Source organism: Amphibalanus amphitrite, unplaced genomic scaffold (genome assembly GCF_019059575.1).
Source record: "Amphibalanus amphitrite isolate SeventyFive unplaced genomic scaffold, NRLGWU_Aamphi_draft 000358F_arrow, whole genome shotgun sequence".
Lineage (NCBI taxonomy): Eukaryota > Metazoa > Arthropoda > Thecostraca > Balanomorpha > Balanidae > Amphibalanus > Amphibalanus amphitrite.
Window position 1 is genome coordinate 20,161 of NW_024881852.1, and position 281,129 is coordinate 301,289.

At 51.7% G+C, this 281,129-nt stretch overlaps 14 protein-coding genes and 2 non-coding genes across 43 annotated transcripts; 10 read left to right on the forward strand and 6 right to left on the reverse strand.

The window, feature by feature from the left end:
• Positions 1-15,092: 15,092 nt before the first annotated feature.
• On the forward strand, positions 15,093-56,239 carry LOC122389447. The gene is made up of 7 exons (XM_043381523.1): positions 15,093-15,557; positions 32,286-32,384; positions 42,177-42,309; positions 45,375-45,517; positions 45,636-45,789; positions 49,747-49,861; positions 52,215-56,239. Exons 2-7 carry the CDS (start codon positions 32,309-32,311, stop codon positions 52,353-52,355), a joined length of 762 nt encoding a protein of 253 aa, XP_043237458.1. The 5' UTR covers positions 15,093-15,557; positions 32,286-32,308; the 3' UTR covers positions 52,356-56,239.
• Positions 51,925-86,773, reverse strand: LOC122389446 (macrophage mannose receptor 1-like). Of its 2 annotated transcripts, XM_043381522.1 has the most exons (9): positions 86,301-86,773; positions 84,583-84,856; positions 83,922-84,097; positions 83,657-83,769; positions 80,931-80,998; positions 80,494-80,631; positions 80,085-80,239; positions 79,560-79,725; positions 51,925-52,497 (listed from the first exon to the last, which is right to left on the reverse strand). In XM_043381522.1, the coding sequence occupies exons 1-8, from the start codon at positions 86,403-86,405 to the stop codon at positions 79,603-79,605; spliced, it is 1,152 nt and encodes a 383-aa protein (XP_043237457.1). In that variant the 5' UTR covers positions 86,406-86,773; the 3' UTR covers positions 51,925-52,497; positions 79,560-79,602. The 2 variants fall into 2 exon arrangements, with proteins under 2 accessions (XP_043237457.1, XP_043237455.1); XM_043381520.1 differs by lacking the exon at positions 51,925-52,497 and having other exon boundaries at positions 79,279-79,725.
• On the forward strand, positions 69,901-78,848 carry LOC122389445 (sodium- and chloride-dependent glycine transporter 2-like). The gene is made up of 12 exons (XM_043381519.1): positions 69,901-70,381; positions 72,068-72,179; positions 72,632-72,817; positions 73,456-73,599; positions 73,807-73,959; positions 74,155-74,306; positions 74,669-74,907; positions 75,058-75,188; positions 75,444-75,679; positions 75,814-76,026; positions 76,423-76,593; positions 78,034-78,848. The coding sequence occupies exons 1-12, from the start codon at positions 70,355-70,357 to the stop codon at positions 78,163-78,165; spliced, it is 1,896 nt and encodes a 631-aa protein (XP_043237454.1). The 5' UTR covers positions 69,901-70,354; the 3' UTR covers positions 78,166-78,848.
• Positions 86,774-101,925: 15,152 nt separating the features above from the next.
• LOC122389458 (doublesex- and mab-3-related transcription factor A2-like) lies at positions 101,926-107,361 on the forward strand. The gene is made up of 4 exons (XM_043381560.1): positions 101,926-102,014; positions 102,671-102,906; positions 103,189-103,345; positions 105,764-107,361. Exons 2-4 carry the CDS (start codon positions 102,721-102,723, stop codon positions 106,300-106,302), a joined length of 882 nt encoding a protein of 293 aa, XP_043237495.1. The 5' UTR covers positions 101,926-102,014; positions 102,671-102,720; the 3' UTR covers positions 106,303-107,361.
• Positions 107,362-110,321: 2,960 nt separating this feature from the next.
• LOC122389453 (nucleolar protein 14-like) lies at positions 110,322-118,319 on the reverse strand. Of its 14 annotated transcripts, XM_043381539.1 has the most exons (13): positions 118,240-118,304; positions 118,075-118,130; positions 117,654-117,783; positions 117,015-117,211; positions 116,636-116,785; positions 116,211-116,325; positions 115,659-115,880; positions 114,397-115,433; positions 114,015-114,178; positions 113,493-113,696; positions 112,736-112,873; positions 110,890-111,045; positions 110,322-110,481 (listed from the first exon to the last, which is right to left on the reverse strand). In XM_043381539.1, the coding sequence occupies exons 4-13, from the start codon at positions 117,204-117,206 to the stop codon at positions 110,391-110,393; spliced, it is 2,469 nt and encodes an 822-aa protein (XP_043237474.1). In that variant the 5' UTR covers positions 117,207-117,211; positions 117,654-117,783; positions 118,075-118,130; positions 118,240-118,304; the 3' UTR covers positions 110,322-110,390. The 14 variants fall into 14 exon arrangements, with proteins under 14 accessions (XP_043237474.1, XP_043237472.1, XP_043237476.1 ...); XM_043381537.1 differs by having other exon boundaries at positions 117,511-117,783; positions 118,075-118,308; XM_043381541.1 differs by lacking the exon at positions 118,075-118,130 and having other exon boundaries at positions 118,196-118,303.
• Trnal-caa lies at positions 110,624-110,737 on the reverse strand. Its single transcript has 2 exons — positions 110,700-110,737; positions 110,624-110,669 (listed from the first exon to the last, which is right to left on the reverse strand). It is a non-coding gene; the product is annotated as a tRNA-Leu (tRNA).
• A 7,852-nt stretch (positions 118,320-126,171) lies between the features above and the next one.
• On the forward strand, positions 126,172-127,367 carry LOC122389454. Its single transcript, XM_043381551.1, has 2 exons — positions 126,172-126,906; positions 126,954-127,367. The coding sequence occupies exons 1-2, from the start codon at positions 126,631-126,633 to the stop codon at positions 127,158-127,160; spliced, it is 483 nt and encodes a 160-aa protein (XP_043237486.1). The 5' UTR covers positions 126,172-126,630; the 3' UTR covers positions 127,161-127,367.
• A 3,413-nt stretch (positions 127,368-130,780) lies between these two features.
• LOC122389448 (nascent polypeptide-associated complex subunit alpha, muscle-specific form-like) lies at positions 130,781-141,221 on the forward strand. Of its 5 annotated transcripts, none has more exons than XM_043381524.1 (19): positions 130,781-130,817; positions 131,261-131,340; positions 131,609-131,724; positions 132,304-132,418; positions 132,692-132,774; positions 133,051-133,156; positions 133,352-133,480; positions 133,745-133,982; positions 134,309-134,410; positions 134,654-134,799; positions 135,059-135,224; positions 135,484-135,616; positions 135,888-136,086; positions 136,464-136,741; positions 137,028-137,375; positions 137,634-137,705; positions 137,858-139,357; positions 139,721-139,836; positions 140,182-141,221. In XM_043381524.1, the coding sequence occupies exons 2-19, from the start codon at positions 131,295-131,297 to the stop codon at positions 140,663-140,665; spliced, it is 4,377 nt and encodes a 1,458-aa protein (XP_043237459.1). In that variant the 5' UTR covers positions 130,781-130,817; positions 131,261-131,294; the 3' UTR covers positions 140,666-141,221. The 5 variants fall into 5 exon arrangements, with proteins under 5 accessions (XP_043237459.1, XP_043237460.1, XP_043237461.1 ...); XM_043381525.1 differs by having other exon boundaries at positions 130,787-130,813; XM_043381526.1 differs by having other exon boundaries at positions 130,814-130,849.
• A 633-nt stretch (positions 141,222-141,854) lies between these two features.
• Positions 141,855-144,821, forward strand: LOC122389451 (SET and MYND domain-containing protein 4-like). The gene is made up of 3 exons (XM_043381531.1): positions 141,855-142,769; positions 143,253-143,374; positions 143,696-144,821. Exons 1-3 carry the CDS (start codon positions 141,968-141,970, stop codon positions 144,617-144,619), a joined length of 1,848 nt encoding a protein of 615 aa, XP_043237466.1. The 5' UTR covers positions 141,855-141,967; the 3' UTR covers positions 144,620-144,821.
• Positions 144,764-157,483, reverse strand: LOC122389449 (centrosomal protein of 152 kDa-like). 2 transcript variants are annotated; one of them, XM_043381529.1, is made up of 19 exons: positions 157,272-157,482; positions 156,307-156,446; positions 155,696-156,009; positions 155,218-155,481; positions 154,744-154,938; positions 154,121-154,209; positions 153,464-153,892; positions 153,083-153,213; positions 152,693-152,912; positions 152,209-152,367; positions 150,367-150,539; positions 149,989-150,089; positions 149,669-149,817; positions 148,222-148,377; positions 147,608-147,715; positions 147,123-147,272; positions 146,629-146,850; positions 146,222-146,392; positions 144,764-145,800 (listed from the first exon to the last, which is right to left on the reverse strand). In XM_043381529.1, the coding sequence occupies exons 1-19, from the start codon at positions 157,404-157,406 to the stop codon at positions 144,982-144,984; spliced, it is 4,125 nt and encodes a 1,374-aa protein (XP_043237464.1). In that variant the 5' UTR covers positions 157,407-157,482; the 3' UTR covers positions 144,764-144,981. The 2 variants fall into 2 exon arrangements, with proteins under 2 accessions (XP_043237464.1, XP_043237465.1); XM_043381530.1 differs by lacking the exon at positions 147,608-147,715 and having other exon boundaries at positions 157,272-157,483.
• A 9,106-nt stretch (positions 157,484-166,589) lies between these two features.
• On the reverse strand, positions 166,590-173,803 carry LOC122389459 (chromobox protein homolog 7-like). 2 transcript variants are annotated; one of them, XM_043381561.1, is made up of 2 exons: positions 173,573-173,803; positions 166,590-168,194 (listed from the first exon to the last, which is right to left on the reverse strand). In XM_043381561.1, the coding sequence occupies exon 2, from the start codon at positions 168,162-168,164 to the stop codon at positions 167,307-167,309; it is 858 nt and encodes a 285-aa protein (XP_043237496.1). In that variant the 5' UTR covers positions 168,165-168,194; positions 173,573-173,803; the 3' UTR covers positions 166,590-167,306. The 2 variants fall into 2 exon arrangements, with proteins under 2 accessions (XP_043237496.1, XP_043237497.1); XM_043381562.1 differs by having other exon boundaries at positions 173,568-173,666.
• Positions 173,804-176,146: 2,343 nt separating this feature from the next.
• On the forward strand, positions 176,147-198,364 carry LOC122389442 (integrator complex subunit 1-like). Of its 2 annotated transcripts, none has more exons than XM_043381517.1 (35): positions 176,147-176,332; positions 176,622-176,701; positions 177,003-177,374; positions 177,584-177,758; positions 178,198-178,291; positions 178,536-178,674; positions 179,156-179,352; positions 179,707-179,869; positions 180,261-180,389; positions 180,630-180,782; positions 182,865-182,978; positions 183,319-183,465; positions 185,321-185,664; positions 186,044-186,221; positions 186,458-186,669; positions 187,303-187,537; positions 187,829-187,975; positions 188,548-188,775; positions 189,110-189,257; positions 189,657-189,876; positions 190,295-190,473; positions 190,923-191,080; positions 191,409-191,570; positions 192,076-192,265; positions 192,487-192,653; positions 192,872-193,009; positions 193,392-193,534; positions 194,125-194,254; positions 194,915-195,185; positions 195,552-195,702; positions 195,826-196,018; positions 196,374-196,495; positions 197,188-197,434; positions 197,672-197,873; positions 198,151-198,364. In XM_043381517.1, the coding sequence occupies exons 1-35, from the start codon at positions 176,161-176,163 to the stop codon at positions 198,264-198,266; spliced, it is 6,216 nt and encodes a 2,071-aa protein (XP_043237452.1). In that variant the 5' UTR covers positions 176,147-176,160; the 3' UTR covers positions 198,267-198,364. The 2 variants fall into 2 exon arrangements, with proteins under 2 accessions (XP_043237452.1, XP_043237451.1); XM_043381516.1 differs by having other exon boundaries at positions 176,151-176,332; positions 176,622-176,722.
• On the forward strand, positions 193,675-193,746 carry Trnap-agg. The gene has a single exon. It is a non-coding gene; the product is annotated as a tRNA-Pro (tRNA).
• A 228-nt stretch (positions 198,365-198,592) lies between the features above and the next one.
• Positions 198,593-214,446, reverse strand: LOC122389428 (DNA-dependent protein kinase catalytic subunit-like). The gene is made up of 2 exons (XM_043381480.1): positions 214,294-214,446; positions 198,593-210,743 (listed from the first exon to the last, which is right to left on the reverse strand). The coding sequence occupies exon 2, from the start codon at positions 210,585-210,587 to the stop codon at positions 199,008-199,010; it is 11,580 nt and encodes a 3,859-aa protein (XP_043237415.1). The 5' UTR covers positions 210,588-210,743; positions 214,294-214,446; the 3' UTR covers positions 198,593-199,007.
• Positions 212,455-230,056, forward strand: LOC122389455 (COBW domain-containing protein 1-like). 7 transcript variants are annotated; one of them, XM_043381556.1, is made up of 13 exons: positions 212,455-212,826; positions 217,159-217,338; positions 220,004-220,100; positions 220,260-220,351; positions 220,923-220,982; positions 221,361-221,398; positions 222,106-222,179; positions 223,397-223,528; positions 224,165-224,221; positions 225,445-225,490; positions 225,790-225,924; positions 229,345-229,471; positions 229,869-230,056. In XM_043381556.1, exons 2-13 carry the CDS (start codon positions 217,167-217,169, stop codon positions 229,952-229,954), a joined length of 1,116 nt encoding a protein of 371 aa, XP_043237491.1. In that variant the 5' UTR covers positions 212,455-212,826; positions 217,159-217,166; the 3' UTR covers positions 229,955-230,056. The 7 variants fall into 7 exon arrangements, 6 of the variants coding, with proteins under 6 accessions (XP_043237491.1, XP_043237487.1, XP_043237488.1 ...); XM_043381552.1 differs by lacking the exon at positions 212,455-212,826 and adding an exon at positions 214,658-214,834; XM_043381553.1 differs by lacking the exon at positions 212,455-212,826 and adding an exon at positions 214,822-214,888 and having other exon boundaries at positions 216,950-217,338.
• A 2,864-nt stretch (positions 230,057-232,920) lies between these two features.
• LOC122389457 (forkhead box protein D1-like) lies at positions 232,921-234,705 on the forward strand. Its single transcript, XM_043381558.1, has one exon. The coding sequence runs from the start codon at positions 233,029-233,031 to the stop codon at positions 234,253-234,255; it is 1,227 nt and encodes a 408-aa protein (XP_043237493.1). The 5' UTR covers positions 232,921-233,028; the 3' UTR covers positions 234,256-234,705.
• The last annotated feature ends 46,424 nt before the right edge of the window (positions 234,706-281,129 follow it).

A 281,129-nucleotide genomic window follows, 5' to 3' on the forward strand; every position in this document is an offset into this window, starting at 1 on the left:
ATACAAGAAGCTTTTCTAGGACTTTTGTTCGATCTGAAAGGTGGGGCCAAAAGATAGTATGGCCCCACCTTTCAGCACCAAAGGGGGGGCCATGGCCCCCGTGGCCCCCCTCCCCCTGGGACCGCCAGTGCTCAGAGACCAGTACAGGGCCTGCAAAGGGCAGTTTGAGACCATCAGAGACCGAATTGGGCACTCAAATGCCAAGATGGGCCCTCAGAGGCCGATGCGGGCCCTTAGAGGCCGGCATCAGATCTTCAGAAGCCCGTGCGGGGCCCTCAGAGGCTAAGGTGGGTCCTTACAGGCCAGCACGGGCCCTCAGAGGTCAGTGTGGGGCCCTAAAAGACCGGCATGGGCCGGCGTTGGACCCCAGAGGCCAACAGAAGGCTCTCAAAGGCCAAGATGGGCCCTCAGAAGCAGATGCTGACCCTTAGAGGCCGGCATCGGGTCTTCAGAATCCAGTGCGGGGCCCTCAGAAGCTAATGTGGGCCCTTACAGGCCAGCATCATCAGGCTCAGGTCGGACAATGCCAGTGAAAGTAGTTCGCAGTTGTCGCGCCATCTACACCAGTTCAAATGATGGACTGGCAGCGCCCTCATGTCGGCCACCAGAGGTCTCCAGCCAGCCCTTCGGTATGTGCTCTGTGCAGTGTGCTGGTGCAATATTCGCACATAGTCAGATCCAGAAAGGCGGCCGTGGACACTGTGGGTGACATACTCGCAAACATTTCTCCAAATTCGAAAAAACTTCGATTTGCGATTCCTTATCCACAACTGTGCAGTTTAAAGCAAACTTTTCCCAATAACCATTGTCTAGTTTTGTTTCTATTATAGAAAAACAAATTGTTAACCTTCCAGGCGGTGGGGGGGGGGGCATTTTTTTGCCCCCCCCCCCTTTAGTTTTTTTCGATATATCTCGAGAACCGCTGCGCCGATCGTCACCAAACTTTCAGTACCCTCCCGGGAGCAGCTAGCGCACATGGTGACCAAAAATTTTTCCAAAGGCTATGATAGGTTGGCCGCTAATGACGTCAGAGTGACGTCATTTTTGCCATTTTCGACCCAAAAAAAGGTTTCGCGGGAAGAGCTGTCAGGCCTACAGCTTTAGAGATACAGAAAAATGTTTTTGTTATAAAAGGTGTGGAATCAAAAGGGCTACAAAACTGCTATTTCGTTTTTTCGAATTTTTTGGATTTTGACCCCCAAAAATAATAAATAGATTTTTTGAATATAATAGCCAAAAAATCCAAAAAGTTTTTTGAATTTCGAAAAATCCGGATTATGTGATAGTCCCTACCGCCTTCTATCTACATACAAAATTTGAGATCGATACCCCTTTTTTGGCCAAGTTATAGCGAAAAAACTGTTCAAAATTGATGACGTCAAATTTTCAAACTCAATTTTAGCAATTCCAGACCTCGTAGCGCAAAACAAAGACCACCATTAGACTCCCCGTGACGAGCTGCATCGAATTGATAGGGGAGAGTGGGGAAAGATGCCCAGGGTTTTACTATGTCATATATAATTCGAAAATGACGATCGGAAAGCAAAAACTTGTAGTTTCAACGGAAGCCGACATCATTTTTCTCCAAAAATATCACACTTTCGTGCTTGAACTATGATAACTTTTTTTGCTACTAAGCATTTTCCTGAAGAAGTGAAAGGAGGCATCTTTCCCACAGGGTGGGAAAGACGCCCCCTGGCGTTGGGTAAGATGCCCCCTGCACTATAAGTGACATAAATGGGCACGTGAATCGCCTGAACGAATCAATAGTCCCTTCGGGCCTGCAGTAGACTAGACACCAAACGTCATCGTAAGGGCCCTCAAAAGTAGTCGTAAGGGGCTTCAGAGGTCATCGTTAGGGCCATCATAGTCCAGCGCGGCCAAACAAGCCTCCGTGGTGGCGTTCGGAGACCACTGTGGTGCCCTTATAGGTCTTCATGATGCTTGAGGGCCCTCGAGCCCATCGTGGGGACCTCAGATGCCAGCGCGGCCCGTGGAGCCAACGTGGGAGCCCTCAAAGGATGTCGTGAGGGGCCCTGGAGCCAATCATGTGGCCCACAGAGGCCGTCGTAAGGGCTCTCAGAGTCAGATGCCGCCCAAAAAGTCGCTGTGTGGGCCGAGAGACCGGCATGGGGAGTACCCGACCGTACTGGACTCTCAATAGTCCCAGATCGGCTTTTGTCTCTCATCACAGGCATGTAATAAATGATTTGACGGGCTGCTTGAAGGACAGCCTACGGATTTAGGGGGGCGTCTTTCCCCATCAGGACAGGGGGCATCTTACCCCAAGGTACCGAGGTAACATTAAATCAGTACAATTTGTTAGCCATAAAACTACACCCTGAAATAAACTGTTTGGGACACGGTACACGCATGTTAATTTATCACGACTATAGCAAGGGACGCAAAAATTATCTACCTTCTTTGATATTTACAATGTTTTGACACCAAAATATTTTTTGAAAGCAGCAAATAAAAAGCATGCAATCACCAGCCAGCCGTTGCCCAACTGAGCCTCGCAAATTTTTGTGCAGTTAACAAGGCAGGCTTCCGCTTTACGCTAAGAACATTAATTTCCAGGTTCGATTCTTTGTTTCGCCGCTAGAGGGGGTGGGGCGTCTTTCCCACCCTGGGCATCTTACCCCACTCTCCCCTACCCATTTTATGCAAAAATATCAACTTTGAAATTTGACTTTTTTTGACCTGACCTTGACCTGACCTCCACCAGAAAGTGACCTCAACCGTACCTGATGGTCTTATAACCAACACCATTGAGTTGGAAATGAAAAACTGGCCATAAAACATGCATCACATAACCTTAGTAAAGTTGGGCTCATGTGGTGACCCTTGGTGACCTTTGGTGACCTGACCTGTGACCTGACCTGGTATGACCAGTGACCTCTAATAGCAACATATGTACTAGACAACTGACGCCTTATCGCTGATTTTCGACAAAATGCGTTTTACTCGGTGTTATAGCGCTTTCCCTAGAAGCCCCGTGAACGGTGAAACATTTTATCTTTGACCTGACCTGTGACGTCATCGGTGACCCCGAGGTCAATGAAATTTGGTTTCCCGAGACAAATTTGACAGGGCTATCGAACGCCGTTTGAATTTTCCGGATCCGTCCAGTAGTTTCGGAGATACGGGGGGGGGGCAAAAAAATGCCCCCCCCCCCACCGCGCGGAAGGTGGCTGGTAGGCCCACCGCCTGCCGGGTTAACAATTTCAAACGCCTTGAGTGGATCAATTGCGCAAAATACCCCCCTTGAATCCACCTGTGTATTCGCAGATTTCATACGTTTTGGATGCATGCAAATTGTAAATACATGTTTAATGCATGCAGTTTGTATTTTTCGAAGCATTGCATATTTCATCCTCATTGAAATGTAGGAGAGCACCCAGCCAATAATTAACTTGGGCTGAGGTTGGGCTGGGGGAATTTCACTTGGCCTAAGCCCGAGTTTTACCAATGTGTTTAACAATGAAAAAAAGAATTAACATAGGCACCAGTATAACGCCTTTTGGGGCGACTAACGGAGCGAGCGAGAGGGTGGGCCTTGCACGTGCGAAATTGTGAGGGGGTAGCTCCAACTGACTTGTGCACGGCACCTTACTAACCGGTCTCTAGCGATGTGCCAAATTTGAGCACAATCGGCCCAGCCGTTCTCGAGATCTGGAAGCGGCACCCTGCACGTGCGCACGTGCAAAATGGGTCCCAACTGACTTGTGCACGGCACACTACTAACTGGTCTCTAACCGTGTACCAAATTTGAGCGCCATCGGTCCAGCCGTTCTCGAGATCTGGAAACGACCCCTGCACGTGCGCACGTGCAGCAGCACCCCAACTCTGGCACATGGATATGCAGTGCCTAGTGGGTGCCTACATACATCCCAACTTTCAGCGCAATCGGCCAAGTAGTTACCGAGATATTGCAACAATTACAAAACTGACACCTCTTCGTTTTGCACGTGGCACGTGCATAAGGGGTCACCCACATGCATCGGGAATAGGCCAATACTTGGTAGAAGGAATGAAGCTACCCTACAAAATTTACCGCATGTAAATCGGTCAAGTGGTTGCTGAGATATAAGCGTCGCAGAATCGTGACCACGGCCGGCCGGCCGGCTGCTCATACTCAGAAATTTCCGTTATTCTACGTAAGACTCCGCTCGCTTCGCTCGCTCCGTAATAAGAAATAGGTAATTACGGAGCGAGCGAAGCGAGCGTAGTCTTTCCTTAGATTAACGGAAATTTCTGAGTATGAGCGGCCGGCCGGCCGGCCGGCCGTGGTCACGCTTTAGCGACGCTTATATCTCAGCAACCGCTTGACCGATTTACACGCGGTAATTTTTGTAGGGTAGCTTCATTCCTTCTACCAAGTATTGGACTATTCCCGATGCATGCGGGTGACCCCTTATGCACGTGCCACGTGCAAAACGAAGAGGTGTCACTTTTGTAATTGTTGCAATATCTCGGTAACTACTTGGCCGATTGCGCTGAAAGTTGGCATGTAGGTAGGCACCCACTAGGCAATGCACATCCATGTGCCAGAGTTGGGGTGCTGCTGCACGTGCGCACGTGCAGGGGTCGATTCCAGATCTCGAGAACGGCTGGACCGATGGCGCTCAAATTTGGTACATGGTTAGGGACCGGTTAGTAGGGTGCCGTGCACAAGTCAGTTGGGACCCATTTTGCACGTGCGCACGTGCAGGGTGCCGCTTCCAGATCTCAAGAACGGCTGGGCCGATTGTGCTCAAATTTGGCATATCGCTAGAGACCGGTTAGTAGGGTGCCGTGCACAAGTCAGCTAGAGGTACCCCCTCGAAATTTCGCACGTGCAAGGCCCACCCTCTCGCTCGCTCCGTTAGTCGCCCCAAAAGGCGTTATACTGGTCTTATGCGTGCATACATATGTAGGTACAATGGATACGCGAATACCAGGTCAATAGGTATGCGAACACCAGCGAATTATAGGTATTCGCGCATACATCCTATGCTAAAATAGCAATTTGTAGTTGCACAAAAAGTAGTCCATTTTAATATCATCGAGCTGAATTTGCTCGCCTGCATATTTTATAATTCGCTGTTTCCGGATTAGCTTAATTCCTCAGTAATGCGACTGAGTGCCTAATGAGTAGGCACTGGCCATGTCTGACCGAGTGGCATTGAGGGGCTTATTCTTTTTTTTTCTTACGGGAGCGGGTCCGCCTACCTGTAGTGCTCTCCACCGTCCAATGCGGGGAGCGCTTAGTATTTTCAATTTACTGTGCTCTTGTCGTTTGCACTTGGTGGAATTACTGCTACTCCTGAGTAGAGGAGGCCGGAGAAGCCCCGCCCTCGGGATAATGACGACTTTGCAATACTGCGCACATTTGAAATCAAATAAATCAGCCGAGTCCCTTTTCGTCCGAAACGCAACAATGCTCAGGCAGTTTGAGTAAGGAAGGCTCCAGAAATACCTGCTCAGTGATTGCCGACAGATCTGCTTTCATCCAATGCTTGACAAAATAACGCGCACTTTCAGGTAGTATGTGAACTTTTGAAATGAATATAGTTGGGTGATGTGCTGTGGCGGTTTCCTAATTCCTTCTTAGCTGCATCAAGGAACGAGGGCAAGTGATAAGCGATATAGGAGCTGCAGGCCGTCGCCTAGCGAATGCCATGGGACATGCGTCAGCTTTTGGGGCTTTGAAAGAGTGAATGATTTTTTTTTTTCATTAAATGAGGCATAAAGGCAGGGTGTTGCGTCCAGTTGCACTCTCCATTATCACTCATATTGATTACACCTGCAAATAACCGTCACGTACTTACACCAAACGTACTTACACCAACAATGCACTACTCAACTAAATGCGCAAGAGTGAAGCTGAGTAAAGTGTTTTGAGTTTTCTCAATAAAGTCATTCAAAAACAGCATAGGTATGTTTACGTTGTCTTGTCCCGACTTAGTCCGTATTAAGCTGCAGTGCTTCTTCAGCAGAAGAGCTTAACAAAACCCTTAACGATTATCCCCGGAAACTGACGCGGGCCGACCAAAAGACCATGTTTTCTATGGCAGCTGGTCCATTGAGTGGTGCTCTCCAGCTCAGCTCAGCCTCTGGACCTCGGAACAAGCGCCGGTGCCAATTAGGTATTCATAAGCCGTTAGTCGCTCTCAGTCGAGTGACGTGAATATGTGTGTTTGTGTGCTACTGAATAGAATTTGGCTGTTAGGGGTTACTCTAGGCTTCCAATTATGGTGTTTTTTAGTATTTCACATTGTACTGTTGGTTATCCTAACAAAACGACAGTTGTCTAAAGAAATCAGAATGATTCAACACTCCTAACAAAACGACAGTTGTCTAAAGAAATCAGAATGATTCAACACTGGGGGCTTCTTAGTTCTTTCACACTACTGAAAAGTTATTAGAATTTATGCACTGTGAGATAGGACAATGTCTATGGCTGTTTCCAGTGTGTGTGTGGGGGGGGAGGGGGTGTCCGTGTGTGTGTCCAGCGGGTGGTTCCAGCTGATAAATCCAGCGGGTGTGTCCGTTGGGCGTTTGCAGTGTTTCCAGTGGGTGTGTCCACTTCCAGTGAGTGTGTCTAGTGGGTGTATCCAAAGGGTGTGTCCACTGTCCAGTGTCAACTCAGTCCAGTATCCAGTGGCCCAGTGGGTGTGTCCAGTGGGTGTGTCGGACGGTTGTTGCGCCCGGCGAGTCGGATGTTGGACGGTTGTGTCCGATGCGTAAGACCGTTGTGTCGGGCTGTCGTGTCGGACGGTTGTGTCCGGTAAGTCGGGCGTCGTGTCGGACGGTTGGGCCGGTGAGTCGGCCCGCCGAACTGCTCCGCTGCCCCGGATGACAGTGCGCTCCTCTGCTGTGGAGAGGCTGACCCGACACGCCACCTGGCCTGGCGCGGCGCGGGCGTCATCTGCGGCCGCCTCCAGCGTTCATCTGCGGCTCCACCGGTTAGCTGCGGCTGCCTCCAGCGCCGTCTGTCCGGTAGAGGTGGCGGCGGCCCGCCCGCGCCGCGCCGACGGGACGGCCGCGGACCGCCGGACCGTGTCGGCCCACTGACACGGTCCACGACTGACACCACCTGGCGGCCGGCACACACGTGACTATACCTCCGCGTCCAAAGGAGCTGGGGCACTCCACAGACGTGACTCTCCGTCTCAGCGTCCAAAGGAGCTGGGGCACTCCACAGACGTGACTCTACCTCAGCGTCCAAAGGAGCTGGAGTACTGCACAGACGGGACACTCCGTCTCAGCGTCCAAAGGAGCTGGAGCACTACAGACCTGAGCCCTGCATACATATACTTGTTAATACACATGTCGGCGCCCAAAGGGGCGGGTGGGCTGCACATACGTGTCCCCCTTCTCAGCGTTCCGAAGATATTGTATGAGTAGACTGTTCAAATGCCAGCATTGGTTGATCCAGGAGGTCGGAGTTGTACGCTGCGAAGACATATCTGCTCCGATCATATTTAAAAAGTTAATCGGATATTGCTCTAACATGCATTGCTGTTGTGCGTTAACCCGCGCCGTGCTGGGGGGGGGGGCGTTTTTACGCCCCCCCCTCAGGTTTTTCGCGAATATCTCAAAAACGGCGGCGCGCAGCGCCGCCGTTTTTGGTACACGTGTTCCTACATCATTTCCGCACATGTTGTGAAAATTTCAGACCTAGGCCGTTCAAGGTCAGGTCACCAGGTCACGTCAAGTGACCTTACCTCAGAAAAAGTTCAAAGGCTCGCTATAGCTACACCGACTGAACGATCACTTTGAAACTTTCAGCGATTGATATGAGTAACAGTATGTATAAAATGTATATCTCGGATTTTTGATATCTGTGACCTAAGGTCAGGTCAATTTTGCGACCTCTCCATTATAAGTCAATGGGAGAAAATTGAAATGCGCCTCTTTTGGACGAATATCGTTCAAAACGCTCTCAAACATCGGTTCATAGGTAAACATGACACACTGAATAGGAAAAATGCACCTGTGACCCCTCTGTGTGCCCCTGAGGTCATCTCAGGTCATGAACGGTCGCCAGCAGTTTTTTGGCTATAACTTTTGATAGAGACGTGCTAGAGCGGTGAAAACACGTCAGATGTGTTCAGCTCGACGATACGGATCGACTGATATGCAACATGACCCTTTTCGGTCAGGTCATGACCTTGACCTGAGGTCAAATTTTCAAAATGACCTTTCAAGGTCAACAAATAGTTCATTCGACGCGTCTCGACGAGAGGAACACGATGCTGGCAAAAGTAATGTCATGGCGCTTATGAGTCAAAAGTTATTGACGAAAAAACGTTTTTCGTAAAAACGGCTATTTTTGGAGTTTTTGCCCTCTGGAGGCTAAACCGTTGACCTGAGGTCAAATCTGAGAACATTACTCAGAAAGGTCTGTAAAAGGGCTATCGAATGCGCTTTTCCGCGGCGCTGTAGCTCTATCGGTTCCCGAGATAGCCGTTGGCAGTTTCCAAAATGTTGAAATAGTCAACATTTTACCTTTGGTGACCTCTGGTGACCTGACCTTTGACCTGACCCAAAAAATGACCGAAGTGTTTTCGTCCTTATTTTTGACGCTCTTTCGATTGCCGCTTACCGCGTGTCGCTACGTGGCCCAGGAGCCGAGTTAGACGGGGGGGCGTGAAAACGCCCCCCCCCCCAGCACTCGGCGGAAAGTTCAGGCCACCAGCACGGCGCGGGTTAAAACAATCATTTTCTTATGAAAAGCAATCATGTTTTGCTTAAGCGACTGGCCTGCTGTGGTCACTGGAGGTGATAAAAGGAAATAATTCTTAATTTTTTCCCAATTTTAGCATTTGCCACAAGCCGGCGCATAACTTGTGCACCAAAAGAGCTATACCTGACGCCGCGGAAAAATGCATTCTATCTCATACAATGTTATTTTTCGAACATGCTCTCAGATTTGAGCTCACGTCAACAGGCTGGCCTAGAGGGCAAAAGTTACCAAAATGGATGGATCTTATCGAGCTATTTTTATTTCGCTTTGTTCTAAAATTTAGTTAGACACCTTCAATGTCTTGCATTTCTTTTACCACTACAGTATTTCTCGCCCCAAAACTCGTCGAATTAATCATGCTTTGGCCTTTACAGTTAAACTCGAAATTTGAACACCTGCCAATCTTATGAAAGAACTGAAAAAGGTCATGCTGTACATACATCAATTGATCCGCGTTGTTGAATTAAGCAAATTCCAAGTATTTTCTACGCTCCGCCCTGTCTCCATCAAACGTTATCGTGAAAAACTACTGGTGACGTTTTATTTCGATCGGCGATTACCGCGTGTCGTTACGTGGTCGAGAAACTACAATTAACTACTGTACTACTGTAGTTAAATTAACCCTCGTCGGCACAGGGAGGGGGGGTGATGCACCTTCTAAAGTTTTTCGCGAATAACTCGCGTAAAAAGCAGCCGATCGCGACGAAACTTTGAGTACCTACCCTCGCATTGATCAATTTTACACCTACCCTGAAAATTTCATGACCCTGACCCAAATGACCTTTGACCTGTGACCTACTTTCGAGACCATGTTTGGCCGGAATCACGATTCGGCGTATGTCGGCTCGCACTAGCCGCGCGTTTATTTATAGTCTTTTCGTGGTTTCAAGCGTTCAAACATGTGATTTGATGTTGCTCCCATGCATTAGGGTGGATGTCAAGGACACCTGAAGGTCAGGTCATGTTATTAATCTTTGGTGACCCAGTTCTGTCGTTCTGTCGTGAAGGGCATATACCCAGTTCTGTCGTGAAGGGCATTGTACAGGCACTCGTGTTATCCATTGTGCGGTACTGCATGTCTGTATATGGATCATGTACTGAGACCCAATTCCACCGTGTGCAGAAAATCATCAACTTCTGTGCACGTGTTGTGACAGGAAAGCGGCGATGTGACCACATTTCTGACGCAATATCGCAGCTTCGCTGGCTCACGGCTAAGCAGCTTGTGGCCTACCATACAATGTGCGCTGTCGATCGGACAATAAGGTCAGGCCAGCCGGACGCCATACTCCAGACTTTTGGACCGCGAGCGCGTCAGCGGCACAATCATGACACCAGACGGGCTGATCTTTATACCCTACCAACAATCCGAGTTGAGGCAGGCAGGCGGCGACTCTGTTATCGCGGAATGTCACTCATTAATAACTCGCGCATTGAGCCCGGCATTCCATCTTTTCGGGCTGAAGCGAAGCGATTTGCTATGTCGTTGTGAGCTTCAGTGTTTTGGTGTCGCGCTCGCGCGCGCCGGCGTGCATGCGTATGTGTAAGAATGAGAGTGGCCGTAGTGTCTTGTGTTCCAGCTTCCCTTTCTGCTCTACATAAGACGTGAATGAGTGAAAATCCACGTTTATTGTGGACCTTATTCGAATACATCTGAATCTGAATCTTATTTCTAGGCTAGTTTGTGGAGCTGAATTCGAATTTAGCAACCATTTGAACATTTACGAAGTAGTTTAAGTGCCTTCGTAACATGTTACGAAGCTGTCGGAGGCGGTTGACACGTACTGCGAATACCCGTCACGACCCCTACTGGTTGACCTGACCTAACCTGACCCAACCTGGTCTAAATGCTTAAAGACATCATCTGTGATCAAAACTAACACAATATTTGTGATCAGCACCCCGGAAACCCCCATTGCAGCTACATTTTATGACTTTCTAACAAGTCCCGATTTTCCCAACTGTTGGGTCATTGACCTGACCTGGAAGGTCAACCGATGACCTAGGACCTTAAAATTGGGTATCATCGGCTTCCTCTTGTGACGGACAACACGCTCGTTTTTTCCGCGAGGCTCTAGCTCAATCAGGGGCCAAACGCGAGGGGGTTGTACCCCCTTCCCCCATTGTGCCGTCAATGGACACAAAAGGGCCTGTGTCGGCGAGGGTTAAAGCGTGGATGTAAAAGCGCCCTCCCCACCACGATATGTTACAATCGCCCCCTGGCGTGAGTTAGATGAGCAAATGAAGGAAGTTCATGCTACACCTATTGAAGTGGCCATTGCGACGAAGCACTGAGTGAAATAGTCTCATGTCTAGTCTCATGAAGTAAAAACTTCATATTGATCAGTTTGAGCAAGCATAGAAAAGGAAGAGGCTAGTCATTAGCATTGCTCGGGGTTATTATTTTCAACGGGCAGAAAAAAACAACATTTTGATACCTATACCTTTATCTTCCATCTGTACCTATTTCATCGATTGCCACAAAAGTTTAAGTGATTATTTTTTACCAATTATGAAAATAAATACTCCTTCATTTGTAGTAGTGGTGTCACGCGGTTACCGAAAATTTCGGTTACCGAAAAGATATGCTGACCGATTTGGTAATCGGTCGGTCAGGCCCCCCAAAAATCGGACACTTTCGGTCACCCTGCCAGTGAAACCATTTTCAAAAAGAGAAAGTATTCCATTTTTGCCTAGTTAAAATGAAATTTATTGGGATGTTAATGATAGAGTTGCAAAATTTCCCCCAAATGCCAAATGCCACATTTTGGCAACCTCATTAGCCAACCCACCCAGCAGGCAGCAGCCACCCATTGTCCAACCACAACGACAAGCAGGCTGATTTTGACTCAGTTGGCCCCACAAGTACACACAATTTTGAAACTCTATTCCAGTCTAACTGTTAAAATTTCACCTGTAATCAAAGAAGTATTGCCTACAAAAATCATTATACAGTCATCAAAAATGCAAGGACAAAAATACCTTGAATTGGAATTACTGAAATGTGTTTCTGAAGACTGGACAGTTAGCACTTAGCACTTAGCAGTGATCACATTTACATTTCACAGGTGTTCTACTATCCCACATTCTCCTTAAATATTGCAGGTACCAACCAAATGTTTGAAATCTAGATGACCACAACATAAAAACATAGGAATCTTGACAAAAACTACATCGGCCCATGTCCGATTTCTGGAATCTTCCACATTCCAAACACAAGGAAGGATTTCGAAACAGATGCGCCATAACAGAGACTTTAAACCAGCTGATAAAGTTGCTGCAAAAAAAAGTTTTGGATTGTTACATGCTGCCTCGTGAATTATTTTATTGATGTAAATGATCCAACACGATATTGAATTCTAATGAAATCAACATTGTGAGTGTAATTCACTACAAGAAAATTAATTTCCCTTTCAATAATTCGACCAAAAGGGCATATAAATAAATATTACGTCATCAACATACATCCTTGCGTTACGGAAGAGAGGATCTTAAAAGTCAATCCTTGGTTCTTCTATTACTTTTTGCGCCACTTTGGCGCCACTTTGTAGGTATTAATTTTGTCTGCATATTTTGTTTTCTTGTAAAGATAAGACAAACAAGAGATAAGACAAAGTGCCTGTGTAATGAATTTTCATTTCATTTTTGGGACAAAATTCAAGCTCAGAGCTACCTAATACCTGCCTTTTCAGCTGGATTTTCAGTGTCAAATTATTTGTAGAGTATCTCAGACCACATCTCAAGACTCAAGGCAAGTTTCCAAGCAGTTTTAAATGTGTTTTGTAGTGTTTTGATTCCGCCTTTTCTCCTAGGGAATGTTGTCATGAACATACCTATTACCAACCATTTGACTATGCTAATTGATCGTGCTTTTGCAACATGAATGAGCATTCTTCCTTACATAGACCACAGTAGATTCTTGACAATTCTTATCAACTAACTCTGTGAAATGCTGAGGTCCATGTGTTGCTACAGGGTGTTTCACTAAAAGTGTCAAAAAGTAAATGCTTATTAAAGATATATAAAACACGCAAATCACGTGGTTGCGCACGTGGCTTTGTTGCAAATTTTTGGACATTAATGCTTTGGCCACTTAAGATATACTTAACACTCATACGGAGCGAGGGCAGGAGGCCAAAGTTACTAGTCGTTTTTCCCCCTATACAGAACAAGAACAGGTTATTTGCACCGCAACAGGAGCGGTGGATTACACTTACATTTGGTGCTATCAGAGACATTGAAACCGTACGCCGACTTTTCAGGAAACGTTTCACTCTCTCACCTCGCTACGACCCAGATTATAAAAGTTTAAAAGGGCTTCTTGAGAGGTTTAAAAGCGTTCCTTTGATGCCGGTTCCAGTCCAAAAAAGGCGGGTTGCCCCCACCTCTCGGCGGAAATCGTTGAAAAGGTCAGGGTCTTTTTTAGGACCTTTTAAGATAACAAGAAGCTTATTTCAACATCAGAAATAGCCAAGCCCCCAAGTTATCAGAAACAACCACTGTAACGGGCAAGGCTGTAGCCACCAAGAACTGGCTGGACCAGAAGTTCCGTTCCCGGGCCGAATAATCAGCTGCCTCACCGCCTGCCCCTGGCCAGCGCGAGGCCCCGATCTGTCACCGCTAGCCTTCTGGTTTTGGTCAGTAGCTCTCGCAGAGCTGAGGAAGACTCAAGTCGCATCACTTTGGGGGCTGAAGAGCACAATGCAAGGCTTTGCCGACAGTCTTGACGCTGAAGGTGACAACGGGCTGTGAGGCACCTCCGGACACGTGCCGAAACGGTGCATCAAAAGAAGGGGCGGATATGTGGAATAGGTTTGAGTGACGGTGATATCATTTTTATATATTCAAATGTCCAACAATCGCGGATGAAATGATGTGCAAATGTTCATAGAAAACATTGTTATTATGTGCATTAGGACCTTTAACTTTTTGACACTTTTAGTGAAACACCCTGTATACCCTCAGCAATGTAACTTCTATCACAATATGTATTTTGCAGTGGCTAAGAATTGACTGAACTTGGACTGAAATGCCATTTCCCATTATTTTCCATCAGAATTTACCAAATATTTTAATTTTGGGGTAGAGTAATAGCAAATAGAAGTTCGGTCAAATTTCGGTCAAATTTTGGCTTGGGATGTAATCGGTCGGTATTCGGTCGGAAATTTTTCCCAAATTTTGGTTTCGGTCGGTATCGGTCAGACATTTTTTGGAAAATGACATCACTAATTTGTAGTTCTTACGTCACGTAATGCTAAGCAAGCCCGTAGCTATTTTTATATATTTATATGGCCTTGTCTCGGGGCAATCTCTTTCGGTAAAATAAAGCCATTGCAGAGCTAAGGGCGGCAGGATAGAGTGGAGACATTTGACTGAGCAAACATCGGGCTGGAGCAAACCACGGGCTGGTGCGCAGCAGTGGCTTTTTTTGCACTACAGGACGGGCCCACTCCTATCTTCGTGCTGTTGTTTTAGACATTTATGATCTTGTTTAATTGTCGGAACGCCTCTTGGATGTAGGGCATTGTTTCAACTTGAATATTTGTATTGGAGGGGGTCGCAAATGCGCGACTTGTATGAGCGGTCTGGGTGGCAGGTGTCACACAAAAAATGTGGTCTATGAGATAGCCTGTGAGCTGTGTGAAAAAGTAAAGACGCGGAATATTTATATCGGAGAGACAAGACGAAGCGTGCGACTGAGATTTAACGAGCACCTCCGAGACGCGCGGCACAGAAACCCGGACACTCCCCTCGGCGACCACATGACTACCTGCCACCCAAACGAACAAACAGACATCACCAACTGCTTCCGCATCAACATCTTGACGGTATGCAAAGACGGCCCAAACAGGAAAATCGCAGAATCGCTATTTATTCGAGACCGCAGACCATCGCTGAACACCCAAACCACATCATGGCCGATATTATAACCGGCGGCTGAAGGAGTTGCCAGTCCGAACGGTGACCGACAGATGGCCTACCGAGACAGGTGGCGCTGCAGGTCACCTCGCGCGCCAACTGGTGTCATTTCAAACCTCCGTCTGGCGTCAGTTGGTGCCTCGCCGCGGCGACCATCGGAGGTGGTCTTCCTCCCCCTCCTACCTCCCCTCTCATCACCTGAGGATGGCCTAGGGCCGAAAATTTGTGCACACTTCTCTTCGTCGTCCTCTCTTCGTCGTCTTCTCCTCATCATCGTCGACTACAGCATCGTCTTCACATCATCTGGAGGTCAGTCTGGTTACAAATATTCAAGTTTAGACATTTATCTCTCAAAAGTGTGTGGAGTGTGGAGCGCAGAAGTTCTAGCCTTTCTTGTAGCAAGCATTATTTACATCGTTCACACAGGCATGCGGTACAGTATATCTTCAGGCGGCAGGCGCAAGCTGCAGTGTCACCATTGCGGCAGTCGTCCAACATACCAGCGCTTGGAGATGTGCGGTACAGCATAGCTACAGGCGCACGCCGTAGTGCCATCTAGCGGCGGCTCAAAAGTATAGTAGCTTCACGACAATTCTTAGCTACAAGACTAAACGGACAATACGACAACTTAGCGAACAAGGAAGTCCGGCAGCGTACGTGCCTGGGTGTCGGTATCGTCGGTATTGGACGGGAGCTCGCCTTTGGTTCGACAGCTGGCCGGGTTCTGCCTTTGACCGCCGAGTGGCGCCACCGTCTGCCCGTCGACCGTCCTCGTGGGTCCGCCGATCCGGCGACAGTGTACGGTGAAGTGCCGCCGTCGCCGGGCACACCTCTGCCCCAGTTTGGTACTCCAGAGTGTACCGTGGTCTGGCTGCGTCCGCGGCCTTCTGAGAGTCCAGCACAGGTCAGTCATAGTCGCTGCTGTCATGTTTGGCTAATCTGCATTGAAGGAAAATCGATGTGCAATATCAGTTCTTCTTGGGGCCTTCTTGCACTCGCTGGTACTAAAAGGTACATTTTTTGTTTCTTTCTTTTTTGGGGGAGGGGATAAACGAATGGTCGATATCTGCTGACCAGCAACAAGGGCTGTTGAGTCATGAGTGAATGGGAAGAGGTCGAGGATCCGACACGTGGATATATTTCTTTCTTTTTGCTTGGGGGATGATGGTGGTAAATGTTCATATTTAAGTCATTAGGAGCAGGGGAATGCCGTCTGGCGACTGGCATGCTGTAATCCATGCACGCTCTTTGGGCCTCGGTTCAGCGGCCCCATACGTTACTTGAGCCGTAAGTAGTGCACGCATTTACATAGGCGAATTGATTACCTACACCATCGGACTAAAACATCAACCTAACATTCACGAGTATATCAAGGTAGCTCTTGATTCAATGTCCTTGCCAAAGTTTCCGACCGACTGAAAAACCATTGGCATAAATGTTTTAAAGTGATACTGAGGTACATTTGCAAATGTTTTTTGCAAATGTGCAAATGTTTTGAAGTGAGAGCAAAGTATAATATCAAATAGTTGGCTACCAACGAAAATCATCGATCTCATGTTCACAAATCCTCATCTGAATGATTTTATCATTCACTAACATGTTTGTGCAATGCGCTCCCCCACCCCTGATTGTAACAAAGCCAGTTATTTTAACCCGCACGGGGCTGGGGGGGGTACATTTTACCCCCCTCGCAAGTTTTTGCAATATCTCAAAAACGGCGACACGCAGCGCCGCCAAACTTTCAGTACCTTTTTTACATCAATTTGACACGTTTCCTGAAAATTTGAGCGAAATCCGTCGGAAATTTTTGAGAAATTGACGTTTTAGTGACGTCATGTTCGCCATTTTCGCCTCAAAAACGACAAAATTTCAAACGCCGCTAACATCTTCATTTTTAAAGGAACCAAGACGTAACAAAAAAGTTATACGTAATTCTACTTTGTCTATCAAATGGCTATCTTGGTTTTTTGAAACTTTGGGATTTTGGCCCAAATTTTCCAAAAAAACTGATTTTTTTAAAATAATCATAAAATCAAAAATTTTGAGTGTATCGAAAAACCCGGATGATATTTCAGAAGAGTGGTCTACGTGCACCTACATAACAATTTTTAGAAGAATCGGTTCAAAAATGTGGGAGTTATTAAACATTGTATGCCGTCACGACACACAAAAAAAAAATTGAAAAATGATTTTTTTGGAAGTTCTAGACCTCGTACGGAAACAAAAATAGCACCATTCGATTAGCCGTGAAAAACTGCATCAGTTAGATACCTTTTCAGGCCTTAACAACCAACTTCAAAATTTGACCCCACTTGACCTGACCTTGACCTGACCTCGACCTGAAATCCATCCAGAAGTGGTCCATATCACTTATTGAGTGTGCCTATTGAATTCTATTAGTAAAATGACCCATAAAACATGTGTCGCACATGCCCTTTTCTATATTTTGTTTTTGGTGACCTGACCTGACCTGACCTGACCTTGACCTTGATCTCTTAATGATATTGTATGCAACGAATATTTTCTTGGTAGCCTAAGAACACGTTTTGGGCAATCAGTCTCAGTCCACGACTCCATTCTTCGGCAACTACGGTGCAAGGCCGATACTGTAGGAACTTGCAATTTGTACCCTTGACCTGCCCTTGACCTTGACCTCAAACTTTAAATTAAGTACATGTTTTTAGTTGTTCGTGATGAGATCTTTCGATTGGCGTTTGAATTTTCCAAATCGGACCATTAGTTCGGGAGATAACAGGGGGGTAAAATTTACACCCCCCAGCCCCGCGCGTTCGGCTGGAGACCCCAGCCCCGCGCGGGTTAGAAGACGAGTCACTCTTGAACATCCTGCTCTTGTATGTAGATACCTACAAATACGGTTGCCCCTGTTTCCATAGCGGTCTGCTACCGAGCCCTCGGTCTGCTATCTGCATTCAGTGCATTGCACTCGCACTCATCTGCATTCACCCTCGCGTGGCATGGATCACTCAGCGCGAATAGTTACTCTCCGTCACGAGAGAAAAGCCCTCCCAAGCTGGGCTGGTGGAGTAGCTCCTACTAAACCACGAACAGACTTGGTAAACTCCAATTATCAAAAACATGTTTTTGCACATTTCTCGTTTTAGAAACACCATTAATGAAGCGCAGTTTTTATATTGTATGGAATTCAGTGACGTATAGATGAGCGTAACGCACCCAAAGCTCTGATTAAGACATTACAATCTCATATTGCAAATATCGAATTAGCTGGAGCTGAACAAACTACGAAGTATTCCAGTTCTGCATGTTCCGAAACATGACAGGCAAATGCAAATGGCATGGCTCTAGAGACCATGTTTGAGTTTCTGCGACTCAAGGCATTCCTATCAAATGCATATTAACCAAGTAGCAAGCGTCTATAAAGTATTATTGGACCCTGGACGCTTATCGGTACGCTCCTTTGGAAATATCAAACAAACTTGTGGTAGATTTCCAGACAAACACCACAACACCAGGCATATAGACATAGTTAGATACCTAACATGAATCTATTCATGTTATCTATGATATAGATTATAGATTTAACTCCAACCCGCACTGAAATCACCGGCCTGGACAATGCAGCAAACAAGCCTCCTGCCATTCGACTCGTCTACCAAATTCCCCAAGGAAATAACGCGACTTGATAACTCAAAACGGTCGGATCGCCCACGCACGGACCTGACCTGATGACCAAAGTCCTTAGGTCTCACCTTCCAGTTCAGGAACCTTACTAGTACGATCAACCGTGCGTACAACGTAAGCACTTAGTAAGGGAGAGTGGGGCACATTCGTGCATGGGGCACATTCGTTTTCAGCAGTTTATGGGAACACGAGTGACTGCAAGAGCTAAAGGTAAATTATGAAAATATGCAGTCAATCATTGCCGCCCTTCGGTTACTGTAGAAGACAACACTGTACCTGCTGTCATGCTTGATAAAAACGCAAATTTGTCATATTCGTGGGCTTTCCAAACTTTTCGCATATCATCCATTTTCGTGATCCTGACTCGGAAATGTGGTTTAACTTTTCAAAATTGAGTCCGAAGAAGCTCACTCTATTCACGGAGTGAGTCATTTTTTCAATAAGTCATTTTTTCAATAAGAAATTTTGAATTTTATTACAAATAACGTTGTGGGGCAGGTTCGTGCACGCACTGCCTAGGGGCACATACCTGCATATTTTTTTCGTTTTTACGTTTTATGACTTTATCTGTAGTAGTGACGCTCGCCTGACTCAGTCTCGGCTGCTTGCGACGTCGTGACAAGTAATTCACGTGACCTTGGAGAGGTACGGAGGCGGGTCGATGGCCGGCGATTGACGCATTCTTGTTGGCCAGCCCATTTTTTCCACATATGTTGTGCAATGCATTCTTGTGGAAAGGAATCAAGTAAAATGACCCCCTGCCCATTTCTTTTGGTAAATTTCTGGCAATGCCCGGTAATTCATCCAATTTTGCAAGGTGCACGGAAGTGCCCCACCCCATGCACGAATGTGCCCCATACCTGGGGCAGTTTCGTGCAAACGTTAAGAGTTATTAAAAGTCATTTTTTTCTAATAGAAGCGGTAACTTAAGAGGATAAATTTTAAAGAGTAAAAATATCTGCAATAGTTCCTTTCCATACTACATATGTACAATCAACAATTTTGCCGCTGCACTAATCAAAGAACAGATATATGGAATTATCCATTTCTTGTACGAATGTGCCCCACTCTCCCCTACATATTAAACATGCATTAACCCTCAAACAGCTTCATCGGAATATTTGCCACTGTAACTGTACCAGTTGAGTGGTGGGGCTTAAATGCGGAATTGATAATAGCCGTTTTCACGACGGGCTATCCGGCGAATGCACCTGATTTGACCAAATCTGCACCTAATTTCTTTTGCAGGAAATCTCTTCATTTTATTAATTTATTTCAGTGTTCTAATCGATGATGCTCTCTGATCCAGAATTGGAGGATCAAAAGCATGCGATAGCATGCATCCGGAAATTCCCATTGGTGGGTCGCTGAAAAAAAGTTCGGCTGGCTGAACCAATGGCTGAACCTGTTCCGGAAATTCCCATTGGTGGGTCGCTGAAAAAAGTTCGGCTGGCTGAACCAATGGCTGAACCTGTTTGTCAGTGAGTATGTGAGTATGTGAGTGAGTTTGTCCAAGCTTTTTTTGGACCTGGAGTCAAAATGGGTGGACCGATGGGGACGAAAGTGGGACCGTTTGATTCGTCTCCGGCGAGGTAAGCTTTTGGTGCTGGCCTCGGTTCGCTCGGTGCTTCGTGGCACATGCTATTCCGCTTCAAAGTTTCGGTGACACGAAATTTTTTGTCAAGGCTACAGGTCAACCCGAGGTCACGGACAAAGCCATACTGGCGGGACACATCGGTAACACCTTGAACCAGTTTCCAGGGGGGTCACCGGCTGCGAGGGGTGCAGGCTGCACGTGCTGGGGTCGGAAAACCGTTTTGACGTGAGGTCCTCTGGCTCAAAGAAATTTTAAGCTATCAATCTCAAAATCGGTTCAATGGTAGTCCCAGGCAAGGCCTCCAAAATAATGCACATTTCATTGGGCTATGGATCCTCCAATTCTGGCCCAAGGCAACGCACGAGCGCTGCCGGCATCTAGTAATATGACAAAGCAGGCGTATAAGCAATTAGTGCAACCCTAGCTGACAGCTGCTAAGAGACACACTGAACCTGATTTGACCAAATCTGCACCTAATCTGTACCAGATGTGCACCAAATGTGTACCAGATGGCCGTCGTGAAAACGGCTAATAGTGATTATATGTAATATCTGCACATGCAGGGGCTAAAGTCATAGTACCCTAATGAACATAAGGCGATCGACCGTATAATACGCATTTGAATGCGTATACGAATGCGTTGCTGCCTTCATGGACATGGACTTCATACGCTTATACTTCTAATCTTCATTTTCCCGGAAAATCTATGTACAATGTAGTTTGTGGAGAAAAGCCATGTGTTAAGACCTTTTGACCTTTCTACATCCGGGATATACTATACCACTGCATTAAGTAATCTGATGGATACCGCCATGTAATTACAATATGGGCCACGTGCAGGGACGTAGCCAGGGGGTGGGCACGGGGGCCATGCCCCCCCCCCCCTGAAGGCAAAAATAAGAAATAAAAAATAAAAATAAATAAAAACAGCTGCACCGTACTCCCAAAAATAGTGGGCCAAATCCGAGGAGTTTTCCTTTTTGGAGGGGGTACGGCGCCAAGGCCTGTGGCCTGTGAGGTCTGTGGCCCCTCCCTGAGCAAACTCCTGGCTACGTGCCTGGGCACGTGCTTGCTTGAGTCTATCCGAGGGCCTGCCTTTTTACCGACCGTGATGCACTTGGCATGGAGCACCCACTCCATATGAGACCTGCCAATCCGGCTCTCCACCCGATCGTCTCGGATGGCTCAGTCCGGTCGGCACTGGAAGCATTGGCCCAGGCACACGTCCGTCAGCAGCCGGTAGGTAATATCAGAATTCAGAACCGACCGGCCGGCAGTCGCCGAGAGCGTTGTCGCCGCTAATGCATACTGTTTGACATCCAGTGGGAGATTGGCGGACCGGGATCGGGATTCATGACAGACATGACGCGACTGTCGCCGGCGAGATCAGTAGGTACTCAGCCCGCGGCCGGACGGGAGGCTGCGCGGTGAGCCGCTCAGTTGGCAGTGATGAGCAGCTGGCAGCGGCTCTGATCCAGGGCGGCTGACCGCCCATTCACGGAACCTTGAACTCTGTTTGACAGGAATCGGGGGCAATAAAATTGCCAGCTATAATAACTCCCATACCCTGGTCATATCTTCGGCTGGCCGGGAAACAGCTGCCATCCATAGCTATACGTATGGTGGTAGTATTGCCGCCGTTGTCTGATCGCCGCTGCCGCCTGGTCTGCGGCTGTTTGTTCTGCCGTGGTCTGGGATGGTCAGGGCTAGTGTAGCCGCGTTCTATTGCGGCCGCTGCCGTGGTCTGTGACTGTTCCTGACGTGATCTGTGACTGTTCCTGCCGTGGTCTGGGGCTGCTGCCGTGGTCTGGGGCTGCTGCCGTGGTCTGGGGCGGTCCGGGATAATGCTGCCGCGGTCTATTGCGGCCACTGGCGAGATTTGTGACCGTTGCTGCCGTGGTCTCTGACCTTTGCTGCTGTCGTGGTCTGGGCGGCTGCTGTCGTGGTCTGGGTTGTTTTTTTTTTGCTGCCGTGGTCCAGAGTAGCAACTGCCGTGGTTTGAAATATCTGCTGCCGTGCTCTGTGACTGCTGCTGTGATCTGTGGCTGATGCTGCCATGGTCTCATGTGGCTGTTGTTCCCGTGGGCTGGGCTGTTTCTGCTGTCGTGGTCTGGGCTGTCTTGGTCTGGGGCGCCGAAGGGTGACATCTCCAGCCGTGCCGGTCTGAGCCTCCTCCCGGGCGGTCAAGGCTGGCTCGGGTCGATTGTGCCGGGTCTGTCGACAGCTCTGACCCCAGTGGAAGTGTGACACTCGGCGCGGCTGGCAGCGCGTCCAGTGCCGCCTTAGTGTCGGCCCCAGCTGTGCCGGACGCGCCAGATGAACGGCGGCAGGGGAGGGGCGGTCGAAGGGGACACGTCAGCTGGCGCCAATGGTCGTGCCGGACCAGCGCGCTCGTCTGCCAACAAACTGAGGTCGCCCATAGCTGAATGAGATGTTGCTCTATACGTCTACCATATTATTGGTGGGGAAGCGGGGGTTCGATCCCTGCCAGTTTTTCAGTTCTCTAGAACAAAGGCTTGAGCTGATTCACCGACGTGAACTTTGGTGACTTGTTATGAAATTTTATTTGAAGGATGATGTCAAAAGTATGAGTTAATATCTTGCGCAGAGGCGTCTCAAGCGTCAGCTTCACGGGAGCATAACTTTGCCAAGCTTCGGCTCTCAATGATGTTCGCCGCTGATAGCCAGGTTTGGTTTGTGAGTTTGCATCGACAAAAAGTTTGTTGTTCTCGTCATATTCATACTATGAAAATCGCACAGGTGGTCTTAGGTAAAAGGGCTGAGGGGATGTTTGATTAAATGTAAATACTGGATGTAGTGAGTCACATGTAACATTTTTGTCCAATGCGGACATAACATGACACCATTCACATATGTATGGTGCTATATTGTAGTAGATTTTGCACATGCTGCACTGGCTGATTAAGGTGCCTAAAGAAAATTGAATGAACTCATTTTCATTTGTCTGTCTGAAACCCTATTATTTTTTAAGTATGTGCAGCAAAAATCCGAATAGGTAGGTAAATAGGATAGGGGTATTTGTGCAGGTTTTTCTTAAGCTTGAAACCAATCGTCTCTAAAACAACAAACTTCCGAATGAGTTTCCAAGCATTTAATGAAAATAGCCGTTTTCACGACGGGCTATCCGGCGAATGCACCTGATTTAACCAAATCTGCACCTAATTTCTTTTACAGCAAATATATTCATTTTATGAATTTATTTCAGTGTTTTAATCGATGATGCTCTCTGATAATATGACAAAGCAGGCATATAAGCAATTAGTGCAACCCTAGCTGATAGCTGCTAAAAGTCACACTGAACCTGATTTGACCAAATCTGCACCTAATCTGTACCAGATGTGCACCAAATGTGTACCAGATGGCCCTCGTGAAAACGGCTAATGTCGACTTTTTTACTTTTCCAGTCTTTTGAACCCCGACTTGGCTTCTTTTTAAATTTGCTTTAACAGTATTAGACACAGCTAGAAATATTAAAAAGTATAATTATCATTCTTTATACACACAATTTCTGAGATCTGAAGAATCTTCCGAGCTCTCGCTTTATCCGAAATTGTCTATCGGACAGTAGAGCTATCAACCTAAGCGACAAGTTCTGCTTTGCATGGGCTTTTGTTCTGTTTACTAGTTTTTGAATGATCAAACATCGATAATGTAGTTAACGGTGAGAGAAATCACACGCCGTTTCCTGCATTAAAATCGGTCTTACATTTCTCGTATCAAGGGGGACCGGACTAACCGGCCCCCAGCCCCCATCAGCTCTCGCACTCATGTACAGAGCCCAGCAGTAATGGGGCTAAGTCGGTGCTCGCTTGAACCCGCTCCCGCGCCCGGTTGGGCCTCTGAGCTAACTTCGCCATGGTGGGTGGGGGGACCTTATGCGACCTGGGGAAAAAAATACACACGATGCAAAATTGCTGTATCATAAGCTATACCAAGTTTCGTGGCCCTGCGCGTCGCGGTTTTCTTTACACTTGCAAAAATGGCAGGTGTGCAAAATGGCAAGTGTGGCCAAAAAGCTCCCCACCCCCACTTCACCACCACCACCCGGGCGAAGGTTCAACGGTGGGGCAGCGTTTGCCTGAAGATAGGAAAATTGGCGTGGTATCCTGATACATTTTCAATGTAAAATTTGTCCACACTACTTAACGAATAATAACATCTCGTTTCTGTCCTCGTAATTGCAAATCATGTTACCGACACCATGGCGTATTTCTTACCTTGTTAAGGATGCATATAACCAAATAATAAGTTATATCAGATTCAGTGTCCTTGCCTGCATCATAAAATAACATTCTACCTAAATACAAGCAAGTTTATTTTATTCAAAGTACTTATGTGCGTAACGATCTACATTTAATGTACACGTTAATATGTATTACAAACATTCTACCTAAATACAAGCAAGTTTATTTCATTCAAAGTACTTATGTGCGTCACGATCTACATTTAATGTACACGTTAATATGTATTACATATTTGTATATTTTTCGATAAGATGTAAGTGTTAAGAACTTGATCGGAAAATGATTGCATGCGTAAGGGAAGGAGGAACAGCGACCCCCTAAGCTCTCGTGCATATCAACAGAAACCAAATGCCTGTCTTTAGACTATCTTCAGACAATTTCCTCAAATATCATAGTATAAAATCAGCAAAATTTTAAATCATTTTAATTTGGGGGACAATTAAAAAGTTAGGCTTTTCATGGCAATACCGCCCACGGGGTAATGGCGCCACCCCGATATCAGATCATCATAAGAATAATATGTGACCATTTTGGCGGTTGTATTTTGTGCAAAACAAAGTGGTATCAACTTCTTTGGTTCACACGAGAGTACTTTAATCAGGTCATATCAGGTTTACAAGCGAAATACTTTGGATCCAAGCTAAACTGCAGCTAGCGCGATCAGATGATTTTCCGTCGTCCCCTTGGGCCACCTGGTGTATTGCCGAAAGTGGATTACGTGCAGAAAAGCGTCTAAATTGCGTAAAAAGTTAGTTTTCCATTCATCTTCCATCAGTAGCGGTGGAACACCTTCAATTAAGGAGGGCACTGCCGACTTTTGGTCCCATTCTTTCCATGCAATGCCCATAGGGCTAAAGTTAAAATGCCTAAATCATAGGGGGCACGGTGCCCCGGTGCCCTCCCCGTTCCGCCGCCTATGTCTTCCATCAAACGGTCTGGATCCCATTTGCACGATGGCTCCTGCTCCTCTGTTCATGCCCCGGTCAAGTTTGATGTACTTAGGTGAAAATGGCCATTGCATACAAGGCTATACTGGTATATATGATAATGCATAGGGGCAATAACGCCTAACCGGGCGGCGTTACCCCACGCGATGCCCTGACAACATCGAGCGTCATTACAGGTGTGAGGTGTAAGCACTATAATGGAACCGCGCGTTGATAGCCTCGCTTGTCTGGATAGATGGCTTTGAGTACATGATTGTAAGCATGTATGTAAGCATGCATGTAAGCATGATTTTGTGTTTGGACCACTTTAATGACAATAAAATAGATATAGTGAATAAAGAAAGTGACAAGGAAGTCATTTGCCAGCAAAATTGTGCAAAATCACGGAAATGACATGCAAAACAACCAAAATCACCTTGCACAGCCGATTGCCGCCATGTCACCAATTAATGACACAGCAATCTGATCATCAAGGATGTTTGTTTTACGAAAAAGTAGGGTGGGCGGCATTAGCCGATGGGCGGCTTTCCCCCGTCTTCCTCAACCTGCAACTGCTTAATGTAAAAAGAACCCTATGTTTGTTTCAGACGGCACTGGCGCGCATATGCCACACTTTAGAAGTAACTTTCCCTTGGTAGGAAGAGAAAAACATCGGGACCAGACACATCGTCAAACTTTGCCGAGTTTTGCGACTTTGGGCAGAAGGTTTGCAGTATCTCTTGCCACTACCCACTGGATGTTGTAGCATGGATATACAGGCTGTTCTTTGTCTCACTGGTTTTCGATAGAATTGTTTGTCTTCCTAGTCCTAATAACAAATGTGTCACATGCATGAATAAATGCAATAAAAGCAGTAGAGGAGAGCACATTCTTAGAATCAACGTCGACCCGATGGCACTCAGCCTCCCAGTCCTCCTCCCCCCCCCCCCCGACACATACTGCTTCTTTCTCTCGCCCACGTTATCAGCTCTAGAGGCCTGAGAGATGAAAGCGACAATATTCAGTTGGCACTCGTAGTCACAGCACATAGCGAGAGATGAGATTTATATATCAACGTGTGATATACCAAACATCTTTGCAGGATAGGCTGCTACACCGAGAGCATACGCTCTTTTTTCGCGAAGTTGCGGCTCAATTAGTTGCGAAACGGCGAGAGTATTGTACCCCCAAAATACAGTCCTTCCCCTCCTCCGCCGAGTCTGGCGAAAGAGGGAGCAGCAAACCTCCACTGCCGCTTCATTGCCATTGTCATCGCCAGGAAGCCGCATCCTGTTTTATTTCTAGCGTAACATCGGCACAGTCTGCCTCGACATGCCCCATGTGGATTGGCCGTCAGGCAGGCGTCTTTCGCTTTCTGATTAATTACTAGTCGCATACGGATAGATACTCTTGTATTGGCTCCACTCAGATGCACACATGCTAGTGAAATATGGCGATAACAGCATGCTTGTTAACCCGCGCCCCAGTGGCGGTCTCAGCCAACTTCGCCCTAGTGGGGGGGGGGGGGAAGGGGCATATGTTACCACCCACCTCTAACTAAAAAAAAACTAAGAGGGCTAGAAAGACGTCGTAAAAAGCAGTCGATAGCTATCAATGCGTACGTTTAAAAGTATTTCGGTCATTTTTCATCTTAGAGCAATATTGGGGTCACTGGAGGTCATCAAAGGTCAAAATTTGCCAAATGTCATATTTTTCAAAAAACATGCAGTTATCTCAGGAACTATGATAGCTAGAAAAACACATAGAAAAGCAATCGATAGCTTTTGAACTCTCCTTTTCATTACGTCATCATTAAAATTGACTTCAGGTCAACGGTTAAGCCTCCATAGGTCAAATATTGTTAAGCTGTTTTTGGATAAAACTTTTTCACGAATTTCTTTTGAACCAGCAAAGATGAAGAATTGGCAATGGCACTATCATGTTTCTCTTCTTCAGCCGCTTTTAAACACATATTTTTTTACCTGGAAAGGTCAAGGTCAAATTTTGACCTCAGGTCAAGGTCACGTCGTGACCCAAATAGGACATGTTGCATAACATTCGATGCGTCTCGACAAGACAAACACAATGAAGCCATCCCCAGCGTTCTATCTCTTTCCATTCGGGAGTTATTGGCAAAAATCTGTTTGTAGCCTCAAATGACCTCGGATGACCTTTCTAGAGGCTATCATCAAAAAAGACACCTTGATCGTCACGGGTGGTTCAAATCATTGTGATTCTGAAATATTTGGACTGTGCCTTGCGTACACACGGATTTAGAGACATTTTCATTTTTCTCCATTGACTTATAATGGAAAGGTCACGCCACTGTCCTGACCTTAGGTCACGGATATAAAAAAATCCGAGATATACAAATTATAGGTGCCCATAACATCATGCAATCCACCAAGTTTAAAACCTCTCTTACAAACACTGCAGGCTGGACATGATTGCAAACTTTTTTAGGCTTGGTCAGTTAACTTGACCTGGTGACCTGACCTGACATGACCTGGGGTCAAAAATTTCACAACTTGTCCAAAATTGATGTACAGAAAGCTATCCCAAGCGGCGCGGCGCTAGCGCCGCAGCTTTTTATTCACACGCAAAAAAAAACGCGACAGGGTGGTAACATATGCCCCCCCCCCCCCCACTGGAGTGAAGGTTAAGGCAACCCATTCAAAGCAATGAGCTTTTCATGCTTTTTCAGTTTAGGCACTGTAGAGCTCAGTCCAAAGAGTAAACAGGGCTGGCGTACAGTATCTGTGCGTTCGTTCGGCTCTCATACCCACTGCTCCGAGTGTTCGCTCCGCTACATCAAGGAGCGGAGTTCTGCTTTCACGTCGGTCTCGATCGATCAGTCTGAGAAAATCGGCGCGCACACCCGGCACCAGTACTGCAGTTGTGACCGTCAGACAGTGTGTCGGACGGAACAGACTGTACTCGTAATCACGGTCAGCGCTGATGTCTAGGATGATGCCCGTGCGTATAGCCAGCGATGGGGACCGGATGCAGAGTGATTAGAGGCGTAGTAACAATATGTAATTGTGTAATGGTATACGGGAAACCACGTCATCCTTAGAGAGACGGGAGCGGTGACTGGGAGATAAGAAATGGAGACCGGGAAACAGAGAGGCAGGCTCCAGATACTCGGAACTCAGAACGATCCCGTGGGTCGCGTCCGTTCTGACCGTCGTCCCACGGGTCAACAGGAGCGGCCGATATCGGACCCGCTGTCACCGAACAGCTATCAAATTAATCCCACACGTGGTGTGATGCGTCGCGGCAGCTACCAGCCATTATGGATTTCCCGGGCGGAGCGTTTGTCAATATTCGGTCAGTCCGGTAGACTGGACAGTAAAGGCGCCAATCGGGCAGCCCAGTTTGGCTCCAGTGCCGGCCTACACTGAAAAGCCATCAGGTCGTTTGGCGGCTGTCGGCTGAGCTGAACCGGCCGACGTGGGCGGGTGCCGACGTGCCGCTGCATTGGTATGCAGGCTGTGACAGCTCCGCGGGGAGAGGCGGGAGGGGGAGAGAGAGGGGACTAGGACGCTACTCGGTTACCAGAGGTACGGATATAGTGCCGGAGACACAGTGATTAGAGGCCCAGTCACAAAAGAAACAGGGGAAACCACGTCACGTTCAAAGACAAGGGAATCGGACGCTGTAACTTTGAGACCGGGAACTGAAGATCGGGAAACATAGAGACAGGGCCAAAAGACTCGAAAGTCAAAGACTCGGAAATCCGAGACACGGTCACCTTGCTCAAAGTGATAGCTTGTCGCCACTTTAGGCGTACGGAATCGATGAATTACACTGCAGCTAATTCGGGTCGACTTCGGCGACCATTGATCCAAAGGCCAGTCTTTTCAGGAACGAATTCCAAATGGACTAGTTTAGTGAGTGGAACTAAACCCACACATACTATGCATGTCTTACGATGCATGAAAAACGGAGGACCAGAGTCCAGAGGAGATCCTTAGTTACGTGTGTTTTGCAGCTATGAAGGTGGGTTGCCATTAAACGGAATTTGTATGCATTTTTGTTCGGGTACTTTCATGAACTAAGTGTCACAAGCAAGCGCTGTTTTATTAATAAAAGGTTAAAGGAAATGTAAAATCCATTTTTAATGAAAATGTTACTACACAATCCTCAGTTTATGCCATATAGTCAATTGATTGGAATAATAATTGAGTTGATGGACTCCAACGACGCATTCCGGGGTTGGCGCTGGATTGAGGGGTTGGACTTGCATGTCGACTGGCGACCATCCTGAGTAGCAGTAGTGGCACCCCGGTCCCGTCAGCAGAACTGAGTCGCCCGACAATAAACTTTCTGAGACCGAACTCGGCGGAAATGAAATAAGCGTGCGTAATTATTACAACTTGGCCACCTGATCCCGCTGCCGAGACGCCATTCGGGTGATGGTGTCTCTACCCCAGCGCAGCGAAACGAGAGAAGTTCCACTCCATAACTCTCTCTTGCCTGCATTCTCACAAAATACTTGTTGTTTTTTTTAGCAAACCTGAGCTACGCTTACGGACATTGCAGGCGCATCAAACCTGAGATTAGAAGGCACCCGCAGGGTTGCTGGTACGATGTAATCAAATTTGTTTTGCTGTCGACCCAGAGGCGAGTTTTGCGCTCATCCGGGCGACATCCGGGCACTTTGTGTCCTTGTGGCGGCTATAGATGGAATGGTGCGGCCGTGGTGACCTGTCACCCCTGTGACCCCGCGACCGGCGGTCATCCCCGCCCCCCTGCCGCTCACACCTGTCAGTGTCCACAGTCCAGCGTGCCAGGATGTGCTCAGTGCTGCCCGCGCCGGCGTCCAGTTTAGCCGCTAAATTAGTCGGTGGCTATGGGCAAACAAAGCCAGGTGACATTTCCAGGACATGGCCCGGTTTCACCGATACTGTCACCGGCGTGCACTGTGCAGTACGGGTGTCCAGCCAGGCGGCTGCCTATTGCACTGCAATTCTCTGAGCCTCTTGTTACCAGCCACCGTGACCTTAAACGATAATGGATGGGATAGTCGTGCTGTGGAATGTCTATTTTTATCCTAACGAGCTTATCGATTTCCACTGGTGTGGTAGGCATGACGCGCTAAGAGCTTTATCAAATTACCTCGTCATGCATTTCAGCGAGTAACAGCGGCCTCCGCCGCGCGCCGGCAAATTTAGCAGCATAGGGTTTGATGACGAGCGAGTGGCGCGCTGTGACACATCGGCAGTGGCACGGTACTCGAGATGAGGAACTACAAGCTGCTCAGAAAGCACGCCTGACTAATTATTCGGTGGAGTGGGATTGCAGTCTCGTTCGATCATAGCACGAAGATACAACCGATCAATATGCTGACCTGCCTCTGTGATGTGAACGCGTTTTCTCTTGTCGGTGACTACGTGCGTTGTAAACATCATCAAATCAATCATCATTTATGTATAGCAATTAGCAAAGCATTCAACCATGACTTTTCAGTTTGCTTTGAAAAGTCAAGTCAAGTTAACTATTATATCAAACGTCTTTTGAGTTGACGGTGTGGGCCTTCTAAATCCTATCAACTGAAAATTATCCATGCGTTTTTTACCCATATTGATATGTCTATAGGATTCGAGCAATTGCAAGACAAGCCTGATCTAAGCTAATACAGAGATACTCGTCGAATTTCAGATCCCCTTCCAATTACATACATGATACGGCAACTATCCTTGTCAGGACCTAGTTTGCCCGATACTTGCCTGGCATTTACCGATATTGCGGTTAATTTAAGTCCCATTTTTATTTAGTTTATCTAAGCTTGGACTCCGTTGACCCAAAGACAAACAGACGATGATGCGATAAATGCCACATTTTGCTTTTTACCAATACTGTTTGACTGGCAAATAATATTTGTTAATGAAACTATGTAGGCAAACATTTAAAGAAAGAGGAAGACAGAGCGAGAAAGAGTAAGAGCGAGTGAGAGAGAGAGAGATGAATAGGATAAGTAGATTGATTCAACAAAGGCACAGCACGCACACTTAGGGTAGCCTGGGGCAAGACGCCCCAGATAATTTATTTTGCTACATAAATTGTGTCCCACATCACCTGGAAGGCTAAATTTGTGCTCAATGCGTTCTTTGGACACTTTACTTCAAATTGCACCCCTCAAATTGATCCACTTATGATCGGACTCCAAGCTAGGAAGTGATTTGTGAAGCAACCGCAAATGGGGCATTTTGCCCCAACCCCAGGGCAAAACGCCCCACGGCCTGGGGCAAGTAGCCCCATACTTTAGATTAAAGATTTAACATGGTAGTTGGCTAAATCTTATGTGGGAGGTCCGTTAGACCTCTGGAGGCACGGCACTGAAGTTAGCACATTCCATCCTGTCAGGTGCTCAGCTATGACACTATTGTATGAGCAGGTTTTTCACCTACCTCATAAGACCAAATAATAAATTATTGCAATGCAAATGTAAACAAAATACTTCCTTTGCCATCCAGTTGCTGAGAAAAATACACATAAAGGCATAGAAACTTACTGTTCGCCAGCTACCGAACATTAGAAAGTGGGTAGCCCGAACAACACATGAGGTAAAACGCCCCAGAGGCTTTTTGCCCCGCGACCTACTGGGGCGTTTTACCCCATCACGTAGTTCGGTCAGAGAACAAGGCCTTGCACTCCAGCAAGACATAATTTAACACGAACCAACCCGGCATGATAAGCGTTAGACAATAGTTATTCAAAATACATAAAAGTCGTTAACCTAATGTGGACCATAAAAGAACGCCATGATACATAATCTGACAACAAAACATAAAAATCACTCAAAAAACACATTTTTGGCTATATCTCCCGAAAGAGTCATCAAAATTTCTTTCCAGTCTGCTCATATAATGATCATATAGTGCACGTTTTATAGAAGAGATGATGTTTCCCTAGAACCCTGCCAGTTCTGAGAAACATCGGTGAGGCGTTTTACCTCGGCGGGGCGACTTGCCCCGGTCTACCCTACATATGTAGATTTAAGCGCTGCTACAACGAGGCAGGTATCTCAAGAGCCTTGAAGTGTTAATTCCAGGACCATAATAACTCTATCAGGCTCTCGGTCGCCCACCCCTCTTGGGACTGGTTTCTCACCGGTGTAGGATCGCTGTGTCGTCCGCCCTATCCATACATTAGCATTGATGAGCGGCGGCTCTTTTCAGGAGGGTCCTAGCGACGGTGCAGCATGGCTCGGCCGTCCGATGTGCCCGCCGCCGCCGCCGCCGCCGCCACTATGCTGGCTATCTTCCTGTGTAGTACAGGTGAGCGCAATGACCGGTGTCCCGCCCTCTACATTCGACAGTCCACTGGCACTCGCCTGCTACAACAGCGTGTTAGTAAAGACTGCCAGGGCAACGAATATTCATCCTTTTATGTTTATTTATTTAAGGATAAGTATTTAATTATTTATTTAACTAGCTATCGACTGGAGTACAAAATTAGGCGTCTGACAAGTAGCTCCCGTCGCGCTCTGACAGGATGATATCGCCACTCCGCGGTCCGATGTAACACACGGAGCCAACCGGCTCCGTCAGCTCCGATGACGTCACAGACATTGCGGAGTGATAAAATGGCAGAGTAGGACTGCGGAGACCGTCGGTCTGAAACTGAAAGGACTGGTCCGCACAGACTTTCGCACTTTCAGACTGGAACTGTCAGGACGGGGCCCCGCAGACTGTCAGGCTGAAACTGTAGTGTCCGTGCCGAGGAGATCGTCACGACTGTCAGGAGTATATCATGACCATCAGGCTGAGGTTGACGGCGCAACACGGCCTGGTTATACTCTGTCCGGGACCGGTGACTGCTCGAGATGCATAGACTGACGACCAGAGTTCAGAAACTCCCCCGTAAACACCTCCCTCTTCGTCTCCCACAACCCAGCACGGCGTCGCGTCCCGTCCCATCTCGTCCCGTCCCGCCCCGGTCCAGCCCGGCCAAGTGACGCCCCACTCAGAAGGTAGCACTCTCGGCCGGCGCGTGTCCCAGTAGCGACAGGTGGCCAGCGCGACACGGCGGCCGCGCCGGCCCGCTGCGCCGCTCCACTGCCGTGGGATGTGGGACGCGTCAGTTGGCCGTGACTGCAGAGCGGCGCGCCCGCGCCGAATCGCCGCCACCCCAGTCCCATTTCACGACTGGATGGGCGCTGAAGGATGTGCCGTATGGGAGAATTACGTGGTCCGGCGCCGGCCGCGGCGGCCGAGAAAGTCGGCAGCATTTTCCACCCGAGAGAATAATGCCGAGATGAGAGGCTGGCTAAGCCTCTTCCATGTATTATCGGCCGTGGAAGTGCTCGTAGCTTGTGAACTGTCGATTGCCGATCCTAGGAAGTACTCTAGCCTTTCTTCCCGGAGTTACTTTATTAGAAAATACCTATCGTCAAATGCTAAACATCAAGTGTTCCAGCAATATGTTACGAGCTAAAGGCGCCCGAAATGCTAGAAAAGTGGCATTCTTCATTAGTTGACGTGTCTGACATCTTTCAATTTAGCTTGACGATTAAAAGTATTGTGCCACCTTCCAATGATTTCCCATTTTATTTTTCCTATGATAAGTAGCTTCTGTTTTTACCTATTATATCGCAAAAAAAATCAAAAATGGGCCTGGAATAGTGCTTTTTTCGCTTAAAAGTTTATCGGCTTTTCGATATGTATAACAACTGTAGTGGGCTGACTTGCAAACAGGCGTCGGCAACAATCGTGAATGCGGCGCACATGTGACAATAAGCAAAGGTCATTATAGAGTTACGACGAACGGGAATGAGTTATCAGCTGGCTAATCGTAGACAACACAATGTCGAACTTAAACTGTAAGCCTGTATTGGTGCTGTTTCTTTAATTTGGCTGTCGAACATTAATTTGTGGTTTGAAATATGATTTTATGTAAAATAATTGATATGAAACAGCCGTCTCTTAAGTTATGACCCCATCTCACCACACGAAAGTGGCAGAAATGACAATGATCAGCTGACGCATTTTTCTTGGCCGAAGTCAGAGCGCGCGGCCCGACGCACCACCACCGCACCACAAAGTATGAGCAGAAGCCACCTAACAGGCGTGTTCGAAACCGCAGGAGATGATGATGAACGTGTTTATCGAAACTTGATTGGATGAGCCTATCGGTAATAGCGATTTTTGTGTGTGCATTTATTGTTCATAGTGGTGTGAAATGTGGTTGGGGTACGACCGACAACCCATCGGGGCGAATTTCGCACTGGGGTACTCAAAATTTGAAGAATTTAAGACGTTTCCATGAGTTTTGAAGGTATGGATAAGCTCTAAAAATCCGGTTCTCCTTATCCGGGTCATTAACTCCATATGGTCCAGGAAAGCTGGCACACTACCTTTAACATATTTTTGCTCCTGCTCGTGGTTTAACCCGCGCGGGGCTGGGGGGGGGGGGGGTAAATTTTACCCCCCCCCCCTCGCGATGTTTTGCGATATCTCAAAAACGGCGGCGCGCAGCGCCGCCAAACTTTCAGTACCTTTTCTTACATCAATTTGACACGTTCCCTGAAAATTTGAGCGAAATCCGTCGGAAAATTTTTTGAGAAATTGACGTTTTAGTGACGTCATGTTCGCCATTTTCGCCTCAAAAACGGCAAAAGTTCAAACGCCGCTAACATCTTCATTTTTAAAGGAATCAAGACGTAACAAAAAAGGTTATACGTAATTTTACTTTGTCTATCAAATGGCTATCTCGGTTGTTTGAAAATTCTGGATTTTGGCCTAAATTTTTTTTCAAAAAACTGACTTTTTTGGAAAAATCATTATAAAATCCAAAATTTTGAGTCTATCGAAAGAACCGGAATATATGTCAGAGAAGTGGTCTACGTGCACCTACATACCAAATTTTAGAAGAATCGGTTCAAAAATGTGGGAGTTATTCAAAATTTTATGACGTCACGACACACAATTTTTTTGAAAAATCACTTTTTTGGAAGTTCTAGACCTCGTACGGAAACAAAAATAGCACCATTCGATTCGCCGTGAAAAACTGCATCAGATAGTCACCTTTTTGGCCTTAACAACCAACTTCAAAATTTGACCTCACTTGACCTGACCTTGACCTGACCGCGACCTGAAATTCATCCAGAGGTGGTCCATATCACTTATTGAGTGTGCCTATTGAATTCTATGAGTAAAATGACCCATAAAACATGTGTCGCACATGCCCTTTTCTATATTTTGTTTTTTGGTGACCTGACCTGACCTGACCTGACCTTGACCTTGACCTCTGAATGATATTGTATGCAACGAATATTGTCTTGGTAGCCTAATAACACGTTTTGGGCGATCAGTCTCAGTCCATGACTCCATTCTTCGGCAACTACGGTGCAAGGCCGATACTGTAGAAACTTGCAATTTTTACCCTTGATCTGACCTTGACCTTGACCTCAAACTTTAAATTAAGTACATGTTTTTAGTATTTCGGGATGAGAGCTTTCGATTGGCGTTTGAATTTTCCAAATCGGACCATTAGTTCGGGAGATAACAGGGGGGGGGGGTAAAATTTACCCCCCCCCCCAGCCCCGCGCGTTCGGCTGGAGACCCCAGCCCCGCGCGGGTTAATATAGAAGTGAATATTGTTGTTTGCAACAGAGAATCAAGATAACAGTTGTTCAATGCGCATATCATCGTAAACCCAATATCATACCTTTCTTATGACCTTGTTGGTTCCTCTTCGAAATTTTTACGAGGGCCTTAAAAGCTCAACAAGTTGATCAACAAGGTAGCCTCAACTGCACTCCAACTTCCATGAGCAGGTATTCTGCATGGCACCTAACAGCTAATGGTGAGTGTCAGTGTAGGTCATCTTATTTGAAACTTTCGGACATATCTTCGGTAAAATTTGCATATGAAATGAAAACTAAAGATTTTACCTATGGCCTTTCCCGCTGGTGCTGGCGAATAAGTTAACACTAACGCATTCATTTATCATTCGACGCCGTCCTATATGTACATAGAAGGGAGAGTCTGCGGCGGAGCGGCGTCCCAAGAATTGGGAGGGCAGGGGCGGAGCGCCGTCCCCAGAACGGGTCTGCTGCGCACTGATAGTCCGACGCGCGGTGACATATAGGCTGCCGATTCAGGTGTCACAGCCGCCAAGATAGCAGGCAGAGAGGCCGTTCAGTTATATAGGGTTTTCCCATGTATAGATATGCTTGGTGTATACAAACAGAAACATAGATATACGAGTATTCTAGCTCATGCCTTATATAGGACGCCATCGTAGACTCTCCACTTAAAGCTGAAAGTTGGATTTTGAGTAAAACGAACTAATCATCGGTAAAAATATATTAGGCATATGATGAAAAATATTAAATTGTCAGATGTATGTGACCTTTCAATGGATCAGTGTGGGAGGTAGTCATTCGTCCCGATACGTTGTAACTGCTGATAAATTAAATGCCTGAATAGTGCTGGTTTTAACAGGAATATTGATTAATGCATCTGACATATTTCAAACCGTTCTATGAATTTTTAACCTGTTACCGATTTTTCGTCGCTAAATCTCACCAAGCGGCGTCTGTGATATGAGTGTTACGTCTAGCATGACTTGGGGATGTGTTTAAGCTTGTCCAAAAGATGGTGCCCTTCTGGTGCATTTTGAATTACTTTTGCAATAGCGTAAGGAGATATGCTCTTTTAGAATCTCCGATTTACCTTTTATGACAATGGACCCGCCACAACTCAGCAAATATGCTGAAGCCTGACACATTCCATTAGTGAGATGTAGGTCCATCAGGTTTTGATCACAATCTAACCTCTAAATACCAACAGAAAATCGTCCGAGTGCATTTTATATCAACCACTATATTTCCCTTCACATGTTGTGCCATCAAGCAGCTGCTTCCCATCGCTATTTGGCAATCATCGGATCTCACCGGCTACTCTGCCATCGTTCTGATAGCCTTCACCGAATTGGATGATGGCTGTGTAATCTGAGGTTGTTGATGTTTCTGGGCGAAAAGTCATCATGAGCTCAGCATGCTGTGTATTACTTAATTTCTAGCTACGTGTGACTTTGCCGTCGAATTTCGCGACGCCGTTTCTAATGCCTGAAACAGACTCTTTCCGCAGTCAGGAAATCCGCAGTCAGCATGCGAGAGCCTATTCAAATACAAATACGGCAGTGAACGCTGATCAAAGCATACCTACTGATCAATGATCTCTGATTAGTCACCGGCATATTAATGGCTTTGATGACTGTAGCTTACTCAGGTGGGCTCTCGGTGTTCGCCATCTCATTTGACCGTCGGCACCCATTCTGACAAAACAAAAAAGATGCTTAAAACCCGCGCCGTGCTGGGGGGGGGGCCCTCAGGTTTTTTTGCGAATATCTTAAAAACGGCGGCGTTCACATCTGTTCATACATCATTTCCGCACATGTTGTGAAATTTTCAGACCCGGGTCGTTCAAGGTCAGGTCACAAGGTCACGTCAAGTGATCTTACCTCAGAAAATTTCTAAGGCTCGCTATAGCTACACCGACCGTGCAATCGCTTTGAGACTTTTAGCAATTGATATCAGTAACAGTTTGCATTAAATTTTTATCTCGGATTTTCGATATATGTGACCTAAGATCAAGTGAATTTTACGACCTCTTCTCTCCATTATAAGTCAATAAGATACAATTAAAATGCACCTCTTTTGGACGAATGTCGTTCAAAACGTTCTCAAACATCGGTTCATAGGTAAACATGACACACTGAATCGGAAAAATGCACAGGTGACCCCTCTGTATGCCCCTCCCCCCCCCCCATGTCATCTCAGGTCATGAACGGTCACCAACAATTTTTTTTGGCCATGACTTTTGATAGAGACGTGCTAGAGCGGTGAAAACACGTCAGATGTGTTCAGCTCAGCGATACGGATCGACTGATTGCAACATGACCCTCTCCGGTCAAGTCATGACCTTGACCGGAGGTAAATTTTTCAAAATGACTTTTGAAGGTCAATAAATAGGTCATTCGACGCGTCTCGACGAGAGGAACACGATGCTACCAAAAGTAATGTCGTGGCTCTCTTGAATCAAAAGTTATCGCCGAAAAACCTTTTTCGTTATAACGGCTTTTTAGAGTTTTTGCCCTCTGGAGGCTAAACGGTTGACCTGAGGTCAAATCTGAGGACAACACTCATAAAGGTCTGTAAAAGGGCTATCGAATGCGCTTTTCCGCAGCGCTGTAGCTCTATTGGTTCCCGAGTTAGCTGTGGGCAGTTTCCAAAATTATTGAAATGGACTAAATTTGACCTTTAATGACCTCTGTTGACCTGACCTTTGACCGGACCATAAAAATGACTGAAGTGTGTTCTTCCTTATTTTTGACGCTCTTTCGATTGTCCCTTACCACGTGTCGCTACATGGCCCATGGCCCAGAAGCCGAGTTAGATGGGGGACGTGAAACGCCCCCCGCCCCAGTACTCGGCGGGAAGTTCAGGCCACCAGTACGGCGCGGGCTAATTGTATCGTGTGTGGTTTGACTAACAGAACCTTTTATCACTTGACTAGACGAGTGTTGCCGCGGTTGTCTCCTTAGCTACCATGGCACGAGACTGTTCGCCCGCCGCCTAATAGCACGCGCCCCTCGCTATGGTTAATGGTGAGTGCCCGCCGCCCGTCCCATTGACTGTTCAGATACATTACCTGATACATCATCATAGCAAGACATACGTCACGGGACACTGAGCCAGCGCAAGAGGTCTTTGTCGGCCAATCAATCCAGCATCATTGTGTTCGCCTTCCCAGATATAGCTCCTCTTATCAAGTGGCGATGCTGGGCAAAAATACATTATGCAACCATGCTCTGTTTCATATAGTTATACATAAAGTACCATGAGCAACATTCAACACGTATCTAATCTCACTGTTAACCCTATTAGTGGCAGGCTCCTGGTTAAGAGCACTCACTATAAGGAACGAGCGGAAGCATGAAACTCGTCTTTGCAGAGCTAAGAAAACTCGGAATGGGCGAGACCCCAGCGAGGGATGCATTCTTATGTGACACGGTTAGGGTGTCACTGCACACCGCGCAGTGCACGTGCGCACATGCAGGAGACGTTTCGCTATTCAGAACGTCTGCGCTGGACGATAGGTCAATGTTATGCACCAAGGCTGTACCTAGGGCTTTTGGAGCTTTGGGAGGTTTGGGGTATCTGAGAACAAACAGGTCTGTATCTCGTTAGGGATGGGCCTTTGATAGGTAACCACCGACGCTAAAAAAGCGTTTCACCGGTGAATGTGCTTATAATAGTCGGCGTGGGTTTTCAGTGGCTCAGAGGCCCATAGCTCCTGCATGTGTCCTATATGTATAAGGTCTATATGGCGAAAGCAGTCAGATGCAAACGGCTTTTTCCTTTTTGTAATCCTTGGGTAGCCCACAACTGAGAAAGATAAAAAGAAGCAACCTAACATGTAGTCTACCGACACTAAAGGTACAAGTATTTCCATGGGCGGTGCCACAGGAAGGGACAGAGGGAACCTCGTCGTCCCCTCTCAGTTCACGGAGTGGGGGATTATCCACCCTGTAGTGGGTTTTTGGGTGGGGCTCTTGGTCGTATTTTCGTTTTATTCAAGTGCATAATAGAAAAGACCGTGATACAGAAAATTTTAACACCGAGGAGTACGCAGTACTGACGCATGCAGCATGATAACATTTGTGACACATTTTGGTAAGAGAATCGCATTTTTATTTTGGCTCCTGCACTGCGATGTTTTCGTGCATGGCGCGACCGAAGTCTTCGCGTAAGGCGGATGTAACTAACGGGAAGATCAAGGGCAGGTGAGTTTCTCAATCCCTGGCCGAGCTGACTGACGAAGCTGACTGACACAACTTCGTCATGGTGAAGGCGTAAATGAACACATCCGACAATCTTGACGGCGAAGAGAGATGGAAAGGCATAGAGAAAAATGATCGATAGCTTTTAACCAATACTTTTAACAACGCATATGTAGTTTTCTACCTAAAAGCCGATTTTACTATCAGAGAGATCGGTGGCGGATCCAGGGGGAATGACAACTGCTCACTCATAGTGCCCGAAATCGATGTAAATGTGGCGTTTTTCTGGACTAAAATGAAAATTAAACAACTTTTATTAGTAACGTTTGCTTGAAACTGCACAGCAGTGCATAGGGAATCGAAATCCGAGGCGTTTTCGGAATTTGTAGAATTTTGTTGGGGGTACTCCCCCCAGTATCCTTTGTGGGTTCGCCTATAAGAAAGGTCGCTGGTTTGTACAGCTGAACTCACCTAAGGCAATTTCATCGGTATAATGTATTCATATGTTAAAAAAAATGATCGAATAACTGCTGATGACCTTTCATGACCTAGCATGACCTTTTTAGTGACCATTGGCCATCAACTGCACCTTGCCCGTTGCATGGGTCAGTTGTGGCAATGTCATGATTCTGAAATCATTTTGGGGTCATCTGCACCTTGCCGCATTTGTTCAAAGCAGGAGGCATTCGGGCTTTTCCTCCAATGGCTAGTTTATGATGGCGAAGCCATGAATCTAACCTGACATAATGTCGCAGGTTTTATAAGTACGAAACATACGAATGGCGCGCGCAGCACTGATACTTTTACCTGAGCGATACACATCTTGTAGGAGATAAGCTTTAGGGTTGACAGGACTGCAAATGTTTATTCGAGAGGCGAGGTTACTTGGCCAGGTGACCTTGCCTTAAGTGTCCTGGATCAAAGTTTGGAAACGGATTGTATGTAACATTTGATGTGTTTTGGGGTGTGCCAAACCCTGCGGAGCTACGCGACGGTTTTTTAAACACGAGTAGCAAATACCTGCTTTGCGGGGGGAGGGGGGTTCATTCGGCCAATTCGTCCCCACCCCCAATCAAGAACTCGTGGTGCCGCCCTGAGTATTTCAACGAAAATATGACATTTCGGACAATGAGCTTAAAAAAAAAACACGCCAAGACGTTATCTAAAATGACCAGAAAAAAAAACAGGACTAGTTTTGATATATGCTAAATAGTCGCGTCACACAGACGCATATCATGTTTGGCGATGAGCTGCCGTTGGACGTTACGCAGAGACAATGGCGCGATGATGGACAGCGTGCCGATCGGTGCCGCCGTGGTCGCCGGCTCGGCCCTTATATGTAGAGCGGCGCCGGCAGACTGCGCACTGCGCACACAATGGTGACAGCGGCGGGCGCCGAGAGATGACGCTCCGGGCCGGGCCGATCACCGGCTGTCGTGGGCCACGGCCGTCGAATCAGCAGACAGCAGATGCCGCCGTCGAGGGCGGCAGACTGACGGACGGAGGTGGCGGAGGCGAACGGAACGGGCGACAGTCCATGCCGTAGGGAGAGCGATCAACTAGACCTGCGCTAGTGGTGGAAACTGTTGCCTTTTCTCAGATCTAACGCACTGCGAGGCACACATTCTCTTGTGGTTATTTTTTTTTTTCTAGTGATTTCGTTCAAACATTTTTGGTATACTCTGTGCGACTCCTTTTACATTGCACCGTAATGTGTATTGTACATTCCAGGGAAGCCGAAATGGAAACTGTTTGCTGATGCACTAAATGCGTTCAAATACGTAGCTGTTCTGTTCGTTTTAACCCTCGCCGGGTTGATGCAACCCCCTAAGTTTTTTCGCAAATAACGTAAAAATGACGGCGCGTAGGCCCAGCAAATTTGGCATAATTTCTGGGGCAGCCTTTTGGCACGCTCCCTGAAAATTGTAGTTCTCTGTCATTTCAGGTCAGATCACCAGGTCGGGCAGGTCAGCAAAACCGGTACAATGTCAGGGTAAAATTGGACTATATTAGCGGCACCGGAATCGCAAGGTTTATCGTTAATAGCGTAAGAACCATACGCCTTAGGAACTATATGAATAGGGCACATATGAATATGCTTTTAAAGATTTGTTTTGAATGTTTTGCAGCAGGTTTGAAGTGGTTTGATCTTGCCTTTGATATCATGGAAATACATAACACGCGTGAAGTTTCGCGTGTTTTCAATGGTGTGCCTAATGAGTTAAACTTTCGGCAGTTTGCTTTAGCTAGCGTAATGTGTGCCGGTGATGTGTTGACAGGGGCTGTGGCTGCCGGTGACACGGCCTGTGACCGCGAGACCATGCACCGGTGCACCTCTCCACTGCGAGTGCTCACAGACAACAGAGACCTGGGCTTCGCTGCCTCCCGGCGCGAGCTGGCCAGGATGTGTCCGTGAGTCAGCAGCCGCCACTCCTCCAGGCAGAATGGGCTCCCGGCTCCGCTTGACTCAGACCTCTGAGTTGAAGTTTCTCTGCCCAGTTTTTTTTTTGAGGGGGTAGGCAGTCGTAGGGAGGCATGTGCACTGTGCAGTAGGTACTGGCACTGGTTTTTTATCTCAGCTTACATACCTAAATGAATAAATCTGTATTTCGAGGCTAAAAGACATAGAAATAAGTCACCGCTACATCATGAAAAAGCAAAACGCTATAAAAAATTGGTTGTGCTAATTATCTTTTTTCAACTTCATTGAGCTCTGAAGTCTGAATTCTGATCTATGGGTATAGTATACCTACTGTCTCAAAATGTGACAGGAAGTCAGTCCTCAAGCTAACCTTTTGATACGATATTATAATGATTTTGTGTGTTATCATAAGTGCTAAGGCCTGCCGTTTAGTATACGGAATGTGAACAGCATGGAATATTGAAAAAATGACAATCAAATCACATGATAGTCATCATACTCATCAATAGCTGTTCACAAAGAAACTCACGTACTCCACCTAAATATAAACGAACTTAGGTATAAACACTCTTATGGAAACAGGAACGCTTCATATTCTGAGCCCCTAGCGATGGATTTTGTCTACGTTGTCCTGCATTCGCGTGTTTTCCGGATGTAACGTCGTTTAACGCATGCATATTGCTTGAGATGAGTTTGTTTACCATGTTTTTGAAGCGTGGAAATTAGAGATTCTTTTGAAATAGCGGCTCGTCTTATGACTGAAGATATTAGGTAGGTCTTCCATCGAGCTGATGAGTTTATCGTAACTGAGTATCATCAAAGGTAAATACTTCTGGTGTTTTAGTCTCTTGTTTTCACGAGCAGGCTCCAAGCGCATAGCGGATAGGTCCTCATTATCGAAAACTTTAAGCCTACAAGAGGCTTGAGAGACTTACTTGTCAGCAGTCGTGCCAACGTTTTCTGACACGAGAAGAAGCTGAAGTAGTTGAAATGTTCCCCACACCAGCTAGCCAGGGAGATTGACTGATGGTGAGCGGATAGCTCCGCAAAACAAGGCTATAATGAGGGACGAGCAATGTATACTTTTGCATGAAAAATTGAAGTAAAAACTTGTCATGTAAATACGTTAATTTCATTATAGTTTGGCTCATGGTCTTACCCTCTCTAAAGAGTAAAGTTCTTTTTAACCCTCGCCCGCACATGCCATTTCCCCATCCTAGAACGCACATGGGGGGGGGGGGGGTGCCACCCCCCCCCGCGCCATTTCGTTCCTGTTGGAGATAGAGCTTAGCAGTAAAGACCAAAAAGATTCTTTGGGAAGAGACGAATCCAATGATACCCAGTTTTACCTTCTCAGGTCAGTCATTGACCTTCCAGGTCAGGTCAAACTAAAAAATGTTGCTGTTTTGGGTCACCGTTGGATATCAAGTGCGCTGCTTATCAAATACCGATGACGATGCTGTTTTCTGGTGCCAAGCCAGCTAGAACCTCTTTGTCACACTATCCGACCAGAATTTTGCTGCTGAGGTCATTTCAGGTCAAGTTAGGTCAAGGTCGATTATATGTGTTTGTATGTCTGTGTGTGTCTGTGTGTATATTGATGTGTGCACCGATTGTTTTTGGGTCCATATCACATGAAATCATGACCTGAGAAGCTTTTACCAAAAATGCAGTCAAAAAAACTTCACAAAAAGTAAATTCAGCTTGCCTAAAACGCAATTATCTTAGATGACCTAGGTTGACCTTGACCCTGACCTTGACCCCTGTACATCGTCGAACAACATGTTCCATGATAGGTGGGAGGTAAGACTGGTAAAAAAGGCCGAAATCAGGGTGTCAAAAGCTCACAAGGCCCATGGCAAACGCAAGATGTTGAGAATTGGCCATTTGGGTCATGACATGACCTGAAAAACAAGGTCATATCTCCGAAACCAAAAATCACAGAAACTTGAAATTTTCAGTGGACATCAAGAAAGGATAGACAAGCAGCTATACGAAAACGGGGGGGGGTGGCAACCACCCCCCCCCATGTGCGGGCGAGGGTTAAAGGGACCATCCCACCTTAACATTAGATTTGAGTTGAGATAGCCAAAATGGGGTCCCTGGCTCACAATTACCGGTTTCGGCACTCACAACAACGAGAAATGCCTTAAATCGGAAATATTGAATTTCAAAATTGCAGCATTTTGATTCAGAGGGGCTAATGCATAGGAATACCCCTCTGAATGTGTGACGTCAGCGCAGATATCTAACGATTTTTAAATGTTTGACTAAAACGTTTTGTAGCACGCGGTGGTATATGCTGCTTTGCGCGCAACAAGTGCCGCACTTTCAGCTGCCAAACTATTGCTTCCAAATAAAGTCGCTAGACACCTGTCCGTGCTTCTATCCTCAGGATACTGAAATCCTTCTCCTCCACGCCGCAACCCCCCTCCGGGCTGGACAGGCAACTTTATCTCATGCGGGCTGCTCCCTTGGAGCGGCGCCGCTGCTCCCGAGGGAGCGCACCCCGTAGCCGGGTGCAGTGAGTGCCTTGGGGCTGGGTGGCCTGTCCTCTGGACGGGCTCAGCCCCGGCGACTCACTAGGGTGCCTGCCCAGACCAATGTCTCCCCCTAATTCCTATCATCCTTCCGGCTCTGAAATGGTCTCATTGGACCGAAAGGGCCTAACCTAACAAAACAAACAAACAAACAATAAAGTCGCTAGGAACAGCGGAGATCCCAAAGAGTAAACAAAAGTAAAAGTCTAATATCTTGAAAACCGGTGAATATTTTTCGGTGAAATTTGGTAGATATTCGTTTTTGCTCTTTCTGAACCGAGCGACATCACTTTCATGCCAATTCATAAACTTTTTTGAAGGTGGGAGGGTCCCTTTAATTAAGTTTCTCAAAGCCCTTTCATTTTATTTTTGTGTCACCATAGGTGCTGGCAGATCACATCCGATACCCACTACCCATGCCATAGCCAAAGTTAAAGATAGGTTCAGTAATTGACGCACCCTTATACAATTAAAGATCCAATTGTGTGTAGTAAAAAGTGGCTGCTGTGTTTCAGGACTCTGATGGAGGGAATGGAGTGTTTCGACAATTTCACTGCCGACTGTCTGGAGCCCCACCAGCGGTCGTATTTTCTGACGCTGTACACGGGCACCCGGCTCGTCATCTCGGACCTGTGCGCCGAGGGCGGCTACCAGTCAGGTGAGCCAGGCAGCGCCGCCGCCGTGGTTTAGGGTGGGCTGTGAGCGGTCGTTGACGCGCACTCGGCCACCCCGGTCGGTATGTGCTGACGGGCGGCCGTTTTGTCCCCGTCCCGCAGAGTACCTGCTGCACGCGCCGTGCATGCGCACCGTGCAGCGCGGCTACGAGGTGTGTGCCGACGAGTATCTCTCGCAGATGGACAGGATTGGCCCGGGCGCCACCGACGACAGCGGCGAACACTCGTCGGCACACCAGATCCGCAAACTCTGCTGGTGGGTTGTTTGCGCTGCATGTTTTTATTTCATTTAATGTTTAGTTGTACATACGTGGTGGGGAATGTGTTTCGCTTTTTCCAATACCTACTTGCCTAATACGCTTTTTGGTGAACATAAATAATTTATCTAGGCTTCTTTGTAAAAAAAACTTCATTTCGTCCCTTCATGCACTAGAACGTTCAGCGTGAATGAATTCAAACACCCTGCAGAAGTGTGACGCTATAATAGCGTTTCACTTCAATTGCGCAGGCCTTCAAAGAAACCAAGTCTGATGGAAATTGGAAGGTGGGCTGTACTGGAGTGTGGCCTGTGGCTGGCTCTCCTGCGACACAGGTCTGCTGTGCCGGTGCCGCCAAGGACCATCGGTTAGAACGGCTGCCGAGCCCGAGAGGCCATTGATGCATCGCATACCGCGATCAATGCTCGTGACACTCCTGGTTGGGCCGGGGTGGGGGTGGTGGCGAGGGAGTGGGAGGGTAACGAGTGCTAGTGAGAGGGAAATGGCTCCCAGTGGGAGGGTAACGAGGGCTAGTGAGAGGGAAACGACTCTCAGTGGGAGGGTAACGAGGGCTAGTGGGAGCGAAACGGCTCCCAGTGGGAGGTGACTGCACGGGGGATCCGATTGAACGTATGACGCTTCTATTCATCGGGGAGCGGGGAGGTGGGTGGGGAGGGTGACGGTGGGAGTCGGATAAGAGATTAGCTACGTTACAGGCTCTAGGAACTGTGTAACCGGCGGGAGCTGCCGGGGAAAGTGGCAGCAAACCCCGGACCGCTGTCCGTCGTCATTGCCGGATCTCCGGGGGAGTGCACGTACGCCGCTGATTGATTTGTGCACGTATACGCCGCTGATTGATTTGTGCACGCATGGCCGCTTATCGCCGCGAGGGAACTCGGACGTAGCGACGGGGAAACACTGCAATATTTGCCGATGCTATTGGCATCAAATAACGTGACGGATGATTGTCTGACCGACGAAGCTGCTATGGAAATAGGCCGCATATTTTGTTTTTAATAAGTGGGGAGGTGAAATTGCCTTGTCTGGAGTACCTAAGCTATACATAGATATATTCAAAGTGGAATAAGCAAGCACCGCGGCATCACATTGATTTTGTACACATTCTGACCTTTACTGGGGGCTCCTTTCAACCTGGTTCAACATATTGCGATGCGCCAAATCGCATGTGTTGGTAACGGCTTGAGTAATCGCTGAGCTTGAGTTGTCAATAGTAGTTTTGGTGCCTTCGTAACATGTTACGAAGCTGTCAGAGGCGGTTGACACGTACTACGAATACCCGTCACGATTCCTAGGGGAAAGTGGGGTAAGACGGGCACCTTAACTTTGGAGCCATTTTTCGGCCGGTTAGAAACATCATAGAAACGGGAAACTGAGTGAAAACCTTTTACAGACATTTTACTTCCATTTGCCAGAAGATGAGACTTAGACCTGACTCAACAAATAAACTGCAGCTATTTTTGCAAAACCTTGCAAAAACCCATCTTACCCCACTCCATGGGGTAAGACGGTCACATGGGTAGGGCAAGACGGCCAGCTTCTTTCACCGACCAGCACAGCTCGCAGCAAATGCCCGAGATTAGCCGCATTGATACAGTCGCTCGTTGGTCTCAAGTGCTTCGGAAATGGCAGTATACGAGATTCGTGCAGAAGGCGTATACTCGTATATAGGCCCTAGTTCAGAAGCCATGTAGAGCCGTTTTTCACATTCATTATTCGAGAATAAACTGTGCCGAAGGAATATTGCTAACATGTCTGTGAGTATCGGAATCGAACATATTCTTATCAGAAATGCTTCTTTTTTCCTACAGCAACAAAAATATTTTTACCATTACAGACCCATCGGATTCATAGTTGCCCGTCTTACCCCAAACTCAATGTCAGAAGTTCAGCACGATTTTTCTCTGTGGACAATTTGATGCAGACAAAGCAAATCCGCGGTGAATGAACACTGGAGGCATATGAGTGTGCCACAAGTGATTGCCAGTTTTTAACTCTATAGTGCTGCACACAAAAGCTTGCACAATACATTATGAATGTTTTCAATGAAATGAGTGTTTTAAAGAAATCAAAATAAAAGATTATTGACCGAACACAAATTCACCAGACTTCAATGGCGGTGTGTAGTGGGAAAGGCTATTCTGGTCCTAATTTTTCTCGCTCGTAGCGCTATTGGTTTGGTCTGCAGAGGGGGTGCCCGTCTTACCTACCTTGACCGTCTTACCCCACTTTCCCCTACTGGTTGACCTGACCTGACCTGACCCGACCTAGTCTAAATGCTTAAAGACATCATCTGTGGTCAAAACTAACACGATATTCGTGATCAGCACCCCGAAAAACCCCCTAGAAGCCACACTTTACGACTTTCTAACAGGTCCCGATTTTCCCGACTTTGGGTCATTGACCTGACCTGGAAGGTCACCCAATGACCTAGGACCTTAAAATTGGGTATCATCGGCTTCCTCTCGTCACGGGCAACACGCTCGTTTTTTCCGCGAAGCGGGTGCAGGCGATGACATGCTTATTACTTAGGTAACTTGTTAACATTTGCTTTACCAGATCATTAACCTGAAGAATATCACCCTCCATAGATAACATGATTCATGTTTCTTTGGACTCTAAATTCTGCCATAAAACCGGAATTGCGCGATCGGAGGGTAGAGGGCAGGGTCACCGCAACAGGCTTCGCTTAGCGGTGGCTCTGTCCTTGTGAATCCTTCCTATCATAAAGTTCGGACTAAATTTATTTTTAAAAATGTTATCTATGCACCCTCATATACATAAGGCAATCAGTTTCAGTTGCAAGGGCAAACTCGCAATGATATTGCATTTTTAGTTTGGCACTTTCATGTTCGAAAACGGGTGTTAGTTTCAGAGTAAATAGAACGCTAGTTTCGTGGGTTGGTAAGGAATGTAGTCATGAGAGACGCAAGATGCTTTGTCCTCCGCCCGCGATGTTTGTTCGGCCTTCAGCTTCATAACACGTTAAGTTTCTGTGATGAGACGTCCTTTGTAGTTGAAAGGCGGCCTCAAATCACGGCATCTCCGCCTTGTTATAAATGCCCTGCTGTCGGCATATGTAGTCAAGGGTCCTGACCGAAATGTTGTCGTGGTCGCCAACAAAGTTCATTGGATTTCTGTGACGAGGTTATGCGTCGGGAAATCTCTCAGCTCCAGGCCAGATGTTTGTGAGAGTTCAGCAGTGCAGACGGCAGTGCAGTAAACGAACCGGGCATTTACTGCCTGAGGTGCTTGTGATCCAGTCTGCAGCGAAACAGGCGCTCGTATAAACAGGCGTTACCTAACTACAACTGAGCAATCTGCAGTCCGCACTCATCTAAAAATTGTCTGCCTGCATGTAAAAGAAAACTTTGCTGTTTATACGATAACTTCGGTTCCGGGAGTATGCCACTAACAGGGCTCACGTAGATGGATGGATGCAATGATGAAGATAAGATAGCTGTATGTAAACCGATAGCGCACGGCTCAACAGTTTCCTGCATGTAAGTACCTAGGGTGTGCTTTGGCATGTAAAGCATTTGTTTCCTTCCTGAGTCTCGAAGGAAATGACACTGAAATACACAGATCGCCTCCTCCCACAAAAATCTACTGAATGTTGTTTGGAAAAAAGCTATTTCTTTAAAAAAACGTTTTTGACTTATTTTTAACTGTTCTGAGCAGCAGCAGGAATAGCTATGCTAACAAACCATGTCGGTAGCTTTGAAAGGTACGGTTCTGTTCTTGGCTGAGTAGCCTGTCCCACCGGGGACACTGTACAGTATGCAGTCTCACCGGACCGGGACAGGTCTGAGTCGCTGCCTCGCACCAGCTGTTTGTCGATCAATCCCAATGCTTCCTCTTGTTCTCCCATCTCACGGCCCTGAAATAGTTTGAGTAGACCGTAGGCCTTAAAAGTTTTTATGTTCCGTTTGTTTCAGTTCTTTCAAGAGCTACCTGCACTGCTCACAGCAGGCCGTAGTACACAAGTGCGGCATCGGCACTTCAAACTTCACCAAAAACTTTTTAGAGCGGCTGGCGGGACCACTGGTGGCGGTAAGTTTGATAAAAGCTCAGTTACCCCGTTTACATGAGTCATTCAGCCTAAACGGAAATATCCGATTAGCCAGGGAACGGAAAAATGCGTTTCGGTGGCCCCGTTTACATGAGCCTTATCGGAAAAATCCGTTCCGGAACGGATAATTCCCTTTACGTCGGCAGCCCGAAAAATACGGATATTTTGCGCATTTTTACATGCCTGGCGCAGCTCCTATCAAACATTATTTGTGCTTGTTTTAGGCTTAATTTACTTGATTCTTTAAAGTTTTGTGTGTAGAATTGAAAATAATCATGGCACAAGCCATTATTTTACTTGTGTGCTGTAAAAGAAGTGTGATTAACTGTCAGAAAGCAAGAAAACAATTGAGGTCTTGGACAACATTGAAGAGCACATCTATATTGAAAGTCTTTTTGGTTTCAGAAAAAGGCTAAGATAGCTCATAATAGTCATAGCTCATCATGATGGACCTCCAGTAAGTTGACAAAGTGAAAATGCATAAAAGGATGTGCAGGATGGTGCCACACTTCAGAAAACATTGGTATGAAAGTGAGTGGTGCGGGATTGTGTATACATTTTTGGTTGACAGTGACACATTTGAAGCACTTGAATATTCCAGCATTTTATTTTCATATTTTGCTTTTAGCTGCTCAGTTCTTCAAAGACAGGGGCCAGATCAGTACTAGGTGAATTGTGTAGTAGATGTGACATGTGGGTGCATTGCTTGACTGTCGGGTGCAACACAGTATCCATCATTTCCATGTGTTTTAGTCATAACAGAAATTACATCTACTCACCACCAAACTTTAAGACACTATCAGTGCAATTCTCAAAATGCATAGAATAATCCACTCTCAATCACACCAGGTAAGATCAAGATGTGAAGATGAAGGCCGAGTGGTACCTATATGGTTTGGTAGGCTAGTTGACCTTGTAGATTGGTAGGAAGTAGTTTGGTATAATAGGTTGTAGGCATGTAGGTGTTTTTGTAGGATGGTAGGTTGAAAGTTAGGTTGGTAGGTAAGGTTAGGTATGATTCTACAAATTCCACAAAACTTGCCAGTTGCCTGCTTCCACCATCCGAGATTAACCAAACTTTCAGAGACCTTCCCACCACTGAAGAATCTACTTATTTGGAACAATAAGGTAAACATTTAAATATTGGTGGGGGGGGGGCAGATGGCAGTGTCACTGAGTAAATTTGGCTGTGTGTCTTGTGTATATTTTGGCATGCAGCCAAGTTACTGTCCCAACCAGCCTGCGTGCCCTGCCGTCTGGTGGCTGTTCGCTGAAGCATAAGTTATCTGAATCACTGCTAGGAAGTTTGAAGTAGGTACCTATGTAGAGAAAATTTTTTGGAGCATGTACTAAAGCAAAAGAAATCAAGCATCATATCCAGTGTACCAAGCACTAAATGGCACTAGCATGCTGTTCCAAGTGGCTATAGGGAGCGACTGGCTGGGAAGGCTATGTTGGTTGCCCTGGAATTGAACCCTGATTGTTGAATCTAAGAAATAAGGAAATTACCCCTAAACTAGAATGTTTCCCTTTTGAACCATAGGACGTTCCTCTCAACACTTATGTAGGTACTTTATGAATCTGCCACAATGGCGCGAAATCAGGGGCAAAAAGTGGATTTCATTGTCATTAGACCTACCATTCAAGATAAATATGTATTTTGATGTGTAAACTAAAAAAATTCATCTATAAAACATGCATATTCATGTCATTTTCTGCTAGATGCGCAAAAAATCTGTTTAGGCCTGACGTCCTAAACGGATATTTCCCATTAATTCATCGGATATTTCCGTTCCGCGTAATCGTCATTTTTGCGCGCCCAAACCAGTTTACATGAGTCGAAACTTGCGCACTTTTCGCTAAACGGAAATATCCGTTCTAAACGTCATTTTCGCTGACTCATGTAAACGGGGCTAGTATCACACTTCTGTAGTGTAACTAGTTGTGGTCCCACGCACCCTCCATACATTTGACTAGCTTCAGTACCTACCCATCACAGCGTCACCGTTCACTCAATCACTTGGGTCATATGAAAGCAGCAATGTCGATGATTCGTGACTTTTCTTGACATTGTAGAATGTCGTCTATCCAGTAAACCGAAACACCAGCTCACCAAAGCGTCATGCACCGTGCATCTATAAGGCTAAGACCGCACGCGCAATTCATCTACATCTACACCTATTTATGCACATAATTTTGCCATCGGTATTATGTGCTCTTTATGGTTAATGGCGTGCCAATGTCGCAGCGATGTGGCTGGTTTCTGTGACCTGACCTGTGTCTATGACCTTATCGGTGTCTCGCTGACCTGACCTGTGTGTCTCGTTCCGTCAGACCCACTGTTCGGGCTTCATTCACGGCTCAGAGGTGTGCAGGAGCGGCGCCGGCTCGGTGCGGGCGCTCCTCGCCGGCTGGATGACCGTCCTGCCGGCCAGCGGTCTGCTGCTGCTACTCGGCAGACTGGCCACAGCGTAATGCGCGCTCCGCTGCCGCTACCGCCGCCGCCGCCGCCGCTGCCGCTGCCGCTGCTGCTGCCACCGCCGCTGCCGCCGCTGCCGCTGTCGCTGCTGCCGCTGCCGCTGCTGCACTGCTGCCGCTGCCACCGCTGCTGCCACCGCTGCTCAGCGCAGCGCGGTACATACCGTCAACAATGCAGCGGACAGAGCTCAGTCATGACGTCTGAATTATCAGACAGTGTAATTGGACATCAGCACTGCAGTGGCACAGAGCGACCAGCCGCTCACCAAGACAGTGCTATCGGGGAAATCTATAAGACAGTACATTTACTCATCATTTACTGCCGATAGTTTCGTTTTGTTCGTTTCAGGAATCATGTCATTTGTTAACACCAGCTCGCGCCCCGCAGCATATACTGAACGACAAGAAAAGAAAATTATTTAGTACGGTTTGGTCTGAAAATGCCTATTGTTCAAGCAAACATTCATATTATACATAATCTGCTAGCTGGCAGGAAGTATCATTTATATTCATGCGTATAAATGGTATTGTCGTTCATATAGTATTTTCGGATACTTATTGAGCAGACAATCATAGCTTTTTATTAGCTAAAACAGTGAAGTTTTGTCTGAGGTAAGGCAGCATTGCCTGATTGTCAGACAGCACGACCAGCCAGTGTAACAGGGTAGCATTAATGGGACTCAAACATAAAAAAGATATTTTCAACGTGACATCGAACAATGTTTATCACCATTTCTGAAATGCTTCGAAAATGGTGATAAAATCTTAAGAAAACATTACCGATTGCTGATGGTGAATGCAGTGTGCGTGGTACTTGTTTTATTAGAAATCCGCGGTCCATGAGATAGGTATGGATTAATTATTTTTGTGCAATCTGTAGGCATGACTAATGAGTAATGACTATACTCTCTATATAAAAATGTCTATACTCACATGTGATCGTAACGGTGAGAGACTGACTGAATTGTGAGCGGGTTTTCCCCGTTTACCTTGAAATGCCGGTGTGAGGTGTGGTGTGTCCCATATCTTTGACAGCACAGGGTACCTATGTCATTCGTATGGTGTATGTGTCTGGAAGTCAAATTGAAAATATATTTGACATTCCATTACTTTCAAGGAATGACGATACACGACGGATATTGTTATGTGCTCAAACAACGGCAAGCGGACGAATTATTATTCCCTTACGACGTCGTTCACTGCGCGCTATAGCTTTGAATGTGTATTCGGTATTTACCTAACTAGTTGCGCAAAATATAAATTGTATGAGCCGTGGAAATGGAGATTAGACAATGGAGACGAATTCCTCCATTCTTTTGTTACTTACTACTTACTTTTCAACTACGCATACTCCGCTGCACAAACCGTGGGACCCAATCGTAATGCTGGTCTCCCGACACTTTTTGGACTGTCTGTCCTGTCCCGTTATCCACTTGTGGGAGCTGTAAGAATGCCTTTACTTCCATAACTCACCAGGCGACCCCATAAGTACTCGTAGTGTATGTCTCAGGCATGTATGATCATCACGTATTTATCAATTTCCTAAAAACGCTGCAATAAGATTTAAAAAAAAAATATAGAAAAGCATTGAAAAAATTCAGACATGTTGCGGTATGGCTTCTAGGGCAAAAATTTCAATTGTTCTTGATGATAACAATGAATCTTAAAATCCACAACCTTAAGCGATTTATATATAAAATGATTGTGATAACCAAGCAAACACCCAAACCCATGTCCGTCCAGTAGCTCAATTGCTAGCTTGTTGTACTCTTAGTGTAAAGAGCCCGGGTTCGAGTCGCTCTGGCGCTCGATAGACATACGAGGGGGTATCGAAAAGTTCTGATCATCACATAGAAGATATAGACCGATTTTGATGATTTTTGGTTGGTAGTATATTTGGTTCTTAAGAACAATGTTCCCGCAAAGAAAATCCTGAGAAGTGGTTTTATCTTATGTAGGAGAGACTTAGAAGTAAAAAAGATGAGTATTGGGCCCATTGAGGACCGAACCGTCAACCAACTAATGCATTTGAAACGGTATCACACTGAGAAAATACATCAAGAACGTGCAGTTAGTTTATGGCGAGGAAAGCCCATCTCATGCACTTACCGAAAATGGAGAAATAATTTTCAACTTGGTTGCATGGCCCTTGCAGGGGAGTCAAGAAGTGAGTGACTACCAGTGACTGACAAGGTGGTGACTGTGAAGGAAGTGGAGGACCTCATCCTTACAGATCGTCGTGTGACCTTTCAGATGATTGTGCAACAGAAAGGTCTCAATGCTGGAAGCGCCTGAAAATATTATCAGCGAAGAACTACAGACGATAAAGGAGTCAGCCCGCTTAGAAGTTCGTGTGTCTACTTTGTTCAAGAGAAAAACGCGTCTCGGCCTTTCGAACTGAAAACTAGGCCTTTTTTAGGAAATTGAAGACACCTTCGATCATTTGATGACTTGTGACGAATGCTGGATCTATGTGTATGATCCGGAGATAAAAAGATGATCAAGAAGTTTAAGCACGGCACATCTGTCCTTAAAAGGCGAAGATGCAGAAGCCGATATGGAAGGTCAATGCTGTCAGTGATCTGGATCTGGCGTAGGATAGTCATTGCCGACTGTCTTGATGATGGTCGGATAATGATAAGCAAGTACTACTGCACACTTTTGAAGACGTTGTGAGATGGCCTCAAGCAGAATCGCCGCAAAAATCTCAAGAATGATGTTTTATCCGCACTGACAGCGCCCCCGCCCAGTCGTCCTGAGCTGCGATTGAAGAAACAACATGAAGTGGACATTAAATCCTACCGCATCTAAGAAATTCACCTGCCCGGGTATTAACTGACTCTTGATTGTTACGGGAGATGAAGAATCCACAGTATGGCCGGTGACTTAAGAACAGAAATGACGTCATTGATCAGGTGGAGCAGTGATTTACGGGTCAGTGCGAGGGTCCTACAATGACCACCTGAGGCAGCTCAAGAAACGATGCAATAAGTTTGCGGTCGTGTTTGGTGACTTGTAAAGGAGCAATGAACATCATGTAAAAAAATCAAATTTCTATCTCATCTTATTCATGGTGATGATCAGAACTTTTCGATACCCCCTCGTATACGAACTCCAGACGGAGAAGGCCTGAGATTGGTCGGAGCAGCTGCAGCCAGTTCAAATCAGGGGAGGTATGGACCGTGTCCGGCTCTGATGGGCACGCTAAACATCAAAATCCTCCCGATCTCTTATCATTGTCCGATCGAACTGTATGGGTCTGGGCCTGTGAAACAAGCTCTGCTCAGCGTGAGTTCGGCCTCTGCTAAGCCGCTCCTTCAAATATTTGAGCTAAATGTATGATTTATTAAAAACTGGTGACTGGTGGGACAACCAAAAGCTTCCTTATCATAGGTATTCAGAGCCGGACTATTCTTCCTATGTGAAACATACTTTATAAACTACTGTATTACTGATAAGTGGTCTATGATGCAATTTATTAAAACTCGTTATCATCTTCTATTCGATCAAGAAGAGATCCAATTTAATCATAAATTTGTCATTCTGCCAGCACGCATGTGCAAGTGAGGCAGTCTGAGCTAGGGGAAAATCTATCAGCCGGATTAACTGTGTTCATATTCATTGGCTGCTATTTAGATGTGATGTATGCGTCCAATAGCTGGTTTAGTTGAAAAGGATGTATTTATGTGCAGGTCCGCAAGTATGTTATCAGTGGATGACTACACGGGATGAGAATGTGCTCAATGCGGTGTGTTCGAACCCGTAACACTTGTGACGTACGATGAGTTGTGGCAGTATCGACACCAGATTGCCGGCACACCATAATTATTGGAATTTGGTGTGGTGTTCGAGAAATATACTTCATATTTTAGTGGCATAAATGTGCTGTTTGAAAACGGTATGTGCTGGGCATTCGCGGGTGACAGGTTGTTGGATCACGCCCTGCCAGGATTTTTAGCCCCAACGCTCGCGGTGCTGCTTTTTTCGGGGGCTCCGCTATATATAGATAACGGATTCTGACTCCACTTCCACCTACAGAAGTTTATTGCTCTCTTTAGCGCTTGTTCATTTTAAATTGATATTTACTTTATGTAAGATATATGAAAAGCGAAAAACGAGCAGGTCACTTTCCACAAGACGTATCAACGATCCCCAATTTTTAAGGTTTCATGTCTATAGGTGTCCTCAAAGCCTCAAATGCAAAATTAAGAACCCGGAAATTTGAGGTCAATTTTTACTATGACGTTGGACTTTAACCCGCGCCAGGCCGGGGGGGGGGGTATTTGAACACCCCCCCTCCCGCGGTTTTTCGCAGATATCTCAAAAACGCCGCCGTATTTGGTACACCTGTTTGTGCATCTTTTCCGCACGTATTGTGAAAATTTCAGACCCAGGTCGCTCAAGGTCAGGTCACCAGGTCACGCCAAGTGACCTCACCTCAGAAAAAAAATTAGAAGGCTCGTCATAGCTACGCCGACTGAACGATTGCCTTGAACCTTTCAGCGATAGACAAGAGTAACAGCATCAATAAAATCACTGGCGGATCCAGGCTTGTGTTTTGGGGGGGGACCAACTCATGCAGGAGCCAAACCTAGGGTACCCCCAAATCCTGTTTTCTCATCGGATTTAGGCCACTTATTTTTCGTCACAGCCCTGACACTATGATTTTTTTTTTACTAAAAGGAAAAATATATAAATGGTAGCCCACCCGACCCATGCCTTTATATTATTTTGTTAACACTTACCATTGCTTTTGTCGACCAGTTAACCCGCTTCGAGTCAGTGCTTGGGTCCCTTTGCGGGCTGGGAGGTGGTAAAACACCCCCTGTCTTACTCGGCTCCTGGGCCACGCACTGATTGAACTAGGTTTCATTATCGTTTGGGGGAGGGGGTAAACGGGCCACTTTAGGCCTCTGGGAAGGGGGCATGGCCCTAAATGCCCCCTCCCTGGATCCGCCAGTGTAAGAGACCATTGGAGCTGCAGTTGGGTACCTCAGACGTCAGGGTACGCCCTCAGATGTATAGGACTCGGTCACTCGCATGGAGACCTCTTATGCTATAGTGGACTGAAAGGACCCAAAGGGCTCCCGGAGATAGACGTGGGCCCCCAGGAGCCCGCCAGAGCCCCCAATAAGGGATAAGTGAGGGATACCAAGTGCCTGGAATTGCATATTGCATAAGCCATAACGCCTTTACAAATCAATATATATTATGTATCAGTGGCAGATCCAAGGGGGCCAAATGGGTCATGACCCCCCTTGGTACGCCCGGGGGAACCACAGGCCTGTCAGGGGCACCACCGGCCTAGCAGGGGCACCACCAGCCCGCCAGGGGCACCACAGGTCTAGCAAGGGCACCACGGGATTGTGAGGGGCCCCACAGGCTTGTCAGGGGCACCCCAGGTCTGTCAGGGACACCAGAGACCTGCCAGGGGCGCCGCCGGCCTCGCAGGGGCACCATGGGCCAGTCAGGGGCACCAGAGGCCTAGCGGGGGTACCACAGGCCTTACAGGGGCACCACCGGCCTTGCAGGGGCACCTTGGGCCTGTCAAGGGCACCACAGTCCTGTCAGGGCCCAGGGGCGCTACAGGCCTACCAGGGGCACCACCGGTCTAGCAGGGGCACCACCGGCCTCCCAGGCATCACGGCATCACGCAGGGGCACCTTGGGCCTGTCGGGGGCATCACGAGCCTGTTGGGGGCACTTCAGGCTTGTCAGGGGCACTACAGTCCTGTCAGGTCCCAGGGGCACCACAGGCCTAGCAAGGGCACCATGGGCCTGTCAGAGGCACCTCAGGCTCCCGTGCCCCCCCCCCCCCCGGATCCGCCAGTGATGCCACACCACGCGAAACACCGCCAACTACCAGCTGCCGCGCCATAAACACGTGCCAACAACAGTCTTTTTTTGAAGGTCAACTCCGCTTGCGCAACTTTTAACCCGCGCCCTGATGGGGGGGTGGCCATTTTGGCCCCCCTGTGGTTTTTCTTAAATAGCGAGAAAACGACGGTGCGCAGCGCCGCCAAATTTTGGGTACCTTACCGGGCATCAATTTGACACCTTCACACAAAATTTCAAGTCACAGGTCACCTCAGGTCAGGAGTTATTGAGGTAAAACTGAGGTCATGTTCGAGTAAAAATGAGCAAAAAACATGACATCTTGAAACGCTCACCAATTCTATAGTTAACAAGCAATTTTAAATTTTTTATGTGGTTGTGTAGACAAAAACGGCGCTACAAAACTGTTATCTCGGATTTTCGAAATTTTGAGATTTTGACCCAAAAAATCAAAAAAATTGATTTTTTTAGAAAAACTAAAAAAAAATCCAAATTTTTTCGAATTTCGAAAAAACCGGAATATATGTGATAGTCCCTGCGCTCTTCGATATACATACCAAATTTTAGATCGATACCTCTTTTTTGGCCAAGTTATAGCGAAAAAAACTTAAAAATTGATGACGTCAAATTTTTGAACTCAATTTTTAGCAATTCTAGACCTCTTGGCGCAAAACGGAGACCACCATTGAACTCCCCGTGACAAGCTGCATCGAATCGATACCCATTTTATGCAAAAATATCAACTTTGAAATTTGACCTCATTTGACCTGACATTGACCTGACCTTGACCTGACCTTGACCAAAACGTGACCTAAGCTGGCCCTAAAGTCTGCCTGACCCACATAATCGCATATGTCATGTAAAATGGACCATAAAACGTGTATCACACGACACTTTCATATTGTGACCCCCCAGTGACCTGACCTCTGTGACCTGACCTGGTATCAGTGACCTCAAATAGCAAAATATGTGTTTGAAGAACATTTTCCCATCGATGATTTTCAATGAAATGCATTTTACTAGATTGTACAACGCATTTCTTGAAATGCCTGTAAACGGTGAAAATTCGACCTTTGACCTGACCTGTGACGTCATCGGTTTGACCGAGGTCAATGAAATTGGGTCACATGGTAGTTCCCCGTTGGGGCTATCCAACGCCGTTTACCGCTTGTCGCTATGTTGCGTGGTTCTCGAGATCTTATGGGGGGGGCCAAAATGGCCCCCCCCCCCCATCAGACCGCGTTGCTCGGCAGACCCCATCAGGGCGCGGGTTACCTGGCGTATTTGGAATTTCCGACCTTGACGAGCGTCTGTGGTAGAAAACCACCACTTTGGTAGGGGAAACTACTGCTGTCTGCTACCATTTGCACTGCATGTGTCGCTATCGCTGCGACATCTATGCATATACATGTAAACCACGACATCTGTGTGCGCTGATTCTAGTAAGCGATTAGCTAGGGCACCAGGGTGGATCCAGACTTTCGGTTTGAGGCAAGGCCGGGGTGCGGAGCCGGAGCCGGAGCCGCCGGAGCCGGCATATTTTGCCCGGAGCCGGAGCCGAAGCTGTGAAACAATAGTTCGGAGCCGGAGCCAGAGCCGGAGCTGTCAAAAAAGGGGGCGACTCCGGCTCCTTTTTTGAAGAGGAAACAAATATTGACCTAGTTCGGTTTGTCAAACCGAACTGCCTTGAACTTACAGTTCCAGGCAGTAAGAAATACGGTATTCAAAATATGAAAATAGCCTTAAGTTATGCAAATGCAGAAGCAGCGTGCACCAATCCCATCTTCTTTTTTCTGCCACCCGTAGGTATTTAAAATGTACTGAGTATTGGAGCCGGAGCCGCAGGACCATTTTACTCGGAGCCGGAGCCGGAGCCGGAGCCGCCATGGCATTTCACCCGGAGCCGGAGCCGGAGTCGGAACCGTCTGAAATGTCCACGACTCCGCATCCCTGGTTAAGGGTGGGCGTGGGGTAACTCATTGCCGGCCCGATCCCTGGCAGTCCGGTTGCTGAGCGGGGGGGGGGAGAAAGGTCCAATATGATGCCACACCTATTGCCTATAGGCATATATAGTATGTATTGGTTTGTATTGGTGTTGGTAAAGTTAAAGCTAAAGGTTATTAACCCGCGCACCGACGGGGGGGCGGATATCCGCCCCCCCCTGAGGTTTTTCGCGGATAGCGGGAAAACCGCGGCGCGTAGCGCCGCGAAATTTGGTATGACTATTCTCTCATCAATTTTACACATGGTGTGCAAGTTTGAACCTCCTAACTTTTAAGGTCAGGTCACCAGGTCACTTTGAATGACCCAACCTCAAGTCACTTTTTTTGCAACTTTGTCACCGTGCCAGAGCTACAGTAGATGTCGGAGGCCTTTGAAAGTCGCAGGATGTTATTAGGTCATTAGTAGCTACAATTTGTATATCTCGGAATTTTGATGTCGGTGACCTAAGGTCAGGTCAATTTCGCGACCTCCCCATTATAAGTCAATGGGAGAAAAATCAACTCCCTGTTTTTACCACTAAAACGGGTCGGAGTGGCCCCATATACCATACATGACTTCACATACGATCAACCTTCACTACCTTGAGGTCTGTTTTGCTGTTGGGCAGCTGTAAGGTCATGTGACGTCATCAAAGGTCACCAAAGTTTTTTTGCCAATAACTCCTTACAGGAACAAGATACAGCCGCGCGGATGGTCTCATTGTGTTCCGCTCGTCAAGACGCATCGAATGATATACATGATGACCTCGAGGTCACGTGACCTGAGGTCAACCTTTGACCTTGACCTTGCGAGGTCAACATATATATCGTTCGATGCGGATCGACGAGAGGATCACGATGATGCCCTTAGTTTGTTCCTATCTTGACTACTTCGAAAGTTATTCGAGAAAAACCCTCTCCATATCTAGCGCCGCCATTTTGACTTTTTCGACCCCTGTGACGTCATCTTTGACCTGACCTGAAAATGACCTTAGTAAAAATTGTAGACCTTGTCCGTGCGTATCCGATGCCGTTTACCGCTTGTCGCTATCTTGCTTCGTTCTCGAGATCTCAGGGGGGGGGCGGTCATCCGCCCCCCCCCCGTCGGTACTAAGTTGGCGCAGACCCCCGTCGGTGCGCGGGTTAAATAAGTTAAAAAACACCGACGCGGAGCGCTGCCGTTTTTAAGATATCCGCAAAAAACAAATCGTCAACTTGATGAATCGATAAAAATCACTAACATCTCAGGAGGCACACTGCTGAGTGCTGACTGCTGATACCATTCAATACATACGTACACCTATGTATGTGTACCTATGGGCAATAGGCATGTCTTTTGGGTCATTATATTGGACCTTCCTTCCCCCCCCCCCCGGCCCCCGCTCAGCAACTTTGACTGCCGGGGATCGGGCCGGCCAAGAGTCCGCCCACCCTCAAACTGAAAGTCTGGATCCACCCTACTGCCCTAGCTAATCGCTAACTAGAATCACCCAAGAATCACCGGCCACCGCACACACACACGTCGCGATTTAATATGCATAGATGTCGCAGCTATAGCGACACATGCAGTGCAAATGGTAGCAGACAGCAGTAGTTTCCCCTACCAAAGGGGTGGTTTTCTACCACACATGCTCGTCGAGGTCGGAATTTCCAAATACGCGGTTAACTGACCCTCACTGCTACCATATTGCTTCCATATTATGCTGTGGAAAGCTTTACTTCACCAAGTGGCTAAAAACCTCTATCAAGGTATATTTTCTTATCAGTTTTTTTTTCCTGACGTTTTGGGGGGGCCAAACAGGCCACTTTAGGTCATTGGGGGGCCATGGCCCCCGTGCCCCCCCCCCTGGATCCGCCAGTGAATAAAATGTATATCTCGGAATTTTGATATCGGTGACCTAAAGTCAGGTCAATTTTGCGGTCTCTCCATTGTCAATGGGAGAAAAGTGAAAAGCGTCTCTTTTGCACGAACGCCATTCTATGTAGACACTCTTAAACATCGGAATGCAATTGACACACTGAACCGGAAAATGGCACCTGTGACCCCTCGTTATGTACCCCAGGTCATCTCAGGTCACGAATAGTATTCAACAGTTTCCCGCTAATAACTTCTGATAGAGGCATGCTAGAGCAATGACAAAGCCTAAGATATGTTCAGCTCGACGATACGGATCGACTTATATGCAGCATGACCTTTTCCGTTCAGGTCATTTTGACCTTGACCTGAGGTCAAATTTTCAAGTTGACCTTCCAAGGTCAAATTATAGTTCATTCAAAGCGTGTCGACAAGAGGAACACAATGCTGGCAAAAGTAATGTTGTGGCTCCTTTGAGTCAAAAGTTATTGCCGAAAAAAACACTTTTCGTAAAAATGGCTATTTTTGAAGTTACTGCTCTCTGGAGGCTAAACCGTTGACCTGAGGTCAAATCTGAAGACATGTTGGCGAAAGAGCGTTAAAAGAGCTGTCGAATGCGCTTTTTCGCGGCGCTCTAGCTCTACCGGTTCCCGAGTTAGCCACTGGCAGTTTCAAAAATGTTGAAGTAGTCAACATTTTACCTTTGGTGACCTCTGGTGACCTGACCTTTGACCCGACCCAAAATATGACCGAAAGGTTTTCGTCTTTGGACGTTCTTTTGATTGCTGCTTATCGCGCGTCGCTACGTGGCCCAGGAGCCGAGTTAGAAGGGTTGTGTCTGAACGAGTTGTTCAGACACCCCCCCCCCACCCCTCCCCCGGCCCGGCGCGGAAGTCTCGGAGCAACGGTCTGTCACCAGCCCGTGTAACTTTTGCGCACATCATCGGCTACTCAGATTGTCAAATTTCTTTTCCAGCCAGTTTTGCAGTGTTTTGTGGATTCTGCTGTCATTTGGAACGCATAGCCTAAAACTATTACATTGTTCACTCTATGCATACTGGTTTTGACCTTTCGCCTTGACCTTATAAATTGAACAGAGGTAAAAACAAGTAGTAGCCTCTTACTCGTAAAAGCTGCTTTATTGAAAAGAGACGACAAAGGGTCCTGCTTTCGCCGCTGGTGGTTGGGCTGACCCCTTAACCCGCGCACCGACGGGGGGGCGGATATCCGCCCCCCCCCCCTGAGGTTTTTCGCGAATAGCGGGAAAACCGCGGCGCGTAGCGCCGCGAAATTTGGTATGACTATACCCTTATCAATTTTACACATGGTGTGCAAGTTTGAACCTCCTACCTTTCAAGGTCAGGTCACCAGGTCACTTTGAATGACCCAACCTCAAGTCACTTTTTTGCAACTTTGTCACCGTGCCAGAGCTACAGTAGATGTCGGAGGCCTTTGAAAGTCGCAGGATGTTATTAGGTCATTAGTAGCTACAATTTGTATATCTCGGAATTTTGATATCGGTGACCTAAGGTCAGGTCAATTTCGCGACCTCCCCATTATAAGTCAATGGGGGAAAAATCAACTCCCTGTTTTTACCACTATAACGGGTCGGAATGGCCCCATATACCATACATGACTTCATATACGATCAACCTTCACTACCTTGAGGTCTGTTTTGCTGTTGGGCAGCTGTGAGGTCATGTGACGTCATCAAAGGTCACCAAAGGTTTTTGGCCAATAACTCCGTACAGGAACAAGATACAGACGCGTGGAGGGTCTCATTGTGTTCAGCTCGTCAAGACGCATCGAATGATATACATGATGACCTCGAGGTCACGTGACCTGAGGTCAACCTTTGACCTTGACCTTTCGAGGTCAACATATATATATCATTCGATGCGGATTGACGAGAGGATCACGATGATGCCCTTAGTTTGTTCCTATCTTGACTAATTCGAAAGTTATTCGAGAAAAACTCTCTCCATATTTAGCGCCGCCATTTTGACTTTTTCGACCCCTGTGACGTCATCTTTGACCTGACCTGAAAATGACCTTGGTAAAAATTGTAGATCTTGACCGTGCGTATCCGATGCCGTTTACCGCTTGTCGCTATCTTGCTTCGTTCTCGAGATCTCAGGGGGGGGCGGTCATCCGCCCCCCCCCCCCCCGTCGGTACTAAGTTGGCGCAGACCCCCGTCGGTGCGCGGGTTAATAGGGCTTGGTAGTGATAAATATAGATATAATAGTGATAAATACAAATAGTTATGGGCCAACCATGTGTTCTAAAGAGTGCTTTATGGATGCACTATGTTTTACGCTTTTGTCCATTTTCATGTAAAATATGTTCTATTGACTCCATTTTTCTTCTCTATTTTTCTATTTTTGTTCTATTATTCTATTCTCTATGTCAAGCCCGTAAAATCACGTGAACTTCAATTTTCAGTTCACTTCGCTGAAATCCATTTTTCGGACTTGGGAAGCCAGCCCGGGAGAACGATTTCGTTCCGAGAGATACCATTTTATCAGCGTGCTCCAGAAAAGGCACAACAAAGCACTACTCGCTTCATCAAGCTAGTACATCAAACAGCAGCCACCGCTCTGGACGTTGATTGTTTTTACTCCAACCACACTTTCAAAACAAAGCGTCGTCAAATCCTCATTTAAGCCTAAAACTTATCTTAATACCCTACAAACGGGTGCTTGCTGACTTCAGTGAAACAACTTTTCGCTCAGCTTGGAAGCCCCTGATGTTGAAATTTTTCATGTTGGCCTTACCTTGATCTGACCTTCGATAAAAAATAATCATTTTAACCCGCGCCGGGCCGGTGCTCTGAGATTCCGCGCCGGGTGTCTGAACACCCCACCCCCTTCTAACTCGGCTCCTGAGTCACGTAGCGACACGCGGTAAGCGGCAATCGAAAGAACGTCCAAAATAAGGACGAAAACACTTCGCTCATTTTTTAGGTCAGGTCAAAGGTCAGGTCACCAGAGGTCACCAAAGGTAAAATGTTGACTATTTTAACATTTTACAAACTACCGACGGCTATCTCGGGAACCGATAGAGTTACAGCACCGCGGAAAAGCGCAATCGATAGCTCTTTTACAGACCTTTCTGAATAATGCTTTCAGATTTGACCTCAGGTCAACGGTTTAGTCTCCATAGGGCAAAAAACTCCGAAAATAGCCGTTTTTACGAAAAGTGTTTTTTTGCAATAACTTTTGACTCAAAAGAGCCATGACGTTACTTTTGCCAGCATCGTGTTCCTCTCGTCGAGACGCGTCGAATGAACTATAATTTGACCTTAAAAGGTCAACTTGAAAATTTGACCTCAGGTCAAGGTCAAATGACCGGATGAGGTCATGTTGCCTATCAGTCGATCCGCAACGTCGAGCCGAACACATCTAAGGCGTTTTCAGCGCTCTAGCACGCCTCTATCAGAAGTTATCAGCGAAATACTGTTAGATTCTGTTCGTGACCTGAGATGACCTCGGGGAAATAACGAGGGGTCACAGTTGCCATTTTCCGGTTCAGTGTGTCAATTTTACCTACATCTCGATGTTTGAGAGTGTCTAGAATAGCGTTCGTGCAAAACAGACGCTTTTCAATTTTCTCCCATTGACTTAGGTATAGGGGATTGCGGCCTACCTAATGGAGAGGCCGCAAAATTGACCTGACCTTAGGTCACCGATATCAAAATTCCGAGATAAACGTTTTATAGATAATGCTGCTCTTATCAATCTCTGAAAGTTTCGAGGCAATCGATCCGTCGGTGTAGCTATGACGAGCATTCTTATTTTTTCTGAGGTGAGGTCACTTGGCGTGACCTGGTGACCTGACCTAAGGCGACCTGGGTCTGAAATTTTCACATGTGCGGAAAAGATGCACAAACAGGTGTGCCAAAAACGGCGGCGCTCCGCGCCGCCATTTTTGAGATATCTACGAAAAACCGCAGGGGGGGGTGTTCAACCCCCCCCCCGCCCCGGCGCGGGTAAGTTTGTACGTTGTAAGCTTTCGTTTACCCGTCTCTTTAACGACCATCCTGTCTGAGGTTAGACAGCCCTGGCAAGTGCGGGAAAGGGAAACACTCCAGCAACTGCAGGGTTAACCCTCGCAGGCCGAGGGGGGCGGGTGCCGCCCCCACCCCCATATATTTTCTTTTCGTGATACTGCTCACCAGCGATACCTAGAGCTGAAACTTGGTATAACTGACCCTTAATTCAAGTCGAATCTTGTGACGTCAACCTCAACCGCAATCTTTCAGTCAGGTCAGGTCACTGACCTATGACGTCATAAGTGAACCCCTGCACGGTCATCAGATGTCGCAACTTCACAACGCCCTCAGTGCCAGGAGGAACTTTCAAAGGAAGCTGAAACTTACAGGACGTAGTAGCCTCCAGAGGTCTCACAACTTGTATATCTCGGATTTTTCCTTAAGGTCCGGCGAGGGTTAAGGTCATGTCACCGATTATTGGGCGGCGATCCAAGCCATCTAGAAAATATAAGAATAAATTTCTCTCCAACACATCATGCAATGAATTATTGGCTTAGGTATGTTGCACCGCCGAAGTTCGAGCAGTTATCCAGCATCCGTCCCGCACTGGAATGAACAGCACCAAACCAGTCCAGCCGTGTGCGACCGCTTGCCGGGACGACAAGAGCGTCACCTCGAACTCCGCGCCGCAGATGCTGCCACCTGGGCCTTGTTTCATAAAGCGAGTCCGTACCCTACGCCGGTTTTTGGTCTTGTATTGCAAGTGCATGTGAAGCGATGATGATAGTTTGAATCGTTTAATTTATTCATCTTGCAAGCAAGAACAGAAGGGAGAAGGGGGAATAAATTTATCGCTTCACATGCGCTTGCAATACAAGCCCAAACACCGGCGTAGGGTACGGAATCGCTTTATGAAACGAGGCCCTGGTTACGATCGATGACTGCTGGTTGCCGAAGACTGGTTGCCGAAGACTGGTTGCCGAAAGACCTCTCCTATTTGCCGGTTGCCCTTCAGATGAGCGAAATGCCAATACACAAATTGGTCAGCACGTTCCTGACACGTGACACTGATCCGTCTGCCGACGTCCGACGAATTTTGTGAGGCTCATGTCACAAAAAAACGTCAGTGTCTGGGTCCCGATTCCGAACCGCAAGCATTACATTTATTCGTAGGTGCGAGGAGATCTCATGTCCTTTGATGCTCTATGAATTTCGGGAACAGATGAGAGTCACATCGAGTCAGGTCGGGGCTGCAGATGAGGGGGAGGCGTCTCGGGCATGACTTGCAGGTGGGCAAATGCCCATGGTGTATAGATCGATGCTTCGTAAACTGACATTTTAAGTATGTACACCCGACATCAAAATACGAGTACCTCATCTAATGCTCTTTCAGTGATACAATTCTTAAAGCTCCGGAATTGGAAGCCGACCTTAGCCGCGAACTCTGTCCGACCTACGTGTAGAGTTAGCTCGCCACGTGGCGCACGGTGTTCCCAGCCCTCGCCAGACCTACTGCAGTTGTCTACATACGCGCCGGCCGAGGGGGCGGGGCGGCTACGACCCCATCCCTCGCCGCTTCGCCCCTGGTAGAGCTAGCGCGTCGCGTATAACGCGCCCTTCTGGGAGAGGGGGGGGGGGGTGGAGGGACTATGCATATTCATAGCCCGGAGCCTCCCCCCCTCCTAACTCCGAAAGAACTGGGCTGATCGTCAAAATTCAAACGGCGTCTGATAGCCCCGGAAAAACTGTCGTACGAAACCTAATTTCATTGACATCGAGGTCACCGTTGACGTCACAGGTCAGGTCAAAATATAAATTATCGATGTTTGGCTTGTTCACATTTTGGGCTCTGGCCGCCGTCTTACAAGTCAGATCAGGCTCACTTTTGCTTTGCACACTCGTGAACAGATGCTTTAGATACTCTGAGGGTACCAAACTTGTACTTTGATTTTCAGGTCAGGGTCAGGTCATCAAAGGTCAAGGAAATCTTATATCATGCATCGGTCACGTGACACATGCTTTATGGTCCATAGGCCACAGATTTCGAAGTCAATGTCGTTTAGGTATGTCATTCGAGGTCATTTTGAATTGAATTTAGCTTAGGTCAGGCCACTTTCAGATCATAAGAGATCAAATTTTTATGTTAACCTTCACCCCGCTGGGTGAATTGCCGCTGGGGGGGGGCAATTTGCCCCCCGCCTGTGGTTTTTCCTAAATAGCAAGAAAACGGCGGCGCAGCGCCTCCAAAATTTCAGTACCTTTCTGGGCATCAATTAGACACCTTCACACCAAGTTTCAAGTCTTACGTTACCTTATGTCAGGAGTTATTGAGGTCAAACTGAGGTCATGTTCGAGCAAAAATGAGCAAAAAAACATGAAATCTTGAAACGCTCACAAAAGCTACAGTTACCAAGCAATTTCAAAGTTCTTTATATGGTCATGTAGATAAAAGACAGCGCTACAAAAATGCTATCTCGGATTCTCAAAATTTTTGGATTTTGACCCCTAAAATTCAAAAAATTGATGCAAAACTCAAAAAAATCCCTCAATTTTTCCGAATTTCGAAAAAACGGAATATATTGATAGTCCCTGCGCTCTTCTAAATACAAATTAAATTTTAGATCGATACCTCCTTTTTTGGCCAAGTTATAGCGAAAAAACTGTTGAAAATTGCTGACGTCATATTTTTAAACTCAATTTTTAGCAATTGTAGACCACGTAGCGCAAAACAAAAGCCACCATTGAACTCCCCGTGACGAGCTGCATCGAATTGATACCCATTTTATGCAAAAATATCATTTTTGAAATTTGACCTAATTTGACCTGACCTTGACCTGACCTTGACCTGACCTTGACCTGACCTTCACCGGATAATAATCTTAACTGACCCCAAAGGCTGCCTGACCCACATAATCGTATTTGGCATATAAAATTGACCATAAAACATATATCACTTGATATTTTCATATTGTGACCCTCAGTGACCTGACCTCTGTGACCTGACCTGGTATCAGTGACCTCAAATAGCAAAATATGTGTTTGACGAGCATTTCCTCATCGATGATTTTCAATGAAATGCATTTTACTCGATTTTACAATGCATTTCTTGAAATACCTGTAAAGTGTAAACGGTGAAAATTCGACATTTGACCTGACCTGTGACGTCATTGGTTTGACCTAGGTCAACGAAATTTGTCACAAGATAGTTCCCTGATGGGGCTATCCAACACCGTTTGCTGCTTGTCGCTATGTTGCGTGGTTCTTGAGATATTGGGGGTGGGCAATTTGCCCCCCCCCCCCCAGCAGGGCGCGTTGGTCGGCAGACCCCAGCGGGGCGCGGGTTAACAATTTTTCAAGAAAAAATGTGTTACTCGGATGCAGGCTGAGGTCAGGATCACGATGGTGCTATGCATATTGGTGTACGATGTCAAATACGTACTGAAAAATTGATTAAAAAATCTATGAATGTGAAATGTTTGCTATAATGCATATAACTTGGCTATTTTTCAAGATATCTGGCTGCAACTTCATTGCTAGAGTAAATCACAAGCATGTGTTCTATCACATGCTACGAAGTTCATATTTTGACACAAGGTGTCACATTGATGCAGACGAAGGTACTGAAAGTTTGGCGTCAATATGTTTAGCGGTTTAGTAGCCCCCCCCCCCCCCCCCAGTGGGGCGCGGGTTAATAAAGTTTGGTATCGCCAGGATAAAAAAAGGGAGCGTTGCAGTTTTCTTATTCGAAGAAGCGTCCCATCTCATAAGGATGGCTACTGGTTAGTGTTACAAGGTTAAGCAATGCGCGCCACGTGCCAATGACCGTGACCGTAATCCGGCCAGGCCAAACACACCATGTGATGATTTGAGCCAGAGCTTAACTCGGCCCGAGCTCGTGCACAGTGCTGGTGACGTCACTGAGTGGGGCCCGGCGCTGCGGCTGGTCCTTCCCGAAAGTCCAGCGGTGTCCTTGGCTCCGTTTGGAGTGCACATGCGGCACGGCCGGACGGAGGGTGACACCCGCCGTGGCAGTCAGAGCAGCACACGGACCCGGGCGCGGAGGTACTGCTGGTAGAGCTGACGACATATAAGTGATAATCTCCCTCTCCGGATAGCCACTGTAGACGGGGACACAGTGCGGGCTCACCCAAGTCACTGCGCTGCGCCCTGACTGGGCGTACTGCCGAGTACGCCAGTGCGGAGCACTTGAGCTGAAACGTGCGGGCGTCGAGCTGAAGTGTGCGGGTGACAGACCCCGCACAGCTCACCAGTGCTGTTTGAAGATCGAGCAGCCTGTCCCGTCCCGTTCGACACCGTCCCGTCCGCCGAGAAGATGACGGTGACCGAGACTCCGCCACAGGTGAGACTACATGCCGTGTCGTGCCGTGCTTGGCCATGCCATTTCGCGGTAACTTTACTGTTTGGTACTGTTTTGTGCCTCTCTGTGCTGTTTTTGTAGCCGTGCCGGACTGACCTGTCCCATCCCACCTTCCAAGGTGCTAAGTCTTTAATGTAACGTATGCTTCCTCTATAAATGTGCCGAATAATTCTATGCACTTTCTTGTCGTCCCATCTCGCCCTGTGTGCTCTAAGCGCCGCGCCGTGCCGTGGGAGTTGTGACCGTTTGCGCTCCGCTCGGGGACCAGCCGCAGCCGCAGTTCCGGGCGGTATTCACTCCTCTGACACCACCAAAGGCAGAACGTGACGTGAGAATATGCGCGGGTGGATGTATAGGAAGCACCGGAGTGCAGAGTGGGACGTCATTTCAGTTCATCGTCGTCAGCTCAGCCTCGGCGACGCAGCGGTGGCTCTCAGGCCACCAAACTGTATGGCTTTATTTCTGCGCCGCGAGTTCAAGCATTAGGGTCAATTAGATATTTATAGAGGTTTGAAAAGGCACTTAGAATTCTCTCTGCCTGACTAATGTTAGTTATTTAAATGAGTGCTAACATTCCCAGGAATAGGTAGGTAGGTATCAGATTCCAGTCTACAAAAAAAGGATCGAGGCAGGCGGATGACTTGCCATTTATAAATACGTGAAGAATCATTGACCTTTTTGTATCGTGTCATTTTGTTGGTTTGACGAAGGCTTGTAGCCGAAAGCTCACCGCATTAAATATAACTTTTGGCTTTGTTTTTACTTCTTCGAGGAAAAGATCAATGATTCTTCGCGTATTTATGCTCGCTATGTTCCTCGCTAAAGCACTTCACACCATTAATTCACTTGCCATTTACCATGTAGGTATAGGATACAGGCAGGATACAGGTAGGATACAAGATACAGGTATACCCTTTTAGGCGACAATGCGTGATATTTTGCTTAGATATAAAAATGTAATGATGAATAGCCAATCTTTTATTCAAGGATATCTAATTTTTAAGTATACCATTGATACTCGAGGCACTCATTCATCTGTTTTTAGTAGACACAGCACAGGCGTGCCATGATATTTATATCGATCTCCGAAATGGTAACAGACACTGCGCTGGCCGCTGCTGTCTACCCAATACCCATCTGCCACTCCCCTACTATCTCTCACCCAGCTCGTAGCGCGTTGTGCGCAGTGGTGGTCATTACCAAATCAATATTCCGTGCACGTAAGGAGTCACTGTAGTGTGCACGTGCACAACCCCAAGGCCGCCTGGTGCAGACTTGACCCACTAAATCTGTTGGCGGGCGTCCAGTCGTTTAGCGGGCTCCCTGCCTTACCAGATAAGACGCCAAATTGGCAACATCATGGCTGCACGGTTCGGGGAATCGGTGTTACAGTACCGATAATGGTGTTCTCTGAATGTACTTAGATGATTATTTTGTCATTTGAAATGCGACACATGTCATCGGATAATATAAGCGTAGTCATAAGCGAATCAGTGATGTTCAGAATGCATCACAAAACAACAGCGAGCTGCAAATTTCAACTGAGAATATCACTTGTATCACGCATGTTCCGTCATCCAAAAGCTTTCAGCAATGCACCTTCATAGGTAGGTATCAGCAGGGTTCCGCGGCACTATTTATGTATGTCCTCTGCCTGTGTCTGCCCAGGCGGATGTCGAGGAGGGCGCCGCCGCGCTCTACGAGGGGGATGAGAACCCCGCTCGCGGAAACTGGTCCGGTCGGCTCGACTTCATGATGTCCACTCTCGGGTACGCCGTCGGTAAGTGATTGCATAGCAAGCCGCTAGGCCATCGGTAAGAAGATCAGGCTCGCCCAGCCATGGTATAAGAGGCTCAATAAGTCAAATGAGAAATAGAACGTTGTCGGTAAGAGGCCCCTCGGCTATCCGTCGTAGAAAAAGGGACTAGAGGAGGCCATTCACTCGATTGACTCTTGTGTGGAATCGGCTTTTATAAGCCGTTCTCAAGCAGCGGCAAATCATGTTGAATTATATTAACCTTTCTTTTATATAACTCAACTATCATTATAACGTAGCTTTATCTCAATGTAGTGTATGTATTGAAAAGTATAGGTAGGCACGTGATTTAACAATAGCCTGTCAATAAACCGTTAAATCCGAAGACCGTCTATGTCGTCTCTAACGTTGTCTACCAATGCTGCTAAATTGGCGATCCTGATACAGTTGGACACTGCCGCGGCTCTGCGGCGCAGGTCTGGGAAACGTGTGGCGCTTTCCGTACCTGTGCTACCAGAACGGCGGCGGCGCCTTCCTGGTGCCCTACTTCATCATCCTGCTGCTGCTCGGCATGCCCTGCTTCCTGCTCGAGCTGGTGGTCGGCCAGTTCAGCGCCATGTCGCCCATCGTCGGCTACAGGAACTACGCGCCCGCACTCAAAGGTGAGCGCTGGTCTGCTGGCACTCGAGACCAGGTTACTGGGTAGGTGCTATAAACACTGTACGACAGTCTGTCGGATGGAAAGGTGTATAAATCTAAAGACAAGGTGGTATTGATATTACTGTTCATTGCTCTGGTAAAGATTAACAAAAAAGACGTATCTTGAGGCACAGAGCAGTATATTTTAATAAATCCAACCGGTTTCAAAGACCTCTCGTCTTCGTCATCAGGGATTGAAATATACAGAAAGGAGAAAGGTTTATGTAACCTTTCTCCTTTCTGTATATTTCAATCCCTGATGACGAAGACGAGAGGTCTTTGAAACCGGTTGTATTTATTAAAATATGCTGCTCTGTGCCTCAATATACGTCTTTTTGTTGACAAGGTGGTATGTTTAGCCCCGCTAGACATTGTCTTTATCAATGATGGCTCAAACTTTCGAATGCTGCGAAGCGAATGGGTGGTTTGACGGCACGAAAGACAACGTAAAGTAGGCATGCTTTGAAGGCCCCGAAAGCAGTCGTGACAACATTCGGTAAATGTCGGATAGTTTGGTAGAAGTGAAAAGTCAATCACTTTTCTTCACAGTACAGCTGCCGTGACCGTTGACTTTGGAGAGCTATGCTTGTGTTTGTTGCAGGGATGGGTTTCGCCATGGTCGTTGCGAATGCCATCAGCACTTGCAACTTCACGATCGTGATCGCCTGGTGTTTGTACTACATGTACCTGAGCATGACGGCCGAGCTGCCCTGGCAACACTGCAACAACGACTTCAATACACCCGGTGGGTGCAGTTTAGCGATATAACACACCCGGTGGGTGCACCTGAACGAAGCATGTGATTGAAACCACCAGTTGGATCACTGTTTTTTTTTCTTTAAGTCCTAATTAAGCCCTGTACGTGCCAGTACTTAATAGCTATGCCGCCGTATTTCCGAGCTGTAAGCAAGAACATCTCGCCGTTGTCATGACCCCCTGTGTGTTCCGGCAGCGTGCTTCAACCGTGTGGAGTACGACCGGTGTCGTACTGAGAACGGCAACAGCAGCTGGTGGGTGTACGGCCACGGCCAGTGCATCACCAACCGCAGCCTGGCCGACCAGTTGCTGGTCAACGAGACCATCCGACCCGAGCAGCGCGTGTCAGGTCAGTACTTACGAGCAAGACGGCTTCGTAGCTACTAACTGATGTTCTGGAGAGCAGCGTATTTACCATTTACGTAGGTAGTCCCTTTAGTCGTAACTATGCTATCCGCTCAAGAGCCCCGAGCCCTGGCCTGTCATGGTCTACGCTGTGGTCTGTGTTTCCAGCTTCTGACTGTGATGTGGTCTGTGCCTCTAGCTCCTGAGGAGTACCTGGAGCGGGAGGTGCTGAAGCTGAGCAGCGGTATCGGTCACTTGGGTGACATCCAGCTGGGCCCGGCAATAGCCGTCCTCTGCACGTGGCTGGTGGTCTGCGCCACCCTCAGCAAGGGCATCAAGTCCTCGGGCAAGGTAGGCTTGACGCTAGGCTAGTATCAGAGGTGCCCGAACTTTACTATTCCACGAAGCTTTGACGTTGCGCGTCACTGAGCCTAAGAGAGGTGAAAAAAATGATTGAACACAGGATCGATTCGTCCAGTTGAGCTGAGCATCACAGAGCATCATTCCTTAGGGTTGGGCATGCTCATAACAGTGCATTGCTGTAATTTACCAAAACATTGCAAATACCCAGCATCGCAGGTGTCCCTAAACGTTCCTGCACCTTTACTCATGGAAACCCATCGTCCTTAGAGTAGTTTAGTTCATCGTGCCACCGTCTGCTGCGGAGTCCGTCAGGTCTGGTGACCGGCGCCGGTTCTGTCTCTCGCCGGCAGGTGGTGTACTTTACGGTGATCTTCCCGTACGTGGTGCTGGTGGTGCTGTTTGCGCGCGGCATCACCCTGCCGGGCGCCATGGACGGCGTGCGCTACTACATGTCACCCGACTTCAGCCGGCTGGGCGACGTGCGCACCTGGGAGCTGGCCGCCTCGCAGACGCTGTTCTCGCTGAGCGCCGGCAGCGGCGGCCTCATCACGCTGGCCAGCTACAACAGGTTCAACAACAACGTCTTCCGGTGCGTTCGCCAGCAGTGCTCGGACTGTTGAATGTTGAGCTGGTTATTGGCACTGGCCACTGGATGAGGTGACTCCCGATACTGTATTATTTACCTGTGCAGACAGCGTTTGACATATACGATGGTGACACGCGCTCCCGTGTGCCGCAGAGACACGCTGGTGGTCTGTATCGGCAACAGCATAACCTCCGTGTTCGCCGGCTTTGCCATCTTCTCGTCCCTGGGCTTCCTGGCGCACGAGCTGGGGGTACCCGTCTCAGAGGTGGTCACCAGTGGATCAGGTGGGTCCAGACGCCTCACGGTAGAGCAATTTTGGTGGCATCACACCACTTGGCCACCGGCTTAGGAGTCACAGGCTCACAGCTTTCCTTACAAACTGTATATAAAATGAATGAATTTGAGCAAATATTCATAGGATTGGTTTATTCCTCGGTTGTTTGAGATTTCAGTAGAGTGACAAAGACTGTAAATTGACTGTTTTGGCCATCTTGCAGCTACTGCGCTGCATCGATGACGCTCCTCCTATGCCGCCGCAGGTCTGGCGTTCGTGGCCTACCCCGAGCTGGTGACCCACCTGCCCGTGTCGCCGCTCTGGGCCTGCCTCTTCTTCCTCATGTGCTTCACCCTCGGCATCGACTCGCACTTTGGTGGCGTGGAGAACGTCATCAGCAGCATCCTGGACGTGTTCCCTCGGCTGCGCGCCAGGAAAACCTGGGTGGTGGTGGCCGTCTGCGGAGTCCTCTTCTGCGGCTCGCTCGTCAACACCACACAGGTCAGCGGCTGCGGTGGGGTAGCTAATTTCCCCTCACTGAATCTCTTGCCAATCTCTTATACTGCCAATAGCCGATGCTGCCCTTTATCGTGTTTTCTGGTGTCTCACCTCTCGCGATCGGCCGTCTCTCGCAGGGCGGCCGCCACGTGGTCGACCTGCTGGACTACTACATCGCCGGCCGGCCGGTGCTGCTGTTCTGCTTCCTGGAGCTAATCCTGCTCTACTACGTGTACGGCTTCGAGCGTCTGCTGGAGCACCTGGAGACGATGACGGGGTACCGGCCCGGGCCGCGGCTGGCCGCCCACATCTCCGTCCTGTACGGCACCGTGGCGCCGCTCCTGGTCGGGGTGAGTGCCCGCCGAGGTCGGCTGAGAGTTCCGAATGTGGTCGGGGAGAGTTTTGGCCGAGGTCGGTTGAGAGTTCACCGTGATCGGCGAACTGATTTCACCATGGCCCGATTGTGACTCCATGATGACACGAAATGAGCCCTTAGATGGGATAACCACCTCCGACACGATATGTAAGCCCGTCGTCAGTAGTTGATCAACTCATCAATTGTTGATGAGTTGCTAGGCTCAGGTTTGCTATCGACCTCTGCACAGAGGCATATATATCGCTGTCAGGTTATATGCTTTACCGGCAGTGCGTTATGACTTTGCACCTGCCAGCAGCGCGGCGGCGCCTTTTCCTCCCCGTTCGCTCACGGACCTCGACAGTGTTGTGAGCCTCTGTCCCTCCGGCAGGTCATCATGGTGACCAGCTGGACCAGCTTCCGGCCGTACGAGTCGGGCGGCTACGTGTACCCCCTGTGGGCCAACGTGGTCGGCTGCTCGTTCCTGGCGCTCTGCATCCTACCGCTGCCCATCGGAGCCGTCTACAATGTGGTGGTCGAGCAGGAAGGCTCACTTCTGAACGTAAGAGAGTGCAGTCGTGATAAGAGGCGGGCAGTATGTATGTAGTAAAAGTGGAGCTCTTTCGGGCTTATTTCAAAGATGAGATTCGTAAGAGATGCTTGCAGGCCGTTGGTGCACATGGTTTGGAGATTGGAGGTGAGTTTAACATGCTTTTGTAGCGAGAAAAGTGACATATTTTGGCCGAAGCTGCAGAGATTAAGACTTTCCTTTTTGAATCAGTGGTGAGTTAAACTTTTTAACGGACCTAAATAGATACGAAGTGGCAAATTCGCTGCCGACTTCGCTGCTAGCGCTTTTTCAAATACGGTTAAAGGCTTATCGTAACACCTCCGGATGAAAATTTATTTCACTCTAGTTTTTAGTTGATGAGTTCAATTCAGGTGCATGCTTCAACAGTGACGGGCTTTCATCTCGAGCAGGGGTGCCGTAGCTATGTGCCATTGACCCGTAATTGACGTATGCCTATTAACCCTCGCCCATGTAGGGGGGGGGTTGGTGCAACCCCCCCCCCCCCCCTGAGGTTTTTCGGAAATAGTGCAAAAACGGCGGCGCGCAGCGCCGCCAAATTTTGGGTACCTTATGGGGCAAACCTTGCGCATCTTTTGATAAAAAAAATTTGACCGGGTCATGTCAGGTCACGGAGTTATGACGTCACAAAGGGAACAGCCTCCGGCCGGATTTTCACAAACTGAGTGCCAACGCCCGAGGTTTCCTGCCGGTGGTACGGACATCGGTTGATGGATCGTGATGAAACTTCCCATGCATGTTGGGGCAAGTATTGGCTATCATATGGTATAAGAAACTTGACCGGGTCAGGTCAGGTCACGGAGCTATGACGTCACAAGAGGAACAGCGTCCGGTACTATTTTTGAAAAGCGCCCGAACCACTATTTTGCTAATTCTTGTCACCTCAATGGGAATATGCAGCAATTTTAGCTTCTATAGGGAGCAAATGGACCTTCCAAATCCAAAAATACAATCAGATTTCAAAAATTTAAATTTTGATTTTTCGAATTTCTGCCGCCGACTGTGACCTTGCCAACTTCCGGCGCTCCCAACGCGCCATTTTTAGAGCTAGGGAAACGAAATACATACCAAACGATAGAGAATTGATCAAGGAACACGATAGTGAAGGTTTCAAGTCGATATCTCCCACCGTTTTGCCGCAATCGCCGCGGAAAGTTGAAAAAAGTCTATTTTTCCGAAAATTTGACCTTTGACCGGTCAAAAGTAGGTCAAATGTTGACCTAGGACCAAAAAATATACCACCAATCGCGAGATCTCGGCGAGAGTAATCCGTTGGTCTTTTCCGCTAAGCTCTAAGACGCTCCGTTTTCAAACGCCAAGGGGGGGGTCGCACCAACCCCCCCCCCCCCTGCATGGGCGAAGGTGGCAGATCGCCGTTTACGGGCGAGGGTTAACTACTGTTGCTCGTTTCAGCGGATTCGCTCGTCGCTGACCCCGACTGAGGAGTGGTTCAGTCACTCCAAACGAATTATTAATCGGCAGCGGCAAGCTAAAACCAATGGAAGGCAAGACGGCGATACTTCTACAGAGCACGAACACAAATGAACACTCGAATTCTTACAGCCACGACAGTGCTTCTTGTTTCACTTGTCTATTTTGCTACTTTAAGTGCGCTAGGATAGTTGATATTTTATTGATAACGTCCAGCAGGGATGGCAAAAGTGCTTGTTATTTTTATGTCACTCTTTCCGATGGTTATATAAGTGCGTCTTGGAATGGTAGGTATAGGTTTATACCGGTGCACAATGTTCACCGATGAGAGAGAACTAAGGATCATCGACATCCACATACATATAGGTGAGATTATGTAACTGTGTATGTTTTACGAGTACAATATTTGTGGGTATTTGGTAATAGTTCGGTGCTTGTGTTATGGTCCAACGAGAACATGGGCGGGCTGTTGGTTATTGGAGACGCGGCGCAGTTCTGATACAGCCGACTCGACCGAGCACACAACCTCCACTGACACTGCACTTTTAATGTAAGAGGTTTTTCCAATGTGCTTCATGTGAGTGGTGCAAGGCCGTGAGTGGTGTCATAATTCATTTAGAAACAGGCTTGTAATGACTTCCAGTCGGCATAATTACACAATTACATATACCGAAGAAAGTGTGATTGGCAAACTTAAAGGAAACAGTCCACTTTCCTGAAATCAGTATTTTGCTATTTATTTATGATTTTTTATGCTCAAAATAATCATGAAATAAAATAAAACCTTTTTGTAAAAACAATTATTTTCTATATTTTAATATAGGACGAACTATATTCTATGTAAAATAATGTTTGACGCGGAAGCTTATTACGCATTGACCAATCATATTGCGTAGCTCAAACCTACGAATACTGCATTGGCTGTAAGCAGCACGCTGATTGGCTGACGATGACGTGGCTGCATTCCTGTGCAAGGCACGCATTCCTCTACAAGGCACTCTTTTCGGAACGAGAAATGGAATATCTTCGTCTAGGGTGATCGTTGAGCCAAAAAAGCTCCTGATTTGTGCTAGTCTCAGCTCAAGCTACGAAACTGCTATTCCAGCTCAAAACCCCATGTTAAAAGTGAACTATTTCCTTTAAACTATCTTCTGGCATGATTCGAGAAGCAAGTGGACATATGCTCACTCTCATCTAAATATCGTAATCTGCATATAAAAATAAGCGTTTCACTTTTCATCGAGTGTTCTAACTCGGCACATCATATTGAACATCACATGAAGTTTCATACTTACGAGCCAGCCAGATGGCATCCCTTCGCATAATGCATGCCGCCAGTAGCCAGCCTTTGACGACACCTTGCCGCCTTCACAACGGGTCACCGCCTCAGTTACGAGACAGCGATTCGTAGATCCAGGAGTGACCACTGACCAATGAGTCAATTCTCGGCCACCACGCACAACGCACATATTGACATCACATCCCTAACCACATCCGAGCTGTCTCACCTTCATCCGTGAGTCCGGTTCTTCGTGAATCGTCTCTGGTTTCTCACGCAGTGGCCGGGATCTCACAGACGGAGGGCCAGCGGACGGCGCACTCATTATCGGCCCAGTACCCGTCTCCGGCCAACTGTTTGTCGCCGACCCAGCCGCTTCGGACCGAGCTCAGCATCTGGGTGGGTGATAAGGGGCAGTCATCTCATGTGCCATCATCTTACTCACAATGACTGTCATCATGAAGACCGTCATATATGTACATACGAGTAAGTACATACAGACACAACGGTCGCCTTCATCAAACACAACAGCCGTCTTAGCAATATGTAGCTAAGACAGACCGTCACCACACCGCTATAACCGCAGGTTGTTTGAAATAGACAAACACTATTCGTTATATACAGCGGATGCCGAATGTTCACAAACAGGTCTCACAATCGCACACGATTGTGCCTAATACATCTATACAGGGCAGCGTTCACAGCACCCATCACCTCAGCATGGGCACGCCATCACCAATGGGCACCCACTCACGTTGAGGCAGCGCTCCCGTCCGCGGCCGTCGGGCTGCTGGTGAAAGAAGGCGCTGGCGGCCGCCCAGCGGGTGAACAGCAGCGGCCGGCCGTCCGACCAGCGCCAGCGCCGGCCACGCAGTTGGCCGCCCAGCCAGGTCACGTCCAGAATCAGCTCTGACACGGCGGATTGGCAGTCAACAAGGATATTCAACTATTTTCGATAGGTTTGTTATCATTTTAGACCATATGAATGCTCTGAGATTACTTTCGTAGGTAATATTTTACGTAAAACAAAGCAGCATTTGATCGGCAAATTGCTAACCCCGCACCGAAACGGATAAAGATTGTGTATCATATTTATTTCACGGATTACCACAGTGAGCACCCACTACGGAACTGACTCGCCACTGCGGCCGTGCGGTACTCACTCCTGATGAAGTCGTTCTCCGTCTGTGACTCCACGCTGGCCAGTCTGAAGCCGCGGCGTCGACAGAGCCGCTCGGCCTCCGGCTGGGTCAAGTAGTCGTCCTGATACAGGTAACATGAGCCGCCGAACCGCACCGAGCCTGACGAGGAGAGCGGGAGGATCGGATACCGGGGGCATGTGACTCGTGGGAGAACAGACAGACAAACAGACAGACAGACAGACAGGCAGGCTGGCAGACAGACAGACAATCTTATAATATGTCCATAACATCTGAAACTACCGAATGTACATAGGTAATACCTACACCAATGATATTAACCTGGCTATCCACTTAATCAGCTATTTGTAATACTAACATCGGTTGGTAAAAAAAATTATTGAAACTGTCGTAATTAAACTATGCGCGCCGCCAAAATAAGGTGCCAATTATTCTCTTACCATAATGGTCACATCCTGTCCCGTTCTTCTTCAGTGACGCCATTTCATCTGTTTCATTTGTCGGCGTCCTGATAAACACAGTCAAGTGCAGACGTCCGCTTTGGTATAAAGGCAGCAATTTAATTTCTTTATAAATCGCTTCGTAATGTGGCAATCTAATATTACCAGTATAACGCCTTTTGCGGCGACTAACGGAGCGAGCGAGAGGGTGGGCCTTGCACGTGCGAAATTGCGAGGGGGTACCTCCAACTGACTTGTGCACGGCACCTTACTAATCGGTCTCTAGCGATGTGCCAAATTTGAGCACAATCGGCCCAGCCGTTCTCGAGATCTGGAAGCGGCACCCTGCACGTGCGCACGTGCAAAATGGGTCCCAACTGACTTGTGCACGGCACCCTACTAACTGCTCCGTAACCGTGTACCAAATTTGAGCGCAATCGGTCCAGCCGTTCTCGAGATCTGGAAACGACCCCTGCACGTGCGCACGTGCAGCAGCACCCCAACTCTGGCACATGGATATGCATTGCCTAGTGGGTGCCTACCTACATGCCAACTCTCAGCGCAATCGGCCCAGTAGTTACCGAGATATTGCAACAATTACAAAAGTGACACCTCTTCGTTTTGCACGTGGCACGTGCATAAGGGGTCACCCACATGCATCGGGAATAGTGCAATACTTGGTAGAAGGAATGAAGCTACCCTACAAAAATTACTGCATGTAAATCGGTCAAGTGGTTGCTGAGATATAAGCCTCGCAAAAGCGTGATCACGGCCGGCCGGCCGGCCGGCCGGCCGCTCATACTCAGAAATTTCCGTTAATTACGGAGCGAGCGAAGCGAGCGTAGTCTTTCCTTAGATTAACGGAAATTTCTGAGTATGAGCGGCCGGCCGGCCGGCCGGCCGTGGTCACGCTTTTGCGAGGCTTATATCTCAGCAACCACTTGACCGATTTACACGCGGTAATTTTTGTAGGGTAGCTTCATTCCTTCTACCAAGTATTGGACTATTCCTGATGCATGTGGGTGACCCCTTATGCACGTGCCACGTGCAAAACGAAGAGGTGTCCGTTTTGTAATTGTTGCAATATCTCGGTGACTACTTGGCCGATTGCGCTGAAAGTTGGCATGTAGGTAGGCACCCACTAGGCACTGCATATCCATGTGCTAGAGTTGGGGCGCTGCTGCACGTGCGCACGTGCAGGGGTCGTTTCCAGATCTCGAGAACGGCTCGACCAATTACCCTCAAATTTGGTACACAGTTAGGGACCGGTTAGTAGGGTGCCGTGCACGAGTCAGTTGGGACCTATTTTGCACGTGCGCACGTACAGGGTGCCGCTTCCAGATCTCGAGAACGGCTGGGCCAATTGTGCCCAAATTTGGCACATCGCTAGAGACCGGTTAGTAGGGTGCCATGCACAAGTAAGTTGGAGGTACCCCCTCGGAATTTCGCACGTGCAAGGCCCACCCTCTCGCTCGCTCCGTTAGTCGCCCCAAAAGGCGTTATACTGGTCTAAGGAAAGACTACGCTCGCTTCGCTCGCTCCGTAATAATTTCATGTCTATTGGAATGCTTTGGCGGCCTGATTTACCAAATACCCGAAAAGGCAACCGTTTCCTTCGAAGCCGTTATCCCGAATGCGATCCTTGAAGTTCGATGATATGCTTGGCCTGACACACGTCACCAACGTATCCCGTGATCAGGATGAAATTCAACATACTCCTCATCTAATGTGAGACAAACATGTGTCATCTGGCAGAACGCTGTCACCGATCATGCCTATTTTATGACATATTAGCCGTTTTCACGACGGGCTATCTGGCGAATGCACCTGATTTGACCAAATCTGCACCTAATTTCTTTTGCAGCAAATATCTTCTTTTATGAAATTATTTCAGTGTTTTAATCGATGGTGCTCTCTGATAATATGACAAAGCAGGCATATAAGCAATTAGTGCAACCCTAGCTGATAGCTGCTAAGAGACACACTGAACCTGATTTGACCAGATCTGCACCTAATCTGTACCAGATGTGCACCAAATGTGTACCAGATGGCCGTCGCGAAAACGGCTATTATATATCTGTCGCCAAACCTTGCTGACACATATAGTTTGATCTGGCTGTCTGGTCACTGTCCTTTGTCACCTCTCCCTGGATAACACCTGTCAGCAGGGTTGTGCTTGACTCATGAGTCGAGTCAGAAATTTGACTCAACTCTGACTCAAATGAGTCAGATTTGAGTCGAGTCGGATAAATTGTTGAGCTGTTGAGTTGAGTCAGAGTTGAGTCGGACAAAGATATTAAGGCGTTGAGTTGAGTCAGAGTTGAGTCAGTAAAATAAATTTGGACATTGAGTTGAGTCAAACATTTAGGAACATGAGTCAGCTGACTCAACTTTCCAGAAACAAGCTTTTCATCCCCCCCCCCCCGCTTAACAACTTCGCCCTGGTCCTGCTGCCGGACTTTTTCACCCCCCCCCCCCGCTCAACAGCTTTTTTATCTTAGTCAATTTTGAGTCAACTCACTTGACTCAACAAAAAAATTGAGTCAAGTTTGAGTCGACTCATATTTTCATTGAGCCGCTTGAGTCATGAGTCGAGTCAAGGGGAAAAATCAGCTCCTTGTTTGAGTCAGAGTTGAGTCAGGGCTTTCTGAGGTTGAATGATGAGTCGAGTCGGCAAATTTTTTGAGTCGAGCACAACCCTGCCTGTCAGTCCTGTCTCGACTGACCTGACGGGCAGCGCCAGCACGGAGAAGGGCATCTGGCAGACTACAGTGGAGGTGGCGGTGCTGCAGCTGGTGTCGCCAGCAGAGAACACGGCTCGTCCAGCAGCTCTGTCCAGCTGCACCGGCGGCAAAAGCGCGGGTCAGCCCGGCCGACAGAATCACTGGTCAGGGTCAGCCGAGACAGAAGCACTGCTCAGCCGATCAGCGTCTCTATCAGTCGGTATAGTCATCCTGGGCATTACAACTATTCTGTCGTGTTCCGACTCACCTGTGTCATGAGCAGCAGGCAGTTCTGGCGGCTGCTGTTGGTCGGCTCGTGCCTGGCCCAGACGCTGTTGTCCAGCGCCACTGGTGAGCCGTCGTGCCACAGAAGCTGACCCTCGGTCTGGCGGTCAGTGGCACCCAGAAACACAGCCGAGGGCCGCTCAGACGGCGCCACCAGGCCTGCCGAGGGGGAGGCGGTGTGGAGCTTGTTTGTTTTGTTTTGTTGGGTTAGGCCCTTTCGGTCTGACAAGACCATTGCAGAGCCGGAAGGATGATAGGAATTAGGGGGAGACATTGGTCTGGGCAGGCACCCTAGTGAGTCGCCGGGGCTGAGCCCGTCCAGAGGACAGGCCACCCAGCCACAAGGCACTCACTGCACCCGGCTACGGGGTGCGCTCCCTTAGGAGCAGCGGTGCCGCTCCAAGGGAGCAGCCCGCATGAGATAAAGTTGCCTGTCCAGTCCGGAGGGGGGTTGCGGCGTGGAGGAGAAGGATTTCAGTATCCTGAGGATAGAAGCATGGAAAGGTGATCGATGGTGTGGAGCTCAGCCGTCGCTGGGAAACCTGACATCAGTTCGGAGTTCATGTCTAATTTCGATAGTAAATCATCCCCTAGTGAATATGAGGTCTGTTCGCGCGCTACATATCTGTTCCGTACATACCAACCTTGCACGAATTCGACCTCCTCGAGGTCCCTGGTGATAGGCAGGTCTGCGGCCGGGTCGAGTTGGTGGCACCGCTCCCGCGCCTCGTCATACCGGACAGCGGTGACCGTCAGAGCACGGTAGCAGCTGCGCCGGTGGCGCCGCCAGCCGGGCAGACAGCGAACTGGTGCTACAGCGCCGACCGAGTGCACCGCCCAGAGGGCAGTGGAGTTGTGCAGGGGACCTGAGCCAGGGCCTGGGTGTGCAACTGCTGAACCGCTGGAAACATGGCCTACCTGAAAAGATCAAAGTTGAGCGATTTTGACCGGGTTCACCGTTCCTTCTTTTCCATCCTCCGGAGAGGCAAATTCTCCTCCACGTCTCAACCCCTTGCTCCGGGCTGGACGGGCAACTTCATCCCATGCGGGTCGGGAAGCTCCCATGGAGCACGCCCGTAGCCAGGTGCAGTGAGTGTTAGCTGCGGTGGCCTGTCCGATGTCCATTGGATGGGCTCAGCCCGACGAATCACTAGGGTGCCCGCCTAGGTCAATGTTTCTCCTAATTCCAATCATCCCTCCGGCTCTGGAATGATCTCACCAAACTCAAAGGGGTTAACCCATCAAAAAAAAAAAATAAATAAAGGCCCGGTATGCTCTCATATTGTCTTTCGCAGTCTATCGTGATATATTACCCAACCCTCGTCGGACCAATCGGTTTTCTAACATACCGTGAAGGGGAAAGTGACCGTTTCACCCCTAATGGAGCTGGACATTCGTCTAAAAAACGAGGGTATACGCCGTTACGAAACGCAGCAGCTGCTTTCGAATTTTAAGGGCTCGACTCAGGGTCTTGGATGACGTCCGAGGTCATATTAAGAGTCCCAGGGAAGAGGTAAAGTTTTTGGTGAATGACTTCACCAAAAAGTGTTGCAGAGACGAGATTTTAGCACCATTCGAGTGATGCCTTTTGTTTGGACTTTGGTGACGGTCAGTTTGGGTTGTTGACCTTAGGTCAAGATCAGGTCAAAGCTGCCCAGGTCACGAGGCTGGTCGAAAGAGGTCATATTGCATAATGCCCATCATTCGATTCGGCATTTTTCAGAAAGATGTTCTGGCTACGTTTTTTCCAACACTAAGCTTAATTTCATCGTAATTATTGACGAAACACTCCAATAACCTCAAGCAGCCTTAGTGATGTCATAGGTATATCACGTCACACCGTATCCGAAATGCTAAAGTTTGACTATGTGCCTTGTAAGAAGTGCATGATTTTTTTTTTTACTTTTGAACAAATCTGGGTTACTTTTACACGTAACAGCCGATTTTAGTATTTTCAACTTTTTTAAGCGTCATAGCATGACTGACTAGTTTATCATCCGTGGTCAAAAAGAAGTGTTGATACATATTTCTAGTTTTACCACATTTCCAAGAGAAAAAATAAAACATTTATAACATAAAAGGTCAAAGTCTTATCTAAGGCAAAACGGGCTAATGAACTACTAAACTACAATGCTTAGTTATCTTTTTTGTTGTCAAAAAAAAAAATATTGGTGATCATATCTATATCTTTAGTTTGCTCATCGATATTGGTAGGTAGGTACCTTTTCGCTGGTTTCGAGTTGTAAATCGATAAATATTTCAGATATTATCATAGATGTAATTTTTAATAAAACATTTACACTTACATGCACGTGAAAATGATACATAAATGTGGCAATAATGTAAAACACCGTTCACTTACTTGGTGTGCTGCTGATGTCAGTACCATAAACCACACTAAAGCAGTATAACCGGGTGATCTCTTGACGACTGCAGCCGTATCTTCATGTTTAAGCATGTCCGACATTGTTGTTTTTCACAACCAAATATCTAGGTAATTTGCCTAAAGGTAATCAAAGCGCATAGGTGACGAATAGGACAGCAGCTATTCGTGGGCTTTGTGATGGTGTATTGAAGAGGCTCTTACACCGTTGTTTTATGGCCTTGTCACACTCCCTTACTCACACTCCCTCCCTTACACCGTTTGTTTTATGTTACACCGTTGTTTTATGGCCTTGTCACACTCCCTTGCCGCACTTGCCCTGGCACCTCCTTACAAATCCCAAGACAAATCCATTAAAATCGTGCCAAAGATCTTGAAATATCTCGTGATATTTGTGCATCAGTGTTTCATTTTCAGTATCTAATACCCATACATGATGCATTGTTTCCACTTTCAACTTCCTTCACTGAACCGTTCAGTGAACGCATATTATGTAGCATACGTGTTTCGGATCGATATACCTTCTGTTCGTCAAATCATAGCCCTATGACCTTTCCAATTGTAATGTAAGTGTGTCGCCGGCGGCATTTGATCCTCCTGGTTAGTCAGGCGGCGGCTGATATGGTCTGAACTGACCGTGCCCACTGGCTGGTGGAGCGTCCCGTCCTCCCCGGGGAGCGCCGCCGGCAGTCTCCGAGCCCGGCTATCGTCGCCGCCGTGTCGCCAGTCGGAATCCCAACCGAATAGTCGGCCGCCGCTCCATCTCCAACCCAAACAGTGTAACTGGCTTACGGGCCGGCGCCGCTCGGCCACACGCCGGCAGCCGCGAATGACAAACGCCCTAACCGACTTATGGGGCCGGCCGGCGGCAGGTGGCTACGGCCGGACGTAGGAGAGGGTACGCTGCTGGTCACCGTCGGACGTATTTCACAATACATACTAACATAGTGCAGTGGCAGGCATGGAAAGGGTACGTGTAACATCCGTAGGTAACTTAACTGAGCAGCACTTATGCATATCGGTTTCATCATTTCACCTGAATTGGCTGTGCTAATGGCATTGTCCTGGCTGTCACTATCTAGTAACACGACACTCAGTGCCCACACAGAACGGTGTCCATTTCGTCCAGCCCTGCTGTCAACCGGGTCCATCTCACTTCAGCCCATATGGTTTGTGTCCAGTCTGTATCTCCTCCCGGTTGTGTGACACCTGGTCCCCCGTCACCTCCCTGTGACCCCATCACCTCTGGCTCACCCCTGTCACCCCTGTGTCACCCCTGTTCTGCCCGGCCCGGCCCCGGGGCTCAAAGTGACGGCTCACCAGCGACCGGCCCACAGAGGAGACGTCTCGCTCCATTAGCGCGTCTCCGGCTGACCGGGTGGGGAGACGGAGACGCCCCGGCGCCGCGCTGGCCCTGTTGACTCTGGCCGGTTCCCCGCGGGGAGGGCACCCGCCACCGGCCCACCCCCAGAGCGGCCCCGCGGCTGTGTCTGTGGTGGCGCGCTGTGACAGTCTGACGGCCGGCAAAACTGTCGTCTCATCCCAGCTGGGCGGCTGCTCCGGATCGGATAGGAAGGGAGGGGGCAGGGTATATGGAAGGGGAGGGGTGGCGAGTCACCGCCGACACGGCACTGTGAAACGTGCAGATAATGGTTTTAGTCTAAACGATGCTTACCAGTGACAACATTTAGAAACATAGATATTTGGCTTTTAGATTAGACCTTGGATAGGCGCAGGTCAGCGTTGTAAATCTAATAAATTCATTATTTTTATACTGAACGTTTTGTAGCATGCACTTTAAACATTTGTTGTAGAGTCTTACTTAGCTTGGAAGCTGATACTTTTTGTTTTATTGGGCTTACTTTGCCGTTTTGTTTTCTTTAAAATCTTGCACGCCAAATGAATGCCCGTACACATCTCCGCAGGGTATCTAGGACAGGTGACTGTATCTCACATAAATCCACGAGTTGAATTCACCATTAGGGCCACCGTCAGCACGGTGCCCCCCCCCCCCCTCCCCCGTGTGTATACATACACCGTGTCTGGGTGCACCACGCTGCCGCGCCGCGCCCAGATTGACACGGCCGACAGGACGAAATGGACCGGGCCGGCCGACCCGCTGCGAGCGCAGCGGCGTGTTGACATCAGCGGGAAACACGATATTTATACCGGCACGGGGCGCGGCCGGCCGACCTCTCTGTGGCCGCGCAAAAACCGGCCCGGCAGACACACCGCACCAGATCGTGTACCAATGATAGCGAGCTCGGAAATGAGCAAGTCACATTGTTGATCTACCTCGAAATGGGCTGCAGGTTTTGTTCAGCCACCGCGCTTTGTCGCTGAGCTGATGGCGGTGCAGTAGTGTGCGGTATGAGCATTGAATTTATGCACTAGAGCTCGTTCTACTCTATCACGCCTTAGTACTCGTGAAGCACGTCCTGATAAGACTCCAAATTTGTCAAAATTATAAATCCTACCTCACTTGTTGATCATGTTTAATTTAGGAGTCAACCCTCCGGACTAAAAAGTATGTATGTAGTCCCCAAGGCGGCGCCCGTCCTCACGACATGCGAGATTTATATCTACGGTGACTTCCAGGTCTTCGTCGTGACCCCGTAAGTAAACTGAGGTTGCGTGTTATGATTGTTTACCTCGGATTCGGGATTGCTTATCTCGATTGCCTAGTGCATAATTATCTCATACCCCACTCAGTAGTTCCTTATTGCTGCGGGAAAGCAATCGGTCACTCTCTCCCCACAATTCGACGCCTAAGTTCCTGGACGGGTCTATCGTTCATGAATTATACCTAATAACACATACCTAGTTACTAAACGGTTACTAAACTACTTAACTACTAAACACAAAACGTTTACTAACCGTTTTCACGACGGCCATCTGGTACACATTTGGTACCCATCTGGTATAGATTAGGTGCAGATTTGGTCAAACTAGGTTCACTCTGTCTCTTAGTAGCGATCAGCTAGGGTTACACTAATTGCTTATATGCCTGCTTTGTCATATTATCAGAGAGTATCATCGATTAGAACACGGAAATAAATTCATAAAATAAAGATATTTGCCGTAAAAGGGTTAGGTGCAGATTTGGTCAAATTAGGTGCACTCGCCGGATAGCCTGTCGTGAAAACGGCTAATGTATAACATTACAATTACATACACAATAAGGTCGCAAGTAATTACACACAATAATTGCTGACACACTCTCGCACTCACAAGCGCCATGCTTCCCGGATGACATATTGATACTGGTGTCAGTTTCACAACCCTGTTCATAGATGTCGCCACTGAACCGCGCCTGATGTGAGACTGTGCCGCAATGCACGTGTCTGGAAACCGGGCTGCGGCGCGCCATCAGCTATGCGCTGGGGACGCGGTTCCATGGGCGCGGGAGCCGGGGGGGGCAGCTTGCCCCCCCCCCTCCCCCCAACTCTGGGGCTGTGGGGCGGTGCCCCCACAACTTTGAGATGAAATACAGCACTTGTTTGCCAATATTTTCTTTTTTGTTGAAAAAGCCAAGGGATGAAAAATAAGTGGCCTAAAACCGGTGAGAAAACCAGATTTGGGGGTACCCTAGGTTGATCTCTATTATGGTGTGCCCCCCAGTCTGAAAGTAGTTCCCGCGCCCCTGCGCGATTCGGATGGTTTTCATGTGGATATGGGATAGTTTTATGTTAAAATTGCGACTCGTATACACTCATTACAGTATAGGCACACATGCCTAAGCATTATTGCGTAGGCATGTCTCACCGTGTCCATTTCTACGAAATACCTTCCAAGCGCGGCTCATCACTGCTCATAGTTCATAGTTCATAGTTTATTCGTGGTTGCATCCACTGAGAAGTGGCTCTTCCAGCGCCCGAGTCACACATACAAGTCATAAGATATAAAACAGTGATGACATAAAATGAAGAGGAGAAACACGCGATAAGACATGGCACTCCACGAACCTATCCTACCTCCCGAAGCAGCAGAAGTCTCAGCTGTCGTTTGAAGGCAGGTCGCGACAGAGACTGCAGCTCATTGGGCAGTCTGTTAAATAACGCACTGGCAGGAGATAGACGCCTAGCACCAGAGCATGTCTTTGCACGTGGGCACTGTAACTGGCCAGACTGCCGAGTGTGGTGGGGTGTCGACACATATGAAAGCATCGCTGCAATATCCGCTGGCAACTGGGTATCAAGCGCAGTCTTGATCAGACACAGCCTATGATAGCTGACGAGCTGCCTCGCTGAGAGCCACCCCAGCTGCCGAAGTACATCGGATACCCGATCATACTTGCGCCGACCACCAATGACACGTGCGCAGAAATTCAAGAGTTTCTGCACACGGTGCAACTGGAAATCATTGCATGAGCCATACACAGACACACAATAACGTATTGAACTCCAGACTCCAGACTCCACCCCTTCCCATTCATTCCATGTGTCGGCTCGACCGCCCCACACGAAGTCCCTTCATTCGCATTGCGGCGAGCGATGGTAAATACGGCGAAGTTCTAGCTATGTTGCTGTGACACGAACTACGAGTACAGTATGTTTTGGCAATAGTGCATCAATTCAATCGAAGTGTCTTGCAGCATTGCGTTTTGTTCCTTCAGAGCCGTGGGTGACAAAGCTCGATTCTCTAGACTAAGTAAACGGAAAGTTGTGTACCTGTCCGTGGTAGCTGGGTACTCCAAGTCACATGTCTTCGTCTTCGAAATCTAGTTTTTATCATTGTAGGTATCATGATTGGTCGGCGGTGGTCAATCCGAGACCACGGGCAAGGTGATCCATGGATAGCGAGCTTGAAATACCCTGGAATAACCTGGAATTACCTCGAATGTGCACAATAGTCTGAAGGCAAACAGACTAGAACTGCAAGAGGAAAAGTGTATCAGTTTATAAACGGTTATGAAATACTGAAATGCTCAGAGCCGATCATTCCGTTCAAACGCCATCGGCACAAGAAGCGGCGCGGACCGGTGCGCCCACTGCCGGCTCCGGGCCACCTCTGTCGACCGACGGAGCCCGTGACTGACTGGAACGGTGGCCAGCGCGCGCCGGCGTCATCTGATCCTCAGTGTGCTGATTTTCGCCCGTGTGGCGGCCTCCCCTTGACAGGCGGCATCATGCCGAGTAAACACTATCTCCGGCCAGCCAGAGTCAACACTATCGCTCGACGCTGCCTAAATAATAATGACTGCATTCAATACATTAATCACAGCCGTGTCACAAAGTATATTTTTCCTTTTACCTCCGCAAACAAGCCGGCGGGCGGCTGACAGCTCTGGCTCCGCCCCAGTCAGCGCTGATTGGCGGAGTGTGGCGGGGCTCGACGGTGATTGGTCGGCTGTGGACATGGGTGGCCTCGGCGGCGACAGGGTATCACGGCGGGAGATGGGCCGCCGGCTGCCGGCGCCGACCGGCACGAGCCAACATTGTGACACCCGACGGAAACCAAACCGCCACGACACGGCCAACCGCGCCTAATGTGTTTGACCTCATTTTGGGGGACAGTAACGTTATATCTAGCGCTACTGGGCAACACAATTGAGGACGCCTTTTCCAAAATATATCTACATTATAATGTAACACCGGCTAACACTCCCGTATAGCCCAAGTCCTCTTTCATCACCCTGATCTGCGTCCCGGGTATGAGACATGTCTGTCTTTGTTCAGTGTTCAACTAGGTGACAGGCGACAGATAGTGTCAGAGCGTGAGAGCTCCCCAGGCTGATAGTTAGTACTGGTGACCTGACTCACTGGCGGATCCAGAAACGGGGTCTCGGACGAACCGAGCGACATCACTTTCATGCCAATTCATTACCTTTTTTGAAGGTGGGAGGGTCCCTTTAAATCGTCAACCGTATCGAAAGCCGAGAGGGTCCAACGATCCACCCCCGCCAGCCGATCGGCCCCTGATCGAACTAGAAAAACGAGTGTGCTGCCTGTGACGAGAATAAGCCAATGGTATCCAACTTGAAGGTCCTAGGTCATTGATTGACCTTCCAGGTCTGGTCAACGACTGGGAGGGAAATTCGGGACCGGCTTGATTTCCTTGATGCGAGTTTTTGTGAAGTTTTTTTTTCCGGGGTCCTAATTCCGAATCCAGCATTTTTTGTGATGAAAGAAAATGTATTCATGCATTTGAGGTAGGCCAGGTCAGGCCCGGTAAGGTCAGGTTCGGTCAACCATCTCGCCTCCAGTCGGCCATCCACGTGGCAGATTTCCACCACTAACAGTTTCAAAACTGTTGCATGAGCTCTCAAACTAGTTCTCAAACGCTCAAATGGGCGTTCGATTCGGAATCAGCTCATAAACGATCCTCAGAAGTCGTAAAACTCAAAAAGTCACCCGAGGTCACAAGAGGTCAGTGACTTTGATGATTGATCTGACCTCAACAGGGCCTTGGCACACATGCCATAATGCATGGGACAAACAGCTTTTCACATATTGGCGCGTTCGTTACCACAAGAAGTCTGGAAACGAACAGCTCTGATATGTGCTGATTGCTGAGGTCCAGCAAATAGCCATTCTGACCTGACATGCTCTCGGAGTCGCTCGTTATATGACATTTAGATCAGGATCATGAAATTTTCAGGGTAGGTCTAAAATTGATTAAAATGAGTGTATAATGAAAGTCTCGTCGCGATCGATCGCTACTTCAGGGCTGGTAAAAATGGTTTTGGTGGCTCTGACCAAATTTTTGGCCATGAAAAGTGGCTCCTAACACTCGTAACAGAAGAGGCTTGAAAGTGCGGTGAACAACGTCCTTTTCAGGAACACCTTAAACATCATCAGTAACTATTTTAGTTTTACTTCTAGTTCTAGCTCACTGATGTAGGTATCCTGATTTTGGGACATCGGCTGGTGTCAAACACAGCAAAAGAATGTAGGTATATAATTTCTACTTTTGTTTAAGCTGGTTGGTGACAGAAATGTAAGGCACAAATGCATATAAGACAATTAATGTTGTTGACAAAAAAAAATACTGGCTCACCAACAGAGGAAATTTCATCATCTCGCCCACTAGCATAGATCTTCCGCAGGCTGGTCATTGTCTGCATCATCTGAGATACACATGATTGATGATGTCCTAAGCTGAGAACTGAAACACAAAGGCATTATAAGTGAAAGTCTTATATTAATTTTAGTTACAAAATGCCCGAAATATAAATCAGGATTGCTTATATAAGCATATTTTGAGTATGACGTACCAAAAAGAAAAACATGCAGAAGAGGAACATATCTTGATATTCAAAACTTAATTTAATTTAGTAACAAATACACTAACCATACTGGGTTGGTTGGCAAATAAATGAGTATCGTTAGCCACTTGAGTTAGGTATCCGTATGCATCTTCAAAATAAAAACAAGCGCCATATTCATGTCTAGCTCCACAGTAGAGCACTTCATGGGCCGGATAAATCCGTTATCCACGGATAAATCCGCGGACCGGATAGGATTGGATTCTAGATTTGTTAAAAAAGAACGGATATGGGCGGGCCGGATTTGGGAATTGAAGGTTGAACCCGGATCAAAACGGATCAAAAGTTTAACACGCGCAGTGGAAGGGTTGCGAGTACTACGCCCAGTGGAAGGGGGGGGCGGATGTCGCCCCCCCCCCCTAAGATCTCAGCTCCCAGTGGAGCTAGAAAGACGAAATTTGGAGGGTAGGTGGGGGCCATGGGGAACTCTGTTGTGTGTGAATTTCATGACCCTAGGTCAATATCTTCAAGGTCAAATGAGGTCAAATGTGGTCAAATCTGCCATATTAGCGACTTTTTTGCGTTTACACGCCGATAACTCAAAAAGTTAACGGCCGATTTTTTAAATCTTTCACTATACGAAAGAACAAACAAACATTTGTGAGTATGTATGGTGAATTTCTAGATAATCCAACAATAAATATGGCAGTTAGAAGCCTGCTAAGGGTAAGATGTCGCCGGCTGAAGCGGCATCGGCCGACGCGGGAAACGCGGCAATCACAATTTTGTGTTTACACACTCATAACTCAAGTTGTTACCGGCCGATTTTCAAAGTTCTTGAACCATATGATTGCCTGTGCATTTCTCAGTCTTCTCACCGAATTTGACGCGAATCTAATATAATCAGCGGTAAGGAGCGCGATGTAAAGACGGAACCGTCCCGCCCCGGCACAGTCTACAATTCAGGCGGCGCGTAACGGCTAGCGCCGGCCGCCGCGCCGCCGCGCCGCGGCGGCGGCAGGATGTTTGACTTGTCTTTACACCGCTATTACTAGAAAAGTTGTGAACCGATTTTCTTACTTCTTGCACGAGAAGATCCGCAATTCAATTCTGGACAGGTAGCCGAAATTTCACATTGAAATTTCACAAAATTTCACATCACATTATGCTTGCGGCGTGAGTTATTGGCGAAAAACAGGAGGGGTGGGCGAAATCCGCCCCCCCCCCTTCCACTGCGCGTGTTAACATTCAACATTGAAGTTAAAAATTAACCTAATGTGTTAAGCGGCAGGATGATACCTAGTTTACCAATGTGGTGATTTTCATGTGGTTTTAGGTTTATAAGCATGCTTTTTGGAACCATGATGGTCTGTGAGATGTATGGCTGTCTGGTCCCTTAGATTGAATTTGTTAGTCCAGTTTTGGGTGAAACCAGTTATTGGTGAAACGGATTATTACGGATATTTTTTGGAAGTTTGGCTGCAATACGGGCCATGGGTGGGCCGGATTCTGATATTCAAAGAAAGGCGGATAATGGGCGGATCTGGATATGACTTGCCGGATATGGGCCGGGCCGGATCCTAAAAAGCCTATCCGTGAAGTGCTCTACTCCACAGCTTGATCAGCTTAAAATATTGAGGTAGGTGATCTATGATATTGCTATGAGATGTAGGTACTATATAGAAGAGGAGCAGCTTCAAATCCAACCGAACAACAACCAACATACCATGAAATGTACAGTTTGCCCGTGCCGCAACCCTGCACGAGACTTTGACGAGACTTGACATTGATAAAAATGAAAAGGCCACTTGAATATCATTATTTGTGGTCTAAACTAGTCGGTAGTACAGTGAACCGCCAATGGTAGAAGGCTCTGTGGCTCCCCGTTCCCTCAACACTAGGTCCTCATCAACTGATAAAAGTTACGGAGCCCTATTCTCCGTAGTGTTAAAGCTGGAAATCGACTGATGGCTCTTCGACTGATCAATGCTGACGCTGTTCGCGGTAAGCATTTACAGCTATTCTGAATAGGCTACCAGCTTTGTACTTTGTAGACAAACATTGCGCATAAGACCTCATTGGGAAATTGAATGCTGTTACTAATTTAATATTGGTGCTCAGGCATCTTGTATTTTGAGGTTTGTCGTAGAAATAAAATGAAAATATGAAACGAAACTTAGCAGTTATTCTGCACATGCATACTTGCGTTGAAACGCTTATTTTTGGCTCCCTAAATTGCTTGTACCTACAGCTATTGTTCTGGCTCCGATATTATAGTTCGTTTTTCTTAAGTTTGCCCCTCACTGTAAACGTCTTTTTGAACAAAGCACGAGAATTGCTAGCTGAATTGCTGAGAAAACTGGTTGGCGCACATTGTATTGGAGATATGAATAATATTTTCAAAATTAGTTTTGAACACCGACGATGTAACGTTAATGTTAAACGCCGTGCAATTTAGTACTTAGTTCAGACATAATTCCTGAAAAGTCGTCTATCACTGTGGAGCTGTAGGTATGGGCAAATACGAGATATGAGTCTGTGAAATAGTAAACAAATTTGATAAAATTGGTCGTCTGTGAAATCTGGTGAAATCAATGTGCGCCAATCAGTTTTCTCAGTAATTCAGCTAGCGATTCTCGTGCTGTGTTCAAAAAGACGTTTACAGTGAGGGGCAAACTTAAAGGAAAAGGGCCACCTTTAACATGGGGATTGAAACTGAAATAGCCATCTTGTAGCCCGTATCCGGAAACCAGTCTGTCTACCTCCTTACGGCCGATTTCGGCCTCCATTCGTAGTTATCGGCAATTTTAAAAGAAAATACGCCAGGAATGCGTCCTTATCCCAGGAATGCGTTCTTATCCGACAATACAGCCACCCGCGGCGAGGCTTTGGTTTTTTACCAATCAGCTCCAACCAGCTCAGCTTTAACCAATCAGCTTATCTGACACAATCCGACGAGTCTGTCTTCTGAACGCTGATTGGCTTGAGTGTGACGTCATCGCTATGCCATCATACAGTAGGTGCCGTAGAGAGTATCAACATAGTACCAATATGTTAAATAGTTTTAAATACTTTTTCGCGAATTGTGCACTTCTGGCACCAGTTTTAAAAAGAAAATGAAAAATAATAATGTCAAAATGAAAAACAACGATATCTTCATATTTCACGAAGGTGGCCCTTTTCCTTTAACCCGCGCCGTGCTGGTGGCCTGAACTTTCCGCCGAGTGCTGGGGGGGGGCGTTTTCACGCCCCCCCCGTCTAACTCGGCTCCTGGGCCACGTAGCGACACGCGGTAAGCGGCAATCGAAAGAGCGTCAAAAATAAGGACGAAAACACTTCGGTCATTTTTTGGGTCAGGTCAAAGGTCAGGTCACCAGAGGTCACCAAAGGTAAAATGTTGACTATTTCAACATTTTGGAAACTGCCAACGGCTATCTCGGGAACCGATAGAGCTACAGCGCCGCGGAAAAGCGCATTCGATAGCCCTTTTACAGACCTTTCTGAGTAATGTTCTCAGATTTGACCTCAGGTCAACGGTTTAGCCTCCAGAGGGCAAAAACTTCAAAAATAGCCGTTTTTACGAAAAACGTTTTTTCGTCAATAACTTTTGACTCATAAGCGCCATGACATTGCTTTTGCCAGCATCGTGTTCCTCTCGTCGAGACGCGTCGAATGAACTATTTGTTGACCTTGAAAGGTCATTTTGAAAATTTGACCTCAGGTCAAGGTCATGACCTGACCGAAAAGGGTCATGTTGCATATCAGTCGATCCGTATCGTCGAGCTGAACACATCTGACGTGTTTTCACCGCTCTAGCACGTCTCTATCAAAAGTTATAGCCAAAAAACTGCTGGCGACCGTTCATGACCTGAGATGACCTCAGGGGCACACAGAGGGGTCACAGGTGCATTTTTCCTATTCAGTGTGTCATGTTTACCTATGAACCGATGTTTGAGAGCGTTTTGAACGATATTCGTCCAAAAGAGGCGCATTTCAATTTTCTCCCATTGACTTATAATGGAGAGGTCGCAAAATTGACCTGACCTTAGGTCACAGATATCAAAAATCCGAGATATACATTTTATACATACTGTTACTCATATCAATCGCTGAAAGTTTCAAAGTGATCGTTCAGTCGGTGTAGCTATAGCGAGCCTTTGAACTTTTTCTGAGGTAAGGTCACTTGACGTGACCTGGTGACCTGACCTTGAACGGCCTAGGTCTGAAATTTTCACAACATGTGCGGAAATGATGTAGGAACACGTGTACCAAAAACGGCGGCGCTGCGCGCCGCCGTTTTTGAGATATTCGCGAAAAACCTGAGGGGGGGGCGTAAAAACGCCCCCCCCCCCAGCACGGCGCGGGTTAAGAAAAACGAACTATATCAGCGAATCGGCGCTTTTTACCAGCCCTGCGCTACTTCGCGAATAATCCATCAAAAATCGAGAGGGGTTCGTTAACTGTTCATGACCTGAAATCAACATTCAATAAACTGTAGCCGCAGGTTGTCTGAAATAGACAAACACATTTCGTTAGAATTGTGTTTTTCTATTGAAATTAGTTATGGTCCCGAGTATATTGCTAGTAAAAGCCTTTATTTCTTACGCTACGTTTTTCCCAGCTTACTGGCCACTGGGATTCCATACCTATTCACGATTTTTTTTATGAAAAGCATGTTATTTGCTCTCGAGAAACTTGCCAGAATCAGCACTTATGGGCTAACTTGCTTACCTTCGGAAAAAAAAAAACATTTAACGGGCGACGATATAGGGGATAACCGTCCAAAACGCCCCCTGAAGGAAAAACGGTGTGCCACCACTGAACTGGTTATTTCAGCATGCATCATTAGGTATTTTGTTTAAGTCTTATCTTCCGACTATTTAACAAAATAATACGCAAGGCACTCGCTCGGATACTGCATTCCAGTAAGAATGAGCTTTTGCAAGATCTCTGCAAACTGGTGTTGTAAAACGCCCCACTTCGGTTGTCACCTGTTGATGAGTTTCGTTTGCATAGATATTGCATTTAATATTCCGTTTTCAGCCGTACTACGATATTTTTTACATAGGTAAGCAGAAACGTATTATAAGGTCAGTAGCATTGCCTTCGGAGAATCGAATTAGATGGAGTACCATTTAGAAAATAAACGATACTTCAGCAATTGCAAGCAAAGTTGTCTCGCCCAATAAACTGACCCATTGCAAAAAAATCACTGTTTCCAATGCTTTTCTCACCTCTTTACCCGACGGCAACAATGCATCGCAATTAAGCCACTTTTGGAATGCAAGACATTTTTACATGTGAAAATGGCATGGGCGTTTTACAAACCAGGTGCCGGGGCGTTTTGCGAATATTACAATGCCTATGTTTAGCGGCATATCTGATATATCAGCAAATATGGCACAATTATTTCATACTGCTTTTGGTAGGCAATAAACTAGTCTTGCTTACTGAAAGCATCTCAGATCAAAGTGACAACGGAATAGTGAATTTAATGTCTTTTTATGACAGATATTTATCTAAGAAATCTCATAGAATCATGTTTTTGGCTATAAAATCAGCCCATTGATAATGGCGCCCACCAAACTTCATCAGCATTTTGCTGATATAGGACCACACAAAAGTAAAAGCATAGGACCACACAACTGTGTCGTAAGTAAGGGCATGGTGCGTTTTACCTGCCCTGGGCGTCTTACACGGTTCTCCCCTAAATGCCAGCTCTACTTCTAGCGGCTGCAATACTATGATAATCCGATTAAATTGTATGCATAGTGAACAGTAGCGGCGGAACACCTTCAATTAACCCGGCAGTTGCTGGGGTATTCCGCCACCCACCGTTTGCTGGGGGGGGGGGGGGGGCGTTAAACGCCCCCAGCCGATAACTCGAGAACCAATAGGCGCAGCGAAACGCACGAGGCGGCAAACGAAAGAACGCGACGAGACGCTTCAGATGAGTACTTTAAAGTTGAATTTTGAGGTCACAGGTCGGGTCAAGGTCAGGTCAAACACCTGAAATCGGACTTTCAGTAGCATGGACTTCAGGACTTCGCAATGGGCGGCTCTCGTCATAAACTCTGTCAAAACGGTGCACAATCCATCATATAAGGCCTACAAGAGTGTCAGCTCCATGTAGGGGTCAGTCAAGCATAGGTCAGGGTCAAGGTCAGGTCAACCGGGTAGGCACATATCCCCGAAAATTAAAACTGATATTCGCAGCCTGTGACACATGTTTTATGGGTAATTTGGGGCGTAGAACACGATGGTGACACTCATTTTGTCATATGTGTACGTGTTTGGCTCAAAAAGTTCAATTTAAGAAATGCATGTATCATGGTCGTGAAGTAGTCACGATAAATTGCCAAGATTCAGTTCAAGATTTTGGAAAATGCGGATCGATAATCAATAATCGAAGATAGCCATTTGATTGTTCATGGTATTGGCAGTCTAATGGCGTTTACGGCATGTCTGTATGTCTATTTTGTGATTTTATATGATTTTTTGAACATATACCGTTTTTGGTCGAAAACTCAGAAATCATGACGTCACTAAAACCTCGATATCACTTTTGGTCCGATTCTTTCCATGCAACGCCCATTGGGCTAATGTAAAAATGGCAAAATCAAGGGGGCACGGTGCCCCGGTGCCCCCCCCCCCCCCCGTTCTACCGCCTATGAAGTGAATATAAAAAACGCACACCAGGGCTGCGGAGTCGATGGATTTTCGGCGACTCCGACTCCGACTCCGACTCCGGCTTTCAAAAACCAGCTCCGACTCCGACTCCGACTCCGGGCAGAATTGTCGACTCCTACCGACTCCAACTCCCGACTCCGACTCCGCAGACCTAGCAGGGCTGCGGAGTCGACAGATTTTCGGTGACTCCGACTCCGACTTCGACTCGGGTTTCTAAAATCGACTCCAACTCCGACTCCGACTCCGGTCACAACTGTCGACTCCGACCGACTCCGACTCCGACTCCGACTCCGACTCCGCAGCCCTGACGCACACAATGCAAAAAGTGCATTGGCGGATCAAAAAAAGGTGCTGTTGGACGCTGCAGGGTGCATACGACCAAAAAGATTTCTCCAGAACCTTTTTTTTCCTTAGCACTGCTCAGGGGCGGATCCAGGAAAACTCCAAGGGGAGGGTCATGAATCGAAGTGGCGCCCCTACCTATACCCAAAATTAAAAACTCAACGGATTTCGTCCACTTCATTTTGGTGGTGCCCCCATTTTCAGTTTTTTTATTTTTATTTTTATTTATTATTTTTTTTCGCAGGGGCACCTTGGGCCTGTCAGGGGCACGACGGGCCTGCCGAGGGGCACTTCAGACTTTTCAGGGGCACCAGCCCTCTCCGGGCGCAGGGGCACCAGAGGCCTGCCAGGGGCACCAGCGGCCTAGCAAGGGCACCAGAGGCCTGCCAGGGGCACCAGCGGCCTAGCAAGGGCACCAGAAGTCTGCCAGGGGCACCACAGGCCTAACAAGGGCACCACGGGCCTGTCAGGGGCACCTCAGGCTTGTCAGGGCCCAGGGACACCACAGTCCTTCCAAGGGCACCGCAAGCCTGTCAGGGGCACCAGAGGCCTGCCAGGGGCACCACAGGCCTAGCAAGGGCACCTCTGGCCTGTCAGGGGCACCTCAGGCTTGTCAGGGCCCAGGGACACCACAGTCCTTCCAGGGGCATTACAAGCCTGTCAGGGGCACCAGAGGCCTAGCAAGGGCACCACAGGCCTGCCATGGACACCACAGGCCTGCCAGGGGCACCACCGGCCTTGCAGGGGCGCCTCAGGCCTGTCAGGGGCACCACGTGCCTGCCGGGGACACTTCAGGCTTGTCAGGGGCGTTACAGTCCTGTCTGGGCCCAGGGGCACCAGGCCCGTGGTGTCCCTGCTAGGCCTGTGGTGCCCCTGGCGGTCCTGTGGTGCCCCTGTCAGGACTGTGATACCCCTGATAGGCCGGTGGTGCCCCTGGAAGGTCTTTGGGCCCCCGGGCCTCAAGGGGGGGCCATGACCCATGTGACCCCCCCCTTGGATCCGCCCCTGGCACTGCTGTGCAGTGCTTCCTTTCAATCCTTTCAACAACAGCCTTCCACAAGAGCCCTTTCTTAGTAAAAGTTGTTAAGTTTTCTTTTTGCTCTCGAAAAACGAAAATTTTCGTCGATTTCGGGCACGGCGGGGGAGGGCGTTTCCTCCAAATGCCCACCAGTGAAAAAGTGTTGAAGTAATCGGATAGCAAATATACCTAATCCGATCCACCACGAGACATGCGCATGTCATTCAGCAGCCTCCACCCCTGGTCCGGTAGGCACCCCATCCCGTCCATCGCTGGTGCCGACGCGGAGGCGGTCGTCGCGGCGTCGCACGGTTCATCGCCGCCGACACTCTGTGTCCGTCGCAGTCGACGCGTCGGTGCCGACAGGGAACGCGGCTGCTCGGGGACGGGAGCCGGCGGCCGGTGCGCGCTCAGTCCGGGGGACGGCCACGCAGCGGTGAGTGGACACACACGACTGCTGTTCGACTTATCCACTTTTGTGTAGCCTTCCCTATGGCCTCTTTTTGCCCTATCATTTTTAGAGGTGGTTTTGCGAAGCATCGTCGTAAAAAAATTATAAAATCGTCTTAGGATAGGACACATTTTCTATGTTTAGACTGATACATATTACATGTAATTATATAGGTAGATGCATTTTTTTGTCTTGTGCATGCATAGCTATTTGTGAGTTGCCGATTAGTTGAAGTGCAATGCAATAACTTCTTTGCTCTATAGCATCAGGTTTTCGGATTATGGGAACTTAATATACTCAGTTTATTATTGCAAACATTAATTTAGGTTATGCGTGACGCTCACTCAGGCTTGTTAAATAAATTGATTTATTGCTGTCAGCCAAACTTCGAGATTTAGTTACAATTTTTTCTTTTTAGCTTTCCATGGAATCTAAGTACGATTTACCATAGCACACAAACCTGAAATACAGTATCCTTGCGGATCCCTTTGCATCATTGTTAAAAAAAATCAATAAAATTTTACTGCAACGGCCATTGTAAAACATATTGTTTTTATGCATTATCCTTTCACGAAATGTTAACGTATTCGCGCAATGGGATAGCATGCAGCGGTGACCACTAATTTCCCTCTCCTTCTCAGACTCGAGCCGGTACCGTCGACCGCGCGTTTCACAGCTCGACATCCCCGTTATGGAGCGGCAGCCACTGGCCTACCCGACCACGGAGAAGGGCGCGCGAAAGCCAAAGTGCGCCCGCTGCCGCAACCACGGCGTCATCTCGTGGCTCAAGGGCCACAAGCGACACTGTCGCTTCAAGGACTGCGCGTGTGCCAAGTGCAGTCTCATCGCCGAACGGCAGCGCGTGATGGCCGCCCAGGTGAGACGGTGTGGGTGAAAAGTGATGAACTTATATGTCTGTTGCGTCTCTGAAGCACTGTAAAGAAAGTGTGATCCATGACTTCGCCCTCCATTTCTCCGTGTTTCTGCCGTCTCCGTGCAGCCGCAGGTCGCTCTCAAGCGGTCTGTGTTTCTATTAGGTATCTCAGTTTCCTCTCCGACTGTTGTCTCTGCCGTCTCACTGTCTCCCGGTCCTGCGGCCGATGGCTATGAGTGGAGCGGTCCGTTGTCTCGTTGTCTCACCGTCTCCGTTCGACCGCAGGTAGCCCTGAAGCGGCAGCAGGCGGCCGAGGACGCCATCGCTATGGGCCTGCGAGCAGTGGCCACCGGCTCCTCGTGCGCCTACCTGCCCCCGGGACCCATCTTCGGGATGAACATGACGCAGTCTCAGGCGGCCGACCAGACCGCCACCGACCACGGTCAGTGCAGGCGGGAGCCAGGCGGCCTAGAGTCGAACACAGCTGAAAGCTTGGAGCCCCGTTGAGATTAGCTGAGAGCTGGGGCGCATATTTGTTAGATCGGTGAATATCCTTTCTTTAGATGCACTTGCTCGCACATGTAATGATAGCCACACTTTGGCCATTCTATTTTGATCCTTAGGTGTCCTTATACTGCATATAGAATAGCTAATTGGCAAACATCATTCAATTGGGACCAACGGTAAATAAACGATAATACATATACTGGTACTGGTACCTGTTGGTGGGTCTAACTCGGTAGATATCAGGGCTAAATGTTCTCCGCCTTTAGTGTCGTCCAAATTTTTGGGAATCTTTTATTCTGGGCGAAGAGAAAAAAACATCAAATTGTATAAAAAAAAGCAAGACATAAACGGCACTGTAGAGCCTTAGCAAGCAAAATCCGAGCAGCCCAATGGATTTTCAGAGAACTTTAAGGGCATCCACCCTCTTATAAGCTCAAAACCACCCTTCAGAATCCACCTGTGTGTTTAGTTAGGTAACTGAGCGGGTGCGGTGCTAGTATTATGACCGGCTCGGCGGGGTAGTAGCGGCCCCGACAGAGGGGGACGGTGCTGCCGGCCGCGCCGCGCTGAGTGACAGCCTGTTTGCAGGGCCGGTATTTGGTAATCGGACGGCACCAGAGCGTGTCCCGGTGGCCGGCTACTGTTACCGCAGAGAAAACATCCCCCGCTCCCCGCCCCCGGCACCCCGCGACACCAACGGGCTGAGGTTTGTGGTGTGCACCGAGTCTAATAACAGAGCAGTGGGGGACGCCGCCGGACGAGTTTTCGGACAACTGTAATGGATATCTGGGCTTATGCAAATAGAAAACACGAACATGGATCGGTAACCCATATGTGTAGCCTATTCTGATTTAGAAATAAAATAGGCAAGAAAAGATTTCTCAAACTCTCGAAACTCACGGACGCGTTTTGGCATGACCTTCTTGCACCTGCAGCAGATAGTTGCCCTATTCCTTAAACTTCAGGTATGTACTCCTAAAATATTACGAGACCACCTGGTGAACAGTACAGGCGGAGTCAATGTGAATGCGTTTGCCCGTGTGACTGCCCAGGCTGAGCGTATGAAAATTGAGACAGCCGTTTTATTCCATCCGAATGCATGGGTAATTAAATCCCGATTAAATCATAGCGACGCAATGATATTATCTCTCTGGTCACGTCGTCAGTGCCAGCGACGTTCTGCCGTCGAAATCCGGTTACGGTGTACCATGTGCCGGGGCCACATTCAGCAGTCAGGGGGTAGCTGCGGCGGGGTGTCCATTTTTCCAATCTGTGAGTGTATGCCGTCCGGTGTGTGGTCACACGTCCCCTCCCCTGTCAGCGGCCGGTCCGCACACCAGAGGCGACACAGCACCAGTGCCGCGACCAGAGCAGTGTTGACACAAGCGGCGGCTTGTCACGCTCATATCATAATAGCGAGAGGTGACGCGGCGCAGTCAGTGGTCCGCGGCAGAGGCAGAGCGGAGCACTATAATGTCTATCCACCGGCCGGTGGCGAGGAGCCGGCAGGGTGAGGGATCACCAGCCAGTGCCGGGTCCAGTTTCAGTCTCAGGAAACCGAAGTACCGACTGACTGTAACACCTGCTGGTAATTTCGGGGTCGGGCTGATACGGTAAATAGGATTTTAACGGTAAATATTTTGATAAAATGGTAAATTGCATCTGCCGGCTGTCTTGTTTTGCCCTTTGTAAATAAGCAGCGGGCGCCTGTACAGTGTACTTACATATACTGCACCGCAAGACTCCCTGGTGAGCACAAGTCAAATGTGTGGTTTCAGCTTTCGCCATAGATGGCACCACATGTAAACGCCTGAAGATAGACTGGCCCGCATTACCCGGTTTTACGTAAATCCGTCAGGGCGCACGGTCTTTACGGCAGCGTTCACGATTGGTGTAACTAGCTGATTGCGTGGGTTCTTGGTCAGCCAGAATACCGCTAATGACCGATTAACCGTTATGTTTCCCATTCCTGACAACTAGGAAGGTTCCAATTTTGATGCAAAAACGTCTTTCGATGCGTTTCGCCAAAGATAGAAATAGTCCCAATGTGAAGTCTTCATCATAATTTGATTCATCATAAATAAGTGACAGCTGGACATTAAAAGTTCAGTGATCCTGCTTACAAGGTTTTGTAAGTCTAGACTAGTGAGAAAATACAGGGTGAGTGATGGAGAACACTCGTCCTCGGGCCTCGGGGGTCCGGCGGCTCACCACAGCCCACAGATTGGATAGCTGATAACGTTCTCTCCTCCGCAAAATGGTGAGCCCTCAGATCAACGAATGATTAATAGAATCGGCTACTGCATCCGTGTCGTGCACTATACTAATGCGTCCGCTGTCTCTGTCTCTCCAGAGACGGAGGAGTCAGCTGCCAGTGACGAGGAGTCACGAGCTCCTCCCGCCGACGACTCGGGCGACTCTGGCGAGCCGGCCGAGCGCTCAGCGGCCGCCTGGTTCGGCCACATGCAGATCCTGCGGCGCATCTTCCCCTCGCAGAAGGCATCCGTGCTGGAGGAGCGGCTCGAGGCCTGCTGCGGCGACCTCGTCAAGACCATCGAGCACTTTATCGGCTCGGGCAGCCGGGTGCGGCAGCAGCTGCTGCGGCCGCTGCAGGCCGGCTGCGTCACCACCTCCGCCGCCGGCGCGCCGCTGCTCGTCGCCGGGCAGCGGTCGGCGTTCGCGCCGCTGTGCCAGCCGCCGCCGCCGCCGCCGCCGCCCCCACCGGCCCATCAGCCGCGGCTCTCGCCATTTTCAGTCGAGGCACTGCTCTCTCGGCCGCTACCGGCACCACCTCTGTACGGAGCGCCGCTGGGCCTGCTGCCGCCGCCCGGCTGGCACCCCCTGCGGCCGCTGCCGCCGGCCGCTGAACCGGACGATCGGGACGAGCAGTGACTTGACACGACCAGACCTGACCCCTGCGGCCGCTGCCGCCCGCCGCAGACACCGACGACCGGGATTAGCAGAGACCTGACCTGACCTGACCTGCCGGGACCTCGACAGGTCCCGGCAGGTCAGGTCAGGGTTGACCCTGCCGGAGCGGTCGCCAGTTGTGTCTGTTGGCAGCTTTTCTTCGGAAGAGGATAAGTATGCAGCCAATTGGGGACAATAATCAACTGCGCTACCCAGGGCTGCGGAGTCGATGGATTTACGGCGACTTCGACTCCGACTCCGGCTTTCAAAAACCAACTCCGACTCCGACTCCGGGCAGAAATGTCGACTCCGATCGACTCCAACTCCCGACTCCGACTCCGCACACCTGGCAGGGCTGCGGAGTCGACAGATTTTCGGTGACTCCGACTCCGACTCCGGCTGGGGTTTCCAATATCGACTTCGACTCCGACTCCGACTCCGGTCACAACTGTCGACTCCGACCGACTCCGACTCCGACTCCGACTCCGACTCCGCAGCCCTGGCGCTACCACCTGAATTCAGGGAATAAGTAGGTAGACAATGCGCAGGTCCCGGCTGTCTTAATAATTCGAATCTAAGGCGAATGAACAAATGTATCGCCATGTGTTGGCGACTGTGTTGTATCAGCGCGAGTGTTGTCAGGCATGGTGGAGTTTTGTGCCGTGTGTCAGTGTGTATGCCCATGTGCGATGTGCGCATGCTGTAAAGGCCTCGGTACTGTGTTGTTGGTTGATCGTCATTTTATTGTATCTGCTGTAACTCTCAGTTACGTGTGGTTCAGATTATTTCCGTTGTTTGAAATACGGGGCGATAATCATAAATAGGGACAAGGAAACCCGAAACTGATAAAACTGTCAAAGAATCGATGCTTTTTGAGTCTAACTATCAAGCTCATTTGGAAACCGGGCGCCAGAAGAAAACTTCGTGTCATTTAGCTCGACCTTATGAAGAAGCGTAGACAGGGTATCAATGATGGTTCGCATCTAAGGGACAAATATAAATAAAATGTATGCGTCTACAAGTAGACACAAATTGGTTACACGTGTGTCGATCATCACAAGCCTCACCTGCTGTAATTGCTCATATTTTTATTCGCTACCACTAGTACCTGTCGATGAATGGATTAGGGAATATTTTCACATCCCCTCTGATCTCCGATAACGTAACCACTCCAACTAAAAAAAAAAAAAACATTCAGCGTTTCTCTGACAAATTTGTGTTATATCCCGGGTCCTGTTGGGGGAGGAAGGATGTTTTTGAGTTTGAACGCCCTTTTTATTCTTTTGCGAATGGCTAAAAACGGCGACGCGAATAATGCATTTATCTGCACATATTGTGAAAATTTCAGATCCAGGTTTTTCAAAGTCAGGTCACCAGGTCACGTCGAGTGACCCTACCTCAAAAAAGCTCCGATGCGTGTCCTTGCTACACCGACTGGCCGATCACTTTCGGAAAGTTTCAACGATTGCTAAGGACAATAGTATTTGTAAAATGTACCTATATCTCATAGTTTTGATATCGGTGACCTAAGGTCAGACCAGTTTTACGACATCTCCATTGTAAAGTCAATGGGAGAAAACTTAATTGCGGTTATTTTAGACGTAAGTCATATAAGAATCACTCTCAAAACATCTGGGTACAGATAAAACAGGTACTGAATCGAAAAAATTGCACTCGTGACTCTTCTTTATATCCGTAAGGCCATCTCAGGTCACAAAAGGTCCGTAGCAGTTTTTTTCTATTATAACTTTTGATGGAGACGTACTAGAGCAAAGCACCTTTGAGATGTCCAGCTCAACGATACGGATCGACTGACATGCAGCATGACTTTTTTCGGTCAGGTCATGATCTTGACCAGTCAAATTTTAAAGTGGATCTTTAAAGGTCAAATTTCAGTTTATTGAACGCGACTCGACGAGAGGAACGCAAAGCTGGTAATAGTAAGTCCGTGCAAGTTTCGGAGTCAAAAGTTATTGCAGAAAAACAGTTTCCGCAAAAACAGTCAGTTTTGGCAGCTTTTGCCCTCTGGGTCCCCTTGAGTCTTGAGCTAAGGTGAAATCTGAGAACATCATCCAGAAAGAGCTATCCAATGCACTTTCCGCAGCGCTGTAGCTCTTCGTTCCCTGAACGTGCGCCGATTTGTCAAAAAAAAAATGTCGAAATATACAGAATTTGACTTTTGATTACCTCCGATGACCTAAGCTTAGAAAAAAAATTGAAGAAGTTTCGCCATTATTTTCTATGCTCTTTCGGAGCCGCCTACCGCTTGCCGCTACGTGGCCCAGAGGACAAGTTTTAAAAGAGTTTATCCCCTCCCCCAGCAGAGCGTAGAAATCCAGGGCAGCGGGGCGCGGGGTATTGCGTGTTCCACGTACATACAATGCCTGTTGATCAATCATGACTTTTTGAAATATAAGTTTGTCACCCTTGGCCGTATTCACAATCATGGGTTGAATGAAATTCAACCCTGAGTGAAATTCATGTGAGAGTGGTAACGCAAGTCTTATATCGAAAAACTTTGGGAGACGGGATAATAACTGGGATTATACAATTATATATTATCCCGCGCCCGCCCGGTGCTCCGCGACTTCCGCGCCGGGCCGGGGGAGGGGGTGTCTGAATACCCCCCGTCTAACTCGGTTCTTGGGCCACGTAGCGACACGCGGTAAGCGACATTCGAGAGAGCGTCCAAAATAATGACGGAAACACTGGGTCATTTTTGGGTCAGGTCAAAAGTCAGGTCGCCAGAGGTCATCAAAGGTCAAATGTAGTCCATTTCAATAATTTTTTAAACTGCCAACGGCTAATTCGGGAACCAATAGAGCTACAGCGCCGCGGAAAAGCGCATTCGATGGCCCTTTTACAGACCTTTCTGAGTAATGCTCTCAGGTTTGACCTCAGGTCAACGGTTTAGCCTCCAGAGGGCAAAAACTCTCAAAATAGCCGTTTTCACGAAAAAGGGTTTTCGGCAATAACTTTTTATTCAAGCAAGCCATGATAACATTTTTTCAAGCATCGTGTTCCTCTCGTCGATTCGCGTTGAATGAACTATTCGTTAACATAAAAAGGTCATTTTAAAAATTTGACCTCAGATCAAGGTCATGACCTGACCGTAAAGGATCATGTTGCATATCAATATCAGTCGATCCGTGTCGTCTAGCTGAATACATATGATGTGTTTTCGCCGCTCTAGAACGTCTCTTATCAAAAGTTATAGCAAAAAAAAAAACTGCTGGCGACCGTTAATGACCTGAGCTGACCTCAGGGGCACACAGAGGGGTCACAGGTGCATTTTTCCGATTCAGTGTCATGTTTACCTGTGAGCCGATGTTTGAGAGGGTTTTGAACACCATTCCTCCAAACGACACGCATTTCAATTTTCTTTCTTTGACTTATAACGGAAAGGTCGCAAATTGACCTGACCTTAGGTCATCGATATTAAAATTCCGAGATATCCATTTTGTACATACTGTTACTTTTATCAATGGCTGAAAGTTTTAAGGCGATCGTTCAGTCGGTGTAGCTATGACGAGGATTAAAACTTTTCTGGGGTGAGGTCATTTGACGTGGCCTGGTGACCTGACCTTGAGAGCCCTGGGTCTGAAATTTTCACATGTGCGGAAAGGATGCATGAACAGGTGTGCCAAAAACGGCGGCGCATCTGCGAAAAACCGTGAGGGGTGTTCAAACACCCCCCCCCCTCCCCAGCTCGGCGCGAGTTATTCTTCTATACACTCGTTCACCAATTTTATTAGAAGCCATTGGACACCAAAGACGTTGTGCCAATAGGAAAAGGGCTTTATATCAGTGACAGGTAAAAGATTTAATAGGCACCAAAATATGAAAATCCCAACCGAGGACGAAGAGCTCAAGCGTCATACATGGATAAAAGGTCTGCGAGGAAAAAAAAAGCGACGCCCGGGAATAGCGTCAGGAGAAAACTTACGTTTGTATCAGCGGAATTTCAACAAGTTACTTAAAATTACAATATAAATACTTGCTTATTCGGTCATATATTGCATTCCAACATCGCAGAGCAGAGGCAGGCATGGTTGGCATAGTGGCAGCGCCTACTTTTGTCGCTTCATTCTCTTGAAGTCGCCCTCTTGATCGGCCAAGGAGGACATCAGCGCCTGCAACTTCCTCTTGCGCTCGTCGTCTCTGCAATAACAGGTAGAAATTCCGTCAAGGATTCAACACGGATTCAATGACAGCATACAAGAGCTTTGTAAAGCGTGTAAAACCCTGCAGTGCAGGTGGAAACTGGGTGTTCGGGCTTCAGCAGCGCCAACGGAAAAATGTTTGTCAGAAGTGGGGTTCGAACCCACGCCCGCATTCGCGGACCAGAATACTCTCCCGCTACCGGCGGGAAGGGAAACCTTGAGTCTGGCGCCTTAGACCACTCGGCCATTCTGACAGGCCCAACACAGTTACAACAGGGACATGAAAATGGTATAGCGATTAGCGCTATCGCCAGCGAAGTTGCTAATGTCGCAGATATTGTTATAATTCGATATGGCCATCTAAACCGACATTGAACTTGAACTGAACCCGGCCCAGTCTGCTCACCTGGACTTTATGTCGGCCAGTTTCTGGCGCGCCACGAACGCGTTGTCGCGGCGCACCTCCCGAATCGTGGAGCGCATCTGACGCTTGTACTTGTGCACCAGCTTGTCGTGCTCCTTCTTCTCGTGGGAGCCCGGGCGGCGCCGGCGGCCGTCGAAACTGACAAAAGAAAAACGTAACGTCAGCCAGGTCAGGTCAGGTCAAATCGATAAATCAAGGAGTGTGAAAAGATAATACCACACCGTTGGAGATCGAGACTAAAGGCGGGAACGATGAACAGATAAAAAAGCTTGTACCTAACTAAACTTTAATTAAAGGGACCCTCCCACATTCAAAAAAGTTAATGAAATGGCATGAAAGTGATGTCGCTCGGTTCAGAAAGAGCGAAAACGAATATCTACCAAATTTCATCGGAAAATATTGACCGGTTATCAAGATATTAGACTTTTACTTTTGCTTACTTTTTGGGATCTCCGCTGTTCCCAGCGACTCTAAGTGAAAGTGCGGCACTTGTTGCGCGCAAAGCAGCATATACCACCGCGTGCTACCAAACGTTTTAGTAAAAGATTTCAAATCGTTAGATCTGCGCTGACGTCACACATTCAGACATTCTAATTCTCACACATTCTAATGCATTAGCCACTCTGAATCCAAGTGCTGCAACTTTGAAATTAGATATTTTCGATTTGAGGCATTTCTCGATCTTGTGAGTGCTCAAACCGGTAAGTGCAAGCCAGGGACCCCATTTTGGCTATCTCAACTCAAATCTAATGTTAAGGTGGGATGGTCACTTTAAATGAACGCGTTTTTCAATGGTGCCTGGAAAGACGTTTTATGTTTGGTTACGAGCGAGCGAGCGCAGCGAGTGAAGCGAAGTCTTTTCAATATAACGGAAAAATCTCGGCCCGGCCCGGCCCGGCCCCGCCCGGCCCGGCCTGTAACGCTTTTGAGAGGCTTATATCTCAGCAACCGCTGGAACGATTGGCCTGCGATCTTTTTTTGCTGGGTAGCCCCATCCCTTCTACCCCGTAATTGACTACTTTTGATACATCTCGGTGACCGTCGTGGCACGTGCCACGTGAAAAGTCAAGGGTGTTCAAGCTGTTTTGCAAAAGTAGTGATTTTGAGAGGCTCATATCTCAGCAGCCGCTTGGGCGATTGTCTTGCGGTAATTTTTGTAGGGTAGCTGCATCCTTTCTACCAAAGGTCTCTTGATCTATGTGAGTGACCCCCACTGCACGTGCAAAATGTAAAAAGAAGAGGTGCCAAATTTGTTCCCATTTCAGTAATTCGGTAATTACTGGGGCGATTTCGCTGAAACTTGGCATACAGTTAGGCACCCACCAGGCAATGCATTCCCATGTGTTGCGGTTAGGGCGCTACTGCACGTGCGCACGTGCAGGGGGCGTTTCCAGATCTCGAGAACGGCTAGGCCGATTGCGCTCAAATTTGGTACACGGTTGGGGACCGGTTAGTAGGGTGCCGTGCAAAAGTCATTTTGGACCCCGTTTGCACGTGCGCACGTTCAGAATGCCGCTTCCAGATCTCAGGATCGGCTGGGCCGATTGCGTTCAAATTTGGCACACCGCTAGCGACCGGTTAGAAGGGTGCTTTGCACAAGCCCGTACGAAGTACCCTCTCGCCCTTCCGCACGTGCAGGGCTCACTATATCGCTCTCTCGTTCTTCGCCCAAAAGGCGTTTTACTGGTAACTTAAAAGAGCAGTTAGAGGTACAAAAGTCTAGTATGATAACAATAAATCAACAAAGCAATTTTAGCAAGAAATGAATATTCAGGACACAAGTCTGTATAAAATAAAAAGAGGATAGCTCGTTGACATCACCACTCACTTTTCCTCGATGGCTGGCTCGTAGAGCCGGAGCGGCTTGGGGCGCTTTTTGTTCTTCTCTAGTGTGGTTTTCTCGGCGCTGATGGCGCTCAGCGTCTTCAGACAGGCCGTCCACTTGTTGCGCAGAATAGCCGGGTACCTGGCACGGAAGGACGACAGGCCGTGGTCATCTGGATAGGACAGACACAGCAGCGCGTTGGAAAAACACTGCTTATGGGTCAATGTGTCCGGGAAATGTGGTAGGATGGCCAGTATTCTAGTTGCTCAAGGTTGACACCTTGAATAAATCTTATCAAGTCATTCTGTGGTGATAATGCCATCATAAGTGGCCCTGTGAGCCTTTTCCTCCCATACACTTTCAGTGTTTAACACGTATTGCTCTACATTACCGGTGCACTGCACACAGTCCATCGTCTAACGTCTTCCTCTTACCACCAGTCCCGTCCCGTCCCGTCCCACTCCCGTCCCGTCCCGTCCCGTCCCGTCCCGTCCCGTCCCGTCCCGTTCCGTCCCGTTCCGTTCCGTTCCGTTCCGTTCCGTTCCGTTCCGTTCCGTTCCGTTCCGTTCCGTTCCGTTCCGTTCCGTTCCGTTCCGTTCCGTTCCGTTCCGTTCCGTTCCGTTCCGTTCCGTTCCGTTCCGTTCCGTTCCGTTCCGTTCCGTTCCGTTCCGTTCCGTTCCGTTCCGTTCCGTTCCGTTCCGTTCCGTTCCGTTCCGTTCCGTTCCGTTCCGTTCCGTTCCGTTCCCGCTCCCTGGCTCACCTCCTGACATCCACGGCGGCCATCAGTTGCCGGAGCGGCCCGAACAGCTCGGCGGCGGCCGGCAGCGCGCTGTGCCTCTCCGCCAGCTGGCCGGCCAGCGAGGCGGCCACGTGCAGACACGAGAGCCGGTCCGAGTCGGTCAGAGGCGCGTCACTCTGCACAGAGGACACCGAGAGAGCCGGGTCGCACGGCGACTCGGAGCAGCTGCCGGCCGGCACAGCCGGTCAGATAGGGTCACAGAGGTCACAGTGCGTCAGAGGTCACCTAGGAGAACACAGGGTCGCACAGAGACTCGGAGCAACTGCCGGCGGCCGGCACAGCAGGGTCAAAACTGGGTCATAGCGGGACACGAGTCGTAGTGGTTATTGGTCAAACAGGGGCGAATGGGGGCTCGAAGAAGCTGAACTAAACGCAATGGCCGTCAATCCATAGACGGCTACAGAGTGCCGGGCGGCTTTGGGAAAGTATCACCGGGGAAGCTGGGGGCTTGACGTCTCACTCCAGCACATAGCGGGGTCTCACTTTGTCTCGAGGTGCAGTAGCGCGGCGCTCGGCCCCTGCGGCTGGTGCGGCAGCAGCACGTGTCCGGCGAGGGCCGGCTGTCGCTCGGTGGGTACCGCAGAGTACAGCACTCCCTGCAGGAAGGCGATCGTCTCCGGTACCAGGCGGCCCGACAGGCTGGTGAACTGCGCGGCGGAACCAGGCGGGGGCCGGTCAGAGCTCAGCGAGCGGCGTCAGGCATCGTAATTCAAAACGAACTATAAACAGAATGACATGGGGTTATCAACATCAGAAACTACCCGACCGCCGCAGAGTACAAAAGGGTGAGGTTAGGTCCGTCCTAATAACTAACGCACTCATCAATAAGAGGATGGAGACCGCCGCACTGATCGATTTAACCCACCTCAGCCAGCAGCGAGACGCAGAAGAGGCCGGCGGTGAGCTCCCGCCGGCAGCGGACCGGGCACTCGGTGAGCAGCTGGCAGAGCAGTAACATGGCCGGCATGGTGACCGGGTGGCGGCGGTCCGAGCTCGGGAACAGCTGGCCGCAGACGCGCAGCAGCAGCAGCGTCTCCAGCCGCGGGAAGAGCCGCCGCCGCCGCCGCCGGTACGCCGCGTGACAGTCGCGCAGCCACAACACCCAGCAGCGGTGCGCCGCGTCGCCCAGCTGCTGAGTCAGATCGTACACGACCGGCACGAGCGCGTCCAGCGCGCGCAGCGCCACCGCGCCGCAGCCGGCCTCACCAGTGTTTCCTGAACCGCCCGAACGGTGGCAGCACTGTCCCAGGTAGCGGAGCAGCATCTCGTACAGCGTCACCAGCTGCGCCCGATTGGCCGGCGACAGGTTCGGGGCCAAGGAGGTCACCAAATCAGCGACGTGGCGCGACTGATCCAGCGGCAGTTTGGCGCGCAGAGTCGCGCTGAACTTCTTGAAGCCAGGTAGTTTGACGGAGGGCGGCCGGTCGGAGGTGGCCTCTCCCTCCTCGCCCTCCGCCTCCTCCGCAGCCTCCCGCTGCTTCTGCAGCTTCTGCTGGCGCTTCTTGGCCTGCCGGTTGGTGAGCGGCTCGTCGGCTGCCTGTGACGTCACCAGCAGCTGGTCGCCGACCAGCTCGAGCCGCTGCTGCGGCCGGCTGTCCAGCACGAAGCCGTCGTCCAGGTCGTCGGCGCTGCGGTGCACGGCCGGCCGCGCGCCGCCCTCCTCCGTGTCGGCGCGCATGCGCTGCTGGCGGGCCTCCTCCAGCTGCCGCAGCCGGGCGGCCTCCTCTCGGCGCACCTCCTCGTCCGTCTTGGTGCGGTCCGAGGCGCCGACGCGCGGCTCGAACGTCAGCAGACGCACCAGCTGATCGTAGTCCTCGCTGGGGGCTGGCGCCGAGGCGGCGGACTCGCCGGACGCGGGAACGGGACTCGACTGGCGCTCGCGCTCCTCCCTCCGAGTGGGACCTGAAAGTCATAATAGAGGCTTATAATTGTTGTGAACAGGCATAAAACGATACAAATACTTGTTTTTATCGTGAAAATCTTCCACATGTTCAAGTAAAATCCGATACACCGAACCAAGAACAAAGTCGCAAAACCAACCGACTCTGTTTACACAACATCAGCACCCAGTTGATCCTTGCCGATGCTGCTTAGGCTAGTCCACCCTTTTCTCCAGCGTATACTCACGTATAACCTTGGCCTCGGTGAAGATCTTCATCACTTCCATGAAGCCGCCGTCGAGCTGGTCAGTCATCTCCAGGGTCTCCTCCAGCGCCTTCCTCGCCTCGTACTTGCGCAGCTTGCTCTCGGCGATCATCTTGTCGATCCACTCTTTGCGACTCTGCGCCGGCTCGGAGCCGCCCTTGGACAGCAGGCCGCCGCCAAAGTGAGCAGACTTCACAAACTCGGCTGTCGAGGGCAGAGACACGCTCGGGTCAGGGAGTTCGCCAAATCAAACACCAGTATGACGTGACCACATCATGATGAAGCAATCTTAAGTGAGCTAATTATCAATTCACATTATCATGACATGATAAAAAACAATGTGCAATGTAAAAAACAATGATAAAAAACAATGTGCAATGTAATGACGCATCTATAAATTACGGCACGCTGCAGTCTGGGCCTTAGCTCGGTCTCCGCTCGCAACAACACTTAACAACGTGACAGCCTCCAGTGCCGATCTTCCCTCTCGAGATATCTCTCCCTCCGGCACTGCCCCTCCGGTGCCGACCGTACCTCCCAGAGCGTCGTCCCCTTCGTCGTCGCTGCGCGGGTCCTCGTACTTCTCGATCTCACTCAGCGTCTGTCCCATGTGCGTCAGCTCGGTGTTGTCCTCCAGGTTAAACAGTGTCTACGGGACAGACGGCGCGGCGGTCAGCGCGTGAACTCACAGGGGGCGTAATACCGGGCACCACGCTGGCAGGTAATTTTACTCACGCGTAAAAACAAATAACTATGTTTCATCTAAACACCAAGCTATAGATTAATACAAAAATGAATTAAATGAGTTGAATTGATCATATCTAATAAGTAAGAAGTTCCAACATTAGGAAATACGCAACAACATAGATTTGGTTTGCTTGAGTGACGACTACTTTTAAGTTTGAACCTAAGCGAATAAGCTTTTCATTGTTGCGAATACGATGCATTATCACACTGACCTGCTTATTTTGCTTTTTCCGTTCGGCAGCAAATCTTGCCGCCAGTCGATCTTCCGCGGACATGCCCTTCGTCTTCTCTCCGATACGGCGGTCGACAAATTCATTGGACTTGGTTCTGGTCTTCAGCTCACGCAAAAGTGTCAGCTTGCGCTAGACAAGGGAAAGGGCATATACATTAGTCGGTAGTCAGATGGTGAGCTTAAACCTTGAAGAAAACACAAAATATGGCCACCTTTTATCTTTTATAATATTTACAGATATTTTAAACTGATTTTTCGCAAATAGTTGTTGCATTTTTATGAGTAAAATCAGTTTTATTTATTTTGCAATAAACATTTCATCTAAAAATAAGTGAGCGCATAACAAGTTTTCCACCAACCTTCTTTAGAGCCTTTGCTTTGGAGATTCCTGGTTTTCCCCTTTCTCCAGGGAGATGCTGGCCAAGGACAGAATGTTTCTGCTTATTAAAATGGATTTCAAAGGGGTTCAGCCTTCCATCCTTTGTTTTAATGCTGGTGACTTTTTCTGCCTGGCCAGCAGCCCTCTTCACAGGTTTCTTTGCTTTGGCCATTTCTTCTGAAAAAAAAAAATAGTCAGGAAGTGAGGAAAATATGGGTTCAGGCAGATTGAGTGTATTGACAAAGTGGATGAGCATCAACAAATCTCATTCAAAATCCCCCTAAAAAACTTGTCACATGAAATCTCCTGCAATATTTAATATATGCAATAAATATCTGACAATACCAGCAGCTAAAGATAGACCATGGATTAGGTTCATCCATGGATGGACTGAGACACTGAATATTTAATAAGAAAAAAGCGCAGCATATGAATAAATAGGTAGGAACCTTTAACCTCAAGCTTAAGGTATGTACCTGGTCAGTAAATTCACCTACAACATGTCTACACTGCCGTCTCACAACCACTAAAGATATCCACAATTTCAATGGAACTTTATTTTTTTAAACTTGCTTGGTGTAAATAATTTAATGCTAGCAGAATAGATTCTTTTAAGTGCCTTTAATGGATCCATAGTGGGACCTGATGTCCCTAAAGCCTCTCCCCTCCTAGCAGAAGCAGGGTCAACAGATGAATCTTGTATGGCCAAGTGTATTGTCTTCTAGAAGAAGCAAGTGAGTAGCATGCACCTGCAAATGAGTCATCCGTCAGGGCAAAGTCATGCGCGCAGGCAATCAGGATCAGGAAGCAGCGAAAGGTGGTCTAGCAGCATTAAGCCCTCGGCTAAATACCTATGCACTATGCAGTATGCAGAGCGCATGGGAAGATGAGCACACACATACATGGACAGAAACATACAGTGCATGGACAAACAGGCACACACACATGCACATATCTATATGCAACAATGAGCATGCCCGCATGCTGACATGCAGGCAAAGAACACGGAAGAACCATGACAATAGTAACCAACCACTCACCAGATTCACCAGATATCAGTCATAAAGAGCTTAATTGTGTTCACACTCACATCTGCCTGTGAAAATCACACTTAAATGACATGAGTGATGACAATACAAATACAAATATCCACAAAATTACCAAAATAAATGTGACCTATTCCTTGCAGGCACGTAAATTGCTACATTGACGACATATTGATATCAATTGATATTGATATGGCCCGCAAGCATTGCAAGCATCAAACGCTAAGAGTAGTATCAGTGTTGCCAGGTCTAGAGGTAAACCTCCAGATCTAGAGGTTTTAGGGGACCGTTTCGGGGCTCCTGGAGGTTTATGAAAAATGCCGGATTCTAGAGGGTTTTCTAGAGGTAATCTGAAAATGCGAGAAAAGACAATTAGCGTCAAAGTCTCTTGAGAACTATTTAGGTACAATGATTTCATCTTATTATCCTTAATTATTGCATGCTTAAACACACTTTTTTTAACAGATTGATGGAAACGATAAGCCTACTTTTGGCTTGTTCACTATTGAGGCTCTGGCCGCCGGCTGCAGCTAAAAGTTCTCGATATACCGTGGGCACCGTGGGCATCAAGGCTATGTAAACGTGGGCACCAAAGCTATGTAAACCTGGTGCCCAATCTTTGCGCAGTGGCGATACAGTAACCAATGAGGTTTATCCCAGTAAACATGCCGACGTCGGCCCGACGTCGGGCCGAGGCTCGGCCCGACGTCGGCCCAACGTCGGTTCAACCTCGGCCCGACATCGGCTGGACGTCGGATATGCCCGCATGTTCCGACGTCCAGCCGAACTCCAGCCGACGTCGAGCCGACGTCGGGCCGAGATCGTTTGCCGAGGTTGAGGAGATCGTTTGTCGTTGGACCGACGGGGCCGACGTCGGCATGTTTATTGGGACAACGCGCCAAAAATATCAACCGGCGGCGGGATTCGAGCCCCCCAGTCGCCGACGTCGGCATGTTTACTGGGACAACACGCCAAAAGCATCAGCCGGCGATGGGATTCGAACCCCGTGTCAGTCGAACGCGAGATTATTGCGCTAACCACTACACCACGCAGCCATCTAGCTACTCTGGTTTGTTTTGTTGGGTTATGCCCTTTCGGTCTGACAAGACCATTTCAGACCCGGAAGGATCATAGGATGGATACATTGGTCTTCTTGGCGAGCACCCTGGGTCCAGTTCATATAGAGTCCCTGGTCCCATTGCTGTTACGTGACACTTATTGGAAAGGGCGACCCCACAATGGATTCATATAGCCACTCTTACACACCTGCACCAACGTTTCCCAAAGTGTCTGTACTGTGTTGTACTGTGTACTGCATAGGCGTAGGAACGTTTTCAAAAGTGGGGGGGCCAGGGTCCCAGAGGTCCAAAACCTAACCTACCCCCAAAATCCGATTTCTCCTCGGATTTCGGCCACTTTGTTTTCGCAAACATGCTCAGAGGTAAAAAAAATCGAGACAAAAAAAAAGAAAAAAATTGGTTGAAATTTCAGGGAGTCTCCCGTCCATAAACTCAAACTGATGGACGCGTTCCCCTGTCCTCCGCAGCCGTTGGCACCCATGCAAATTCCAGAGGCATCCAGCAACTTTTTCATTACGAGCAAGCGTGAAACGTGCAAAGCGAGTCTTTTCAATATACCTATAAAAATCAGCATGAACGGCCCAGCTAGGCTCAGCCAGGCCTATAACGTTTTTAAGAGGTTTTATATCAGCGACCACTGCAACTGGGCTGATTGCCTATCACTTTTCAGAGGCCGGTGTGGGACTTTTAGACGGTCTGGGCCTTCAGAGGCCAGTTTAACCCTCCACGGCCCGGTCCTATAGGTTTTCTACATACGCGCTGGCCGAGGGGGCGGGGGGCGGGTACGACCCCCCTCGCTGTTTCGCCCCAGGTGGAGCTAGCGCGTCGCGGTAAAACGAGCGTGTGCGCCGTTACGAGACGCAGAGATCGATACCCGATTTTATGGTCCTAGGTCAACCGGTGACCTCTGACACCGTTCCGTGCTTCTATCCTCAGGATACTGAAATCCTTCTCCTCCACACCGCCACCCCCCTCCGGGCTGGACAGGCAACTTTATCTCATGCGGTCTGCTCCCTTGGAGCGGCACCGCTGCTCCCGAGGGAGCGCACCCCGTAGCCGAGTGCAGTGAGTGCCTTGGGGCTGGGTGGCCTGTCCTCTGGACGGGCTCAGCCCCGGCGACTCACTAGGGTGCCTGCCCAGTGCCCAGACCAATGTCTCCCCCTATATCCTATCATCCTTCCGGCTCTGAAATGGTCTCATTGGACCGAAAGGGCCTAACCCAACAAAACAAACAAAAACCGGTGACCTCTGAGGTCAGGTCAAGTGCCTCAAGGCACGGTTCCGTTTTTGGTGAATAACTTCGCAAAAAATGGCCGCAGAGCCGCGATTTTGCCAGCATCGTGTTCGCCTCTCTCAGGCGCGTCGAATGATATGCTTTTTGTTTGGGTGAGGTAAATTTAGGGTGTTGACCTCGGGTCACGGTCAGGTCGGCGTCCCCAGGTCACGAAATTGATCGAAGGAGGTCATGTCGCATATCATTCGATTCGGCAGGTCTTCTTGAGTCCATAGGTGGCTTTCCCGACTCGCTAGCTCAATTTGATCGGTACCTAGTTATTGACGAAAAACTAATAAGACCCTTATAACTTCATAAATGACGTCGCGCAAGGTCAACATTGCAAAAGTGACGCATCGAACCTTGCAAGGAGTGCATGAAATCACGATTCGGTGTGCTTGAGATAGTTGGAGATCGATCGTTCCCGGCGCCAGAAAAAGTTTTCAGTTTATCCCCATTGACTTAGGTATACCTAATGGTGAGGTCACGAAAATGACCTGACCTCATATGAACTTTAGGAAAAATCCGAGATATACATTATACAAGTTGAGAGACTCCTATTGGATACTAGGTCCTCCAAGGTTCATTTCCCTGTGAAATCTCCTCTGGCAGTGAGGGCGTTGCGAAGTTGCGACATCTGAAGACCGTGCAGAGGTTCACTTATGACCACATGGGTCAGTGACCTGATCTGACCCGAAAATGCGGTTGGTGTCGAAAGATCCCGTTTGATTCAAAGGTCAGGTATGCCAAGCTTCAGCTCTCTATCGCCGGCGTGTTCGGAGCTATCGCAAAAAAAACCTATGGAGGGGCAGCACCCGCCCCCCCCCCCCAGCCTGCGAGGGTTAAGGCCCTCAGAGACCAGTACAGGGCCTGCAAAGGGCAGGATGAGACCTTAAGATGCCGACTTGGGCCATCAGAGGCTAATGTGGGTCCTTACAGGCCAGTATGGGCCCTCAGAGGTCAGTGTGGGACCCTAAAATGCCGGCATGGGCCGGTGTTGGACCCCAGAGGCCAGCAGAAGACCCTCAAAAACCAAGATGGGCCTCAGAGGCCGGCATCAGGTCTTCAGAATCCCGTGCAAGGCCCTCAGAGACTAATGCGTGTCCTTACAGGTCAGCATGGGCCCTTAGAGGTCAGTGTGGGGCCCTAAAAGACCGGCATGGGCCGGCGTTGGACCCCTTAGGCCAAGGTGGACCCTCAGAGGCCGATGCGGACCCTTAGAGGCCGGCATCGGGTCTTCAGAATTCAGTGCGGGGCCCTCAAAGGCACCTAAAGACTAGTCTTGGGACCCCAGAGACAGAAATGAGGCCACCAGAGGCCGGTGTGAGGCCCTCAGACGCCGGCTGGGCCCTTGAGGCCGGTTTAGGGGCCCTCAAATGAGGTCAATGTGGGTTCTCAGCGGTCAATGTGGGCGCTTGACCGCCACTGAAGGGCCCTCCGAGATCAGTGTAGGACCCTCAAAGACTGGTTTGGGAGCTGTTAATAGCTAGCGTGGGATTCTTGAGTCTCGTGACAATCGAATAAGGGCCAGAGCCCCATACGCCCATGGGGGCCCATTGGTTGTTTGGGGGGGCCAAATGATATGATGGCCCCCTGATTAGCCTTTGGAGGGGGGAAGGGCATGGCCCTGATCCCCCTCTGCGACCGCCACTGCACTGAAAGTGGAAGGGGGAGGGGCAGAAACAGACATTGCTGGCCCCCAGGCTGTTTGAACCGAGGCTGAGGCACGGTCACCCTGGCCCCCAGCTAGTACGCCTTTGACGAACTATGCCGACCCCAAGCAGATAAGGTCAAGCGTTGGTCGTTTGTATACGCATTCTCCTGCACCGTGCTAGTATTGTCTTAGTATTCTGTATTGCCTATACCTTTTTAGTGCTCGCTGTCCCGCGCCTCGTATTCAACAAAATGTTGTCACCAGGACCATGGGCGCCGCCACCGGGGGGGACGGGGGGGACGCGTCCCCCCCACTCTCAGAATGGAAGGGGGACGTCCCCCCCAAACTCATTACGGAGCGAGCGAAGCGAGCTTAGTCTTTCGTAGATAACGGAAATTACTGAGTGTGAGCGGCCGGCACGCTTTTGCGAGGCTTATATCTCAGCAGCCACTTGACCGAATTACATGCCATAATTTTCGGTAGGGTAGCTTTATACCTTCTAACAAGTGTTGGACTATTCCCGATGCATGTGCATGACCCCTTATGCACGTGCCACGTAAAAAATGAAGAGGTGTCAGTTTTGTAACAATTTTGGCAAAGAAAGTTGGCATGTATAGGTAGGTACCCACTAGGCAATGCATATTCATTTGCTACAATTGGGGTGCTGCTGCACGTGCGCACGTGCAGGGGTCGATTCCAGATCTCGAGAACGGCTGAACCGATTATGCTGAAATTTGATACATGGTTAGGGACCGGTTAGTAGGGTACCGTGCAAAAGTCAGTTGGGACCCATTTTGCACGTGCGCACGTGCAGGGTGCCGCTTCCAGACCAGAGCTCGAGAACGGCTAGGCCGATTGCGCTCAAATTTGGCACATCGTTAGGGACCGGTTAGTAGGGTGCAGTGCACAAGTTAGTTGGAGGTACCCCCTTGCAATTTCGCACGTGCAAGGCCCACCCTCTCGCTCGCTCCGTTGGTCGCCCCAAAAGGCGTTTTACTGGTTGTTATCCATACCCGAAATTTGCTTAGGCCCGTCTGTCCAATGAGACCATTTCAGAGCCGGAAGGATGAAAGAATTAGTGGGAGACATTGGTCTGGGCAGCCACCCCAGTGACCCACAATTGGGCTGAACCCGACCAATTGAACAGGCGGCCCAGCCCACTGGCATTCACTGCACCCGGCAAAGGACTATAGCTCCAGTGGAGCCATTCCGCATGGGATAGTTGCCCATCCAGCCCGGAGCAGGGGGGTTGCGGCGTGGAGGAAAAGGATTTGACTGTCCTGAGGATGGAAGAGATAGAACGGTGCCGAATCTGAGAGGGTCCAGGAGGTTTACATACTCAGTATATGGCGTGTGGGCCTACATGCATTGGTCTGACCCCTGACACCTCGGCCAACAAAATCTCCAGCTCTTGTCCGACCTGTTATCGCGGAACTGCCGATTTTTGAGATCGTGATCAATGTGTGTCGTATAACACGACTGGTCGAAAATGGGCCTAATATATTTCGTCAAACCAGCCAAGAGAGCATGACTTTAAACCAATCCGACATCGAAGTCAAAATCCGAACAATTTCGAAGACTTCAACTCGGACTCTAGCCAAAACTATCAACTCCGACTGATTTCGGCTCCGACCCCACAGTTCTGCAGTCCGCACGACACTAAATTTCCAGCTTCTAAGAAATAAGCTATACGGTTGAGAGGACAACAAAACTTTGAGGCGACTTGACTACTTCACCTGGTGACCTGACCTAAGGTTTTCTGGTATCAAGCTTGTTACACGGGCTGCAAAATCCATATTTTGGAGCAGTTTTGCCTGATGTTTTTTTACCAATTTTCGCGATTCATGCACAACCCAAAAACACAGATTGTTACTATACAACGTCCCCTCCCCCACGCGGGTATGCAATATGCATTTCCTATGCAATGTGCATTACCGATCAGATTAGTGGCATACATCAGCAATTATAGCCTGATAGAGCACTGGAGGTTTTGCCGTTTCAAATTGAATCGGACATCGGATGCGTATATAAGTAGGTACTTGGTGGGAAATCGGTCTATAGCCATACCTAAACTACTTTCCTCAAACCAGTTGTTTTGCCACAGTTATGAGTGTTTATGCTTAAAATGGTCAGAAAATAACATAATGAATATTTGCAAAGAGGATTTTATTTTATTTTTACATAAGAACTTTTCCATCTTTCGTAGAGGCTACTTATATTGCAGCGGAAGCTGATTACGCGTTGACCAAGCATACTCGTATTACGTAGTTCAAACCAGCTGAATGCTGATTGGCTAGCATTTTTCCGTAAGGGGATGGATTCCTCGGTAATGGAATGACAAAGTGTAGTCTATGGGAATGACTTCAGTCTTCAAACCTAAAATCGATACCGATATCTTTGGCTAGGTTGAGCGTTGGGCCATAAAAGCTCTTGATTTGTTAATTCTTGTCTCAGCTCAAGCTACAAAACTGTTACTTCAGTTTAAAACCCTATGTTATAAGTGGCATATTTGCTTTAAACGTTCAATACGTCGGACCGAAAAAGCCACGGTAAGAATGTCTATTTTAGGGTTTTCAGTCGGTCAGTCCGTCCCCCCCAGTCAAAAATCCGTGGCGGCGCCCCTGACCAGGACTCACAGTCTTGTCTCTGATATGGTTTCCTTCATTGAGTGAAGGAAATTGCGGCCAATAACGCTGTAGAAACTAGGGTGTGTCGACAGAGGGGTTTTTCTCACAGATTCGCGTTAGACAAAGATAAAAATTGGCGGGAGCATGCCAAAACACTAGCCCTGCAGTTGGTTTTGCGTAAAAATGCGATTTGACGAGGCTCGGGCAGGTCGAAATTACAGCGAAAAGGTCGCAGTCGACGGTGCTGCCACCTACATTGCCAATAACGGGCACTATCATATCGTTATAATTGGGGTAGTTTCAAATGAGAAATGACTTCTATTTTTGCTCAAACTGCTTAAGAAGAAATAAAACAATTCGGAAACATACATTTTTCCCAAATATCGCGTTCCATTTTTTCCTGTTGAGTTGTTAGGAAAGTGGTAAATTTCAAGGTTGACGGCTAAAAAACGAAACAGGAGGAACAGAGCAGGAATCACCAAGACGTGCGCCGCGCCGATGCTGTAGCCTGTAGATAAGGGGTGAGCAACAGAACCAGCATACCTAACGATTTTGATTAGTGATAGATATTTTTCTCTAAATGAAAGACTATTAGTAACTCAGGCAAGCCTTCTAATATAGGTATCGACAGGGTTGCGGTAAAAGGTACAATCGATGGCACATTACAATTATTCTGAGTTGGGAAACAACACTCTTCAGATACCTACCATCAACAACCTCACTATCTCCTATATGGGAGCTATTTCATCTGATTCCAGCGCCCTGAAAACAAACAGGTTATCATCAAAAATATCTGTATTAGCGCCTACCGACATATGCTGAATGACGCCATCAATACCCAACATTTGTAAAAGGTGATTCGCCACACAGCCCGCCGGCGTCGGAGGGGTTGAATCAGTGAGCCAGATTGCCAGCGACTCACCGCTGAACTACCGGGCGTAACAAAACGGACGATGCGACATGACTCAGAGATCATCACAGACGCGACGGTAAGCCGCCAACAGCTCCTCTGATGTACCTATGCTTTAAAAATGTTGGCCAAAATTTAAGATCTATGTTATCTAGTGCTAATATTTGGGTTTTCGGTTTTTCTAATTCCCTCTATTTCACGGATTGCTTGAAAAAAGCTAGAGGGTTTCTTTTTACCGATGTCAAGTGGTTTTAGTTCAAAAGATTGGTGGTGCTGCTACTGGCAACAGTATTGGCGCAATATAACCGTTCTTTAGTCACCATGTCAATAATATTGACAATCAATGACCACCGACTCTCACTGAATGTGTCTTCCTGTGTTCCGCAGGAAGCTGAGCTGTGACTGACTGGCCATTGCGTGTCATCAGTTCGGCCAGTAGCGGCGGAATACCTTCAATTAAGGGGGGCACTGCCGACTTTTGGTCCCATTCATTCCATGCAACGCCCATAGGGCTAATGTTAAAATGCCAAAATCAAAGGGGGCACGGTGCCGCGGTGCCCTCCCCGTTCCGCCGCCTATGAGTTCGGCTTGACAAGGGAACCGCGAGGTGGCAGATAGCGATATTACGTATCTGAACGAGGGTTCCGCACGAGCTCAGATGGGGCGGGGTGGGGCACGACACCTGGCGGGCTGCTGGGATCGTGCTCACGATCGAGCCCCTGCTGCCCGCCCGCGCGCCGCCGTGGGAGGTGGCCGCCTGCCCACACGTCACATTCTCCCTGGACATCGGAGCGTTGCGGCGGGACGCCCCACCTGACGAACTGCACCAGGCGGCGCAGAGACACCTAGCGTCCCTCCCCCAGCAAGCCATCTGGGTTTGGACGGATGGGTCGGCGGATGCGGGAGTCCGCAGCGGAGGAGCAGGAGCCTTTGTGGAGTGGCCGGACGGTGCAACCGACGAGCAACGCGTCCCTGCCGGTCAACTCTGCTCGAGCTTCAGGGCGGAGATGGTCACACTCCGCGCGGCCCTGAACCACCTGCGCGACCACCACCAGCCGAGCGCGCCGATCACCATCTGCTCGGATTCGCAGTCGGCCCTCGCGACGCTGAGAGAGGGCCCGGCGTCCCAGAAGACCCTGCTAGGAGCCGCCATCTGGACCGAACTAGCGGCCCTGGCCGGTCCGTCCCGCCGGATCCACCTACAGTGGGTGCCGTCCCATTGCGGCGTCGACGAAAACGAGCGCGCCGACCAGATCGCCAAGGAGGCGACCGCGCTCCCCCAGGCGGCGGTCCCGGTGGGCGTCGCTACCGCCCACCGCGCGGCCGCCAGACTGGCCCGCGACCGCACCATCGCCGCCTGGCCGGAGGGCTGGTACCGGACCCTGATGGAGAACCGGCTGCCGCCGCCGGCCGCGACGGGGGACAGATCGTCGGCCGTCGACGTCCATCAGCTCCGTGCGGGCCACTGGTCAGGATCCCGCCAATACCTTCACCGGATTGGACGGAACCCTTCCGACGATTGCCGCCAGTGCCCTGACACCGACTGTGCGGCGGGCCGGTGCACCGTGTGCCGGGAGGAGGCCACACGCCCCGGCACTTCTTCTTCCGGTGCCCGGCCCTCATGGGCTGGCGTCTCCGGATGTACGGAACGATTTTCCTGAACCCGAAAGACGTCCGCGACGACGGAGAGGTGGCGGCCCTGGCGGCCGCCGTGAGGGACCTCCAGAGCCGCACGGCTACACCGCGGTGACGCGGCTGGAGGGAACACACAACAACAACAACAACAACAGCTCAGATGGCCTTCGGTTACATTTTTCGTTGCGTCTGTGATGATCTCTGAGTCATGTCGCATCGTCCGTTTTGTTATGCCCGGTAGTTCAGCGGTGAGTCGCTGGCAATCTGGCTCACTTATTCAACCCCTCAGACGCCGGCGGGCTGTGTGGCGAATCACCTTTTACAAATGTCGGGTATTGATAGCGTCATTCAGCGTATGTCGGTAGGCGCTAATATAGATATTTTTGGCAATAACCTGTTTGTTTTCAGGGCGCTGGAATCAGATGATATAGCTCCCATATAGGAGATAGTGAGGTTGTTGATGGTAGGTATCTGAAGAGTGTTGTTACCCAACTCAGAATAATTGTAATGTGCCATCGATTGTACCTTTTACCGCAACCCTGTCGATACCTATATTAGAAGGCTTGCCTGAGTTACTAATAGTCTTCCATTTAGAGAAAAATATCTATCAGTAATCAAAATCGTTAGGTATGCTGGTTCTGTTGCTCGCCCCTTATCTACAGGCTACAGCATCGGCGCGGCACACGTCTTGGTGATTCCTGCTCTGTTCCTCCTGTTTCGTTTTTTAGCCGTCAACCTTGAAATTTACCACTTTCCTAACAACTCAACAGGAAAAAATGGAACGCGATATTTGGGAAAAATGTGTGTTTCCGAAAAGTTTTATTTCTTCTTAAGCAGTTTGAACAAAAATAGAAGTCATTTCTCATTTGAAACTACCCCAATTATCACGATATGATAGTGCCCGTTATTGGCAATGTAGGTAGGTGGCAGCACCGTCGACTGCGACTTTTTCGCTGTAACTTCGACCTGCCCGAGCCTCGTCAAATCCAAGGCCCTATATACCAGGTAGGGTCGTCCGGCGATTCTACCTTTTCGTGACGTCAGCTCGTGACGTCATTTGGAGTCAAGTCTCGAAGCCCCGTTCAATCCCCATGTAAATGAGCGATTTTCGAAGCACTGTAGAATGAAGTCTGCACAAGATATATCAAACTTAAGTATCTTATCTAAAAGAGCAGACAATTTTCTGCAAGTTATCTATGACGTGTTTTTCGCTAAATCTTTTGCTTTTTTCACAAAAACGTAAAATGTCCCCCCATGTCTCCGCAGCCTCCCTGCCGCCGGCCGCCGCGCGGTCGCGGTAGTGTAGTGGTTAGCGTGCCCGCGCAGTATTCCAAAGGTCCCGAGTTCGAATCTATGCGGTGCGGAACTTTAATTGCAATTCCAAGCTGAATATACGCACATCCATAATAAATTATTATTCGTATAGCTAAACTGTCACCAAGCTATCCATATAAATTGACTTCACCCAAAATATCGGCAAGATTCTATTAAAATATAAATTCAAATATGGCGGCTTGGACTGCCGCGTGCGTTAGGCTCCGCCCATAGCTCCGCCCACATGCGTGACGTCATTCGTGTTAGTGGACACGCAGAGAGATAGGGGACGACATGGGCCTGGTCAAATCGCATTTTTACGCAAAACCAACTGCAGGGCTAGTGTTTTGGCATGCTCGCGCCAATTTATATCTTTGTCTAACGCGAATCTGCGACTATCGACACACCCTAGTAGAAACAAAAAGGAATCCTCATTAAAGGGCAAGCTGAATAGTTGTCAAGTTACCGGGTGGTAGGTTAGGTACAGACAGCAAAAAGTGGGGGGGCCAGTTAACATTGCTGGCCCCCCCACCTCCGAAAGTGGGGGGGCCATGGCCCCCCCGGCCCCCCCCCCCTGTTCCTACGCCTATGGTGTACTGGCAGCGCTGATCTGTTTCGCCGGCTCGCTCATGTTGGCGCGCGCGCAGGCGGGTCAAAGTTCGGATGTGCCGGCGGCCGGCAGCGGCGAAGGCCATCTGCAGCGGCCGCCGGGCAGTGGGGGTCAGGCGGAGGGGAGGATCGGGTTTGCGCGTCGTTCGGTGTGCAGGTGCCGACCGCGGCAGTGGAAATACAGTTCCGGCTTACAGTGTCCCTTTGATAAGTGGCACTTTGGCAAAGTGACACTTGCCGACTGGCCTTTCTATATGAACTGGGCCCGGCCCTGGTGAGTTGCCGGGGCTGAGCCTGACCAAATGATAGGCCGAGCAGCCCCCAAGCACTCACCGCACCCGGCTACGGGCGAGCTCGGCTTACGGGCAATCCCAAATGGCCATGGGAATGGGATAAAGTTTCCCGTCCAGTCCGGATCAGGGGGTTGCGGCGTGGAGGAAGATTTGAGTTTCCTGAGGATATTTTGAATACAGAAGCTCTTTATGAAACATGAAACATGTATTTTATATTATTTTAACGGTCAAAACAGCGGCCGATGTCGGTCCGACGTCGCCCCGACGTCGGCCCGACGTCGGCTGGACCTCAGCAATTGATCTCGGTCCGACGTCGGCCCGACGTCGGCTGGACCTCGGCTGGACGTCGGAACATGCGGGCATATCCGACATCCAGCCGACGTCGTGCCGAGGTTGGACCGACGTCGGGCCGACGTCGGCATGCCGATGCCGAGTTGCCGACGTCACCCCGACGTCGGCCGACGTCGGGCCGACGTCGGCATGTTAACTGGGATCCGAGGTGCTGTTATTGCTAGTTGAAAAAAAAACGGTGGGCACCAAGTCCACCAAGTTATGTGGACAAATGCGAGGGCATGCGAAGGATGAGTGAATTAGGTATCAATTGATTGGGGATACAACCGGGTGTTTCAAAGCCTGCTGCCAGCTGCTGCCAGCGCGCTGACGTCACACTTTGGGTCTGTTCCAGTCGCACTTCCTTACACCTCTAAACTCCTCCAAGAGCAAGATAGAGGTTGGAGCAGGACCCTCCTTTGATTTGTATACAAATGAAGCCCCTATAGGGGCTAGAGCTGACACTGGAACAGGGAAGCAATCTTGGAGGAGCTTAGAGGTGTTAGGAAGTGCGACTGGAACAGACCCTTTGGCAGTGTTGGAGCAATGGGCTTGATGATGTCATCACGCGCTGGCAGCGGGTGGCAGCGTGCTTTGAAACAGCGCCACGGTTTGTGATACGGAGGTAGGTATGGAGGTATACTCGTATATACATCATAATCAGCGGCAATGGAACAGAGGTTTCTAGAGGTTTTTACAACATTTTCTGGAGGTATTGGCATCACTCGACCTGGCAACACTGAGTAGTATTCTATTTACGTTGCGAGACTGAACGACTTTGGCTTAATTTGCAAATGCTTTGATTTGATTTGTTCATTGATTACCACGAACCTTACAGAGATGCAAAAAGAACATAAAGAACCTCACATGGGAATTTCTTATATGTAGCAGCTGCGCCATGTAAGAAAAAGCTAGTGCTACCATATCCCAAGCAAAAATAAAGTAATTTGGCTTGCATATTTGGCTTTCATTTATGCATGTGTTGCGGGTGCGGCGGCGAAGAAATAGTGTTGGTGGGGTGCAATTAACTGGCGCGTTTACAATTGTAAATTGATAAAATACTGTGTATTTTCATATTCAAAAACACTCGTTGCACACTTAAGAACGTATGTCTATTATTAGAGGTTCTCGTTTTGTAGCATATGCCTGAAATTCCGCGAGCCTGCTTCACGATATCAATATCGCGCGCTTGTGGTGCGTGCGGTGCCGGGTGCGCCGGGTGCGGGCAAGGCATTTATAAATTATATACCGTTCAAATACCGATACGGGTGTAAAGGCGAGCCGTGTGGTGCGAAATCTCGATTTATGCACCTTATGTTACGCACAGGTCTTATGCATGCCAATTTAATTATTTATCGAATATCAGCCTTGGAACATTGGCATAATTTTTTATTTCTACATGTTTTGACTATTTCTACTTGCCGTCCTGTTGAATTGCACTTTATCACTGTTGCAGCTTTCACATCATCTTAAACTGAGCATAGGTCAAGATGCCTGGAAAAATAGATGCTGTGGGCTTTCTTATCAAAGCAATGGGTAAGTAATTCATAACCATTTCCTTGTAAGTTGTAACTGCTTTGCTGTGGTCATGTTTTTATTTTTGAAATATTTGTTGATATAAGACCCATAGGTATGTTTTATTGGTGCATGTTTGAGTTGAGAGGGTATTGATATCTTAAGTGATCTCTACAGTAAGCAATTTTACTGCACTGTTACAAATTTGGAGTAAGCAATTAATGCTTGTTTAGCCCGTAAACTTGTTGCATAGTCGTCCACAATGACTAACTTTTATGGATGTGTGCAGTGGAGCGAGACCCAAGTAAGCGACGAGTCAAGCCCAGTCAGCAGGCACTGGAGGAGTTTGAGGGAATGACACTGGAGGACAGCTCAGATGACTCTGACTACAAAGTGGATGAAAAGGTCAGTTACCTACTGCTAGCGAGCAAATTACGTTTCTGTAGATATCTGTGTAGGAAGATGGCCGGCGCTTGGAGCACTGCAGTCGGCCTGCCGCGCCGTGCCGCGCAATTGTAGGCTTAGCACGCCCGAACGGGACTCCGCCGGTGCGAAACGGCCCGGTGTCATACGACGTGACCGACGCGTCCTGACGTGAACGATGTGGCCGATGCGGCCTTAGGTAAACGACGTGCCGACCAAGCGAATACCTTACCATATATGAACAATAACTTTATGGTCCTCCGGGCGACGGACGATTACGAACTGGAACGAGTGAACGATCGCGAACACGCACGAACATTTCTGGTCCTGCGGGCCGGATAACGTATCGAACGGGTGAACTGTGCGATTCTCGCGAACACCTACCACTTTGAAATGACTGCCTCTGGGGAGGCGTCAAATGGAGAGGGTGACTTAGTGCATTTCTGCTATACCTATTGCTCCAGTCAGCAAAGAAATTCAGTTTTACTATGATGATATTACGGTTAGTTGATTAATTGATGTCTTTTTATGTGTTTCTTTTTTGGTTTTTTTGTGTCTTAGGATGAGGACGATGACGGCGATTCCAACTTCAGCGGCGACGACGACGACGACGACGACGGCGATGCCGACAAAGACAAGGAGGAAGAGAGCGATTCAGATGAAAGCGGCGGCGAAGGTTAGCGTCGTCCGGCCGGCCGGCAGATCGGTCGGAGTCGGAGACCAATGTCTCCCCCTAATCCCTATCATCCTTCCGGCTCTGAAATGGTCTTGACTGACCAAAAGGGCCTAACCAAACAAAACAATAAAAACAAAATCAGTGATTTATATTACCTGTTGGCTATTCAAACGATTAAGCCTCGGTATCTCGTACTGTCACGCTAGTATGGCCGCGTATGAGCGTTGTCCGTGGCGTGCCGATGTCTCTGACCCCGCGCGCGCTCGTCTGCAGATGAAGGTGACGGGGAGGAGGCGGACGTCTCCGTCTCCGAGCTGCTGAGCCGCGCTGCCCGCGACGCCCCCGCTGGAAGCAAGGTGAGTCGCTCGCCGACCCCGATAACCCCGCGCCGATAAGCCGCGCTGCCCGCGACGCCCCCGCTGGAAGCAAGGTGAGTCGCTCGCCGACCCCGATAACCCCGCTAGGCAGGGTGCTCGCCGACCGCAACACCTCCACAAGATGGGTCATTCGCCCCCGGCGGACATGGTGACTGACGAGCAGGGGGACCTTATGGGTGCGAGCGAATTGGACGGATCTACTGGATTTGAATCGGCGTCTCACCGGCTTATAATACGGCCCTCGTCTGTGTGCAGGTGCCCGTGAAGCGGATCAAGGTGTGCTCCATCTGCCTCGGGGACCGCAGCTCTGACCAGAACGAGATCGTCGAGTGCGACTCCTGCCACGTCACGGTCCATGAAGGTGAGCTTGTGATACACGAGTGTATTTGGCAGCTGAGTTTTTGCTGGCCTGTTACAGATATCATCACAGGGCCTCGTAAATGACCCGGCAGTCGACGCGCCCGTCCCGATTTTACCGCGTCTTTTGGACTGACGTCTTGTCCCGTAGGTCATAATCAGTGTTGAATCACCTCTCCTCGCCGCGGTGTCCCGGCAGGCTGTAACGGGATCAGCGAGAGTCACAGCTCGGGCAGCTCAGCCTCGTCGGACCCGACCGAGCCGTGGTTCTGCGACGCGTGTCGGGCGGGCGCCACGCGGTTCGAGTGCGACCTCTGCCCCAACACAGGTCAGTAGCAGACGGCCGGTCCTGACCAGCGCCGGAAACCACGGGTGATCAATCGCAGGGATTTAAGTCTGCTCTTCATGGACAGCTGGAACGGAATGGCAAATGTCCTATTTTTGCGATGGTCCTCAGATAACAGTGAGTGTGTTTCCTCCTAGTATTCTGTCTTGGAATCCTGTCGTTCCATTCCCCGTTTCGATGGCCACATCCAGTCCGCCCCGTGTAACCGTCTGCCGGTCTCCGTCTCACCCCTCCGCGCTCCGGCAGGCGGTCTGCTGAAGGAGACGGACGCGGGCCGCTGGGTGCACCTGGTCTGCGCGCTCTACGTGCCCGGCGTGGCGTTCAGTGACGTCGACAGGCTGACGGGTGTCACGCTGTTCGAGATTCCGTACACCCGCTGGGGCAGCAAGGTGTGCTCGGTGTGTGAGGACGCCAGTCTGGCGCGCACTGGAGTGGCCATCCAGTGCGACGCCGGCATGTGCAAGGCCACCTTCCACGTCACCTGGTTAGTGGGGAGGGGTCAGCAGTGGAGGAGGGGGACGGGGATGACGGACCAGACAGTGGTGCTGCGCAGCCGGCGGCTGTTTGGATGTGAAGAGACTCAAACTTTGGTAGAATTTCAGCGAGGTGGCGACATATTATGTCATCTTTGAACAGCACCGCATCCGTGCCGTGATTTATTGCAGAATATTAGAAGTGACCAGCTTATTTGGACAGAGCATCTGCAGCAAGTGTCTAGCACTGATACTGATAGCTCATAACAATGTAGCTCGTCGGCTCCATTTCCGACAGCTGCGCTCCCTGACCGCGTGTCGTCCCTTTCGTCCGCAGCGCCCAGCGCAGCGGTCTGCTGCAGGAGCCGCGCATTGACGAGGAGGCGGCCGACCCGTACTTTGCCCACTGCAAGCAGCACACCGACAAAACTCAAATCAGGTGAGGACGCTTATAAACCGAACGTTTATTGATGGCGCCCCTCAGCGGGTTGCGCCCGCTTCAGATCTATATTGGCATTGTGTCAGCGTCTGCCGGGCGCCCGAGTACAGACCCGTGTCTCGTTGACCACTGTCTCCGCTCAATGGCCGAGTGTGACCGCTGTCAATGGCGGAATCTGACCGTTACCTCCAAATACGATCAGAGTGTGATTGTTTGGAGCTGACCCAACGTCCCCGTCGACAGAGACCGCAAACGGAACTTCCTTGCCATGCGGCTATACCAGCGCGGCGAGCACCCGCACAAGATGGAGCCGGCGCGGCTGCAGCGCAAACTCGGCCGCGTTCAGCAAAAGTATCGAGACACGGCGCTCACCAGAAAACCCAAGTGGAGTGAGTGCCGGTCGTAGACGTGAGCCGCGGTCGATAGTGTCGGTAAAGACGGTTGTTGGACTGGGTGGATGTGACGAATGAGATAAATCGCCCTTTGTCTGTCGCTGCCCGTCAATTCATTTGCATTGAACGTTATGTGCGTGGTATCTATTGGATAGTCTCGTCTGTATCTCGTCTGACACCGTTTGACGCCCCTGTCCTACCCGGGCTCTCTCTGCCTGCCCTCATTTAACGCCGGCCCGTGCTCTGTGTGCGGCAGCGCCGTCGATGAAGCTGCCGCGGCCGGTGGCCAGCAGTCCGTACCTGCTGCGCTGTTTGCAGCGGCGCGCCGCCCTCATGGGCGTCGACCTGGAGCAGGAGAACCAGGCGGCCGCCGCGCAGGTCACCGACGTCAGCAGGAAGTGGCACCTGCCGCCCGCCTTCAGGTCAGCCGGCGATCACACTGGGGAACTTTGTATTCAGTCGGTCAGGTCAAGTCACAGAACGGCCAATGGGGTCGGGAACGATTGACCAAATAGTTGGCGCTTTACCATCCGTAACCGCACTTGTTTTTGTGCTAGTCGCAATGTGAGGCTGCCAGCCGGGTTCTCCGGGTGGCTGTGTTCACATTATGCGATGTCTGCCTTCCCCCGTGGTGACGTGGGTCGTGGCCCAGTGGTTCACATCCCCCTTTGGTCCGGCCAGTATGGAGTTTGTCAGCTACTTTCTGGACCGGAGCCACCGAATGACGTCCATGTCCCGGTCGCTGAAGGAGCTGATGAATGAGAAGGCGGCGCTCCAGAGGCAGGAGAACACACTCAGGGAGTCGTACGCGCAGGTGAGGCGGACTTAGCCAGAACCATCTAACAAAGCCTAGATATGAAGCGAAAATAATCAGCGCAATAAATTTGCCCTCAGAAAATCAACACCTATAGCGAAATCATTTGCGATTGTGTAATCACTTATAGACGTTTGATAATAGGTTGAGGTCATTTTGGGTTTCAGCACGGTTTCGCATAGAGGCTGGACATGTCGTCCGTAACTCGCCTGGCCTTCCGCGCTGCCCGTGTGTTCCCATCTGACCACGTTCCGGACCGGACCACCCGCAGATGGAGGCCAGTCTGTCTGAGCTGCGCCAGGCGGGCGAGCAGCTGCGCTCGACCGGCCTGCTGCTGCACCGCCAGCTGGCCGCGCTCGCCGGTGACAAGCTCAAACTGCCCTCCGTGCTGCAACAGGCGCGCGTCCGCAAAACGTCGGCCGGCCGCGCCAGTCCGCTCAAACCGTCGCCGACCAAACTCGCCGGCCATCGTGAGTGTGGGCCGTGGGCTGGTCAGTGGTCACAGCGGGTTACATGAGTGTTGTGTGAAAAATGCTTTTGAAACAGAAGTGTCAATAGACTACTGGCGACTGGCGTGCCACTCTTTCTACATGGATGATCTGTGCTTGCATGGACTGGCATATGACAATGAATTTCTTATGCATTCGTTATTAGGTTTGATGGCCTATTTTGCTCCGTTTCATTTTTCAAATGTTTCAGATGTATCTCGGGTGACCGCCGTTAGACCATTTCAGGTGGTGTTTCTGGCTCCCTACCCCGGTTTAACCATAACCCTTTCGGCTTTCAGCTGCCTGTGTCATGTCCCACCCTTCTACCCTTCTAATCATACCGCTCCGCCCTGCCTCAGGTCCCGGCAGCCGCCTGACCATGCACGAGTGTATCGAGTGCGGCTCGAGCAGCGAGCAGCACCTACTGGCACTGTGCGACACATGCCACCACCACTACCACCTGGCCTGCCTGGACCCGCCGCTCACGCGCATGCCCAGAAAGTCAAAGACGACCGGCTGGGAGTGCTGGCGGTGCGCGGCGGTGAGCTCGCGGGCCCAGTCGCCCGACCCGCTGCCGGACGCACCGCGAGGCACCCGGAACCGGCGCTCTCGACAAGCGGCCGCCGTCAACATGCAGGTCAGGAGTGGAGTGTGTGGGAATCGAAGGTCTCGGAAGTGCTACTGAGTCGAGGGACACCAGCGGAATTTGGGCCGGGGATGTTAGTTGGACGGCGGGTACCAGCTGATAAAGTCGAGCAAAGTGTGTTGTGCTGGTCGGTTGGTTGCACATTCGTACTTGCCTTTGACTGCCAGTTAAATACCCAGGAGCGCGTGTGATGTGCGACCTTTCACTGTTCAGCATGTGTACTATAGAGCCCAGACTTCCCCAGCCGGCCTGACCGGTCCCACTGCTCCCCCGGCAGCCCCAGGTGAAGCTGGAAACCCACCTCGGGCTGGAGCGGCCAGCGCCGACCACCCCGCGCCGCTCCCTCTCCGTCTCTGCCGCCACCACGCCCGCCTCGGCCATCGGCAACGACGGCACGCCGAAAAAGAAGCCGGTCCGCAGCGTCTACCTGCGAAAGGACATCAAACACCCGGGGGTGGGGAGGGGCAACGCGCCGCGCGCCAAACGGAAATTGGCGGCGGCGGCGGCAGCCGGCGTTACGCCGGTGGCTGCTCGTGAGCCTGTGTCTGCGCCTGCCGCTGCTGCTGCTGCGACTGCGGCGGCGGCTGGTAATGCTGCAGATCCCGCCGGCCAACCGCCACTCAAGGTGCGTTAGATTGAACTATGCTTGGCTCAGTGTGACTGTAAGCGCTGTAGAAATGCCTGATGGGGTCAATCCGATCCTTTTCCTTTAAGCAGTTTCGGTGAAGTATCGGTGTAGATCGCTGCGGTGCAGTCTGCGCGCGTGTGTGAGTGCTGTGATATACGGAGATCGTACTGGTGTGCGGTGCAGTGTCGCCCCGTCGCCGGCCGCTGGTCGGTCGGCCGAGCAGCGCTGGTCATTCGACCGTGTCCTCCGTTGCAGACGAACGTTCGTCTGGGCGTGAGAGACGCGATAACGGTCGACGACCGACGCATATCGCAAGTGATGGCTAAGGTAAACGTCCGCCCGTTTTCTGGCTGTCTGTCCGTGTGTAGTTGCTCGTCTGTCTGGTGTTAGAAGCAGCCTGTCACTTCCTCTCCTCGGTGCCTCGGTGAGTCTCAATGGTTGGGTTCATCTCTCGTCTGACGGCTGGTTCTCCCCCGCAGAGTGAGGCGGCCTGCTCCTCGGTTGTGGTCATAGAGAAACTGAACGACGCCATGGTCTCCCAGCGAGAGCCGCCCACCAGCCCGACCGCCAAACGGCGCAGGTCGAGGACAGAGTCCCCCGCCGCCGCCGCCGCCGCTCCCAACAGCGCTTCCACTGGCGCCGTGACCAACGCCTCGGCCACCGCCGCTGCCGCCACTGACGGCGGCGCTACCGCCCCGGCGGCGGGCTCTGGTAGCGGCGCCGCACTGTCTCCGGGCCGCCCCCGGCGCTACAGCAGTATCGAGTCAACCATAGACGGTATTCTGGAGCAGGTGTCGGCGGACCCGAGCGGCGGGCCGCCCACGCCGCCGCCGTTCGTCTACAGTGGCCGTGGCCGGCCGCCGACCCTTGAGCCGCTCAAAATAAAACGGCGCGGCCGGCCGCCCAAGTCGCCCAGGGTGGAGCCCACACCGCACAGCCCGGTGGCGCCGGAAGCTCCGGCCTTGACGGAGTCAGTGGCGGCGGTGGCGGTGGCGACAGCGGCCGCGGTGGATACCGCGCCGCGCCGGGGCCGACCGCCGGGCTCCCGCGGGCGGGGCCGGCGGGTCTCGGTGCCCGGCGCTCGGCCGCTGGGCCGACCGCCAGCCGCGGCCGCTGCCGGGGGACCGCCGGCCGTGGCCACCCCCGGCCGACCACCGGCCACAGCCACCCCGGGCAGGCCGCGCGGCCGCCCGCCTGGCCGACCGTTCTCAGTGCGCACCCCAGGCAGGCCGCGAGGGGGTGGCGCGCGCCGCCGCACCAAGGCACAGATCGAGGCCCTCAACCAGTTTCTGGCTCGGCGCCGGGCCGAGAGGCAGTCCCAGTCGGAGGCCTCGTCAGCGGAGGGCGGGGCGACCGGGAGCGCTCCGCCACCGCCTCCGTCTCGGAATGGCGAGCACCCCCCACCGGCGGCGGCTGCCGACGGAGCCGAGCCGCCGCCGGCCGCCGCCGCTACTCTGGCCAGACCCACGCCCGCCAAACGGCCAAGATTCAAACCGGGACCGAAGGAGCGCGCCAGGCTGAAGGCAGCCAGGGCGGCGGCCGGTGACGGGCCCGCCGGCGGACCTGCCGGGGCCACCGGCCCGCCGCTGAAGAAGCCCCGCCGCCGGCGGAGAACCAAGGCCGAAATGGAGGCCGCCCGGCTGCTGGAGGCTCAGAAGGACGGTGCGGAGCCGCTGCCGGTCCCTGCGGTGGACGCGGAGCCGGTACCCGCCCCTGCGGTCGCTGCTGAGGGTCCCGGGGCCGCCGCGGACGGGCCGTCAGCGGCTGCTCCCGCCGCCGGCCTGCCGTCGCCGTCCAGCTCCGGGCGGCCTGCCCGCCAGCGGCGCACCAAGGCCGAGATGCAGCTCTACCAGGAGCAGGTGCTGGCGCTCAAACAAGCGCGAGAGCGGCACCAGCAGCAGCGTCAGAAGGTGCTCGCCAGGCGCCGCCGCTCGAGTGGAGGTCACGTGGTCGAGGTGATGACCGACATGAAAATCAAGGTAGGTCGCCGACAGTCTCAGGCGGGACTGGTTCCATAATCGTTTTAAATGTTTCCTATTGCTGTATCAACTTATGTAGCCAAATGTATACCGCCTGATTGATGATTGTCTTATAGACGATATATGTGCTGTGTAACGGTTCTTGGTAATTAAGGGTGCTAGTTTTTGTCTGGTTGGTTTAGTTCCATTGTGGGCGGCTGGTTAGCCTGTGCGTTTTATATGTGCGCAGGCTTGCTTCGCTCGCCGGTGGTGCGGGCCTGGCCTACGTGGCCTGGCAGCGGTCGCAGAGGGGTGTGTCACCGGCGTGTGTGCGCTTCCGGCCGCCTGTCTCCGTGCACCGCTGACTCCGTCTGTCCCCGCCAGATCCGTCCTGTGGTATCAGAGGCCGGGCCGGCTACTGCCCCGCCACCGGTAGCGGCAGCGGCGGCGGTGGTCTGCTCCAACTGCGAGCTCGCCGGCAGCGCGGCGACCACAGTTCGGTGAGTGACCCGCGCGCCTACGTGAGGAGTGACAGGGGAGGGGGTGTGGTCGGCCAGTCCTGGCGCCGTTCTGTGCTTGTGCTGAGGTGTAGCGCGCCATATGTCACCCAGGTGGCAGGTCGTGCAACATGTGGCTAAGAATTAAGATGGCTATTGTGTGAGGTTGTGGGTCGTCGTGGTAGGTATCGTGAATGGTCGGTAGCCTATGTTTAGCCGAATGGTCGGTAGCCGTGAATGGTCGGTAGTCATCTCAGTCCTATGTTTTAAGGACCATCTGTATGGAGCCACGGGAGCTCATATCGCAGTCACTGCGTGTGATGGTGACCGTTGTCTGCCCGTCTCCAGGTGCGACAACTGCGGCAGCTGCTACCATTTCAGCTGCCTGGTGCCGCCCGTCTCCAAGACGCCCAAGAGGCTCGGCTACGGCTGGCTGTGCGGCAACTGCAGCGGTCGTGGCCGACCCCCCGCCAAGGCGTTCAAAGCCGAGCCGCCCTCTGCTCCCGCCGCTGCCGCCGCACCGGATGCCGCCGTTCCCGCCCCTGCCGCTGCTCCGGCCTCAGCACCGCCTTCGGTCCCGGACCCAGTCCCGACTCAGGACAAGGCCCCAGCGGAGGCGCCGGTGGATGCGCCGGTGCCAGCCAAGGAGCCCGCTCCGCAGTCCTGCCCTCCGCCGCCGCCGCCGCCGCCGCCGTCCGCACCGCCCTCCGCCGAGCCGGCCGGCGTTGAGGCGGAGCGGCAGCCGCAGCAGCAGCGGAGGGAGACGACCGCTCAGCCATCAGCGACACCGGCGGCAGAGGCCAAGGTGGACCCGCCGCCGGTGACCGAGTGACTGTAACGGACTAGGAGGGGTCCGGGTCGGCCCCAGGCTGTGTGGAGAGGTGTAACGGGCAGACCCGCAGCGTACTGTAGATCGGTGGCCTGGCGACCCAGCTCGCCTGCGACAGGGCAGCTGTCAGTGATTCCTCATCTTTCCTATCATGTCTGTCCGATCCGGTGCTCGGCTGACTGACACCGGCGACGTGTCGTCTGCCGCTGTGGCCGGTCGTGGAGTCCGTCGGCTGTGTTGGTGTCGCTCAGAGCGCTGCCGCGGCGCTGGGGCGCCGGTCAGGCAGGTACTGACTTCACACCGTGCGCGTCTCAGCCAGCCACCGCTGCCGTCGTCGTGCGAAGCTGCATCGACGTGCAGGTAGTGTCGAACTGGCAGGGTAGGATGGAATGGGCACTTTGTGTCATGTTTCGCTCCGCCTGTCAGACTCAACGTTCCATCATTGTTTACTCCAGACGGATGTCTTTGATTTGTGTGCCGTAGCGAACAGAATGCCTCTTTCAGTAGCGTATTAAATGTATTTATGCATGTTTTGTTGTTAATAAAAGCAAACGTTCTATTCTTGTGTTAGTCTGCTGCACGCTACCATAAGCGAGAATATTACGCCTTCAGTGAGCCTTTCGGTGCTTATTTCACATCATCACGTCACAGCTTTCGTATCGAAGGTGATTTCCCAGCCGTTTGGTTAACTAACAATTCGTCCGTTCGTCCGTCAGATTCCACTGTTTCCAACCGATACGTCAAAAATCGACCTCTGCAATCTGTTGACGTAACTGATCGCCCGCCTTGATCGCAGCCGGCGGTCTAGCTGCGACCAACAACGGCTCGCTCCGGTCACGGTCGGCGGCTCGCTCTGATCTCTCGACCCACTGTGCTAGTTAGAGCCGAGACCGCTCGCCAGTCGCCGGGGCTATCCCCGTCCGAACAGGTTCGGCCCGTAACGGCCGCCGCCTGTCGAAACCGACGGTGACGGCTGCTGTCGGCAGCGACGGACCTGCCGAATTCGGGTCTGGTAGTGTAAAGGGACTGTGTACAAGTTGTGGGTTAAAGCGGCGACGCAGAGCAGCTGGCGTTGGAAAACACGCAAGATGACTGAAATTTTCCGTCTCAATCCGACGCCGTGGGCCATCCGTCGGCGTCAGAGGCGTCAGCTGCCCCTGTCGGGCGCGCGCCGGTCTCGTCGGAGGCGGCGGCGGCAGCTCGGAGCGGCCGTCAGCCAGCTATAAATACCGCGCACCTCTTCCGCCGCCCTCGGCTCGCGCCGCGTGCCCCGGCGGCCAGTCCGTGTCGAGTGTCGGAGCAGCCATGGACGGCCCCACGTGCGCCGGCCCTCAGCCGTTCGGCGAGGACGCCTTCTCCACCTTCTACGACGGTGTGTGCGCCGAGGTGCGCGCGCTGGGCATCGAGCAGTTCCGCGCCGAGTTCGACGCGCTCGACACGGACTCGGAGCGCGTGTCGGCTGTGCTGCGGCTGGAGAGCGCCGGCCGGCTGCGGCTGCCGACCGCCAGCCGCACCGGCAAGTCGGAGCAGCAGGCGCGCAGCTACCTCGAGATGGCCATGAACTGCACCGACTCGAGCCGCAAGCTGGTGCTGTGTAACACGGCGCTGCAGCACTGTCCGGCGCCGGCGGCCGGCGCCGCGCCGTCCGAGCTGCACCTGGCCGTCCTCCTCAACCGGCTGTGGACCGTGTACGAGCTGGGACGCTTCTCCAGCGGCCTGGCCGAGGCGCAGCGGCTGCTCGACGAGCCGGCGCTGGCCGCCGCGCCCGTGGAGACGCGCGTCCAGCTGCTGGTCGAGCGCGCCCGCTTCGAGGCGGCGCTGGCGCACCGGCCGGCCGCCGAGGCCAGCGTGCGCCAGGCGCTGCAGATCGTGCGTCAGCTGGAGCGCCAGCAGCAGGCCATGTACGCCCGCGAGCTGGGCACCATCCGCAAACGGCTGACGGACGCCGAGCCGGCGCAGGCGGACAGCTCGGCGCCCGGGCCGCCGCCGGCGCCGCGCCTGTTCGCCGGCGAGCACGAGCGGCTGCGGCGCGTCTCGTCCGCCGTGGAGCTGGTGACGAGCGAGCGGCGCGGCCGGCACCTGGTGGCCACCACCGACATTCCGCCCGGTGAGCAGCTCCGCGGGGATGTGGGGTACTGGGCTCTCCCACTGGGGTATATGGCTAGGCCAGAGTCCTAGCACGCAACTGGGACACCCTGCTTCTACGCTCAAAAGCATAGAATGGTCAAACAAGTGCACAAAATTGCCGCACGTCATCTCACTCACACGAATCCCAGGCTAACTAGTAACAGCGTGGGCTGAACAGACGACATCACCCCCACCACGCCTCCCGGCCGATTGGGCGGGCTGCCAGCGCCCGGTGCAGTGCCAGGGCAGACCTGCACCCTGCACACGACAGGGAAGACTGACCACGCGCCCTAGTTAGTGATTCGCCCGCTAACTCTTCATAGGCACCACGCTTGACTCACTAACGTGACACTCAAAACACAGGGAGACACCACTTGAGTCGCACCATAGTCACGCTGGCCAGTCTAGCCGTTCCACCGCCGCCGTTCCGCCGAGTACGGGTTCTGACATGCTGTCTCCGCAGGTTCAGTGGTGATTGCCGACGAGCCGTTCGCCTGGTCGCTGCACCCGCCGCGGTGGACGACCCACTGCCAGCACTGCTGTCGGCCGGCCGACTGTCCACTGCCCTGTCCCAACTGCGCCTCGGTTAGTGATGGGATTACACGATATGGGAATGGATGAATGTGAATGATGGGCTGTGGGTTGGGGGCTTCTGGACCCTCAACATAGCAGCTGAATCGGCGAAGCTGAGGGAAAACGATTTAATGGAATTGAATAATGTTGAATGCCTACCAGCTGGTGCGAAACTTACGGATACTAGAGGACAAGCGGTGTCGTTTCTTCAATACTTGGCTCTTATCGCACAGTGGCTTTGCTCATTGTCTCACGATTGTTCGTTCAGTCCTCTGCTCCGCCCCAGCTGGTGCCGCGGCGGACGAGGCTCTGACTCCCGTGTCTCTGTCGCAGGTGCTGTTCTGCAGCCAGCCGTGCCGCTCAGAGGCGCTGCGGCTCTACCACGCCACAGAGTGTCCCGTGCTCGACCTGCTCATCGACCCGAACCTGGGCCGCATGGCCCTGCTCGTGTTCCGAGTGCTGGCGCGCGCCGGCCCCGAGGCCCTGGAGAGGGCAGAGGAGCTCGACTCAGAGTCCGCCTCGGACGTGTACGACTCGCTGGCGTACGAGGCCGTGCACAGCCAGGTGACCAACACGGCCGACCGGCCCATGGGTGACGTCATCAAACGGTGCGCCGTGGCGCTGTACCTGACCGCCTGCCTGCAGCGCGCCGGGGTCGGCAGCGCGGAGCGCCGGGTGGCCGCCGCCGCGCTGGCGCTCCGACACCTGCAGAGCTGCTCCTGTAACGCCTACGAGATCACCGAGCTGCGGCTGGGCGGCGGCGGCGCGCGGCTCGCCGAGTTTGAGGAGCTCGGCGGCGCCGTGTACGCGGCCGTCTCGCTCACCAACCACAGCTGTTTCCCGAACGTGGTGCGCTCGAGTCGCGGCCGCGGCGTCACCGTGACCACCACGCGGCCGCTGCGCGCCGGCGACGAGCTGCTCGACAACTACGGCTTCCACTTCCACGAGGAGGAGGAGACGGCTCGGTACGCAGCGCTGCGCCGCCAGTACCAGTTCCACTGCGAGTGCGCCGCCTGCGAGCAGGGCTGGCCGCTGTACGCCGAGCTGGCCGACGGCGCGCCCCCGGGCGCCGAGCAGCGGGCCGCCGTCGAGCTGCTGGTGCTCGGTCGGTACGCGGAGGCGGCCGCGCGCCTGGCGCCCGTGGTGGCCGCCGACGGTGCCGGGGAGCCGAGCGCACCGCCCGACAAGCAGGCCGTGCAGCGGCAGAGTCTGTTCATCAGGTGCATACAGAGCACGGGTAACATCAGCGCCGAGTGACCGGCAGGGACGGACAGAGCAGCTAGTCAGGAACAGCGTACCGCTGGTCCCAACTGGGCCGCATGGCATCAAGGTCCGATACTGGTGACTGCAGCGAACCGACTCATGAACACCTACGACTCGTTATTTGTTACAAGTAAGACAAACATTTCATAAGTTTATTAGGCCAATCATTGAGTATTAATAAAACTAACAACAAGCAGTCTCCATTAATTGTCCCATGCAGTCAATGATAATGTGGCAGTGGTGACTGGTGACGATGATGATGAAACAGGTACTTCGCATTGCAGCGTAGACATATGGCATGAGCATAACACACGTATTGGAACACATCACAGAGATCAATTAGAGTTAGTCATTGGTTAGTTCATCCAGCCACCGTCTCGGGAGGGCGGTGTGAGGCGTGCCAGCCGGGCCAGCACCTCCTCTGCAGAGCTGTGCAGCCCGCCCCGGCTGCCGCCGCCCCCGCCGGCGGCGGCCGTCGTCTCCCGGTGAAAGATGAAGTTGAGGTCGCGCCGTATCCGCTCCATGGTGGCCTGTTGGTTGTCGCCGCCCAGCAGCGGGGAGACGCCGCGCGCCGACAGGCCGCCGCCGGCGCCGCTGTCGGGCCGGCCCAGCGACGAGAGCCGGCCCGAGTCGGACCAGCCGCCGGCCGTCGGCGGGCCCCGGTCCGGCTCCAGCCGCCGCTCGGCCGTGTGAGAGCGGAACGTCGAGGGCTCGGCCGCCGGCGGCGGCGGCGCGGACTGCTTGGTCCGGCCGGCGTCCGGCAGAGTGCAGCGCTGCAGCGCCTGGGTGACCTCGAGCCGCAGCTGGCCCCAGGTCCGGTGGAAGGCCGATATCTCCTGCAGCACGCGGGCCAGCTCCTCGCCGCTCACATCGGTCTGGGTGGCGGCGGCGGCGGCCGGCGGCCGGGCGCGCGCGGCGCCCTCGCGTGCCAGCATCACCTTCTCCTTCATCTTGCCGACGGCCACGCGGTACTCCGCCTCGAGCCGGCGGAACTCGCCGTCGTAGTGCTGCTCGCGCTCCTTGACGTAGCCGTGGTAGTTGCGCAGCTTCTCGCGACTCTGGCGCAGACTGTCGCGCAGCTGGTCGGACTCGGCGTCGGCCTTCTGCAGGCGCGACTCGAGCTCGGCCAGCCGCTCGCGGTCGCCGCTGGCCGACTCCGCCGTCAGCTGCTGGATCTGGGAACGCGCCACGGATAAACTGTACAAATGGCGGCCGGCTCTCAAACACAGTGCATGGACGGGAGTGCGGGTGACGCTACTTAAGCTCCGGTTGACAGTAGCGATTAAAGATTAGGTTGAATGAATACTCGTATGCTCTAGGTACGCACATGCTACGCATAACTGGTGCATTAATCGTCAGAAAACTGCGAAAAACATACTGAAATCATGTTCTCAGGCAGAGATGGAAAAAACATTCAAGAACATTCAATCAATTTGCGGTGAATCCACTAATGAGTATACTAAATACGGGTGGCCGAGTTGTGCAAAACTCACATGAAAGTCGTCATTTTCCATAATTTCTGACAAAGTCAACCTATTTCTGTTCTCCAGTCAGTTGTTTCGACCCACAATTCGACTCGTCTGTGAGTATTCTCACCTGTTGTTCGAAGTTCTCGCGGTCCTGCTGGCGCTGCGCCAGTAGATTGTCGTAGCTCTCCTCCAGGGCGGCGGTCTGGGCGGTGAGCCGGGCGTTCTCCTCCCGGAGACTCTGGGAGGCTGCGGCCGACTCCCTCCGCAGTTCCTCCTCGATCTTGGTGAGCTCTGCCACCTGCGCGCCGCCCGCCGCCCAGTCAGATAGTTCACCTTCCAGGACATTTACAATCTGACTGACACTATCGCATCAGACCCCGAACCTGCAGTCAGCAACTTACTTTAGACTAGACTTGGAACAAATTATACAACACATGAAAACTTGTCAGCTGTCAGGGTCACTCCAAACGTAGTTCCCGCAACGCCTTTCTCCTCCGGACCGCGATTACCCCGGTAGGTCGTCCCACCACCCACCTTGTTCTCGACGAGCTGCCGGTAGCTGGCCAGTCCCTGTTTGTAGTTGTCCTCGTTCTGTCGCAGCAGGGTCTCGTGTTCGACGCGCAGTCGCTCCAGCTCGTCACGCAGCTGGTCGGCGGTCTCCTGCCGTCGCTGTGCCGTCGCCAGGGCGGCCGCCTTGCGACGGTCCTGTTCTACGGCCTCCCGCAGCCGGGACTCGTACGCCACGATCAGCTCGTCCTGCCGCCACATCGGGACGGGCTGTCAGTCGGGCAGTGTTCGTAGTCATCAAGTCTTTACTATGAACACCGACATAGCCGACAAAGTATCAGAATCAACAGCATGATTAGACATAACTCAACAGTCCACAGCCCGACATCGAACAGCTGCCTAGTCAGAACCAGATGCACCGAGGAACGACCTGCGACCCGACTCATCGCACTAAGATCGACGATACAGTGGTCTGGCCACGTCCCGGCCCCGCCACCGGGCGCTGCGCCCGCCCTGCTCACCTTCTCAGTGCACGTCTGTTCGGCGAGCTTCCTCAGTCGGGTGTGCGCGTCCTCCAGCTCCTGACGCAGAGTTTTCACCAGATCCGAGTCGGACGAGCCGGACGGACGGCGCCGCGCCTCGCGCACCTTCCGCTCCGCCTCCAGCCGCTCCTGGCGCCGCACAGGTCACAGTGTGAGGTGACGGCGTTAGGTCACGACACACGGGTACGACGGAAGGTCATGGCGCAGTTACGATGTAATTACGGTATACGGTCATGGCATGCGATCACAGCTCAGGTTTCCTTGATTATGAGCACGTTTCAGGGCATGACACGGGGTCATGACACGTGAAAATCAGTTCTAATCTAATCAGCAAAGCTTAATTAGGCTGAATGCATACAATTAATCTTTGATAATAAATGGGTGAACAAAATATGAGCTGGTGGACTACGGTCGGCTCATTTGAAAAACAGAATCGGTTTACGGGTGTCCATCTGACCCGGTACCTTTCTAATCCTTTCTTCGTAATCATCCGCCACCTTTTTCATTTGCTGCTGCAAATGTTCCGCCTCCGTCTGAAGCTTCTTCTTGTCCAGACATGCGCGCTTCAGCCTCTGAACGCCAGAAGCAGGATGCGTTGATAGATGCTCAACATGCACACAATCGGCAACAGAACCAGGACCGACACATGCCCCGACACCGCAGACCAGCATGCACCTCAGAGATCCGAGTTTCGGACTCGTACCAAGCATGACAATGACCATTGACCAAAAGCGCCACACATCATTCAGAGCACGTTCGAATTGCTGATGCCATTTTCATGTCACCTAATCAGCCATCGAATGAAGCAAGTGTGATCACTGTCATATGCGACAGTGCTCACACGTGACTATTCTATGAAGACGTGTCGTAATGCAGACAAGGCAACACGATCTCATGCATTTAAGGAAACTAGAAAACTGTAACCTTGAGTCAGGACCGATAGATCGTAGGCGCGGCTAAGTTTACGAACGTAACAAACGCGTCACAAACAAATGAGCCCTATGTCCGCCTGGCGTGGCAGCTCAGCCATAAACCCCAGACGAGCGGCCCGAGACCGGCCGGCTGCGCTCAGACGCACCTTTTTCAGTTTGTCGTGCTCGGCGGCCAGCTGATCGTCGGCCTGGACGGCGTCGTCCCGGGTCGGCGGCGGGGGGCTGGTCTGGGTGCCGTGCGCGGAGAGGGCCGGCCGCGCCGGGGCCGCCGCCTCCTCCGTCTGGGTTCCACCGCTGGCCACCTGGCGGACGGAGTGGCGGGCGGCATACAGGGTGTCCGGAAAGTCCTGGCGCTTCTTTTGGACGCCGTGTAACGCGCGCTGTGATTATTGGACATTCAGCCAATCATCACAGACATGACCCCTCGTTGATTGCTCAGCCAGAGGTCGTGTAAATATGACCTTGAAATCGTTTTCAGTGATGGGTAGATGGGCGAAGATGCGCCTTGTCGCTGAATGCCTGCGCGCGGCGGCCGGGTGCGACTTGAACGAGGCTCGAGCTGCAGCGCGATGCGGCGTTTTTCGATGAATGGTTTAGCAGGTAAAGGCTTATTTCGACTCGGGAATTCCTTAGAAAATATCATCAGACCGTTTCGAACGCGATATGGGAACGGAGCAGCATTTCAGCGCGGCAATCGAAGAAAGTGCAGGGGTCTGATGGACAAAAATGTCCCATCATCTTCGTCAATGTCGAATAAATGAATAACAGGCTGGCCCACGAGGGGTTCCTGGACAGCCACATCAACCCGAGGGTCAAGACGACATGCCCTAAGGGTCACTTCGCATTTCAACAGCACAGAGCACCCTCCAACAACGCCGCTGCCATTCAAGCTAAACTGACAGAGGAGCTTGCCGGGCCAGATCACCGTGGCGAAATGAGATCAGGCCGCCTTATTCTCCTAACCTGACCCGCTCGACTAAGGCGTGCTACGCGTTTTGTAGAACAGGATCTAGGCCATTTCTCACCCCAACCTGGAGTCGCTGAAGACTCGCATCATGACAGCATGGGAGGACCTGGAAATGCCCCGCATCGTCAAAACCCGCAGACGCTTCCTCCCCTACGTCGAGGCCGTCGTCGGCGCCGACGATGGTTACATTGAATGAGCACGTAGCGGAAGCATGTGGCTTGGTGTCCCTGGTCATTGTTTTGATCCATTGATTAGGATCTATGAACCAATGGCATTTGTTTTAGAAAATGTTGAAAAGCGCCAGAACTATCCGGACACCCTGTATACGGTGTCACATACACTCGAATATTCGGACACACACTCTCACGTCTCCGTCAGGCGTCAGACCACCAAATGACGGTCATATACGCGGCTGGTTATTGGACGACAGAAGGAAACAAAGGTAAAAAGACATAGATAGCCAGTTAGTCAGCTAATACTGCGCAGTGTGCATACCGCAACATAGGCCCATTAAGCGCGAGACGAAAACGCATAGGCATATTTTGCAGCAAAGCTGTCCATATCATTTTTTGCGATACGATACGGCCTGAGGATCACACGTGACCACCCACCCTGACTAGTCTCACCTCCCTGTGATGTTGCCGCCGCTCGGCGTCCACGGCCTCGGCGATGGCGCGCTCCTGGTCGCGCTTCCAGTCGGCGTACCAGCGGTCGTAGTGCTGGTTGAGCGCCGACTTGACGGCGTGGCTCCGCTCGGCCTCGGCCGTCTGACTCGCTGACGGACGGCGCACGAGCGGGCGTCAGTGGTCGGACCAACGTATCCCGCATAAATTCACAGCAGAAAACACACGACAGTATTTCAAACGTAGCACAGTCACATATCATTCGTGGAAGCCTACAAGGTAAATGAGGAGTAAATGAGTGTTCACGTCTCTTTGAACCTCACCTGCCGTGGCGTCTTGCTCTAGCTGATCTTTCTCCTGACAAACTTTCACATACAGCTCCTTGACTTCAGTCAGCTCCTCTTGCGCCTTACTTAGCTCAGTTCTGTAATGGAAGCAACATTAATAACATTTTATAGTAAAATTCACACCATCATTGTCATCAATCACCAAATATTTTTAACACGGCGAATTCAGTTACAGAGCTTACGACACACGAATCGAAACCTGAAAAACTTAAGGCATCGAACTAGTAAGTTGCGTAACATTTTTCATAATCATTTCGGTAAAAGGAAAACCACCACGCGATCCGACGGTGACCGGGTAGCGTCAGTTTTATAAAACCTCCCAATCGAGTCCCTGTCGAGCGGCGGCGTCCTCACCTGAGCGCGTCCAGTTCGGTCTCGTACTCCTCCATTTTCTCGGCGCGCACCTTCTCGATCATGTCGTCGTGCAGCTGCAGACAGGTGGCACGCACGTGTTCCACGGCCTCCAGTTTGTCTCTGTCGGCTTGCTCCATCTGCTCCGTCATGTGGCGCCGCAGCTCCTCGGCCGTCTGAGCACGGGAGGGACACAGGGACAGTCAGAACAGACGGCGCCGCAGCTCCTCGGCCGTCTGAGCACGGGAGGGACACAGGCACAGTCAGAACAGACGGCGCCGCAGCTCCTCGGCCGTCTGAGCACGGGAGGGACACAGGCACAGTCAGTAGTCAGACGGCGCCGCAGCTCCTCGGCCGTCTGACCACGGGAGGGACACAGGGACAGTCAGAACAGACGGCGCCGCAGCTCCTCGGCCGTCTGACCACGGGAGGGACACAGGGACAGTCAGAACAGACGGCGCCGCAGCTCCTCGGCCGTCTGACCACGGGAGGGACACAGGGACAGTCAGAACAGACGGCGCCGCAGCTCCACGGCCGTCTGACCACGGGAGGGACACAGGAACAGTCAGAGCAGACGGCGCCGCAGCTCCTCGGCCGTCTGACCACGGGAGGGACACAGGGACAGTCAGAACAGACGGCGCCGCAGCTCCTCGGCCGTCTGACCACGGGAGGGACACAGGGACAGTCAGAACAGACGGCGCCGCAGCTCCTCGGCCGTCTGACCACGGGAGGGACACAGGGACAGTCAGAACAGACGGCGCCTCAGCTCCACGGCCGTCTGACCACGGGAGGGACACAGGGACAGTCAGAACAGACGGCGCCGCAGCTCCTCGGCCGTCTGAGCACGGGAGGGACACGGGAGGGACACAGGCACAGTCAGAACAGACGGCGCCGCAGCTCCTCGGCCGTCTGAGCACGGGAGGGACACAGGGACAGTCAGAACAGACGGCGCCGCAGCTCCACGGCCGTCTGACCACGGGAGGGACACAGGGACAGTCAGAACAGACGGCGCCGCAGCTCCTCGGCCGTCTGACCACGGGAGGGACACGGAAGGGACGCGGGGGACAGGCAGTCAGAACAGACGGCGCCGCAGCTCCACGGCCGTCTGACCACGGGAGGGACACAGGGACAGTCAGAACAGACGGCGCCGCAGCTCCACGGCCGTCTGACCACGGGAGGGACACAGGGACAGTCAGTAGTCAGACGGCGCCGCAGCTCCACGGCCGTCTGACCACGGGAGGGACACAGGGACAGTCAGAACAGACGGCGCCGCAGCTCCTCGGCCGTCTGACCACGGGAGGGACACAGGGACAGTCAGAACAGACGGCGCCGCAGCTCCTCGGCCGTCTGACCACGGGAGGGACACAGGGACAGTCAGAACAGACGGCGCCGCAGCTCCACGGCCGTCTGACCACGGGAGGGACACAGGCACAGTCAGAACAGACGGCGCCGCAGCTCCACGGCCGTCTGACCATGACAGAGATACAGAGAACAGTTAGCACACAGACTAGGGACAAGTAAGCCAGAACGCAGTACAGAGGGAACGCAGACACAGACCGGTGAGGCATCACAAGGCATCGGTCCGGAAACAGCACTAAGTACAGATGGGGACAATGATCGGTCAAGAAATGGTATGGGGCGGCAACTGGGTTAGTGTGCACAAATCACAAAACACTCGGACGGCCAAACATTGAGTGAATACAGTCATCCGCCGTTCAACATGTCACTAGCCGCTAGTCACTAGCGGCGGCCGGGGCCCTCAGCTCCCAGTCTGGACTGTCACAACCCAATCAGGCCGTGCACTGTGCGGGGACATGCGCCTGCAACACCCAGCATCCGACTGACCTTGTGGACCTTCTCGCCCTCGGCCTTGATCTTTCTGAGCTGGTCCTCCAGCAGTTTGCGCTGTTTCTGTTCGGTGGCCAGCCGCAGCCCCAGCTCGTCCAGCCGGCGCTGCTGCTGCTGCTGAGCCTGCTGATCAGCCGGCTGCTGCACCTGCTTCGCCTACAAACACAGCAACGAGAGGCCGCTATGAGTTAACACAGATGCAGTCACCATACACATTCTATAAGCAGCTCAAGAATATGTTGTGCTCCGCGTAATCTTGTCCTTTAACTGTCCAATCGTAAAGTATTGCGCTTGGCTTCAGAATGATCAGCGTCCAGGTAAGCCGCACAGATTAAGAAGAAAGTGCGTTAAGTGGCATGCCAACTTCACAAGACTCTTTTAGCAGTCCACAAAATGCCCTGGGTAAACAAGTAAACCGCTCGTCACCGGGACCTGCTGGTCCCTCGCTGGTCTTCACTGCCGTCCCCGCTCAGACCCGCACCTGGTCTCTGGCGGCCGTCAGCTGGGCGTCCTTCTCCGTCAGCTGGGCGTCCTTCTCGCTCAGCTGGGCGGTGGCGGTCCGCAGCTGGTCGCGCGTCCCCTCCAGCTCTGTGCGCAGTCGGGCCACCTCCTCGCGGCGCGCGCGCGAGTTCTCCATGGCTCTCATCAGCTCTCGGCGCAGAGAGAACGGAGAGGGCTCGGTGGAGCCGGCAGCCGACGGCCTGGGGAGCGGAGACCGGTCACCACACGGGCAGACAGAAGTAGCCAAAGAATGATATCAAACTTAACTTCATTGTGATTTACCGTTCAGCGGAGCACCTCAATCATGAGCAGCTTTATCACCGGCGATAAAACTAGATTCCCTTCGCTCAGCGGCGGCGTTGCTGCTCACTTGCTGACGGGCGTGGAGTGGGCGGGACCCGCCAGTGGCGCCGAGCTGTCCGCCGTCGTGTCGTCCCGGCCGCCGAGGCGCAGCACCGCCTCGCAGGCTTCCAGGTCCCGCTGCAGACTGCTCACCTGGTCCTGTGCGTCACACGCGTTATACCGGGTCAGCAATCAGCATGTCACAAGTCACCGGCTAACTGAGTACCGTGGCCAGGTGCATCGTTCGAGCTTTTTAAGTTGCCTTACATCAAAAGTATACAGCTAGGATGAATGATACACTAGTAGATTGTCAAGCTCCAACAGCCTTATTCCACTCATTTCCAGATCATTTATTGTCATCCTGAAGACCTCAGTCGCGCCTCCCGCACCCAGTGCCGTGGCCACTCACCTGAGCAGCGGCCAGCTGCAGCTGCAGCTGCTCGCGCTGCCGCTCCTCCTCCGCCAGCCGCTCGCGCAGCTGGGCCGGCTCGGCCTGCATCAGCTGCCGGCAGCGCGCCTGCGCCGCCTCCAGGCCGGCCGTCATCTGGTTGATGACGTCACCCTTGTCGGCGGCCAGCCGGTGGCGCGCCTGCTCCGAGTCGGCCAGCTGGGCGCGCAGGGTGGCGGCGGCGTCCGTCTGTGTCTGCAGCTGGGCCGAGAGCGCGTCCATGCGGCGCTGCTGGGCGGCCAGCTCCTCGGCGTGGCGGCGCTGCAGGCCGTCCACCAGCTGCTGGTGGCGCTCGGCGCTGCGGGACAGCGTCTCGGAGCGGCGCAGCTCCGTCAGCTCCGCCTGTAGACTCTGCACGGTCACCTCAGCCGCCTGCAGCCGCGAGGTGCTCTGCGACACGGCGCACGAACGGTCACACATACTGGTCACGACGGGAGATAGCGTACGGGAGACAGCAGGCCCAGCAGGCAGAAAGTGAGCCAAACACGCAGCAAACAAGCGTGAAGGTTACTGAGTAAAACCAAAATTGCAATAAAATATTAACAGCATAGTGCATCCGGACAACACTATAAACGATAAGATAAACGTAGAAGATAACATGATAAAGTAAAACTTCACCTCTTTCTTAGCATCCTCTGTTGCCTTCAGCTGAATCTTTAACGAATCAATTTCCCCGCGAAGTTTTGTCAGTTCATCTTCTTTCTCCACTGTACAGGCAGGAATATTACTTTGCATCAAACGCATGCAAACAATATTCACAAGAAAACCATAAATAATGCATTCTTAAACAAAGTTATAGCTCCGACCACACGAAAGCTGAAAATGCACTGCGGAAGTAAAATAGGCGGAAAACTAAAAATTACATAGACAGAACATATGTTTACCAACAGCTAGTTGAGATCCATAAAAATGAAAAAATAAACCATTAATTGTATCTAGGAATACAGCATTCACATGCAAAAACTATCAATGTCCAGACAGGGGTGACGTGATTGCATCTGTTTCGGTGACAGCAATATCATGCCTGCTTTACTGAAAACACAAAATGTGGAGTAGCTCAGACAGCATTGATGGAGCTCGGAAAGAATCAACAAGCAAACAGCAGCTCAGGGATTACACCGATGGGACTCGAGTCTAGGCAATAGTGAATAGATATTGAGGCAACATGTTGATCAGATCCCGGACCGCGGACACTGATGGCACACTGTGCGCCGTGATTCCGCCCGCCGAGTGTTACATACCGAGCAGGTTCTGCGCCTGCTGCAGACTGGTCTGCAGGCCCTGGCCGTCGGCCGCCGCCAGCGCCGCCTGGTGGCGGGTGGCGCGCAGCTCGGCCGCCGAGTCGGCCTTGAGCCGGTCCAGCTCCGAGCGCAGCCGGCCGATCTCGTGGCCGCGCGCCTCGTACAGGGTCTCCAGCTGGTCGCGCGAGGTGCGCGCTGCGGCGGACACACACAGAGAGCGCGACCGTCAGACACAGGCAGACGCAGAGAACGGGAGGACGCCGGGGCGCTCGATAAGACAGCTGAGTGGCGCAAATATCGAGGTAAAATACCTGAACGGCCGCGGCGGCAGCTGTGCCGTGACTGCCATGATAGTGACTGTTCACTGTACCGGCCCGCGCCCTACCACTTCAGCGCGTAAAAATATGGATCACAGCTTCCCCACTTCTCGGAGTTTCCGTGCGAATGCAGTTAGACAAACGGTCAGCCGCTCACCGAGTATGTAGTCCTTCTGTTTGTTGGCCACGTATTTGCCCGGGTCAAGTAGGTCTCCGGCGGGTTCGGTGCGCGCCGCCGGCTCGGGCAGGGCACGGCCGCCGCCCGGCCAGCCGCCCGGCTCCTGGTGCGCGCGCAGACCCATCTCGATCATGTTACCGCTGCTGAGGTCGTCGGCGTCGCCGCTGCCGTCGTCCGCCGCCGGTGCCGCCAGCTCGCTCCGCGGGCTGGTGTAGCAGTGGCGGTAGTGGGCAGCCGACGAGTCTGAGAGGAGACAGAGGCCGTGTCAGTCTCAAGTGTCGACACGGGTGCTAGACATGCTGACTATCGTTTGAACGAATCAGCACCATATTATCAGCAGCTCGACGAGTCAATTTGACACAGCGTCAGTGTACGAGCAATGAGCATGCCTCCCATTTTCACAGTGCCCAGTCCTCGTACCACGACGTCTACGCTGCCTGCTGCGGCGCCCCCTCACCTGACGTGTCCAGGTGCTGGCGGGGCGTGTTGACCATCTCCGTCAGGCCGGCGTTGGTCTCCTCTGGCTGCAGCGTCTGGAAGCCGAGCGGCTCGTCGTCGCGGCCCGCCGGCTCGTACTCGCCCCCAGAGTGGTATCCGGCGCCGGGGTAGCCGCCGCCGGGGTCGCCGTGGTAGTCGCCGGCTGGGTCGTCCCTATGGTAGTCGCCGCCTGGGTTGCCGTGGTAATCGCCGTCCGAGCCGAGGTTATATGCAGGGCCAGGGTCGCTCATTCGAGGCAGGTTGTACTGGCCACCTAGTTCATCGTACAGCGATCTGAGGACAAGAAAAGTGGACCTAGATGGGGCTGCAGCATATTAAAGTTCAGCTGAAAACAGGGCTACCATGTATGCATCAAAAAAGTACACTTATCATGCTAAATAATATTTGTAGCAAGCGAAATAGGCAAAAATTCAAAACTACATATCACAGTCACATTTTACACTGGCACTTGTATAATTCAAAAACTAAGGCTTAATAAAACTTAAAATAACTAAGTGGTCAACATGCCATTGACAGTTCATGCTCTAAGTTATTCCATAATCTGAAGTATTGCTAAGGCCTAACACTTACCTCTCCTTTCCAGTAATAAAAGGTGTAGATGTTGGATATTGTTCTGGATGAAAGCTGGGGTCAGTGTGGCTCATGGTGGCATCCTCATCTTCATCATCATCAATCAGATCATCAAATGCATCTTTTAGAACATTTTGTAACTGAAAAAGACAAATTTGGCAATAAGCCTTCAGCATGCCAACAGCAGAGATGTCGATAATACAAGAGATGGACACCAGCAATAGCAGCTTATACATGCTTGAAAACCATTTTGAACTTCTTATAGGTTGTGTTTATGAAGAACTATTCAGATAACTGATAGCTAGAAGTGCATTGCAAAAGACACAAGAATATAACACACAAGTATTTTTTTGTGTTATTGAAACTGATGGCAGCATAAATCAACTTAAAAAAGAAATAGTGTTCAGAAAAACTCAGCCACTTCTGAAGCTGAAGGTGGTTGAGTTTTCCAATTAGCAAAAGCCAGAAATTGCATGAACTCTTGTTCACATAAGTCAAAGCTAACCCAACCAACACTTAAAGCCCCTCACTGGGATTCTGGGGTATGCTGCCATACTGAAATAAGCATTCATATTGAAAAAAGTTTTCATAGATTACTGAAATGCTCAATCAGATGTGCTTTTCATAAGCCCTACTTATGTTTTAAGGTCTGAATTACAGGGCATAAAGTAACAGTAAAAGTAATAATGCAATAATTTCTAAGTGATCTGTTCAGCCCTTCCCAGGTCAAGGAGCAGCCAAATGAAAAGACTAAGGTAGGTGGGGAGGGAGCCAGGCCATAGATCAAGCTAGCCTGGTGGATACGAAGCCATCCAAACTGGGAAGGTGGCACACACAAGCAAACATAAATCATGACAGGTTAAAACAGCAGTATAATCAGTGACACAAGTACAACATAGAGCCATGGTACAATGTTGCTGAGAGTGGAAGGAAGGTGAGTTGAATAAGATTGCAGTCACACATACCTCCTGGTTCCTCCTCTCTTCTTCCTCAGCTGCCTCTGCCTCCTCATCTGGCTCTCCACTGGCTCCTGCCTCTATTGATAGACCATCAAAGTGAATACTTCCACCATTGAACAGACTTGACCCTGGCAAATCCATGGCCTGAAAATTGCATTCTGTTAGAACCAAAAGGGAGATACCTTATCATGTATCTTGTTGACTAGCCTGCAATGTAAAGCAGATATAAGTACCTCCATGATAGAATTGTTGGTATCATTCATGACAGTTGGGCACCAAACATCAAGCATGCAACTGGACTATCTGTGATGAGCTAGCAATATGACTCATGACCATGGTCAAATCAATCTGGCATCTGGTGGATAAAGGAAGAAATTTTGATTGAAAGATAGGTATGGAAGCAACAGCTGTGAATCAATAATAGCTTAGCAGGGGATTTACAATGACAAAATTAATGGTAAATGTCAAGTTTAAGTCCTAAGCAGATTTCATTGATAAATTTTTCATATTTTTACATTATTTGACATCCTGAATCCAAAAATGATACTCATATGTCTTGCAAATAAAAGAAAAACATAATCAAACCTGACCTAACCTTACCTATGTACTTACCTATAACCTACCAACCTACAACCTACAAACCTACAAACCTACAACCTAACAACCTTAAACCTACAAACCTACCTACCAGAACCTAAAACCTACAAACCTTCAACCTAACCTAACCTAAAACCTAAAATTTTTGCTGTTTCATATTTGTATCAACAGCGTCACAATTGTAGTTAGGACCTAAACTTGACATATACCAAAATTATGCACCTACCTACCCAGGACAAGCAGCTTACCAACAATGATATAAGATATAAGAAATAAGATAGCATGATAGCTATGACATTACATTCTTTATGGTTAGATTACTGAGCCAAAGCAGAGCAGAAGTCAGAACTGTATCTTATACCATAGTAAGGATTTGACAGCACTGAGCTAAGTGCGGTTGCATTGCAGACTTGCAGTATATTGCACATTTATCTATCATGCTTGACAATCGCCCTGTACAAGTGTCTGAACTCTGAAGCCGCCACGATTCCCAGGGTCATAAAGGATGGCATATTTACGTCTGGACAACGTTGTAAGGTTGTAGGCAAGTAATATTTATCTGAAAGAACTAAAATATTCAAAAGCCAAACACTATGAAATACATGAATCGGAACGAAAAAGTAACCCAAAAATCCAGCCTAATCACCGGCTCCTAAAACTGCAACACAATCAGCACTTTTCCCCGCAACTCGTTGTCCAGACGTAAATATGCATGGCATCTAGGCTTACAAGTTACATTGGGTCAGATTTTTCTGCAAACAACCCTGCTCGCTCGCATGTTGAGTTTACAAATTGACAAGTTCAAACAGATGCAATAGGATTTGCTTTCCTTCAGTTTTCTTTTGATTGGTAGACACAAGGCTATACCTATAATTCAGTAGAAATTTACTTTTGTGTATGCTGTAGGTGTGATGTAGCATTGATGGAACTTAAATTTATGGCAAATGCACATGATCAACAATATCCAGGGCCTTATTCAATGCTCAAGTTTCTGCGGCTCCTGTGGAAAAAAGGCAGGGCTTAGATGGCAGCTGATCAGGTGACGCACAGACAGCAGTTCCCTCAGTCCTGATTGGTCGTTAGATAAGCCGGCCTTAATGACGGACGCCGGTGAAAACGGTGCCGCAGGGTGCATGTAGTCACGTGGCTATTTAGAAGTTCTCCCCCTTTGTACGCCTTACACACGCTGGTTGTCAGGTGATCTGTGCAAATGAATTTCAAGAGCCTTGATCAAATTGCCCCGGGCACCCTGTTTTCACCATCATCCTTTAGCATATTTACGTCTGGACAACGAGTTGCGGGGAAAAGTGCTGATTGTGTTGCAGTTTTAGGAGCCGGTGATTAGGCTGGATTTTTGGGTTACTTTTTCGTTCCGATTCATGTATTTCATAGTGTTTGGCTTTTGAATATTTTAGTTCTTTCAGATAAATATTACTTGCCTTACAACTTTTGTAAAAACGTTTCATTTTTTTATAAGCCGACGTTCAGAGTCCTAAAAACACATCAGCACTACAATCATTGTAAACAAACAAGCATATTTACGTCTGGACAACGAGTTGCGTTGGAGAGGCCGGAAATAGTGGCGATTTCAGGACCGCAAGAATGGACCGTCATTGGAATGATTCTTTTTTAAATCGTGCACTGTTTTCGGCCGGAATTTAATAGTTACTACAAAATATTTTGTAATTACGTTTCCACCAAGAATGAATGCCACCAGGGCTAAATTTTTATTACTATTGCATTTTGTCAAGAAGCATATAGTGCTGATATATTGCAGTTTTAGCGCGTTTGTTACAAAATATGAAGCGAATAAGCGCCAGTGTAATTCATCAACAGTGCCAGAAGTTAACTTGAGGGAAAGCTATACTTATTGCTCTTGTCCATCCACTAAAATTTATTAAATATTTTGCTTTGTGTATTCCAAAAGGAGAGGGAACTATTTCATTTGTGCCTTCATGTCAGAATTGAAGGTGGATCATTAAATTTTCAACGCAGTTTACAAACAAGCATTTGGTCTTTCTCGTTTATAAGCAGTGGCTAAGAAAAGGTTGATCAATCCTGAAGTTCAGTCATCGTACCTCAACTTGGCAGCAAGATCCCCCAAGGACAGAGGATATATTGTATACATGTCCTGTAAATCAAAACAAACAAGCATTTGGTCTTTCTCGTATATAAGCAGTGGCTAAGAAAAGGTTGATCAATCCTGAAGTTCAGTCATCATACCTCAACTTGGCAGCAAGATCCCCCAAGGACAGAGGATATATTGTAGACCTGTCCTGTTAATCAAAACATTTTTGTGCCTTCAAAGGCTTAAGTTATCTGTGGTGTGTTCGGAGTTAGGCTATATGGCCGTTTTTGTTGTATGTTTATGTGGAGATTGAATATAACTGTGACCCTGTGCTTGTTTGTATACTTACGGTCAAACAGGGAACAGCACATTCACATAACATACTCACCTAGCAATTAGCACCTAACTCATAGCTGTACCCTGCAGATCTGTACTTGTTCATGTCTCGAGCATTAACAAAGCACTTAAGTAGCTTAGTAATCATTTCCCACATTTTCTGAGCATCTAACATGACATACAGCAGTGCAGAGCAGCTTCAGAGAAGAAACACTTTAAATGCACAGTCTCACACCAGCCACCCAATGAGCCAGTTCCTCAGTTGACTGTTGACTGACCGACTGATCAGTTGACTGACTGATTGAGGTTAGGTCAGCTGTCAGGTTAGTCAGGTTCAGGTATGCTCATTGCTCAGGTCACATTTTTATGGACATTTGGCAAATTAAAAAACTAACAATCTGATCTAAGGTAACCCGACTAAACATACACAACTACTGACTATAGGAACTGAGCACCTACGAGTACCTACTTGTGCCTACATCTCATACCATGTCAAGGTAGAGTTCCTTGGTGGAAGATTACCCTCAGTACTTTTTATCCCAGCCCTGTGAAGAAAACTAATACTTTTAAGCTTTGAGTCACTGCTGGCCATCCACAGGAAGAAACGCTGAGACTGAGAGCTTTGCCATTGTATATTGGACCAATAATGACTATCACGAATGACTATGAACACATAATATGATCACATTGTTGCATGGATTGTCACATTGACAATTTTACTACAATCCTTTTTTCAAGAAATACAGTGATGATGATTAACATCAAAATCAACATAAAGTGGATTTAGTGATCCAAGCTTTCTCCTCCAGTAGCAATGGAATGATCGCATGTTTCATTTGCCAGACACTGAGTACCTGATGCACATTACAATCTGCATAGCATCTAAGCATAGTAAAACTGCCCAAGTCCATTCATTCTAGATTTTAACTTGATAGTTAGCACTAATTTATCTTGCTGTTGTAAGTTATCATTCCATATTCATACCAATACATCAATATGCGCTCATCAGTCAACATTTTCTGGCATGATCCTGCTCAGCGTGCTCTTCAGTATTGCTCCAAGGTCTGCAATATAATAGCTTGTTTTGGACAATAAGCTCTTTTAATTTTACTTTTTCTTGCTGATATATGAGCCCGATCAACTTGCGTTTATCAACCAAAATTTCATAACTTGTTCAACTTGATATTGATATTGCTCAGTAGTCAGGAGTCAGGACCTCTGTCAGCCTCCTGGATACTTCAGATTGTTTTCAGTCAACATGCTTCTTAAATATGATATAAGTCAATCTTAAGGGATTCAAAACATCCAACAAAACGACGTACAAGAGCAAGAAAACCACCAGATAAACTAAAAAATGGCCTTGGAACAGAGCCAAGTTGTGCTCCATTTGTTTGTTTACATTGATTGTAGTGCTGATGTATTTTTAGGACTCTGAACGTCGGCTTATAAAAAATGAAACGTTATTACAAAAGTTGTAAGGCAAGTAATATTTATCTGAAAGAACTAAAATATTCAAAAGCCAAACACTATGTAATACATGAATCGGAACGAAAAAGTAACCCAAAAATCCAGCCTAATCACCGGCTCCTAAAACTGCAACACAATCAGCACTTTTCCCCGCAACTCGTTGTCCAGACGTAAATATGCAACAAACAAATGGAGCACCACTTGGCTCTGTTCCAAGGCCATTTTTTAGTTTATCTGGTGGTTTTCTTGCTCTTGTACGTCGTTTTGTTGGATGTTTTGAATCCCTTAAGATTGACTTATATCATATTTAAGAAGCATGTTGACTGAAAACAATCTGAAGTATCCAGGAGGCTGACAGAGGTCCTGCTCCTGACTACTGAGCAATATCAATATCAAGTTGAACTTAAGTTATGAAATTTTGGTTGATAAACGCAAATTGATCGGGCTCATATATCAGCAAGAAAAAGTAAAATTAAAAGAGCTTATTGTCCAAAACAAGCTATAATATTGCAGACCTTGGAGCAATACTGAAGAGCACGCTGAGCAGGATCATGCCAGAAAATGTTGACTGATGAGCGCATATTGATGAATTGGTATGAATATTGAATGATAACTTACAACAGCAAGATAAATTAGTGCTAACCATCAAGTTAAAATCTAGAATGAATGGACTTGAGCAGTTTTACTATGCTTAGATGCTATGCAGATTGTAATGTGCATCAGGTACTCAGTGTCTGGCAAATGAAACATGCGATCATTCCATTACTACTGGAGGAGAAAACTTGGATCACTAAATCCACTTTATGTTGATTTTGATGTTAATCATCATCACTGTATTTCTTGAAAAAAGGATTGTAGTAAAATTGTCAATGTGACAATCCATGCAACGATGTGATCATGTGTTCATAGTCATTCGTGATAGTCAGTCATTATTGATCCAATATACAATGGCAAAGCTCTCAGTCTCAGCGTTTCTTCCTGTAGATGGCCAGCAGTGACTCAGAGCTTAGAAGTATTAGTTTTCTTCACAGGGCTGGGATAAAAAGTACTGACGGTAATCTTCCACCAAGGACGTCTACTTTGACATGGTATGAGATGTAGGCACAAGTAGGTAGGTGCTCAGTTCCTATAGTCAGTAGTTGTGTATGTTTAGTCGGGTTAGCTTAGATCAGATTGTTAGTTTTTTAATTTGCCAAATGTCCATAAAAATGTGACCTGAGCAATGAGCATACCTGAACCTGACTAACCTGACCTGACAGCTGACCTAACCTTAATCATCACACATATTAGCAGCCTACCCAAGACCTGCATGGCAGTAGCACCCAATTATAGGTAGGTACTCACCCTAACTCAATCTTACCTGCTAACCTTCAACTTGCCAAAAGTTAGCTCACATTGCCAAGCTGTGTCCAGGGAAACAGTCAACTGAGGAACTGGCTCATTGGGTGGCTGGTGTGAGTCTGTGCATATAAAGTGTTTCTTCTCTGAAGCTGCTCAGCACTGCTGTATGTCATGTTAGATGCTCAGAAAATGTGGGAAATGATTACTAAGCTTAGTGCTTTGTTAATGCTCGAGACATGAACAAGTACAGATCCTGAAGGGTACAGCTATGAGTTAGGTGCTAGGTGAGTATGTTATGTGAATGTGCTGTTCCCTGTTTGCACGTAAGTATACAAACAAGTACAGGGTCACAGTTATATTCAATCTCCACATAAACATACAACAAAAACGGCCATATAGCCTAACTCCGAACACACCACAGATAACTTAAGCCTTTGAAGGCACAAAAATGCTTTGATTAACAGGACATGTATACAATATATCCTCTGTCCTTGGGGGATCTTGCTGCCAAGTTGAGGTACGATGACTGAACTTCAGGATTGATCAACCTTTTCTTAGCCACTGCTTATAAATGAGAAAGACCAAATGCTTGTTTGTAAACTGCGTTGAAAATTTAATGATCCACCTTCAATTCTGACATGAAGGCACAAATGAAATAGTTCCCTCTCCTTTTGGAATACACAAAGCAAAATATTTAATAAATTTTAGTGGATGGACAAGAGCAATTAGCATAGCTTTCCCTCATTCGCTTCATATTTTGTAACAAACGCGCTAAAACTGCAATATAACAGCACTATATGCTTCTTGACAAAAGGCAATAGTATTAAAAATTTAGCCCTGATGTTATTCATTCTTGGTGGAAACGTAATTACAAAATATTTTGTAGTAACTATTAAATTCCGGCCGAAAACAGTGCACGGTTTAAAAAAGAATCATTCCAATGACGGTCCATTCTTGCGGTCCTGAAATCGCCACTATTTCCGGCCTCTCCAACGCAACTCGTTGTCCAGACGTAAATATGCAGATGCCATAGTACCGACCAATCGCAAGCCTCCCTCTTTTTACAGATGTTGCGCACGTTCTGTTTTCGCGCCCTGTTTGCTTGCTTACAATCGTGATTAATATACCATAAACAAGAAATGAAATTTTGCAATGATAAAGATCATTCAAATTAATTCATCTTTGATACAAAAAAAGATAAAATAGCACGTAATTTCACAAATACATGAGATATTTCATGGATATTTTGGTTCCATGACAACTGAACCAGTGACAACTGAACCAGGACAACTGAACCAGTGACAACTGAACCAGGGACAACTGAACCAGTGACAGCTGAACCAGGGACAACTGAACCAGTGACAACTGAACCAGGGACAACTGAACCAGGGACAACTGAACCAGTGACAACTGAACCAGTGACAACTGAACCAGGGACAACTGAACCAGTGGACAACTGAACCAGTGGACAACTGAACCAGTGGACAACTGAACCAGTGGACAACTGAACCAGTAGCCAACTGAACCAGTGACAACTGAACCAGTGACAACTGAACCAGGGACAACTGAACCAGTGGACAACTGAACCAGTGGACAACTGAACCAGTAGACAACTGAACCAGTAGACAACTGAACCAGTGACAACTGAACCAGTGACAACTGAACCAGTGACAACTGAACCAGTGGACAACTGAACCAGTGGACAACTGAACCAGTGACAACTGAACCAGTGACAACTGAACCAGTGACAACTGAACCACTAACCAGTAGCCCAGCAAGCAATTTTACTCCGGGCACAAGCAGGCTGAAGTGCGGCTTGCCCGAGATTTTTAGTCGGGCTAAAGCCGGCTAGCGCTTGGACTAAAGTCGGCTAGCGCTTGGGCTAAAGACTAAAGTCGGCGTATGACACAAAAACGCCGACTAAAGCCCATGCTCTGCCGGAGGTATATGCCCTCTCGGCGAGCTCAGGACAGCCGTTGTTTAGCCCTGAGCCCTAGTTGTGCGACGTTTGGCGTAAGCCCGATGTTAGCCCGAGCAGTGACTTCCATTTATATACCGGAGATTCCTCTGGGCCCAGGAGGGCTGAACTCTGCCAAGCCCACGTTGCGTGCCCTGTCTGCCCCGAGTTAGGCCATCAAAGTGAATATTATTTATACGTTGCTAACTATTCGGGCGTCCCAGGTGGGCGTAACGGTTACCAAACCAGTTCGCGAACACCAGGCTCTGTCAGCCCTGTCAGCCGTCGTACGGCTCTCGGACGTACACTATAATAGATCGGACACAGATCAATTGGCACTTGGCAGACCGGCAGATTGGCACAGACCGTCCGTCCAGCCACGCGCTACCTTATACCTATACAGCGCAGTACGACATTAGTTGTCCACTGGTTCAGTTGTCCGCTGGTTCAGTTGTCCACTGGTTCAGTCGTCCACTGGTTCAGTTGCCATACTGGTTCAGTTGTCACTGGTTCAGTTGTCCACTGGTTCAGTTGTCACTGGTTCAGTTGTCACTGGCTCAGTTGTCATACTGGTTCAGTTGTCACTGGTTCAGTTGTCATACTGGTTCAGTTGTCACTGGTTCAGTTGTCACTGGTTCAGTTGTCACTGGCTCAGTTGTCACTGGTTCAGTTGTCACTGGTTCAGTTGTCACTGGTTCAGTTGTCTACTGGTTCAGTTGTCCACTGGTTCAGTTGTCCAATGGTTCAGTTGTCCACTGGTTCAGTTGTCACTGGTTCAGTTGTCCCTGGTTTAGTTGTCACTGGTTCAGTTGTCGCTGGTTCAGTTGTCGCTGGTTCAGTTGTCACTGGTTCAGTTGTCGCTGGTTCAGTTGTCCCTGGTTCAGTTTTACTGGTTCAGTTGTCCCTGGTTCAGTTGGCACTGGTTCAGTTGTCTGCCTACCGATATTTTATATGGAAATTTGATTTTGTCCTTATATTTTATAGTTCTTGATAACTGCCATATTTTCCTACCTATTACCTATAAAGGCATTACACGAAGGGAAAGTATTTTATTTGCTTTGAACATTTTGAGACCCATGGTGTAGTTCACACATTTGACTGAATACTTTTTTCAAATCATATAAGAGCAAGTAGAAATTATACCTTTTCAGGACGCTTAACATTCTCCAGAAAATCATATATTTGGCAACTTACCCTATTTGATACGGCATTGAATCGCAAGTGACAAGTCCGGCACACAGATTGGAAGAGAGTGGACCAGCGGACGGCAATATTCCTTCAAAGGACTAGCTATTCCACAGATGAGATTATCCATATTTTATGCCCGTTGGTGAATAAAACTAGAAGCAATCTGTAATAGTTCCGACACAATATAGGCACCCATGTCCTCCACGTGGCACGACCGTTTAGACTAGACTTGCCAACACACGTTTGCAGCGTTTGCGGCAACCGCGGGTACTTAATAGGCTGGTAGTTGGTACCTAATAGATAAATAATATGTTGGTAAAAAAACGTTTGGTAAGGTTCAAAAGATCACATACGCCCAGACACCACGGCACTGGCTGATGACCATACAGTTTATTAGCAGCTTTTTGTACAAGTGCGGCGCTTACAGCCTTAGCATGGTATACATCGAACTCAAAGTACACGCCGCGCCTGTGGGCAGACGCTCGACCTCATTGTTCTTTCCTCCCGGTGACCTACTTCGCGACCAGTCTGGCGGGGACAGCCGGATACATCATACACAGCTGGTTTATTGTCACGAATTCCATGGTAGGCAATTCACCAACCACGCATTCCCTTCGAGATAGCCCAGGCGCCCTGAACACCTTACTTCCATACAAGCGAAAGACCACACACATAGTTCAGCGAACTGACTTGCTTAGCTTCGATTACATTTTCGCACGATTTCATTGGCATGTGTCTCTGCCCACGATCGCGAACCGCTCACCCAAATACGCAACCCCCGGTACGCCAGCGCGGGGTACGTCGAATTCCTTCCGAATGTATGCACCCAAAGAAGCACAACGAAGAAAGTTCATGATACTTTTGCGTGACCATGACACGCACAGTTCAAAAATGCGAGCGACAGCAACAAACAATCCGGTTTGATCAAGAGCCCTCACACAACCACTATGCGCACAATACAATCATCAAAAATAGCTCACGATTACTGTTATACAAGGCTCACACTCCACTGGGTTCCTCCGCGCACACACAGCACGACGCAGAGCGGAGGGAGGCCACCGAGACACCGGGAGCCATCACAACGCCACTAAGCAGGCTGCCGGCCCGACTCGGCATTAGTGTTCGTCTGGGCATCAGGAGCGGCGGAGGCTGGGGCGGGCGCGGGCACGGGGGCGGCGTCCGCGGGAATCGCGGGGCTCGTGGCCGCGGCAGCGGCGGCCGGCGCCGGGGAGCCGCGGAAGAAGCCCTCGGCGGTTGGACACTCGCGGATGGTGACCGTGCCGGAGTCGACGGTGACATCCGTGATGACGATGTGGTCCATGAGCGGGTTGACGCGCCGCCAGAACTCGGACGGCGGCAGCACCAGCTGGTCGTCGGCCGGCTCGGCGCGCCGCCGGCTCCGCTCGCCCGGCTCCGGCGGACGCGGCGGGATTATCTTGATCTTGGGCGACTTGGGCGGCGCGTCGCCCGCCTCGGTGGAGGCCCGGCGCGGCGACAGCTTGGCCAGCTTGGCCGGCGGCGAGCGCGCACCGGTGGTCGAGATGGTGACGCCGATTTTGCCAGCATCGTTGAGCAGCTCGGCGCGTCGTTTACCGGGCCGCTCGGGCTCCGGCTTCTCCTCGGGCTCGTCCTCCGGCTCCGGCTCGGCCGGCTCCTCGGCGTCGGCGCGCTCCGAAGCCGAGGCGCGGTCCTCGGAGTCGCGCAGCCGGCGCGGCCGCGGTCCCCGCCGGCTCGGCGTGGCGCCGTCGCGCTCCTTCTCCTTGCTCTGAAAGGCGTCGATCAGTCGCTTGTCGAGGATGTTCTCCTCCGGCTCCCAGGTGTTGTACTTGGGACTCCAGCCCCTCCACTTCACCAGGAACTCCACACGGCCCTTGCGGTAGCGGCGCTTCTGGATGCCCTCGGCAGCGTAAACGCCGCTCGGCAGACCTCCCATTTTGTCAGACATGATCTGGTTATTGTTATGGGTTACTCGCAGCTGTAACAAACGACAGAGAAAACGTTACAATTAGTGACCAACCATAGACCTTCTCTGCACACCTTGCGTACAAACAGGCATGCATATGGACCAATAAATCGTTGCAGGCCTAGGGTGGTCCGGATTTAAGAATAAACTGAGATACCTAGACAGTAGACATGGAATTGCAGTTTGCAGTCAGTATTGTATTGTATTGTATTGTATTTACATTTAAGAGTGATCCACATACAAAGTGCGTGGCGATTACTGCTCAGTGTGTACATTGACCGTCGTACGTAAAGAGTGTGTGTGCGTGTGTGTGTGAGGGGGGGGGGGGTTCGAACGGACCCCTTCTTCTCGGTTTTCGCGAATAACTCGCGCAAAAAGCGGCATATCGCAGCGAAACCTTCAGTACCTTCCAGTTCATCAATGTTACGAAATTTACGCCTACTACTCTGTAAATTTCATTACCCTATCCTAAATAACCTTTGACCTGTGAACTGTTCCTCGAGACCATGTCATGCCTGGTCCTCCGGTTCGAATTTAAGACCGAAAAAAGGCTGAGAAACCAGACTGCAAAGGATGGTAATCTTGACAAGATCTCATGGGCATCGCCATCGGGGCACTCTGCCGGTACGCGGTCCGATGCAGATTTACCGTGGTGCGGAATTCGCATGGTGCCAACTGCCATGCTGGCCCTTGTGGTAAGTAGTACTGTGCTGAACCGCTGTACTGGCGTATTATTGAAGTGACTGAAGAAAATGATGCACGGGAGATACAGGTCCGTCTATGCAGGTCCTGCCCTGCTCAGCTGATGCTAACAGTCAATGAATGGAGATCATGATCGAGATTCGAGAGCAACCAGCCTGTTGACGTCATATACCTAAACGGCTAAACGTGGCCAAGGCGTTCAACACGGTCCCACCTAGACGGCTACTGAGAAAAGTAGAGGCTTACAACATCAGAGGCAAAATCTTCAGATAGATCGGTGCATACCTACTACCTAGTTAGAAGGGCGGAAGCAGCGAGTTACTGTTGGAAGTAGGAAGTCAGGCTGGGTTTCTGTACTAAGCAGTGTTCCCCAGGGTTCAGTCCTTGCTCCATTAGGTCCTCCACACCGTATGTGAATGACTCGCTGGGGCCACTGGTTACATGTGGGATAAAGATATTTGTAGATGACGGCAAACTCTATTGACCTATATGTTCATTGTTCTGTCTGACTCGGCAGTCGGCACCTCTACAGAAGGACCACAACATGGCACTTCACTGAGTTGGCAAACAGGTTGCAGGTTGTTAACTCTTGGAAGGAGCAAGGTGCTCCACATCAGCCAGACTGGAAAACATCCGTACACTATGCCAGACGCCCGTGAGACCCTCATGCGCTGAAATTCGGCGCAAGCGACTCTGCGCTAATATTTCTGCATGATTTGCGCCGGAAGCTGGGTGCCTATTTGCGCCAAAATTAAGACTTATATAAAGCACTTGTGCACATATACCGACATTACCGACCGAGGCTATATCAACCAGACAGAGCGTTCCGGGGCCTTGGACGCTGTCCCATGTTTGAGCGTCCGAATTAGTTGATCCAATACCACAATACGCGTAGCGCACTGTATTGTTGTGCTGAGAAACAATGCGCGGGCTGAAAGTTCCGGAGCCACAAAAATCGGCGGAGCGGTGGGTTCGAGGCTGGCGAGCGGCAGCGAAGGCCGGGCAGCGGAACAGCACGTGCTCCAGGATATCAGCCTCTTCTCAGCACACGGCGCAGAGCGCCGCGGGGCACCGTTTGTCCGGGCACCGCTGGCACGCCGCGGAGGGAAGACGGCCGATTCAGTGCACGTACTGAAGCGAGCGGCCCCAGTCGCCAGCCCTCATCTGGTGCACCGAAACGACGGCCTCCCGGTCCTCTCCGGGGATGGGGAGCGGCAGCGTGCTCCCAAAGAGTGGCTTGAATAGTGACTCGGGCCAGTTGTCGCGCTATTGACGCGAGGCCGCACATTGAACCGCTCGGGTCAGCGAGCGGGCGTCCGAGGGCAGGGCGGCCGCTTATTTCGCCAGGTCGTCCGCGCGCTCATTCCCCTCGATCCCGCAGTGGGCAGGAACCCACTGCAGGATTAGGTACTGCACGACGCTTGGTGATATTCAACAAGGTCTTCCATACCTTTCTTCGCACTGAGGCTGGAGGCCTCACCTGGGCGGCCGCTCCTCCGCTGAGTAGACTCAGGGCGGCTCGCGAGTCGGAGCACGCGACGACCGCGGGAGGCCGTCTCATCCGGAACCGTCTCCAGAGCGAGCGAATCTGCTGCTAAAATGACCAGCGTGCCGCAAAAAAAATGATGACCGCCATTCGCCGAAAAATTCAGCGGCCGCCATGCGCTGAATTCGGCGCATAGGTACAAAGTTACGCTGGACGTGCACTGAAATTTTTGGCACAATTTGGCCACTACGCCAGACATATTTGACCTAGCATGTATTCTCCAGTCTGGCACATCAGCAGGGGCAACCAGCACCACATATAGCGGATGGCTGATACAACTGTCACAGAGTCAGAAGTTGAAAGAGACCTTGGCGCCCCCACAGACGTTCAGATCAATTGGCTGAAGCGGGCTGCTTTGGCTATAAGGAAGGGATCTTATGTGATGGTAGTGATGTGTCGATCCTTCCACTTGCTTGACAGATCAGCTCTAAACTTGCTCAAGGCCCAGCTGGTCCAACCTAAGTTTGAGATCAGGAACATAGTCTAGGGTCCCTTCAACAGGGTGGACTAGCAACTGGTTGAGTGGGTGCGGAGCCATGCAACCAAGCTGGTTATGGATCTGTGCCACGTCCAGTACTGAGGATAACTTCAACTTAACCCGCACATCGACGGGGGGGGGGGGATATCCGCCCCCCCCCCCTGAGGTTTTTCGAGATAGCGGGAAAACCGCGGAGCGTAGCGCCGTACGGCGTACGCACCGCGAAATTTGGTACGACTATTCTCTCATCAATTTTACACATGGTGTGCAAGTTCGAACCTCCTAACTTTTAACCCTATTCCTGGCGGGCTCCGCCGGGACAAGAAACTGGCGGGGGGGGCCGATTCGGCCCCCCCCCTGAGATCTCGAGAACGAAGCAAGATAGCGACAAGCGGTAAACGGCATCGGATACGCACGGCCAAGATCTACAATTTTTACTAAGGTCATTTTCAGGTCAGGTCAAAGATGACGTCACAGGGGTCGAAAAAGTCAAAATGGCGGCACTAGATATGGAGAGAGTTTTTCTCGAATAACTTTCGAATTAGTCAAGATAGGAACAAACTAAGGGCATCATCGTGATCCTCTCGTCAATCCGCATCGAATGACATATATGTTGACCTCGAAAGGTCAAGGTCAAAGGTTGACCTCAGGTCACGTGACCTCGAGGTCATCATGTATATCATTCGATGCGTCTTGACGAGCTGAACACAATGAGACCATCCACGCGTCTGTATCTTGTTCCTGTACGGAGTTATTGGTCAAAAACCTTTGGTGACCTTTGATGATGTCACATGACCTCACAGCTGCCCAACAGCAAAACATACCTCAAGGTAGTGAAGGTTGATCGTATATGAAGTCATGTATGGTATATGGGGCCATTCCGACCCGTTTTAGTGGTAAAAACAGGGAGTTGATTTTTCCCCCATTGACTTATAATGGGGAGGTCGCGAAATTGACCTGACCTTAGGTCACCGATATCAAAATTCCGAGATATACAAATTGCACATACTGGTACCCTAACTAAACCCTGAAGAGAAGAAATTGATCGGTCAAAAACTCTAGCTCTGGCGTGATTGCAAACTTTTCTGAGGTAGCGTCACCAAACCGCCTCTGGTGACCTGACCTGAGGTCAGATCAACTCAAAATTTTCAGACATGTTGCGTAGAAGCCTTTTAGGAAAAGTCAGAAAATTTGAGCTTCCTAGCTCAACGCGTTTGGGAGATATAACCAAAAAACCTCAGGGGGGGGGGCTCCTGAGGCCCCCCCCCCCCCCCGCCAGGAATAGGGTTAAGGTCAGGTACCAGGTCACTTTGAATGACCCAACCTCAAGTCACTTTTTTGCAACTTTGTCACTGTGCCAGAGCTACAGTAGATGTCGGAGGCCTTTGAAAGTCGCAGGATGTTATAAAGGTCATTAGTAGCTACAATTTGTATATCTCGCAATTTTGATATCGATGACCTAAGGTCAGGTCAATTTCTCGACCTCCCATTATAAGTCAATGGAGGAAAATCAACTCCTTGTTTTTACCACTAAAACGGGTCAGAATGGCCCCATAAACCATACATGACTTCATATACGATCAACCTTCACTGCCTTGAGGTCTGTTTTGCTGTTGGGCAGCTGTAAGGTCATGTGACGCCATCAAAGGTCACCAAAGGTTTTTTGCCAAAACTCCGTACAGGAACAAGATACAGCCGCGCGGATGGTCTCATTGTGTTCAGCTCGTCAAGGCGCATCAAATGATATACATGATGCCCTCGGCCCTGTTTCATCGGTGATAGCAGCACGCTGCTATCCAGACTGGTGTTTGATTCATCTGTGGTTGAATCAATTGGATTGAATCAAACAAAATTTGTTGAATCAAAAAGGTTTGATTCACCGTCAGGATTGTTTGATTCACATGCCATGATTGAATCAAACGTATTGGGAATCAGGGTTGATTGAATCAAAAAAATTAATGATTCATGAACTTTAAAAAAAAATGAAATGAACGAACATAGTTCATTATCAACAAATATTAACAGTACTGCCATTACATGACAACAAAAAGAACACAACAAATACAATACTATCCCTGATATTTTGTATATTCTATTTTTTAATTGAATCAAAAAAGAATCATTCAAAAAAAATTGGCTGAATCAAACGTGAATCATTCCTTTTATTGTTTTTTGATTCTCTGAATCAAAAGGAATCGATTCACCAATTTTTTTAAGGAATCAAACGGTGATTGAATCAAACAAAAATCAAATGAATCAATGATTGAATCGATCCAAAAAAGTTCCTGGTTAGACACAATGAAGTTTTACAACAAAAAAAGGTAGAAGAATGACGAGTTGCGCAGACAAAAATGTGTCATGTCAAGGTAGCGAAAATCAGCATTTAATTAATGGAACATTACTGAGAATTAACATGCAAGACACCACAAAAACCCAGTTTACATAGGGTTTGTTGCAAGCTTATATCTCCGTCCGTGATGTTGCAAAAGATGCCAATGGTGCTTAACAATTTACAAAATGATCCCCTCGAAATATATGAAGACCACTGCATCGAAATTATCGCCAAATTAACGAGCTAGAGCCTCGTCAAATATGCTATGTAAACCGGGATAATGTCTATAGGATGTTGAGGTTACAACAAAAAATAAGCTAAATTTACCTTACCCCGAGTATCCCCTTTATGTCAATTGTGCATCATCAATCACTGCACTCACTGCACTCTACCACCAAGGCATTGCGCGGCACGATCTTTGGCGGCGTTTTACGGCTTAGTTTTGTCGACAATTTTGTAGATTGTAAATCGATCTTCCATATATTATGACGCTATAGAACTCATTAAAAAATGTATGTTTTTGATGTAATGTATGTTTAAATGTATGTTTGTTAAATGTATGTGTTGTAAATGTATGTTTAAATGTATGTTTAAATGCATTAAAAATGCATTTTTTATTGAATTAATGCATTAAAAATATGAAAAACATCAGAAACTATATATGAATTAAACACATTTGAAATGCGGTATATTTCAAAAAGAATACATCTTGACATAAAATTGAAGGTATTCTAGCGAGTTTTGGAACTATTCGATTCAAACTTTTGGTTGGTTCGCAGGTGATACGTCATTGGACCGCTGATAAGCGCTGTGTGATAAGATAAACTGATACCATGGATCTCTAATCCATGCTGATACCCTGTCCTTGCCCTGTCCCCGCAAAACTGTTCTCAGTTCTTTATATACCGTGCTCTTCTCGGTACCGTAAGGTGGGGCTATTTGAGACAGTGGGGCTATTTGAGACAGTATTTAAAATTGTTATAAAATAAAAACCACTTAAAATTTATGCTTAATTTTTTGCTCAGGCGATTTACTGCCCGATTCCACACCTCCCTCAACAAAAATATCACACCAAAATCAAACGATCTTCATTTTATAGCGATTTTAAATACTGTCTCAAATAGCCCCACTGTCTCAAATAGCCCCACTTTACGGTAACAAAAAGCCATATACCCTGGAAAAAGTGTCTGGGTCGGGTCCTTATACCCCTTATACCCTTGCTGGACCTACCTATATTGGACTTGCTTATACCTAAGGGGGGTCAGGGTGAGTTGAGGGTGAGGGCATGAATTCATATTTAAAGCTTTGTTGACGGATGGGTATTCTTTGTGTGACTGATCCTGTGCCTGTCATCATAATAATTGGCAATAGGCATGTGCTGACTTTAAAAAATTTGCCAAGCGGGTTTGGTTAGTTTGGTTGCAAAGTAGGTACCTACTTTCATTAAAATTGACTGTCATGAGCTCCACAGTAGATATGAAAAGTGATTTGAATGTAACTTGACACAGCCAATTAAACACAGCATTAATTTGCTTTTGTCAGTCAAAATAAAAAAGGCTATTCTTGCTATCCTTAAAAAGCTGCCATCTGGACTCTGTGTGACTGGTCACAGCTTGAAGCTACCCGACTGGTGGTATCAGTACATCAAAATGTGTAGATCAAGATGATAAGATGAAGAACGGTGAAGATAAAAAACATAATCTAACCTGACCTAACCTACCTATTGACCTACAACATTGAACCTACAACCTACAAACCTACAGCCTACCAATCTAAAACCTACAACCTACAACCTACCAACTTACCAACTGTACTTCATCTACACATATACTGTGGTACCAAGGTATTGGGTTTTTGTGATAACATCAACAAGCTCTGACTCTTTTACATGGGAGAGCATCCGAGTTTGCTGATGTGTCCATGGATACCCAATACCACAATATATGTGGTGCCAGGCCAGCAGCCATGTAGCATCAAGGCATGAAGCAAGGCCCTGATCCCTTCCATGAAAGAATGACAGCTGAATCTCTGAAATTATAAACTTCTTTTGTATCTTGATCTGAACAGATCAACAATATTTTTTTTTTTTAGTACAACATTGTACTTGTACCAAAGGTAGTTGAAGTTGGGACACAGCAATTCCATGGCTGAACATCTGGAAAATTATCAGCCAGTTTTCCCTGCTACTGCACTAGTAAGTGGTAGGTGTAAGAGGTGGTCCCCAGGCCCAGTCCCACAAGCTAAAATGAAGGCATTTGCCATTTTATTTCAGAAGTGCTTAAGTCACTTGGTGTAGGGATTTTATGGCTGTTATCACATGTAAACCACACATTTGAGCTTGTTCACCCTCTTCTAATTGTACCTGCTGAAGAGTCTCCAGACTGTTTCCTGATATCAGTAAGAAGTAGTGGTTGCCCCAGCTCTGACAAGTGACTAACAGCAATTGTTTTGGCTATTTTTGCTGTAAGTGACAGAAGCTTTGTTCCATGCTGATAACTGATTGCCAGATCCAGTTAGCAAAAGATCAGTGAATCAGCTGCCCTGTCCCTCTGTCTGATTGGATGAGATCATAGATAGATCTGTTAAGCTTTTACTGCAGCTAGAATCCTGTTATTCCTATTTCTGATAAGAAAATATTAAGGAAGTCTAAGAAATGATGAGAAGAATATTATGAAAAACACTCAATTTTCCAGGGATTATTTTTTATCTGATAGTAGGCTGTCCAGTTGTGTGTGTAACAGCAACATAGAATAGCTTATTGCATTATAAAATAGTACACACTGTGTGTTATTTTATATAGCTGTAATGTTGGAATCAATGATCTATTGCACCCAGTTGCTTCTTTGCTGCCCTGAATAGCTGCCTAAATTGTGTCATTTTGCTTGACAAAACATTTTGTTTTAGACATAACGCTATAAAAATGGAAAGAAACAAACATGGAGGAGGTCCACCCAAAAGGGGTGGAAAAGTGAAATCAATGGCACCTTTGCATGGTGATTTGATTGCTCTGGGTGCCAAAGGCAGTTCAAGAATGGATATGGATTCAAAGCACCAGCCACCAGCCCAGATGAAGCCAACCACCATGCTGCTGTGTAAGTCGTATTTCCTGTTTAAGCTTGTTCCTATCATACAATTTTCATTATCAACCAATCAGTTTCAAGTGCAAAATGTTAATAGTGTTGTATTTGCTCATAAAGTAATAGCAGTCACATATTATTTTTCGGAGATGACTAAGTCTTGTACTAAAAACAATTTTCTGTAATTGTTCAACAAGTAAAAAATATTTGTTACCTTTTGTGTCTGTCCCTCTGTCTTTGATGTCTGTTTATGAATGAACAGGCTGATATATGCAACCACTCTACAGACATGATGATTTTGCAGCTAAACCGGAGAAGAAGATGGAGGCAGGAGGATCTGGGATGTTGAAAAAGCCAAAGTCTCAGCTGGGCATGGCTTCAAGTGTAAGACCAGTAGACAGACAGGTATGCCTGCAGGTGGTTTTTGAGCTGCATACCATCTCAGTGTTCATGTAAGGCTCTGTCCTTATCTATGCATTTAAAGTCAGCATAGCAAAGAGTTGTTAATGTATGCAAACGTATCTGTCTGTAGGCACCATGTGCAGCCTTTTTACATTGTTCCTGCGATACCTCTGTGTTGCCCTGTGAGAAGTCTGTCACTGCTCTGTCGGTGGTCAGCGGGGTACTCTGTCCTGTCGGCCGTCCGGCGGTCCGCCCGCCGGTCACCCGCCCCCTCTCTCGGCAGGCGTCCCGGCCGGAGACGGAGGCGTGGCTGGCGGCGGCCGTCGAGCTGCCGCCCTCGGCCGACCTGGTGGCCGCCGTGGCCGAGGCCGACTTTCTGCGCGCCGAGGGCCTGCTGTGCGGCGCCGTGCGCCAGCTGCACGCGCAGCGCGCCAAGCCGGACCCGGCGCTGACGCTCAGCCTGCTGCTGGTGGCCAAGACGCAGCCGGCCGCCTTCTGCACGGAGACGGCGCTGGCGGCCGTCTGTTCGCTGCTCCGGCGAGACGCCGCCGCCAGCTTCAAGTCCAAGGGCAACCCGCAGGTGCAGGTGCTGGCCGCCAACCTGCTCTACTGGGTCTTCAGGGACGAGCCGCACTGGAAGGAGATGTTCGTCAGGGTAAGTGCGCCGGCCAGGGACCGCGCTACAACGGCTCCCGGCTTGCCGTTATTAAATTCGAAGTTAACGCAAAGAGATGGACGGGTTCGGGCTTGATTTTCGTGTTTCCCTTGTTATAAGGGCGTCACCGACGAGATAAGTGTGAACATAATAAGCATAAATCCCCGTATACTTCTGTCACGACCTGACCGGCTGGCTCGCCGTCTCAGGTTTACCTGGATGATGCGGCCGGCGACCGTCTGTGGGTGGACAGCGAGGAGTGCCGGCCGTTCGTCGAGAACGTGCTGACTGCGTTCGGCACGCGGCTGGCGCCCAAGTCGATGCTGCAGCCGGATGTGACGCTGGCCGGCCGGCCCGACTGCCCGTCACCGCCCGGCGCCGCCTGTGAGTCGCTCGGACCGGTGGAGATGGCGGTCTCACGCTACTGGTGTGTGGACGTGGGGCTGAGCTGGTCTGGCGGTACCGTGTGCAAGCATACTGGCTTTTTGCATGCTTAGAGTTATAGGTGTAGTCATAGGAACTGTTGCGCCGGACGGCCGGACGCTGAAGACCCCTGACGGCTGATGGACGCCACCACATATTCATCGTTTGCTAGCAATTCGTCAGTTAATCATTTTGATGTCCAACGTGTCCAACCCGATCCAGACAAGCGCGGGAAAGAGCAATTTTTAATGCAACTCAGTGTGACGTAAAGTTGAATCGATCCAACAAGCTGAGTTTCACGCTATCTTTTATTGTAGATGCGTAGCAACCAAGTGTTATAGGGTGGCTACCTACCCGTGCAGGTCGAGCCACCACATAACGCATTTTCTTTTTCTCGCAGCTTCCTCCAGTTCGATGCAGGGCAATGACGACGACGACAGTCTGGGGATCAGCATCGTTCTCGACGACAAATCGGGACACACCGTGAAGCCGAGGTGAGTGTCAGGCATGACCTTATGTTAGTTAAGTAGTCTCGTGAGCAGGGAATTTTCATTACCGCTCCTTGTTTACTGATTATCACCAGGATGTTGTTGGTTGAAAGTGCTGAAGACAGGAGTGAATACGAGTGCCTGACGTGACCCAAGTAACTTTGTTCACTTGTGTGTTAAATACGGACCTCGGCCGGGAGCGGGTGCTGACTATGTGTCATTGGTGACATACATGCTGCGTCTCTGCCAGGTACGAGACCCAGGGGGAGCGGGTGCGCGCGCTGGTGCTGGACGCCGTGAAAGAGTACATCGGGCCGCGGAAGCAGCCGATTGAAACTGTGACCAGGAACATCCTGCGGCTGCTGGCCTCCGTCTGCGGCATCCCTGAGGTGGGTGGCCCGGCGCGGCGGCGACATTTGGTGGTGTGAGCGCGCTCTGTCTGTGCACGTGGTTGTGACTGTACGTGTGTCCCATGTGGTGGGCCGGTGCGGCAGACAGGGGCGTCTCGGCTGGAGGTGTGGCCATGAGCGTCTGTGTATGGCTGTTTGTTTTCGCCTTCAGGTGCGGCAGCGGGTGGTCTCCCGGCTCGAGGTGTGGCTGTTTGTGTGTGGTTTTTACGTGTTTGTTCTCACCTTCAGGTGCGGCAGCGGGTGGTCTCCCGGCTCGAGGTGTGGCTGTTTGTGTGTGGTTTTTACGTGTTTGTTCTCACCTTCAGGTGCGGCAGCGGGTGGTCTCCCGTCTCGAGGTGTGGCTGTTTGTGTGTGGTTTTTACGTGTTTGCTCTCACCCTCAGGTGCGGCAGCGGGTGGTCTCCCGGCTCGAGGTGTGGCTGTTTGTGTGTAGGTTTTTACGTGTTTGTTCTCACCTTCAGGTGCGGCAGCGGGTGGTCTCCCGGCTCGAGGTGTGGCTGCAGAACCCCAAGTGGTCGCGGCCCGCCCAGGAGCTGCTTGTCTCGCTCTGCTCCAATCTGACGGCACACACCCAGTTCGATGTGGACGTCATCTCTCAGCTGGTCAAGTTCCGCATCAAGGCCAAGCCCATCGTCAACCTCTACCTCAGCTGCATGAGGTGGGCGACCGCGGTGGGAGCTGCTGTCACCGGTGCACTATTGGTGACCTAGTCTGGCGCTGTGTAGAAGAACAAGACGATCTCGGTCGTGAAGCAGCTATGTTCTGCCTATGCTCATCAATATTGTTGCCCAGATTACGACTGTGTGGTGGCAGTCGGCTGTGACCATACGGGCGACCGACTGATAGTGATGACCATCCGGCGATCGTGCGGATTCTGTCGGGGTTGGCAGTGTGGTAACTGTTCACTGGCGTTGAGGTGACCGGTGGGTGTCTGCTGCAGTGTGCAGACTGACTGTCCGCTGGCAGTACGGTGACTGTCCAGTAACCGCCCGATGACCTATTTCTGTCGCAGGGAGCTGCTGGCCGCCCACCCGGACAACATGGCCACGCTGCTGAAGCACACCATCTACAACGAGCTGTCGCAGACGCGGAACCCGCACAACATGGCCGTGCTGTCGGCCGTGTTCCAGCACTCGGGCCACCAGGCGGCTGGCGTGCTCGCAGACGTGTTCTTGGTGAGTGGACAGGGCCTCGTACCCGGTGTCGGTCGGCGGCTGGGGAAGCGGCCGCAGTCACCCGTGCCCCGCCAGCGTGCTAAGTTTGGGTCTTTGGAGAGTGGTGACACCAGCTGTCTCCCGTGCCTGCCTTGGACGTCTGCTGGGACGGGGTGGGGAAGACTGACAGCCCAAAGTCATTTAAGGTAGATTGGCATGGGCCATAAAAGCACACAAGTTGGTGGACGGTGGTGCAGTGTTATAATGTTGGTTCGCTGGCAGGGCTGTATTAACCAGCGATTGGAGCAGGATGCTCCTGTCTGCCCTGGCAATTGCGCCGTTTTGATGGATGTATTAGCTGTATTTGCTGGTTGCAGTGGAAATGTGACCAATTCGGGTGTTTCGATTGCAGGAGCTGCTGATGAACAAGGAGGATTACTATCTGCGCGTGCTGCGGCCGCTGTGGCGCGAGATTTGCCGCTCGCTCCGATACGAGGTCGACTTCCTCAAGTTCTGCTCGGGACTCTTCCAGGAGAGAAAGGTAGACTTGTCGATGCGTATGGCGGATGTTCATGTGGAAGAGCTACTTGACTTTGGAAGCTTGTTAACCTGAGGCTCTTATTGGTCAGTAATTAAGCTAATTTTACTTCTAAACGGACGTAGGCTCATACCAATGTGCTCTGCGGTTAAACCGTCCGGGCGTCAGTGTATTTATCTACGCGTGATCATATTCAGCTTACAGCTCGTGTTAAGCAGCTGACGTGGTTCGTCCCTCCGGCAGGACGCGGCGTTCCGCGAGTTCGAGTTCCGTGAGCGGTACGTGAACTCTGTGTGCGACCTCGTCTCGCTGAGTATCCTGCTGGCCATCACCGGTCCGGTGAAGGAGGCGGCCACCACCCGGCCGGGCGAGAGCCGCAACACGGCGCCGCTCACGGTAGGTACTAGTGCCGCTCACGGTACGGTACTAGTGCCGCTCACGGTACGGTACTGACGCCGCTCACGGTACGGTACTAGTGCCGCTCACGGTACGGTACTGACGCCGCTCACGGTACGGTACTGACGCCGCTCACGGTACGGTACTGGCGCCGCTCACGGGTGCGGAACTGGCGCGTATCATCTGCTGCTGACGGGTCTCTAACTGAGACTGACTCTGTTTACGATTCGTGCGTGACATTCTCGTGAATATGGAGCGAAATGTTCTTGGTTCTCCTGTTAAATTTAAAAGGGGAATATTTGTTTCTGGTCCCTAAAAAGCTGTTTCTGGCACCTAATTGCTGATCAGCCCCAAAATGCTTATTCGACCCTAATATCTGAATCTGGCACCTAATTGCTTCCACACAGCCTAAAGTTGCCAGATCGTCTAGTTGAACTCCGTATTTGCTGTTTGCTGATTCAGCACCAAAACCAAAACATCCAGCACCTATTTTATTCCACGTTTGCCTACCTAATTCGCGTAATCTTCCTGATTTTATGTATCCTAACAACATGAACGTTGCATTCGGTGATGTCAAGTGCCATTTTCGCCAGTGGAGATAATGATTAATGCCATTTCTAGCCAAAAGAGAATCACTAGCCAGCTATGGTGCAGCATAGCAAGACGCTCCTATACCAGCCCGCTATGTAGAGACTAGAGATTACTGCACCCTCAGCCATTTTAACAGGTCATAAACTGGAGTAAAGCAAAATGTCAACTCTGAACAGACATGCCACGCAACCGGCCCTCTTTTCAATATTATTAGCTTTCTGCAATCATCGTCCGACTCCATCTCGATCAAACGCAGCATCCGGTTTCTACAGGGGCGTTTGACTGACCGGCCACACAATAACCAAAAACAAAATCAAAGCTTCATGCACACATATGACATAAGTAAGAAACGGATGAAAAAGGCACAACCACCGCACAACTCTGCGCGGCAAACAACGGACCACGCAAGATCCCTCAGCGGCTTTGAACGGAATGAAAACATTACATTTCTTTTTTGGAGCTATTTGATGACGTCAAAAAATACAATACCCGTTTTAATGGTCAAAATCGAGACAATTACTCACAAAAATGTTTCCCTTTAAGCATTACAAATAAATACTTTTAAACATTTAAATGACATTGTTTTTTCAAACAAATCAATATTATTTGCTTACTTAAACGTCATATACAATGCTGAGATCACTACGGGGCTGTCTTAGGGTGTAGCTGCACTGGCAACCTTTAGGCTAGACTCCAGGGGTCATTATACCAGAACAACATGATTCTACCAGCCAGTAGTTCATTTTTCTACTAGATTGGTGCTACGCTCAGCATTTAGGTGCCAGATTCAGAAAAAAGAGTAAGGCGTACCGATGAATAGGTGCCAGAAACAGCTAATTAAGGTCATTTTCCATGATTGGTGCTGGTATACACCAAATAGGTGCTCAGGACCAATTTTGGGGCGAGTCAGCTTTTAGGTGCCAGAAATAGCTTTTCTGGGACGCAATTAAATGGCGTCCAATTTAAAAGATGGCCTATGTGAACTGTCTAGTATTGTGTGAAGAGACTATTACAGTGGCGTAGCCAGGGGGCACATGGGGCACGTGCCCCCCCCATCGGGTCCCGAGGGGCCCTGCGGCGCCAATTGACCGTTGAGTGTCCATACCGGCCAAATGTAGACTCAGAAGGGCCCCACAGAGCTCATAAGAGCACCTCATGGGCCCCTTAGTAGCCACACTAAGATCCCCATCGGGCCCCTTGCCGGTCTTTGAGGGCCCCTTGGCGGCCTCTGAGGGACCCTTGGCGGCTTCTGAGGGCCCTTACCGGCCTATGAGGACCCGTTACCGGCCTGAGGGCCCCTTGCCGGCCTCTGGGAGTCCTTACTGTTAGATCAGATTATCAGTATCTCTTACAACTGTCGTCCGCGGTTTACGAGTATATACCATTATTCTAATTAATGTACAACTCACCGCTGGGTTATGCAGTCTGTAATAGAGTGAGACGCTGTTACTGCAGCGGCGTGCTGTAATGTTTCTTTGCTCGGCTCGGCAGGCGTACCAGAAGATGGTGTCCCTGATCCAGCGGGAGGCGGCGCAGTGGCTGCACACGGCTGTGCCCGACATGGTCGTCAAAAACTGGCCCGAGTTTCCACACTGCGTGTACAAGGTAACGGCGATGATTGAGTCGACAAAAGAGGGGGGGGGGGGCAGTGGGCACAGACGAGAGCGGATCATGATCATGAGAGGAGGGATCATGAGCGGGCTATTGCTTATGCTGATGTTATAATGCTATCGCTGGTGCTGGTGTTACTGTTTTTAGTTCCTGTAAATGTGAGTGTTTGTGACTGACTGGCCGTTGACGTATGGCCCGATATTCGGCGGTAACGGCTGTTAAGTGACAATAACGCTGACATTAGAACGATAAGTTGTAATTATGACGGCCTGTGACAGTGAGTAGACTAGTGACTGTGACTGACTGTTGATGTGTGCCCCGCCGACTGCGTCAGGTGCTGTTCATGGAGCCGGCAGAGGCCTACCACAAACACGACAACTGGCCGCCAGAGGTGGAACGCGCGCTCATGATACGCATCGCCTCCGAGGTGCCCGTGCTGCAGGACACGCTGCTGCGCGTGCTGCTCATCGGCCTCTCCAAGGTGGGCCACCGGCCGACTCGGCATGATACTCTCGTGTGGATGTAGCTCAACTCTCCGGCTAATGTCGTGAAAGAAGGCAGAGGATGGCATAAATGTCTTATAGTTAAGGAACGTTTGTTTTATTCTTGTTAGCTGCTAGAAACGATTATTTTGCCACATGATTCCCGGTCATAACGTATTACATCATATCCGGCAGCTGCGCCTTTCCGTTTAATGGCGACTTTCGTTGTTAAAATACGCCAAATGCATGTTTCTTGATCTCCCCTCGGATCTCTGTGTCCGCTCACCGGTACGCCGCTCTATTGCTGAGTCTGACCTTCCGCCCCGTCCCCTGGCAGACGCACCCGATGCCGGCGGTGAGCTGCTCTAACAGAGTCTGACTGTCCGCCCTGTCCCCTGGCAGACGCACCCGATGCCGGCGGTGAGCTGCAGCTCTAACAGAGTCTGACTGTCCGCCCTGTCCCCTGGCAGACGCACCCGATGCCGGCGGTGAGCTGCTCTAACAGAGTCTGACTGTCCGCCCTGTCCCCTGGCAGACGCACCCGATGCCGGCGGTGAGCTGCTCTAACAGAGTCTGACCTTCCGCCCTGTCCCCTGGCAGACGCACCCGATGCCGGCGGTGAGCTGCTCTAACAGAGTCTGATCTTCCGCCCTGTCCCCTGGCAGACGCACCCGATGCCGGCGGTGAGCTGCTGCTCTAACAGAGTCTGACTGTCCGCCCTGTCCCCTGGCAGACGCACCCGATGCCGGTGGTGAGCTGCTCTAACAGAGTCTGACTGTCCGCCCCTGTCCCCTGGCAGACGCACCCGATGCCGGCGGTGAGCTGCTCTAACAGAGTCTGACTGTCCGCCCTGTCCCCTGGCAGACGCACCCGATGCCGGCGGTGAGCTGCTCTAACAGAGTCTGACTGTCCGCCCTGTCCCCTGGCAGACGCACCCGATGCCGGCGGTGAGCTGCTCTAACAGAGTCTGACTGTCCGCCCTGTCCCCTGGCAGACGCACCCGATGTCGGCGGTGAGCTGCTGCTCTAACAGAGTCTGACTGTCCGCCCTGTCCCCTGGCAGACGCACCCGATGCCGGCGGTGAGCTGCTCTAACAGAGTCTGACCTTCCGCCCTGTCCCCTGGCAGACACACCCGATGCCGGCGGTGAGCTGCTCTAACAGAGTCTGACTGTCCGCCCTGTCCCCTGGCAGACGCACCCGATGCCGGCGGTGAGCTGCAGCTCTAACAGAGTCTGACTGTCCGCCCTGTCCCCTGGCAGACGCACCCGATGCCGGCGGTGAGCTGCTCTAACAGAGTCTGACTGTCCGCCCTGTCCCCTGGCAGACGCACCCGATGCCGGCGGTGAGCTGCTGCTCTAACAGAGTCTGACTGTCCGCCCTGTCCCCTGGCAGACGCACCCGATGCCGGCGGTGAGCTGCTCTAACAGAGTCTGACTGTCCGCCCTGTCCCCTGGCAGACACACTCGATGCCGGCGGTGAGCTGCTCTAACAGAGTCTGACCTTCCGCCCTGTCCCCTGGCAGACACACCCGATGCCGGCGGTGAGCTGCTCTAACAGAGTCTGACTGTCCGCCCTGTCCCCTGGCAGACACACCCGATGCCGGCGGTGAGCTGCTCTAACAGAGTCTGACTGTCCGCCCTGTCCCCTGGCAGACGCACCCGATGCCGGCGGTGAGCTGCAGCTCTAACAGAGTCTGACCTTCCGCCCTGTCCCCTGGCAGACGCACCCGATGCCGGCGGTGAGCTGCTCTAACAGAGTCTGACTGTCCGCCCTGTCCCCTGGCAGACGCACCCGATGCCGGCGGTGAGCTGCTGCTCTAACAGAGTCTGACTGTCCGCCCTGTCCCCTGGCAGACGCACCCGATGCCGGCGGCCAACGCGCTGGAGGTGGCCGAGAATCTGGTGAAGCGCTCTGCGCTGTGTCACCTGCACACGGAGAGCGGCACCACCAGCGGCGGCCTGCAGCTGGACAAGCTGGAGATGGTCGACCTGCTGTTCAACCTGACCGTCTACCACCAGCCGGAGCACATGGCGCTGCCCGAGGGATACATGCCGCCGCAGCTGGCCATTCAGGAGCGCTACTGGCGGGTCTGGACCATCCTGCTGGTCGTCAGCGCGCACAACCCCACCAACTTTGGCAAGGTGGCCTGGGAGCACTACCCCACGCTCAAGATGCTGATGGAGATGTGCATCACTAAGTGAGTGCCGCCCGCAGAGCCGCGCGAGGAGCGACGGTTGGTGTCCGTAGTCAGCCGCTGCAGCTGATGGAACCGCAGCAAATGCCTATACTGGTTGATGATGGCAGTATTTGAGCTGCCTAGTCGGGCTCTTTCTAGCTCCCTACTACTGCTGAACTTAGACTGCAGTGGGCAGACTTTTGTCAGTTGCGCCTTTTTAATCGATATTCTCTCAGTGCTCTTTTTCTCTTAATTATTCGTGCTACTATTTCTTGATCGTCATCCTAATGAGACATCCTCTAATACTCATTGATTTGATAGTTGCCGAATGACGCACTAGTTTTATGCTGACACTGTCGAGCAATTACCAGCTCAAATCTCTGTGTGTGTTTGTCTCCAGCTCGTTCCGTTTTCCGCCGCCGACGATGGCATCCCCGGATCGGGCCGACGACCCGCTGGCCAGCGAGCTCCAGCTAGCCGCCATGGAGGGACGACAGATCCTCGAGTATGAGTCGCACCTCGCAGCCGCCTCCACGGGCCAGACCATTACAGAGACCAACAGCCTGCTGCTGACTCAGGTTAGAGAATACGGACCATCACAGAGGCCAATTAGCCTGCTGCTGAATGAGGTTAGAGGACAGATTAGCACTGACTGTGCCCTGGATTTTACCGTTTGACTGGTCTGGATCTGACCGTTCACCGTGACTCTGACTGCAGGTTGTGTATCTGACTGTTCACTGCCTGACTGCTGTGGTCGGATCTGGCCGTTACCGGCTCCGTTGTTGACGTGACCGTTCTGTGTCTCCTCCGGCAGCTCATCACCCTGGACCCCACTGGGCCGTGCCGCCGGCCGCCGGCCGCCGTGCTCGAGCAGCTGTCCCAGCTGAACGCCCAGCTGCGGCTCGGACAGCTGCTCTGCACCTCCCGGGAGCCCGAGTTTCTGCTGGACATTCTGCAGCGCCAGGGACCCAACCAGAGCATGCCCTGGCTCTCCGACCTGGTGGAGAACAACGAGGGAGCCTTCAGGTGCGTCCAGACGCGGGGAGGGAGGTGGGACTTCACTCAGCCTCAGTGGCGTTGGTTATTACGGATGTTTAAATGTCAACGCTGCATCGTTCACGATAAAATGTTCGGCCGGTTAGTACTGAGAAGTTCGTCCGGAGAGTTTTATCGAATAATATGTATACTTTTCAAGATTATTGCACCATTTGATGTTGTTTTGATTTTTATCAGCCTCTTCCCCGAGTAAAACTGCAAACCCGTATTCACCTATGCTTATGTTCCTGCTCATTTAATGTTGTGGTTGCATTCCTTTCGGTCTGTGTTACAGTGTCCTCCCGGCGCAGTGTCTGTGTGAGTTCCTGCTCACTCAGTGTTCCCTGCAGTGTTACCGTGTCTTCCCGGTGCAGTGCCTGAACTTCCTGCTCGCTCAGTGTATGTACTGCTATGTTTTCTGTGTTTCAGTGTCCTCCCGGTGCAGTGTCCTCTGCGAGTTCCCGCTCACTCATTGTGCTGCTGTGTTGCAGTGTTCTCCTGGTGCAGTGTCTGAGGTTCCTGTTCACTCAGTGTATGTACTGCTGTGTTCCCTGTGTTGCAGTGTCCTCCCGGTACAGTGTCCTCTGCGAGTTCCCGCTCACTCATTGTGCTGTTGTGTTGCAGTGTCCTGCCGGTGCAGTGCCTCTGCGAGTTCCTGCTCACTCAGACGGTGGGCGCCGTGGACGATCTGGGTGTGGGCCGGCCGCCGGCGCCGGCCCGCCACCACCAGCTTCTGTCGCACCTTCAGCGGCTGGTGCGGCACCCCGGCCACGACCAGCGCGCCAACTTTGAGCTGGTCGAGTACTTCCTGCGCCGGCTGAGCTCGCAGCAGCGACAGGCGCGCCTGCAGGCCGCCAAGGTGGGTCGGACGGCCGGCCGGCCGCCGCTCGGACCGCGGTCCTCGGATGGAGGCGGTCCGGTCACTGGTCTGAGCGGAAGTCTGTTTGGTACCTGGGCTCGCTGTAAAATATGACTGGCCGTCTTCTGAGGCGAGGCTAGCATGACGTGTGCAGATGGTTTGTGACTGTCGTTTTCGTGACCGTCCTCTGAAGTATTTTGTGACGAGCTCTTGTTGAACTCTGTGACTTTTAGTGACCTGTGACCTTTGTTGATCCTTGCTGACATTAGTGACCTCTGTTGACCTGTGCAGGGGTTCGAGCTGGTACTGCAGCCGCCGGACGCGCCGCCGGCCGACCCCCGCGAGCCCTACAGCTGGTTACTACGCCACCTGCCTGCGGTGCCCAACTTCCCGCACCTGCGCCAGGGCGCCATACAGGGACTGCGCATCGCCTGCCACGTGAGTGTGCAGCTGACTGCGGCTGACCACGGGGCCCTGTGCTCGTCCAGTGGTCAGTGGCGGCGGCTCGCGGAGGTCGTTGAGAGCGGTAACTGAACTCCTGCTGCGGTAGACTGAAGAACGATGTGGTCAGATTATACACACATTCCGTGAAACTTGATAAGAAGTTTTAAATGACCATTGAAAAGACAAACACTATTCGTTAGAATTGTGTTTTTCTATTGAAAAACAACCGGAGCGGTCCTTCTCCGGGCTATGTTTTGCAAGTCTGGCCGCGAATCGAGACATCTTTAGCGGGGCCTAGACGAATCGCTCAATCTTCGCTCAACCATTATGATAGTTGTGCATTACGAATCGGTCTCTTGATTGCGAAACGGAAAAGTTTTATGTCTAATCTACAAGTAAAATGTTCGTTGTGTTGAGAGCTATTCACATGAATGATCATCAGGATGCGATCGTGATCAAATGCCATTATGAGTGTAGCAGGATTCACTGACTGAGCACTGGGTCACTGTTGTTTGTCTGTCTCCTGCCGTGTCTGACGGCCGCCCGTCTGTGTGTTTGCGCCCCAGTACGAGACGGAGCCCGGCCTGGTGGGCGCCTACATCCAGTTTCTGGCGGCGCACGGCTCTGGTGACCCGCTGCCCGAGCTGGCCGAGACGGTGGTGGACCTGGCGCAGCTGCTGGTGGAGCGCAGCACCATCGTGACGGCGCTGCTGCCGGCCGAGCCGGGCCGGCCGGACGCCGACTACGTCACACTGCGCGCCCTGCTGCACATCTTCAACACCTACATGCAGCTGGTCAGTGGCGGGAGACGGGGCGGCGGCCGACCGATAGTCGGCCACAGCCGCGTCTGTCGGCGCCCGGATCAATTGAAATCATACCTGAATATGATCAGAATCCTCTTGGAACCTACCTGTCATTCTGTGAGGCGGAGCTGTTGCGCTGTTGCTGGATAATTTTAATTGGGATTTTTCGGTTGAACTGGCGATGGTGCGTGAAATGCGAAATCGGGTTGCATGGGATGTGCGATATTAATTTCTGTCTATAAACCTTGAATGTCAATCTGCATTCGTGCTGCGTTCTTCTGGAACTGATACCTTACTCTGGTCGCCCCTCTCCGCTGCGGCTCAGGTGTCTGATCCGTCGGCCGGCGCCGGCTACGACCGCTCCGAGGCCGGTGACGTGGTGGTGGTGTGCTGGCCGTCCGGACGTAAGGCGACCATCAACACACTGGTGGTGCAGGCCACCGTGATCCTGCTCACCCACCATCCGGGCGCAGGTAAGCGGGTCGGGTCATCTGACACTGGTGTCATCCTGCTGACCGGTCAGCCGGGCGCAGGTAAGCGGGTCGGGTCATCCTGCTGATCCACCACCCGGGCGCAGGTAAGAGGACCGGGTCAATTACTGACACTGAAGTGATTCTGATAATTTTGATGAACTCTTGTATTGAGTTTGCATTGTTCTGTTTAGAAAAGTGATGTGAGCTGATTCAGCAGATCAGCTAAATTAGACGAGTTAGGTAAATAATATGGCCAACCACAGAGCCTAAATTTTCTTTATTTCCCTTTCCGCCTCACTCTCTGAATTGGCTGTATTTTTCAGTTTTTTTTTAACAAAGATTGCCTAACAACAGTATGCAGTGGACCTGCCTGACCTTCCACCCCGCGTCTCCGTACAGAGCGGCACCTGTTTGACCAGCTGCTGGAGCTGTGGTTCCCGGCGGCGGGCCCGGCGCCGCGCGCCCTCGACTCGGAGGCGGCGCTCTTCCAGGACTGGCTGAAGCTGCGTATGATCCGCAGTAGCACGGCCCGCCTGGTGGACGCTGCTCTGGCCGGCCTCGAGCCGGCCCAGCTGCTGCTCTTCATACAGAGTTTCGGCGTGCCCGTGGCCAGTATGACGTGAGTCCGGTCCCGCGTATGGGGAGGGGATGATTTGGGTGTGCTGATTCGGGTAAATGCGGACGTGGACGGACGTAACGTATCACCTGACCGCCGTGTGAGCGTGCGTAGTTGTGACTTGTGAACATGGCTGGATGTGATGAGGATTGACGCTGTCTGGTGAGTGTCAGTCACTGCTACCACCGGTCCTCACGTTCTCTGTCGTGTAACTGACAGTCTAGTTACCGCCCGTCTCCCCAGTAAACTGCTGCTGGCGCTGGACGCGGCCGTGGTGGCGCCTTGTGTCTTTGCTGTGTGCTAACGGTCCGCTGTACCGCCCGTCTCCCCAGTAAACTGCTGCTGGCGCTGGACGCGGCCGTGGTGGCGCCTTGTGTCTCTGCTGTGTGCTAACGGTCCGCTGTACCGCCCGTCTCCCCAGTAAACTGCTGCTGGCGCTGGACGCGGCCGTGGCGGCCGACCCTGCGGCCGTGACCGGCGCCGTGCTGAACCGCGAGTTCATGGCGCAGCTGGTGGAGGTGCAGCACCAGCGCGGGGCGCGCGGCGGCCACCAGTTCGCCGCCATCCTCGGCACGGATGCCGAGAAAAAGTCACCCGAGCGTGAGTAGACGGCGGCGGACCTGTAGTCACTGCCGCGATACTGGATGCTATCCAGTCTTGTTTTAGATCTGGTAGACGACAGAAGTTCTTAGATAATCCCTCATTTGTCTCCAGCTTGCGACCCATTAGCTGCTCCACCATTTCGAACCGTACATCAATTCATTTGCCTTACTTTATTAAGCTCACCGCTCTTACTTATGACGTGCCGTACCAGTCATTAATGTGCTTTGTGTTGACTGTGGCACTTGTGTACCCCACCAGTCCGTGTGCTGACCCTCCCACCCGTATACCTTAAGAGCCCCGTGTGCTGACCCTCCAACCCGTGTACCCTAAGAGCCCTGTGTGCTGACCCTCCCACCCGTGTACCCTAAGAGCCCCGTGTGCTGACCCTCCCACCCGTGTACCCTAAGAGCCCCGTGTGCTGACCGTCGCACCCGCGCGTCCCGCAGCGGTGCTGGAGCCGCCGTCGCCGACCCGGCCGCCGCCGGTGGCCGTTAGTCGGCCGCTGACGGCTCTGGCGCCGTCTCAGGTGCTCTGGTTCGTACGCGAGCTGTTCTCGGACCAGCCGGAGGCCACGCATCAGCACCAGCTGCGCAGCCTGCAGAGGGTGAGCTCCGCGCCGCGCGGCGCTCCCTGGGACGATGGGAGAGTTGGTGGGTGATGGCGGTGGGCGGGAGCGGTGGGTGATGATAGCGGGTGCAGCATGAGAATGAACGGATCCATTAGGCTAGTTTAGTTAGCATCGCGTCAATGGTGTTTGTAGTGTTAGCGCAACAGCTACCAGACCTGTCACGTTGCCTGTTCCGGCCTGTACATATATTCTGCTCAGGTGTTCTATTTAACCGCAATATATGCCATCCCCACCGAACCATGTTTCTGCATTTGTCTCCACCCCTGCGTATTGTTATGACCACGCTACGCCTCTGTGCCGCCAGTGTATCTCGATGGAGGCTCGCGAGGTGGGCCGTCTGGTGACGAAGGCCACCATCAGCGCGCTGCTGCAGCTGCTGCGGGAGGGCGGCGGCGCCGCGTTCCTCAGCCAGCTGCACCGGCGGCCCACGGTGGCCTGCTGCCTGCTACGGCTGCTCACCGCCGTGGTGAGGATCTGCTAGTGTGCCTGCCACTGTGTCCTGGGTCCCGCCCTGTCACCAGTCAGCTGGCGAGGGACCTGCTGTATCCCGGCTGTGTCCTGGGTCCCGCCCTGTCACCAGTGCTGGCGAGGGACCTGCTGTATGCCTGCTGTGTCATGGGCCCCGCCCTGTCACCAGTGCTGGCGAGGGACCTGCTGTATGCCTGCTGTGTCATGGGCCCCGCCGTGTCACCAGTGCTGGCGAGGGAGCTGCAGTACCCGACACTGTGTAGTGTGTACTGGGTCTTGCCCTCCCACCAAAAACCTCTTATAGTAGACATAGAGCGCGCGTTAGAGGCGGAGGCGGGGGTGTCATTGTACGAATTCGACGCCATGACCTGGGGGCTTAGAGTTGGAGTGCTAGTGATAAGGGTTCTAGCGGTGATCGAATGCGACGCACCGCCGTTCAGTGCGGTGTCCCGTTGCAGCAGTACTGTGTCGCGCCCCTGACTGAGGTCGCTGTGCGGTCTCAGGTGCGAGCCGACTCGCCGCTGAGCGCCGACCTGACGGCCGTGTGTGAGGCCATCGGCTCGGGCTCGCCGCCGCCGCCGCCCGGCCCCCTGGCGTCCATCTGCGAGTCGTACCTGCGCCGGCAGCGGCGGACGACGGCGTCCGAGCTGGCGCCGCCGCCCGGCCAGCTGACCAGGCACCAGCTGACGCAGCGTGAGTCAGAGCGACACCAGCACGGCACAGTGCGAGCCGGGCAGGATAACGCAGAATGTTTGTGCTTTTATTCAGCGCTCACGAAATCTTCACCTTATCGTTTGCCGTTTTGGAAGCATGCTACGTCTCTGTCTGATGTTCCATGCTGTTTGGTCAGCCTATCTTCCACCACCCCATCACCAATGACGGGTTTGACTTCTGACTCGGGCCGCCGGTTACAGTACTGAGCGGCACGGCGCCGTCGCGCGCCGAGTCGACGGTGCGCCGGCTGGTGGACCGGTGTCTGGCCGCCGACCGGACCCCGCGCCTGGTGGCCGCCATCTCACACTGTCTGCTGCAGCACAACGCGGCCGGCGGACGGGCGGGGCTGAAACGGACCCACGATCAGGTCAGGGCGCACCCGGGCGGGACTGAAACGGACCCACGATCAGGTCAGCGCACGCGGTCGTGGAGGGAGGGTGGTGGTACTCTGTGCTCTACTGAGGGCACTAGCCGTGTCTCTCTGTGGTTCGCTGTGTACGTCTCTGTGGTTCGCTGGTCTCTGTAATTCGCTGTTTATCTGTCTTGGTCTCGCTGTATCTGACGTCTCTCCGCGCCCCGACCCAGGCGGACCGGTCGCCCGGTGACGCCGCCGGGGACGGTGCGCCGGCCAGCCTCAGTCCCGGCCAGGTGGGCCTGCTGGTCGACTGGCTCGAGCTGCTCGAGCCAGAGGTCATCTCGTCGTGCCCGGACACACAGCTGCAGGTCAGACCGGTGTGGGCGCCGCTGTCGGAGGGAGTCTGCTGGGAGTCCCCGCCGCTCGCACAGCCATAGCTACGGCGATGACCAATGGCAGTGACAAACTGCCGGGCGTCATTGAAGCGATTGCTTGGGTCCTATTTATAATATCGCTGTATGGCGCCCTCTGCCTCATGAAAAGTCTCTAACGGCTGCCTTATTCAGGATCTTTGGCGATTCGGTCCTCACTCCTCGCCCAAATAATTCAGACAAACCAATTCTGTTTTCGTTTTGGCTTCATTTCCACCGCAACAGCTGTTATGAAACATGTAGATGATGTGCATTCTCCCCACCTGCAGTCTATTTGACCTTGCCATTGATCTCGTACTCGTACCGGCGCTGTGTACAGATGCTGTTCTCGTCGAGCGGCGGCGGCGGCGGCGGCGGCCAGCCCGGTAACCGGGCCTATCTGCTGGCGCTGCTCACTCACCACGCCAGCTGGGCCACGCTGCACACCACCATCGACGTCCTGCTTGGAACTGACTGCGACAAGTGAGGACCAGCTGTAGCCTCGTCCGGTTGTAGCTAGCAGTTGTCTCCATAGCTTGCTTGCTTGGAGGCAAGAATGGAAATGGCCCGGCGGCACGTGCTGCTTTGTTATTTGATCGACTTTTTAGAGGCAGATTCGTCGTGGCTCGTTGGTCTAGGGGTATGATTCTCGCTTAGGGTGCGAGAGGTCCCGGGTTCAAATCCCGGACGAGCCCTGCATTTTGCTCTGCTTGCGACTGTTTTACCTCCACGCATCTGTCGTGTTTTAGGATCTCTAGTCTATGGCCTCATTACGATGCAAAGTTTTGCGATATGTATTTGCTTTATGTGAGTAATCGTTGACTAAATATTATTTCCGGGATTTTTTTGTCGCATTCATTGGTCATATTCAAATCAAACTCTCATGTCATGTCCCATTTTCTTTATTGTTTTGTGCGATTCAGCGTTTGTGGTGTGCTTTGTCATAATCTTACGGGAATTGTGTTTCTCATAGCTACTTATGCATTTCAAAATAATGCTTTTTTTGCCAAGATCGAGACGTGTTTAGGCTGCTGTGCGACTGGCGCGCCGACGTTTGCGTCGCTTTCCGCCAGGTACGACCCGACAGTGGTGTTGGACTTTCTCTGGGCGTGTCTGTTCGTGCCGCGTCTGTGGCAGGGCCAGGACAAGTCGGTGTCGCCGCGCCAGGAGAGCGCCGACATGCTGCGGCTCACTGCTGACCAGGTGGGCCGATTGGGGATGTTTCCTCCGGCAGCGGGATCTCCGACCTAACGCGGGCGCTGGAGGGCTCTGCCGGCGGCCACTGGGTACAAATTAGCTGGACGTGCCAGCGGAGAGCGAGGCGGGCTCAGCTTCGGACGAACAAAACCTGGGGAAATGTTATGCCCCAATTACATAATTAGGCATATGCCTTGCTTTTTGTTAATTGGGCAATAACCACTCGGCTGAAAAGCTGGATGTACAAATGTTTCCCATGGTGCCCGTTTCTACGCTCGCGATTACTCTATTCACTCCTAACCAGTCCCCCCGACAGATGATGGCGAGTCTGTCTGTGTGCCGTGTCTATATCCACTGATCCTGAGTCTGTGTGCCGTGTCTGTATCCACTGATCCTGAGTCTGTGTGCTGTGTCTGTATCCACTGATCCTGAGTCTGTCTGTGTCCCGTGTCTGTATCCACTGATCCTGAGTCTGTGTACCGTGTCTATATCCACTGATCCTGAGTCTGTGTGCCGTGTCTGTATCCACTGATCCTGAGTCTGTGTGCCGTGTCTATATCCACTGATCCGGAGTGTGTCTGCGTGCCGTGTCTGTATCCACTGATCCTGATTCTGCCTATGTGCCGTGTCTGTATCCACTGATGACCCGCCGTCCCTCCCCGGCAGATGGTGAGCCTGGTGCGGCACGTGGTACGCGAGCAGGCCGGTGCCGCGGCGCCAGTGGACGTGTCAGCCCGGCTGCCGCTGCTGCTGCGCTGCTGCCGGCGCCGGCCGCCGCTGGTCGCCGCCGCCGTCTCGCACCTGGAGCAGACGCGCGCCGGCGGTGGGCCGCGCGCCGCCGCCGCCGGCCGCCTGCTGCTGGAGCTCTACCTGCAGCTACCGCACGTGATCGCACTGCTGGACGGCGGCAGCGAGCTGCTGGAGTCGGCGCCGCTCGGTCAGTGCCGCCTGAGTGATCCGCCCCCGCCCCCGGCCCGGCCCCTGACCCCTGACGGTTATCAGCTGCGTTTGGTGGTGTACGCTGCCTGTGTGACTTAGTCGAATCGCCGCAGTGACTGGGCCGCACTTCCATACTGTTGCAAATGTTCCGATTCCTGAGACAGTCCGACATGCGCGGTTTTCACCTGAGCTGACTCGACTTGACACCGAGCTGAGTAGACACACCTTGAGCTAAACATACCAGCCATGCTAAGACTTGCACCCCTGAGCTGATCTGGCATACCCTGAGCTGACCTGGCATACCCTGAGCTCAGACCTATCTGTAAGAATCTTGGAGCTGACCTGCCCTACCCTTCCCCGGCAGACGGCGGTGTCAGCGTGCTGGACGCCCTCTCACACACGCTGCTCACGTCTATCGGGGCCACCCGACCCGGCAAGGAGTGGATCACTCAGATGCGCGACTTCGAGATCTCACTGCGAAAGATGGCCGCCACCCACCCGATGCTGCTGCTCAGGTGTGTATGTGTGTCTGTATGTACGTCCGCCGCTGTGTCGTGTGTTGGAGGCTGGTCTCTCTGCCTGCTGCCCAGCAGCTGTGTGTGTGTGCCCGCCCTGACGGCCGGTCCTGTGGTCCGCAGGCAGCTGCCGATGGTGGCCTCGCTGCTGCGCGGCCGCACCCACCTGGATGGGCCCGTGTTCCGGCAGCGCAACCACGCCGTGCTGTTCGCCAAGCTGCTCGGGGTGCTGGAGCTGCTGCAGCCGCAGGTGTACCTGTCGCACCACCGCGCCGCCCTGCTCGACATCCTCGACTCCTACTGCCATATGCTGCAGGTGAGGCCGGGCGCCGCACAGACAGGCGCGAATGGTGATAGGGGCGTTTACCGCAGGTGTACAGAGTCCGTGAGTGATGATCTTCGCATACTCTTTACCGGGAAGAAATGGTGATTGGTCTCTGCACAAACTCAAAAAGATTGAAACGTCTTCACTGAAAAGAATACGCCAGCTGGATCGTGGACGGCTATAACTGAACATCATTTGACTACAAAGTATCTTTGACGTGCTACTAAGTACTACGTTTCACCACTAATGGGCCGCGCTCGCGAACACTGTCCCAGCCCTATCAGCCGTTTGTAGACTAGCCACGGCGGCGAGGCGCTGACGGGTCGCGCTCGATATCTGTTCTCAGAGACAAAACCTGAAGGAGGTAACGGCCATGGTGCCGCGGATAGCGGTCATACTCAACAACTTCCTGTCGAGGGCCCCGGCAGAGGCCTCGCAGTTCCTGCACAAGTACTCGGAGCTCATCATGTGAGTAGGTCGCACGCGGCCCGGCCGGCTCGCACAGTGGTGGATGGGACGGTTGCTGCCGGTTGGTGGTGTCTCAAGTGGTTTTATTTTTTATTTTTGTTGAGTTAGGCCCTTTCGGTCTGACAAGACCATTCCAGAGCCGAAAGGATGATAGGAATTAGGGGGAGACATTGGTCTGGGCAGACACCCTAGAGAGTCGCCGGGACTGAGCCCGTCCGAATGAACAGGCCGACCAGCCCCCCAAGCACTCTCTGCACCCGGCTACGGGGTGCGCTCCCTCGGGAGCAGCGGTGCCGCTCCAAGGGAGCAGCCCGCATGAGATAAAGGTGCCTGTCCAGCCCGGAGTGGGGTTGCGGCGTGTAGGAGGAGGATTTCAGTATCCTGAGGATGGAAGCGACGGAACGGAGGTGTCTCAAGTGGTCGGGGCAGGCAGGCTATGTATGTCGTCTCCTTTCACGATTTGTATCGATTTCTTCTTGGGGATATGGGTTGCATCAGTCTTTAATTATCATAGGGCGAAAAATGACAATTTGTGAAGCAGAATTCTCATTTCGATACGGCTTGTCGACAGTGATTTCGGCTGTGGCCAGTCACGGGGAATCACAGTCCGTATAAAACTGTTCAAGTGCCATTTTCGCTGTGACCCCGGCCATGTCCGTCGTGACGCCCGTGTGTGCCGGACGTGCCGTCAGGTCGCTGGCGTCCCGGTTCCCCGACCAGCCGCTGCTGCGCACGCTGGCCTCGTACGTGACGTCGGCGGGCGGCGGCGGCGGGCCGCCCCCGCTCTCGACGGGCGCCGACGCGGCGCCGTCTCCCGCCCAGCTGGCCGGCCTGATGATGAAGCTGAACAGCGCGGAGAGCTCTGACGAGCTGGCGGCCGTGCTGCAGGACCTGGACACGCTGGCCGCCCGGCGCGTCGGGGTGCTGGATAAGTTCGTGGTGAGTGGCCGCAGGGGAGGAGATTGGGCGCGAGGGCGGGAAGAACAGGTCGTTACACGGGGCCGGCTCCGTCACAGTGACTGGTGTGGCGGTTAGTCCCGCTAGTCTCGCGGGCTAAGCCAGTGAGCAAGAAGTGGAGGCAAACCGTCTAGCGGAGTTGGAATAATACCGAGTCACCGGGTCTGTGATAGATTCTGTGTTGGGATGTGTCTGACGCCGTCTCTGGCTGTCTGTCAGGACAACCTGTGCGACCTGCTGTCGAGCTGCGGCGCGCCGGTGCGCGAGCTGGCCCACTCGCTGCTGCTGCGCTACCTGCAGCAGACGCCGGCCGCCGCCGACCGCTGCGTCTCGGCCTACTTCGAGTGCCTGGACAGCGGCGACGAGTGCGTGCGCGCCATGGTGCTGGACCGGCTGCCCGAGATCGTGGTGCTGGCGCAGGGTGAGTCGGCCGGACGCCCGGCCGCGGCGCCGCGAGGACTCTGCATGGCTGGGGTCTAGAGACTTGTGCTGCGTCTGCCGTCTGATAACGTGTCCCGCTGTCCCACACAGAGCACGCTAGTAGAGCGTCTTGCACCTGCTTCCGCTGTCCCATAGCTCGCCAGCACGGATTATTACACAGTGTCCCGCTGTCCCACACAGAACACTGAGGAGGGTCTGACACTCATGCCCCACAGACTATTTCGAAGCGTCTGACGCAGTGTTCCGCTGTCCCACAGAGCACGCCAGCCAGCTGATGCAGAAGGCGTTCGACGTGGCGATCGCCACCAACATCGGCACGGCGTCCTACATCAGCGACGCTATGGCGCTCCTGAACGTACAGACCGGGGCGTGAGCGGCCGACTGCGCCCCTTCCCTACCCCTCCCTTACCGCGCGCTGTTATCGGGCCCGTGTGACTTGTATCAGAAATACACATGTAAAAAAGATCTGTATCGCTGAGTAATGTCGGCTCAGGCCCCGACGGCGTGTCCAGTCGATAACCTCATCGCATTCGCAGTTACTATGCCATGTGGTGGTACTTATGAGATAGGGTGACTTAATTGGAAGGGTTTTCGCAATAAGCATGCGCTGTTCGGAGCAGCGGGAAAAAATGCATGCCTATGTCATTGAAGCTGTTCCCAGGCTTTTGACATTATCTAGCCAGGTCGGAAACAAGTTTCGGTTATACACAATTGTGATTATTCATTTCACTCGGCTAGCGATCGAAGGAAAAGATACTCAACAACAGAAAAATAACAGCCATTGGAATTCGGATCGCCATCCAAGCGATTCCGTTCAGGCACTTTTGAATCACAAGCGATCACAAATATGCGGACTAGCAAAGAAAGCAACGACAACGCACCTTTGTGGCGCCGACTGAGTAGCAGCTATCACGACAAAAACCACTGTCAAAACGTCATCACCTTGAACTGTGCTCACCATCGGCAGGATGGCGCTCGACGATCTCAGCTGGGAGAGGACCCTGATCGGTGGGGCGCCGCGCTGAGACAGGGCCGCTGAGCGGTGTCTGGCAGTGACAGCGGTCAGCCGGCGCCGAACAGAGTCGGCTGGTGACGGCCGGGCCGGCCGGCTCGTCTATACGTGCGCCGCCCAGCCGCTGTAGGCCAGTCCGAGCACGTACCGGTCGGTGGCCAGCTCCAGCAGACAGTCCACCTGCTGCTCGGCCGTCAGGCCCGCGTCGGCCAGCTCGGCGCGCGGCTCGTGGCCTCGCCGGCCGCGCGCCGCCGCCGACCACGCCTCCACCTCCTGCGCCGAGAGGCGGCCGGCGCCCGCCAGCAGCTGGCACACGTCGGCGGCCGGGTGCGAGCCGCACAGCCGGCCGCGCGTCTGGCGCACGCAGCGGCGCGCGTGCTCGGCCGGCTGCTGTTGGTGCTCGGTCCACTGGGCGGCCGGCTCGCGCACGAAGCCCTGCAGCGCGGCGGCCAGCAGGTGGCGCGAGGAGCGCAGCGCGCGCACCGCCCGCAGCAGGGTGTGCCGGGTGAGGCCGGCCGGGCCGAGCGGCGCCGTCAGGCCGGCCAGCTGCGCCGTCAGTCGGAACGGCACCAGCTCCGGCACGGGCAGCAGGCTGGTGGCCGAGCCGAACACGTGGCCAAAGTCGATGCCGATCATTGCGCCATCCTCCAGTGAGACGAGGAAGTTGCCCAGGTGGCGGTCGCCGACGCCGAGCAGCCAGCCGGCGGCACAGAGCAGCGCGTGTGACTCGGCCATCCGGGTGCGCAGCCGCAGCAGCGCCTCGGGGCCCGAGCTGAGGCGGAACACCGCCTGCTGCAGCAGCGTGCTGCACGCGCGGCCCCGCTCGTCGCGCATCAGTGCCTCGCGCGCGGCCAGGTCGGCCACCACGACGTCCCGCGGCGCGCGGCGCGCGTACTCGCTCTGCAGCTGCACGTCATTGGCGCCGCTCTGGGTCGCGTGCCGCCTCATCTGCTTCCTGAACAGCTCGCGCGCCTCGGCGCACTGCTGCTCGAGGTCCGGGCACGCCGAGCCGATGAACTGGTGAAGCGTGCTGGTGTGATCGAGCCACTGAATGATACCCAGCGTCGGATGGACGGGCAGCACGGTGTAGGTGGTGAGCGCCAGCCGGCGGTCGGCGGCCGCCGGCTCCGCGGCCAGCGCGCCGTTCAGCAGTCGGAACAGCTGCTGCACGCGCTGGTCGGTGCGCAGGTCGTCACCGGCCTTGATCAGGTAGCGGTACTCGCGGGCGTCGTCGCCGCGCACTGTGATGCGCACCGGGCGCTCGATGGAGTTCAGCACGAGCGCCTCGTCGGACAGATTGGCCACGCGCACATGGTAGTCGGGCTGCGGTCGGCGGCGGCCCGTGTACTGGCCGGGCAGCTCCAGCCGCTCCTGGCTGTTCACGTCCTGGAACGAGGCCAGCCAGCCGCTGAACTCGCCCAGTCGGCGTGAGGCGGGCCGCTCGGCCAGTCGTTTCTTGATAAGATCCACGGCCTTGGGCGCCGACCTGGTCGTGATGCGCTCTCCGTTGTCGCCGCACAGTCGCAGCAGCTGGCGGTCGGCCTCGGAGGGCGGGTCCGACAGCACGGCCGCCAATCCGCCCCAGTCTGCCAGCGCGCCGGCTGCCTTCTCCAGCTGGCCGACCTGCAGGTGGCGGCACAAACTCCTGAGCCGCGAGTAGACGCCCAGCCGGCCGAGCTCAGCCACCAGTCGCTCCGGCAGCCGGCAGTTGGCCATCAGCTGGTGCGCCTGCTCCAGACAGGCGCTCATCTCGGCGGGCCGCACGGCGCCCCTGTCGGCCCGACTGGCGGCCAGCGGGTAGGCCAGCGCCTGCGGGTACTGCTCGGCCAGCCGCAGCAGCAGCCGGCGCACCGTGCCGCCGCAGCCGGCCGATGCGCCGTACGAGAACAGCTGCGGCAGCCAGGCCAGGAAGCGCCACTCGGGCACGGCCTCCCAGCCGTCCGCCAGCGCGGCGGCCGCCGGCGGGTGCTCGTCGGCCAGCTGCAGCAGGCGCGGCAGCCAGTCGCACGCCTCGGCCGAGCCGGCCGCCAGCGCCCACAGCGTGCAGCGCACGAAGGGCCCGCGCAGCTCGGCGCCCGGGCCGCCGGCCTCCGTCTCCTCCAGCGCCTCCAGCTGGCGGCCACAGAACCTGGCCGCCTCCAGACAGGCGTCAGCGGCCTCCGGCGAGCCGCGCGCCGCCTCCACGGCTGCCGAGAGCCGGCCGAACGCCAGCTGCACCAGGTCGGCCCGCGCGCCGTCGCCCGTCCAGTGGCCGCTCTCCTCCAGCAGCTGGCTGACGAACGGGTCGGCGACGGCGGCCGGCTCCAGGAGACACCGCTCGGCCAGCTCCGCCTCCAGACGGGCGCGCCGCAGCAGCAGGCCGACCGGCAGCGGCGGCGCCGAGTCGCGCCAGCGCACCTGGTCGTCCAGCACGCGCCACGTGCGCACCGGGTCCCGGCCGAGCAGCACGGCCGTCTGACAGCGCAGCAGCTGGTACTCGGCGGCCAGGCTGGCGTCGTCTGCGTCCCACTGTTGGGAGCGCAGGTGCCCCAGCTGCCGGCCGGCCGCCGTGGCGTTGCGCTGTGCGAGGGCGGCCTCGACCAGCCGGAGCCGCGAGCGGCGCAGGTAGCGCTGCTGGCGCGTCCCAGGCGGCAGCTGGTCTACGTACAGGTGGCGGCGGCCCACCAGCCGCTCCCAGAAGGCGAGGCTCTCCTGTGCCGCCGGGTAGTTGCGCTCCCAGTGATCCAGCAGGCTGGACGCGGCCGCCGTCGGGTCCGGCGCCGTCACCGCGTCCAGGAACTGTTGCAGTTCGGTGATTGTGCGCAGCCGCTGCAGGAGCGGCGTCCGCGACTGGCCGCCGGCTGCCTCGGCCGCGCTCCAGTCGCGCACAAACGATTCCTGAGCCATGTGGCAGTAATGGCGCGCGCGAGTCAGCTGCCCGCAAGCCACGTGGCGCAGCGCCAGCTCCTCGGGGAAGCGACTCTCGAGCAGGTGGCGACTGGCCTCCTCGGCCAGGCCGGCGTCCAGGAACTGGTGTAGCTGTTGTGTCGTTGTCCCGTCCCGCTCTATGGCCAGCTGTGTTTTGCTGACGACCAGCCAGGGGAGCAGGTGGTCGCGTTGCTCGTCGTTCCCGGCCAGCCAGACGCTGTCCAGCCGCGGCTGCTGGTCGTGGTCCGCAGTCAGTCGCTGGTCGACAGCCCGGCTCAGCCGGCCCCACTCGGACAGCTCCGACAGACACTGGAAGTAGGCCTGATCGCTCAGGTGGTCCTCGCCGCGCCGGATCGTCTGCTCGTAGTGACGCGCCGCCTCCAGAAAGTCTCCGCGAGCCTCCGCCTCCAGTGCGGCGGACCAGTCGGCGGCCAGGTCGGCGCGCCGGCCGAGCGCGGCGCGCGCCGAGTCCCTGTCGCCGTACTGGACGTACAGCTCGGCGAGCACGCTCCAGAGCCGGTCCCGGTCTCGGGCCGGCTCGGCGGCCGGTGGCGGCAGACCGAGACGCGGCCGTTTCCTATCGGTGGCCGCCTCGACGGCCGCCGGCTGGCGCAAGGTGCGTTCCAGCAGCATAATGCCGGCCGGCAGCTGGCCGCTGAGGCGGCACACGGAGGCGAGCAGCGCCGGCGGCAGCGCCAGCTCGGCGTCCAGCGCCGTCTGCAGCGCGGCGCTCACCAGGCTCGGCTCGGCCGTGCGCAGCCGGCGCAGCACAGACTCCAGCCCGGATGACACGGCGTCCCTCAGCTGGTCAGCGCCGACGCCGGCCGCCGGCCGCTTCCTCGACTGTGTCGGCGAGGACGGCCGCTGCTCGGCGGCGTCGAGCTCGTGCAGCGTGCCGACCAGCAGGCCGGCCAGCAGACGGGCTGCCGTCGGCGGGTCGTGCATGGCCAGCGCCTGCAGCGGCCGCAGCAGGTCAGAGTACGGGATCTCGGTGTCGGGCAGCTCGCCGCGCCGGTACCGCCGGAACAGCTCCACCTGGGCGTCCTGGCGGCGCGGCTCGTCGCGCTGGCGGTCCTCGCGCAGTGCGCGCTGGTCGGCGTGTCGCCGCGCCATGCGGGCAGACACCTGGCGAGCGTCCGTCTCGACACGGCGGCGTAGCATGCGCGACAGAGCGTCGGCGCCGGCGTCTCCGTCGCCGCCGTCCACGTCGTCTGTGTATCGGAGTCGGGCGCCGCTCGGGGTCCCGGTGCCGGCCGGCGCTGCCGCCGTCTGGGTCAGCCAGTCGAACGTCGGCTGGCTGGCGGCGCTCCGCTGTGTGGGCGTGAACGCCAGGCTGCGCTGTGTGGCGCGCAGCAGCGCCGGAAGCGGTCCGCCGCCGGCCGCCGGCTGCGAGAACAGCGGCACTGCGGCGGCGCTCTGCACCCGCCAGTCGGACACGATGGCCACCTCCTCGAACTCACTCTCGGGCAGCGCTCGGTCGAACATCTTGCGGTCGAAGTCGGGCGATTGCGCCGTCAGTCCCAGCACCAGGTAGGTGGCGTAGCTGAGATAGGCCGCCTCCAGGCCGGGCCGAAACATGTCCGTCAGCACGCGGGAGAGCCGGCCGGGCGTGGTGTCGGCGCCCGCGTCTGCCCAGTAGTTGGCCGCCGTCTGGCGCACCGTCAGGTCGGCGTCAGTCAGCAGCACCAGCAGGGCGTCCGTGGCGCGGGCGCGCACACCGGCGGCCTCCTCCGAGTCGTCCCGGTCAAAGCGGCGGCGCAGCTCGATGCACAGCTCGGCGGCCAGCCGGCGGCCCGGCGCACCGCCGTGGTTCACCACGAAGTCGACGGCCGGCAGGAAGCGCGCCCACTGCCCGGCCGAGAGTCGATCCCCCTCGGCGGCTGCCAGCAGCAGTTGGAGCGCCGCCCGGCGCAGCTGCGGGTCGCGCGCCTCGGTCAGCCGGTCCAGCCGCAGCGCCGCCAGCTCGCTGCTCAGCTGCGGCACGTCGCCGATAATGTCGTGCAGTACCTGGAGACCGAGCGCCTTCTGCTCGCCGTGCAGGGACGGCAGTTGGAACAGCAGTCGGACGCGCTGGCTGGCAGCCAACGGTCGGCAGTGGGCCGACAGACGCGCCAGGCACGTCACCCAACGCACCCGGTCGTCTTTCTCCACGGCGGCCAGTTTAGCGGCCACGACCGGCGTCACAGCTTCGATGTCAGTGCGGCCGGCACACAGCAGCGCTACGACGGTGCTGGCCGGTCGGTACAGCTCGGCGGTGCTGCTCCGATCGACCATCAGCGTCAGCAATCTGTCGAGCAGCTGTTGCATCTCGTCCCCGTCCAGACCGAGCGGACGGTCCGCCAGCAGCGCGGCCCGCAGCGCGCAGACGCCGGCGCGCGGCGCGTGCAGCTGCCGGTCACCGGTCAGCAGCTGGACGGCCAACCGGCCGGGGAAGGCGGCCCGGTCGCCCCAGCCACTCACCAGTTTCTCCAGCACGTCCAGCATGATGCGAACCACGCCGCGGTGCGCACTCGGCGTCAGTCGCAGCACCACCTCCAGCAGACGGCCGGCGTCGGCGCGTGAGCTCTCCTCCGGCGTGACGTCCTGCTGCGCCCAGCCGGCCAGCATGTCCAGCACATCCAGGAGCAGCGCATTCAGCTCGGGGCCGAGCCGCTCGGCAGCCAGCAGTCGCAGCAGCGGCGGCAGCAGCCAGCGGCCGTACGGCCGGCACGCCGAGTCGCAGTTGGTCAGCAGTCGGCACAGGAAGAGTAGCACGTTGTCCGGCGTGTTATCCGACTGCAGACGGGCGCAGAGGGCCGTCACCCAGGGAGCCGGCTGCGCGGGCGGTCCCACCTCCGGCAGCGGCCACACTCGCTCGGCCAGGTGGCCCACCAGCGCCGTCGCGCACGCCATACACTCGTGTTCGTTCAGATCGTCGGCTGGCAGCTGGAGGGAGGCCGGCGCTGATCGCTCGCGGCCGCCGGCCTCCGCCTGCTGCTGCAGCTCCTGGGTGCTCAGATCCACGCTGGCCGTGAAGTCGTAGTCGGTGACCTGGCTGCCGAGGCTGCTGTCGGCCAAGAGTCGACTGACGGAGCCGGTCCGGCGCGGCGCCGACTGCCCGCCGCCGGCGCCGGCCGGGCGCGGGATGGAGACGTGCCAGCGGCGCAGCTCGGAGCCGCCCTCCACCGGCAGGTGATAGCGCCGCTCGGCGTCCACCAGCCGCTCCCAGATCAGCTGGTTGCGCTCGGGCGCCTCGGCCAGCAGGAACGTCTGGTAGAAGCGCGCCTCCGTCTGTGTGGCCGACACGGCGGCGGCCAGCGCGCAGTAGGCGGCGCACATGCAGCGGCGCCGCGCCTCCGACAGAGACGCCGGCTCCACACAGCGCAGTGGCGGCGCCTTGAACGCTGCCGCGCCCGAGCCCAGCAGTGCCTTGGTTAGCTCGTTGCCGCGCGCCGTCGCACCGGCGAAAGCCGTCACCAGTGGCGAGGTGGCTGCGTGCGTCTGATCTTTGGGCAAGGACGCGTAGAGCACCTCCAGTAGCGAGAAGCCACCCATGCGGCTCACCCACTGGTGTTCGGTGGGTTCCGAATCGGCCGGCACGGCGGGCGGCTCGGGGTCCTGGACGGGACGCGCGATGGCGACCACATGACTCGTGTAGAACTGCAGCAGCACCGGCCGGTCGGCGGCCCGCAGCAGAGGACACAGGAATGATACCAGCAGCGTGCGCCGACCGGCAGCCGGCAGCCCGCCCGCCGGCCAGAACAGAGCCAGCAGCTCTTTGGCCAGCGCCAGCTGCTGGGCGGTGCCGTGTCGCCCAGCGGCGGCTGTCAGCGCGGCGCGCAGCAGACTACTGCACGGATGGCGCGCCTCGCGGCACATGAGCACGCACATGTAGCGCGCCAGCGCAGGGTGAGCCGTCATCTCCAGCGCCTCACACAGGGAGGCCAGTACGGCGCGGTAGGTGGCCAGCGCCGGCGAGCCGGCCGCCAGTTCCGACGACTCCAGTGGAAAGTGGCGCGACTCGAGCCTCTCCAGGAGCGAACAGATGTTGGCTGACAGCGTGGCAGAGCCCAGCATGATCGTCAGCAGGCGCAGCGCCGGTCGTTTCTGTTCCAGCGTTAGGCGGTCGCCGTCCAGCAGCCTCGTGTACCAGGCTACCGGGGACGCCGCCTGATCCTCGCTGGCCAGCGGCAGGTGCACCAGCAGCAGCAGGCCCAGCAGCTGCACCAGCGCCGGCTCGCTGGCCGACTCGAGCTGCTGCCAGCCCTCGGCCAGGAGGCGGGCCAGCGGGGCGCCGTACTGGCGTCTCAGTTGTCGGTCGGCGGCCGTGGCGCGCACCACAGCCGTCAGCAGCTGCACGCCGCGCGGGTGGGCGGCCGCCCGCGACACCAGCGGACTGAGCACAGCCTCGCGCGCCGCCGGCTGCAGCAGGTGCGGCACCAGCACGGCCGAGAACCGGCTGAAGAAGAGCCAGCCGCGCTCGGCCGAGCCGCTGCCGGCGCGCACCTGCTCCTCGGAGAGCAGCGCAGAGAGCAGCCTGCGTGCCGGGACGCCGAGCGCCAGCGCCGTCTCCAGCGCCGTGTCGGCCAGCCGGACCGTCATCGGGTCGGTCGGCGGCTGGCGCCCGCAGCTCTCCCAGACGACCGCGAACAGTTCCTCCCCGGAGACTCGCAACTCGGCCGGCGCCGCGCTGCTCAGTAGGCGACTCGACTGCAGGGTGCGCAGTCCGCGCAGCTGCTGCGCCACATGCTGGTCGTGCTGGCTGCTCAGCGCCTCGTCGAGCGCCTGGCAGACAGAGCGGCCGGCCGCGCGGCGCGCCAGACTGTCAGTCAGCAGGCGGCGTGTCTCAGCGTCGGCATATCGCGCCACCGAGCGCAGCAGTCTGTCCAGGGCGGCCGGCAGTTCGCGCACCACCTCCGCCTCGCTGACGTCAAAGCCCAGCTCGGCCGGCGCCAGGACGGCGGCGGCCACCGTGTCGCACACGGGCAGAGACCAGATGTCGGTGACAGCGCGAGGAGCCGCCCGCAGCAGTGCCTCGATCACGGCCAGCGCGCGCACCAGCGCCGTGCAGCGCAGCCGGCGCACGGGCGCCCACCGACCGGCCTCGGCCGAGTCTTCGAAAGACGGTTTAAACGCCTCGGCCATCAGAAAACGGATGTTGTCCAGTAGGTACGAGTCACTACCTATCGGCCTGTCGGCGGGCAGCGCGCCGACCTGCAGCGCCCAGCTGTAGCCGTCCAACGCGGCCAGCAGGGCGTCCAGCCAGGCGGACCAAGACACCGGTCCGCGCAGATCACGGTACACACCGGTGAGGGCGTGTTCCAGCAGCCGGACGGCACCGCCGCCGGCCGCCACCAGGCCGCGCAGGCCACCGGCGGCCGGGGCTAGCGGTGTCAGGGCCTCCAGCAGCCGGTAGCAGGCGTGACGACACTCGGTCTGCGGTGCGCCGCACTGACCGACCAGCCAGCTCAGCAGGTCCGGCAGCGTGGCGCCCTGCCAGCCGGCCGGCACACGGCGCTGCTCGCTCTTTTCCAGCAGACGACTGGCGCGCGCCGTCAAGATGCGCTGGCAGTGACCGAGCGCATCGGCGGCGGCCGTGTCGGTGCCGAGCGCGCTGGGGTCGGCGTGAGCGCGAGCCAGGGCCGCCAGCAGCGCGGCCGTCACCTCCAGCAGAAACACGTCTAGCAGTCGGTCGCTCTCCCGGAACACGCGGTACAGGTTGTTGAATGCGAGTGTGGCGCCGAGCCGGCGGTACGGGTCCGGGTGTCGCAGGTGGCCGTAGAGTGCCTCCAGCAGCGGCGCCACCTTCTGCACCGGGTCGGCGCGCCGCTGTTTGAGCGACCACTGAAGGTACTCACGCAGAGCGTCGGCGCTGACGTCCCTCCGCGCCGGGTCGCCGGCGTCCACCAGACCCTCCAGCAGGACGTCCAGCAGCAGCGCCGACTCGGGCCGCCCGCTCATGGCGTCCGTGGTAAACCAGTGCGTGATCTGCGTGAGCAGCGGCGCGAACAGCTGGCGCGCCACCAGACTGGGACTGGCGGCCAGCCGCAGCAGCGCTGGCAGCAGGCGCCGGTACACGGCCGACAGAGAGCCGGCGCCGTCCATGCCCAGCTGGGCGCCGCGCCCCAGCGTGAACACGGTGACGGCGTGCAGCAGCTCACAGGCCGACGTCCGCGCCTGCGCGTCGCCAGAGCCCAGCGCCAACTGCACGGTGCGCGGTAGAAACGTCTCCAGCCACAGCTTGGGCTTCACGTCCGAGAAGGGCACGTCTAGGCCGAGCACAGGCCGCCGGCTCCAGGCGACCAGCTCGGCTTCGGAGCTGTCGGCCACCAGACCGGCGGCGGCCAACAAGCCGAGCAGCTGCAGCGCACGGCGGCGCAACGGCGTTAGCTCAGAAGGCCGGCGCGACGAAGGGGCGCGATCGCCGCCGGCCGCCACCGTGGCTTCCGGTGCCAAGTACTGGCTCAGGGCCGGCGCCATCGCCCGCAGCGGCTCCACACAGTCGCCCCACCGTTCGCTGCACCCAGCCAGCGCCGGCAGCCACGACTCGAGAGCGTCCAGCGCGCGCGCGGCCAGCGGCAGGTGACTGCGGCCCAGGCGGAGCGCCAGCCGCGCCACGGCCAGCAGGGGCGACGCGCAGTCCGCTGCCAGCGCCGCCGGCGCCGCTAGCACCATAGAAACGCAGGCCTCTTGCAGCTCGTCCCGGTACTGGCTACAGCGGGGCGCCGTCTCCGACACGTGCGCCGCCCACAGCCGGCGCAGGCCCGCCTCCGCACCGTCGCTGTCCTCCTGGACGGCCTGCCAGCAGCCCAGCCGGCCGGCGGTGAGTAGGTAGGTCCGCGCCAGCCGGTACAGGCCGCTGACGAGGGGTCGCTGCACAGAGGTGGCCACTACCTGTCCGCTGAGCAGCGGCAGCCACGGACGCAGCCGCAGCTCGGCGCCGTCCGACAGCAGCGCGTGCTCCAGCACCGACACCAGGTTGATGAACACCTGGAAGTCTTTGGGCACTCGGGCCTGAAGGCTGACGGCCGGGTCGCCGGAGGCCGGTGGCGCGTCTCCGTCCAGAGGCTGAGTGCTCAGGTCCAGCTCGCAGATTATCTTCTGGCTGGCGTCCACCAGTGCGGCGAATACCTCATTGGCGAGGGCCTGCAGGGCCGCCACGCTGACGCCCTTCCTGGTGAGCTGGCGCAGCCCGTGCGCCGCGAGCAGCGCGTCCCACAGCGGCAGGTAGTCCTTGTAGCTGAGCGGTCGGTCCGCGTACGAGACAGCCGAGTCCTTCTGCAGCTCCGTCTCCACGGCCAGCGCGTGTGAGCAGCAGCGCAGCAGCATCTGGTAGACGAGCCGGCGCAGGCAGGGCGCCGCCAGCTCGGGCCGGCCCAGCAGCGCCAGCAGGCAGCGCGCCACGCCGCCGTCGGCCAGGAACCGGTGCGTGGGCGGCACACGCGGGTAGTGCTCGACCAACAGCAGCAGCAGCCGCTCGCCAGTGGCCAGCTGGGCGGCCGGCAGCGTCGGCAGCGCCGCCAGGCAGCAGCCCAGTGACGACACGTGGCCGGGCAGCTGGAGCAGCAGCTCGGCCGCCGGCGGCGCCGACTCGCCGGCCAGGTACAGCCTCTCGGCGCGGTCTGACAGCCAGGTGACCAGCAGTGCCAGCTCCTGCGGCGGGTGGAGCCGGCCGCACGGCGCCGCCAGCGCGCCGTACCCGTGCACGGCCACAGAGAGCACGGCCGGCGGTGCGGCGCGGTCGTCCAGCAGCTCTCGAAGCCGCGCCAGCAGGAAGGCGAACACCTTGGCCGGCCGGCCGTCATCGGTGGGCGCTGTCGTCAGCCACTCACACACCTGGTTAATGAACGCGTCCAGCGCGCCGACGCCGGCTCGCGCGTCGTCCCGGTTGTTGGAGAGGGCCCAGCGCACCAGGTGTGAGTAGAGCGTCACATAGCGATCGTACATGTGCTTAGAGAACTGGGCGGCGTGCGTGGCCAGCAGCGCCAGAGCGGCGCGCGGCGCCTCGCGACGCGACAGCTCCGCCGTCGGGTTGATGACACGCGCCACGTAGTCGAAGATGCGGCCGCAGACGACCGGGTTGTCATCGGCCGACTGGGAGAAACTGTGCAGCAGACACGTCAGGCCCTGGATGGCGCCGGACACGATGGTCATCTCCAGCTTGGCCGAGCGGGAGTCAAGCTGGCGCTTCAGCTCGTCCAGCAGCGCAGTACACGCGCGCTCGGCCAGCTCGGCTGTCTGCTGGGGGCAGTGCTGACAGAGGGCGCCCAGCAGGTGGAGCTGCTGGCGGCGCACGGTCGGCGGCGCGGCGCGCGTCAGGTCCTTGCTCAGCAGGTCGGCCGCCATCTGGTGGGCGGGCGTCGACCGGCCGCCGCCGGCCGCTAGCACCGTTATCAGCAGCTGGAGCGCCTCGGAGCGCACCGCGCTCGTCTCCTGCGGCCGGCCCGACAGCAGGCAGGCCGTGCTGCGGATACCGGCCGCCTCGCAGTCGAGCGACGCAGCGCCGGCCCTGGACACCAGGTCAGCAGTCACGCGGCAGCCCTCCACCTTAAATGATCCAAACTCCTTGATCTCACGAACATCTTGGAGGAGACCCATCAGGCCATGTGCAATGTCATTTGGTGGGAACAGCACTGATAGAATGAACTGAAAATCAGTGTCAGTGAACTGCTCCTCCAGATATCTTTTGATATTCAGGATGAGTCCTATGGCCCTCTCTGGATCACCCTGAAGCTCTTCTCTGCAGACCACTGACTGCAGCTCTCTGAACAATTGTTGTATTTCTTGGGCAGCCATTTTAGCAAACTGCAGTTCTTCAAATGTTACTTTCTTTCAGTTGAAGTAAAATTTTATTTTGCCATTCACTGATTACATCTAAGCAACAATCAGGCTTGGTGAAGGTTGTACTGATGCCATAATGTATCACATATTTGTTGCACCTCTTGCATATTCCTGAAAATAAAATAGGTAGGTATTGAAATACATATAATATATTCCTTTGATTGAAAACTTATATAATGTTTTGGCTACCATAGCTATTGATATCTAAGCAACAATAACCCGCGCCCCAGTGGCGGTCTCGGCCAACTTCGCCCTAGTGACGGGGGGGCATATGTTACCACCCACCTCTAACTCAAAAACTAAGAGGGCTAGAAAGACGCGGTAAAAAGCAGTCGATAGCTCTCAATACGTACGTTTGAAAGTATTTCGGTCATTTTTCACCTTAGAGCAATATTGGGGTCACCAGAGGTCATCAAAGGTCAAAATTTGTCAATTGTCATTATATTTTTCAGAAAACATGCCGCTATCTCAGGAACTATGGTAGCTAGAAAAACGCATGGAAAAGCAATCGATAGCTTTTGAACTCTTCTTTTGAAAAGATCATTATCAATATTGTCCTCAGGTCAATGGTTTAGCTTCCAGAGGGCAAAAACTCCAAAAATAGCTGTTTTTACGAAAAGTGTTTTTCGACAATAACTTTCGACTACAAAAAGCCACGACATTTCTATTGCCAGAATCGTGTTCCCCTCACCGAGACGCGTCGAATGAACTATAATTTGACCTTGAAAGGTCAACTTAAAAATTTGACCTCAGGTCAAGGTCATGACCTGACCGTAAAAGGTCATGTTGCATATCAGTCGATGCGTCTTAACAAGACAAACACAATGAGACCATCCCCAGCGTTCTATCTCTTTCCAATCGCGAGTTATTGGCAAAAAACTGTTTGTAGCCTCAAATGACCTCGGATGACCTTTCTAGAGGCTATCAGCAAAAATGACACCTTGGTCATCACGAGTGGACTAAATCATTGTGATTCTGCAATATTTGGACTGTTCCTATGCGTACACACGGATCTAGAGGCATTTTCATTTTTCTCCATTGACTTGTAATGGAAAGGTCATGCCACTGACCTGACCTTAGGTCACGGATATAAAAAATCCGAGATATACAACTTGTAGGCTCCCATAACAGCATGCGTTCCACCAAGTTTAAAACCTTTCTGACAAACACTGCAGGCTGGACATGATTGCAAACTTTTTTTAAGGCTTGGTCAGTTAACTTGACCTAGTGACCTGACCTGACATGACCTGGGGTCAAAAATTTTACACATTGTCCAAAATTGATGTACCAAAAGCTACCCCAAGCGGCGCGGCGCTACGCGCCGCGGTTTTTTATTCACACGCGAAAAACGCGACAGGGTGGTAACATATGCCCCCCCCCCCCCCACTGGGGCGAAGGATAATTCAGATAGCCAAGATATTATCACAATGAAATTCTTGAGAATAACCCTCAAGTGAGAAGTAATTTTAAATGTTGGATATTGATATTTTCTCATCTGATGGCACAAAGGATCAAGGGAACTGAAATAATGGTAATGAGGAATGCTTCCAAAGGATCAAAAACATTCAAAAACAGGTACCTAGCATTGATGGACACCCCTTCCATGCATCCTTATTTAATAGAAATTGATCAGAGGTGCAATTGTATTGTTCATCAGATTACATCTTTATCATTGCCATTATTGGATCAAGAGCTCAGAAGGGTAGTAGCTCAGTACAACTATGGTCATGAGTACCCAAATATAGGAACGTCCCCATTTTTGGGAACGGAGTTCCCAAATATGGGAACGGGCGTTCCCATTTATGAGAACGGAAGGCAATTTTTCGGCCGTTCTCCCACTAAAACTCAAAAGTGCATCACGTCTCAAAAAAGTGCACGCTGATTTAAGTATCTACTAAATCTCCATAAAGTTATCTTTAATATGACCGTGGAACAAGGAAATTGACCGTGGAATGATATTTTTAATGATTTTTTGAAAATGACAGAATGGTGGAAATATGGGTTATACGACATTTAACATGCAATTTTAAGGAAAATGAAGCATTTTTTAGTTTGAGGTAAAGTATAATAATTTTCGCCTGGTTATGAACTTTCATACTATCGGCACCAGATGCTGACAAATGCAAGCGAAGACGCGGAAGGTCCCGAGGTAATATTGTTGACTTTTGTGTCGGGGCGGACGACCGCGTGGAACGTGAGTGAATTTACCGAGCTACTGTTGTAAACTCAGTTTAAGCGGTTGAAAATTATCCAGCTGTATTTTATCATCCCGGAAAGACATATTTTATTTGGATGCTAGCTGTTTAGTTGTTTTATAAGGAGCGTCATGAGCGTGGTTTTTGTCTTCCGTGTTTCTAAGCGTGATCGTTTTGGGGGAATTTCTCTTATATAGCTCGCTCTGTGTGGCTTATTTATAATTTTTATGCTGATTTCGATAATTCCTCGTGCCCATCCTACCAGGCCTTTTGCCACTTACACTCATCAAGAAAGGAAAAAACTAGATTTTCATTGGGGCTAGGTGTTTTGAGGGTGTAACATACTCAGCGTTCCCATTTTTGGATACTTCCTTGTACTCGTCAACTATCGGTGATAAACAGACAGGTGCTTGACATGTCTCCACCCTCGGCGCGGACGGTGGATATAGGTATGGAAGACCCTGTTGAACATCGCTGAGCGTTGTGAATTACGTAATCCTGCAGAGGGGGGCGTACCCGCTGCGAGATCGACGGGAATAAAAGCGCAGAAGACCGGGCGAAACATGCGACGGTCTTGCCGGAAAGGTCATCTGATGATTGTTGCGTTAACAATAATTTGCGGCGTTGGACGTGATGCTTGTTAATGAAAAGAGCCCCTGAAAGGCGTCGGTGAAATCGTTCCCAATTTTGGGTACGCCGTTCCCATAATAAGGAACGCTTGCAGCGCCAGTGTACGAGAGCGTTCCCAAATTTGGGCTCGCGGCCCGGATGATGGACTGCTTTAAAAATAGGGGAACGATTTGAAACTACGATGGGCCTTACAATATCAAACTCTTTCCCAACAATATTGAGACAAATATCAGGCGGTTCACGATCGTTTTATATTTTTTGGACGTCATTTAACGGTTCTTTTTCTTGTTTTAAATAATGCCTACATGGCGTTCCCATATTTGGGTTTATCGTTCCCAAACATGGGAACGAAAATGCGTTCCCGAAAATGGGTACGCTTGACCATAGTTCCGCCTACTGAGCTAGAATTGCACAAAAAGGGGCATAGGTAATCCCTGAATTATCATTTTCTAAACATCACAATTCATTTTTTTATATGCTAACACAAGATAAGAAAACAAGCTGATAATTATGGTTTAATTTTGATTTAACTAAGCATGAAGTTGTATTTAGATTAAGAGGAAAATTTGACATGTCCATATCTAAATCAAAATATTCCAAACAACTCAAAGCGCAAAAAGGCTCTACTGTGCTGACTCCTGAGGATGGAAAAGAGGGAACAGTCGCACTGAATCTGTGCCAACTTCCGTTACATCGTACAATGGCACAGAATCAAGATGTCGAATCAAGACCTCTGACCATATATTTGAAATGAACATTGACATGTTTACTATTCCGGGATGGGATGATCCTATGACCTGTAATCTGTATTCATATTGATCCAACTAAATGCTCACGAGGTTCAGCGGTTGCACGATCAAGATGCCCCTGTGACAACTTAGCAGATTAATTATGGATCCACGGTATATTGTATGCAAGGCTATTTAAAATTGTATGGATCCACGACGAGATCGCTAAGATCTTGGCTAAGATCTTGGCTAAGATCACGTAAATATTTCATGTCGTTACATGTTCGAGCTTCGATTTTGCTGCCTCCCACGAGTACTTTGTGTAGATTACTCCAATCAAAACTAGTTATGGCGAAATGGTTGACGTTGATTGGTCTAAATTCTTTATTGTATCAAAATAAAACACAATAAAAACTTACAAACATGCCGCAACTGCTACGATCATAGGTATTCACTATTTTGCGACTGCAGCAGATAACGAAAAGAGAGGCTGTGCTCATTATACGTTTTGATTGACACCTCTTCCGTCAACTTGCACTAACTGAGTGTATTGAACATAATTATTATTTAGGATCATGGATCCGGCCAAAAAAAGATCCGATATAAATGAAGAGATCATACGCTCACGCTCGACTAGCCAGAGTATAAGGTATAGATCGACTACCGATTAGCTGCATTGGAAAAGGAGTGAGGGGTTGTGCTGGTCTGTATTGTCTTTATACCGATATAATTCCTCTTTACTTGAATATTTACTGTAAGTTTGTACGGTAGTCATTCCATCTGGATCAAAAGCTTTGTGTGGGCAGGGTGAGTTGTTATCATTGACCAGTGGTTTCCGCATGCAATAGGATGAGCGATTAACGATAAACGATAATTATCGCTGTTAAGTAAATTGTTTATCGTTATCGTTTATCGCTAAATTTTCATAATTATCGCTCATCCACTTATCGCAAGTTACAAAAATTATGAACGATAAACGATAAAATGTAAAACGGGATGATGGAAAAATGGAAGACGATCGACAGTGTATGCTGCGCGACAGTATGTGTGCGCAACCTGTTGCCATCTGCTAAGTGTATAGATCTGCAAATAAACTTCAAGTACACTTATTTAAGCTGTATTTCTTATCGCTTTTATTATCACTGTTAAAAAACAATTATTGTTATCGTTGTATCGTTTATCGTTTCGTTATCGCTGTTAAAAAAATAATCACCATTATCGTTTTATCGTTTTATCGCTATCGCTGTTAATTTTTTGCAAATTTTTTTCGTTTATCGTTTATCGTTATTGCAGACCTTATTTATCGTTTTATCATTATCGCAGGTCCGAAAATTAATTATCGCGGAAAGCATTGTCATTGACTGGGTATACCTGGGCCCTGTTTCACCGGTGGTAGCAGCACGCTGCTATTACACGTGTCAAGTTGGGTTTCCATGGAGACATCCATGGAGCCTATTCCATGGAGCCTATTCCTCCAACACTACCAGAAGTGTGATGTCAGCTCGTGAAATGGAATAGCAGCATGCCGCTATCACTGGTGAAACAGGGCCCTGGTCAGCACCCTGGGGATCAGCAGGCACTGCCCTAAAGTGTAATTTGGCAGCACTAAGTGTCAGAAATTAGGTAACTCACAAAATGATGCTGAAACTTACAAATTAAGTAGCTCCCTCCTCCTGAGCCCTCACATTTTCTCTATCTTATACTTTTACCCTGCTACCTCAGGTCAGATGATCAGGGCCCTGTTTCACCCGTGATAGCAGCACGCTGCTTTTACACGTGTCAAATTGGGTTTCCATGGAAACATCAACAGGCCCATTGCTCCAACACTACCACAAGTGTGACGTCCGCTCGCGCAATTTGATAGCAGCGTGGTAGCAGCGTCCCGTGAAACACCGCCCAGGTCAGTTATGTGATAGGTATCCCTTCTTTTGTTTGTTGGCAGCTTACAGCTGAAACTGCCTGTTACATAAGACATGGTGCAGTCACAGGACTGAAAGTCCATTGGATGTAGGGTAGCACTACCAGGACTCCCAGCAGTCCTAAGGGTTAAGTTCTGACCTCTGAAGTCTGAACCCATGAGTCCTCTGAAAGCCAAAACATCCTGGACCCTCTAAAATCAGTGTACTGTGTGAGGCCCTTTCAGCCTAGCCTGAACCTTCATCAGACTGTTATTGTGTTACCTTTGAGACTGCAGTGGATGAAGTTCACACAAGTGGAGGATTCTCCTAAAATCAGTTTGATGCCATTTCAGAGTCTATGGGTCCCAGGAAATGTAAGCTGGACCATCATGGACTGAGATGAAGTAGACCTCAATCCTTGCTGGCATGACCTAATGACTAACGTCTAACACACAAAGTTTTATTATGGGTGGGGATGCATAGCAGATTGTTTTCAAAATATCTGCAAGTTGTATTTTGGTTGAAATTTTGTAATGCAAATGACTATTTAGGCTTAGCTGTTGTCCGTCTTCAGAATCAAGTTTTTTATGCTCACTTTCTATGATCATACCGATTATTTTTCGGTGGTGGGAAAATATTTGTTTTACCCATACAGATAAAGCTGAAAGAGACTCTTTTGGCAATAAGCATTCAAGATAGGTATTGCATGTCAGAGCCTTTTCAATTTTAGGCTAGGTACACAAGCTCTCTTTCGATTTACTTTCACGCACGGTGGAGTTTTGATTGGTGCTAACGAATTATATATAGTACCTATATTTGAAAAGGCTCGCATGATATTTCCTGACCGTCGAAAGTGTCTGTTTCAGCCATCAGGAAGTCTGGAGAAAACTCGTGTCGGGCAGCAAAACACCGCAGGAGTGTATCGTAAAAACAGTGGTGAATCTGCCATTGAACAATGCTAGGTACCGTGCATTAGCACTGAGCCATTGTGTTGTTTGTCGAACACCGGGCGCGCGCTGTACATAGCTGTTTTCTGCGAATGGCCCGTTTTCCTCCGGCCGATGTTTCGTTGCAGAGGGCGCGATGTCAGACGAGGAGGATTTTGTTCCGGACCTGGTACCGGCCCAGTACGCGCCCATTCCAGTTCTGATCATCACCGGCTGCCTAGGCGCCGGAAAAACCACGCTGCTCAACTACATACTCACGGAGCAGCACCACAAGAGGATAGCCGTTATCCTCAATGAATTCGGCGAAGGTAGGTAGCAAGTTGAACGTCGATGTGTCATGTGCTGTTTCATGTAGTTCAACGTTGATTCATTCATGTCCCTTGGTAATGCTTTAAGTAAACATGCATTGCATATTTTTTACACCAACACTAGTTTCCCTTCAAAGTGTAGTGGGTAGCTGTTTAAATCAGGGCTGCGTAGTCGATGGATTTTAGGGTGACTCCGACTCCGACTCCGGCTTTAAAAATCGACTCCGACTCCGACTCCAGCTCCGACTCCGACTCCGGACGGTTCTATTGAAATCCATATCGTGATACTGAAGCTCATAATGGATATGTTTTATCTTGCCTGAAACGATCCTTTGTGCGTTCCAGGGCTTTGCATTGCAAATATGCATAAAAACAATATTCAGAATTAACAAGCAGGTTCTGGGGAATTCACCGTCTTCTGCTTCTTTCACTGAAAACGTTTGTCCAAAACAGCGAAATGGTCATTTTTTCGACAAAATCTAATTTCGAGAGCAGTATCGTCAATTCAACAGGTTGGGCGTTCCACGACAAATCGACAAGTGCCCTGCACCCTCATATTTTATTTTTTGCTTAAAATTGGTCTAATGGGTTGTGGTGGGCGGGGAAGCCAGCTGTGGCAAGGATTTTTTTCTTCGAACAACGGTTTCCGAGATATAGCCTCGGGCAATTCCTGGAGGTCGCGCTGCAGCCGTTTGGCGGCCTATAACTCAGAAACTATTGGTTTTCTACGATAAAAACTTAATATGGTTCAACTCACAATCAACCAACAAACATTTTGGCTATCTCGGATTTTCAATTTTTTGAAAATTTTGATCACGTGACCCTTTTACCTATTTTTTTCGAAGAGTGACCTTGATATTTTCCCCACTGAAAGTAGCAAATTTGTCTGATGACGTTTAAAGCCTTATCAATTGTCATTCATATGCGATAATAAAAAAGTGCCTATCGCCCTGCGTTGACCTCAGGTCAGGTCATTTTTATGACCTGTTCATTATTACGAGCGGGAGCGACAGCGAGATCTCGAGAATATAGCAAGATAGCGACAAGCGGTAAACGGTACAGGATTCACACGGATAAGGTCTACAATTTTTACTGAGGTCATTTTCAGGTCAGGTCAAAGATGACGTCACAGGGGTAAAAAGGAAGTCAAAATAGTTTTGGCTGTACCTTTTGATCTAATAAAGAAAGAGACGTGGAAAAGACACCATTGTGTTTGCATTGGCCTAGAGCCAGTTCGCTTTGAATTTCGATATCGATGACCTAAGGTCAGGTCAATTTTTTGACCATCCCATTAAAAGTAAATTGGGATAAATCGGCTCGCTTACTTTTAAACTAAAACACGTCGGAATCGCCTAATTTACCATGAGTGACTTCATATAGGATCAATTTTGCCTACCTTGAGACCCTTTTTTGCTCTTCGGCAACTGTAAGAAGGTCATGTGACATCATTAAAGGTCACCAAAGGTTTTTTGCTAATAACTCCTTACAGGTTTGAGATACAGATGCGCGGATGGATTCATTGTGCTCAGCTCGTCAAGGCGCATCGAATGATATACATATATGATGACCTTAGGTCACGTGACCTAAGGTCAGTTTTTTACCTAGACCTTTCGAGGTCAACATACATATGTTTCGATGCGGATCGACGAGAGGATCACGATGGTGCTATTAGTTTGCTCCTAGCTGGGATACCTTAAAAGTTATTCGAGAAAAACTTCATATATATGTAGTGCCCCTATTTTGACTTCCTTTTTGCCCCTGTGACGTCATCTTTGACCTGACCTGAAAATGACTTCAGTAAAAATTGTAGACCTTATCCGTATGTACCCTGTACCGTTTACCGCTTGTCGCTATCTTGCTTTGTTCTCGAGATCTCGCTGTCGCTCCCGCTCGTAATAATGGACAGTTCATAAAAATGACCTGACCTGAGGTCAACGCAGGGCGATAGCTGCTTTTTTATTATCGCATATGAATGACAATTGATAAGGCTTTAATCGTCATCAGACAAAATTGCAACTTTCAGTGGGGAAAATATCAAGGTCACTCTTTGAAAAATAGGTCAAAAGGTCACGTGATCAAAATTTTCAAAAATTGAAAATCCAAGATAGCCAAAATGTTTGTTGGTTGATTGTGAGTTGAATCATATAAAGTTTTTATCATAGAAAACCAATAGTTTCTGAGTTATAAGCCGTCAAACATAGGGTTGCAGCGTGACCTCCAGGAATTGCCCGAGGCTATATCTCGGAAACCGTTGTTCGTAGAAAAAAATCCTTGCCACAGCTGGCTCCCCCGCCCATCACAACCCCTTACACCAGTTTTCAATGAAGAATAAAATATGTGGGTGCAAATTTGATTTTTATTTGTCGAATTGTCGTGGAACGCCCCAGGTGCAGTGCATGACGTGGAGCCATGCAGCGTTAACTCCGACTTCGGAGTCGAAGTCGGTAAGATTTTGGCGACTCCGACTCCGACTCCAGGCAGAATTGTCGACTCCGACCGACTCCAACTCCGACTCCGACTCCGCAGCCCTGGTTTAAATAGTGAGGCGTGCAGCAGCTGCGATTTGTGTGTGTGTGTGTTTTTTTTTTTGCAAAGTGCTATTTAGCCTACGAGCTTAACGGTTTGGTGGCACTCTCTTAGCTCGCTTTATCGTATTTTCTGCCAGGGAGTGCGATGGAGAAGAGTTTATCGATCGGCGAGGAGGGCAACATGTACGAAGAGTGGCTGGAGCTAAGAAACGGCTGTCTCTGCTGCTCAGTCAAGTGAGGTTCTATCACCAAAGATGTTGTTATACTGTGTGACAGTATGAGTCTCAGTATATTAACGGTCGTCTGCCGTTGGTCAGAAATGTTTAGGCAACAATAATGACACCCAACTGTTGGCCGTCTGATGTCGCGTTTCGCTCTCCGCCTCCGTCGCAGGGACAACGGTGTGAAGGCCATCGAGAATCTGATGCAGAAGCGCGGCCGATTCGACTACATCCTGCTGGAGACGACCGGCCTGGCCGACCCCGGTGGGTAATGGGTAGTGCGGACCCGGTGGGTAATGGGTAGTGCGGACCGCTCTGGTATCAGTACGACCCCGGTGGGTGGTGGACCACTCCGGTATCAGTAGGGGTACGACCGACCGGCCTGGCCGACCCCGGTGGGTAATGGACCGGGCCGCGCTGATATAAGAGGGGGCACTGTCGGCCGGCCGATCGTGGCGGGGACAAGTAGGTAATAATAACCGATTTCTTGAGCAAGAAACCATGATACTAGCTAATCATGTCCGTGTGTCTTCATCATGTACAGTCTGTCTTAAAAGTACCGCGCAAAGTGACGGTGGATCCATAAAGCCTGACCGAGGAAGGGCCTGTTATAATTTGAAAGTCACCGAACCAATTGACCTGGGGAATGGACGAGGATGTCAATTGCTTCGGTGACTCAAATTTAGCAGGCCCTTCCTCGGTCAGGCTTGATGGATCCACCGTCACTTTGCGCGGTACTTTTAAGGCAGACTATACGTATATTGCGCGCAAATGTACCCGCTACGATGATAATTGTCTAACCGTCATCTGTCGCCTTCTGTGCGCGCTTCCCCAGGTCCGGTCGCGTCCATCTTCTGGCTGGATAAGGAGTTGGGCAGTGATGTCTATTTGGATGGTACGTGAGGCTGCGGTGTGGCGGAGACATCCGTCCGGCTGTTGGTCTTGATGGCCAATAAATTTTTATCAGACTATTCAGAGCGTAGAGTAGGCGACATCGGTAGTATTGATCGAATGGCATATTTATTGTAGTAAGTCTTTGTTCCGGATGAAGCACCCTGTAACCAGCCGTTTTATGCGGGTGACATTGTTTTTAATGTTTCTTAATGACTCTTGAAGATGCCTTTCATTTATTTATTTACGCGCCTCAAAGAAGCCGGCAGCAGCCATTAAGTATCCGATTTCGCACGATACTTACGAGTCATTTTATTGAACAGTAGAGTGCATGAGCCTGCCCTGATCCGTCTCCCTGCTAATGCATCCGGTTTATTTTCAGGTATAGTAACTGTAGTGGACGCCAAGAACATTGTTAAGGTGAGTGATGGGTGCTCCGCCTGTTCGGCATTGTCACATGCCTTTTCCGCGTTGTAATCGGAGCCCATTGTTTCGTCGGCCAACGGCGCCAAGTGTAAATAAAAGTAGATTTAGTGGCCGACAGATGGCGCCGGCAGGGCCGTTCCGAGCCAATGCAAGCAGTCCCGGTGACGGAATGGGCCGTTACAGCGACTGACGGCTTCTGGTGGGCCTCTTCCACCTGGGCCGTCAGCCTTGGGGTGTTAACTGAGGTCCCGTGTCTCTGTCCTGTCCGCAAAAGTGTTTCCAGTAAGCTCACTTATCTGCTGCTTTAGCTATCGGCAGTCATGGAAGCAGTCGCAAAAATGACGTAGCTAATTAACCGGGACAGTTAGACTTGATGCTGGACAAATGAGAAGGGCTAGTTTATAAAAGAACAGTTATTACGGGGTTCATCGCAATGATCTTCATGAACAATAGCGTTTTCCGCATTCAAAACCTAGCAAAGGTAGCCTGCTGATAGTTTCTTTAAAGGATATATTAACAACATTTCCTCCTCGTCTCTGCAGAGCGCACATGCAGATATTCTGTTGCCACCACACCTAGAGCCGGCCATCCCTCCTCCATATCGCATTGGGCGTCGGCCGTCGAGGCTGTCGGCGGGTTCGTCCACACGGCTGCGATGCTGTGCACATATGGTGACCGGTGGTGGGACGGGCCTGTTTCAGACCCTGGACGAGGCGACTGAGGAAGCCATGTCAGAGGAGCCCGCGGAGCAGTCGACTCTGGGCACCCCGGCCAGGTGAGACGCACCCATTTTCTGCGCTCCGGCCTGGTGAGACGCACCCATTCATTGCACCCCCGCCAGGTGAGACGCACTTGTTTTTTGAACCCCGATAAGGTTAGAGACGATCAGGCGAGTTACGCCCTCATCATATGAGGGGCGGGCAGTCCCACCATTTACTCCTACTAGATTAGACTCGCACCGGTCCTGCACCCTGCCGAGGTGAGCCGCACGGCCCTGCACCCAGGTGCGCGGGGCTAGGATGCGGGGCTGACCGGTCACTGCTGGGTGCTACCGCAATGACGTTAGTGACTCGACAGTCAACGTAATGCTCTAACTAGTTAGCCGTTGATGATGTAATGACCGGAAATGTTCAGCTCCTCTGAGCTGTCCTGATTTTCTGCCTTCGCCGCTCGGCGCGGTGCGATACCACGTACGGTAATCTGATAGCCAACTCACGTGATTCCGGCACCAGACGTGTATGTTGAGGGGCCGATCAGCTCTGATCCAATCAAAGCCCACGAATCGATTCGTTTAGCGTGGTACTTACGAGATGGAAAAGATTATGGCTGCCATACCCAATTTGGCTGGTGATGAAATTATTTCGACAGTGGGACCTAATCGATCGTCTTTGAGGAGTGATTAAATTGATTTCACTTTGTGTTAAGGTGGAAGGCTGCTGTTTTATACTTTTGCTGTTTCATGTATCAATTTTTGTTCTTTATTTCAGTTTGAATACATGAAATATGAAAGAAAATTCGGCATTAGCGGACTTCTTGCACGTCAGACCAGCCAGCTGTTGTTCCGCGCGAACAATCCCTTTGTCCGCGAGCGTGGCTTTTGAAGCCCTCTGGAGCTCGGGCCCCCGTCTTACATTCGATTAGTGGAACGTCGCCGTCCGAGCGCGTGATTTCGTTGTGTCTTCTCGCTTGTGATAAATCCGTTTTGCCAGATTGGCAGATTAATGTCCGGGTAGCGCGATCTGTCAGCGGGCTGTGTTGTCGGCGGGCGGTGCTGAGCCAATCTGCGCCGCCCGGAGCGCTGTCCGGACACGCCGGACTCCGTCTGGGCCCGCTGCGGCTGCTCGGGACGGTCGGCGGAGATAGCCGACAATTAGGCACATACGTGCCGCCCGCATTTGTGGCGTTTGCAGAATGCAGCTGCTATTAATATCGGGCGCTGAGTACGGGGAATGGAACCGGACGCTGACCGCTACCCTCTCCTCTGTGCGGCAGGCAGGTAGCGCTCGCCGACCTGCTCATCCTCAACAAGACAGACCTGGTGACGCCGGCCGAGCTGGACGAGATACGGAGCCGTCTGGTGGCCATCAACGGAGCGGCCGCCCTGCTGCCGACCTCGCGCTGCAGGTAGGGCTGACCTCTCGCTGCAGGTGGGGACTGCTGACGGGACTGGGCGAACCTACCTGCTGCCGACCTCCCGCTGCAGGTAGGGACTGACCCCGCGCTGCAGGCTGACGGGACCGGGTTGGCCGCCCTGCTGCCGACCTCGCGCTGCAGGTAGGGCTGACCTCTCGCTGCAGGTGGGGACTGCTGACGGGACTGGGCGGGCCTACCTGCTGCCGACCTCCCGCTGCAGGTAGGGCAGGGCCCTCTCGCTGAAGGTAGGGCAGGGCCCTCTCGCTGAAGGTAGGGCCGACCTCGCGCTGCGGTGGACACTGTCGAGTGCCGACGGGAGGGTACCGAGATCGGAGGATCTGGTACTGATCGAGGCGGGACGGCCTGGGACCGACTGAGGACGGGCTGTCTGCCACCGAGACCGAACGTTACCGGCTGGGACTGCACGGCCCGCCACCGAACATGATGTAGAGACAGATAATTCTTGTATTATTTATCATTTCTATTCGTAAAATATCGTGTTTTTTCGTAATTTGTATGTTTACTTACATTTCTGCTTCTCAATCACCGAGCTAAGATAATATAGTGAAAATATGCATCAATTTGGAAATTGTGCCTCGCTTAATTAATGCGTGCCGTCTATTTCAGGGTGGATTTAGACAAGATCTTAGACCTCCATGCATATGAAAAGGTGGATTTTAAAAGGCAAGTACTGTTGATGCCACCATGACGGCGTTCCGCGATTACCGGTCCGCTCGATAAACACGATTTTATTCCTATGTAGTCACATGTCATGCATGTAAATAGCTGTTTCTATCGCTGATTGACACTGCGTTTCGCGACTAATGGTGACGCCGGTCGCCTTCAGCCCACATCTCGACCCGCACCACTTGCTCGTATGCTCGTGTATCAGTCGTCCGGTGCGACCGACGCGCGCGTCGCCGGCGTCCTGGCGAGTCACTGACAGCCCGCCCCGTCCGTCGGCTAATGCTCCCCCGGACGATCCCCGCACGCCCCCGAAATTAATCGGCCGACCCGCGATCTGCCGCCGCATCCCGGTCATAAACGGCCCGCACAAAGGCCCAATCCATAAAATTATCATTGGCGTTATAAATGGCGGGGGTCGGCCGGGCACCTGTCATCGGTATTGTCCGCCGCGGGCGGGCGCTCCCCTAATGGTGTGTGGCGGCCAGCGGCCCACGCCGGCACAGGCGGGCCCGACAACACCCGATCCTCCCGTCTGTCGCATGACTGTCTGTTTGACTGACCAACTGGCTGGCTGGCTGGCTGGCTGACTGACAGACTGTATCTGACTGACTGACTGACTGAGACTGGCATTATCAACTGGCTGACTGGCCGTCTGTTCTTCTGTCTATATGTCTTAGTTGCTGCCTCTCTGTCTGCGGCTGCTTACATATGGATGTGTGACAGCTCTGATATTGAATAATTGATGATATGTTATGATATTAATGATATTGATATTGAATAACAAGTGAACAATTGATCTGCCCGTAAGATAGAAATTTTGGAACCTGATACAACCTTATTGGTTATTTGTCTTAAATACAACGCAGCTGTGGGAACTAGTCAAGACTCTCCAATATTTTGATAATTTTGTATATCTCTCAGTGATCTCTATGCGTTAGTATGCACGTATGCACTTAACGTGCATGGATGTCTCAAATGTCAGCTGTTGACCAGATGCCTGTTGTCGGTTGTCATCTGGCCAATCTGAACGATCTGAACAGCACCGGCTGTCTGTCTGTGTGCTTTCTGTCCGACGGCAGATAGCTGTCTGACGCAGTGCTACAGCGCCAATCGAGGATTTTTAGAGGCCGTGATCGCTAATGATGGACGCTTTCGCTGTCCCGACGGCGTTTAATGATATAATACCTACGTGCTATTGATTATTGTTGTTGTGTTTTCAGCTTAGAGAAGCAATTCACCGTACCAGGAGGATCGCATATAGACCAGGTAGGCTGGCAGCGTTTATCTGGGCGAGGGTGTCCGCATCCTTTTTTCATATGATTTCATATACAATACGTTTTATCCGTATTTGGTACTGAAAATATAGCTCCTAATTGCAGATTGACTCCTAAATGTCGTCGAATGTCGGGCTGGCATCATAAAATCTCAACTGCCGTCTTTTTATATTCGCCCGCGATATTTCGCCTCTATTATTTAGCGAGTATTGGAGCACATCCGCAGCCAATCTCGCCCTCCCCACCCTGGCGTCGCCCTGACCGGGCGTCCCCGTTATGTGTGTTTGTCAGAGTCTGGGCACGGTGACGCTGGAGCGGCCGGGCAGCGTGCGCCGCCGGGACCTGGAGTCGTTCGTGCACGGCCTGCTCTGGGAGAAGACGGTGGCCGACCGGCGCGGCCGGCCCGTCCACATGCTGCGGATGAAGGTGAGCCGGCCGGCCGGCCTGCGCCGCCGCTCAATACCGAGCGGCCGGCCGGCCCGGGCCGACGGACGACGGCCGGCGCTCCGGGCCGGCCGGGAGCCGCGCTCGCCGCCGCCTTTGTCCACGCCCCACCGTGGGCCAGTTCTATCTGCACCGATAAACTCCATTCACACACACTTAATGAAAGACCGCGGGCCGGCCGGCGGCACAATGCCGCCTGTTTACCTCATGAATATAAAAGGTAGTATTATATCAATGGTCGGGCCGGTGGCCTGTAGTGGATGAGTGGCGGCGCGGCTGCCGGCGAGATCGTCGGGCCGCGCCGCGCCGCCGCCGGCACGGCCTCTTGTCATAATAGTTTTCCACCCGGTGAAAGGCGGCCGTGCGCCCCTGAAAAGGAGGTTTTTTGCCGGTGGCGGCGGCGTACACTTCCGTATGGAGTGGCTGCGCCGGCCGTGTAGAGTGCGGCGCTCCCGATTATCGGCTGATCCGCGGCGTCGGACCGGTGCGGCGCCGCTCCGAGGCGCCCCCGATCGGACCGATCAGTCGGCTCCACACAGCCAGACAGGAAAATATTATCACATTTAGCGCGGCTAGATCGGAAAATTCCGCTCCTTTTATCCCACGACCATCATAGATTTTATGGCGTTTTGTGATAGCAGACTGTTATATGGAGACATCGTTTTTACAAGTTTTAGGGAGCGTAGTAGGCGCTATTGAAGAGAGTCTTGAGTTTCCACTGAAAGGGGGTGAAGGATGCCGCACTGAATATTGGTTCTCTCTTTGAATATCTACATTGATTTTTCCGATTTTTCGTCGATGATTTACAGTGCGTCACTAAACCGTGACTCTTACCTTTTAATATTTTCCATTTTCCTCGTACTTACAGAACTGATTTTGTCTTACGGGTAGGTCACTGTCACCAATCTTTTTTACGTCTTTATGGTTATACATTTTACGGTCAGGGTTCATGGTCCACTCTATGTCAGTGGGTGAGGCGTAGTTATCTGTATCAAAACATTGCATTTCACTGTTGAACTGTGATTGTCGAAAAGTACACTTTATGGGTCCGGCTTTTACAAATAGGCTCTTGATTGGTGTTGTATCCTTTACATGTCAATAACCGTACCACTATCATGATGGTGTTCCTAGAAAATGGCTGATCTCTGCTGATAGGCTCTAATAAACGGATTAGGTTAAGGATCATTGTTCTCCTTCAATCTTTACTGCTATTTGAAGAGACCTACAGTGTTTCTGTGTTGGCACCGACTTTTAGATCCGTGTAAGAAAGAAGTGAACATCACAGCTCAAATTTACCCTGACGGTGTGCAATGTGCATTGTTTTGTTTTACGTGGTTGCCGAGCAGTATCTAATGCGCTTTACAGGGTTGGGCAGATAAATTGGGACAAAATACATATTTGCATTTAGAACGCCGTAGCTTAGAAATTTGTAAACATAGGCATTTCAAATTTGGATCACATATTGTCACACCAATTTTACACATTTTCACCAAATATGGTCACCGTGGTCCACCTGCATCAGTCCTTATCGGTGCCTGGACTGGCCGCACGCGCGGCGAGATCTCCCGTCTGAAATGGCTCGTAATTGTAGCCAACTGGCACTGCTGAGGCTCACCACAGTCATATGGGGACGTTCGTTAGGCTCACCCGTAAAAACGCCCCAGCAACCATAACTTGTGTGGGCTGAGGTGTAATGAGGAAGGGGGCATTTTCCCTTGGGTACAGTTTGCGGGATCCTCCGTTTCAGGAGATTTTGTATTTAATTTACTGTATGCCGGGGAGCTGACTCCTCGAAGAGCATCACTCCATGCAGGATGTTGCCTTCTTTCATCTTGTTGATTCGAACTGCCGGAATAATGGTTAGGTACCCTGCAATGGCGAACCCCCTCCCGGTTCCGTAAAATAAGGGGGCCCCACGTGACCGTCAGAAGTCACCGAGTGGAATGCCATCACCGATGTCTGCTGCATGCTTTTTGGAACTAAGATCACGTCTTCTGGGCTGGTTGCGATGTTACATGGTGTTTGCGGTTGTTCATATGTTCGGTTATGGGGATACCATCGCCGAAAAAGACCTGCACGTGCTTGCTCGCTTCTCCAAGCCCTTCAAGAGGAAACAATCTTTTTAACGTCACAGCTGCTTCAACATCTATGTTGACAGGTTGATATGCATCAATGCATAAGAGTACATGTTTGAGGTGCTGGTATATCGCTTTCTCATGGCGCGGCTACCTTCGTTGTAAGCTCGCGCCACTGTTTTCGCGAGGATCCTCTGATTTAACTGAATTTTGCCTTTTAGCCCCCCTGGAGAACCGGGGGAGCGGCCGGTGTCAATGCAATTGGTATGTAAGGATGAGTCAATATCATCTCTTCCTCCAACGTTTACGTCTGTTCGATACACATTACTTTCAGCCATTTGATGGAGCATAATTAGAGTATTGGCACGCATGTGCGCGCGGACTAAGTTGATAGTGGCTTGCTTAAGCCCACGTTCTGTGACCAGCCGACTCAAAATTGCACCGCAACCTGCATAACATGGAAACGTATTCATAAGCCTATATTTATGTTCAAAAATTATCTTTATCACTCAAAAAATAGTCGTTTTAGAGGAAGTTAAAATTTGTCCCAATTTATCTGCCCAACCCTGTATACCAATAAGCTATAAGCCGTCTGTGCTGACGAACGCCAGACCGACGTCTGAGTTCTGGGAGACAGCACTTTTTGTCAGATGTTGCTGCTGCGAATGATTCTAGCTGGGCAATATTGATTTTTTTTTCTGTAAGCCCGCGGCATAAGGTTTTTTAATGGAATCTTACAGGGCAATGCATTCTAAAGAAGGCAGCGGTGCCGAAGCCTGATGGAAGCTTCCTGTCCGCAGAACGCGACGCTGTGGCGACATTTGTAGATGGACAATAGATTATGAACGCTGGATGGACAACGGATTATTATTTCCTTCGCCACCTATTCGACGCCCCCTCACTAAGGCTTATTGGCAGTCTTGTTACAGCGTCGCAGTGTGTATCCACTCCCAAAGTAGTAACAGCATCACGAGCCTTCTTATCAATTGGAAACATTATGTTATCCGGCCTGAATGTTTTTATGTGAAACGAAATACTGAAATAAGTGAGCGGTGGTACACATCGGCCAAGGAGCGCGGCGGTTTGCTTAGATAGCCGTACTATTGGGCCGGGTCGCGGTCCGCTGTCGGCGCGATCCCTCCGCTCCGCCCGACTGTCCAGCTACTGCTGCTAACATTGTGTACCCTCCTTTTTGTTAGCACTGTGTACCGCTGTATATCCCAGGGAATGGCCAGTGTGGTCGGCCAGGAGAGGCGGCTGGTGGCACGGTCCTGAGACTCACACTCGTGTTAACCCTGTGTGTACCGCTGTATAATGTATATCCCAGGGAATGGCCAGTGTGGTCGGCGAGGAGCGGCGGCTCATCCTGCAGGCGGTCGGGGAGATCTGCGACACCGAGTTTGCCAGCCGCTGGGAGCCCGACGAGCCGCACGTGACGCGACTCATCTTCATAGGTCAGTCCACTCACCTGCCACGCGTCTGGTGTCGCGCAAAGGTCTGCAGGAGGGGGGGGGGGGTTGTCCGATAGGGAACTGAAGTGGCGTGCTTTTTAGAACTTCACCACCTTTGATTGCGAGTTTTTAGTGAGCTGTTTCGTGATATAATGTAGTGCATTTCTATTTTACCACGTAACACTCATGTTACTCGTCAGTCAATGACGAGCGGCTGCTACCGTGCTCAGGCTGTATATTGTACAAGGTCTCACTCAGCATTTGCTACCACGAATCATAACAGCCTGTGTCGGCGTACACTGTGCATCCGATCATCCCACCATGTCGTCTGACCGGCCGTACATACCTTTGCCGTCTCCCGGCGGCTGTCTGACCTGACCGCGGTGTGTCGACGTTACAGGCCGGCACCTGGACGAGTCGCGGCTAGACGAGGCCTTCCGATCGACAGTACCTGTGGTCTCCGAGCACCAGTCGGACGCCGTATGACCTTTGTGGGTCTGCCGGGCTCACCGGTGATGCATTTCTCATCTGCTGTGCAGTGAATAATCGCGATTGAAGTTGATTTAATACATGTGATGTCCGATGTTATTCTGATTCTGGTTGTGATTTCAGTGAAGCCGGATGGTTACGGTTAGTTTGGTGTTGCTTTAGTCTACAGGAATGAACTATGCGGACGAGGCGTCAGTCAGACGATTATGGTCTAGACCTAATGAGGTAGGTATAACCAATGAGTTAAACAAATGAGATGCGAAAAAGTCGGCGTCGTTAGCAGTTCGCTGAGCACATGATTACAACGTAGCATTGAGCTACGAAATAATTGGCGACATTTTTATTAAATGCGGAAGGGACCTTCCTTATTTTTTCAACCACTACCTTTGGTATGATTTGCAAAAAAAAATCCTCCTTTCGCCGTCTTGCCCAGGAATCGTCTTGAGGTACACAGTTTCGCAGCAGATCCCCGGGACGAGGGGACGGGCCGCGCCGCGCCGGTGGGGGGCGGGCCCGGAGTGTGGCCCCGGACTGTATACGGCCGGCCGGGCGCCACTGACGCACCCCGGCCGCCGCCGCCAGCCGCCGGCCATGTTTCGGCAGGCCGTTCCTCTTGTAGCGTCTGTTGATGTGGTAAATATTGTGCCGTCGTGACAAAACCGCCACGGACAGCTCCCAGCTGTGCCGGCGGGCCGAGTAAACCTAGCGGGCGGCCGCCGCGCGCCGGCCGGGCGGCGGGCGGCGGCGTCAGCCGGGCCCTCTGTCACAGCTGACGGCCGGTGTTGGACGGCGACTGTAATCCTAATCTCTGTCATACCTGACTACTGTCGTCAGCCTAACCCTCTCCTCTGTCATATCTGACGGCTGTTGTCAGCCTAACCCTCCGTCATATCTGACTGCCGGGCCCGGGTGTTGGACCGCGACTGTCAGCCCAACCCTCCGTCATATCTGACTGACGGGTGCTGGGCTGTGAGTGTCATCCTAACCCTCTGTCATATCTGACTGCTGTAGTCAGCCCGACCCTCCGTCATATCTGACTGACGGGTGCTGGGCTGTGAGTGTGACTGTCAGCCCCGCGTGTCAGCCCTAGACGTGTGCCATTCCTCCGTCTGTCAGCTACCGACTACCGTTCACCGCCCCCGTCTTTCCGTCATCCCCCGTCCGTCTAGCAGCTATGACTCGTATTGCTTCTTGGAGACCTTCTGTTATCATTTTTAGTATGTTGTTCTGAATGTCACCAGTCACTTAGGTACAAAATCTGCCAGTCCCTGGACCCTGTGGTCGTCGGCCTTCCCGAGCCGTCTGACGTCTGTCATTCTCTATGGAGTCGTCTGTACTCAGATGGGCACCAATCCTGGCAGGCGGCAACTTTTGTATAGCGGTGTCTCGGAGTACAACGAATTCATACACCGTTACAATGGTCGTCCAGCATTCAAAACCGCCGTGAAACGCTACTTGCTGGGGCGTGATTCAAACTGAATGATTGATTGACTTGTATGCATGTGTGTGCTTGTGCTTGAATTGTGTGTATCTGTTTTGCTATGTCAACTCTTTTTAACGTTTGACGTTACGTTGATGAAAAGCCGCAATAGCGGATTTAACGTGAATACAATGAATCTGTCTGTCAGTCCCCCTGGACCGACAGTCAGTATCTAAACCGTCTGTCAGTGAGCTCCTCTACCGCCTGTCAGCCTTTCTTCCGTCTGTCAGTGAGCCTCTCTGCTGTCTGTCAGACTCTCTGCCGTCTGTGAGACTCTCTAGTGTGAGACAGTCTATTATACCTACCGATTGTCAGCCCTCCCGTGCCGTATGTCAGCTAGGCTCAAATGGTGCCGTCTGTCAGCGCTGCCGGGCCGTTTTGTCAGTCTCTGCCGTCTGTCAAACCTCTCTACCGTCTGTCAGTCCCCCGTCCCGTCTGTCAGCCTCTCCACCGTCTGTCAGTCAGCCGTACACGGTACCGTCTGTCAGCCTTTCCACCGTCTGTCAGTCCCCCGTCCCGTCAGTCAGCCGTACACGGTACCGTCTGTCAGCTCTCATTAGCCGGTATCGGCCGGCGCGGCCCGCCGCTCCGGACCGTTTATTTACCGATAGCCTAACGTGCCGTGTTAAGAGCGGCGTGTCGCCGCGACCCGCGATCGTATCGCGCCGGCCAGATTAGACATTCTGTCGGCCCGCTCTGCCGTCATCCGATATAGCCGGCTCCCCCGCGGCGGGAGGGGCGCGGCGCACGCACCCCCGCTCGCCGGCCGCCCGAGCCGGCCTCATATCCTTTTGTCTCGCGCCGTTCATCGCCCGCCCCGCCGGCTATTACAAATGAGCACGCAATATCTGCGCTTGACGCGGCGAGCCGACAAATATTTCTGATCTTATAACAAATATTAGATCAGAGCGGCGCGTTCCGACGGCTGCGTCAGCGCCTCGGCCGCGCCGGAATGAAGTCGGCCGGCAATATGCGCGACGGCGCGCCAAAACTGTCGACTGTCAGACGGGCCGCGGCCGGAATGTGTTGTTTAGTGTCAGCTATTTGATTTACGCGCGAAGGCCGCTGCCGAGAAGAGTGGCGTATTGAGTGAGCGGCGTGTCGGCGGCGGCGCCGTTTGATTCGGCCGCTAATCCCGGTGGTAAATAGTGGCGCGGCGCGGCGCCGCCTCTCCCGCGCCGCTCTCATTTGCTCGTTAGACCCTTGACATAATCCCGGCCGCCCATCGGGTGGCGATTATTTTTAACTCGGCCGGCCGGCCGCCGCCGCCGCCGCCGCCGTGCTGCTGCCTTCTCCTCTCGTACCGTCGTCGGCGAAAAACGTGCTGGCGCCGACTTGGCGGCGATTCCGCCAATATTTTCTCACCAAACGCCCGCCCAGCCTGCCTCGCTGTCGACATTGCAGAGCCGGGCCTCTCTTATATCTCAACACGTCGAAATGGGTTGTTTGCACTCACGCGATAATAATTATTTTCTCCATGCCAAAGTTGTCTCACATCTGCGCCAGCCGGCTAATCCGGCGGCCGGCGCCGACCAATCAGCGACAAGCTCCGCCCTCGGAGGCGGAGTCTTGTGACGTCTGACGGATAGACATGTTTCCATTGGCTGCGCTCGGCAACAATTTGTTTGGGGAGGGCGATAAACATTTGGCAGGCGTTGTGTTACAACAGTTTACGGAGCGGCGGTGGGACCGGGCGCAGAGCGGACTGTGGGCTCAGTCGTCAGCCATGGAGGTGCACGGAGAGACGGGCGCTGCCGGTGCTGCCGCCGCCGCCGCCGCCGGGCCGCTCGGGTACAGTGTGCGCGACATCCTCGGACTGCGCGCCATCTCCCAGTTCGCCGAGACGCCGCTCGACTTCCGGCTACCCGCGACCGGAGAGCCAGTGCGCTCTCCCAGCGAGCCGCCCTCAGACGCTTCGGACGAGCACGTGACGGTGGACAGTGACGACTCGGAGGGGCCGGCCGGCGAGCCACCGCAGCCGGCCGCGCTGCCGCCGCCGCCGGCCGAGACCGAAGACGGTGACGGAGACGGGGAGGGAGCGCGGACCGAGCCGGCCGCCGGCCAGACGGAGACGGACGGCGAGAAGAAGGCCGGCGCGCTGGTCAAGCCGCCCTACTCGTACATCGCGCTCATCACCATGTCCATCCTGCAGTCGCCGCAGAAGAAACTGACTCTCAGCGGCATCTGCGACTTCATCATGAACCGCTTCAGCTACTACAAGGCCAAGTTCCCCGTCTGGCAGAACAGTATCCGGCACAACCTCAGTCTCAACGACTGCTTCGTCAAGATTCCGCGAGAGCCAGGTAACCCGGGTAAGGGCAACTACTGGACGCTGGACCCGGCCTCGCTGGACATGTTCGACAACGGCAGCTTCCTGCGGCGCCGTAAGCGCTACAAGCGCCACCAGCCGGACCCGTTCCACGAGCTGTACGGCGCCGCGGCGGCCGCCGCCGCCGGCCGCCTCGAGCCGTACCGGGCCGCGCTCATGATGCGCCAGCCGACCGTGCCGCCGCACCCGCACCCGCACGCCCACCCACACGCGCACCCGCACCCGCACCTGCACCCGTACCTGGGGCCGATGACGTTCGGCGCGCTGCCGCCGGCGCCGCTGCTGCCGCCGCCTGTCATCAAGCCGGTGCCGGTGGCAGCGCCGCGGCCCGTCCGGCCGCCAGCAGCTCCGTTCAGCATCGAGGCCATCATGGCGCGCGACTCGCAGCACTCGCCTCCGCCGCCGCCACCGGCGCCGCCGATGGCCGCGCTGCCGTTCCGGCTGGCGGCGCAGGAGCTGTACCGGCTGCAGTGCTCGCTGGGCAGGTGAGGGCCGCTCCGGGCAGCGGCTGAGGTCGGCCGGTGGTGTGTCGGCAGACCCCGCGACCGGCAGCGTGTTAGTCGGGGCCGGACCGTGTGCCGACTGTTACACAATGGCCGCCGGCCGGACCACCCGGTTTGACCCGGTAATGCCGCCCGCCGCGCCGACACAGAGGATATTTATCGCATTCTGTTGTTTAATTTAAATATGTTTTAGATTGGCTGTTGTCGATAGTGCGACCTGTGGCTAACATGCACCGGGCTGCAGTGAGCGCGCTGGGGCCGCGACTCCCGGTCCCGGCTGGGTCGAGGCTCAGTGGGGCCTCGCGGGGTCGGTGGGCCGCCGGCCTGCACCCGGCGCCGCCTGTTGTTTCGAGTCGTTATGATCTCAGTGTATGTGTGTGTGTGCGTGTCACTGACTGACCTGCTTTCAAAGAATACATATTGGATGTGCTCTGTACGACGCGTTTCAGCGGGCACGGACTCTGGTCGAGCTGGTTTGGACTGAGTTGGGACGGGTCAAGTCGAGCTGAAAGGGGCTTTGCGCAATAAGCAGTACCAGGTTCTGCCGCCAGATGTCTCACGAGTCGATTCAGACACGGCGCGCGGCGCGAGGGCAGCTTGCTGCGTTGTTATTGCGGTGGAGATGCGCGGATCTCCGAAAGTTTTTACAATTATTTACTGGTTTCCTTTAAAAAACGGTCGTCATTGTGGATTAAGACTACAAGATGGTATATGATGCCGATGGACTGAAGAAATGGTCCGAGCTCACAAAGAAAACGTGGGCTGGTGTTTCTCCCATTGATACTGGCCTGCACTGTGAGCTACTGAAATGTTGGCCTGAGGAAAATTTCGACAACTTGCTTAAAAGCTTTAAAAGAGCCATCACTTATTTGTATGCCCTTTGAAGTTCCTCTGGCTCATGAGGTAGAGTTAGAACGTTTAAACGGAGTATTCAACTTACTGCACTGAAAAAAGGAGGGACAAAATGACCGAGTAGGTACCTACCCGTGCCGTCGATGAGCTTAAATGATCCGTCAAATGATTTCAACCTGGCAAAATCATTCGACATGTTGGTGTTTTTTTTTTATACAATAAACATAAACGTAGACAACATAAACATTTTGTCTAAGCAAATCATCATGGGCGAATTCGAGGGACGAGTCATGGCAAAAGTTGGCCCTGAAACTGGACTGTGGTCTGTGGAACATGCACAGTGGACGTGCGCATGGGCAGAATGCAACCCTGACAATACCAAGCAGGGGTGCGGAGCCGGAGCTGGAGCCGGAGCCGCCGGAGCCGGCATATTTTGCCCGGAGCCGGAGCCGGAGCCGTGAAACAGCATACCCCGGAGCCGGAGCCGGAGCCGGAGCCGTCAAAAAAGGGGGCGACTCCGGCTCTTTTTTAAGAGGAAAAAAATTGACCTAGTTCGGTTTGACAGTACAAGGCAGTAAAATGTGTGGTATTCAAAATAGCCTTGTCATGCAAATACAGAAGCAACGTGCACCAATCCAACCGCCTTTTTTCTTCCACCCGTATTTAATTAATCGCATAGGGGATGTACTGAGTAGGAGCCGGAGCCGTAGCCGGAGCCGGAGCCGGCGGAGCCGGGCCATTTTACTCGGAGCCGGAGCCGGAGCCGGAGCCGGAGCCGCCATATGACATTTTACTCGGAGCTGGAGCCGATTTTTTCTCCGGAGCCGGAGCCGGAGCCGTCTGAAATTTCCACGGCTCCGCATCCCTGCTTCTAAGTATTGAACACCGTGCTTCGCGCCAGGTTTCTCCATACGCCACCCCATCTCAGCCTTGGAGAACACCAAATCTGACGGAGCTGAGGATCAATGATAACCGCATAATGACTAATGCCTGCTTCTGAGGCCAACACATAAACTTCTAGCCATTTTCACGGAAAAGTTTATTTTTTAACAATTTTTGACACAATGAAAGGCACAACTTTGCTTTTGCCAGCGACGTGTTACGCTCTACCGACTCTCTATATCAATGGGATCGTGAGTTATTGACGAACAACTCTTGTGACCAAAGTGACGTTAAAAATTACGTAACGAAAGGTCGACAATGCAAAAGTGAAGTATATGACCTTCAAAGAGTGCATGAAATCACAATGCCATGTGACTGAAATAGTTTTAGATTATTCCCGGTACCAGACTAATAACAGTATCCATATTTTCCCATTAGCTTACCTATGAAGTAAGCTAATGGGGTCACGTGAGGTCATGTGCCCGACCTGACCTCATGCAACCTCTAGAAAACATTTGGCATGTGCAAATGTGAGACATCCGAAAAATAGTACGTCCTATAGGTTTCATTATTCTCCCTGTGAAAATTCCTCTGGAACTGAGGCGGTGCGAAGTTGCGACATCTGAGGACCATGCAGAGATTCACTTATGACGTCATAGTTCAGTCAACTGACCTAGCCTCGAAATGCGGTCGTTGTCACAAGATCCGCCTTGAATGAAAGGTCAGGGATGTCAAGTTTCAGTTCTCTATCGCCGGTGTGTTTCGATCTATCGCAGGAAAACCTATGGGGAGGGAGCCGCACCCGCCCCTCTCGGCCGGAGAGGCACAAAATAAGCGTCTCAAAGCCTGAAAGCAAGGAAAATACCCCAAAACTTATCCAAATCGCTATGATCTTAGCTCCGTCCGCCTGTAAATCACGTAAAACGCATCCAATGCGTCGGCCGCCATAGCCACTACCGAGGCCGGCGTGTCCGGTTCGCTCGTGCTGCCACCTGTCGGCCGGGCTACATTGAGATATCCCCAATGGGACGAGGCTGGGCCGGAACTTTCATCGCTTATTTATTCATTCGTTTATACCTATAGCTTCGTAGCTATCCTCTATGATCAACGACAGTTCCCTCAATTATCTGTTTTGCTAGAATCTAGATATTTCATTAGTTAAACTAAATTAAAACAAAGAACATTGAGGAAAGAGCATATAAAATGCAAAAGCATTTCGCGATTCGTGTTTGCTCGTAAAAAGGTCAGGAAAATGGTAGAAAAGAACAAACCGCTAAAAATGCTCATAACACGGGCACCGCAATGACTACGGCATTGAACTGCCTAGTGCCTACTAAACTAAATAAAGAACTTCAGCCTTCAGGCACTAAATGAATCAGTTTTATTCATTTACAGTCTACAGACTTTGCTTTACGTATGCCCTAGACCACTATATGTATCGTCACATTTCCCAGCACGTTCCTAATGACAGTCGGCGAAATCAGTGAACAGTCCAGATATAGGGTAAGATACCTACTATGGACGTCAAACCCCTTGAGACCCCACTTTTTTGCGATAATTTCTAAATGCGTCAACTCTCGTTGACAATATTCTGGCAATGTGTGTTTCAGAACCTGCCGAAACTTTTATTACAAAGGTATTTTGACGCCAAACGACAAGGGCGCGGGAACTACTTTCCGACTGGGGGGCACACCATAATAGAGATTAACCTAGGGTACCCCCAAATCTAGTTTTCTCACCGGTTTTAGGCCACTTATTTTTCACCCCTCGGCTTTTTCAACAAAAAAAGAAAACATTTGCAAAAAAAGTGTGGTATTCCGTCTCAAAGCTGTGGGGGCATCGCCCCCACGGCCCCAGAGTTGGGGGGGCAAGCTGCCCCCACTGCCCCCCCGGCTCCCGCGCCTATGCCAAACGATTATGAAAGGTAGGGGAGAGTGGGGTAAGATGCCCAGGGTGGGAAAGACGCCCCACCCCCTCTAGCCGGGAAACAAAGAATCGAACCTGGAAATTAATGTTCTTAGCGTAAAGCGGAAGCCTGCCTTGTTAACTGCACAAAAATTTGCGAAGCTCAGTTGGGCAACGGCTGGCTGGTGATTGCATGTTTTTTATTTGTTGCTTTCAAAAAATATTTTGGCGTCAAAACATTGTAAATATCAAAGAAGGTAGATAATTTTTGCGTCCCTTGCTATAGTCGTGATACATTAACATGCGTGTACTGTGTCCCAAACAGTTTGTTTCAGGGTGTAGTTTTATGGCTAACAAATTGTGCTGATTTAATGTTACTTCGGTACCTTGGGGTAAGATGCCCCCTGTCCTGATGGGGAAAGACGCCCCCCTAAATCCGGAGGCTGTCCTTCAAGCAGCCCGTCAAATCATTTATTACATAGGTACTTGTGATGAGAGACAAAAGCCGATCTGGAACTATTGAGAGTCCGGTACGGTCGAGTGCTCCCCGCCGGTCTCTCGGCCCACACAGCGACTTTTTGGGCGGCATCTGACTCTGAGAGCCCTCACGACGGCCTCTGTGGGCCCCATTATTGGTTCCAGGGCCCCTCACGACATCCTTTGAGGGCTCCCACGTTGGCTCCACGGGTCGCACTGGCATCTGAGGTCCCCACGATGGGCTCGAGGGCCCTCAAGCATCATGAAGGGCCCCACAGTGGTCTCCGAACGCCACCACGGAGGCTTGTTTGGCCACGCTGGACTATGATGGCCCTAACGATGACCTCTGAAGCCCCTTACGACTACTTTTGAGGGCCCTTACGATGACGTTTGGTGTCTACTGCAGGCTCGAAGGGACTACTGATTCGTTCAGGCGATTCACGTGCCTATTTATGTCACTTATAGTGCAGGGGGGCATCTTACCCAACGCCAGGGGCATAGGCGTAGGAACAGGGGGGGCCGGGGGGGCCATGGCCCCCCCACTTTCGGAGGTGGGGGGGCCAGCAATGTTAACTGGCCCCCCCACTTTTTGCTGACTTAAGTGTCTGTCTGTACCTAACCTACCACCCGGTAACTTGACAACTATTCAGCTTGCCCTTTAATGAGGATTCCTTTTTGTTTCTACAGCGTTATTGACCGCAATTTCCTTCACTCAATGAAGGAAACCATATCAGATGCAAGACTGTGAGTCCTGGTGACAGCATTTTGTTGAATACGAGGCGCGGGACAGCGAGCACTAAAAAGGTATAGGCAATACTAAGACAATACTAGCACGGTGCAGGAGAATGCGTATACAAACGACCAACGCTTGACCTTATCTGCTTGGGGTCGGCATAGTTCGTCAAAGGCGTACTAGCTGGGGGCCAGGGTGACCGTGCCTCAGCCTCGGTTCAAACAGGCTGGGGGCCAGCAATGTCTGTTTCTGCCCCTCCCCCTTCCACTTTCAGTGCAGTGGCGGTCGCAGAGGGGGATCAGGGCCATGCCCGTCCCCCCTCCAAAGGCTAATCAGGGGGCCATCATATCATTTGCCCCCCCCCCCCCCGAAACAACCAATGGGCCCCCATGGGCGTATGGGGCTCTGGCCCTTATTCGATTGTCACGAGACTCAAGAATCCCACGCTAGCTATTAACAGCTCCCAAACCAGTCTTGGAGGGTCCTACACTGATCTCGGAGGGCCCTTCAGTGGCGGTCAAGCGCCCACATTGACCGCTGAGAACCCACATTGACCTCATTTGAGGGCCCCTAAACCGGCCTCAAGGGCCCAGCCGGCGTCTGAGGGCCTCACACCGGCCTCTGGTGGCCTCAATTCTGTCTCTGGGGTCCCAAGACTAGCCTTTAGGTGCCTTTGAGGGCCCCGCACTGAATTCTGAAGACCCGATGCCGGCCTCTAAGGCCCATCTTGGTTTTTGAGGGCCTTCTGCTGGTCTCTGGGTTCCAACACCGGCCCATGCCGGCATTTTAGGGTCCCACACTGACCTCTGAGGGCCCATACTGGCCTGTAAGGACCCACATTAGCCTCTGATGGCCCAAGTCGGCATCTTAAGGTCTCATCCTGCCCTTTGCAGGCCCTGTACTGGTCTCTGAGGGCCTTAACCCTCGCCGGCCGGGGGGGGGGGGCGGGTGCCGCCCCTCCATAAGTTTTTTTTTCGCGATAGCTCCGAACACGCCGGCGATAGAGAGCTGAAGCTTGGCATACCTAACCTTTGAATCAAACGGGATCTTTTGACACCAACCGCATTTTCGGGTCAGATCAGGTCACGGACCCATGTGATCATAAGTGAATCTCTGCACGGTCTTCAGATGTCGCAACTTCGCAACGCCCTCACTGCCAGAGGAGATTTCACAGGGAAATGAACCTTGGAGGACCTAGTATCCAATAGGAGTCTCTCAACTTGTATAATGTATATCTCGGATTTTTCCTAAAGTTCATATGAGGTCAGGTCATTTTCGTGACCTCACCATTAGGTATAAGTCAATGGGGATAAACTGAAAACTTTTTCTGGCGCCGGGAACGATCGATCTCCAACTATCTCAAGGACACCGAATCGTGATTTCATGCACCCCTTGCAAGGTTCGATACGTCACTTTTGCAATGTTGACCTTGCGCGACGTCATTTATGAAGTTATAAGGGTCTTATTAGTTTTTCGTCAATAACTAGGTACCGATCAAATTGAGCTAGCGAGTCGGGAAAGCCACCTATGGACTCAAGAAGACCTGCCGAATCGAATGATATGCGACATGACCTCCTTCGACCAATTTCGTGACCTGGGGACGCGGACCTGACCGTGACCCGAGGTCAACACCCTAAGTTTACCTCACCCAAACAAAAAGTATATCATTCGACGCGCCTGAGAGAGGCGAACACGATGCTGGCAAAATCGCGGCTCTGCGGCCATTTTTTTGCGAAGTTATTCACCAAAAACGGAACCGTGCCTTGAGGCACTTGACCTGACCTCAGAGGTCACCGGTTTTTGTTTGTTTTGTTGGGTTAGGCCCTTTCGGTCCAATGAGACCATTTCAGAGCCGGAAGGATGATAGGATATAGGGGGAGACATTGGTCTGGGCAGGCACCCTAGTGAGTCGCCGGGGCTGAGCCCGTTCAGAGGACAGGCCACCCAGCCCCAAGGCACTCACTGCACCCGGCTACGGGGTGCGCTCCCTCGGGAGCAGCGGTGCCGCTCCAAGGGAGCAGCCCGCATGAGATAAAGTTGCCTGTCCAGCCCGGAGGGGGTTGCGGTGTGGAGGAGAAGGATTTCAGTATCCTGAGGATAGAAGCACGGAACGGTGTCAGAGGTCACCGGTTGGCCTAGGACCATAAAATCGGGTATCGATCTCTGCGTCTCGTAACGGCGCACACGCTCGTTTTACCGCGACGCGCTAGCTCCACCTGGGGCGAAACGGCGAGGGGGGTCGTACCCGCCCCCCGCCCCCTCGGCCAGCGCGTCGTATGTAGAAAACCTATAGGACCGGGCCGTGGAGGGTTAAACTGGCCTCTGAAGGCCCAGACCGTCTAAAAGTCCCACACCGGCCTCTGATAAGTGATAGTCAATCAGCCCAGTTGCAGTGGTCGCTGATATAATACCTCTTAAAAACGTTATAGGCCTGGCTGAGCCTAGCTGGGCCGTTCATGCTGATTTTTATAGGTATATTGAAAAGACTCGCTTTGCACGTTTCACGCTTGCTCGTAATGAAAAAGTTGCTGGATGCCTCTGGAATTTGCATGGGTGCCAACGGCTGCGGAGGAAAGGGGAACGCGTCCATCAGTTTGAGTTTATGGACGGGAGACTCCCTGAAATTTCAACCAATTTTTTTTTTGTCTCGATTTTTTTTTTTTTTACCTCTGAGCATGTTTGCGAAAACAAAGTGGCCGAAATCCGAGGAGAAATCGGATTTTGGGGGTAGGTTAGGTTTTGGACCTCTGGGACCCTGGCCCCCCCACTTTCGAAAACGTTCCTACGCCTATGGCCAGGGGGCGTCTTTTCCACCCTGTGGGGTAAGATGCCCCCTTTCACTTCTTCAGGAAAATCTTCAGAAAAATTCTTCAAAAAAAGTTATCATATTTCATGCACGAAAGTGTGATATTTTTGGAGAAAAATGATGTCGGCTTCCGTTGAAACTCCAAGTTTTGGCTTTCCGATCGTCATTTTCGAATAATATATGACATAGTCAAACCCTGGGCATCTTTCCCCAATCTCCCCTACTTCTCATTCACTCGTAATGTTAAATTTCACGGAACGAATCTGCTGTTTGGGTAGAGGCTACGCGCTCATGGGGCGGAGCCACGTAATGACGTCAGCACTAAGCTCCGCCCTACCCCTCCGGCGCTCCTTGCCCGGCGACCGGTCACTCGCGTCTCTCGCTCCATTCAGGCTTGATGGTGGGCGGTAGCTGGTAGCGGTAGCGGGCGCTGGTAGATGGCATTTAGAGCAGATGGCGCTGGTGGCGGGGCTCGAGTGTGGTCGAGCGCAAGCCTCTGCCCGGGCCTGAATTGACCTTAACATTACGAGTGAATGAGAAGTACCTTCCATAATCGTTTGGCGTCAAAATACCTTAGTAATAAAAGTTTCGGCAGGTTCTGAAACATGCATTGCCAGAATATTGTCAACGAAAGTTGACGCATTTAAAAATTATCGCAAAAAAGTGGGGTCTCAAGGGGTTTGACGTTGTTGTGGATCAGCTGCCGCTGTTGACGATCGGCCGTCGCGCGCCGATCCGGTGACCCAGTTTTGTCGATCAGCTGATCGTAATTTGTCGGCCGGCCGCCAGAGGCGCTGTTTGTCCTTCTCGCGACGGACCTGTGTGGCGGCGGGCGGCCGGCTTGTGTGGCCGAGAGTTTTGAGCATTAGTAAGCGGTTACAGTGCTACCTTCGTGTTTAAATTAAGTTCAATAAAGTTCAAGTAATCGTAACATTCAGCGGTGGGATTATAACCGGCGCCGCGTGCCGCAGTCGGCGTGAGCGAAACCGATCAGTGTGCCGAAGATCATCGAAGATGGCGTCGGCCGGCAGCGGGAAGAGCGTTAGCCGGACGTGACGTCACAGGAAGCTTCGGGACTATTCCGCGGGTGGCGCCACCGGTCAGGTGTGTCATGGCGGCGCCCCGTGTGATAATGTAAACAAACTGAGTGAACGGATACCGGACGGATAATCTGTGTGATACGGGACCGGTGATGGATAACTCGGTGGACACGAGTGCCGGGGCGACTGGGGCACTGAGCCTGCCCCTCCCCGTGTTCGAGTACGCCGAACCACGGCGTTTCTTCAAGCAGTTTCGGCGTTTTGCGAGCTTGAAAAACCTGTCGGGCGTGGTGGCCCTGGACTTGATCTGTTATGCCCTTGGCTCGTGCAGGCGGGCGGCCTGGGTGGCCGACCGGGTTGAGGCAGAAGTACAGGCTGCTGAACGGGATGCTACAGTCAGTGCTGCTGAACAAAAGGTGCTGCATCTCCTGACGCCGGAGGTGATGAAGGGGCAGATCCTTCAAGGGCTGGACCAGCGTCGTCTGCAGCCAGGCGAGACTCCGCGGGAGTACGTAGAGGCGCTGAAGAGTCAGATTCAGCAGGTCATGCCAGAGCTGACAGCCGAGTCTCTGGACCGCATGACCATCGTACAGGCGATTAAGGGTGCGCCAGAGGTCTGGTCGCACAAGCTGGGAGAGGGCGACCTGTCCTCGCTGGACCAGCTGGTGACTCACATGACTCTGCTCCATGGCAAGCAGAGGTCAGCAGCGAGGCGCTGCCAGGAGACTGGAAGATCTGTGAGTCGAAAGTGTTATTCGTGTGGCCAGATGGGACATATTGCCAAACAGTGCAAAGGAGGGAGCCGGTCAGGCGGCTCGAAGGGCATCAAGTGCTATAAGTGCGGAGGTGTGGGGCACATCAGTCGATACTGTGCCAGTGGTGGTAACCGAGGTGGTGCCATGGGGAGTGCCAGTGGTGGCACCAGTGGTGGTGCTGGCACCAGTGGTGCAGGACCAGGAGCTGTGACGGCCAACAGGCGAGTGGTTGTCGGTTCGACGTTGAAGCTGGACGTGACGGTGAATGGACGGCTAGTGCAGGATGCAGTCGTGGACAGCGGCAGCGAGCGGACGCTTCTGTCGCGATCGACGGCCGACAGGTGTCAGCTGCAGCTGCGACACAGCCGAAAGGCTGTGGTGGGAGCTGGACAGGAAAGTCTCCATGTTCACGGAGCTGCAGATGTGGTTCTGCATGTGCCAGGCACTGCAGGTGAGGTGACCATGGAGGTCCTGGTCGCCGAGTGCATTGACTGTGTGCTACTCGGCACAGACTTTCTGAAGGCGGCTGAAGTGGCTGTCAACTTCAGTACCGGTGTGCTCTCATGTTTTGGACAGGAGGTTAGAGAGCCGGCCGCCACCGTGTGCCGGTGTGTGGTGACAGATGGTGCGGTGGAGGACTTCGAGGACAGTCTGGACGAGGAGGTGATGCCGTTCCTGGACCAGGTGAAGACACAGGCTGACCTGTCTCACCTGTCAACAGTGGATCAGGAGAAGCTGAAGGCGGTGCTGGACCAGTCGGACGTGTTCAGTTCGCCAGGGCAGCTCGGACGAGTCACAGCTGTCGAACATCGCATAGAGCTGATGGAGGAGCCGCGGAAAAAGAAGCCGTACCCGATTCCGCCGGCTCTGCGAGAGACTGCCAACCAGCAGATCGCGGACATGCTGTCAATGGGCGTGATACGGGAGTGTGCCAGCCCGTACGCGAGCCCGGTGCTTCTTGTAAAGAAGAAGGGAAGCAAGAGCTTTCGAGTATGTACTGACTTCAGGGAGCTGAACCGCTGCACCGTGAAAGACCCTTTTCCTCTACCTAGGATAGAGTCGCTGCTGGCGTCGATCGGTTCCAAATGCCGTGTCTTCTCGCAGCTCGATCAGAAGGCTGCGTACTGGCAAGTGAAACTGGACGAATCGGCACAAGAGAAGACAGCCTTCGTCACCGATCAGGGGCAATTCTGCTACCAAGTCCTGGCCTTTGGTATGTGCAATGGACCGGCAACGTACCAGCGGATGATGACGACGGTGCTGAAGGACCTGCTGCACCAGTCAGTGGTCGTGTATCTGGACGACGTACTCATCTTCACGGAGACTCTAGAGCAGCATGTCGCTGTTCTGAGGGAGGTGTTCGAGCGGCTCGAGCGGAGCGGGATCCGCCTGAACCCCCAGAAGTGCCGCTTCGCACAGTCTGAGGTCACGTTTCTGTCTCACGTGATCTCTGAGGGGTGTATCCGGCCGGCGTACGACAACGTGGCTGCGATCACGGCCTACAAGAGGCCGAGCAGCGTGAAGGAGGTGCTGCGATTCGTGGGGATGGCGGGCTACTTCCGTCACCTGATTCCTCACTTCAGTGTGCGTGCGGTGGGTCTGACTGATCTGACTCGCCGGCACTCGTTCGAGTGGACGGAGGCAGCAGAGCGGAGCTTCCAGGATCTCCGGAAGGCGGTGGCTGCCTTCCCTGTGGTCCGGCCGCCGGACCCGGAGCAGCCGTTTCGGATCACGACCGATGCGTGCTCGCGCGGCTGGGGCGCGACTCTGAGCCAGTGTGATGGTGATGGCGAGTATGCAGTCGCCTTCGCTTCGGGAAAATGGACGGACTGTCAGTCGCGCTACACGACGACTGAGCACGAGCTGCTCGCTGTGATTCGGGCCGTGACCAGGTTCCGATGGTACGTCCTCGGGACTGAGTTCGTCGTCGTGACGGACCACCAGGCGCTCAAGTGGCTCTGGAGCCTAATGATCCGTCTGGTCGGCTGGCTCGCTGGGTCATGGAGTTGTCCCAGTATGACTTTACGGTGGTTCACCGACCGGGGACTGCGATTCCCCACGCGGACGCACTGTCCAGAGACTGTGGTGATGGTGACAGTGCTGGCTGTGTGCCAAAACAAGGACTGTCTGCTGATGCTGGCTGTGTGCCAAAACAAGGACTGTCTGGTGATGCTGGCTGTGTGCCAAAACAGGGACTGTCTGGTGACCGTGCTGGCTGTGTGCCAAAACAAGGACTGTCCAGTGTCAGTGTTGGCTGCGTGCCAAATGGTGACTCGTGTGAGCTGGCCGAAGGTGACGTGCCGGCGACGGTCCGAGCTGTGGAGCTGAAAAGCTCGGCGGCTGACGAAGCTGCTGTCGGGGCGGAGGCGACGTCTAGCCGGCTCAGCCTGCCAGAGCTGCAGCAGGCGACGCGTGAGGACCCGGTGCTGTCAGTTGTCATGGACTGTCTACGGACTGGGAGCACGAACGATGCGAGACTTGGTGACGTCGGTGCGTTCTATATGCGTGATAGAGACAGCCTGTTTGTTCGTGATGGCCTCGTGTACCGACAGACCATTTCAGACCGTGAGCCGCAGATAATCGTGCCGTTAAGCATGCAGAGTCACGTGATACGTCTTGCTCACGATGTGCCAATGGCGGCGCATTTCGGGTTGAAGCGTACGATGAGTCAGATCACGCGTCATTACTACTGGCATAACCTGAAAGTGACCGTGCGCGACTACTGCCGTGCATGTCTCGGATGCGCGCGGGTGAAAAGGCCGAACCGTTCTCACCGAGAAGGTGTAGGTAGTGTACCTGTCGTAGGGGAGCCGTTCTCCCAGTGGTCGGCAGATATTCTTGGACCACTGCCTTGTTCAGATGCTGGGAACAGGTACGTTCTAGTCGTGTCGGACTTGTTCACGAAGTGGGTGGAGACCTATTGTATTCCTGACCAGAAGGCCACGACCGTGGCCGACTGTTTCGTGGAGCTCTTTGCTCGTTTTGGAGTGCCGAAAAGCATTCTGACAGATCAGGGCACGAACTTCGAAAGCGCGCTAGTTAAGCGGATTTGTGAGCTATTGGGGATCCAAAAGCTACGATGCACGTCGTACCATCCACAAACGAATGGTCAAACCGAGCGGTTCAACCGCACTCTGTGCGATATGCTCACCCATTATGTGAGTGAGAACCAGGCTGATTGGGACCGGTGGGTCAGTGTGTGTGTGTCAGCCTATCGGTTCTCACAGCACACCACGACAGGATATTCGCCGTTCGAGTTGGTTTATGGTGTTTACCCGCGTGTGCCCGTTGTGAGTGAGATCATTGATGACGCAGATAAGCTGCAGTGTGACACTTACGCGAATTATGTGAGTGACCTGAAGCGCCGTCTCGAGGTGGACCGCGACCAGGCCCATCAGTCACTGCAGGACAGCCAGTCGCGCTCGTCTGTGGCTGGAACGAGTGACATTGAAGTAGGCGATACGGTGATGCTAAAAGTGCAGGCAGTGAAGCGTGGTAAGAGCAGGAAACTGTCCGCTCGTTTTACTGGACCATATGTAGTCGTCAAAGTGCAGCGACCTGATTATAGGATTAAGCGGGGACGAAAGCAGGTGCTTGTGCATGGTAGTAACCTGAAGAAAGTAGAAAGTTCTGTGCGGGACGATTCAGAACGGGCGACATGTGTGACGGTTCCTGTCACTGTCAGTGTGTCTGACGAGGAACCGGACCTCGGTGCCTGTATTCCGCTGTTAGGTCGGACCGCTGTCGGGCCATTGCTGGCGGTCCGCTCCGATGAAGTTTCCGGTCGTGTGGACTCGCCGAGTAGCGCTGAAAGTGAATGTGCTCTGTCGGACTCGGATAGTTCGGATTCGGAGCCGGACGGAACTCCCATCCGTCCGCCAACTGCTGTTAGCCGCTATGGCCGCCCAGTGCGACGCCCGCAACCGTATTCGCCAGGTTAGGCCCTCGGGTGTGCACCTGTGACCTAGGTGTCCGTACTTTTTGAAGGGGAGGATGTTGTGGATCAGCTGCCGCTGTTGACGATCGGCCGTCGCGCGCCGATCCGGTGACCCAGTTTTGTCGATCAGCTGATCGTAATTTGTCGGCCGGCCGCCAGAGGCGCTGTTTGTCCTTCTCGCGACGGACCTGTGTGGCGGCGGGCGGCCGGCTTGTGTGGCCGAGAGTTTTGAGCATTAGTAAGCGGTTACAGTGCTACCTTCGTGTTTAAATTAAGTTCAATAAAGTTCAAGTAATCGTAACAACGTTCATAGAAGTACCTAATTAGCGACCCCTTAATTTGAACCGTCGCTGCTCGCGCTTTGTGGGTGCCACTGTATTACTGGATTGGTTTTCGGAGAGATTGTTTATTTCCCTATCCGAATCTATTCATTTTCTGTCCCAATATCCACAAATTTCTAGTGAGCATTTTGGCAGACCACTGCAAAAACGCTTACAGGGAACTCGTCCCGATTAGCGACTGGGGAGGGTCGCTAAATAGGTCTACCTATGGGTTTTCCTAATAACGAGCGAGCGAGCGCAGCGAGCGAAGCGAGTCTTTTCAATATAACGGAGAAATCTGAGCATGAGCGGCCCGGCCCGGCCCGGCACGGCCTGTAACGCTTTTGAGAGGCTTATATCTCAGCAACCGCTGGACCGATTTGCCAGCGGTCTTTTTTGCTGGGTAGCCCCATCCCTTCTACCCCGTAATTGACTACTTTTGACTCATCTCAGTGACGGTCGTGGCACGTGCCACGTGAAAAGTCAAGGGTGTTCAAGGCTCAAGCTGTTTTGCAAAAGTAGTGATTTTGAGAGGCTCATATCTTAGCAGCCGCTTGGGCGATTGTCTTGCGGTAATTTTTGTACGGTATAGCTGCATCCCTTTTACCAAAGGTCGGATACTCTTGATCTATGTGAGTGACCCCCACTGCACGTGCAAAACACAAAAAGAAGAGGTGCCAAATTTGTTCCCATTTCAATAACTCGGTAGTTACTGGGGCGATTTCGCTGAAACCTGGCATGCAGGTAGGCACCCACCAGGTAATGCATTACCATGTGTTGCGGTTAGGGTGCTACTGCATGTGCGCACGTGCAGGGGGCGCTTCCAGATCTCGAGAACGGCTCGGCCGATTGCGCTCAAATTTGGTACACGGTTGGGGAACGGTTAGTAGGGTGTCGTGCAAAAGTCAGTTGCGACCCCATTTGCACGTGCGCACATGCAGAATGCCGCTTCCAGATCTCAGGAACGGCTGGGCCGACTGCGTTCAAATTTGGCACACCGCTAGCGACCGCTTAGAAGGGTGCTTTGCACAAACCCCGATGGAAGTACCTACCCTCTCGCCCAATTTTACTATAGTAAAATTGACGAAAAATGTGACGCTCGAAAACATGAAATAAGATGCTTAAATATAGCATATATACAAATCACTTGAACAGGAACATTTAGCCAACACGTTTATGTTTGTGGAGGCTGATCACGTAATGCACCAAAGGCGAAAATAAGGCGAAATCCCATTTTTTGAGGTTATCCCGTATTGATATTGTATTCGAGGCCCACGCTGGATTCGGCACCCCTGCAGTCTGCCATGACAATTGGTATCACCTGCCATACACTCAGAAAACACTTTGAGAACATTTTTGAATAAGGGCTCATATGAGTGCCAAAACAGGGCTCAAATCTGTATGATTTTAAAATCGGGATCAGTTAGGCGCCCTTTTCGGGCTCAAAGTACATTAGCCCCGAAAGCGGCATCAGTTCGTCTTCCTTTTCGGGCTCAATTCGAGCTGCGTTTTAGGGCTCCATACGACATTCCGCCATTCCGTCTTTTGCTGTTTTCAGTGCCATGTGTTGGTGTACCTACCGCCGTGATTTCAAAATGAATGGTAAGTTATTAGTTATCAGTTATCGCTATCTTTTAGAAAAAATCAAGATGTTGATGCTCATGCCATTTTAATCCCTTATCAATTAAAATTGTGGTGGCATTTGTTCAGAAAAGGTCTGATCTACAATTTGGCGCCGTTGATACGAATACGCACGGGTTTGATTATTCGTTTTTCTTGTATTTGCGCCACATGAAAGCATCATATCTGGATTCAGGATGTCAAATAGTGTAAGAATGTGCAAAAATTTTGTCTGGTTCTTCGTGATGATGTGATTGAAGCAATGCTTTCAAGGGTAGGTAAGGATTTTGTTACTTGTTCGTAATGGTTATCTTGATGCTCAACTAAAATTAATCCTAACCTTGCCTACTAACCTATTAAGTTAAACTTAGTACCAATACCTACCAACCTACAACCTATTTGGATCTTTCATATACTTATAACATGCTGCTGCTTCTGCTAACATGCTGCGGAATGCTGGTTGACATGATGGAATGCTGGTATGACAGTGTTCCATGTTTCAGAATTTTAGGTGAATAACCACACATGATGGGGAAAATGTTTTCATCCTAAAAATATGACAAGTGGCTTTATTTCATCTTTGCTAAAAAAATATGTCAAAAGTTTGATTCAACAGCCAGCTGCCAGGTTACGCATGACTTGACAGTTGATGCATCTACTCTACATCATTTCATTTCAGATCCTGTGAAGGTTCTGACAAAATCTGAGGTAAAAATGGCATTATGCAGTTTTGCGGAAAGACTAAATCTATCTCATTTTGTCTTCAGATTTTTTTTATTGGGACACCCAATTGAAATCCAATTTTAGAACACTGTGACACCATGCCTGTGTGCCAAGTAAGAGGAAGGGTCTACAAGTATACATCAAGATAACCAATTATGGACAAGTTGAGACTTGAGTCATGAGCTCTTATTTGTGGTTACAATACCTTCAACTGCATGATTTTGCACAACTTCCATACAGGCATCCAGACTGGAAAAGGTTCAAGTCCATACTTATTCTGGTGCTTGAATATGGCAGTTCAAAGATGGAAGGCATATGATGCTACAAAATGAAAAAAATAATTCAACTTACAAAAAATAGGTATTCATATCTATCCTAAACTAAACTAACCTAAACTTACCTAACCTAATCCAACCCAACCCAACCACCCCAACCAGCCCAGCCCAGCCCAACCCAGCCCAGCCCAGCCCAGCCCAGCCCAGCCCAGCCCAGCCCAACCCAACCCAAAACCTACAGTCTAAAACCTAGAGCTAAAACCTGCAGCCCAAACTGGAAAACATCCATATGGTACGCCGGACGCCCGTGAAGCCGTCATGCGCCGAAGTTCGGCGCAAGCTATTTTGCAATTTGCGCTGAAATTTCTGCATTATTTGCGCCGAAGGTTAGTGCCCTTTTGCGTCAAAATTAAGCCACTTATACAAAAAGCACGTTTACATCTGCTGGCCAAGGTTTTATAAACCAGACAGAACGCTCTGGGCCTTAACCACTCCTGACTCCCATGTTTGAGCGTCCAAATTAGTTGATGTTTCCATGGAAGCTGAATACCACAATACGTGTAGCGCACTGTAGCATCGTGCCGTGAAACAAGGCTCGGGACGGAAGTTCCGGGGTCACAAAAATTGGTGTGGCGGTGTTGTCGCGGCTGGCGGGCTCCAGCAAGGGGTTTAAGTTTACGACACCACTCTTGTTTCAGGAGAGGTGTCAGCGATTCGAGACTACTTGGGCATGCGGGCAGCGGGGTCGGCGTGGCTGCCTGCGGCTGCGGCCACACATCTTGGCGTCCTGGAGGCGGAGATGCTGATGGTGGCATGAGTCATCACTGGCTGCCCGATTTCCATGCTCCAAGACTCGCCGTGAGGGCCGAGGCGGGCGTCGTGCCGATGGAGAGATGAGGAGGGATGCGCTGGCATCGCGCCTACTGGCGAAGGCGCTCTCCCTCCCGTCGGAGGACCCGCCGCGTCGTGGCGGAAGCCCCCCCCCCCCCCAACCGTGACTGAAGTCAGTGACCGGCTGGAGAGAGCGCGGGGGAGCGGTGTGGGACCACTGGAGTGGCGCTGCCCGCCGAGGCGCGCTTATCCACGAGACTGCCCCCGTAGACGCCAACAGACGGCGTCACGGTCCACCTGGACCTGCTGCCGATCGGGGCGTCCGCGACAGCGAGGAGGAGTGCTGCGGAGGCGTGACTGGGAGCGCTCCCCCAGCGTGCGACGTGGGCCTGGGTCGACGGGTCTGCGACCGGGGGAGTAATAGGAAGGCGGCGCTGGGGTCCTCACCGAGCACCCAGACAGTACAACATTGGTACTGCGGGAGGCGGCGGGGAGGATTTGCTCCATTTACCGATCTGAGATGGTGGCGCCCAAAACGGCAAAGCAACATCTCCTGAAGCACCCGTCCTTCGAGGAAGACCCCATAATCATTTGCTCCGACTCGCAGGCGTCGCTGGCGGCCACGAGATGGACAAGTGGCCCAGACACCCCCCCCCCCTCATCCCCTAGGTGCCGCCATCTGGGAGTATATGATGGCCCTAGTGGCTGTAGGGGGCCGAAGAATCCACCATAGAAGGAGGGCGGCGATAGCCCGATTAAGCTGGGCGTCCAGTGCACGCTGGGCCGGCGGACCGGAAAAGCGCTAGAAATACCCTCAAGAGTGACTTTCCACAATATGAACAAAATATGTATCATTCGATCCCAAATTGATCAAAGCATACGATTCTGACGCCATTTTTGCCCTAAGGTCGAAATTGAGGTGGTCAGTTGTCACCAAACACAAGACTATTTAGACCCGCTAGTGGCCACCACATTTGCCGATTTTAATGCTCATCTTTAGTTGATATTTATTATTTGACCAGTTGTCGTTTTGAACGCAATTTTCTGTCAGACTAGTTCAGGGCACTGTTGTTCACTGTACCAACAACATTCTTACATATTGCATCGCTTGTCTGCAAGATAAGCTAGCTTTTTGCAAGCAGCTGCAAGACCATAATAAAAATCATATCTAAATTTTTAAATAGACTTTTATAAAAACGTTATTTCGAGCGGCTAAAAATGAACATCTTATACTAGCCTCTGATTACTCATCTTTCGTTCCATATAGGTGCTTTGCTGCTTTTCCCTGCTACTTTTCGAGATATGCGCCAGTGAACCACATGATGTAGGGGCAGTTGTCACCTCGCCGCTCTACTGACGGCCCGGCGCTCTTTAAAGCGCTGAAATTTATGAAAAACAAATGCTTATAATCTGAATAAAATATATGTCCATGAGCTCCGAATTGATCAACGCACACAATGCTGTCAAAAATTTTGGGCCGAAGTCAATAATTAAGTCATTATAAACCCCCAAACACAAGTCAGAGATAATCAACAACAACTTGCTCTTTAGTTAGACTTTTTGAGAAATGTTATTTCGAGCCGCTAAAGATGAGCATGTCATGCAAACAACTAGTCAATTGTCTTCCATGCCCTATTGACGATTATTGCCTATTACTGCTACTTTTCGAGATATCGTCTGCTAAGCCACCTGATATAGCTGCTATGCCACCCTACCGCGGTAGGGTGGCACCCTACCCTACCGCGGTATGGTGGCATAGCAGCTATATCAGGTGGCTTAGCAGACGATATCTCGAAAAGTAGCAGTAATAGGCAATAATCGTCAATAGGGCATGGAAGACAATTGACTAGTTGTTTGCATGACATGCTCATCTTTAGCGGCTCGAAATAACATTTCTCAAAAAGTCTAACTAAAGAGCAAGTTGTTGTTGATTATCTCTGACTTGTGTTTGGGGGTTCATAATGACTTAATTATTGACTTTGGCCCAAAATTTTTGACAGCATTGTGTGCGTTGATCAATTCGGAGCTCAGGGACATATATTTTATTCAGATTATAAGCATTCGTTTTTCATAAATTTCAGCGCTTTAAAGAGCGCCGGGCCGTCAGTAGAGCGGCGAGGTGACAATTGCCCCTACATCATGTGGTTGACTGGCGCATACCTCGAAAAGTAGCAGGGAAAAGCAGCAAAGCACCTATATGGAACGAAAGATGAGTAATCAGAGGCTAGTATAAGATGTTCATTTTTAGCCGCTCGAAATAACGTTTTTATAAAAGTCTATTTAAAAATTTAGATATGATTTTTATTATGGTCTTGCAGCTGCTTGCAAAGAGCTAGCTTATCTTGCAGAAAAGCGATGCAATATGTAAGAATGTTGTTGGTACAGTGAACAACAGTGCCCTGAACTAGTCTGACAGAAAATTGCGTTCAAAACGACAACTGGTCAAATAATAAATATCAACTAAAGATGAGCATTAAAATCGGCAAATGTGGTGGCCACTAGCGGGTCTAAATAGTCTTGTGTTTGGTGACAACTGACCACCTCAATTTCGACCTTGGGGCAAAAATGGCATCAGAATCGTATGCTTTGAACAATTTGGGATCGAATGATACATATTTTGTTCATATTGTGGAAAGTCACTCTTGGGGGTATTTCTAGCGCTTTTCCGGTCCGCCGGCCCAGCGTGCAGTGGAGCCTCGGCTCTATCATGGGCATTGGGCAAGGACTCTGCGAGCACCCCCGTCTCCTCCATCTTCGACGGCACTCCAGTCAGAAAGCTGTCCCCACCCGAGTTTCCCAGCAGCATGGGCCACATGAAACCGAACAGCGCCGAGCCGCTCGACGCTGAGGACCAGGCGAGAGTAACAGTGAAAAGGTGAAACGCTCGAAACGGCGCGCGCCGCCGGCCGAGGGCGCCGAGCCGGCCCAGGCCGGCTGCGGGTCAAACAGAAGCCGTCTCCGCGGCGGCCGCCCAGTGACAGCGACTCGGACTGACGTCGAGGCACCGCTGCCGCCTCCGCCGACCAACCCGCCGCCCAGCAAGGGCAGTTTGAAGGCGGCTGCGCCGGTGAAGGTGGCGCGGCCTGGCAGGGGCCGCGGCCGGCCCACTCCCAGCTACCCGTCCCGCGAGGTGCTCAGTACCACCGACTCGTCCGATTCTGAGGCAGCGCCGTCGGCGGGCCGCCGCCAGCAGTGACGACGACCGGCTGGCGGCGTTCGCGCGGGACTTGTCCGACTCCTGGTACTCGGACTTGCCGCCCAAACTGGACGCCGGCGGCGTGAGCACCAGCAACGCCAATAAAAAGCCCACCTTCATCCGGCTCTTCTCGCACCGTGTCAAAAGGACTACGCCGCGCGGCCGGCCGGCCAACTCGAATGAGCGCAGCGAAGGGCACACGTCCCCGACGGCGGCACTGGCGCCTCCCGCCGCGCCGCTGCCGGCGTTGCTGGCAACGCCGATCCAGGCCCATCGATTTCTACTGTTTTGTTGCCTACGTGCCGCTGCCGCCGCTCAGCCAGCACAATGGCGTGCCGGTGTTGCGCTGTCGGATCGAAAAGCGGCTCGTGCAGCGGACGGACGGGTGCGGCCCGCGCGATGAGCCGCCGCCGCACACCGAGCTGCGCCGCGCGGACGTGAAGGTGGAGCTGGCAGCGGCCTGCTCAGTCCCCTCAACGGCGTCGACCGGCTCTCCGGCGATTTGCGGTCAGAAACGCCGCCGCTTCTGGGACCAAGGTGTCAGAGCGCGGCGCTGCCCGTGAGACGTTAAGTTAGCACAGGCAATGTCGTCTGCACTCCTTGCAGTTCATGTTGAATACACAACCATGTTGCGAAGTAATAGGCGCCGGGTTTTTCAGTTCATAGAACTTTTTCCCTGGCTATTACACCCCACAACCGAACACTGACACCTTGCACAAGTATGACTGTGTGTATGAATGTTAATAAATACATGAACCAATGTTGTGTTTTCGGTTCCAGTACCTTCTTTGGGCACCTCGGCAACAAGTAAGTAATCCGTTAGCTTTGCCACACCTAAGATAGGCTCCCACGTTGTTATTTGCTCCCGGGTTAACATAAACCGGTTTAACGTAACTTTTGCATCCCGGCCAAAATTGCCGGTTAACTGTCCCACCGCTCGAGACTGGCGCTAGGCTGGCCGAGCAAAAAAAAAAAGTTTGTCCGCGGCTTCGTCTTATTCGCAGCTGCTGGACACGGGGGAGGGGGAGGAGGGGCTGCATCGGACGAAAAGCGGGCTCTGGTATTAACTGGATTTTTTGCCAGCTGGCGCCGTATGGTGGCGCTAGCAGAGCTTCTTACATATCAATGCTAGATATAAAAGAATGAATATTTACCAATCAATTTTTCATTTAAAGCCATTTGAAATATTTATGTCCATCCTTCTACCGCGCTTAGGTATATCTAAAATTAAATACCTTTCGTGCGTCGCCAGCTGGCCACCCAGCTGACGCAATCCAGCTTTTACCAAAGCCCCGAAAAGCGATGACGTGAGCCCTAATATTGGCTTCACCACACAATTTGAGCCCTCAAACTGGAATCAGGTGAGCTCGAAAATGGGGATCAGGCTGAAAACTGGTATCATAGTGAGACTAGTTTTAGAGCTTGACACCGATAATGGGTACTGACTGAGCTCTGTTTCTGCGATCAATGATACCGATTTAAGGGATCGTATGAGCCCATGTGGCGCTAGCTCAGAAAGTATTCTCGAAATGTGCTGTCTGTTTTGAATATGGTACATTAGCCCGAAAACTGGTCTCTGAGCCCGAAAATCGGGACACTGTTTTCTCAGTGTACATCACAAGCTTCAGCAACCCCTCATGTTCCCTTCTCTCTTTTCCCATTCATCTCCCTTCCTGAGCTATTTGCGACCATGTCGGGCGTACCTAAATAGGAAATATGGCCCGCGATTCATTTTTAACCACCAAGCAGTGCACATGCAGTCAAGCGATTCACTACGGGAGGGCTGCACTGCAATCAATTGAAAAATGCTTGTTGATTCAGAATAAAAAGGTGCATCATCTTAACGTGCATCGCTTTATGGTGCACAAACACACGGTTTGCCGATAAGGAAATGGCCCTTTGCATTTATTTAAACTCACCTAAAACGTCTCAACATAGGCACCGACAACCGGAAAAGAATTGAGATTGCTAAGCAATGTATGGCAGTCCTTTTGACATTGTTTTCTCCACGATTTCCCTTACCAGTTTTTCTGTAAGAGAGGTGGGTCACAAATACCTATAGGAAAGGGTCGCTAATAAGCATTAGCAACCTTACCCAGACCCTATAGTATTCTATGCCTTTGTTTACCTATAGCGAAGTGCGAAATTTATTTTTTCAGAATAAGGTAGTGTTCTACTTAAAGGGACTATCCCACCTTCTAAAATGTTGTTAAAACCAGTTAAATTGTGCCCGACTTTATAGATTGGATGACCAGGAACACGGTTCTGGCATTTATTTTTCATTAAACATCTTAGGCTTCCCATATTCCAAACACAAACATTCAAATATGTGACGTCACAGCCCAAAATTACCTCCTTCCCCAAGCCACATTACTGTCATAAAGCTGATTCTTTTTACTCTGTAGGCACCACAATAAAGTTCAGACCAAGTTTTAAGCGATTTTTCAACGAACAAACCCATTTAAATCAGAATGACTAAACGAGGTGACGTCACACTAACGGTCGCTCCATGTTGAAGATAGGGCCTTGTACATTTACAAGGCCCATTTTCAAATTAAAGGGACCCTCCCACCTTCAAAAAAGTTAATGAATTGGCATGAAATTGATGTCACTCGGTTCAGAAAGAGCAAAAACGAATATCTACCAAATTTCATCGAAAAATATTCACCGGTTTTCAAGATATTAGACTTTTACTTTTGTTTACTTTTTGGGATCTCCGCTGTTCCTAGCGACTTTATTTGAAAGTGCGGCATTTGTTGCGCGCAAAGCAGCATATACCACCACGTGCTACAAAACGTTTTAGTCAAACATTTAACGGACGTTCGAAAGCCTGATGACGTCATCAGATTCCCGTAATGGTTAAGAGATAGGGACCAAGCTGGTCCCACCCTGCAAGTAAAGGGAAGAAATTTCTTGAACACCATAAAGCTGCGGGGGTTGCGACCAGGATAAATGGTGGTTTCTGAGCCTGGCCGCAAACTTGGCTATCTCAACTCAAAACTAATGTTAAGGTGGGAGGGTCCCTTTAAGGGAACGAATTTCTTCAACACCAAGAGGCCGCGGGGATTGCAACCTAGATAGATAGTGGTTTCTGAACCTCGCCGCAAACTTGGCTATCTCAACTCAAACCCCATGTTAAAGGTGGGATAGTCCCTTTAAAGGCGTATCAGCTACCTTTTGTTAATAGGCGACTAGGTAATGCTCCACGTCCCACAGTCTTACCGACATTGAAAACAGCTAATAGGTAGCACGTAAGGAAACTTCAATGGTAGTTCTAAACCTCGTACCTTAATAAAAAACTAATGCACTGCGCACTGATGTGGGTAATTCTTTCTTGTCCCACGAACAATCAGCAAATATTATTTGGGTAGGCACATTTGGTTTTTCAATATAATGCTTTCGGTATTTTGTTGGTATTACGAACCCTGACTAAGGTATAAGAGGCTGAGACTTTGGTAAAAAGATGGTATTTCCAGCTCATATTCTGAAGTTGGTTTGGTTTCGGTATTTTGCCATGGTTTTTGTTGGCATTTGGTTTGGTATCACTATTCCAATTTTCGTAATTGACATTGTCCGTAGGTATTAATACTGTCCGGAGGACCGGCCCGCATCAATACGGTCAATATCAATATGCGGTATGTGCGGTATCAATACGGACCGGCCCCCCGGTCAGTATTACTACGGGCCGAGTTTTCAAACGGGCCGAGGCCGTAACATGAATACATGAATGGTCAGCATTAATGTGGGCCGCCTCGCCGGTCGGTATTAATACGGGCCGGGCAGTTTTAATACCGGCCGGGCAGTATTGAGCTCTTACAATTTACAAACCACTTCTTTCCTCGTGGCCATATCAAAACTCGGGCCATATCAAAACTAGCTGTTTTAGCTGGCTTGGCATCACAAACGGCAGCGTCATCGGTAGGTATAGGGTAAGGGCGGGTAAGAGTACGCGGGCGATAAGAGTACGCATCAGCTGTTTCGGTTGCTTAGCAACGTGGGTTTGTCGAGTTCATGAAGTGACATGAAGCCGCCAGTGCGTGCATGTCACCAACGGAACGTGGGCGTTGAGCGGCGACGCTGTTGAGTTTAAGGCGATGAATATTATTTTCGAGCGTTATGATATTATTATGATATGGTACAATAATTTTGGTACTTGGCAGTTGAGATAAGGTACATTTCCGTGATTGTTGTGGGAAACTTGTAAGGTTATCTGGGGAAATACTGTACAGTGCAATATTCTGTTCGCGAAGTTTTGCACAACGTTTCGGGGTTGTTTTGTGCGCGACTTGCATGTATGGTAAGAGGACGCACTGTTCAGGAGGGTAAAGGCCGCCGTCCACTGTGCGGAACGCGTGCGGTCCGTACGGAATTTAACACAGAACCCTATGGGCGCATCCGGTCCGTACGGAAATCGTGTGCGCTCCGTCCGGACCGCATCCGAACGGCAATCAGCTGTTGATTTTCCGTCAGCTCTCCGCATGCGTTTCGGATGCGGTTGCTACGGAGACGGAAGAGTGATGTCCGACGCGTTGAACTCTTCTGCGGAAAACGCATCCGGAACGTCCGGAACAGACTTGGTTTGGGGCCGTATCGGAGTCAAATATTGTGAATTGTACGAAGAATTGGAACTCGATCATCATGAAGTAAGTAAAAATTATTTCCTTAGAATGGCAAGAGTATTCGCTGCTGGTTACTTGCAATATTATATTTGGTAATAAGTGATAGGAAACATTTATTAGCTCTCCGCATCCGGACCGCATCCGGACCGCATCCGGACCGGATGCGGCCAGCGTGCGGCGACATTCCGGACGGACTCCGGACGGAATTCCGTCGCAGTGGACGGCGGCCTTTAGAGTACGCAGAATTATACATTAAATCGAATATACAGAAATATAGAATTATTAATCTATCGCTCAATGACAATTGTTTTGTAGGTATATCATCAATGGAGCACTGTGATGCAGATGCGTACCCGAAATTCTTCCAAATACGAGTTATTCTCCTTTTTGATTGTGCATTTTTTTAAAGAAACACACGACATGATTATTTCCTGATTTATAGACTTGAAAGATGTATTTTATGTTTTTCTTTTTGGATACTAGAATTAACTTAAATGCCTTCTGAGTTTGAAGTTAAGCATTTGGACAGTGCAAGCTGCATAGGTGTGTGTTCATATGCTTGCGTACTCCACCCGCCTGGCGTGCGTACTCTTACACACCCCATATGGTAAGAGTACGCAAGTGCAACGGTTCAGAAAATGTCAGTTTTAGACCACTTCCATTTACGCTGAAGGATCGTTGCCCCATGGGTTGATGGCTAATTCAATGAACTTTAATATTCCCTATTTGCGATTTCTTTCCTTCAAATATTAAACAAATGAGAGCAAGAAATCCACTAAGTGCGTACTCTTATACGACTTCACCCTATGATGGGCACGTGATAGATATTCCAACGGTGGCCCCAAACAGCAACATTTTTTAGTTTGACCTGACCTGGAAGGTCCATGATTGACCTAATGAAGTAAAATTGGGTACCATTGGATTTCTCTCTTCCCAAAGAATATGTTGGTTTTTGCTGCGAGGCTCTATCTCCAGCAGGAACGAAATGACGCGGGGGTGGCAACCCCCCCCCACACCCCCATGTGCGTTCTAGGATGGGAAAATGGCATGTGCGGGTGAGGGTTAATGAAAAGCGTACATGAAGCCTCTCGCTGAAGATAATATGCATAACCAGGCGCGGATACAAGGGGGGCCATGGGGGCCATGGCCCCCCCCCCTTGGCCGATTTTTTTCAAAAATAAAATAAAAAGTTAAAAAGTTAAAAAGCTGAAAAGGGGGCCTCCTGAAAATAAAGTGGCCGAAATCCGATGAGTTTTTTTTTTTAACCTACCCACTTAGTTGTTTCTTAGAAGACTAGCTGAGAAGACTTCTTTGTTAGAAGATTGGTAAAGCTTTTCATAACTTGGAGGTCTCTTATACTCACAGAGATGACCACTTTTACAGGGCCTCCTAACCTGCACAGAGGGCCTCCAAGCCTGCACAGACGTTGAGATGTTGCCTGAACAGCTAGATAAGCTCAATAGACGCAGTTTTTTTTGGGGGGGGGGCCCAACAAGTGGGAAGATGGGGCCTCCAACAGGTGGGATTATGGGGGGGGGCCTCCTGGTTTCTAATGGCCCCTCTCTTGGAGATTTTCTGGATCCGCCCCTGTGCATAACATTGCTCTTGCTTTCGTTTCTTTGCTTTCTATTTAGTCCGATTGCTTGCCTCATGTCGTATGTCTACCTTTACGTAGCTGTGCACTTAAAGCTATCCGGCATGCCTAACTAAATTGATTAAAACAACTTAATTAAAATTGAATCAATATATTTTGATACAAATAAACTACAATTGTGTGAACGAAACGTGGTGATATAGAAGTGAATATCGTTTCAAAATTTCAAATGCCTAAATTAGAATTTTTAAGCACTGTCTCTACTCTCTCGCGATAGCTACGCATTGCCATCGATATGAAGTATAAGTAGTGTCTAGTGTCTATGGCATGCATATGACATGTCTATTGTCTATGTTAAAGTGTCTATGGCATTGCTTTGGTGGATATCGGTGTCATACCGGTGTCACTCATCCCTTCTTGCTCTCCCCATGGTACATATAAGTTATTCAATGGTGGCGATTATATGGCCTTGCAGTGGCGATGATCTAACCGGCTTTTGCGACCGGGCCCTTTCTAACCGTAAAAAAAATAAAAAACCATCACCCAATCTGGTTCTACATAACATGAGAACACCTCGGGGTCAGTAATTTTCAAACGAACCAAGGCTTAGCGGACTTCCACCTCTAGGCTCTATTGCATACATGCTTAGTGAGCACGGAGCCGCTATTGCCGCGTTGGGACCGTAGGGGACCACACCGGGTTCTGCCTTACCTGACTACTGACTTTTGGGAGCCTCTTACTGACTGATCTGCAGGGTTGTATCCGAACGGGAGTCTGTTCCATCCAGCCCATTGCAAACAGGCCCTATTTTACGTCTCTGCCTGACATTCTTATCGCCTCTGACCTTCTGAGGCAGAATTGTTCCAAATCGGGCCAAGTGAGCCATGGCGTGATTTGGCGGGACCTGGAGCAAATTGAGTCGCTTCTGACAGGCCATTAATTGGACCGAATCCTTTCTTACCGATCGTACCACACACACACCGGATGAAAGTACCCTCTATAGGTATAGCATAACGTTCCCCAAAGAACGGGCCCTGAACGACTTTTCTGTTTCGAAGACTGCAGGACCAAATTTAAATGACTTCGCGTTTTTAATTTAAACAAGCTATTAAACATATGTGCGACACGTGTTTTATGGGTCATTTTATAACACGCCTACATGGACCATAAGCTGCACTCCCTCATGACCCTGGCTGCAGACTGCAGTAGTTAAATACGCAATTCTCAGTCTCATACCGACGGCGACACACTCTTGGCTCATCTCTGTCAGATGTTAGTCAGATGTTGTTGACAGACCAGTTTTACCAACAGAAAAATAACCACCTACCGGATTTGTTTTGCCTAAAGACCGCTTCACATACTTCACATGCCTAAAGACGTAAGCGCGATGGGCACGTAAGCGGATAGGACTTAACCGTTTGCGCTCCGTCTGTGAAGCGGTCTTTAAATTCCGCCAGGCGGCTAATTTTCTGTTGGTAAAACTGGCCACTGGTCTCCGCGACGGGTGCATTTCTATTATTTGGCTCCCAGCCCGTGGTTTTTCATCCTCGAGGACCCTACTAACCGGTTCCCGGTTTTCGCTCCCAGCTCCCGACTCCCGTATCTCCCTCCTCTATCACTGGCTCAGTCCTGTATGTATGTATGTATGTATGTATGTATGTATGTATGTATGTATGTATGTATGTATGTATGTATGTATGTATGTATGTATGTATGTATGTATGTATGTATGTATGTATGCATGTATGTATGTATGTATGTATGTATGTATGTATGTATGTATGTATGTATGTATGTATGTATGTATGTATGTATGTATGTATGTATGTATGTATTTACATCACAAGCCTTCCACATACAGGATGGCGATTACGGCCTAGATCCGAGTCATAGTCAGTTGGTAACAAGCATGCACAGGTAGCCTCCTCCACCGACCCCTTCCTCGGACAACTGTCCCCGATTCCCTGTCGCTGGCCGCCGGCATCGGTCCCAGTCAGCGCGCCGGAAGTGGCGGCGCGTCACTGCTAACAAGCCGGAACCGTTTGAAGCGGACTACTGTGCGTCGAGCGGCGACAAGGCGGCCCTGTTCGGGTGGGCGCCGGCCGCCGGGCCCGCCGAGTCGGCTGCTGTTTACGGCCGGTAATGGGCGCGGCAGCGGCCAGGCGCGCGGCCCACCTTTGCTGCGGCGCGCGCTGCACTAACGTTTGGTGGAAACGGTAAACGCCGCCGCGAGATCAAAGCGAGCGGCGACTCATAACGTGTCGGCGCCGACAGCCGTCGGCCGGCGCCCCCGCGGGCCGTCTGGTGAGCCGCCCTGTCACAGGTGGGATACCTGTGACTCGCGGCCCGGGCGCGACTCGTGAACGGCTCACGAACTGCAGATCACGACTGGTTCAAAAATCAGCGGTCCTCGGTTAGTTAGTGAGCCGTTTTAACGGTTCATCATCGCGGCTAACTTATCATTTCTGTAGCATCGGTTGCATCGGTTACGACGGCTGCAGTTGGGAATAAACCAGACGGTGTATGTACTCTAGGACACTTTTCTTTGAAATTGATGCATTCGTGTCAATGTATCAAACAAATATCTATTCCACACCCACGTTGAACTCAAATATTACTTATGCGTTCTATTTATGGAGTGAAGCGGCGGTGCCTGAACTCAGTGCATATAGTTTTCATTCGGACGTCAATGCCCGCTTTCAGGACGAGACGAGTCCCTGCTATGGGGCTTTATCCTGCATACCGTCATTGGATGTGCTATCTATCTGTATGACTACATACAGCGATGACACGAACCATCTGCATTTATCTCAAATAAACAAACAACTGCGGATAGTTAGTGATTCAATCTCTTTCTTTTGACAGCTGATCTGTAGCTCCGTGGGACACTTGGCCGGCCTGACGGTGTTGTATACTGCTAATTCAGGCTGGTCGTTACGTTCGCTGACACGGCAGCGTTCCCGTCACATCAGCGGACACCGAGCCGGGCGGCGCCGCGGCTCACCACCCAACAAAGACGCCATTCTGCCGGGCCGGAGCGCTGCCAGACCGGCGACGGCCATTAGCCGGCGCCCGACACCGTCACCAGTTGCCGATTACAGTGGCTCAAATGCCCGCTGACGGTCACGCTCCAACGAGTGGCCGGTAAATATTTGGCGTCGCCTGTACCGTTGCGGCGCCGCGGCGTTGCCGGCTGCCGCCGCAGCCCAGGGTCTACTGACGAGTTCACGCGTTTCTCCCGGTTCCACGGCGGTTCACGGGCTCCGCTCGGCCCCGCGGCGGCTCTGTGCAGTCCACGTGTCTCGTCCGAGCGGCGCCGGATGGCGTACTTACCTTGGCACGTCGCGGCGGGCGCCCGGTGCCGCCGGCAGCCATTTTGGTGGCCGCCAGCGGCGGCTGCCGACGCTCCGTGTCGGCGTCACGACAGCCCTGCGGCGGCACAGCGGCGCCCCGCCGCCGGCGTGCGTCAGTCAGCCGGAGGAGGCGCACCTGACCGGCGAGCCGCGCGGCCGATCTCAGTTGGCTGCCTGCCCGAGACAGAGAGCCTATTGAGTGGTATCGAGACAGCTAACCTGCAATTTTACGGAAGGTCCCGTTGTTCAAGCTTGTCTGATGGATGATAAAACTCCCCTTTATACTGAGTCGTCTATTTCCCTGCTGGCCTCGTTTTCGCTTTGTGGACCACTCATCCATGGCGGTTATTGAGATTTCAGGAAGCGCCTTGTATGGAGGCTGAAAGCTCGTGAGCGTGTCCGGAGTGGCGTCTCCTTTGGTCGGGGGCGGCACGCGACCGGCCGGCCGCCAGCTGCTCTCCAGCCGTCATCTCCGAGAGCTATCCAAATAATTAGCGTCTTTGGGGAGGGCGGCGGCGCGTGAAGCGTCTCGTCGGTCGGCGGCCGTGTGATCCCGCTCCCCGGATGCGGCCCTCTCCGGCGTCGTCTTCCGCCGGCCGGTCCGACACAAAACTATCGGCCCATCGCTACAGCCGACTTTGTGTAACAGATTAGTTAATGACATGATGGCCGACGGAGCGGCGGGCGGCCGGACCACTCAGCGCAGTGAGCCGGTCACCGGGCTCCGGCGGGACGGCCGGACGGGCACCTGGCCGGCCCTGGATCCAGTGACGGGCCGACGACGGCTGGGCGGCGGCGAAATTAGCCGGCGCTAATACGGCGAGTCAGGGACTGTGCCGCTCGGCCTGACGCCGCTCTGTTTTGGCCGGTCATGCTCGGCTGGACGCGGCCTAAACAGGCCGGCTGCTGGCGGCCGTCCGTCGGCGCCGCTGGAATAAACAGCTGCCGCCTGCCGTACCAAGTCATACTGTGCCGCCGTGCACCGCCGCCCGGCGGAACAGCCTGCCCGCAGTCAGATAGTGGAGGCGCCGCCACAGTGCAAGGCAGGCAAAGGCCAACTGCAAATATTTGTTGTAGCTAAGCTAGGGTTGCTGGACTAACAAGAGATGTTGGCCCGTGGCCGACAAGGAGCACTAGCGAATCCGGGAGGACGGGGGGGGGGGGGCTTACCTATATCGTACTTACTTACTACAGTACCTACGTCCTACATAGGTACTTGCTTGCATAGAGCCTAGAACCAAATTCAATCATTTTTAGGATACATGTTAACAGCACACAAAAAGCCGCATTTTCCGATCAAAAAAGGAAGTTAAAGTGAAAATTAGACTGATATGCTAATTATGATAAATTTTAGTGCGCTCATAATACTAGTAAGTGATCATTCTCAGCAGACGTCGTCAGCATCATCCACTGTCAGGAGCTGATTCAGGAAATCGCTCAGGTGGGGGAGGGGAGGTACTATTCCGAATCCGAATCGGGACCCCCCATCGATGGAGCCCTACCTACCCCCAGAATTTTAAGCCCGGATTTCATCCACTTTATTTTGAGGGACCCCTACCTAATGTTTGCTTTTTGGCAAAAAGAAAACAGAAACGTTGAAAAAGTTGCCCACGGGGAAACTAAGGCCCCCATCCGCCCTTGGATCCGCCCCTGATCCACTTTATTAGTCCTCGCCGGCACAGGAGGGTTGATGCCCCTAAGGCTTTTCGCGAATAACTCGCGTATAAAGCGTCCGATCGCGACGAAACTTTCAGTACTGTCGAGTTTACACATTTTCTGATTATTTCATGATCCCGACCCAAATGATCTTTGATCTATGACCTATTTCTCGAGACCATGTTTGGCCGGAATCGCGATTCGACGTATGTCGGCCCACATTAGCCGCGCGTTTGCAGTCTTTTCGTGGCTTCAAGCGTTCAAACATGTGATATGATGTTGGTCTCATGCATTAGAGTGGGTTTCAAGGTCACCTGAAGGTCAGGTCAGGTCACTGACCTTTGATGACCTCGGCTCACTTTTTCGAGTTTTACATGTTTCTAGGCTAGTTTTTGGAGCCGAATTCGAATTTCGCAACCATTTGAACATTTACGAAGTAGTTTTGGTGCCTTCGTAACATGTTACGAAGCTATCAGAAAGGGTTACAAATACCCCTTGTATAGGGTTACAAATACAAATACACATTACAAATACCCGGCAGAACCCCTACTGGTTGATCTGACCTGACCTGACCCGACCTGGCCTAAATGGACGAAGACATCATCTGTGATCAAAATTAACATGATATTCGTGATCAGTACCCCGAAAAAACCCTATAGAAGCCACACTACGAAGTTCTAACAGGTCCCGATTTTCCCGACTTTTGGGTTATTGACCGGCTGACCTGCAGGAAGGTCATTGTCAAGTGTCAACCAATAACCTGGGACTTTAAAATTGGATGTCATCGGCTTCTTCTCATCACGGGCAACACGCTTGTCTTTTCTACGAAGCTCTAGCTCGATCAGGGGCTAAACGCGAGGGGGGTCGCACCAACTTGTGCCGTCGAAGGACGCAAAATGGCCTGTGCGGCTGTGCCGGCGGGGGTAAAAGTAATTGAATGAAAATGCGTTCATTTTGCCATGCAATAATTTCCCATTAAATCCAATAAGCGGGTGACATAAAGTGAGGCTCCCTAAGTGAGCTATAGTGTTTAACAAATGGCAGCCTCTGCCCTCTACGTATATGCCAAGGGAGGCTGTCCCCGAGGTTGAAGGGAACTTCGGACGCCTTTCGCTCTGCGCGGCGCCACCCAGCAGCTATTGTAACTGCCTGTTTGTCGAGGAAACAGCGGATCGCACTTGAATCCATTGATTGTCGGTGTGTCAGGTGCTGCTGTTCCCAGCTCGACGGGCGCAACGGACTGGCGCGCAAACAGTTATGGCGCGCGCTCCCCGGCCGCCGGCCCCAAATCAAACAGCGAACGGCCCGCCGGCCGGAGGGTGCACTGCAGACACTGATTGCTGCTCGCGCAGACGCGGCGGGGCTTAATTGTTGAGGTGCGTAGTCTGGCGGTAAAGGAAACACTCCACTAACGATCTGACAACGGCCACGACAGTTATCCCAGCGCAAGGCGAGTAAATCTGCCTAATCAGCTGTATCAAGTGACAAGTCTCTTCAATGTTTCCACAAGGCTCTATGGTGCGATTGTTTAGATGTATTCAAACAAGGCTAATGCGTCTAATATTGTGAGGTGCGCAAGACGGTAGGCACATTAGCCTTTCTAACTTCTCCATACATGATTTAATAGCACGTTAATAGAATAGCCGTTTTCACGACGGTCTATCCGGCGAGTGCACCTGACTTGACCAAATCTGCACCTTATCTCTTTTACCGCAAATATCTTCATTTTATGAATTTATTTCAGTGTTTTAATCGATGATGCTCTCTGATAATAGAGACACACGTCACACTGAACCTGATTTGACCAAATCTGCACCTGATGATGATCTGCAGCACCAGATGTGCACCAAATGTGTACCAGATGGCCGTCGTGAAAACGGCTTATATCTTCTTATGAAGATATGGCTCTTGAGAAAACTTCAGAAGTTCGTGATACTGCAGGTCATTACAGCAGATGGCGACAATAGTGTGTCTTTTAACATGGCGGCGACATTGTGACAGGCTGTGCCTTTTAATCACGTTCTGAAACACAAAGCGGCTGGATTCCCCCACGATTAAGCGTGGGGGAATCCAGCCGAACAGTTGTCAACAGTCTACACCAGTGTGTTGTTGACTATTTTCTGCAGTCTGTTCTCGCGGTCGCCAGCGCTCCTTTGTCTGCTTTGTGCCACCTATTGTCTTTTGTCTGCAGCGTCTGGTTGCCTGCAGCTGTCTGCTTAATGTTTGTCCTCGACACCAGTCGCCGTCACAGGCTTGGAGACGGCTTTTGAGCTGAAAGTTCATCTCGCCCGTCAATTCACGGGCGACACATTCTGCTTTGTTGTCGCCGGTTGGAGTGCAACCCTCCATGTCAAATTAAACGCTGCCACCGTCTGCAGACTGGGCACTTTCATCGGGCGCCCAATGGATCGGAAGGCATGAGAGTTGTAGTGGTGTGTATGAATCGTCGCTCCTCTGTTCAGGTCAGTGCCCGTGTATGTACGTACCTGTCCTATGCCGAGGTGTGCGGCGGCTCCCCTCCCGTCGCCGACCGTCAGCAGCCTCTGACGACCGCGCTGGGCCGCGCCGGGATCCTGGTCCGGTCACAGACGTCAGCCCGGAACCCCGGCCCGGTCACAGACGTCAGCCTGGAACCCGGCCCGGTCGGTCACAGACCTCCGTTCGACAGCCGTGTCGCCGGAGACGGTGGGCTCATCAATAACGGGTGCCGCGCCGCCGCCGGGAAGGGGTGACGCCTCGCCGCGCCGGGCGCCACTCGGTCTGCCAGGGTCCCCTCCCCCTCTCTGCTCCCCTGCCGCGTCTCCGGAAACTCTCCCCACCGGCGCCGTCTCATACCGTGACCCGGCGGTGACCCTGACCAGCCACACCGGCACCGGCGGCCCGCTCCGGGCCCCACACACGCCGGGGGACCTCCTGCGCCAACACGGCAGGGGACCGAGCCCAACGCAGTCGACGGTCGTCGCGAGCTCGCCTAGCCCAGAACCTGAGGGCCGAGGTAATCCTGATCTATCGGGAGCAATATTCTCTGTCACGAGACGGTGTATGGTACTATACCACTGCCTTTTGGCTTGTCAGGTGTTGATTCGATTTCTGTCAGTTCCCGAAGTTCCCACTGCGTGTTGGCTGATCCACACAGTACAGCCGAAGGGACGGTGTCCGGTGGCAGAGTCGCCGGCCAGTGCCGGAGCCTCGTTCGACCCCGTCCGCCGTCACACGGTCCGCTGCCATCGGCACCCGAATGTAAACAGCCGACGCGTTCGGTGTCAGTATTTTGGGCGGCGCGGAATGCCGACAGCTTCCTGCCGCCGAACGGGCTGCCGGCGCATTCTTAACGCCTTTTTGCCGGCGGTAATTTGTCAGCGAACAGATTGCCTTCCGTCGGCGCCGACGGCGTGCCGCCGCGCCGTTCCGCGCGCCGGACACGGACACAGCCGGCGGCGAAAAACGCGCCGCTGCATGCCGCTCGCTCGCCGCACTGGTAAACAGCGACACTGACATAACGACCGCCAGTGAGGCAGAAAGGATGCTGTGAGCATCGGTTGTAACATGGCGTTGTCCTTATTGATAAACCCAACGGCCGTCGAGCAGACAGTGCGTAACTAGCAGTTCCAGCCGCCTCTTAGTCATCTAATCTAGGCTGGTTGTCTTAGCTCAACGATCGTGAGATCCGTTCCACGAAAAAAGGCTATCTTATTTTCTCGAAAAGCTTTGCTTTTTTGAAATTCAAAGGCATTCTATTGAAGTGACTTAATTTGTCACCTAATGATACCAATAAGTAAACAGGCCAGTCTATCGTTCAGCCAATCACCTTCGAATCGAATGATTTGCTAACGAAGGAACGGCGGATCTGATTGACTGGCTCATGTTTGAAAAAAACATTCATTCGGCTTCGTGTCATCTAAATATCATCTTTGCAAGCTAGAATTAAACATGACTTCGAATTTCGATTATCAGCGTATTTAAAGTGACGAAATCATCGAAGATGGATCAAAAGATTGATGGCAAATTTACGCGTTCGATTTTCAAATACGGCTCCGCTGTGTGGCCGGCCGTTTCACCCGTGTCACATAGCCGACAGCCGTGCCGTCTGCGACACTCGGCCTGTGTGACACTGCCGAGCCGTCTGTGACACTGCCCGTCTGTGACACTCGGCCTGTGTGACACGGCGGCGAGCAGCGTGTCCCTCCGGAGCGGCGGCAGCTCGTCTGTCAGCGCGCTGGCCTATTTAGGGGGCGGCGGCGGCCATCGCGGCGCGGCGACACACCGGCTCCACAGGGGGCCGGCCGAGAGCGGCTCATCATTGATCACCGGCCGCCCCCGCCCCCGCCCCCGCCCCCGCCCACCGGCTGGCCGCGCCGAGCAGGCGCCGACGATGAGAAATGACGCCCAATTGTTTGTTAGTAAATATGGGGCTGAGAAGATTAGCTGTGCAAAAACAAGATCTTCGCGAGTCTTCGAAGTAATCATTTAAACAAGAAATCTCACGCTCTCCACTAGTAAAAAGTCAGGACGCCGCCGGTCGGCCTGCTCAAGCAATGACAAAAACAGACAATGTGAAAACAACAGGCCTGATGTATGGTCCGTGTCAGGGCTCTCTCAGCAGACGGGCATTTTTTGCGGCCGGCCCGGATGGCCAAGTAACCGCCCCCAGCTCATTATGCGGCCATTTGTAAATGGCCATCAGCAGCGGCCCAGCCGGCGACGACAAGCGGCTCAACAAGCGCGGCTCTGCCGGCGAGTGGGCGGCTCTGACGAGGGGGAGGCGAGAGGGGAGGGTGACAGAAACAGGGGCTCGGATGTACTCAGAGACGAGGATTTAGGCAGGCTGTGGTGGCGTCATGGAGAAGTGGAAACTGTAGCCAAGTTACCCTCTGGAAGTGATCGATGCCACGAAATGCCTTCTTTCACAAGTTATTTGCGCTGATCCGCCGCCGGATGGGCCATTCCGTGGGCGCGGGTGCCAATGTTTCCCGTCTGGGGCGGGGGCTCGATTGTCGGCTGTGGCACTGAATGGTGTTGGCGGTGGCCGCGAGCATTGTCTGTTTTGTGGCGGACCATCAGTGTGACAGATCAGCTCGTCCGCGCCGCTGATTGCCGCTGTGCGCCTGATTGGCCGCGGCCGTGCTGCGCCAGATTGGGTGCGCCACTCGCCGCGTCTGCCGCGCTCCCTCGGGACGCGTCAGAAATGGCGCGATACCGCCGGCCGGCCACCATTGAAGCGGCGCCCGATTAAATCAGCAAGGAATGACTGCAGCGCGGATCAGGCCAGATTGAATGACGGAGAAAAAGAGAATAAATTTGTCTCCGGGAGGGAGACAAACGACCGATAACAATGGAGGCGGCGCCAAACTCTTTATTGAGCCCGCTGGCGGCGTTGATTAAACGCGATGAATACCGCCCGGGAAGTGACGATGGAGCGTCTTCAGAGGTGGGGAGAGTGACAGGGGACGACTCGCCCCTCTGCATCCGGCCCGGGTGACGTCACAGCAGAGGGCGATGTGTTATACATAACTGTGTGGGTAAATAGGAAATGTGCTCGTGCACATGTGCAGATAAAAGTTTGGCATTGTGAGAATACCGTAAAATTTAATGGTAACATTCACAGCTCTCTATTTCGCAAATTAAATGTTTATTGGTAACTTCTCATACGTATTAGCAAAAAAATTGGCTTGGCCTGTTTTTAACTAATTAAGCTCAATAAGTATTTGATGCATAGGTACCTACATAATTACGAGCGAGCGAGCGCAGCGAGCGAAGCGAAGTCTTTTCAATACATATAACGGAAAAATCTCAGTATGAGCGGCCCGGCCCGGCCTGCAGCTTTTGAGAGGCTTATATCTCAGCAACCGCTGGACCGATTGGCCTGCGGTCTATTTTGCTGGGTAGCCCCATCCCTTCTACCCCGTAATTGACTACTTTTGTCTTTTGATACATCTCAGTGACCGTCGTGGCGCGTGCCACGTGAAAAGTCAAGGGTGCTCAAGCTGTTTTGCAGAAGTAGTGATTTTGAGACGCTTATATCTCAGCAGCCGCTTGGGCGATTGTCTTGCGGTAATTGTTATAGGGTAGCTGCCGGCCTGCATCCCTTCTACCAAAGGTCGGATAGTACTCTTGATCTATGTGAGTGACCCCCACTGCACGTGCAAAATGCAAAAAGAAGAGGTGCCAAATTTGTTCCCATTTCAATAGCTCGGTAATTACTGGGGCGTTTTCGCTGAAACTTGGCATACAGGTAGGCAAGCAGGTATAGGCACCCACCAGGCAATGCATTCCCATGTGTTGCGGTTGGGGTGCTGCTGCACGTGCGCACGTGCAGGGGGCGTTTCCAGATCTCGAGAACGGCTGGGCCGATTGCGCTCAAATTTGGTACACGGTTTGGGACCGGTTAGTAGGGTGCCGTGCAAAAGTCAGTTTGGATCCCGCACGTGCGCACGTGCAGAATGCCGCATCCAGGTCTCAGGAACGGCTGGGCCGATTGCGTTCAAATTTGCCACACCGCTAGCGACCGGTTAGAAGGGTGCTTTGCACAAGCCCGTTGCAAGTACCCTCTCGCCCTTCCGCACGTGCAGGGCTCACTATCTCGCTCGCTCGTTCTTCGCCCAAAAGGCGTTTTACTGGTATCTGTCTCTCACTGCGTACCAAACTGGCTGTTCTGCTCAGTGTTCAGAGTACGGGGAGCATATGGAGCCGACAGTACCGGCTGCAGCAGCGGGCCTCCCTCATACCCGACAGGACGTCACAGCCTCAGAGTGGGCTCAAATCGGCCGCACTCCTGTCTGGGCCGCTCGGGCCGGCCCGGGTGCTCTCGGCCGATATATTGTGCCGACCCCACCGCTCCTCGTCAGCGGGCATTCAAACGACAAACAGTTGTTGGAGGATCAATGCGACTCGAGCGTCTCGAGCGGCCGGTGCTGAGCCGCTCCTTCCGCGCCGAGGGGCTCCGCGAGCGGCATTAGGACAGAGACTGAGCGGCATTAACTGGAAATCAAACATCTTGTGTGGCAGAAGTAATCCGCGTCCGCCCAGCCACTGACAAATGCTGTTTGCTCTCTCATCCAGAACAGTGAGAACCGGGCGGCCTTTTGTTGTGGCAAAATATTCAGAGCGCTCGTGCGTTTCTGGTCGATGAGTCGGCCGCCAGCGCGGTGGGTCCGGCGATATAGTGGAGTGGAGGACCGCTGCGCATTGTCACATGTTTCGAGGTCCCGTGGGCGACAGTTTACAAGATAGCCACAGTAGTTTTGACCACGGTATAACGTGCCGTGATGCTGATTGCAGTGACCGGGAGAAGTCACTGCTGTGGCGGCCGCGGTGACCGTGCAGTGCACAGTAACGGCTGCACTGGTGCACTGACACGAAGGGCGTCACTACCGCAGTGCCCGTGCAGTGCACAGTGACGGCTGCACTGGTGCACTGACACGGCTGCCAGCTGTTTGCCGGCATATCCGCTGTTTATTTATCCGTCGGCGCCTGTTGGCGTATCGTCCGCCGCCGCTCAATGGTTTACCGGCACGCCGGAAGCGCGGCACGTCTTTGAGCCGCCGCCGAGGACCGGGAGACGGAGCGGGAGCCGTGAGACTGCGGCGGCCGGCAGCGCGGGCGGGCCGCGCCCACTGCCCCCGTGACAAAACACTGGCCGCCGCCGCATCATTACCCATTATGCGAGTGTAATGGGTGGACGGCGTTCAATAACAGCTGTATTAGTGCGGTGGCCGGCGGCGGCGGCCATTACCGAACGGACGAGCCGCGCGCCGGCCGCAATAACGCCGGCCGAATCAGCGCCGGGCGCGCACAGAATGACACCGCGGTGACGGCGCCTTGGGGGGCGCTGACTGCTGAGCCTTACCCTGCGGTGACGGCACCAGTGGGGGGCGCTGACTTCTGTGCCTTACTCTGCAGTAACGGCGCCACACCACACCGCCGCGGGGGATAGGACTGTCCGCCTGCGAGCGGCCGCGTAATGGGTGAACTGCGGGGTGGTTATATGGACTGCGGGCTGCATATTGCCGACCGCGTATGAATAAACTGAAGGCATCCATCGGGGGGGGGGGGGGGAAGCGAGTGGGAGCCTAACAATAATTGTGACAACAATATGTTATGCTGAACACTGATTGGCTACCTGGCTTTTTCACAATTTGATCACTGAACAGATTCCATTGAGATTTTTAATCACTTTTGTCGCTGCTTATAGGGTAGGTATTGAACATATCATTTCCGGCTGCAGACAATATTGTGCTCTTTACCCTCTCGTCGTCCTATATCCGCGGATATACTTCCAATTCGCTCCAGTCATTTGCAGTCGACTGTCGCTCGGTCGGTGCAGCAATCGGCCCGTGGAGTACCCCAGGGCCGCGCCGGTGGTCCGCTACTGTGTGTAATCTGCAGCGCGGCCGGCGTCAGCAGCCCCCGCGCCGCCCCTCGGCCGCACGCGCCCGAGTGGCCCGCCGGCGCCATATTAAAGCGCGCCAGCCAGCTTCAAGAGACACCAACCGGACATCAAAGCGCCAGCTCGACCGAGCGCGAGGGGCTGGATGGACGGGAGGGCAGAGGGGTTTCGGGTGACCTGCTGTACCAGAGGTGCGACGAGTCGTGCTGCCTCCGACCGTCCGTTCACAGCAGTGCCAATAGAACATGCGGCTCGCCAGTCAACCGCCATCGGTCATCGCATCACCACTGTCCCGCCCAGATACACTGCCTAGTGTTTAGGTACTGCAGTCGACATCACAACATTTATGCATGTTCTCGGTATGGATTTAAGGAAAAATACCGTCCTGCTGAAATAATTCGCTAAAAGATGGTAGACATTTTCGTACAAACTGCAAAATAACTTGATTGCTTATTTTGAAGCCCCAGGCAAACCGCGCAGTCACATTTTAAATACCGGCTTCATGTATTGGCATGCAACGAGGAGTCAGAGCTGCGCAAAATAACGTCATGTCTATAGTCTCTTACATAAAGCCAGATATAGATGGTAACTCACAGGCCAGTTTCACATCACCGATCAATAGCTCAATAAAAGAAAATAAAGAAGTGGGTTAACGTAGCGTCACACACATAACTTAAACTGGTTGGTGATGACAAATCGTGTCAGGATGACTCGCTGCTAATCTGACGTGTATGAGTAGTTCCCACCTTCCCGTATCAATCGGAGCTGTTTTGAAGCGGCCGGTTTCGATGGCGCCGCTGTCAGCGGTCGTCAGTGCGATCGCTCAGCCGGGGGTGGGCCAATATTTGGACTGACGCGAGAGGCGGCGCGGCGGGCACGATCCGGCGATAGAGGCCGATCGATGGTGGCCGCTGACCGGACGCTGACCTGACGCCGGCTGCACTGTCTCTCTCTGTCCGAGCCGGCGGACGCCAATGCAGCCAGCAGTATGTCGTTGGAACTAGGAAAAGTCGACCCGCCAAATCAGGTGTGTCGGTGGCTAAACTATCATATCTGTGTCCTCTGATGTACTTACTCGCTGCATCCGTCGGTCTAGCAGTGCTCGGTTGAGAAGTCCTGAATCATTTCGCTCTGTTATGCTAGGAGCGGTCGATCCAGATCTGTCGGGCAGACTGCTGGGTTCGCTGGACCAGATCGACTGGTGTTCGGTGGCTTGCTGGGCTCGATGGCTCGCCATACCTGCCCGACGGCTCGGTGTCGCACATTTTGCGACAGCTGGCCGAGCGGTGCCGACAAAAGCGGGGCGTTTCCACTCGATACACCGCGTTCATGCGGCGGCGGCGGTGTCACCGACACAGAGGCTGATCGGCGCCGCGGGAGGCGGCCGGCTACCGGTCCAATCGCGGCGCCGCGGCCGCGCCGGCTCCTAACCCACAAAGCGCCGCCCCGCGGGACACGCTGCGCCGCGGGATTACGGCTGCAGTGTACCGCTGAACCAGCGATCGGTGAGGGCACCCCCGCCGCGCCGGCATGATACGCCGGCGATCACAATGCGACTATTTCTACCGGCTGAACTATATAGCAGCGTTCACGGATTCGACAAATTTAGATGTAGGTATTAGGTATTTTCAAAAAACTTCGTCCAGTTGAACGAATCGCATTGTATTTCATTCGCTGGGCTTTTCACCGCAGTCACTGCCACTGGCGGTCCCAGGGGGGGGGGGCCACGGGGGCCATGGCCCCCCCTTTGGTGCTGAAAGGTGGGGCCATACTATCTTTTGGCCCCACCTTTCAGATCGAACAAAAGTCCTAGAAAAGCTTTTCATATGTTTCATTTTCTTTCTTGCGCCATCAAAGGAGGTAAATTTCACTCATGGGTGGGCTCAGTTTCGTATTCTGTCAATTTGGCGGTCAGCGTCGCTGGCACTGGTTCACGAGTATGGCCGCATCTTACATGGAATATCAGCGTGGGTTTACTTGAGGCTTTCGTAGGCCCAGCAATGGCTGGCATGAGACCTCTTCGGCAGTGGCGGGTGGGCCCTGCCAAAGGAGCGTGGCTCTAAAGTAAGACCTCATGGGTTGGTGCTGTGCACCTCAGAAGCCCGGTGGTGACGCCGTATGCCGGCTTGGTTTCTTAAGGATTAGCGTGGGATCTCCGGGGCCTGCATAAAGTTTGCATTAGCTAGTATGTAATTTCAGAGGCCTGTATGTAATGTGTACACAGTGGCGGTCGCGGGGGGCATCAGGGAATGCCCTCCCAAGGCACATAAAGGGGGGCATCATATCATTTGCCCCCCCCCCCTCAAGCAACCGATGGGCCCCCATAGGTGTATGGGACCCTGGCCCTGATTCGATCGTCACGAGGCTAAAAAAACACGCCCACACCGGTCTTTGAGCGTCCAACACTGACCTCTGAGGGAACTTCAGTGGCGGTCAAGCGCCCACGTTGACCGCTAAGAGCCCACATCGACCTCTGAGGCCCCACATCTGACCTATGAGGACCCCTTACCGGCCTCAGGGGCCCCAACCGGCGTCTGAGGGTCTCACACCGGTCTCTAGTGGCCTTTTTGCTGTCTCTGGTGTCCCAAGACGAACATTTAGGTGCCAATGAGGGCCCCGCATTGGCTGCTGAAGACCCGATGCTGGCCTCTAAGGGCCTCCATTGGCCTCTGAGGAGGGCTCATCTTGGCCTTTGAGGGCCCTCTGCTGGCCTCTGGGTTCCAACGACGGCTCATTCCGGTCTTTTAGGGCCCCACACTGACCTCTGAGGGCCCCATGTTGGCCTGTAATGAGCAGGACCCACATAAGCCTCCGAGAGCCCAACTCGGTCTCTGATGGTCTCAAACTACTGGCCTTTGCAGTTTGCAGGCCCTGTACTGGTCTCTGAGGGCCCTAAACTGGCCTCTAAGTGAAAACATACATGGGTGGGCTTCTGAAGATCACAGGGCTCACGCAGACTCCTGCACAGCCGTACGTTGGTCCTGATCGAGATTACTTTACGTCCTAATGGTCCCGCGCAGATTCCATCATATTTCGACGTCGGGACCCCATGAGCCGGTGTGGGTCCTGGGGCTGGCAGAGACTGATGAAGTCCTTAGGGCTCAGGGCCAGTCTTTTTAGCAGTAGGACTATAAGGCAGGTTGAGTGAGCCCCAATAGAGCCGTTGCGAGGCCCCGCGCGAGTCGTGCGCGGCCCTCAGATGCCAATTTTGAAAACCAGGAGCCTGTGGGGCCGGGGGTCTCCAGAGGTCGGTGTACCTATTCTCTCCCGCCGCCAAACAGCTATATGGGTAAATGTCATAGTCTGAAAATGATCTCTGGGTTTCACATGCTTGTTCAAAGCAAGAGGTATCCGTAATTTTCCGAATTGTTTTATTGTGGTAAGGTCATGAATCCGCGTGCCCGACCTTCCAGTATATGCTACACCGATCCGTCGCCATGGTGCAGTGGCCCGACCGGTGGAAACACCGTGGGACGGGAAATGGAACTGGTGCTTTTGCCTTAAATTGAGCTTAAAGATTTCACGCAAGAATGAGGTGGATAAAGCATAAGTAATGCCAACTGCACGGCGCCTCGTGGACGTAAAAAAATTAGCCGATCACCCCCCCCCCCCCCCCCGGTGACTGATAAATGTTATGTCCCGCGAGTGTGACTTTGGCCCCCCCTTTTGCGAGCGGCTGCGACCGCCAGTGGTCACTGCAGTCCCAGGCTGATATCCATTAGATAGGCAGGTATAGGTATCCAATCCCCACGTTTTATACAGCAAAACAGAAACTTTGACAGTTTGACTGGTTTGTAGCTATGTATCAACCTCGCGGAGATAACGCTACATGAATGATGAACAATCGTTGATTGCTCCGTAAACATTTAACGTTTCAGTGAGTAATGCTTAGTTTCATATGCATACGAGTAGTGCCACACTGGGCTTTAAAAGGGTACCTAGTTACATATCTTCCAGTTTGGCAAATCTGAATTAAAAAAGAACTCTACTTTAAAAGTACCTATGGTTCAGTTTCGCGACCGGGTAAGGGCCGAAGCTAGCGCTGAAACAGGCGTATCGCGAGTGATTTTGCGAACATTGTCCCTGCGTCTCTCATCGTATATTCCCCGGGCCTCGTTCCCACGTGCCGAGCGAGGGACCCCGCCGCTCCCCCGGCGGCACCTCGGGCGATCACGTGACCTTCCCGGTGTCCCCGCGCCGGGAGTTGGGTCTCTCTGCAGCTCCCCACTGGCACCTGGGGCGATCACGTGTCTCCCGCCGGCTTCAAACGGCCGGCCCGGCCGTCAGCCGGCGGCCGCCGCGTGTCACCTGTTGACACAGAGAGTGACACAAAGCGGCCATCCCGGCGCGCCGGGCACAATATCGCCGCGTCGCGTCGCCGCCGGCGCCGGCGGCCACGACACGGCCGCGCCGCTACCGACGGTAAACAGGGCCGCTCTCCAAATTACTAATAATGTAAATATTGTGTCGGCGTCGTCGTCTTTGAGCGCGCTGGGTGATTTTCCGGTGGCTGCGCGCACCCGATTGGGACGCGGCGCCACTCAATTCGGATTAACTAGGCAAACATTTGCCGGCGCGCCGGCCGGCCTCCTTTGAAGATGACGCCATCGGCCTTACCTGGTAGCAGATGAACCGTCCCGGTCCGGTCCGGACCCCTGCGCAGTCCCACGGCCCCGAGTCCGCTAATCCAGGCCGCTCGCCGCCGGACGTTCCTCCGCCGTTCTGTGCGGTTTTCGAGGCACCGAAACTGGTGCAGTGCGACGAACCGAGCGCTAGGTAACGATCCTCGCGTGCCGACATGCCCGTTGCCACTCGTCTCAGGGGTTTGTGGCACAACAAACACGACTGTGTGCTGACGAGCGGCGGAGCAAAGCGGACCGGCTAACAAGGCACCGCGCGGGGCCGGACGCCATGAGGGCGCTAAGCCTCCCATTCAGTGTCATTTAGCGACAATGTCGCGCTCTGCGATGACCCCATTCGGGCGCCGGAGCCGGTCGAGAAGCGGTTCCGCACGCAGTGGGTGGCGGCTGGCTGAGCGGCGACATCAGACGGGCCGCCGCTGCCGCGCCGCCGCCCCCGGCGAGCAGCGGCTCCTCACTGAGCCGGCATGTCATTGAAACGGCGGCGCCTCTCTGCACGACCGCAGCCGAGCACCAGGGCACGCAGCTCTATTGAGCCGTTCAGGTCTGTTTTCCCTCTCATTAAAGACCACGAATCGCTACCCGAATAGCCGCGAGTAAAAACATCGGCAGCGGGAAAACAGAATGCCTGCCGGGATCGCCGGTTAATTCCGCGTGAAATTTAACGTGAACTGTATAGCAGGTCAGGCGTTTGGCCTCGCTTTGAATAGGAAAAAGTAGGAGCTTCGGACGTGACCGGGGCACGTCTTACTTGATAGCTCATCAGTTAGAATTAATTACCTACGGCGTTCAGAAGTGAAACGGTTAAAAATTGGTATCTTGCAGCGAGTCTGAGGTTCGCTTGGACGCCTGTTTGCCTCATTCAGTTACCGTTTTCCCACTCATGCACTTTCCCACGCTCAGGAATATTGTGATTGGTAGTTTCATATAGGAATACCAATGTTACCGACTGGTTGTATAGTTTACGAATTTTTCACATAAATATGCACATTATTTATCCATTTAAATTAGGGACACCATATTGACTATATCCTATATAAAAGACATAGGTACCTATATAATGAGACTTTATATTATGGGCTATGTGCGCCATATTCAATTAAATTCAAATGAAGGGCGTATCGCTAGGTAAATGTCACAAACGCCTGCAGACACCATGTTGCCACTCTGGTGTACTTAAATTAAGCAATGTGTGTCTGTAGGCCGTGGCGTATTGGTCACGTTCAGTCATATCATTATTCATATGAGCTATGCGTAACGCAATACGAGCCTGGAAGGATTGTATGAGCTGCGTCAAAACAGCTGTCTGGACGAGAGACCGGCTTCCTCCGCAGGAGCCAGGTGATGTCGGCGCTAACGATGTTCGCAGTGTTCTTAGGATAACAGTGGGCTGAGCGATGTGCCAGACCACGGTGGCTCGAGCCTGGGATCCGCTCGACTGACTGGCGACCCTCCCGACTGCCAATAGTTCTGCAGCATTGGCTTCAACTGCTCTTTCCCATGGATGTTAGGTAGGTAGGTAGGTAGCTACGTGAGCTGGCTCAATTTGGTTGTATTATTTTCCCCATTGCATTGTAAACCGTGATGTCTTTTGCGGCACCGTCCACGGCCAGCTGTCAGCTCCTAGGATAGCCTCAGCCACAGACTTCTCTATATATATATATAGAGGTCTGTGCCTCAGCGAACCCTGGGTCGGCGGACAGGAGCGGCGGCCTGGCCGGGCCGACTGTGCGCCCAGCTGCGGGAACAGCCGGCGGTCGCCGCCGTCTCGTCTCAGCCCGTCGCCTTTCCCGCTCCTCCGCCGAGACCGGTGACGTCTCCAGATGGTCGGCATCAGGTGGCGCGGCGCCGGGCAGTCTGCGGCGGCGCCCCTCGCACAGTGATGCAAATGGGGTTCACGAGTGGCCATAAATACGAAAAAGGCCCAAAATTCAAGTTCACTTAATCGAACAAATCGTAATATGGTCAGTCAGGCAAATGTATGGGGTGTCTGAAAAAGTATGATTTTAATGTTTTTGTCAAAACCGGCCTCGTGTAGGATTGTCAGAAGTCGAGGCATTTTCGATGTCGTAAAATGACTGTCAGGTACTTGAAATTCAAGTGCCGCTAGCGTGCGTTCATGTCATAAAAACTGCAAAAATTATACATGAAAATGATCCCCGAAACCTGCTGCTTCTAATGCTACGTCATAAAAAGCCGTATCTATTTTGGTTTGGCGGTGAGCTAACTATTTGTAATCATGTTGCAACCGCAGTTTTTT

What these genes read in the sequence shown, in the direction of transcription:
- LOC122389451 (XM_043381531.1), top strand. Translation starts at nt 141,968, where the DNA reads ATGGACGGCCCCACGTGCGCCGGCCCTCAGCCGTTCGGCGAGGACGCC. An exon ending in CACCACCGACATTCCGCCCG is followed by an intron (nt 142,770 to 143,252) that starts GTGAGCAGCTCC and finishes CTGTCTCCGCAG; the next exon opens with GTTCAGTGGTGATTGCCGAC. An exon ending in CCTGTCCCAACTGCGCCTCG is followed by an intron (nt 143,375 to 143,695) that starts GTTAGTGATGGG and finishes TCTCTGTCGCAG; the next exon opens with GTGCTGTTCTGCAGCCAGCC.
- LOC122389447 (XM_043381523.1), top strand. Translation starts at nt 32,309, where the DNA reads ATGGCTCGGCCGTCCGATGTGCCCGCCGCCGCCGCCGCCGCCGCCACT. An exon ending in GAGCTGGCCAGGATGTGTCC is followed by an intron (nt 42,310 to 45,374) that starts GTGAGTCAGCAG and finishes GCTGTGTTTCAG; the next exon opens with GACTCTGATGGAGGGAATGG. An exon ending in CGAGGGCGGCTACCAGTCAG is followed by an intron (nt 45,518 to 45,635) that starts GTGAGCCAGGCA and finishes CCCGTCCCGCAG; the next exon opens with AGTACCTGCTGCACGCGCCG.
- LOC122389448 (XM_043381524.1), top strand. Translation starts at nt 131,295, where the DNA reads ATGCCTGGAAAAATAGATGCTGTGGGCTTTCTTATCAAAGCAATGG. An exon ending in GCCACCTTCCACGTCACCTG is followed by an intron (nt 133,983 to 134,308) that starts GTTAGTGGGGAG and finishes TTTCGTCCGCAG; the next exon opens with CGCCCAGCGCAGCGGTCTGC. An exon ending in TCAGGGAGTCGTACGCGCAG is followed by an intron (nt 135,617 to 135,887) that starts GTGAGGCGGACT and finishes GACCACCCGCAG; the next exon opens with ATGGAGGCCAGTCTGTCTGA.
- LOC122389454 (XM_043381551.1), top strand. Translation starts at nt 126,631, where the DNA reads ATGGTCACACTCCGCGCGGCCCTGAACCACCTGCGCGACCACCACCAG. An exon ending in AGGCGACCGCGCTCCCCCAG is followed by an intron (nt 126,907 to 126,953) that starts GCGGCGGTCCCG and finishes CGCGGCCGCCAG; the next exon opens with ACTGGCCCGCGACCGCACCA.
- LOC122389449 (XM_043381529.1), bottom strand. Translation starts at nt 157,406, where the DNA reads ATGGATTTGCCAGGGTCAAGTCTGTTCAATGGTGGAAGTATTCACTTT. An exon ending in AGAGCAAGACGCCACGGCAG is followed by an intron (nt 149,818 to 149,988) that starts GTGAGGTTCAAA and finishes GCCGTCCGTCAG; the next exon opens with CGAGTCAGACGGCCGAGGCC. An exon ending in GGCAGCTCGTCGAGAACAAG is followed by an intron (nt 146,393 to 146,628) that starts GTGGGTGGTGGG and finishes GGCGGCGCGCAG; the next exon opens with GTGGCAGAGCTCACCAAGAT.
- LOC122389455 (XM_043381556.1), top strand. Translation starts at nt 217,167, where the DNA reads ATGTCAGACGAGGAGGATTTTGTTCCGGACCTGGTACCGGCCCAGTAC. An exon ending in CCTCAATGAATTCGGCGAAG is followed by an intron (nt 217,339 to 220,003) that starts GTAGGTAGCAAG and finishes ATTTTCTGCCAG; the next exon opens with GGAGTGCGATGGAGAAGAGT. An exon ending in GACGCGACTCATCTTCATAG is followed by an intron (nt 229,472 to 229,868) that starts GTCAGTCCACTC and finishes TCGACGTTACAG; the next exon opens with GCCGGCACCTGGACGAGTCG.
- LOC122389453 (XM_043381548.1), bottom strand. Translation starts at nt 117,206, where the DNA reads ATGGCCAAAGCAAAGAAACCTGTGAAGAGGGCTGCTGGCCAGGCAGAA. An exon ending in AAGCAAAGGCTCTAAAGAAG is followed by an intron (nt 116,786 to 117,014) that starts GTTGGTGGAAAA and finishes TCCCTTGTCTAG; the next exon opens with CGCAAGCTGACACTTTTGCG. An exon ending in CTACTGCACCTCGAGACAAA is followed by an intron (nt 113,697 to 114,014) that starts GTGAGACCCCGC and finishes GCCGGCCGGCAG; the next exon opens with CTGCTCCGAGTCGCCGTGCG.
- LOC122389442 (XM_043381516.1), top strand. Translation starts at nt 176,161, where the DNA reads ATGGAAAGAAACAAACATGGAGGAGGTCCACCCAAAAGGGGTGGAAAA. An exon ending in AACAACGAGGGAGCCTTCAG is followed by an intron (nt 186,670 to 187,302) that starts GTGCGTCCAGAC and finishes GTTGTGTTGCAG; the next exon opens with TGTCCTGCCGGTGCAGTGCC. An exon ending in AGCTGCGCAGCCTGCAGAGG is followed by an intron (nt 191,081 to 191,408) that starts GTGAGCTCCGCG and finishes CTGTGCCGCCAG; the next exon opens with TGTATCTCGATGGAGGCTCG.
- LOC122389446 (XM_043381522.1), bottom strand. Translation starts at nt 86,405, where the DNA reads ATGTCGGACATGCTTAAACATGAAGATACGGCTGCAGTCGTCAAGAGA. An exon ending in GCCTGCTGCTCATGACACAG is followed by an intron (nt 83,770 to 83,921) that starts GTGAGTCGGAAC and finishes CCGCCGGTGCAG; the next exon opens with CTGGACAGAGCTGCTGGACG. An exon ending in GTGCTGGCGCTGCCCGTCAG is followed by an intron (nt 80,999 to 83,656) that starts GTCAGTCGAGAC and finishes TGTGTTTATCAG; the next exon opens with GACGCCGACAAATGAAACAG.
- LOC122389428 (XM_043381480.1), bottom strand. Translation starts at nt 210,587, where the DNA reads ATGGCTGCCCAAGAAATACAACAATTGTTCAGAGAGCTGCAGTCAGTG.
- LOC122389457 (XM_043381558.1), top strand. Translation starts at nt 233,029, where the DNA reads ATGTTTCCATTGGCTGCGCTCGGCAACAATTTGTTTGGGGAGGGCGAT.
- LOC122389458 (XM_043381560.1), top strand. Translation starts at nt 102,721, where the DNA reads ATGGAGCGGCAGCCACTGGCCTACCCGACCACGGAGAAGGGCGCGCGA. An exon ending in AGCGCGTGATGGCCGCCCAG is followed by an intron (nt 102,907 to 103,188) that starts GTGAGACGGTGT and finishes GTTCGACCGCAG; the next exon opens with GTAGCCCTGAAGCGGCAGCA. An exon ending in CCAGACCGCCACCGACCACG is followed by an intron (nt 103,346 to 105,763) that starts GTCAGTGCAGGC and finishes CTGTCTCTCCAG; the next exon opens with AGACGGAGGAGTCAGCTGCC.
- LOC122389459 (XM_043381561.1), bottom strand. Translation starts at nt 168,164, where the DNA reads ATGTCTGACAAAATGGGAGGTCTGCCGAGCGGCGTTTACGCTGCCGAG.
- LOC122389445 (XM_043381519.1), top strand. Translation starts at nt 70,355, where the DNA reads ATGACGGTGACCGAGACTCCGCCACAG. An exon ending in CACTCTCGGGTACGCCGTCG is followed by an intron (nt 72,180 to 72,631) that starts GTAAGTGATTGC and finishes TCTGCGGCGCAG; the next exon opens with GTCTGGGAAACGTGTGGCGC. An exon ending in CTACGCGCCCGCACTCAAAG is followed by an intron (nt 72,818 to 73,455) that starts GTGAGCGCTGGT and finishes TGTTTGTTGCAG; the next exon opens with GGATGGGTTTCGCCATGGTC.